The 284,221-nt window shown below is 40.5% G+C and overlaps 26 protein-coding genes, 2 non-coding genes and 2 pseudogenes across 36 annotated transcripts; 7 read left to right on the top strand and 23 right to left on the bottom strand.

Annotated features, from left to right (window-relative positions):
* Positions 1 to 1,732: 1,732 nt before the first annotated feature.
* On the bottom strand, positions 1,733 to 3,538 carry LOC115681368 (polygalacturonase-like). Its single transcript, XM_030605285.2, has 4 exons — positions 3,074 to 3,538; positions 2,495 to 2,784; positions 2,128 to 2,356; positions 1,733 to 2,048 (listed from the first exon to the last, which is right to left on the bottom strand). The coding sequence occupies exons 1-4, from the start codon at positions 3,494 to 3,496 to the stop codon at positions 1,830 to 1,832; spliced, it is 1,161 nt and encodes a 386-aa protein (XP_030461145.1). The 5' UTR covers positions 3,497 to 3,538; the 3' UTR covers positions 1,733 to 1,829.
* Positions 3,539 to 14,380: 10,842 nt separating this feature from the next.
* LOC115666810 (polygalacturonase-like) lies at positions 14,381 to 17,010 on the top strand. Its single transcript, XM_056318027.1, has 4 exons — positions 14,381 to 14,922; positions 15,706 to 15,995; positions 16,119 to 16,344; positions 16,471 to 17,010. The coding sequence occupies exons 1-4, from the start codon at positions 14,455 to 14,457 to the stop codon at positions 16,687 to 16,689; spliced, it is 1,203 nt and encodes a 400-aa protein (XP_056174002.1). The 5' UTR covers positions 14,381 to 14,454; the 3' UTR covers positions 16,690 to 17,010.
* A 1,302-nt stretch (positions 17,011 to 18,312) lies between these two features.
* LOC115667325 (uncharacterized) lies at positions 18,313 to 19,185 on the bottom strand. The gene is made up of 2 exons (XM_030588920.1): positions 18,949 to 19,185; positions 18,313 to 18,867 (listed from the first exon to the last, which is right to left on the bottom strand). Exons 1-2 carry the CDS (start codon positions 19,183 to 19,185, stop codon positions 18,313 to 18,315), a joined length of 792 nt encoding a protein of 263 aa, XP_030444780.1.
* A 12,337-nt stretch (positions 19,186 to 31,522) lies between these two features.
* On the top strand, positions 31,523 to 33,916 carry LOC115672249 (polygalacturonase-like). Its single transcript, XM_056317966.1, has 4 exons — positions 31,523 to 32,121; positions 32,931 to 33,220; positions 33,347 to 33,572; positions 33,698 to 33,916. The coding sequence occupies exons 1-4, from the start codon at positions 31,654 to 31,656 to the stop codon at positions 33,914 to 33,916; spliced, it is 1,203 nt and encodes a 400-aa protein (XP_056173941.1). The 5' UTR covers positions 31,523 to 31,653.
* Positions 33,917 to 44,427: 10,511 nt separating this feature from the next.
* Positions 44,428 to 47,084, top strand: LOC115682844 (polygalacturonase-like). The gene is made up of 4 exons (XM_030607207.2): positions 44,428 to 44,976; positions 45,811 to 46,100; positions 46,222 to 46,450; positions 46,577 to 47,084. Exons 1-4 carry the CDS (start codon positions 44,509 to 44,511, stop codon positions 46,793 to 46,795), a joined length of 1,206 nt encoding a protein of 401 aa, XP_030463067.1. The 5' UTR covers positions 44,428 to 44,508; the 3' UTR covers positions 46,796 to 47,084.
* An 11,013-nt stretch (positions 47,085 to 58,097) lies between these two features.
* On the bottom strand, positions 58,098 to 59,069 carry LOC115666072 (uncharacterized). Its single transcript, XM_030587863.1, has 2 exons — positions 58,680 to 59,069; positions 58,098 to 58,595 (listed from the first exon to the last, which is right to left on the bottom strand). Exons 1-2 carry the CDS (start codon positions 59,067 to 59,069, stop codon positions 58,098 to 58,100), a joined length of 888 nt encoding a protein of 295 aa, XP_030443723.1.
* A 922-nt stretch (positions 59,070 to 59,991) lies between these two features.
* LOC115666071 (uncharacterized) lies at positions 59,992 to 60,366 on the bottom strand. Its single transcript, XM_030587862.1, has one exon. The coding sequence runs from the start codon at positions 60,364 to 60,366 to the stop codon at positions 59,992 to 59,994; it is 375 nt and encodes a 124-aa protein (XP_030443722.1).
* Positions 60,367 to 82,196: 21,830 nt separating this feature from the next.
* On the top strand, positions 82,197 to 86,614 carry LOC115678774 (2-alkenal reductase (NADP(+)-dependent)-like). The gene is made up of 5 exons (XM_030602207.2): positions 82,197 to 82,520; positions 85,135 to 85,312; positions 85,401 to 85,567; positions 85,748 to 85,830; positions 86,053 to 86,614. The coding sequence occupies exons 1-5, from the start codon at positions 82,263 to 82,265 to the stop codon at positions 86,429 to 86,431; spliced, it is 1,065 nt and encodes a 354-aa protein (XP_030458067.1). The 5' UTR covers positions 82,197 to 82,262; the 3' UTR covers positions 86,432 to 86,614.
* Positions 86,615 to 88,060: 1,446 nt separating this feature from the next.
* Positions 88,061 to 91,290, top strand: LOC115679644 (2-alkenal reductase (NADP(+)-dependent)-like). Its single transcript, XM_030603295.2, has 5 exons — positions 88,061 to 88,388; positions 88,556 to 88,733; positions 89,335 to 89,501; positions 90,003 to 90,085; positions 90,696 to 91,290. The coding sequence occupies exons 1-5, from the start codon at positions 88,122 to 88,124 to the stop codon at positions 91,072 to 91,074; spliced, it is 1,074 nt and encodes a 357-aa protein (XP_030459155.1). The 5' UTR covers positions 88,061 to 88,121; the 3' UTR covers positions 91,075 to 91,290.
* Positions 91,291 to 91,337: 47 nt separating this feature from the next.
* On the bottom strand, positions 91,338 to 95,551 carry LOC115679610 (pentatricopeptide repeat-containing protein At4g01400, mitochondrial). Of its 5 annotated transcripts, none has more exons than XM_056313877.1 (4): positions 95,410 to 95,551; positions 93,026 to 94,546; positions 91,821 to 91,925; positions 91,338 to 91,652 (listed from the first exon to the last, which is right to left on the bottom strand). In XM_056313877.1, exon 2 carries the CDS (start codon positions 94,531 to 94,533, stop codon positions 93,094 to 93,096), a length of 1,440 nt encoding a protein of 479 aa, XP_056169852.1. In that variant the 5' UTR covers positions 94,534 to 94,546; positions 95,410 to 95,551; the 3' UTR covers positions 91,338 to 91,652; positions 91,821 to 91,925; positions 93,026 to 93,093. The 5 variants fall into 5 exon arrangements, with proteins under 5 accessions (XP_056169852.1, XP_056169863.1, XP_030459098.2 ...); XM_056313888.1 differs by having other exon boundaries at positions 91,886 to 91,925; XM_030603238.2 differs by lacking the exon at positions 91,821 to 91,925 and having other exon boundaries at positions 91,338 to 91,694.
* An 865-nt stretch (positions 95,552 to 96,416) lies between these two features.
* LOC115679635 (uncharacterized) lies at positions 96,417 to 188,723 on the bottom strand. Its single transcript, XM_056314124.1, has 12 exons — positions 188,716 to 188,723; positions 102,864 to 103,103; positions 102,093 to 102,134; positions 101,873 to 102,017; positions 100,947 to 101,176; positions 100,102 to 100,159; positions 99,338 to 99,415; positions 99,122 to 99,210; positions 98,709 to 98,790; positions 97,686 to 97,871; positions 97,467 to 97,609; positions 96,417 to 96,909 (listed from the first exon to the last, which is right to left on the bottom strand). Exons 2-11 carry the CDS (start codon positions 103,049 to 103,051, stop codon positions 97,469 to 97,471), a joined length of 1,239 nt encoding a protein of 412 aa, XP_056170099.1. The 5' UTR covers positions 103,052 to 103,103; positions 188,716 to 188,723; the 3' UTR covers positions 96,417 to 96,909; positions 97,467 to 97,468.
* Positions 104,349 to 104,439, bottom strand: LOC115683415 (small nucleolar RNA snoR118). The gene has a single exon (XR_004006011.1). It is a non-coding gene; the product is annotated as a small nucleolar RNA snoR118 (small nucleolar RNA).
* On the bottom strand, positions 104,556 to 104,633 carry LOC115683423 (small nucleolar RNA R66). Its single transcript, XR_004006013.1, has one exon. It is a non-coding gene; the product is annotated as a small nucleolar RNA R66 (small nucleolar RNA).
* Positions 113,389 to 116,129, bottom strand: LOC115681769 (UDP-glycosyltransferase 74E2-like). The gene is made up of 2 exons (XM_030605839.2): positions 115,355 to 116,129; positions 113,389 to 114,222 (listed from the first exon to the last, which is right to left on the bottom strand). Exons 1-2 carry the CDS (start codon positions 116,033 to 116,035, stop codon positions 113,482 to 113,484), a joined length of 1,422 nt encoding a protein of 473 aa, XP_030461699.1. The 5' UTR covers positions 116,036 to 116,129; the 3' UTR covers positions 113,389 to 113,481.
* Positions 123,218 to 126,749, bottom strand: LOC115681778 (UDP-glycosyltransferase 74E2-like; annotated as a pseudogene).
* LOC115681785 (UDP-glycosyltransferase 74E2-like) lies at positions 133,510 to 136,248 on the bottom strand. Its single transcript, XM_030605862.2, has 2 exons — positions 135,465 to 136,248; positions 133,510 to 134,317 (listed from the first exon to the last, which is right to left on the bottom strand). The coding sequence occupies exons 1-2, from the start codon at positions 136,149 to 136,151 to the stop codon at positions 133,574 to 133,576; spliced, it is 1,431 nt and encodes a 476-aa protein (XP_030461722.1). The 5' UTR covers positions 136,152 to 136,248; the 3' UTR covers positions 133,510 to 133,573.
* Positions 147,820 to 154,438, bottom strand: LOC115667916 (mogroside IE synthase-like). Its single transcript, XM_056309450.1, has 6 exons — positions 154,434 to 154,438; positions 153,984 to 154,218; positions 153,370 to 153,439; positions 152,889 to 153,006; positions 149,064 to 149,769; positions 147,820 to 148,726 (listed from the first exon to the last, which is right to left on the bottom strand). Exons 1-6 carry the CDS (start codon positions 154,436 to 154,438, stop codon positions 147,998 to 148,000), a joined length of 1,863 nt encoding a protein of 620 aa, XP_056165425.1. The 3' UTR covers positions 147,820 to 147,997.
* LOC115678964 (UDP-glycosyltransferase 74E2-like) lies at positions 158,197 to 160,451 on the bottom strand. Its single transcript, XM_030602478.2, has 2 exons — positions 159,730 to 160,451; positions 158,197 to 159,053 (listed from the first exon to the last, which is right to left on the bottom strand). The coding sequence occupies exons 1-2, from the start codon at positions 160,387 to 160,389 to the stop codon at positions 158,313 to 158,315; spliced, it is 1,401 nt and encodes a 466-aa protein (XP_030458338.1). The 5' UTR covers positions 160,390 to 160,451; the 3' UTR covers positions 158,197 to 158,312.
* On the bottom strand, positions 174,714 to 176,959 carry LOC115665913 (mogroside IE synthase-like). Its single transcript, XM_030587726.2, has 2 exons — positions 176,248 to 176,959; positions 174,714 to 175,507 (listed from the first exon to the last, which is right to left on the bottom strand). Exons 1-2 carry the CDS (start codon positions 176,905 to 176,907, stop codon positions 174,767 to 174,769), a joined length of 1,401 nt encoding a protein of 466 aa, XP_030443586.2. The 5' UTR covers positions 176,908 to 176,959; the 3' UTR covers positions 174,714 to 174,766.
* Positions 186,334 to 188,595, bottom strand: LOC115669257 (mogroside IE synthase-like). Its single transcript, XM_030590513.2, has 2 exons — positions 187,860 to 188,595; positions 186,334 to 187,146 (listed from the first exon to the last, which is right to left on the bottom strand). Exons 1-2 carry the CDS (start codon positions 188,517 to 188,519, stop codon positions 186,406 to 186,408), a joined length of 1,401 nt encoding a protein of 466 aa, XP_030446373.2. The 5' UTR covers positions 188,520 to 188,595; the 3' UTR covers positions 186,334 to 186,405.
* A 23,750-nt stretch (positions 188,724 to 212,473) lies between the features above and the next one.
* Positions 212,474 to 215,148, bottom strand: LOC115682888 (UDP-glycosyltransferase 74F2-like). The gene is made up of 2 exons (XM_030607247.2): positions 214,430 to 215,148; positions 212,474 to 213,543 (listed from the first exon to the last, which is right to left on the bottom strand). Exons 1-2 carry the CDS (start codon positions 215,075 to 215,077, stop codon positions 212,782 to 212,784), a joined length of 1,410 nt encoding a protein of 469 aa, XP_030463107.1. The 5' UTR covers positions 215,078 to 215,148; the 3' UTR covers positions 212,474 to 212,781.
* Positions 215,149 to 220,887: 5,739 nt separating this feature from the next.
* Positions 220,888 to 226,850, bottom strand: LOC115679366 (formin-like protein 2). 2 transcript variants are annotated; one of them, XM_056312239.1, is made up of 5 exons: positions 226,510 to 226,850; positions 224,600 to 226,371; positions 224,235 to 224,434; positions 223,368 to 223,612; positions 220,888 to 222,067 (listed from the first exon to the last, which is right to left on the bottom strand). In XM_056312239.1, the coding sequence occupies exons 2-5, from the start codon at positions 226,237 to 226,239 to the stop codon at positions 221,243 to 221,245; spliced, it is 2,910 nt and encodes a 969-aa protein (XP_056168214.1). In that variant the 5' UTR covers positions 226,240 to 226,371; positions 226,510 to 226,850; the 3' UTR covers positions 220,888 to 221,242. The 2 variants fall into 2 exon arrangements, with proteins under 2 accessions (XP_056168214.1, XP_030458815.1); XM_030602955.2 differs by having other exon boundaries at positions 224,600 to 226,850.
* Positions 226,851 to 232,566: 5,716 nt separating this feature from the next.
* On the bottom strand, positions 232,567 to 233,704 carry LOC115682087 (uncharacterized). Its single transcript, XM_030606228.2, has 2 exons — positions 233,285 to 233,704; positions 232,567 to 232,952 (listed from the first exon to the last, which is right to left on the bottom strand). The coding sequence occupies exons 1-2, from the start codon at positions 233,437 to 233,439 to the stop codon at positions 232,721 to 232,723; spliced, it is 387 nt and encodes a 128-aa protein (XP_030462088.1). The 5' UTR covers positions 233,440 to 233,704; the 3' UTR covers positions 232,567 to 232,720.
* Positions 233,705 to 233,962: 258 nt separating this feature from the next.
* Positions 233,963 to 237,324, bottom strand: LOC115682077 (60S ribosomal protein L5-like). 2 transcript variants are annotated; one of them, XM_030606225.2, is made up of 9 exons: positions 237,236 to 237,324; positions 236,594 to 236,663; positions 236,409 to 236,500; positions 235,829 to 235,955; positions 235,629 to 235,708; positions 235,426 to 235,542; positions 234,766 to 234,900; positions 234,521 to 234,690; positions 233,963 to 234,215 (listed from the first exon to the last, which is right to left on the bottom strand). In XM_030606225.2, the coding sequence occupies exons 1-9, from the start codon at positions 237,236 to 237,238 to the stop codon at positions 234,104 to 234,106; spliced, it is 906 nt and encodes a 301-aa protein (XP_030462085.1). In that variant the 5' UTR covers positions 237,239 to 237,324; the 3' UTR covers positions 233,963 to 234,103. The 2 variants fall into 2 exon arrangements, with proteins under 2 accessions (XP_030462085.1, XP_056176656.1); XM_056320681.1 differs by lacking the exon at positions 237,236 to 237,324 and adding an exon at positions 237,144 to 237,163.
* Positions 237,325 to 238,423: 1,099 nt separating this feature from the next.
* Positions 238,424 to 249,498, bottom strand: LOC115682341 (ion channel CASTOR-like). 3 transcript variants are annotated; one of them, XM_056321227.1, is made up of 14 exons: positions 248,915 to 249,498; positions 248,748 to 248,819; positions 245,609 to 246,217; positions 244,722 to 244,904; positions 243,600 to 243,659; positions 243,307 to 243,510; positions 242,106 to 242,354; positions 241,418 to 241,516; positions 241,232 to 241,309; positions 240,804 to 240,998; positions 240,377 to 240,469; positions 239,613 to 239,870; positions 239,019 to 239,294; positions 238,424 to 238,925 (listed from the first exon to the last, which is right to left on the bottom strand). In XM_056321227.1, the coding sequence occupies exons 1-13, from the start codon at positions 249,416 to 249,418 to the stop codon at positions 239,076 to 239,078; spliced, it is 2,823 nt and encodes a 940-aa protein (XP_056177202.1). In that variant the 5' UTR covers positions 249,419 to 249,498; the 3' UTR covers positions 238,424 to 238,925; positions 239,019 to 239,075. The 3 variants fall into 3 exon arrangements, with proteins under 3 accessions (XP_056177202.1, XP_030462393.1, XP_056177208.1); XM_030606533.2 differs by lacking the exons at positions 241,232 to 241,309; positions 241,418 to 241,516 and adding an exon at positions 241,569 to 241,667; XM_056321233.1 differs by lacking the exon at positions 241,232 to 241,309.
* Positions 249,499 to 258,710: 9,212 nt separating this feature from the next.
* On the top strand, positions 258,711 to 263,192 carry LOC115682360 ((+)-neomenthol dehydrogenase). The gene is made up of 4 exons (XM_030606576.2): positions 258,711 to 258,940; positions 259,383 to 259,644; positions 262,173 to 262,355; positions 262,735 to 263,192. The coding sequence occupies exons 1-4, from the start codon at positions 258,843 to 258,845 to the stop codon at positions 263,125 to 263,127; spliced, it is 936 nt and encodes a 311-aa protein (XP_030462436.2). The 5' UTR covers positions 258,711 to 258,842; the 3' UTR covers positions 263,128 to 263,192.
* A 965-nt stretch (positions 263,193 to 264,157) lies between these two features.
* Positions 264,158 to 266,178, bottom strand: LOC115679044 (uncharacterized). The gene is made up of 3 exons (XM_030602581.2): positions 266,015 to 266,178; positions 265,667 to 265,804; positions 264,158 to 264,520 (listed from the first exon to the last, which is right to left on the bottom strand). The coding sequence occupies exons 1-3, from the start codon at positions 266,141 to 266,143 to the stop codon at positions 264,338 to 264,340; spliced, it is 450 nt and encodes a 149-aa protein (XP_030458441.1). The 5' UTR covers positions 266,144 to 266,178; the 3' UTR covers positions 264,158 to 264,337.
* Positions 266,179 to 269,786: 3,608 nt separating this feature from the next.
* Positions 269,787 to 273,254, bottom strand: LOC115683125 (probable phytol kinase 3, chloroplastic). Its single transcript, XM_030607551.2, has 6 exons — positions 272,879 to 273,254; positions 271,422 to 271,489; positions 271,208 to 271,339; positions 270,818 to 270,933; positions 270,304 to 270,418; positions 269,787 to 270,207 (listed from the first exon to the last, which is right to left on the bottom strand). Exons 1-6 carry the CDS (start codon positions 273,209 to 273,211, stop codon positions 270,030 to 270,032), a joined length of 942 nt encoding a protein of 313 aa, XP_030463411.2. The 5' UTR covers positions 273,212 to 273,254; the 3' UTR covers positions 269,787 to 270,029.
* A 5,377-nt stretch (positions 273,255 to 278,631) lies between these two features.
* On the top strand, positions 278,632 to 280,201 carry LOC115663864 (shewanella-like protein phosphatase 2). Its single transcript, XM_030585842.2, has one exon. It carries the CDS (start codon positions 278,702 to 278,704, stop codon positions 279,890 to 279,892), a length of 1,191 nt encoding a protein of 396 aa, XP_030441702.1. The 5' UTR covers positions 278,632 to 278,701; the 3' UTR covers positions 279,893 to 280,201.
* A 764-nt stretch (positions 280,202 to 280,965) lies between these two features.
* Positions 280,966 to 283,948, bottom strand: LOC115663863 (stearoyl-[acyl-carrier-protein] 9-desaturase, chloroplastic-like; annotated as a pseudogene).
* Positions 283,949 to 284,221: the final 273 nt, after the last annotated feature.

Below are 284,221 nucleotides of genomic sequence, written 5' to 3'. Positions count from 1 at the left end.
TAGAGCGATTGTATCCAGCTTTTGTGCCTGTGGTTTCTAAATTCGTTCAGCACTATAGTCGGGTTCTCTTAATACAAATACACGTTGAACACATCACTAACACTTCATGCCCGCAGTAAACGGTATTGTTTTACTCGAATCATCACGTAGTAAGAATTAGTGGTTAGAGTCCATACCATTTAGGGGAAGATGTGCCATTTTTATTTTGTCTCTCTGAGAGATCGTTAGGCGGTGTGGATTTTAGAGATCCAATATATCCTAACCTTCTTAGATCAACTAACAAAAAAGAAGCAACCACTATGTATAACTTGAATTTTAAATTCAAAATTGTGCTAGGTTTGTAAGTTGGGAAAATTGTCCAGAAAGTATTAAATCTAATGCACTTTTAACCTTTCACTTTTGTCAATTGAATTTTAAATATTTTCACGTTTTGCCAGTCCAATTAAGTCCATCTGGTCAATTTTGACTGTAAATCGCTGACGTAAACGCCGGCCGTCCTACGTAACACGACCGGCTCCGACGTGGATAATTTTTGATAATATTTTAATTTTTAATTATTATTATTATTTTTTGTTCTTTTTTTTTTTCCAAAAACCTAGCCGGCGAGGTCGCCAACTGACCATCGCTGGTCATACCTTGCCGGCCATAAGCGAGGCTGCAAGCCCCTACCCTGTGGCCAATAAGGGCATTGCGGCGCTCGCTTGGATCTTGGCAAGGTCGCGGAGGCCCTCGCACGTGGCTAGCGAGGGCCGTGACGCCTCGCCCACACCAGACTTCGTGATTCATGTCAGTTTAATATCGACGCAAGTCTTGACTAATCAGAATCACGCGTCCTGTTTTTCCCCTTTCCGGACCAAACCGTAGGCATGCCTGACGATCCGATCGGACGGACCCTCTCAGTCTCGCGTGACACGATGAAAATCAAAAAAGGGCGATCATCAAAGCGAGTCAAAACAGCTGACTCCTACTTTGTCCACTCAACCAAGGCCAGCCATTTGTTTTGACCAAGTCAAAGCTACGACTTGGGTCCACAAAAGAGCCCCCAAAGTAAAACTTATCGCTCTCCATATCTTGGGAAGCGACAAAGCAGACTACGACCCCCGCCCCCGATTCAAAAGGGTGGACAAAACCTACCCATGGCCATGAGCGTAAAAAAAGAAAAAAAGACTTCTCACGAAGGCAATAGTAATGGTAATGGCATCATTACATTAGAACGACCAAATCTCTCGCATGATGTGCAGCAGTAGAAGTATGATCAGTGACAGGTGTAGGAATGAATTATGTTAGAACCCGTCAGATTAGATAGGACAAGAACGAAGAATGGATTTTAACTCAGTTCGCCATGATTAAGCCGACATGTTAGGCTTGACATTAAGAGGAACAATTTGTTCTTCATCCGCTGTCCATCGTTTAATCACGAGTAAGAACCAAAACAAAGATCGACGTAATTAAACACGAGCATACATAGGGTATGATACGTATCATCTTCTATTCGAACGACTCAAAATAGAATTAGGGTTTCTTATGTGGGTGGAATCCATTCAGATGCGAATTATCGTACATAGATTTAAAGTAGGTAAGAAGGATAAAGTAGAGTCAGAAGGGGATGAATCGTTTAGAGAATGAGGAAATGAATTTAGAAGGGAAAGCATCCCCCTCCACTTTAATCATGTAACGATAAAGGAGGGGGTGGTGGAATCAAAAAATGGGGTTTACTGCGACACTCAATAAGTGCATCCATGTTGGTGTGCACACCCACCTTTCAAATCTTGATTTAGTGACAACATTAATTAACTCGAAGTCCATAAGCTAGGCATGAAGTCGATCCATCACAGACAACTCTGAGGCACCAGGAGTCCGCTGCTGGTGCCCCCTATGTTCTTGCAAGAAGAAGTGGCCGCCTTGTTCATGGAGGTGAGATTGATGTCTTGTAGTCTGATCCCCCGGCACGGAGCGCTCGTGCTGCAATCGAAAGTCACCGCATTCTGGGTTGCCGACGTCCCCTGTATGTTCCTGTACGTCACCTGACTAATCTTCACCCCGGAACTCTGCGATCGACCTGTGAATTAGTTCACTAAAATTGGTTCGTTGTGGTGGGCTCTGAAGTTAATGAATTGTGGATTATACCTGGCGAGGACAGCCTTGGTTGTTGGGGCAATAGTTCTGGTCGATGATGATTGGGTTCTTCACATTCTGCATGAGTATGTTTTGGAAGACGACGTTCCTGACGAAGGAAGTGCTGGGCCTGGCCCATGACTTTATTCGGACCCCGTTGTCGGATCCAGTGAATACCGCATTCGTCAGCGTCACATTTTGGACTCCATCTTCAGTCGCATCCCTCCCTAGGCTCCCAATGCTGTGCCACAACAATTTCATTTTGAGATTAGATCGAGCCATGCACAAGTAGTGCCACAATTAAGGGCTCGAAATATTGAGGCCTTTCATATATTAAGAGATGAGGTAAATAGATGGCGCACTGATGAAGGGTTAGTACCTAATGCCGTGGCCCGGGCCGCATTTGATGTTGGACATGTATAGATTGGTGGTGCCCGGTCCTATCGATATGCAGTCATCTCCACTTTGGAGGGTGCTCCCAGTGATGGTGACGCCCGTGGACGATTGCACGTGGATGCCATCTGTGTTGGGACTCTGGTCCGGAGCGATCGCCTTCACGTTCTGCACCACCGCGTTGTTGCAACTGTTTATCACGATATGAGTCGCTTGGCTGTTGATTGACGTCAATCCGCTCAGTACGATGTCGTTGGCCCAGTTGAATGTTATTGACTGGATTAGTTTTCACGCAATCACATTAGAAAACATCCCCACAAATAGGTATCCTTCCCTTGTCAAAGATTTTGTGAAGTCCTAAAACTCTAAAACTTTTTTATGGAAGCTAGAATGCAAGTTTCATAAAAACCGCAACATCGTCATCATCATTTTTTGTTAACTAAATCATCAACTTAGCATATGTTATTGCCCAACTTGGATCAAACAATACATAGATATTAGGTGAAATATTGTCAATTAATATGTGAAATCAGTATCTTAATCAGTACAGAATGTACGAACGTACCCTAGCGCCAGGAGGGCAACTCTGGCCAGAATTCTTGCAAGCCCAATAACCAGCACCCTTGGCATCCAGTGTCCCGCCTATCACCGTCAACTTATTCACCTGTATGAACAATATCCAGTACCCTGAATTCCCCAATGCCCTGTAGTCCGATGGTGCCACCAACGTCCCGTCTATCTTCACCGTCACCCGGCTCTTGCACGGACCCCGGAACTCCACCGCCTTTAGCATGTACCGCCCTCTCGGCACGTAAATTGTCGCGGCCTGAGCCGACCCACACGCCGCCTTCCATGCCCTAAGGAAGGCCTGTGTCGCATCCGTGGCGCTGTCGGGCTTCGCCCCATAGCTCACCACATTGTAGTCTGCTTCGGTTGGGCTAATCAAGATCAAGCATGCGAGCATGAGGAAGATGACTTGCTTAGCCATTTTCTTTTAGTTTTTGGAAATACAAGTCGTCTCAAGAGAGAGAGAGAGAGAGAGAGAGAGAGAGAGAGTTGGATGATACAAGATAGGCAGTTGGTGCCGTGATTTATAGTGTGGTTTGGTTCGTCGATCTTCGTTGTTCTTGCAGTTAGTAATATAAAATATGGGGGTTTAAAATAAGAGTTTAATGATAGATCTAAGCTTGCACGTTATCACGTACAAGTGATTATACGGATGATATGTACGGTGAGCATGTGATCCGATAAGTGGTCATCGTCTTAAGACAAAATAAACAAAGCGGAGAGCAATTCGGTTCAAAGAGACACGAATAATTACGAAAGTTGTGAAGGTCAGAAGAGAACCATAATGGATGCAACAATGAGCTGTCACACTATTATTCTCAGACGATTAATTGTTCCTTAATTTAATTCGTCAACTTGAACGAACGCAGCCAAGCAGAGGTCAGCCATGAAGTTGATGCTGTTGCTTTTACTTCTTCTTTTAATATTTAATAATGAAAAACAATTTTGTGCAATCAAACTGCACGCACGTGCACTTGTATATAGTTGATGCCTGGTAATTTTTTGGCATCGATTATATCAATTTCCAATATCAATTGAATTCCATTCAAGGAGTTCCATCTTTCGAAAGTGATTTTATTCAACTCCCAATAGGTCAATTGCAGCGTGTTTTAACAATATGTTTGTTTGGGGGACAAAATCTTTTAAAGCTACGGTGCATTGAAGCTCGATGGAGTTGTTTCATAGAAGTTATCCTTAGGTGGTGTCGTAGTTATGAGATGCTCTAACTGCAAAATGTCTACGAATCATCACTTTACAAAGCCAAAACACATCTTTTCATTGCTATATATGACTAGTGCTAGGATGCTATACATAAGTTCATAATGGATTACGTCTAGGGAACAATTGATGTTATTATTTCCTTAATACAATCCCAGGCAATACAACATTATATTATCAATGTGCTGACGCCTAGAAAGAGACGTGCAAAATGAAAAATGCATGTGGTGGGGGAACTTAGAACAAGGTCTTTAATATATTTTTACTTTGAGGGTGAGCCACGTGCCACGTGGTGACGAGCCGGAGTACAATCAGCCGCTTTCTTAGGCGTCTTTGAACGTGCTTATTTGCTTTCGATCCCATCCAACGCGAAGCCCTAATGAGTAATGACTAAGTAAAAGGCATGGAATCAACAAGCGATCACTCTGTTGTGAAGCAAAAGGAGTTCAAATAGACAATATAAAGTAGAGAAAATAATCCACGGAACAACAAGAATAACATGCAATAAGAAAGATAAGGCACGGCGTCCGGATTTGAACTTGTGATTTGTAATCTGATACTATGGCAGAGTAACCATTTGTTCAAAAGTTTGAACTATCAAGATACAGACGAACAATGTCTATATGGCACATACACTCAATACTATGGATGGATAGAAAGTGACACGCGTGCATGTTTTGCTTTTCAGTCATTCACAAATGCATTCCATTGGTGAAATGGATGTTCTGTCTATAAGATTGCGTGTGTAAAAGGTCTATCGCATTCGAGTGGACAGATTATAATTGCGGTCAAGAAACTAGCTAGGGTTTGCCCCCAAAGAAGGTACCGCTGATTCATACACCGATTCATGTAGGTAGGGGGTTAGAAATTGGAATGCACGTTGAGTGAGAAACAAAGTAAAAAGAGCTGGTGTTGATTTAAGACAACATAAAGCAAACAATGCATGGAACCTGACCGTACTCATGGAGTACATACTTTGATTCGCATCATTCATTGAAAATCATAGGGTTGGGAGGGGTTGACCCTCCCTATTATTCGGCATTCATATTAGCGACGTGATTGCGTCATGCATGTGAGCAATGAGCATTAGCGGGTTGAATTGCATGTTACTAAATGAATGGAGACTCGCAAGTCCGTTAAAGTATGCATCTCATTTTATAGGTCAACCACCAACTATATGGAGTCTCAATTCATTATATATGGCTGCGAATTAGTTTGAATAGTTCTCTTTTGCTATTCATTTCTGTTTTTGGGGGCATTTTCCGTGTAAAGATTAAAGAGGGGAGAGAGTTGGTCAAAGTGAATACCATGAGCTCACATGGACATTAAGGACATTAATGTATGTATCAGCTAGGTGGACAAAATAGTACATGTGGCAAACTACATGGCTCTCACCTTAACAACCTCCGATCGCTTTCTTGATTAGTGACCAAGTTTGGTACCATAAATTTGATCGACAATTTTTGGATTTCCGATACCATGACAAGCCTCGCTTGATCACTTGGAAGGTCGCACTATCCTTCTTAGTGAACAACGAGAATCATGTGACTCATTCGGGCTTACTTGTCCTTCCCTAGGGTCAGGCAATAACTGTGATCAATGCTCTCTCTTGCTCGAGCTTTCTTTTCTTTTCTTTTTGTTTTTTGCGAATAAAGTGACAACATGTCATTTAACAGTTAACCAAAGCCAAGTACAACGTTGAGCCATAGGCGAATGGCACAACAAAAACATCGGTAGAATAGTTGGCAATACGCAAGTTGCTGATAGGATAGAGAGAACTAGCACTACAATAAGATTACATGCATCCCTAATAATTCCTCCTAACAATCTCCTAAAGGTTCCTAATGGATTATAAGTAAACTTGTCAAAATGGGTCACAAACTTATATCTTAACCTATATTTGATGATTTGAGTTATTATATGTGTTAACTATATTTAATAAATGTGTCATAAAAAGGGTTTAGAATGGTAAAACCTAAAATAATATGGGTATTAAATGAGTTCATAAGTTATTTAGACTCAACCTATCTTTATGATTCTCTTTTCACTTTCTCTCACCCTCACTCAATCTCGCGTTAGCTTTATGCTCTTACCTCAGTTTAGGTATGAGTTTTCTTAGATTTGGTTGAATACGAAAGTATTTATTTTTAGCAATATGGGTCGGGTGGGGCTGAGTTACGGGTCACTATATATGTATTATGTGAAAATGGGTCACAATGGGTTAAATGAGACAATTTGGGTTGGATCATTTTCAACTCGATCCAAATCCAACCTGACCCATCTGTTTGACGGGTCTATATTACTTACGAGTCATGGTATTGAGCCTTGCTTCGCCAAAAAGTCTGCACATCCTATGTCCCGAGGTACGGGTTAGCAGATACCTGAATCCGCAAATAATGATGCATCCTACCACGCACGGTGGCATTGTCTGTCTATTGTTGAACGTAGGAACTCCCCGCATGATTGAACCTATTTCAGAATTGGGCTAAAAGACAGAGTACTGGGCCTTCAGGGCAACCCTAGAATGGAACAAAATCAGTGGGCCCACTTTGTCCCTCATGTAAAGGTCTAGAGACTCGCTTTACAAATTCAATTCACGCACTCTCTCTCTCTCTCTCTCTCTCTCTCTCTAGAACATGGAGCTCGAATTTGAGTGCTAGAGATAGGGGGGAAAGAGGACATGTCACGCTACTTAATGAACAGGGGGTTCTTCGTAGCTATACTTTATATCGACTTGGGGTGGACATATTTAGCTAATTGAAGTTTTTATTGATTAGGTAACTTAGCTTTCAGCTTAATTTTCCATTGCATGGTGAGAGCAATAGGACGAGGACCCCATGGTATTTAATAAAGCTTAATATTGCGAATGAAGGAAACGGCCACGGTAGGATTCTTGACTCCTAGTATGTTGCTTGTCTACGTAGAATAAACAATTGATCCCTTGAGATTTTGCTTTTGACCTCCACTTTCTTGAACCCCAAGTTATTTCTTTCGGCTTTGGATATACCCCCTGTGACTAACGAAATTGTTAAGCTTGTTATATAGATAACAATTTTGATATATGGCGCGCATTTGTACGTAATTGATAATGAGTCAGCCCGTGTCACGTGAACCAAGTCCCGAAAATGAGTGCTTTGAGTGACCACACAAAATAATGGCTATGTGGAGATAGATCTTCCTTATGAATAATATTATAAGGCATTGCCCATATGATATGGAATTCAGGATGTGATAAACTCCCCTCACTCAAGGAAATTGGCAAGGGTGTTTTGGAAAAGAAGGTAGTAATTTGATTATTATTGTTTATTGACAGACGTAATATGGTGTCTAACTATATTAGTGAGGATGCAGATGGTGACGAATCTAGAATTAAGTTGGAGAGGACATGTCCAAATATCAGTATTTTATCATCTATAAAGTCAACAAATCATTTGCACTAGAACAAAAACGAACTACAACACGAGTCATTCATAAGAACAATAGTTAGCTATATTCACAAGAACAATAGTTCTTTTGTTTTTCCTTGATGCAAAAGAGAATAAAAATCCAAAAAGTTGCAGCAATCCAAAACATAAAGGGAGAATTTCAAATAAGGGCTTAAAGTTGCCAAATCGTCTCAAATAAGGACTTTTGGCTGGCCGGCCAACATGTGACAATTCTGGTAGTCGGAGAAGGGGCATTTTAGTAAAAAAAATTCTAAGTACATTTCCTTAATTTTTTTTATTTTTTTACTTTCCTTTTTTCTTTTTCCCTCTTCCCTCCCTTGGCCATTGCTGCGCCTCGTCGATGGCTGGCAGAGGTCGTCGAGCCTAGGTGAGGGCGTTTATCAACAGATCCGATGAGGGCAACCCTCGCCCTTACTTGTCCAGCTTTGGGCGACCCTCGCCCGACGTTGGTAAGGGCAAACCTTGCTTGAGTCTAGTGACCTCTGGCGGCCATCGATGAGGCTGACAATGGCTGACGGAGGGAAGAGGGAAAAAGAAAAAAGAAAAAAGAAAAAGAAAAGGAAAAGAAAAAACAGAAAAAAGGAAAAAAGAAAGAAAAAACAGGGAAAAATTTTGAAAAAGTAAAGGATGAAAATGCCTTTTGACCAACGAGGTCAAGTCATTCTTTGAGACTGATATGACCACTTTAGGTTTTTATTTGAAACAAAATCCATTTCAGGCTTTTATTTGAGAAAACAAAGACAATTCATGCTCTTATTTGAAACAATATCCACTTAGGCCATTATTTGAGAAAAATGAGGGCACTTCAAGTTCTCATTTGAAATTTCCCAAAAATAAAAGAGTACCACTGGGCTAACAGTGGTCTAGCCATATATTTCAAGGCAAAAGTATACTATAAGTACCATAACTTGTGTACGGTGATCACTTTGGTGCCATAACTTTTTTTCGAATCATTTTGGTGCCAACTTTTTTGAAAAACGATCATTTTAGTGCCAATGCTGACATGGCTCGCCGGAAATCCGGTGTGGCGCTGACACGGCTCGCCGGAGAGGTCCAGTCAGCATTAAAAACCAAAAACGACGCCGTTTAGCCCGCTGATGTGTACTTTTTTAAAAAAAATTAAATTATATTAAAAAAAAAACAACGGCGGTAGCAGCGGTGAGGGACCCACCACCGCCGGGAAGGGCCGGCCCCGGCGGTGGGCGCAGTGGTCGGCGAGGGCCGGATCCGGCGAGGTAGGCCTCGCCTTCGCTGGGCGAGGCCAGACCTCGCCTTCGTTGGGCGAGGCCAGACCTCGCCGTCGCGACCCAGGCGATGGCGAGGTCTCGCCTCGCCCAGCTAAGGCGAGGCCAGACCTCACCGTTGCCTGGGTCGTGACGGCGAGGTCTCGCCTCGCCGGATCCGGCCCTCGTTAGGTGAGGCGAGGGTCGCCGGGCCCCGGCCAAGGGCCGGCGACCCTCGCCGACCACTGCGCCCACCACCGCCGGCCCTTCCCGTTGGTGGTGGGTTGGCGGCAGCAGCGGCGAGGACCGCTGCAACCTTTTTCTTTCCTTCTTTTTTATTTATTTAAATTATTATTATTTTTCTAAAAGTTAAAAAATTCGAAAAAAAGCCACATAATTTCCACGTGTACAAGTCAGACCATTTTTTTTAATATAAATGCCAGGTCAGCTTTTTGGCTGGAATTTTGGCCGGAGTTACTAAAGTGATCTATTTTCCTCCGACTTGGCACCAAAGTGATCCGAAAAAAAGTTATGGCACCAAAGTGATCGCTGTACACAAGTTATGGCACTTATAGTGTACTTTTGCCTATATTCCAAATTTAGCAGACAGTCCTTGTTGTCTTATTTTGGCCAATATTTTCTGCTTAAAAAATTAGGGTTTAGGTTACATGAAAATAAGTTTACAATACTCACTTTAAACCAAAAAAGAATAGTGATATTGTGCGTGTTTTATGTCAATCAAATAGGAGTGTCACTTGGTGTAACATTTACACAAAAAGACCTACCGATGAGAAGAATCTAACTGGCTAAGGGAGGTCGTAAAATGTAATAATACTTTTGTTAAGCTTGTTACGTTATCCTTATGGTAAAACTTGGGTGATGTGGATAAGGAGAGTCATAGGCTTTTGGGTCAATATGAAAACCGCCCCTACCTAATTAAAGACCTATTGTATGCACAAACTATGTTCATTCATTTTTAGCTACAGACCAAGAAATGTGCTTTACATAATTGAAGATGCATTCCATTCTTTGGCAGAGAATATGCAAATGTAACGGTCACGTGCCTAACCTACATCCTAATTGCCTAGCCGAAATCAAATGGTCAACACTTGCATACATTATATCCCATCACATGCCTCTCTCTCTCTCTCTCTCTCTCTCTCTCTCTCTCTCTCTAACAAAACAATCTGCTTGAAACAAGGAACCCCTGAAACATGGCATCGTGCATTCATGGACTCAAACCTTCATAGAACCCCTAAAACCAGAACTCTCTTCCTCTTCCACCTCTTCTTCTTCAGACTCGGACGACATTGTTAGGTGTTGTCCATAGATGCACATGCTTTTCCGTAAATAAATTGGACTTTGTTGCAACAATATCAAATCGCAAAAGTAAGTAGGTGCTGCGACTGCGGCAACTGTTTAGTATGGACAGTATAATGGTTCCGCATAATTCGTTAGGTGGTGATCGAACGACTTCAACAAACAACTCCCAGAATCATTGTGGAATCTGACTTCCCCAACAGTTTCTGATCATTAGTGGACCGTTGTATTTATCAATTTGTCTAGGATCTCAGCACGTGAGCTCAGCAAAAATGGTGGGGGGAGGATCTAAATTTTTATTGCATTTGCTAAATTGTAGATCTCATCATTCCCTCTGACCTATTCTTTCAATGATTACGAGACGAATCATTGCAATCCTAAACAAGACTTCGAAAAGAGAATGATTTCTTATCCATCGACCGCCCTTGTCCTAGGGTTGTGGTAGCGTACTACGAATACATTAAAGATTAGGATTATATAGAATGAGGAAATATTCAAAGGGTCATCACATTAAAGAGACGGGTTTATCACATGGGGTTGATACCGGTTGCAGCAATAATTCATGGCTCTCATGTGTTTTCTTGCACATGACTCGACCCTAATTTTTTCTGTTTGATTCAAGTGTGTAAAGACCAAGAATCCACCGATGAGGACGCCACGATCTTGCCACCATCTTACATTTTGACCATTCTTAAGTGAAGATTAATGATCACATCTCCCGTATCTCTTTTCAACACCAGCAAGTTAATCAAGTACATGAACTTGTCCATTGATAGGTCCCTGTTGATTGCATTCGAAAGAAAAGTTATTCTTTAGGAAAGATTCATTCCACTGTGGCTATCATACCACCATTTAATTATTATTTCGATAGCAGTGGCTTGACTTGTAAATAGGCTCATCCATGACCGTCGCCAGTAGCTCACATCTTCCATTTTAAGTGTTGAATTTTTACGGGTTGACTTATTGCATATAAGTAGAAATAATCTACGAATTATACTTAAGTAACCAATCACAGTTTTGGCAAGAGCCAAATATTGCTTAGGTACATAGAAATCTCTCTATCTCTCCTAATCAAGTCGATCACTTTCTCGAAAACTAAAAATAAAAATCGTGAATATTCCATGAATTTGGTGGGGTTGGGGGGCCACATAACTGTTACAGTTTAAATGACGCAATTCGTTCAACTAACCAAATCAAATCAAACGAATATATGTATATCTAGATGATGCTGCCTTGATTTATGGCAACATTATTGGCTGAGATGAGATGCCTTGAAGGAGAAGTCGACATTGGTATTCGGCCATGTGGAAGCATGAGAAAGCGAGAAAAGAAAATCACTCTTCGTTCACGACCGAAACAAGAAGAAAAGGTCGTGAAGAACCCATTATAATATTCTTTGGAGTTGACAAATAGTGGTTGCTGCACATGCATCGTGGTCTTGGACGAGAAATAAGCAGCTTATAACATGGCCTCTCAACCATACATGCCTATGATTGGGCTTTCCACTTATTAACTCCTTATCTCGTGGCGATAATGACAATATACAGATTTGAAGTTCACACAATTTGACGGGTATGAAGTGCTCGACATGTCATAATTCAACTTAGAACGAGCCTGAGGTCTATCATGGTTCTGCTTTAATAATAAATACGTCAAGTGTTCACATTCGCCCAGCATCAAATGTTTTTTAGGCATCAATCTTTGTCATTCGACAAAGCTTTTTAGTCAAGAGTTTTACTGCGTTTTCATGATAGCGGTTAGTCTTCGGTGGTTAACTTTTTTTTTGGGGGGGTAATTGACTTCAGTATTAGTTATTGTACAGGCGCTTCAATCACGCTTAATTTCGGCTAAGCATCTCCGGGATACATGTCGTTGTATATACATATAGCGTGAAGCAGGATGCAGCAAACGTCCAAAGGATGAAGCGATATAAATGACAATTTTCGGAGGTAATGAATGCGATCGAAGAATTTGTACTAAACATATGAAATTGAAAACATTGAGGAGAAATTACCAAAGACTTTATTAACATGGAGGTTAGCGGGGGCCACGGCATTTTGGGGGCGGCTAAACCAAGCGGTATTTCCTCCGTTTTATCCTCCACCTGTCACGTCGCTCCCCACGTTCCCCCCAAGCCCTTCTCATTTTGCCGATAACATTATATTAATTTATTGAGCTTCCAGTCTATTATATTAGAATACCAAGAGTCTATTGTATTATTTTTCAGTTTCGTTTCAGTTTATTGTTGTAAGCCGGGAAGTCAGCATCATAACTGTTGCCGTTAATTCTTCCCTCTCAAATCATGGGAGACCAAAGAGCCGGGGCCATATATGAACGAGCAAACAACGTTTTATATATATATATATATATATTCTTTCCCCCGGATATCGAGTTCCCTTGGACATGCAATCCTTAAAGACGTGTAGTTGATTCCAAGCAATTTGTTCTTATTGAGACTCGAATACATGACCACCAAGTCTTTCGATACACGGATCGGTGCTGAGTCTAAACCAACATGACCAACATTTTGTAAACAAATATTTGCTTTAGGGAAAACAAACAGTACCCTAATTACTAGATGTCGATTTATGACGAATCAATCCTAATGTTTTTGCGAATTCTATCTTAAGTAAATTCGCGTTTGAATTCAAAAAGATACGAATTACATACCTTCTCACAAGTCTCACGTTTATGTTTGTGTAACTAGATCTGAAAGCACTTGCAAATCAATGGCCATTGCCATAATTGGTGTGAGAGGGAGATCAAATTGTACATATTCCAACTCAAAGTATGAAATCAAATGCGGTGACAAATGATATTTCAAGAAAAGGATGACCAAGGAAATGAAACGGAGAGCATGGAAAGACGGGCATGGCACCAAGAAAACGACGGGATGTTTTGGTTTGCCGAGACAATAAGTTGACGGTTTTCAATCAATCTCTGCATTTCCCTTCGGCAACATATTCAATTGTTTTGTTTTTGTCTATAACTATATCTACAAAACATTGACGTTCTCTTCCTTCAAAAGCAACCCACCATGGCCATGTGCCCTTTTGCATTCACTTTATTCTACTATAAAGAATGTCATAAGATGAACCGTATAACAACGTTTTCATTCCAAAGGCGTTCAACTTCAGGCATCAAACCCATCCAAAAATTCCAAATTGGGAGCCTTATAATGTGGGATAAGAGTACATTCATTCCGTCACTCCTCAATCAACTCAAAAAATAGCGTCGAATGAGGAGTCTCGTTGCATTTTTTCTTGCTCATTGTCTCCTAATACAGGTCAAAAGTAATCGCGCTCCTTCCGTAATCAAGCCTTAATTTTTGGAATATATTTAAGTAAACGGATTGGCCTTTTAATTAATTCTTGTTTCAACCCTAGAAGTAGTGAATTTTCATTGGATGGAAAAGCAAGGAGCATGACCTTCTTCACGAGAGAGAGAGAGAGAGAGAGAGAGAGAGAGAGAGAGAGAGAGATAAGTACACTCGGAGTCATCCGTCGGGCGAAACTGTCAAATCTGTCATCATCATGGTCTCCTCACCAAAGTGCCATATTCTTCCAAGTGTTTGAATACATTTGAGACATTCATTGCATTTATCCCGCATGTCGATTTACGAAGATGGTCCAATGAGAACGCTTTGTACACAAAGTGTGAAAATTAAGCCTTAGAGACCTTTTGCCAACCATGCGATGTTTAGTTTTGACAAATGCTTCATATAGACATATCAAAAAAAAAATAAAATCAGAAGGCTTGTGTAATTAATCTTTTTCGCAATTTGGGATTCTTCGGCCGTATCGAATTCTCTCCTACGTTATTTGTGCTATTATTATATCAAGTATAAGTATAAAGGCGATCGTAATCCGGTCAACGACCCATTAACATTGCAATCAGAAAGTCCTCTAAGAAAAGGAGCATTTCGGCCAAACTGCTCAATTATCCAATCTCTCCCCAATCACAGGCTAAGCATTTTTTTTTTATTATTTTTGTTTCTGTTTGGCCTTTCTTCCTTTTCAAATTTTAATTTGGAACAAAACTCAATTTCCCCTATAAATACCCCGTATTCCATTGCCGTTTCACCTCACCAACGCCACAACGCACAATACCACCACCAAGAACACTCACCCTTCAACCCGTCTCTCTCTCTCTCTCTCAAAAAGCCCAAGAAGATGGCCGAACTCATCTTCAACACCTGTCTGAATTATCTGGTACTTGCCCTCGGCATCATCATGTTGTTGTCCGAATTGCCATCACCAGCAAACGCAGCTTCAGTTGAGTACAACGTGGTCTCTCTTGGCGCGAAAGCCGATGGCAAGACTGACTCCAGCAAGGCCTTCCTGAGCGCATGGGCGTCGGCTTGCGCGTCAACAAGCGCCGCCACCGTCTACGTGCCACAGGGCCAGTTCTTTGTGCAGTCCGCCTCCTTCAATGGGCCATGCAAGAACTCGGCCATCACGGTGCAAATCGACGGCACTCTCATTGCGCCTTCCGACTACAACGTGAACGGGAATGTGGGGAACTGGATCATAATCAGGGACGTGAAGGGGGTGTCCGTGCTTGGGGGAACCCTCGACGGGCAAGGCACGGGCTTCTGGGCTTGCAAGCTCTCCGACAAGAGCTGCCCTTCCGGTGCTACGGTATGTGTACATAACTACACAACCACGAACATGCGCACAATTCTTCTTCATCCACATTTTCATCGTCATCCTCATAAACTGATTTGAACTTATGGAGTTCATTTCGTCAAACAGCAGTTATCATAATATGGTTTTTGCGTCATTTCGCTCGAAAAGTTGAGTGCTTGTGGGTTTGGTTATCTATTAAGTGCATATTACATTGCATAAATCATGGGAGGCTACACACTAGACAACTCACGGCTTTTCCTCGAACATAATTTCGGAAATGCAATAATGTAAGATTAAATAAAAGCCTATTCCTTATTACCATTTTCAACTTCAATATTTAAATACTATAGCACATGCAGTTTGGTGTTTCTTCTTCTTCTTCTTCGGCCAACTTTTTTAGGTCCGATGCACAGGCGAGCTCAAACCAACTCTCCTCCGTCACCAAAAATAAAGAAAAGAGTGCGTTAAAGAAAAAGAAGTAAGAAAAAAAGAAAATATTTTAAGATCCTGGAAATCATGAGAAGCAATTAAGCCCTTTGGGGGCGTTTCAGTTTCACGTCGCTTGCTTATATTAATGTCAACGATCCGTATTCTTGTTTAAGAAACTCAAATGGGGCCACATGTCACCCTCTGTTCCCAAGCCTGAGCCATGTGATACCCAATGCCCCCAATCACGGATAACCAACATAATAATTAATGATGGGATTTTTGTATTATAATTGAATATTAAGACTGTTAAGTGTTTTGTGTAACACGGTGGTTGATTAGTGTTCATTTTGGTGTTGGTGGGTGCAGAACTTGGAAATCAGCAACTCCCAAAACGTATTGGTGAGCGGACTCAGCTCCCTCAATAGCCAGATGTTCCACATCGTCATCAACGAATGCCAGAACGTTAAGATGCAAGGCGTGAAGGTGTCGGCCTCTGGGACCAGCCCCAACACCGACGGTATCCATGTTGGCGCCTCCACCGGCGTCACCATCCTCAACTCCAAGATCGGGACAGGCGACGACTGTGTCTCCATCGGCCCCGGCAGCAACAATCTCTGGATCGAAAACGTTGCTTGCGGACCCGGACATGGCATCAGGTATTTAATTGGTTGTTTTACCATCATATTACCCTATACGGATATATATACTATCTCCCGCCAAATTTAGTATTGTTCATTAGTTGAATCGGAAAGTTACAGTTCTATGTGGTTGATTTTCAGCATTGGGAGCCTGGGCAAGGATCAACAAGAGGATGGCGTCCAAAACGTGACGGTTAAGACGGTCACGTTCACCGGCACGCAAAATGGAGTTAGGATCAAGTCGTGGGCCAGGCCGAGCAATAGCTACGCCAGGAACATCCTCTTTCAGCACGTCACCATGAACAAAGTCCAAAACCCGATCATTATCGATCAGAATTACTGCCCCGACTCCGGTTGCCCTAATCAGGTAAAAGCTCCCTCCTTACCAAATTCCACGAGTCAAGGGAAATTGATAAGCAGTTCATATTAAAAATGTTAAGGTGGATATCCAGATCTTCTTTTATTGATCAAGTTCTCATTTCTCTGCTAATAGGCTTCGGGCGTAAGAGTGAGCGACGTGACGTACCAAGACGTCCACGGGACATCAGCGACCGAGGTGGCCGTGAACTTTGACTGCAGTTCAGAGTACCCGTGCACCGGAATAACGATGCAAGACGTGAAGCTAACCTACGGGAGCCAAGTGGCCACAGCATCTTGTGCCCATGCTGGGGGCACAGCTTCGGGCGTGGAACAGCCCTCCAGTTGCTTGTAGTTGTCCCCAAATAAAGGGAAAAAAAAGATAGCAACTCTAATCTTAATTAGGGTTGGTGAAGTTAGTCATACTTATTTAGTCATGTGAGTCCTAATATTTGACTTAGGACCAGAAGAAAATAGGTAGTAGGAAACAGATTGTCCAGTGGATAACACAAATTGGGTGCTTGAGCCTGTGGCGTGTCCTAGCTCACATTAGTATGGGCTGGACTAATGGAGCCTGGCCTTGCATCCAAATTCTATTAGTCCAATATTGGAAGTGTTCTCTTTATGTCACAGACGTTGAAATGAATTCGGCTTGCCAGAGTCCGATTCTTAACCATTCAACTGATTTTCATCGTACAAATATTTCCTTTCATTAAGAAATAGCGACGCTTATTAATTACCCATTTCAAATCTAACCACTGTACGTAATAAGGAACCCTCAAAACCTCTGAGGCCGCGTTTGGTCGTTCGGATTTTTAAACAGGATATGACTGGATAGGATAGGATAGAAAATCCCAAGACTTCTTCATATTCTATCAACTGTTTGGTGAACTGCGGATTTAAACTTGGATATTCTCATATCCTATCCTATCTAGTATTTGGTGAACTGCGGATTTAAAGTCGGATATTCTTATGCATAATTATACTTAAAAAAACAAAAACATTAGGCAAGTACAAACCGACATATTAGATTATAGCAAAATCATCCAAAACAATATATCTTTTTTAAATTGATAGATTTTCACAAAATCAATCTATTATTCGCATTGTATGCAATATGCATAAAGAACCAAAGCAAAAGGAAATTTTCGAAGTAATAGCCCAAATATCTACTTTCAGAAATTTGCGCATGCTTGAATTTAAATCAAGATAGCTTCAAAATTTCCCCACAGGGTCTCTATACAAGTGAAACAATCAAATCATGATTGACGTAAGAAATATCTGCAAATGTGATGTTCTATTCATCATCGTAGTAATCAACTCAACTTTGTCGAATTATGTACATCAGTCTCTTTTTCCTTTTAAAAGTGACATCGCGCATGCTAATATGAGACGAGTCAATTAAGACTAACATGAGAGCATTAGAGATATGAAAAATATTTGACATTTAGATTATATATGTCATGTTCACGGTAAGTTGCGCACGGAAAAGTAACCAAAAGATTTGAGTATAGTCATGAGACATGGTCTCAAGATTTTGTGGAAGAAAAGTCTCTTTCGAAAAGCAACAAAAGCATCACCTAAAAAGGCATGAGGACTAAACATCAAGAGAGCACTCCGTCATAAATTCAAGATGAATCACCAGAAAAGTTTGTTTCATTATATTGAATTTTACCACCATATGAGACAAACTTCAGCAGAATAAAAGCAAGACGCTATTAAGTTCAAGATGCATCATGTACCTGAAGGTCCCGAACAAGACTCAATATGACTACAGAGGGACTACATAAGAAATAACACCTTCAAAAAACGTGTGATTCCAATAAATAGCAAAAAGAACATTGCTCAATATTGTTAATTGTCATAAATCAACAAAGGGACTACACAAGAGACTTATTACTTATAAACAAAATTAGGTACAACTTTCCCCTTTCAACTTGCATAAATCCACTGTGACTCATCGCTCCAAGAACATTACTCATTCTCTTCTATCATCTCTTGGAGAAGCAGTTCCATAAATGCCTTCCTGTCGTCTCCTTGAAATCCGAAAAAAAAGATGAATATTCTCAGGATCCTTCACAATTTTTTTGCATAGTTTATTTCTATCCATAGTACCTAGAGACATTTGAAGAAGCTCCTCATTAATTTTTCTCTTGTCATTATCCAAATCTTTAGCATGTCCGATGCGGGTAGCAATCGACTCCATCCTCTCGTTAGCTTTTTCCAAGAAAGAGCCAAAAGTGCCTGCAATCTCAACTAACCCAGTAGCCCATTTATCACTTGCTTTAGCCCTTCTTCTTCTCGAAGGATCAGAAACATTTTGTGTTTGAGAAGATAGTGGTGGTAAGTTTTGACTTACACCATTAGTTGCCACGCCATCATGATTCTCACCTTCTTCATTATCTACAGCCGCATGAGCTTCTGAAGGGTCTTCACTGAGATTTCCCTTGGCACGGTCTTTTCCAAATACGGTTGCTAGTCGATCATATTGGGGGAAGGACTTCCCTCTCAAAGAAGCAACTCCTGGATAGGTCTACAAAGAAAATATAATGTTTTGTTAAAAAAGAAACATGTAGTAAAGAAGAAAAAAAAAATGAGAAGAAGTGACACAAACCTTGCAATATTTTAGCCAACTATCCTCCGGATGAATATCAACATAATGGTTTTCATGATCCCACCCAAAGCCACTTTGATCCTTCAAGTCATATATCTGATTGTACAACTTTTTCAAGTTTTTCATCTTCGACTCTATGTGAGGATTACCTTTGATGGCAGAACCAAGGAACTTTTCTTCAGACCACTTCTCTAACATAGTCATGTAACCACTCTTGAAACCGTTAGCGGCTTTCATTCCTCATGCACTAGTTCTTCAAGACCATCTAGAAGTGAATTTTCTTCATCTATTGTCCAAACACGTCGATCTCTCTTTGTTCCCCTTCCTTGAGTTTGACTGAAATTGCTACCTTCCATTCCTAAACATCTCATTTAATTTTAGAAAATTTAATGATAGAGGATAGTGCAGTAGAGAAAATTTAATGATAGAGACAGTGTAGTACCAAAAATTTAAAATGATAAAGCCATAATTCAAACATTGCATAAGAAATATGTCTAAATAATGACAAACTAGCACCATATTACACGTCTAATAGAAATGGAAAATAAAATAAAATCTTACAACACAAGTCTTGCAACAATGGGAAACAAATGATTTTTTTAAATAGTGTCAAATCATGCATCTCCTCCATGTCCTCGACTTGCATTCCACTCATTAAACATCTGTACTGCCAAATTTTGCCTCCATGTCGTCCAATGATTCGACGGCTGAACAACATCAATTGTTTCCACATCTTCAATGATGTTAGCAACTTCATCTAACTGTGCCTCAATTGGATCAATAGCCATTTCTCTTCTTATCAAGTTATATATAAGGCAACAGGCTATGATTATTCGACCTTGTGTTCTAATTGGATAAAAAGATGGACTCCTAAGAATAGCCCACCGTAACTTAAGTAGACCGAAGCATCTTTCTATGACATTTCTAGCTTGAGAATGCTTCATGTTGAAGTACTCCTCAGGGGAATTTGGTGTACAACCTTCTGTCCACTCAGATAGGTGGTATCGAGTACCTCTATAAGGAGCAAGAAAGTCATCCCCATTTGTGTATCCAGCATCTACAAGATAATAATTACCTAATAACAAATGATAACATTATTAATTGTCTTAGAATCATTAAAACCTACATGACAAAGAATGCAACATATTGATAAAGGCTTTATCTTACCAATGGGAATCTTCAGACCATTGGGTTTAACTAAAGCATCTCGAAGTACTCTAGAATCCGCTGCTGAGCCTTCCCATCCAGGTAAAACATAAACGAATCTCATGTCACGTGAGCAAACTCCTAACACATTGGTCGATACCTCACCCTTTCTATTTCGGTACCTTGGTTTATCAACCTCTGGAACACGTACCCTAATGTATGTGCCATCTAATGCTCCTAAGCAACCCTAGAAACACGAAATTAATGAAATAACCTTATCCTTAAAGTATTAAATTAATTCATGTAATAGCATAGCGAACATACCTTAAACCATTTCCATCTCTTGTTGGTACATTCCTCTGGAACTGGTTCAGGTGAGTGATATAGGACATTCGGTTGTTGGTTTCGTTGATTCTGACTATGCAGGTGATCTCGGCAAAAGAAGATCTTTGACATGTTATGTTTATATGCTTGGTGGTTTCGCGGTTAGTTGGAGAGCAACCTTACAAGACACGATTGCCTTGTTTACCATTGAAGCAGAGTATATGGCAACGATGGAAGCGGCAAAGGTAGCTCTTTGGTTGAAGCCTTTTGTTACAGAACTTGGAGTGAAGCAGGAGGGAGCCTCCGTTATCTTTTGCGATAACTAAAGTGCGATCCAGTTGACCAAGAACGCGATGTATCACGAGAGAACGAAACATGTCGACATCCGGTATCACTTTATGAGTGATGAGGTTGCTAAGGGTACGATTACGATGAAGAAAGTACCCATGGCGGATAACCCGGTAGATATGTTGACCAAACCAGTTCCTTTGACAAAGTTTAAGCATTTCTTGGACTTGATTGGCGTTTTCACTATTTGAGTTGCCTAAGCAGAGTTGGTGGCGTTTCATCCCTTGTTTCCTACACCGAGTATGCTCACGTAGGCTTGGGGGTGTATGTCGTTAATTCCACTATTTTGGGGTGGCCTTGTGTAGTCACTTTTGGTGGTGAGCGAGAGAGGTCTTGTGGCATTTGATATATCGCTCTTCCGGAGATTTGAAGTCAAGGTGGAGATTTGTTGGGTTTTGACTTTCAAATTGATGACAAGGATATTTTGGATCATGCACATTTATTTTAGGGGTTTTTGAAGGGGGACTATAAAAGAGATGTCTTGCGCAACGCATCTCTAACCCTAGCCTCCACATTCTCTCCCTTCTTTGTTCTTTCTATCTTCTTGTTTGATCATTAGATATTGTGGCTCACCACGTGGTTTTTTGAGTTTTTCGATTGTACTCGTTGTTGAAGATAGTGAAACCCCTCTCTCTCCCCGTGGTTTTTCCCGTTTTGGGTTTCCATGTATATCTTTTGTCTTGTGTGGTTCGATTTTGCTTTCATCCTTGCTATTTGAGCTTTTCGATTTGTGCATCTCTTGGTGTTGTTCCGTAACATTTTCCTTTATAGAAAGGACCCTTTATACTTCGTTCTACTTCCATTTTATATGATTTGATGCTGCCAACCTGTTTAACTCCAGAGATGATAAAAATGCTTACATTTCTATTTTCTATTATCAGACACCCCCCATGTTTAGGAAATGTCGCAAATAGTTGTGTAAATTTTCTATCGGGCAAATTACCAAAAAAGTCATAAACTTATTGTACTTGTGCCAATTCAGTCATAAATTTAATTTAGCCAAATGAGTCCTAAACCTTTTAATGATTTGCCAATTTAGTCCTGTTGGTCAATTTTGATCGTAAATTGTTGACGCGACAGTCTTGTTAGCGTCAACCGTCCTATATGACACGACCGGTACTGTTATGGATAAATTATAAAGAATTTTCTAAATTCTTTTCTTTCTTTTCCTAAACCTAGGCCGGCGAGGTCGCCATCTGATCCTCACCAATCATAGGTAGGGGTCAACGACCCTCACCTGGTCTAGGCTGGCCAATGGGTGAGGGTCGCGGTCCTCGCCCAGACCAGGCAAGGGCATTGCAACCCTCATCGGCCAATGGGTGAGGGTGTAGAGGCCCTCGTTGGTCCAGGGTTAGAAAAATAAAGGAAAGAAAAAAAAGCAAAAAATAGAAAAATAATAAAAAAGAGAAAATTTAAAAAATTGTGCACGTTAGTGTCGATCGCACAACATAGGATGACCAGCGTTGACTAGACCGCCACGTCAATGATTTTTGGCCAAAATTGATAGGAATGACTAAATTGGCATAATTGATAGGTTTATGATTAAATTGGCACAAGTGCAATAGGTTTTGGACAAACTTGGCCAAATTGAAAGGTTTATGATTGAATTGGCACAAATGCAATAGGTTTAGGACTATTTGCCTGTTCTCTACCTTTGATCCTTTAGGGTATATACGTTTTGAGTTCTTTGCATACATGGGAAATTTCATTTGTTGAAGAAGCATCTTGAACTTGAATAATTTGAGCCATGAGTTGATTGATAGATAAATCCTCGAAATCTCATACTATTTTATAATTAAAACTTCACGACAATGTAAATTACATGAGTAATAATGCTCTGCCTGATGCTAAAATGAGTGAATTCATAACGAGTAAAGAAAGGAGCATCAAAGACCAGCCCGAGGAGGGAAAAACAGATCAAGAGAGGGTTGGACGCTCATTATTTGGATAGGGCTTTTTGAACAGTGAGCATTAAGCACATTCCTAGGCTTAGAAGCATTCCTTGAATGTGCCTTGATTATTGTTGCGACCCTCTTTGAACGGTGAACCACTTATGGGTTGGCTACATTCTTAAGTTTACACCTCGCTCGGGCTCGTCTAAGCCCATATCAATTCACAACTTAAGGTTCAAGCATTATTTGAATTAGGAATTGCCACTGATATATTTATTCATGGGTTGATTAGGAACTCTATTGGGAGATTTACTTTACTCCTACGAATCTAAAATTATGAATCCGGGGACTTGATCACGCTAAATTATTCTAACGCCCTTTCAGTTGCTTTCCCTTTTTTATAAAAAAATATTTTACAGGCACCTTATATCGATTTTAACCTAGCCATTAACATGTAAGGTAAACATGCGGGTGCACAACCATTAATGTAACACTCAAGAAAAGCAAAGCCATAAATAAATTGCAAGAAGAAATGGAATTAAACACATCAAAACAATAAATTATCTTTGGGCTTTTCTTTCATCATAAAATGAAAACTAACCTATATGACATGCAATTTTAATTGTATGAACTTAACATGCAAACTACGTGACATGCATATGATATTTTTGTTTTTTTTAATAAATGCAATAAATTGCATAAATAAATGCTACTATTTAAATATGCAATCTTATCTTGAAAAGATATACAATCTATTCTAATATGATGTTTTTGGTATTTTTTAATTAAATTCGTAATTAAAAATTACTAAAAATCAATTATCTAAAGCAAGATAATATCTAATTTAAACTAGGAAGTAAACTGAGTCAAACCCTAATTTAAACTAGAAATTTAGATCAATCTTCTAAAATCTATCTAAATATGTATCCTGCCCCGAACTATCCTAACTTATCAAGGAAATCCTAATCTAGAGTCTGTCCTTAACATGCTAGATTATTTGGAAAAATCTATTCTAATCTAATGTGCAATTCTTTGTATTTTTTATTTAAGAAAAAAATCAAATAAAGATAAAATCCACTGCAAACATTGAATCGGAAAGATATGCATCAAATATTCAAATCGACTCAGATTTGATAACAAATAAAACCGACAATTGTATCCTATGGCTTGAGGATTGGATTGGCTGATTTTCCGTGCGGTCGAGAATCATGTCTTTAGCTAGAGATCGGATTGTCGACCCATGCATGTTGTCCAATTAGGAAATAATCCTGACTGGATATGCCTATAATCTTAAGATATTTAATTAGATCGCAATATCACTAAATCAGGAAATAAAATCGGGAATTCAAATTGGATAATATTTTTTACCTAACTTGAAGATTTGATTCCAAAATTGATAACCGGCGGAGGAACGGACTTGCAATGGTGTGACCGGTGGTGGAGGTCTCATGGTGCTCGGTCGGCTAGGGGATCATGACTAGGAACCTCGGCAGTGTTCTCGTTGTGCGGATTGGTGTGGCTGGCTCGGTGGACTCACGGCTAGAGCGGCGTCAGTGGGGGTTCACGTCGGAGGTGCGTCGGTGGAGATTCTTGGACCTTCAAGACAGAAAACTTTTGAGCTGAAGAAGGACCCGTCAGGGGCAAGGCAAAGAACAGCGTCATCGGGAACCGCGGTAAGCTCGCGATGCAGGGAAACTCCTCAATCTGGATAACTCGCAAACGACTGCGACAGCATAGGAGATTCTTGAGGCTGGAGCTCAAGGCTAGCTAGATCATATGGCATGGCAAGTTGGAACAGCATCGCCTCACGTCGGTGCAAGGCAAGGAAGTAGGTCGTCGGAGTAGGAAGCAGCATAGCTGGTGCCACAGTGAGGTGCGGCGGCTTGGCCTAGCGACAGTTGGATTGGCTCGGCTCCCTTGGTGTAGTGAGATTAAGATAGCGGCAACATCTCGGTTGGAATAGAGGAGAAAAAGGGTCGGCTCGGTTCTGGAATTCCCGGCCAAGTCCTTGGCCAGGAGCAGGGACAAGGCCGAGGTGATGGCCAAGAACGCGGCCGAGAAGTGGACTGAGGGGCTAGGGTTGCGGCAGAGGTCATGACCGAGATCACGGCCATGTTCTTTCTCTCTCTCTTTTCTTATTTTCTCTTTATCAATTGACGCCTAGAATATTGAGACCTCAATGTGTTGATTTGGTGTTAACCTAGGTCTAATTTTGATTATACGAGCTTAGTTCCCTATAATCGATATTGGTGTAAGACATGGTAGTTCTCGGAGATGGGATGGAGAGAGAGTGGTGATGGTGATGAGTCTTTGTGAAATGGGTATGACACTGAGAGATGGAGAGGAAGAACGATGAGGTTGAAGGAAGAGAGGAGGGGGGGGGTGTGTGCGTATTCTCCTACTTTTGCTCTCCATTGCAAATTTTAATAACAAGTTCTTGCAAATTTTTCGATTGTGACCTAATTTAGCCCCAAATCCAAGAAGTGGGCCAAGAAAAGGAACCGAACAATATTGTTGCAAAATTTTTTGTCATGACTATCATTTCTCCAACGAGCCAAGTCAAGTGATTTAATATTAAATCAACAACATGCAAGATTTTCAAGTAAGAGAAATTGCCAATGTTTCTAACTTAAGTGATTATTTGAAAAATTTTGACACCGAAAGTGAATATCTTATGAATATTATGACACTATTAGTGTCAACCCTAGCTTAGCTTCCAATGCCACTACTATTGCTATTGCCCTCGTTACGATTGTTACCTACCATGACCTACTAAAGCCCCTCTCTTCTTAGTGTCATCTTCCGTCCCTCCTCAATCTAGGATAGTCGAGAGCCCACAACCTCATATTGAGGTTGGGAAGCCAGGAGGTCATGCATGGCTATTCAAAGCTCACTTCAAGGCGACAGTAATGGTGACCTTGATATTTGGTCATTCGATTTCGAATGCTTGATAAAGTAATTAGTTCATAATTTTTTTGACTCGAGGTTTTGTTCATGTCATATTAATTCATGTTTGCATTCATACATTTAGTGATTTTATTAGCGGTTGATGTTGGTTCGCTTTATGATAATTGTTTACATCTAAATTTTGACTAGTTGCATAGAAAATTAGAAACCGATCTTGGCCTCCAAACAAAAATAATTTTCATTAATTTTCATATAGCCTTTAGGAGCATTCATCATTTAGAATAATTCATTGCATTTTAATCGGATCGGTGGTGGTGAATCGACTTTGTTGAATTTTACGGACTAGGCCCGTGAGGGAAGCAAATTCGGCAGAGACCGGTGCACATCATATGGCCGGAAATTGCGATGCAAGTGAGGGGAGTTGTGAGCTTTAATTGAACCGGGCTAGGCCTATTTAATTAAAACTGGGATTTTCTAAAGGTTTTGAGCCTGATTCAGCTCATAAACATGAGGAATTCGGCCAAGCCTTTGCACGATAGGGCTGTTCGAAATTTGGCAAGGGAGGGGGCCTCGATTGGCCTAAGTTAAGCTTAGTTAAGCTCGTCAAAAGTTCAATAAGGGAAAAGCCTTAGGGAATTAAAGCCTATTACTTTAATAAGGCCTAGGACTTTCACAAAACCACCATAATATCCTTAGTGACCTATGAACGAGTACTAGCTCTAGAATCTCCTCTAAAGGTTTTGATCCTGATTCAGCTCATGAACATGAGGAATTCGGCCAAGCCCTTGCACGATAGGGCTGTTTGAAATTTGGCAAGGGAGGGGACCTTGATTGGCTTAAGTTAAGCTTAGTTCAGCCCATCAAAAGTTCAATCAGGAAAAAGCCTTAGGGAATTAAAGCCTATTACTTTAATAAGGCCTATGACTCTCATAAAACCATTATAATATCCTTAGTGACCTCTCAACAAGTCTGTCTTCTTCAAAACTTATTCTCCATTGTTGTAATCTGAGCAAGAACTAATCATCTATTGGTGTAAAGAAATATTAATTTTATTTGCAAATTATTTATTTTATTTCCCTAGATTATCCTTATGGTCGTGAATATTTTAACTTCGATTTTAGATACAAATTTACGAAAATTTACTCAAAGATTGAATATTGTGGTTGATGTATGCATTATACACAATTTACTTATCTTTTAATGTATTGTTTTTGTAGTGCAATCATTATGGAAGACGATATTGAACAGGACCAGATTGCTTAAATGTATCTATTGATGATACAATTGCGAAGGGAGCACAAAAATCAATTATGTCAACAAGTTCATTTGAAACTTTACAAGGTATTCGACCAAAAAAAAAACCTTAAAAGGTAATTTTCTAATATGTGAAGGCACCTTCTTGCTCAAGGTTATGTTGTCCTATAAAAAGGTCAAAGAAAGACAAATATGTTCTTCTTGGTTGCGATAGGATAGGTAATTATCGTGATCAAAATAATATTTCTATTGCACATCAAAGAAGCTCTGCGTGTGAAAGAGATGTCTAAAGCCGATATATCTCCTCGCTAAATTCCTTCTTCCTTGAGACAAAGTAATCTCAATGTTCAAGCTATTGCTACAATTGTTTAATTCCAACGTAATGACACATATTAAATTTATTATCAAACGAAATGCGTACTAAAACTGGTAGATGGTTCTTTTCGCCGTTACTTGTGCTTAGGCTTTTTGAATAATAGTTTCCTAGTATAAAAGAGAAATGTGCAACTCATTAACACAACAAGTTAGTTATCTACCAAATAAACTATTTTTCGTAAAAGACAAACACCGATTTTGTGCCAAATGGAGAAAGAAAGTCAAAAAACCAAAAAAGAAGTCAAGAGATAATTTTAAATCAAGAGTGTGCCATTTAACATAATAAATGTTGTTTGAGAGGAACATGAGTAGTTTTGTCTCTAGAAAAATTAAAACAAAATTAAAGTAAAAAAATCGTAAGAAATAATCTTAAATCAAAAGTAGGACCCGCAAGGATAATGTAATCAATGTATTGTGATAAGTGGGGTGTCGGGAGCCATTAAGGGGTTGGAAATAGCGTGAGCATTTTTTAGCTAAAAACCTAGAAATGTGCTTTACATAACTAAAGACCCGTTCGATTCTTTGGCCGAAATCAAATGGCAACACTTGCATTTACATTATATCCCATCACATGCCCCTCTCTCTTTCTCTCTCTCTAGCAACACAATCTGCCTGAAACAAGAAACCCCCGAAACATGGCATCGTGCATTCCTGGATCTAAAACTTCATAGAACCAGTAAAACCAGAATTCTCTTCTTCTTCCTCTTCTTCGGACTCGGGTGACTTTGTTAGTTGTTGTCCATAGATGCACATGCTTTTCCGTAAATAAATTGGACTTTGTTTTAAGAATTTCGAATGCAAAAGTAAGCAGGTGCTGCGAATGCGGCAACATTATTTTGGAAGTTTGTTATGTTTGTACAGTATATTGGTTCCACATAATTTGTTAGGTGGTGATCGAACAACTTTAACAAACAACGCCTTCAACAGTTTTTGAGTCGTTAATGGACCATAGTATTTATCAATGTGCGAACCAAATGTCTTTTCCCCAGGATCTCAGCATGTGAGCTCAGCAAAAATGGTGGAAGTGGATCTAATCTTTTATAGCATATGCTAAATTATAGGGCTCATCATTCCCTCTGACCTTTCCGTTCAATGGTTATAGCATCGTACTACGGATAGATTTTCACATGGGATTGATGCCGATTGCAGCAATAATCCATCGCTCTCATGTGTATTCTTGCACATGACTCGATCCTAATTTTTTCTGTTCGATTCAAGTGTGTAAATACCAAGAATCAATCGCTGAAGACGCCACGATCTTGCCACCATCTTACATCTTGACCATTCTTAGATGAAGATTAAAGATCACATCTCCCATATCTCTTTTCAACACCAGCAAGTTAATCAAGTACATGAACTTGTTCATGGGTAGGTCCTTGTTGATTGCATTCACAAGAAGAGTTATTTCTTTTGGAAAAAATAATTCCATTGTGACTATCATACCACCGTTTAATTATTATTTCAAAAGTGGTGAATGGGCGTGGAAGCAGGCTCATCCACGTGCATCGTCAAAAGCTCCCGTTTTACATAACGGATTTTTACGGATTCACTTAATGCATATATAACCTTCAAATTATACGTAAATATCCATTCACAGTTTGGCAAGAGCCAAGTATGAGGTATATGGCATTCTTTCTCTCACAATAAAGTTGATCACTTAATCGAAAATAAAAAATAGTATCAATTAAATAAAATGGGATAATCAATATTCCATGAATTTGGGGGCCACACATAACTGTTGCAGTTAATTGTTTAATTTGTTCAACTAACTAACTAATGAAATCAAATTAAACGAATATATGTACATATAAATTGTGCTAGCTTGCTTTACGGCTACATTGTTGGCTGGGATGAGATGGCTTGAAAGAGAAGTCGACATTGGAATATGGCCATGTGGAAGCATGAGAAAGTGAGAAAAGAAAATCACTCTTCGTTCACGACCAAAACAAGAAGAAAAGGTCATGCAAACCCCACTAAAATATTCTGTGGAGTTGACAAACAGCGGTTGCTGCACATGCATCGTGGTATTGGACGAGAAATAAGCAACTAATAACATGGCCTATCAACCATACACATCTATGATTGGGCAGATCCGTAGCTACCTCTCGAGGGATTACAACTTATTAACTCCTTATCTAATCGTGATAATGACAATATTCAGATTTGAAATTCATGGAATATGCTCGATAGGTAAGTGCTCGACATGTCGTTATCCAACTTAGAATGAGCTTGTGGTCTATCCTGATTGAATTCCAAGAACGTTTAGCGTTCACATTTGCCCAACATCAAGTATTATTGGGCATCAATATATTTGTCATTTGACAAAGCATTAGTCGATAATTTTACTGCTTTTCGATGATAGCCGTTAGTCTTCGGTAGTATTTGACTTCAGTGTTAGTTATTGTTATGGCTATGCATCTAGTTTTGGCATGAGTTTGAGCAAATTGATACATGTTGTTGTATAAGTATAGGGTAAAAGTAGGATGCATCAAACCTTTCAAGAATGAAGTGATATAATTGACAACTTTTAGGGGTTATACGCAGCTAAGTGTTTTTTGCCAACAACAACATGAAATGGAAATTCGATGAGAGGAAAGATCATCTCACTTTGAGTTTAGAAGAGGGTACAATTGAAAAGGTAAAAAGGGAATAGAAACAAGCAAGGTTTAGTGTTTACTCCTGAATAGTGGGGGCCATGCCATTTTGGGAGGCTAAGCCAACCGATATTTCCTCCGTTTTATGCTCCACCGCTCACGTTCATCCAAGACCTCATTTGCCGCCAACAGATCCTTTCTTTGCCTATTTTAATACATTGGATCTTCAAGTCTATTTAATTATTATTAGTGTATTATTTTTTAAATTTCGTTTCGGTTTGTTGTTGTAGGCCGGAAAATAAGAGCCGCCAAGGAAAATGGCGGAATGTTTTCGTTTGCCGGGGCAACAAGTTAGCGGTCTTCAATTTCTTCTTATCCCTTTGGAAACATAGTCAATTATTTTGTTTTTGTCTATCCCTATAACTATACAAAACATTGCCATTCTCTTCCTTCAAAAGCAACCCACCATGGCCATGTTCGACGTCTGTCCAAAATTCCAAATCGGGAGCCTTATAACGTGGGATAAGATGACATGCATTTCGTCACTCCTAAATCAGCTCAATACTAGCGTCGAATAAGGAGTCCATTTGATTTCTTTTTTTTTTTTTTGGGTAGATGGGGGATAGCTCATTGTTTCCTAATGGAGGCCAAAAGTAGCATTGCTCGTTCCGTAATCAAGCCTTAATTTTTGGAACATAGTTCAGTAAAAGGATGGGCCTCTCTTTCCCCCCCTGAAATTAGTGAATCTTATTGGATGGAAAAGCAAGGAGAGAGAGAGAGAGTCATCTCTCGTGAAACTATCAATCTCTCATCATGGTCTTGTCATCAAATTACCATAGTCTAGTTTTTCAAGTGGATGAATACTTCGAGTCATTCATTGCATGTATCCAACATATGGATTATGAACATGGTTTAATGAAAACTTGTAAGGACACTTTGTACACGGCGTGTGTATAAATCAAATTATAATAAAGCTTAGAGATCTTTTGCCAACCTACAACCTTTAGTTTTAATAAATGCTTTATATAGACATGTGTAATGGTTCTTTTTTTTGCAATTTGGGTGTAATATAAAAGGTCATATATTAAACCTTTTGAGTTAGATAATTTTAGCGCAATTAATGTGAAAGTCTTTTCTCTCTCTGTTTTTTTTTTCTCATTTTAGTTGCTTCTAATTTCCCCCCACAAAAGCCTTAGAAGAGAGAAGTGGCCGCCACCACCCAACGATTTAGGTACGTCGGAGGGTCAAGAAACCCTAGATTCCGGAAAAAAAAAATGCAAGCATACAGGACCGACTGAAGATTAATATGTACATAAGCATTGGATGGTTGTTAGACCATCGCTTAGAGAGAGAGAGACCGAAGAGAAAGAAAATAAGGTTTCGGAACAACAAAACAAATTTGGTGGGTCAAGAGAAGGGTGGTGACTTTGAGGGAATAAGAATATACCTCTCTCTCTCTCTCTCTACATTGAGTTTTGCCAGGTGGAATTCTTCAGATGTATCGAATTCTCACCTACGTTATTTGTTTCATTATTATATTTAGTATAAGTATAAAGGCGATCTTAATCCGGTCAACGACCCAATTACATTGCAACCAGAAAGTCCTCTAAGAAAAGGGGCATTTCTGCCAAACTGCTCAATTATCCGATCACTCCCCAATCACAAGTTAGGCTTCCTTTTCAAATTTTAATTTGGAACAAAACTCAATTTCCCCTATAAATACCCCCTACTCCATTGCCGTTTCATCTCACCAACGCCACAACGCACAACAACATCAACAAGAACACTCACCCTTGAACCCCTCTCTCTCTCTCTCTCTCTCTCTCTCTCTCTCTCTCTCTCTCTCTCTCAAAAAGCCCAAGAAGATGGCCGAACTCATCTACAACACTTGTCTGAATTATCTGGTACTTGCCCTCAGCTTCTTCATGTTGTTGTCCGATTCATCATCATCGGCAAATGCAGCATCAGTTCAGTACAACGTGGTCTCTCTCGGCGCAAAAGCCGATGGTAAGACTGACTCCAGCAAGGCCTTCCTGAGTGCATGGGCGTTGGCGTGCGGGTCTACGAGTGCTGCCACCGTATATGTCCCACAGGGCCGGTTCTTAGTGCAGTCTGCCTCCTTCAACGGGCCATGCAAGAACTCGGCCATCACAGTGCGCATCGACGGCACCCTTGTTGCGCCTTCCGACTACAACATGAACGGGAATGTGGGGAACTGGATTGTGTTCCGGCAGGTGACGGGGGTGTCCGTATTTGGGGGAACCCTCGACGGGCAGGGCACGGGCCTCTGGGCTTGCAAGCTCTCCGGCAAGAGCTGCCCTACCGGAGCCACGGTATGTATACATATGCTCATTTATACTAACTATAAACCATGAATACGCGCAATTTTTTTTTTCTTCATCAACATTTTCTTCGTCATCCTCATAAACTGATTTGGACTTTTGGAGTTCATTTCCCCTGTTGACAGCACTTACCATAATAGGGTTTTTTCGTCCTTTCGCTCGAGAAGTTGACTACTTGGTGGGTTTGGTTATATATTAAGTGGATATGACATTGCATAGATCATGGGAGGCTACACACCAGAGAACTCACGGCTTTTCCTCGAACATAATTTCTGAAATGCAAGCCTTTTCCTTATTGTCATTTTCAACTTCATCATTTAATGTAATGCTTGTAATATACTTGTGGGAAAGGGGGGACTAATGGGGATTGGCATGAGTGCGAAGTAGAGTGAATTTGTGGTGATTTCTCTTTATCCTTGTGAAACAACGTGGTTTCTTCTTCTTCTTCTTTCCTTTAAACCAACTTTTTAGCTCCCATGCATAGGCGAGTTCCAACCAACTCTCCTTCGTTACCAAAAATAAAGAAAAGAGAGCATTAAAGAAAAAGAAATTAGAAAAAAGAAAATATTTTAAGAAAAACACATGGAAGTGGGTTTCCATTTCATCACGAGAAGCAATTAAGCCCTTTGGGGCGTTTCAGTTTCACGTCGCTTGCTTATATTAATGTCAACGATCCGTATTCTTGTTTAAAAAACTCAAATGGAGCCACTTGTCAACCCTCTGTTCCCAATTAATGATGGGATTTATGTGTAACCCGGTGGTTGATAAGTGTTCGGTCATTTTGGTGTGCGTGGGTGCAGAACTTGGAAATCAGTAACTCCCAAAACATATTGGTGAGCGGACTGAGCTCCCTCAACAGTCAGATGTTCCACATCGTCATCAACGCCTGCCAGAACGTGAAGATGCAAGGCGTGAAGGTGTCGGCCTCCGGGACCAGCCCCAACACCGACGGCATCCACATCGGTGCCTCCACTGGCGTCACCATCCTTAACTCCAAGATTGGGACAGGCGACGACTGTGTCTCCATCGGCCCCGGCAGCAACAATCTCTGGATTGAAAACGTCGCTTGCGGACCCGGACATGGCATCAGGTATTTAATTGGTTGTTTTACCATCATATTACCCTATTATACGTATATATATACTATCTCCCGCCAAATTTAGTATTGTTCATTAGTTGACTCGGAAAGTTACACTTCTATGTGGTTGATTTTCAGCATTGGGAGCCTGGGCAAGGATCAACAAGAGGATGGCGTCAAAAACGTGACAGTTAAGACTGTCACGTTCACCGGCACGCAAAATGGAGTTAGGATCAAGTCGTGGGCCAGGCCGAGCAATAGCTTCGCCAGGAACATCCTCTTCCAGCACGCCATCATGAACAATGTCCAAAACCCGATCATCATCGATCAAAATTACTGCCCCAACTCCGGTTGCCCTAATCAGGTAAAAGCTCCCTCCTTACCAAATTCCACAAGTCAAGTGAAATTGAATAGCAGTTCATATTAAAAACATTAAGGTGGATATCCAGACCTTCTTTTATTGATCAAGCTCTCATTTCTTATCAATAGGCTTCGGGCGTAAGAGTGAGTGACGTGACGTACCAAGACATCCATGGGACATCGGCGACCGAGGTGGCCGTAAAGTTTGACTGCAGCTCAGAGTACCCGTGCACCGGAATAACGATGCAAGACGTGAAGCTGAGCTACCGGAACCAAGTGGCCACAGCATCCTGTGCCCATGCTGGGGGCACAGCTTCGGGCATGGAACAGCCCTCCAGTTGCTTGTAGTTTTTTTTTGTTTTTGATAACTGAGGATCCGTCACCATTCCCCGGAGACGAGCCTGCACAGGTAATCGGGGCGCTTATACCTCGGGGGAGACTAGCCCAGCAACCCACCGCCAGGGCCCCTCACTTAAATTATGGAACCGAGCGGGGATTCGAACCCAGAACCTCTGAGGATGGAAGGAAAGCGCCCTCCAGTTGCTTGTAGTTCGTCCCCAAATAAAGGGAAAAAAAAGATAGCAACTCTAATCTTAATTAGGGTTGGCGAAGTCAGTCATACTTACTTAATTATGTGAGTCCTAATATTTGACTTAGGACCAGAAGAAAATAGGGAGTAGGGAACAGATTGCCTGTGGCGTGTCCTAGCTCACATTATTATGGGCTGGACTAATGGAGCCTGGCCTTGCATCTTATTTTCAATTAGTCGAATATTGAAAGTTCTCTCTCTATGTCACAGAAGTTGAAATGAATTCGGCTTGCCAGAGTCCGATTCTTAACCATTCAACTGATTTATATCGTAGAAATATTTCCTTTCATTAAGAAATAGCGACGTTTACTTATTACTGTTTTCAAATCTAACGACTGTATGCAATAAGGAACCCTCAAAATCTCTCAGGATATATAAATGGTGACACATAAATTAATATTAAGATTAAATAATATTGCATTTTAATTATGAAATGTTAAAATTTGGCCGGAAAGCTAATTATTTAATAGGTTTCAGAGGACAGTGACTCTTTGCCACTCCTCACATGCAAACATTGCTCGTGCTACAAAATTAGTGCCATGAGGAAATCTTGTATCGTTCATCAGACATTCTAAGACAAGACATAGTTTATAACTTGATAATTAGCTGCTCTTAATGGACATGCTATTAAAGAGTTTATCTAGTAATTAGAAAGAAAAACAATTACTAAATAGTTTATCTTGAACGCTCAAATTCTTTTTTTTGGTGTTGTACATGTTCTCTTTCTATTTGTGTATTGGTATAGGCAAAGTGTCTTTGGTGCAATACTAATATTTAGTATAGTACTTGATTTTCATATTATCCTTTACAGAAAGGACCTTTTATTTTTTGTTCTGCTTCCATTTCATTTGATTTGATGCTGCCAACTAGGGGTGATCGTTTCCGGGTTTCTTACAAGTTCCACATGCAACCTGGAACCTACCCTCGGGTATAGGTTCCCTATTTTTTGGAACCTAGAACCTATCCGTCGGAATCTAGAATATACCCTGGAACAGGTTTCAGGGTCTAATAGGTTCTTTTTTTTATTGCATTTTTAGTTAAACAAAACAAAAATGAACGCAACAATACTGAAGAAACTTGTCATTCATCAAAGAGAATACAAAAAACTAGTTTTCCTGGCATTACGGTTCAAATAAATATAACTAAAATGAGAAGTCATTGCGTGAATCGATACTAAGGGTGAGCAGTTCCGCGTTCCGTATAAGTTCCACCCGTGATAATAGGTTCCTCATTTTTTGGAACTTGAAACCTACCCTATCACATGTTCAAGGATCGGTTCCAAAGTCTGCTTATGTTCCACCTGTATTATTGATTGAACAATTGCAGTGAATAATCATATTTAATAACCATTACTTACTGCTAAGATCCATTAACCACAACTTATATTTAGACACACGAAAAATATGAAACATTAACAAGTCATAACAAGTCATAAAATGAAAGCTCAGACTAGTGGTTCCAAATCATATACTCATCATCTAATGTTATGAAACACCGCAAGATTACGAGAAGACATGTTCAGGTTCTAGGTTCGAGGTTCCACTTACCTAGAACCTGGAACCTACCCGTCGAAACAGGTTCTCCAATTTTTGGAACCTACCTACCTTGCATACCTTGGAACCTGGAACCTACAAGTTCCCATTGATCAGGTTCTCAGGTTCCAGGGTAGAACTTGGAATGATGCCCACCCCTACTGCCAACTTGTTAAACTCCAGAGATGATGAAAGTGTTTAAATTTCTATTTTCTATTATCAGATACCCCGTGTTTAGGAAATGTTGCAAATAATTGTGTAAGTTATCTACCTTTGATCCTTTAGAATAAATGCGTTTTGAGTTCTTTGCATACATGGGGAAATTTCATTTGTAAAAGAAGCATCTTGAATTCGAATAATTCGAGCCATGAGTTGATTGATAGATTAATTCTTGAAATCCCGTACTGTTTTTATATTAAAACTTCACGAGAATGTTTCCTACAAGAGTAATTATGCTCTACCTGAAGCTAAAATGAGTGAATTCATAACGAGTAAATAAAAGGAGCATCAAGGACCGGCCTGCGGAGTAGGGGTGAGCGGTTCCCGGTCCGGTCCGGTCCGGTTCCAAGGTGGAACCGGGAACCGGTTCCCAATTTTGGGAACTGCGGATCAGACCGGTTGGTTCTAGGACTGGGAATCGGACCGGACCGTCGGTCCGGTCCGGTCCAATGGAACCGGTTACTTAGAGTTTAGGATTTTTTTTTGGTCAAACACTTAAGGTTTGGTTCACATTTTACTAATTTTTGTCAATAAATTTATGTCAATGAAGTTCACTTAGGGTTTAATTCACATTTTACTATTTTTTATCAATGAATTTATGATAATGAAGTTCACTTAGAGTTTAGTTCACATTTTATTAATTTTTTTAAAGAAAAAAATAACAAAAAAATATATTAAATAGTTGGTCCGGTCCGGTCCGGTTCCCCCTTGGAACCGGGAACCGGACCGCCCGGAAACCGGTTCCGCTTTTAGGAACCGGGAACCGGACCAATAGTCCCGAGAACCGGACCAAACTCGTCGGTCCGGTCCGGTCCGGTCCGGTCCCGGTTTGGGCGGTCCAAGTTGCTCACCCCTACTGCGGAGGCAAAAACATATCAAGAGACGGCTGGACGCCCATTGTTTGGATCGAAGGCGGTCTGAACAGTGAGTATTTAGCCCACTCCTGGGCCTAGAAGCATTCCCTGAATGTGCCTTGACTACCATTGAGCGAGCCAACATCAACCGCTAAGAATATCACTAAATGTATGAATGCAAACATGAATCAAGATGACATGAACGAATGGATTGAAATACCTCGAGTCAAAAAACTATATGAACTAGTTACTCTATCAAGCATTTGTATCTTATCAAGGTCACCATTGCTGTCACCTTAAAGGGAGCTCAGAATAGCCATGGATGACCTCCTGGCTTCCCGACGTGAATATGAGGTTGTGGGCTCTCAACTGTTCTGGATCAAGGAGGGACGGAGAGATGACACTGAGAAGAGAGGGGCTTTGGTGTGTCATGGTAGGTAGCGATAGCAACGAGGGCAATGGCAATGATAGCGGCAGTGGAGGCTGAGCTAGGGTGGACATTGGGGTTAAGGATTTCTGAGGGGAAAAGGACACTAATTAGTGTCATAATATTCATACAATACTCACTTTGTTGCCATGATTTTTCAAATTATCACTTAAGTTAAAAACATCGGTAATTTCTCTTACTTGAAAATATTGCATGTCATTGCTTTTGTAGAAGTAACTTAAGTGATCGGCTTTTATAAGTTATGACACTTAATCGATCGCTTCAAAAGTTTTGGCAACAAAGGGATCTTCTAACGAAAGAATGAAACTTTTAATGTGATTTTCCCATATTTTTCAAGTTGTTGGGCATAAGAAATTGGCAGGGTTATTTTCAAAAAGAAGGTGGCAATTGATTATTATATATTGACAATTGTAATATGGTGTCTACTTATAATGTTCCGGATGTAGATAGTGATGAATCTAGAATAAAGTTGGAGAGGAGTCATGGTCTAATCATCTGTAATTTTCATCCATAAAGTCAACAAATAATTTGCACTAGATATAAAATCAACTTATGTAGTACAATATATGTACGAGTCATTACATAGTCACAAGAACAACAGGGGAAAATTACCAAAAAAGTCCTAAACCTTTTGCAATTGTGCCAATTCAGTCCTAAACCTTTTTTTTTGGCCATTTCAGTCCTAAACCTTTTACAATTGTGCCAATTCAGTCCATCCGGCCACTTTTGGCCGGCCGGCGCTGACGTGGACGCAGGCCGGCGCTGACGTGGACGCAGGCCGGCTGACGTGGCATTATTTTAATATTTTTTTTTCGGCTAGGGGGAGGCTCGCCGGCCATGGGCGAGGTCGACCTCACCCGGCCATGGCGAGGTCGAGCTCGCCGGCCATGGGTGACAGCGAGGCCTCGCCCAGATTTGGCAAGACCTCGCCGTCGCTGGGCGAGGTCGAGCTCGCCCAGCGACGGGGAGGCCTCGCTAGATCTGGGCGAGGCCTTGCCGTCGCCAGGTGAGCTCGACCTCGCCCATGGCCGGCGAGCTCGACCTCGCCCGGCCATGGCGAGGTCGAGCGCGCCGACCATGGGCGAGGCCTCGCTTGCCCGGTGACGGCGAGGCCTCGCCCAGATCTGGCGAGACCTCGCCGTCGCCCATGGCCGGCGAGCTCGACCTCACCATGGCCGGGCGAGGTCGAGCGCGCCCGGCGACGGCGAGGCCTCGCCAGATCTGGGCGAGCTCGACCTCGCCCAATGACGGCGAGGTCTCGCCAGATCTGGGCAAGCTCGACCTCGCCCAATGACGGTGAGGTCTCGCCAGATCTGGGCGAGGCCTCGCCGTCGCCCATGGCCGGCGAGCTCGACCTCGCCATGGCCGGGCGAGGTCACCTCGCCGTTAAGCCTCCCCCTGGCCGGACCGACCAGGGGGAAGAAGGAAAAAAAAAAGGAAAAAAAAATTAAAATAATGCCACGTCAGCCGGCCGGCCAAAAGTGGCCGGATGGACTGAATTGCCATAATTGTAAAAGGTTTAGGACTGAAATGGCAAAAAAAAAAAAGATTTAGGACTGAATTGACATAATTACAAAAGGTTTAGAACTTTTTTGGTAATTTTCCCGAACAACAGTTATATTCACAAGAACAATAGTTAGTTATATTCCCAAGAACAATAGTTTTCTTTCTTGATGCGAAAGAGATTCAGAATCCAAAGAGTTGCAGCAATCCAAAAAGAAAAACCTCATAATTCTACCGTTAGAATTTGGAAGAGAGAGAGAGAGAGAGAGAGAGAGAGAGAGAGAGAGAGAGAGAGATCAACTATATTTGGGGAGAAAATGTTTCATGGATTGATAAACTATTTCCAATATGAGAGAGAGAGAAAGAGGAATCAATTTAATAAGAAAAAGATAAGGTTTTGTGTTAGGTGTTTTTGATTGGTTGGGTGAGTTTCACTAACATTTACACAAAAAACCTGCTGATGAGATGATGGGAAGAGCAAAGTTTCCTTCAACCTAAGTTGGAGAAAAATACATCCTGTTTTAAAAAATAGAGGATATAAAGTGATAAATATAGAAAGTAATGTGAGGGTGGTTATTGGGATTTGCTTTTGAAAATAAAATATTCTTAGGGTATGACAGTAACTAAACCAGTTAATAGGGAGGAAACTAGTACAACAACATAACTCCACATTTAATCTTAGTTCCTCGAGACAGGAACATAATCTACATTTATCGGTTCTTGAGCAGGAAACATAAGAGTGCCCTCATAATTGGATCAATTCTAAGGTGGGTAAACCACTGGGGATTTGCTCTCATTGCCACCATTCTCACGTGGGAAATGTGCTTTACATGACTGAAGATCCATTCCATTCTTTCTGCATAGAATGTGCAAATGGAAGGGTCAGGTGCCTAACCTACATCCTAATTGCCTAGCCGAAATCAAATGGTCAACTCTTGCCTAACATGCTTTTCGACCAAAAAAAAAAAAAAAACTCTTGCCGAACATTATATCCCATCACATGTATCCCTCTCTCTCTCTCTCCCTCGCAACACAATCTGCCTAAAACAAGGAACCCCTGAAACATGGCATCATGCATTCATGGATTCAAACCTTCATAGAACCCGAAAAACCAGAATTCTCTTCCTCCTCTTCTTCTTCTTTGGACTCGGACGACATTGTTAGTTGTTGTCCATAGATGCACATGCTTTTCGTAAATAAATTGGACTTTGTTGCAACAATTTCAAATCACAAAAGTAGATAGGTGCTGTGAATTCGGCAACTGTTTATTTAGATGTACATTATAATGGTTCCGCATAATTCGTAAGGTGGTGCTCGAACAACTTCAACAAACAACGGCCATAACATCGTTTTGGAATTATCAATGTGCGAACCCAATATTTTTTCCCCAGGGCCTCAGCATGTGAGCTCAGCAAAAATGGTGGAAGGGGATCTAATTTTTTATTGCATATGCTAAATTATAGGGTTCATCATTCCCCGACCTTTCCGTCCAATGGTTGTAGTATCGTACCACGGATAGATTATCACATGGGATTGATGCCGGGTGCAGCAATAATTCTTGGCTCTCGTGTGTTCTTGCGCATGACTCGATCCTAATTTTTTCTGTTTGATTCAAGTGTGTAAATACCAAGAATCAATCGCTGAAGACGCCACGATCTTGCCACTCTCTTACATTTCGACCCTTTTTATATGAAGATTAATGATTACATCTCCCATATCTCTTTGCAACACCAGCAAGTTAATCAAATACATGAACTTGTTCATGGTTAGGTCCCGGTTGCTTGCATTCACAAGAAAATTATTAGCTTGTACCACCGTATAATTAGAATTCATTCTATTGCGGCTATTGTACCACCGTATAATTAGAATTCCAAAAGTAGTGAATGGAGCCGGAAGCAAGCTCATCCATGCCAATCGCCAGCATCTCCTGTTCTACGTGACAAATATTTACGGGTTCACTTATTGCATATATGACCTTGAAACTATACGTAAAATATCCACTCACAGTATGGCAAGGTCCAAGTATTATTGAGGTATATGGCAATCTCTCTTACAATCAAGTTGATCACTTCATTGAAAATCAAAAGAAGTAAAAATTAAATTTAATGGGATAATCAATATTCCATGAATTTGGGGGACCACACATAACCGTCACAGTTAAAATGTCTCAATTTGTTCAACTAACTAAATCAAATCAAACCAATATATGTACATGTAAATTATGCTACCTTCCTTTATGGCTACATTATTGGCTGAGATGAGATGGCTTGAAAGAGAAGTCGACATTGGCATTCGGCCATGTGGAACCATGAGAAAGTGAGAAAGAAAATCACTCTTCTTTCACTACCAAAACGGGAAGAAAAGGTCGTGCAAACCCCCCACCATAATATTCTTTAGAGTTGACAAACAATGGTTGCTGCACATGCATCGGGGTCTTGGACGAGAAATAAGCAGCTTATAACTTATATATTAACTCGTTATGTAATAGTGATAACGACAAATATGCAGATTTGAAATTCATCGAATATGAGATAGGTAAGTGCTCGACATGTCCTTCTTCAAATTAGAATGAGCTTGAGGTCTATCCCGGTTGAATTCCAAGAACATCAAGTGTTCACATTTGCTCAGCATCCAGTATTATTGGGCATCAATCTTTGTCATTTGACAAAGCTTTAGTCAAGAGTTTTACTTCTTTTTCATGATAGCGGTTAGACTTGGGTGGTTAACTTTTTTGGGGTATTTGACTTCAGTATTAGTTATTGTACAGGAGCTTCAATCACGCTTAATTTCGGCTAAGCATCTAGGGTTTTCACGAGTTTGGGCAAACTGATACATGTCATTGTACACGTATAGCATACGGTAGGAAGCGGCAAACGTCCCAAGAATGAAGTGATACAAATAACAATTTTCGACGATAATGAATGCGATTGAAGAGTTTAGCCTAAACATATGAAAGTAAGAAATTTGTTGAGACAGGCTAGGGTCTCATTTGAAGTTTATTTATAGTGAAGGGAAGTTAGCCATAAAAAGAAAATATTGAGGAGAAATTACTATAGACTCGATTAACATTGAGGTTAGTGGGGGCCATGCCATTTTCGGGGCGTCCAAGCCTAGCGGTATTTCCTCCGTTTTATCCTCCACCTGTCACGTCGCTTCCCACGTTCCCCCGAAGCCCTTCTTTCTCATTTGCCAGAGACAGAACCCCTTTTGCCCATACAATAACACACACACACACACACACAGATATATATATATATATATATATATATATATATATATATATTATATACATATTATATATTAATTTATTGAACTTGAAGTCTATTTTATTAGAATACCAAGATCTATTTAACTATTATTATGTGTATTATTTTTCAGTTTCGCTTCAGTTTGCTTTTGTAAGCCGGAAAGTCAGCGTAATAACTGATGCCGGTAATTCTTCCCTTTCAAATCATGGGAGACTTAAGAGCCGGACCAAACAACGTTTCATTTATTTATTTTTTTTCCTTTTTTTCCCCAACGATGTGTATTTGATTCCAAGCAATTTGTCTTTATCGAGACTCGAATCCATGACCAAGTCTTTTGATACACGGATTGGTGCCGAGTTGAAACCAACATGACCAACAATTTGTAAACAAATATTTGCTTTAGGGAAAACAAACACTGGCCTAATTACCAGATGTCGATTTATTATTTATTAGCTTGACTTTGCATCCTGTCATTACCCTAATCAATGACCATTGCCATAATTGGTGTAAGATGGAGATAAAATTGTACATGTTCCAACTCAAAGCATGTAATCAAATGCGGTGACGAATGATATTTCAAGAAAAGAATGACCAAGGAAATGAAACGGAGAGCATGGAAAGATGGGCATGACACCCGAAACTAAGAGCAGCCTGGAAAACGGCGGGATGTTTTGGTTTGCCGTGGCAATAAGTTAAGGGTCTTCAATCTCTTCATTTCCCTTTGGAAACATATTCAATTGTTTTTGTTTTTGTCTATAACTATAGCTATACAAAACATTGACATTCTCTTCCTTCAAAAGCAACCCAACTTGGCCATGTTCCCTTTTGCATTCTCTTTATTTTACTATAAAGAATGTCATAAAATAAACCACATGACAACATTTGCATTCCAAAGTCGTTCGACGTCTGTCCAAAATTCCAAATTGGGAGCCTTATAACGTGGGATAAGATGACATGCATTTCGTCACTCCTCAATCAGCTCAATACTAGCGTCGAATGAGGAGTCCATTTGATTTCTTTTTCTTCTTGGCTAGATGGGGGATAGCTCATTGTTTCCTAATGGAGGCCAAAAGTAACCTTGCTCCTTCCGTAATCAAGCCTTAATTTTTGGAATATAGTTGAGCAAAAGGATGGGCCTCTTTATTCTCTTTCCCCCCTGAAATTAGTGAATCTTATTGGATGGAAAAGCAAGAAACACGCCCTTGATCACATGAGAGAGAGAGAGATATGAGTATACTTGGAGTCATCTCTCGTAAAACTGTCAATCTCTATCATGGTGTTGTCATCAAATTGCCATAGTCTTCCAAGTGAACGAATACTTTGAATCATTCATCGTACACAATGTGTGTATAAATCAAATTATAATAAAGCTTAGAGATCTTTTGCCAACCTACAACCTTTAGTTTTGATAAATACTTTGTATAGCCATGTCAAAAAAATAAATAAATCAGAAGGCTTGTGTAATTGTTCCATTTCGCAATTTGCGTGTAATATGAAAGGTCATATAGTAAACCTTTTGAGTTAGATCATTTTAACGCAATAAATGTCAAAGTCCCCTCTCTCTCTGTTTTTTTTTCCTTCTTATTTTAGTTACTTCTATTTTCCCCCACAAAAGACTTAGAAGAGAGAAGTGGCCCCCGCCTCCGACGATTTAGGTACATCGGAGGGTCAAGAAACCCTAGATTCAGGAAAAAAAATTATGCAAGCATATAGGACAAACTTAAGATTAATATGTACATAAGCATTGGATGTAGGGGTGTCAAAAAAGCCCGGCCTGACCCGACCCCACCTTACCCGAAAATTTCAAGTATTTTGGGGTCTGGACTTAGTACTCTTCGGGTAGGGATTCAGGGTGTATTTGTAGGGTTCAGATTAGAACCCTACCCAGAGCAAAATACCCGATTGTCAGTTTGTCCCTTACACTTTCCAGTTTCCATCGTCTCTACCACAAAGACCACAATCTCCGTCGAAGCACCATTTCCGACCAAGAAGGAAGCCGCTCTCTCCAATTTGGATGAGAGAGAGAGAGAGAGGTGAAAGAAAATAAGGTTTCGGAACAACAGAACAAATTTGGTGGGCCAAGAGACGGAATGACAATATACCTCTCTCTCTCTCTCCATTTATTGAGTTTTGCCTGGTTTGGGGTTCTTCAGAGTGTAGAATTCACCTACCTTAGATTTCTTATTATAATTTTTAGTATTAGTACAAAGGCGATGGTAATCTGGTCAACGACCCATTCACATTGCAAGCACAGAGTCTCCCAACACGGGGGCATTTTTGTCCAAACTGCTCACATTATCCAATAATACTTCTCCAATCACAAGTTGGGCCGGTCTTTTTCTTTTTTCCTTTTTTTTCTCTGTTCGCTTTTGTTTTTTTTCAAATTTTAATTGTGCCAAAAAGACTCAATTTCCCCTATAAATACCATCACTCCATAACCGTTTCAGCCTCACCACCACCACAACGCCACACAACAACAAGAACACCCGACCCTTCATCTTCTCTCTCTCTCTCTCTCTCACACACACACACAAAAAGCCCAAGAAAATGGCAGAACTCATCTTCAACACTTGTCTGAATTATCTGGTACTTGCCCTCAGCATCTTCATGTTGTTGTCCGAATTGCCATCACCGGCAAACGCAGCTTCAGTTCAGTACAACGTGGTCTCTCTCGGCGCGATAGCCGACGGCAAGACTGACTCCAGCAAGGCCTTCCTGAGCGCATGGGCGTCAGCATGCCGGTCGACAAGTGCTGCCACCGTCTACGTGCCACAGGGCCGGTTCTTGGTGCAGTCCGCCTCCTTCGAGGGGCCATGCAAGAACTCAGCCATCACTGTGGGCATCGATGGCACGCTAGTCGCACCTTCTGACTACAATGTGAACGGGAATGCAGGGAACTGGATCGTTCTCAGGCACGTGACAGGGGTGTCCGTGATTGGAGGGACCCTTGACGGACAAGGCACGAGCCTCTGGGCTTGCAAGCACTCCGGCAAGAGCTGCCCTACCGGCGCTACAGTACGTATAAATATGTTCATTTATACTCACTATACAACCACAAACAAACGCACATTTCTTCTTCATCTACATTTGCATATTCATCCTCGTAAATTGATTTGGAATTTTGGAGTTCATTTCGCACTGTTGACAACAGTTACCATAACAAGGTTTTTTCGTCCTTTCGCTCGAGAAGTTGAGTACTTGGGGGGTTTGGTTATTTGTTAAGTGTATATTACATGGCATAAATCATGTGAGGCTACACACCAGAGAAGTCACGGCTTATCCTCGAACATAATTTCTGAAATGCAATAATGTAAGAATAAACAAAAGCCTTTTCCTTATTATCATTTTCAACTTAATCATTTAATGTAACACTTGTTGTATACTTATGGGAAAGGGGGGAACTAATGGGGATTGGCATGAGTGCGAAGTAGAATGAACTTGTTGTGATTAATCTTTTTAAGTAGAGTGACTTGCTACTTATTAAAGATAATAACGCATGGAGTTTGGTTGTTCTCCTACGTTATAAAAAATAGAGCCCTTTGTAAGATACGTGAAAGTGGGTTTAGATTTCATCATGAGAAGTAACTAAGCCCTTTGTCGTTTCAGTTTCGCGTCGCTTTTTTGGGTCTGTTATGCTAATTTTATGCCCAATGGTCAACCGTCCGTATTCTTGTTTAAGAAACTCAAATGGGACCCAAACCTGAGCCACGTGATAACCAGTGCCTCCAATCATGGGAAACTTTCACCCTAATCAATGATGGGATTATGCATTTGTATAACGATTGAATATGCATCTGTGTAACACGGTGGTTGATTAGTGTTTGGTCATTTTGGTGTGTCTGGGTGCAGAACTTATTAATCAGCAACTCCCAAAACATTTTGGTGAGCGGACTGAGCTCCCTCAACAGCCAGATGTTCCACATCGTCATCAACGGTTGCCAGAACGTGAAGATGCAAGGCGTGAAGGTGTCGGCCTCTGGGACCAGCCCCAACACTGACGGCATACATGTCAGCGCCTCCACCGGCGTCACCATCCTCAACTCCAAGATCGGGACAGGCGACGACTGTGTCTCCATCGGCCCTGGCAGCAACAATCTCTGGATTGAAAACGTCGCTTGCGGACCCGGACATGGCATCAGGTATGTAATTGGTTATCTTATCATCATTACCCTATATGGATATATATCATATGTCCCGCCAAATTTGGTATTGTTCATTAGTTGACTTGGAGATTTATCTTTCAACGTGGTTGATTTTCAGCATTGGAAGCCTGGGCAAGGATCAACAAGAGGACGGTGTCCAAAACGTGACGGTTAAGACGGTCACGTTCACCAGCACACAAAATGGAGTGAGGATCAAGTCGTGGGCCAGGTCGAGCAGCAGCTTCGCTAGGAACATCCTCTTCCAGCATGCCATCATGAACAATGTCCAAAACCCGATCATCATCGATCAGAATTACTGCCCGGGAAACTCCGGTTGCCCTAATCAGGTAAAAGCTTCCTCTTTGCCAAATTACGCCAGTCAAGTGAAATTGAACAGCAGTTCATATTAAAAACATTACGGTGAACACTCAGATCTTCTTTTATTGATCAAGTTCTCATTTCTCTTTTAATAGGCTTCGGGTGTTAGAGTGAGCGACGTGACGTACCAAGACATCCACGGGACATCGGCAACCGAGGTGGCTGTGAAGTTTGACTGCAGCTCAAAGTACCCGTGCACCGGAATAAAGATGCAAGACGTGAAGCTGAGCTACCGGAACCAAGTGGCCACAGCATCTTGTGCCCATGCTGGTGGCACAGCTTCTGGCACGGAACAGCCCTCCAGTTGCTTGTAGTTTGTCCCCAAATTACAAAACCCAAAATAATGGGGTAACAAGGATACCATCACTAGTCTTAAATAGGGTTAATGAAGTCAGTGAGTGATACGTAATTAATTATGTGAGTCCTACTATTTGACTTGGGACCAGAAGAAATTATGTAGTAGGAAAGATTGTTCGGTGTATAAGACAAGTTGGGTGCTTGAGCCAGTGGCGTGTCCTAGCTCACATGACTATGGGCTGGACTAATGGAGCCTGGCCTTGCATCTTATTTTCAATTAATCGAATATTGAAAGTTATCTCTTTATGTCACTGGCGCCAAAATGAATTCGGCTTGCCAGAGTCGGGTTCTTAACCATTTTACACCAACCATAACAGCCGGATCAGCCGATTTTCATCGTAAGAATATTTCCTTCAGAAAGAAATAGCGACTTTTACTTTTGACTGTTTTCAAATATAACGACTGTATGTAATAAGAAACACCCAAAACCACTTAGGATATATAAACGGTGACACATAAATTAACATTTAAAATTAGAATAAGTAATACTTGTAGTTTAGTTATGAAATGTTCAAAATTTTGGCCAGAAAGTTAACATATAACTTTTTGCTTTCAAAAGATCAAAACAAACGGGTAGCACCTCAAGCAATTATTTACTTGGTTTCAAAGTTTATCATCAGAGGACAGTGACTCTTTGCCCACCCTTCATATGCAAACATTGCTCGTGCTACAAAATTAGTGCGCCATGAGGAAATCTTGTATCGTTCGTCAGACATTCTAAGACAAGGCATAGTTTATAACTTGATAATTAGCTGCTCTTAATGGACATGCTATTAGAGAGTTTATCTACTAATTAAAATTAATAAATAAATAAATACTAGATAGTTTATCTTGAACGCTCAAACTTTATTTATTTGTTTGGTGTTGTACATGTTCTCTTTCTATTTGTGCATTATTATAGGCAAAGTGTCGTTGGTGCAAGACTGTGATATTTAGTACTATGTTCCATTCATCTTATTCGATTTGATGCTGCCAAACTGTTTTACTCTAGAGATGATGAAAATGCTTACATTTCTATTTTCTGTTAACGGATACCCCATGCAAACCAATTTGAAGGTTTTTAGAAAATGTCACAAATAGTCGTGTAAGTTATCTACCTTTGATTTTTTAGAGTCAATACTTATTGAGTTCTTTGCATACATGGGGAGATTTCATTTTGTTAAAGAAGCATCTTGAACTCGAATAATTCGAGCCATGAGTTGATTGACAGATAAATCGCCGAAATGTCGAGCTATTTTTATATTAAAACTTCGTGAAAATGTATCCTACATGAGTAATTATGCTCTACCCGATGCTAAAATGAGTGAATTCATAACGAGAAAAGAAAGGAGCATCAAGGACCAGCTTGGGGAGGCATAAGTGAACCGACAGAGGCTGGACGCTCACTGTTTGGATTGAGGGCGGTCTGAACAGTGAGTATTTAGCCCAGTCTTGAGCCTAGAAGCATTCACTGAACGTGCCTTGATTACCCTAGAGCGAACTAACATTAACCGCTAACAAGATCACTAAACGTATGGATGCAAACATGTATCAAGATGACATGAACGAATGGATTGAAGCAACTCGAATTAAATAAAATTATGAACTAGTTACTCTATCAAGCATTCGTATAGGATGACCTAAAGTCAAGGTCACCATTTCAGTCACCTTGAAGTGAGCTCAGAATAGCCATGGATGACCTCTTGGCTTCCCAACCTCATTAAGAGGTTGTGGGCTCTCAACTATCCTGGATCGAGGAGGGATGGGAAAGGGACGGGAGATGACACTAAGAAGAGAGTGGCTTCATTGGATCATCGTAGGTAGCGATAGCGACGAGGGTAGTGGTAGTAACAGCGGCAGCCGGAGGCCAAGTTGGGGTGAACATTTGGATTAAGGATTTTAAGGGGAATAGGACATTAATAGTGTCATGACATTCATATGATATTCACTTTAGTGCAATAATTTTTCAAATGATCACTTAAGCAAAATACGTGGGTAATTTCCCTTACTTGAAAATCTTGCATGTTGTTGAGTTAATATTTGATAACCTAACTTGGCTTGCCGGAAAAATGATAATCATTAAAGATATTTTAGAATGATGTCGTTTGGTTCCATTTTGTTGACACCTATTTTTCAATTTTTGCCCAAAATTAATTATGCAAAATTTAGGAGTTAATTTATTAATTAATTCCTAAAACAAAAAATATATTTATCTAATTGCATTGCATATAGACATTAGGCACATTTGCATTAATAGGGCCTATTAAACCATTTTTTCTTAATTAACTTTCAAAAAAATATTAAAAAATTTTAAAAAAATCGGATCGGGCCGGGTCGACCCGGCCCTTTCTTTTTTTCCCCGCGAGGGCCCGGCCCACTTTCTTTTTTCTTCTACTCCCCTCCGCGTGAGCTGGGCCAGGCTCGGCCCAGCTTTTCCTTCTTTTCCTTCTTTTCCTTCTTTTCCTTCTTTCCCCCTCGACGCCAGTTTTCCTCCTTTGTTCGGCTCTGCATCTGGTCGTCGACCGACGGACGGCCGAGCGACCTCGATGTCCCTAACCGAGCAGGTAAGAGTGCAGGAGGGGGAGGGCATTGATGGCCAGTCCCATCCCTCCCCCCTTTTCCGGTCTCTCTCTCTCTCCTCTTCCCTTCTGTGGCCGCGGAAGTCAAGGAGTGCAGAGGCCGGATTTTTTCTTCCCCTGCACCGGCCTAGAACGGCCACCAAAGTCGTGGCGTAGAGCAGGTCGGCGCAGGGCCCATTAAGGCCATAACTTCGGGGCGGAGCAGGTGGCTTCCGTCGCCTATAAAGGCCGCAGAGAGTGGAGAGAGAAGGAGGTCTTTCTCAATCCGAAAATAGAGCATAGTGAGAGAGAGATACTGAGAGCAAAAGAAAGAGATTTGAGTGTTTGTAGGACCCAAAGAAGAAGCCAGACGACCGTCCCCGACGATCAGAATCGCCGGAAACCCCCTAGACGCACCGCCGACCGGTGAGTAGTCCCGGCCCTATTTCTACCCTGTTTTTGTGCACCTATCGGCCGGGATTCGCACCGGCCATTTCACGTGAATCCTGGCCCATACCAATGCTCCTCTCGGTCCATATTCGCAGTCGAGAATGAACCATGACCGCCGGATTTGACCAGAGCCCTGAGAGAGGTCGGAAACCCCCGCTTTTAACTGCGCACGTCGGATGTTCGATAAAATGCCTCAAAGAAGCTGTTTTTGTTTATGGTCGCCGGCCGGTGAACAAGCAATCGGACGGCGGGCCCAGTCGTCGGAGAAGGTAGGTTGAGGTTTATAAGGAGGAGACCCAGGCCACAGGTGGCCTGGGTCGTCCGGCGAGACCGCCGGATCTCGCCGGTCGAGGCTTCTACGTGTCCAGACATGCGGGAGCCGTCCCCGAACCGGTCTGCAAGTCAAATAGGGCCAGTTCGACCAAGTCGAACCGGCCCTATTTCGTCTTTATCATCGGACCGAGCCCCGACCAGGCCCGATCCGATCCATACCCGGGTCAATGATCCGGGTTGACTCCCCAACTCGGGTCGGATCTAAAAATTCAACCCGGGTCAATGCGATGGATCGGGTCCGTTGACCCGGGTCGGTTCTGACCGACCCAGATCCGCGACCCGACCCGATTTTAATATCATATTATTATTTTATTAAAAAAAACTCGAAATTTTTTTCTTTTAAAATTAGGATATAATTTAGATATAAATATTGTCCAATATTTTTCTAAATTATGTGGCATATCTACATGTTTTAAATTTTTGTTGTATTATTATTATACATGTTGTTTTTAATTAAAATATAATTGCATAAATTATTATGTTTTGAATGTTGTCACCTTAGTTAGGGTGTCACGCCCCGTACCCCACGAGGTGCGAGCATCCCACCTCCGGTCGTTTGTCATGCAACGCTCCCACGATGCGTCGCCGACCCAACACCCAATAGAAATAAGGCACATGCGGAAACAACGTATATAAATATATATATACACCCGTACAAAAACAACACACGTGAGACCAAGGTAGAACAGCCATCAAACAAGAATATACACTTGTACTATTATAGTAAAAACCATTTTTACACTATCCTTTTGAACAACTCCAAAAACCTACAGCAGTCAACTGCCACTATATCAAAAAGGGTAAGTGGCACTGGTGGTTAGGCTAACTAGGGTATGAACGCCATTCAAAAGAGACGGTCTTTGCTTCCCAGGGTACCGGCCTGTTCTAGGGCTCCCAGTCAGGGTCTGAGGACTCCGATGAATCGCCCGATGGTTCCTCTGAAGACTCCTCCGAATCCATGGCCTGTGCTCACTCATCCTCGGCTGTGATCCTCTCGTCCTCCGAATCTAGCTCTAACTCTAGGTCCAGATAAAGACCTAACTCGTTATCTTCCTCAGCTCCTATCTCCATATCGGACCCTACCTTGGCGACCTCTCCAATTTCTTCCTCATCATCTATGTCCATGTCTTCGAGTTCCTCTTCCTCGTCATCGAGCTGATCAGGATCTTCGGTGATTACTTAAGGCTCCCCATGCATGGGCTCATCCACGCCGTCTACGTCATACACATCCAGAGGATTGACTATCTCACCATCAACCATTCGTGGAATCATCAATCCATCTTGGTCGACTGGCACATCAAAAGTCCTAAGGGGTTGCCCTAGGTTTTCGTCTGCATCTCGTAAGCACCATGCCACGTACTCCTGGGTCTGATGAAAGTACTCTCTCACATTTATGAACACCACGGACCGGTATCTTACGTATGATTCCCCATTTGCTGCGGGGTAGGTACTAATATACTGGTGTATCTGTACAGGTATTCCAAAAAGCGGCGGGTTCGGCATCTTTACGGCTGGGGGTCTGAAAAGTTTCGGTTTATACAACCGTGAGACGAATCTCAATGAGTTCAACCCCTAAACCTAGGCTAGGCTAGCATGCAATCTCCTGACCGGAAACAAATATTTGAAATCATAATGCAACAACAATCAAATAATTCTGACCCTGCAGGTTAGGCAGTTCAATATATAATAATCACGGCACGTACGTGGCACACATTATCACACGTATGCCAATCACATGCTCATGCACCGAGTCTCACATACTCGCATGCCAGTCCATGCATGTTCATGCATGCAAATGTCGTCGACATGTCACGTGCATTTCCCGGCCCACTGGCCCACACTGGCAATCGCCCAATTTATTATTTATTACGACTCGAGTCAACAACATTCACGGCCCGGTGCGTCTAGCCTGCTTAAAAGTGCATGAGGCGCAGCAACCGATCTGGCCCAGTGTCTCCAGCTTGCTTCAAAGTGCATGAGGCGCAACACTGATCTCCTTACGAACCAGAGCCTGCTTCAAAGTACATGAGGATGGTCGTCTTCCGGACGTACCGGGCATCGTCCTGCTTCAAAGTGCATGAGGACGGTATCGATCCGAAGGTCACGACCCGAAGGTCTTTAGGTGATCACACAACTCATTATTATCCGAACCCAGCGTATGACGCTTCTGGGTATTTTAGGTGATCACACACTCATGGCAGGCACGCATTCTCGCACAATTTCCCCACATGCCTCACACTAGGCATACATAATGCGTGTCTATGTTATGCAATGCAATGCACCATGAGCACCAATGAAATTCAAACACTCAATATCACAACACGTGCTCAATTGGCCCAATTAATACCGTGTGACCCAATGTGCGATTCACAATTCAATAATTAATTGGAAGCCAAACAGTGGTCAGTCGCACTCCACAAAAATCAGCCACCTAACATGCGACATAGCATTACTCAATCAATCACAATTAAGCACGAATTACATACAATCAATCAACCCGGACATACCCGGCAATTCCACCAATGGGCTCCTAAATTGGCCAATCAATCCAATTACTCTCCCCAATAAATTCTCATTGATCCACTACATTTTTCCCGATAATAATTCTTACCAATCGGTACACTAATTCCTCTCAGTATGTACTAGTATTCCTAAACCAATCCAGAAAAATGCACTATCAGTCCTAATCCGGATTTAGGAATTTTACTCACTTAATCCAAGGTCACGACGACGAGGAACGGCGGCCGATCACTGGTGAACAGTGGAACCGGCGGCGGCGTTCCCGGCGACGACGTACTGACGGCGACCGGCGGTATACGAACACGGCATACGGACGGGCGACGATACGGACACCCCCGTACGGACACTGTACGGACGGCGGGGGACAGTGGCCGGCGAGGTGGCGGTGGCCGGCGCGACGGCCGTACGGACGGCGGACCGTACGGATGCTACAATACCGACCATACGGAACACTGTACGGACAGGTACGGTCGGCGTCGTACAGTGTGGCTGGACAGCTGGGTGGCGACGGAACGGCGATTCGTACTCCGGCGCTGCGGCGGCAAGGCTCCGACGCGCGACGGTGATGCTCTGGGAGAGAAAAAGGGAGAGAAAGAGAGAGAGGGAGAGAGAGAAAGGGGTCGAACAGAGGCGAGGCTGAGGCTAGGGAGTGAGGTGGTCGACGGCGGGGCACAGTGGCCGGCGGCTTGCTTCGACAAGGCCTAGCCGAGAGAGAATATGAGAGAAAGAGAGTGATCGGGAAGAGAGAGAGAGGTCTGGCCGAGAGTGAGGGTGAGGAGAGAGAGAAACAGATTTAATTTGGTCAAAAATTTTAGGGTCTAGGGTGCCAAGTGTCACAAATCTAGCCCAAAATGACCATTTTGCCCCTCATCCAATGGCCACCATTAAGTCCTATCCAATAATTCAAGGGCATTTTGGTCCTTTGCTACAATAATTAGGATAAGTCCAATTTTAATTAATTTCCTTAATTATCCCCCAAAATTCGAAACCAAAAATAGCCTAGGGGCAAAACCGTCATTTTTCCGGTCCCGAGGCGAAATTCCATTTTTTGCCCGTACCAACCCTCCATGTGCGTGGCCAACATAATGTGGTGTCGGAATCGCGAAAACAGCCCTTTAAGCCTTCGAAAATCGACTGCAAAGTTTCGGGAATAAAATAATATTATTTTTTCAATTTCTGTCGAAATTTCAATTTTTGGCCATAACAACTCCTGGTATGCATGGCCACCCTAAAATGGCGTCGGCCTTGAAAAATAACCTCATTTGGTCTCTAAAAGCAACGCTGGCGTCCCGAGGGGCAAAATCGTAATTTTTCACCCCCGGACCAATTTTCCAATTTTTACTCGTACTAACTCCAAAAGTGTGTGGCCAGCATAATATGACGTCAGATTCCCAAAAATAGTCTCTTAAGCCTTCAAAAATCGGCATCGAAATCCGGGCCCAATTCCGTGAACAAAACTCGCTAAACTTTCAATTTCAGGGTTTCTCACTAACGGGCTGCTGTTTAGAGGTTATGCGTATCGATCAAGGGTTATTCGAGTCGTGACGGTTCTGATCATTGAGAGAATGAGAAATTATCACTAGTTCCAGAAGTTACGATCGTTCGGTTCACGTTCAGGACTGGTGGGCCATGTGTACTTTCGGTCTTGCAGAATCACCTGCGTCCCTATTGTACATCGTAGTTCTTAGCCAAACCCAATCCATTACCCTTTCCTACGATCGGCCCACGTTGGCTCAAAATATTCCCTCAGCGTCTCTCGTGATCGGTGTCCGTTTCACGATAGGGTCCCCGGTCCACGTACCATTTTCTAGTTAACCATACCCCATTGGTTAGTATCCCGAGAGTGATCAGCTCCGGGTGAGACTTACTAAAATGAAATGCGAATTAATATCAGTTTTATTGATCCCGGAATTACATCGAAATTCGGGCTGTTACAATTCTTCCCCCTTACAAAAATTTTGTCCTCGAAATTTGTAGTCTACACTTACTCCTCAAACAAGTAGGGGTGTTGACGTCGCATGGCCTCTTCGCTCTCCCAAGTGGCGCCTTCCGTCCCATGGTATTCCCAGACAACTTTGACCATTGGGATCGTCTTGTTCCTCAACACACGATCTTTTCGGTCCTCGATCCTAACTGGCCTTTCCACGTACGACACCCTGTCGTCCACATCAATCTGTTCGTACCTTAGGACGTGAGTCGGATCTGGTTCGTACTTTCTTAACATCGACACGTGAAAAACATTATGCACTTGGAATAGGTTAGGCGGTAAGGCAAGTCGGTAAGCCATATCACTAATTTTCTCCAATATCTCGAATGGTCCGACATACCTGGGACTGAGTTTCCCTTTCTTGCCGAATCGGGATAATCCCTTCATTGGCGACACCCTGAGAAACACATGATCTCCCACTTGAAATTCCAAGGGTCGTCATCTTCTGTCGGCATAATTCTTTTGGCGACTCTGCACTGTCTTCAGTATGTCCCGAATGATTTCTACAGCTTCAACTGACTGCTGTACTAACTCGAGGCCTGTGATACTTCGCTCACCTACTTCGTCCCAGCACAGGGGCGTCCTACACGCCCTACCATATAACGCTTCGAACGGTGCCATTTGGATACTCTGCTGATAGTTATTATTATAGGAAAATTCTACCAAATGCAGCTGTTCTTCCCATTTGCCTTGAAAGTCCAACACACAGGCTCTCAGCATGTCCTCTAGGATCTGAATCGTTCTTTCCGACTGGCCATCAGTCTGAGGATGATAGGCCGTACTGAACTGCAACTTGGTGCCTAAGGCCTCTTGCAGACTTTTCCAAAAATTAGCTGTAAGCCTCGGGTCTCGATCACATGTGATCGTCACTGGCACTCCATGCAGACGTACTATTTGCCTCACATACAATTCTGCGTACAGTTCCAGGTCAAAGTCCTTTCGCACCGCCAGAAAGTGCGCTAACTTGGTTAAACGATCCACTATGACCCATATTGAATCATGTCCTCTCTGGCTTCGCGGCAGTCCCGATACGAAATCCATCGTAATGTGCTCCCATTTCCACTCAGAAATTTCTAACGGTCTCAATAAGCCACCTGGCTTGCAGTGCTGTGCCTTCACCTGTTGGCACGTCAAACACTTGGCCACATGCTTGGCCACATCCGTCTTCATTCCATTCCACCAATAATGTTGCCGCAAATTCTAATACATTTTCGTGCTGCCTGGATGGATACTATAATTGCTCCTGTGAGCTTCTGATAAAATTTCTTCCTTGAGCTCTGCGTCATCAAGCACACACATTCTTCCTCGGAACTTTAAAATTCCATTCTCACTTACTTGAAAATCTGGCTTTCTTTTAGTAGCGTCTAATCCAACGATCTTTTGGATTTCCTGGTCGATAGATTGAAGCTCCTTGATTCTAGTTTGAATCTCCGGCTCAATTCGTAATGCGGCTAGCAGACTGGACATTTGGCTTACTTCGAACTTGAACTCTGAATCTCTGAGCCTTTCCAATAATGTCCACTCCTTGACCATTAGGTGTGCCATACTAGACTTGCGACTTAAGGCGTCAGCGACTCGATTCGCCTTACCCGGGTGATACAAAATGTCGCAATCATAGTCCTTTAAAAGCTCCATCCATCGGCGCTGCCTCATATTCAACTCTTTCTGCGAAAATAGGTACTTGACGCTTTGATGGTCGGTATAAATCTGGAATTTCTCCCCGCACAAATAGTGTCTCCAGATTTTGAGGGCGAAAACGATTGCAGCTAATTCCAAATCATGCGTCGGATAATTCATCTCATGGGGCCTCAACTGACACGACGCATACGCTACCACTTTTCCATGCTGCATCAGGACACAGCCAAGTCCTCTTAGTGATGCATCACTATAGACTTCAAATCCTCCTGGTCCAGACGGAATGGTCAACAGGGGAGCTGTTGTTAACCTGTGCTTCAGCTCTTGGAAGCCTCTCTCACATTTATCATCCCATACGAACTTAGATTCCTTTTTCAACAATCGCGTCAATGGCATGGCTATCGACGAGAATCCTTCTATAAAACATCGATAATAGCCAGCCAATCCCAAGAAGCTTCGAATTTCTGTTACTGAGGTCGGCCTAGGCCACTTTATTACTGCTTCAATCTTAGCTGGGTCAACAGATATCCCATCTCCGGAAACTATGTGTCCAAGAAACGCCACTCTGTTTAACCAAAACTCGCATTTACTGAACTTGGCGAACAGCTTGTGTTCTCTTAAGGTCCATAGCACTTCTGCCAAGTGTACTTCATGCTCTTCAAGGCTCTTAGAGTACACTAGAATATCATCAATGAAGACTATCACAAACTGGTCCAGGAATTCTTTGAACACCTGATTCATTAAATCCATGAAAGCAACTGGGGCGTTCGTTAGTCCAAAGGGCATAACTGAAAACTCATATTGCCCGTATCTGGTCCTAAAAGCAGTCTTAGGAATATCCTCGTTCCTGATCCTCAGCTGATGATACCCGGTCCTCAAATCTATCTTGGAAAATACTGAGGCTCCTTGCAGCTGATCGAACAAATCATTAATCCTCGGTAGCGGATACTTGTTCTTCACTGTCACTTGATTCAACTACCGGTAATCTATGCACAACCTCAAAGTTCCATCTTTCTTTCTTACAAATAGGACTGGCACTCCCCATGGAGAAGCACTAGGGCGAATGAAACTCTTGTCCAACAATTCCTGAATTTGCACCTTCAACTCCTTCAATTCCAATAGGGACATCCTATATGGTGCCTTTGAAATCGGTTCTGTCCCAGGGGCCAATTCGATCACGAACTCCACCTCTCACTCAGGTGGCAAACTCGGCAATTCCTGAGGAAACACCTCGGGAAAATTGCATACTACGGGTATCTCCTCCAACTTAGGTTACGCCTTTGTCGGATCCACAACATTTACCAGATATCCTTCACATCCATCATCCAACAACTTGCTCACCTCAAGCGAGGAAATCCAAGGGATCGAGGTTCCTCCTCGATTTCCCTGAAATACAAAACTAGGACATCCATCCGGATTAAATTGGATCGTCCTATCGCTACAATCCAATACAGCTTTCGGTCGGACTAACCAGTCCATTCCAATAATCACATCAAAATCGAACATGGCCAATACTGCCAAGTCGATACTATCTTCTCTATCCCCAATCACAATTTTACAGTTGGGACATCCAAAAGAGACTAGCATTTTATCATTCACAGGCGTCGACACGCAAAGCACATTCTCAAGCAACACTGGTTCTATACCAACCAACTTAACAAACTGCTCGGAAATAAAGGAATGGGTCGCCCCCGGATCAAATAATGCATAAGCGGCATGATCACATAAGGAAATCGTACCTGTGATCACGCCCGGCGCATTCTCAGCTTCCTTACGCGCCATGGCATAGACCCGTCCTTAAGCTGGCGGTCGCCCTTGATTAGCCGGTGAGGGAAGTCTGGCTTGATTTCCAATGCGCGATGGCGGTAATCTGGGTGGTCCTGAGGGCTGCAACTGCGAGCAACTGCGAATCTGATGCTCCATACTCCCGCACTTAAAACATGCCCCATATCTACTCAGTTGGGGGCTCGGTTTCCCAAGATTCCGCCTGGCCGGTGGGACAAACCGCCTATTCCCAGTCATAGGTCTCTTTCCCAAACGGCGATTATCTCTGTTTTGGGCAAACCGCGATCTCGAAGCGGCTGCCCTTTCCTGCTGATCCCGCTCCATAATCTGAGCCCGCCTATGCATTTCCCCATAATCCTTGATATCGTGAGACAAAACCAAGCTCCGAAGATCCGGATTCAGTCCATCCCGGAATCTCCGAGCTCTATCCCGCAGATTTTCTACCATGGTCGGTGCAAACTTTGCCAGTCTTGCAAATTCGGCTTCATATTGATCGACAGTCATCTGGCCCTGACGCAATCGCATAAATTCCATCAATTTCTTTTCCTGGGCATTTTCTGAAAAATACTTCTCATAAAAATTCTCCACAAATACCGCCCAAGTCGGGGCCATTCCTTCAGGAAACACTCTGCCCTCCGTGGCATTCCACCAATCATTTGCACCGTCCTGCAGTTGATAAACCGCCAAGGTTACCTTTTCCTCATCGGTGCACTCCAAAACCTTGAAGGTTTTCTCCAATTCTTCCACCCATCTTGGCGCAGTCTCGGGGTCACCGCGACCATGAAATTTAGGCGGCTTCAGCTTTATAAATTGCTCCACTAAATGAGGCATCTGCCTAATCCCTGTTGGTTGAGCCTGCCCTGGATTGGCCTGATTTCCTCCATCACCAGCATTCGGGGCGGCCTCAACTGCCTGAGCATAAGTTGCGGCCCTTTCCTGAGCCTGCAATCCCATAATATGCCCAATTTCCCACAAAGTGTTCATCACTTCATCAAATCTTGGGTCTCTAGCCTCACGGGCTCCCTCGCTAACCTGGGCTTGGGGCTCCTTTCCCCTTCTCCTGCTTGGAGTTTAAATAATGTCCTCTAGTCGGCGGTCTCGGGTCTCTTGGCCTTCTGAACTAGGCTGGCCCTGGGGTTCCTTACCCTTTCTTCTACTCATCCTCACAACTCAGCTATTCCACTACCTGCTATAATTCCATTAAGGAATTAAAGACTTAAACCAATCTATCACAGTCTAAGCCCTAGGCAGGTATCAAAATGACAATCAGACAATCAGCATGCGGCCTAATAAGAGCCAATCAACACATCACCCAAGGAGTTCGCGTACTCACCTCAGGTCCTGCCGCACTTGCACTTTACGGGTCATACCAGTAAGCACTCAATCAAACACAACTGTCAGGAGATGCATGTAGCACACACGGTCACCCTACTGGCTACCCATGGTCTCATCGTCTCTTATCACTCCAGGCTTCGACCAGATTGGACCGAGCTGACCTTGCTCTGATACTAATTCAAACGGGGTTGTCACGCCTCGTACCCCACGAGGTGCGAGCATCCCACCTCCGGTCGTTTGTCATGCCACGTTCCTAGGATGCGTCGCCGACCCAACACCCAATCAGAAATAAGGCACATGCGGAAACAACGTATATAAATATATATATAAATATACACCCGTACAAAAACAACACACGTGAGACCAAGGTAGAACAGCCATCAAACAAGAATATACACTTGTACTATTATAGTACAAACCCTTTTACACTATCCTTTTGAACAACTCCAAAACCTACAAGAGTAACCGCCACTATATCAAAAAGGGTAAGTGGCACTGGGTGGTTAGGCTAACTAGGGTATGAACGCCATTCAAAAGAGACGGTCTTCGCTTCCCAGGGTACCGGCCTGTTCTAGGGCTCCCAGTCAGGGTCTGAGGACTCCGATGAATCGCCCGATGGTTCCTCTGAAGACTCCTCCGACTCCATGGCCTGTGCTCGCTCATCCTCGGCTGCGATCCTCTCGTCCTCCGAATCTAGCTCTAACTCTGGGCCCAGATAAAGACCTAACTCGTCATCTTCCTCAGCTCCTATCTCCATATCGGACCCTACCTCGGCGACCTCTCCAATTTCTTCCTCATCATCTATGTCCATGTCTTCAAGTTCCTCTTCCTCGTCATCGAGCTGATCAGGATCTTCGACGATTACTTGAGGCTCCCCATGCATGGGCTCATCCACGCCGTCTACGTCATACACATCCAGAGGATTGACTATCTCACCATCAACCATTCGTGGAATCATCAATCCATCTTGGTCGACCGGCACATCAAAAGTCCTAAGGGGTTGCCCTAGGTTTTCGTCTGCATCTCGTAAGCACCATGCCACGTACTCCTGGGTCTGATGAAAGTACTCTCCCACGTTTATGAACACCACGGACCGGTATCTTACGTATGATTCCCCATTTGCTGCGGGGTAGTTACTAGTATACTGGTGTATCTATACAGGTATTCCAAAAAGCGGCGGGTTCGGCATCTTTACGGTTGGGGGTCTGAAAAGTTTCGGTTTACACAACTGTGAGACGAATCTCAATGAGTTCAACCCCTAAACCTAGGCTAGGCTAGCATGCAATCTCCTGACCGGAAACAAATATTTGAAATCATAATGCAACAACAATCAAATAATTCTGACCCTGCAGGTTAGGCAGTTCAATATATAATAATCACGGCACGTACGAGGCACACATTATCACACGTATGCCAATCACATGCTCATGCACCGAGTCTCACATGCTCGCATGCCAGTCCATGCATGTTCATGCATGCAAATATCGTCGACATGTCACGTGCATTTCCCGGCCCACTGGCCCACATTGGCAATCGCCCAATTTATTATTTATTACGACTCGAGTCAACAACATTCACGGCCCGGTGCGTCTAGCCTGCTTCAAAGTGCATGAGACGCAGCAACCGATCTGGCCCAGTGTCTCTAGCCTGCTTCAAAGTGCATGAGGCGCAACACTGATCTCCTTACGAATCAGAGCCTGCTTCAAAGTGCATGAGGCGCAACACTGATCTCCTTACGAATCAGAGCCTGCTTCAAAGTGCATGAGGATGGTCGTCTTCCGGACGTATCGGGCATCGTCCTGCTTCAAAGTGCATGAGGACGGTATCGATCCGAAGATCACGACCCGAAGGTCTTTAGGTGATCACACAACTCATTATTATCCGAACCCAGCGTATGACGCTTCTGGGTATTTTAGGTGATCACACACTCATGGCAGGCACGCATTCTCGCACAATTTCCCCACATGCCTCACACTAGGCATACATAATGCGTGTCCATGTTATGCAATGCAATGCACCATGAGCACCAATGAAATTCAAACACTCAATATCACAACGCGTGCTCAATTGGCCCAATTAATACCGTGTGGCCCAATGTGCGATTCACAATTTAATAATTAATTGCAAGCCAAACAGTGGCCAGTCGCACTCCACAAAAATCAGCCACCTAACATGCGACATAACAGTACTCAATCAATCACAATTAAGCACGAATTACATACAATCAATCAACCCGGACATACCCGGCAATTCCACCAATGGGCTCCTAAATTGGCCAATCAATCCAATTACTCTCCCCAATAAATTCTCATTGATCCACTACATTTTTCCCGATAATAATTCTTACCAATCGGTACACTAATTCCTCTCAGCATGTACTAGTATTCCTAAACCAGTCCAGAAAAATGCACTATCAGTCCTAATCCGGGTTTAGGAATTTTACTCACTTAATCCAAGGTCACGACGACGAGGAACGGCGGCCGATCACTGGTGAACAGTGGAACCGGCGGCGGAGTTCCCGGCGACGGCGTACGGACGGCGGCCGGCGGTGTATGGACACGGCATACGGACGGGCGACGGTACGGACCTGTACGGACACCCCCCGTACGGACACTGTACGGACGGCGGGGGGACAGTGGCCGGCGAGGTGGCGGTGGCCGGCGCGACGGCCGTACGGACGGCGGACCGTACGGATGCTACAGTACCGATCGTACGGACAATGTACGGACGGGTGCGGTCAGCGTCGTACAGCGTGGCTGGACGGCTTGGTGGCGACAGAACGGCGATCCGTGCTCCGGCGCGGCGGCGGTGATGCTCCGGGAGAGAAAAGGGAGAGAAAGAGAGAGAGGGAGAGAGAGAAAGGGGTCGGACAGAGGCGAGGCTGAGGCTAGGGACTGAGGTGGTCGACGGCGGCGGCACTCCGGTGGTCGGTGGCTTGCTCCGGCAAGGCCTAGCCGAGAGAGAAGATGAGAGAAAGAGAGTGATCGGGAAGAGAGAGAGAGAGGTCTGACCGAGAGTAAGGGTGAGGAGAGAGAGAAACAGATTTAATTTGGTCAAATTTTAGGGTCTAGGGTGCCAATTGTCACAAATCTAGCCCAAAATGACCATTTTGCCCCTCATCCAATGGCCACCATTAAATCCTATCCAATAATTCAAGGGCATTTTGATCCTTTGCTGCAATAATTAGGATAAGTCCAATTTTAATTAATTTCCTTAATTATCCCCAAAAATTCGGAGCCAAAAATAGCCCGGGGGCAAAACCGTTATTTTTCCGGTCCCTGGGCGAAGTTCCATTTTTCGCCCGTACCAACCCTCCATGTGCGTGGCCAACATAATGTGTTGTCGGAATCGCGAATACAGCCCTTTAAGCCTTCGAAAATCGACTGCAAAGTTTCAGGTATAAAATAATATTATTTTTTCAATTTCTGTCGAAATTCCAATTTTTGGCCATAACGACTCTTGGTATGCGTGGCCACCCTAAAATGGCGTCGGCCTCGAAAAATAACCTCATTTGGTCTCTAAAAGCAACGCTGGCGTTCCGAGGGGCAAAATCGTAATTTTTCACCCTCGGACCGAATTTTCAATTTTTACTCGTACTAACTCCAAATGTGTGTGGCCAGCATAATATGACGTCAGATTCCCAAAAATAGTCTCTTAAGCCTTCGAAAATCGGCATCGAAATCCGGGCCCAATTCCGTGAACAAAACTCGCTAAACTTTCAATTTCATGGTCTCTCACTAACGGGCGGCTGTTTAGAGGTTATGCGTATCGACCAAGGGTTATCCGAGTCGTGACGGTTCTGATCATTGAGAGAATGAGAAATTGTCACTAATTCCAGAGGTCACGATCGTTCGGTTCACATTCAGGACTGGTGGGCCACGTGTACTTTCGGTCTTGCAGAATCACCTGCGTCCCTATTATACATCGTAGGCCTTAGCCAAACCCAATCCATTACCCTTTCCTACGATCGGCCCACGTTGGCTCAAAATATTCCCTCAGCGTCTCTCGTGATCGGTGTCCATTTCACGATAGGGTCCCCGGTCCACGTACCATTTTCTAGTTAGCCATACCCCATTGGTTAGTATACCGGGAGTCATCAGCTCCGGGCGAGATTTACTAAAATGAAATGCGAATTAATATCAGTTTTATTGATCTCGGAATTACATCGAAATTCGGGCTGTTACATAGGGTTAGAAGCCTAGATTGCATATCTATGTTGACTGCTAATCACTAATGATTGTGCACTCACTTGATCACCTCGCATGTTAGGGGAAAAGTCCTAAAATCAATCCAAATTGCTTGATAAATATTTTCTAAAATGAATAGGATAAAAAAGGTACCGAAAGGGCATTAGTTATTCAACTAGTGTAACCAAGTCTCCGAACTCATTTAATCTCTGATTTGCAGAAGTAAGCAATTCTCCCATTGTCTTGCTTGGGTGTCTAATCGACCCACCATAAACCGATTAGTGGCGACTCCTAAATAAAAATCACTTGCAGGTTAAAAACCTAAACCCTAAGTCGGGATATGGTATGGGCTTGGGAGAGCCCGAGTTAAGTCCCAAACTTAGACTTAGCGCGTACCAAGTGAGACCCTCGTTTTTGAAAATAAACCAGAGGTCAGTCGCGACAGATTGGCGACTCCGCTGGGGACTTGCATTTTTTTTTGAAAAAAAAGTGGACTTAGGCCTGAAATTTTGTCCCGTTCAAAAACATTTTTGTTTGGCAGCGAGGATTCCAGATATGACCCTAACATTAGGGTGTTAAATGTTCTTGTTGGTTTCAAATCATGATTGTTTATAAATTGTTGTGCATACTTTAATGATTTAGCACTACACTGTTGCACACACAACCATACCGCCGAACCTGCGCCGCAATAGGACATTTTAAGATGGTTTTAAGAAAGATACGACCTCAAACATGAGACTGCGATGTAAAAGTTGCCTTTCTTTTTCTCAAAATTTCTTTCTAAAAAATCGTAATGTGTCTATCTTTAGCCGCTATTCGTGTGACTATAAGAAATTCCTTTCGATTTGGCTGAGCTTAAAAGGACTCGACACCAATGCGAGATTGCGACGGTCAAGCACCCTTTTAATTTCACTTTGTTGAACCAGTCTAGATAGAAATCGAACATCACTCCTTATGTGCATGTCTTTGTGATTGTCATGATTCAAGGTAAGGTATATATTCTATCCCTTCTTATTTCATTATACAGCCTACTTATTCATTTGATTCGTGACTGTTAGGTTAACCGTTGATTGCATTCTATATACGATAGGAAGAGCTAATGTCCAATTCGTCCCAACCCCCAAGAGAAAGCTCCTGGCATGGTGGGATCGGCTTGATTAGAATGGCCAACAGTATGTCAAAGCAAGAATTAATCGCCTACTTCTACTACCCAAGATCAATGTCCATTCTGGCATGATGCAGGCACTGGCACATTTCTGGTGCCCTCAGACATCCACCTTCGTGTTTTGTAAGTTTGAAATGACCCCAACTCTGGAAGAATATAGTGTTGCCATTGGAATGCCTTTGGGATCTGAATTCATTAAACCACTTTTGGGCATTTCCCCTATACCCGAATTATCCCAGTTTTTGCGAGTCGAGATCAATGCGGTGAAAAGGGTCGTTAAAGCTTACTGTAATGCATGCCCCCTATTTTTCTTAAATGAATGCTTTGAAAATCAACCCATGAGTCAGAAATCTAAGATCTTTCTCCTTGCTTTCATCGGGTTTGTTATTTTCCGTCACCGTAAAAATTCTATAAACCCCTCAATTGCGTATGTTGCCAAACAAATTTGCACTGGCATGGGTTATGTTAATTCAGTTTTGGCAGAAATATTTTTGTCCCTTAACCGTTTTAAATAAAATGAGGGGAAGATCATGCGGGCCGCCCCATAGATTTTGCAAATTTGGTTTTTGTTCCACTTAAGAGGATTCGGGCACCTCATGTAACTTTTTGAAATTGATGACCTTATGCACCCAATACAAAAATTTGAGGTCTTAAAAAGCAATTCTCCTGATAAGGATTACTCTTGCTGGATAAACTTTTTGAAAAATCCTGATCCTAATGCATTCTTATGGCACGCTAAATGGTTCCACGAAGGCGAGGCTCGTTATGCTCACAAGTTTCACAACCCTATTCCACTGCTCGGCTTATCTGGTGCCACTTCTTACTACCCCTACCGGGTAGCCCGCCAGTACAGGGTCCTTCAGGAGATCCCGCCGCCTCTCAAGACGAACCTATTTCGAGTCCGATTCACTCGCTCAAACTATAACTACATCAGCGAAATTCATGCCATCCAAAATGCATGGATCGAGTGTGAGCCTGAGAATATCATTGTACTCAGGAGACTGAAGGGGCAAGAAAGGGTTCACCATGCCTCTCTGTTCTACATTCTCCATCATCAAATCCCAATAGCTCTACAGCCAAAGGTCCCAGATGTGGCTGATAAGCTCAATCACTAAGCACGGATCGATCATCTTGAAAGGGCTATGGGGACGAGGGATACGCTTAGCACGGAACTTGTCCGTGAAAATAAGCGACTCCGAGAGACTGTGGCTTCCCCATCGTATATAGAATGAGTGTCCGGGAAAGACACCTTTTTTGTTAAAAGCCCCTGTCTTTTATAAATTCCTAGTATTTATATTTAGGAGTTTATGTCTTATAGCTTTAAATGTTTAGGGTTTATATTGATGTAAATATATGTCGGACCACTTTTGATATATAAATAAAAGAAATTGTGCTCTAATGACACCACCATGGCCTTAGCCTAGTGGTATCCGGAGAATGAACGGTCCGAGTCGACCTGGGTTCGAACCCTAGGATCACCATTGTAATGAAAATATAAATAAAAACCTTTTTGCGTCTTTTTTTCTTTTTGCAAATAAAGAAAATACGTGATAAATTCATACAATACTAGACTAAGTCATGAAATGATTCTTTATAAGGTCTTATACTCATTCATTTCAACATCTTCTTCACAGGTAGTTACGAATTAAATGGCCGAAGAAAATATGCCGATTCGTCCCAATAACATGGAAAACGAAATGAAGATGGTTTTCAATGCACTTGAAAATCTCATCAAGTAGGTAGAATCTATCAATGGCAAACTCACCCCCACCCCTGCATCAATTGTTACCGCCACCGTCTACCGGAAAAGAAAAAGCCTCTGCCAGCGACAGCAAGATGCCCTTGCTAGAGGACGATCCACTTCCACTTGCCATCAAGAAGACTGAGCTTGTAAACGCGCCTATGACAGAGCATGACAAGCACCTCGTGAAGGTTGAGGAGATGTTGAAGCAATTGCAGGGCCCACAACATGCTATCCCACTTGACCTGTCCGTGTACAAAAGGGTCAAGGTGCTAGAAAAATTCAAAAATGCCAGAATTCGAAAAATATAATGGCACTTTGTGCCCCAGGCACTACTTGCACTTATATCATGTGCGAATGACCCAGTATGTCGATAATGAGCTTCTCATGATCCAGAGCTTTCAAGCAAGCTTGATAGGGCCAGCTTTGACATGATATATATCGAAAGATGTAGATGCCTTCAAATCCTGGGATGATGTCGCGGACACATTCCTCAAACAGTATCAATTCAATCTCGACGTCACATTTTCTCGTGACGACCTCGAATGCACCGAGAAGAAAAAGAATGAGTCGTTCAAAGAATATGCCACCCGATGGAGGAACTTGGCTGCCCAGGTCACCCCAGAGCTTACTGACCATGAACAAATGAAGCTGTTCATCAAGTCTTTCCTGTATGAATACAGACATTGCCCGGTTGGTGCCACTACTAAGTCCCTTAATCGGCTTGTTCCAGTAGGCGAACGAATTGAGATGGGATTATGTGACAGTTGGTTCACGGACCCTACCTCCACAACTAAGAGACTCAGTACGAGGAAGGAGAAGGAGCCCCTGACAGAGGGGAACATCGCATACACCCAAACTATTTATTTTCTCCCAACAGTTCAAGTAAGCAGTGAGCAACAGCCGACTTCAAGCCGCCAGCCCCTAAGGCGTTATAAGAAAAGATAGTTCACTCCACTACCTGGATCCCTTTCCTAGGTCCTGACCATACTTAGCAAAAAAAAATTGCTTTCTACCGAGCCGAAACGGCCCAACTCAGAAAGCTTCTCGAACTATGATCCATCTAAGAAATGTGACTATCACACGGACGAGGTAGGACATTTGACGAACGATTGCTATACCCTCAAGCACCGAGTACAAAATCTGCTGGACACCAAGGCCTTCTCGTTTCAGATGTCCAAGCCAAATGTGCAGAATAATCCGTTACTAGAGCATGAAAATAAAATTAATGCCATATTCAGTTTCGACGCTGGTCGAATCAAGAACGTAAGGGTATACACCACTGACGTTTATAACGGTCAGGTGAAAGCAGGATACTATCCTGCCAATGAGGTACTGCCCCTGGCCCTGCTGAAGGAAAGAGTTGTCAAGATAGCACAAGCAGGCCTGATTGCGTTTGCCGACCATACCAGCATAGTAGCCACCATCTCTCAGGTTATCATTAACTGGGATGAAGAACTTTCAGTATTGAATGCCGAAACCAATGAATCCATCCCCACACTCGTGAGCAAGCCGTTAGCTGACAATCCAGATGACGAGGAGGAACTGACGATTGAAGTGCCCTAACTGAGGAGCACATAGTGATCGAGATACATTAGCCTTATCAGTACGAGAATGATAAGATAGTCCCATGGTCCTACGAACTGGATATTGACTTTATCACAAGGTCAGGGCGAACATATGCCCAAACTAATGCGCAGCCTTCGAAACCTGTTATCGATGAAGGAGTGAAGGAATTTCTGGCCATCATCAAAGCCAGTGAATACAACGTGGTGGATCAACTGCGCAAGTTACTCGCCCAGATTTCTTTGCTAGAACTACTTCAAACATCCACGAAGCATCAGAAATCTCTTTATGAAAGTGCTCAGCAAAGTAAACGTCCTCGAAACGATTGAGCATGATAAGTTAGAGGAATTCGTAAGGTCCAAAGATCAGATAGCATTCTCGGACGATGAATTCCCTACCGAAGGTAGAGGTCATACCAAGGGTCTCTACATCTCTGTTAAATGTAGAAACTCCGATGTGGCTCAAGTCTTGATCGACAATGGGTCTGCTTTGATATTTGCCCGTTGGCAACCTTACGCCGTCTCAATATAGACCCGTCTAAGCTCCGTGCCTCCAAAACATCCGTCCGAGCATTTGACGAGATGAAGAAAGACACCGTTGGTGAGATCGACCTCGATGTCCAGATTGGCTCAACCGTGTTCAGCATTCTATTTCAGGAAATGCACTTCCCCACCGCATTTAACTTTTTGTTGGGCTGCCTTGAATTCACTCAGTTGGAGCCGTGCCTTCAAGCCTTCACCAAAGTGTGAAGTTCATAACCCAAGGAAAGCTAGTCACAATCCTTGGTGAAGAAGACAACACCGAATTTATCAGGAAACTGCCATCCCGTATGTCGAACCGAATGGCAAGGTGGAATCCAGTTATCAATCTATCGAGCTCGTGTCAATCGTGCACGGATATTAAGGAGCTTCTCCTCCTATCCCCAATATATCAAAAATCGCAATCATGGTAGGAAAGGTTATGGTAGGGAACAGCTTCGCCCTACGTCAATGACTCGGCAGAGGAGGCCGAGGTATTCTAAAACCTATTCAAGCTGCTAGGAACTACCGTATCTCTGGTTTAGGATATTGCAGAGGAAACCCACAGGCCAATAAGGGGCGTGGGAGTGGTCGAGTTGGCTTGCTACTTCCCCATATCTGGGAGACTTTTCCGCCACCTGTTAGATTGTTGCAGGATGAGAAAGATTGTATCAACGTCTTAGGACAATCCGGCGATAAGTTCGGGCATCCTGCTGAATGCTCAAGTCGCCCTAGCTCCTCAACGCTTCCCGAGAATGTTGCTAGCGATCAACATCAGAACCCAGACAAGTTACTGATTGAGAAAGAGGGTGGACAAGAAGAAACGCTAGATAGCGTGGTCACCCTATTTGACGATATCTTCGTAGGTGCCATACACGAAAACTAGACACTAGAAACGAGTGTAAACCCAATTAATTGGTTTGCACGTTTGCAGTATCAGATGGGCGAGCTACGAAATTTACTCACATCCTTAATGGATATCATTGGTCAAATCCCGGATATGTCATTGCTGCCTCCCAATCAAGAAGGGTTGACCCAGGTGAATGTTCCCGAAGAAAACCCACCTTCGGGAGTCCTTTCCGACACAACATGGCAGGATATCCAACTTTTACAGTGGCAGGGCGACGTGCAACAGTATTCACCAGTCCTTAAATCCATGGGCGTGATATTCCATGTCCTTCTGCAGAAGAAGATGATCACAAGGGAGCGAAAACATGCTATTCCCGAGTACTTCGTCAATTATGATCCCACCCTGTCCTATGATTATCACTTAGGAGAAGTTGGTCACTCATTGGGTGATTGCAACACCTTGAAAAACAGAGTACATGACCTATTGGATGCTGGGGCATTTACTTTCCGTGCCCCTTGGTTATGCTATGGCAGGAACGACCTCTTAGTGGTGCCCAGCATTCGTGCTACCACTCCTGAATTTGCTGAGAGGGCACGTAAAGGGAAGGCAGTCATGGATACCCTTGGTGAGCCCAGTGGTGGGTGTGACTTCTACGTCAACTACCAGATACCGTCAAACTTTTTTAATGAGCTGCAAAATAGCATCGTGGATAAATGGGGTGGCATGGACCTATTGACAGAAGTGAAGAGAAGAGGCGATGAACTGGACTCCTAGAACGATACTTTCAAAAATTTCTTTATCAACGTGATAGACGAAGAACCGGTGAAGGGAATGGGTGCAAGCCCGCTTGAGTAGAATTCATCTAACCATTTTGCATGAATCCCTGGAAAATGGGCTATCCTTGTGTTTTATTTTTTGTCGTCATTTCTGCTGGAAGAAATGTCTTTTTGAACCTTCTCTCTCCTGAGGATGTAAATCCATATGTTGTAAATAAATAATATTTTGAGGGCATGAGGTAGTACCCCAAATCGGCCTGTTGATGATATCCAGCCACGCAAAGGAAAGTATTATGAGGCCCGGGCTACCTCATGCTTCCTTGTTTTTAAGCTTTTCGAAAGTCAAAAGCATTTCACTATTTTTTCCAAAAATATTTTAAGAGAAAGAACGATGGAAAAATCTATATGCACATAACCCTATTTGTTTTTCTGATCAACTTACCCTGTATTCCAGGCATAATCTCGCGACTTGCGAAGGAGTTAGTACAATCCAGCCAAATGCCGTAGATGCCAACAGCAGCGATTCTGACGATTCAAGTGATGATCCCACTGAAATCCGAAGAAATTGGGAGCAATATGAACAAATCAAGCCCCTTACAATTGAGAACACTGTTACCATCAATTTGGGTGGTATTGAAGATCTAAAAGAAGTAAAGATCGGGGCCAGCCTTCCCGAAGAAAAGGCCACACGTCTGATCGCTCTCCTCAAAGATTATCAAGACATCTTCGCATGGTCTTATTCTAATATGCCAGGTCTAGACCCTCAGATTGTTGAGCACAGTTTGCCTACCAATTCCGACATGCCTCCTAAGAAGCAAAGGTTACAAAGGACCAAACCCAAGCTGTTGAAAAAAATCGAAGAAGAAGTGATGAAGCTCTTGAAAGTAGGGTGCATCGAGGTTTTGCAATACCCTGATTGGGTAGCAAACATCGTCCCAGTGAAGAAGAATGATGGTCAAATTTGAGTTTGTGTTAATTACCGCGACTTGAACAAGGTCAATTCCAATGACGACTTTTTGATCCCCCACATAGATGTCCTTGTGGATAGTACTGCTGGATTCGAATTATTTTCTTTCATGGATGGATTCTCCGGGTACAACAAGATAAGGATGAACGACGAAGACAAGGAGAAGACGGCGTTCATCACTCCATGGGGGAGCTTTCACTATAGGGTCATGCTTTTTGGTTTGAAGAATGCCGGGGCAACATACCAACGTGCTATGGTCACTCTTTTCCATGACATGATGCACAAAGAAATTGAAGTCTATGTCGGTGACATGATCACCAAGCCTAAATGCGGAGAGGACCATGTTGAAGCCCTGAAAAAGTTATTCAGCCAACTACGCGAGTTCAAATTACGCCTGAACCTGTAAAGTGCATGTTTGGGGTGACCTCTAGTAAGTTACTCGGATTCATTGTGAGTAGCAAAGGAATCGAGGTCAACCCCTCGAAAGTCAAAGCAATATGTGAACTGCAGCCCCCATCCACAATAAGGGAGGTTAGAAGCCTTTTGGGAAGGTTGAACTACATCGCACGATTCATCTCCCAACTCTCAGAGACAGCACGGCCTTTCTTCAAACTTCTCAAGAAAGACGCTCAGATCAGCTAGGATGAGGACTATCGGGAAGCGTTTGAAAAACTGAAACAGTATTTGATGAATTCCCTGGTACTAGTTTCGCCAGTCCCAAGACATCCTCTAACTCTCTATCTAACGATCCATAGTGAATCATTGGGAGCTCTGTTGGCTCAGAGCAACCCTGACGATGGAAAAGAACGGGCCATCTATTATTTGAGTAAGAAATTCACCATTTCGAGCAGAATTATTCCGAATCAGAAAAAATGTGTGTCGCATTAGTGTGGGCGTTGCATAGGCTCAGGCAATATACTTTGCACCACCAGATGTTTCTCGTAACTGAAAACGACCCCATCTGGTATTTGCTTAACTGGCCGGCATTGGTGGGAAAATTGGCCAAATGGTAGATTCTATTTTGGAATTTGACATCCAAACATCATCGCAGAATTCAGTGAAAGGTCGAGTGATCGCTGATATGCTGGCTGAATACCCTGGGGAAACACATGAAGATGATTTCCTAGATGATCGCATTTTATCGGCAGAAGAACATACGTGGACTATGTTCTTCGATGGAGCAGTAAACCTGTCTGGCTCTGGCACCGGGGCAGTCTTGATATCCCCAGATGGGCAGCATTATCCTGTAGCCGCAAAATTAGTGTTTTCTTGCACTAACAATATAGCCGAGTATGAGGCGTGTATTCTTGGTCTACAAGCAATAGTTGACATGAAAATAACCAAACTAAAAGTTTTTTGTGATTCTGCCTTAATCATCCTCTAGACTATGGGTGAATGGAAGACTAGGGATGCTAAGTTAGTACCCTATCATGACTATCTAGAAGAATTGGTGACAAAATTCAACGAAATCTCGTTTGACTACCTATCTAGATCTTATAACCAATTCGCCGATGCGCTAGCCACGCTATCATCTATGTTGCAGGTCACAAATGGGTTGGAAATAGAACCTCTGAAGATTGAATTCCTGACCAGACCAGTCCATTGCATGGCCGTGATAGAGGAACCCGATGGCAAACCATGGTATTACGATATCATGAACTACATCAAGTAGCAGCAGTTCTCTGAAGGTAGTACCACTGCAAACAAAAGGTACATAATGAAGATGGCAATGAAGTTTTTCGTCAGTGGTGAGAATTTGTACAAGAGGTCCTATGATTCTATTTTAAATGTCATGTCAGATTTCTGGCCAAACTAACTAGAGTTGACACTTAAGTGATCGTTTTTCAAAAAGTTTGGCACTTAAGTGATCCGGCGGAAACTTTTGACACTAAAGTGAGCGCCGTACACAAGTTTTGGCACTTTTAGTGTTCTTCCCCCTATTATGTATGAAGTCTCGAATCTTGCCATTAGGAAATCTGAATCTATCATATGATTAATATGATTTTATTGCTCGAAATTGATCATGAACCCAGTTATAAATGACTTGAATTCCTCCACTATCTTATAGTGTCAACTGGTTCCACCATATTAGTAAGAAAAATGGCAACAATTTTGGGTAAGATCTTTTATTGTGATATTTCTATTTATTCTTGCCTTCAGAGTAACTCTTTTTGTACTATGTATAATACATAAAAGAGTTAATATCACGAAAAATCCCAAATTGGTACACCTGTGACAAATTTACCCCAAACTATATTTTTTACTACAAAAAATCTCAAACTGGTACACCTGTAACAATTTTATCCCGAACTAATGTTTTGACCATAAAAAATCTCAAACTAGTACACTTGTGACAAATTTACTCTCTGTTAGTTTCCGTTAAATTTTACTGTCAAATTGCTAAGTTTGATGACACATTGTAGCTATCGGGTGTTTGTCACAAGTTACCAATTTGAAATTTTTCGTGATATTAATCAAATTTAACAGATACTAACAAAAAGTAAATTTATCACAAATATACTAATTTAAAATTTTTAGTAATCAAAAAATTAATTTAAAATAAAATTATCACAAATGTACTTATTACGTTCGATAAGGAATACAATCTTATCTTGACTTCATCTTTCTAGGATCAAGAGAGGCCTCGCCAACCGGTCAAGCTTGGAATCGATTTCTTTGCTGAAATTTGCCAACCATAATTTCTTGAGGGGACAGCAGACAAAACCAATGAGGCTATGATGTTACACGACAAGCAAGTCTTGACATTTTTGCTTGTGGATAAGTAGTGCCATAAGTGAGATTCGATCGGCAATTCGTTCAGATGGAGACGGGCGAGAGCATAATCGTCACGGCTTACGAAAGCAGTAAGTTGCTAGTCATACGGACAAAACAAGGGCTACGACGTAAAACACATTGGCTTTTGGTGGATATTATCAAAGTGCACGTTAAAGTCTATGAACAAAATCATGATTGTGAAAATGACTAGGATTATCCATTGCATGCAGACAACCTTCTTCATGTCTGCATGCTTAAATTTAAATGGAAACGACAGTAAAGGGTTTCTAGAAGATGTGATGGCCATGTGTTAACCATGTTCATCCTTTGTTTAAAATTTTGTACTCGTACTACCTCACCAATTATCTTGTTGGGGGAAATCGATCTATGAGAGTGCCAATATACATGTAGACGAAAATCAGTATGTCTGGAGAGGTTCTGAACTTCAGAAGATGAAAAAAAAAATCGAGATCATTCCACGGTTCGTCACTTGAGCTCAAAGTGTTTGATTGGGGCTTTCAAATCTAAGCGCAAGGAAGAAGAGATTCCATTGTGTCGCGACTGACCTCCGGCTTTTTAACATAATAAAAAAGGGATCTCGTCTGGTACGCGCTAAGTCTAGGTCTGAGACTTAACTCGGGTTCTCCCAAGCTCATATCATATCGTGACTTAGGGTTTAGATTTTTAACCTGCAAGTGGTTTTTATCTATGAGTCGCAACTAATCGGTTTGGGGTGGGTCAATTAGACACCCAAGTAAAGTGATGGGAGAATCACCCTACTCCTACGAACCAAAAATTAAATGAGTTCGGGGACTTGGTTACACTAGTTGGATAACTAATGCCCTTTCGGTACTTTTTTACCCTATTCATTTCTGAAAATATTTATCAGGTAATTTGGATTGATTTTAGGACCTTTCTTCTAATATGTGAGATGATCAAGCGAGTACACAATCATTAATAATTAGCAGTCAAACTAAATATGTAGCCTAAGGATTTAGTCCTAACTAAGGCGACAACATTCAAAACATGAGAATTTATGCAATTATATTATAATTAAAAAAACTACATGCATAATAATATTACAACAGTGGTAATAACATGCAAAATACTACCGTATAGCCCCATAGGATTATCCGATTTAAACATGATCATTAATCAAATAGTTCACATAATTTAGAAAAATATTCAAAAATACTAATTTCTAAACTATTTTCTAAATTTTAAAAGAAATAAAAAACGATTTTTTTATAATTTTTTTAGAAATAATAATAATAATAATAATAATAATAAACACTATTTAAAAAAGTTAATTTTTTTAATTTTTTAATTAAAAATAATATAATATTCAAATTGGGTTGGGTCGTGGATCTGGGTCGGGTCATTAGATTCGGGTCTAGTCAGGACTGACCGGAATTCGTGAAACCGACCCAAATTAACTGATTCGGGTCCGATCATCGGATCCGGATTGGGTCCGACTGACCAGATCCAATGGAACGGGTTTTGACCCAGTTCGGGCCGATTCAGCCGGTCATCGCGCCTCATATGCGGGGGGACCGCTAACCAGGCAAAATTCCAACGATTCGCTGGTCGTTTCGTCTGGCCAGTGGCTCCACTCTCTTCAGCACACCAAGCTGAAGAGAGCCCAACATCCGTTCGCCGGAGAGCCGACCAAGATAGTCGCCGGCCAAGCCTCAATCGGAGCTCGTTAACTCAAACGCCGATCGGAGCTTGGCCGGTGGACGCAAGCCGTGGTTTGGGTTTCCTTTGATCCTTAATGACCTCCACGTCACCAACCCGAGTCAGCTCAGTCACCGCCTGGCCACCTGATCTTCGGCGAAGCTCAAACACAAACCGATCTCATTGAGACATTTTAACAAACAGTTGGCGCGCATGAGGGAATCAGGGGGAATCCGAGCTATTTCGAGCTTAGACCGGCTCCGATGGCCGTGCCTCACCTTCGGCGGTGACGACTGGACCTAGGGAAAGAACGATATGGGCCGGGATTCGCACGAAATGGCCGACACGAATCCCGGCCAACCTGCATACAAAAACAGGGGCAGACAGGGCATGACAGAGGCCGAGAAGGCTCACTGGTCGGCGGCGTGTTTGGGGGATTTTGGTTGATCTTGGGGCGATGGTGGGGCTACTGGCTCCCTTCTCACGACCCATGAGCCCTCGCTATGCTCTCTTTCTTTCTGTTTTCTCTCAAATTCTCTCTCTTCTTCTCTGTATGCTCTGTTCTTGGCCGACCCCCTCTCCTCTCTCTTCTCCGGCTTTTATAGGAGCTTCCGGCCACCTGCCCCACCCCAGAAGTCATGGCCTTAATGGCCCTGCGTCGGTCATAGCCTACACCACGACTTTGATGGCCACGGCTACGCGGTCGAGCGGATAATCCGCATCGTCCCAAGCGACCGGTCGGGCAGGGGAGAACAGAGGAGAGAGGAGGGGGGACAGCCGGGCCGGAAAAGGAGGAAAGGTGAAGCGGGCTGTGCCAGGCCCAGCTTGCACGTGTGGAAAAAAGAAAAGAAAAAGGGAAGCGGGCCGGGCCCGTGCGGGGGGGAAAGGACAAGGCCGGGTTGACCCGGTCCCGACCCGATTTTTTTTTTTAATTTAATTAATTTTTTTAAAAAAAGGAAAAGAAAAATATATTCTAATAATGCAAATGTGTCTAATTTCTATATGTAATGCAATTAGATAAATATATACATTTTTTTGTTTTAGGAATTAATTGAGAAATTAACTCTTAAATTTTGCATAGTTAATTTTTGGGTAAAAATAGAAAATAGGTGTCAACACGTTGGAATTGAAATTACATAGAAAGGAAATACATGGAACTAAATGTATTGAAAGGAAATTACAAAGAATTGAAAGTGCTTGGAACTGAAAACACAATGAAAGGATATAATAGACTCTGGACAGCAGTGTTTGCGCGTGCGTGTGTTTCTCTCATGTCTATTTCTTTATAATCTCCATGGAAGTAACTTCTCCATTTTTCTACCCCATGATCTCACACGCGCGCTCACTACGTACACTTCCTTTACTTCAAATTACTTCTCCTTATTTCTGGCTTAACTTCCACGTTGTCCTCAACTACTAACCTCCCATGCTTGCCACATTCTATATCCGCATGACATGTAAATTGTGTTAAGATGCATGTGTGAGTTGTGTTGCAACAAAATAAAGATTCTAGTTGAGACATATTATGCAAAAAGATACCTGAATTAAGGGGAGCGGACCTAATACTGAGCATACACGTGAGGCAGAAATTGTTAAGATGTGTGTGGGTTTGTTACAAAGTCCCACATCGAAGAATTGGAGCGGTGTAAAGCAGTTAGCGTATCATAGTTGGTCCACAATTCATTGGTTTAAGCTTTTGAACAAATGTGGGTTCAACTAAATATGCCAACGTGCTGAAACTTAGGCTCATTCTTGGCGATCTCACCACCTGAAGGTATCAAACTTTTGTTGTGCGCTCCAAAACCAAGTGATGGAAGGAAAATTACTTAGAGCACCTTTGGACAAGAACATTAGAATCGGACATGCCCCCTCTTACCTTCATCTGCTTTGGTTTTTAAGTATGCCATGCACTCGGGACTTTCTTTGCTTCAAATTGTCTCACTACCCACAAGAATAACTTATCATGCCATAGCGATGTAGAAAATTGCCAAAAAAAATCACAAACCTATTGCACGTATGTCAATTAAGTCCTAAACCATTTAATTGTGCTGATTGAGTCCTAAACATTTACATATTTTGCTAATTAAATCCATTAAGCCAATTTTGGTCGAACATAGCTAATGTGGACGCCGGCTGTTCTACGTGGCATGGCCGAGTAGGATAGCCGACACTGACGTGAAATTTTGTATATAATATTTTAATTATATTGTAATTTTATACCCGGGTGACGACCGGCAACGCCGTCGTGGCCTGGGCGAGGGCTGATCTCGTCAGATCTGGTATGGCAGAGAAGGAAAAAAAGAAAAAAAATCAAAAGAAATATTTTAAAAAATCGAAAAAATATTAAAATATTATTAAATATTGTCCACGTCAGCGCTGACGTGCCACGTGGGACTGAGAAATTAATAAAACATCGCCACGTCAGATTTCCGGCGACCCAAATCAAAATTGACACTTAAGTGATCGTTTTTTTTTTAAGTAGCACTTAAGTGATCCGAAAAAAACTTTTGGCACTAAAGTGAGCACCTTACACAAGTTTTTGTACTTCTAGTATTCTTTCCCCTAGTAACCCATATCTAATGATTGTGGGTTATAAGTTGGTTGGGTTTAGTTTTAAAAATAGAATTAAATGGGTCATTGATGGGTTGCTTATCAACTTAATGGGTCTTAAATGGGCATTAGATGAGTCATAAATGGGTTATCCAATAAGCTTAAGTGAAATTTTCAATGTTTTTAATTTTCTGATTTTTGTAATTTTTATATTCTTTTTAATTTTTTTCTTTTTTTCTTTTCCTTTTTCCTTTTCTTTTTTTATTTTTTCTTCTTCCCCCGTCGGAGGCCGGCGAAGCTCGGGCTCACCGCCCACTAGCAAGCCTCGCTGATCTAGCAAGGCTTGAGCTTGCCGATCGAGGCCTCAGCCTCGCCAGTGGCCGGCCACCGGCCAGGGAAGAAAAAAAAGAAAAGAAAAAAGGAAAAAGAAAAAGAAAAAGAAAAAGAAAAAGAAAAAGAATTAAAATATGATTCTTTAAAATAAATATTAAAATATTAAAATGAATATATAGAGGAAAATATGATTTTTCAAACGGCGGAAAATATTTCTAATTCAGTTCCAGGTTTCAGCCAAATATTGAAAAATATTGTCATTTTCCTAAAATCATTTTCTAGAAATGTTATATTTTCCGCGAAACAAACGGAACCTCAATTTTTTTGAAAAGATTTGTATTGCATGAAGATGTTTTAGCAATACAATTTTTTAAAGTAATTATAAAAAATAAGCTTTCCTAGATTTAGTTAAATAGGTCGGGTCGAATATGGGTCAAGTATGGGTTGGGCCGGGTAGGGGTCAAGATTTTTGCCTTATGATAAATGTGTCATAAACGGGTTAAATTGGTCAAGTTGGGTCGGACCATTTATGACCCGACCCTACTCGCGCATTTAACTAGGGGTGTCAAAAAAGCCCGAGCTGACCCGGCCCGGCCTGATCCGGCCTAACCCGACCCAAAATTTTAGGGTATTTTAGGGTCAGGTCTTATTTTCTCTGGGTATGGATTTTAGATGTGGGTATTTATTAGGATCGGGCCGGGCCCGAGGGTTTTTTGACCTACCACCAAATATAACCCTTCTTCCCTCCCCCTTTGCTCTCGTCTCTCTGGCGGCCATGAATCTCTTCTCTCTCCCCCCCTTCGCTCTCTCTATTACTATATCTCTGTTATTTGTCACGAAGCCGCCGCTCCAAATCCCGTCCTCCTCCGAAGCCGAAGATGGGAGGTCCGTACTCCGGCGGCGATCTTCGATCGCCGGGACCGTTCCCATGGCGAGAACGGCCGCCACACCCCCGAATTAGACCGCTCCGCCGAGCACCGCCGCAGCCCCTCCTACGACACCTACGACCGCCGCGAGCCCGATCGCCGCGGCCGCAGCCCCAGCCCCTCGTACGATCGCTACGACGACAGCCGCGACAGCTCGAGCAAGCGGCCCCGGCGGCGGGTCTCGCCTCGCGACCCGGACTCCAGAGGAGCCCTAGGGCCGACGGCGGATCAGGAGGAGGAGGACCTGAAGATGGCGCTGCGCCTCAGCATGTTGCACTCGCCGCCGGAGCCCAAGCAGAGCAAGCCCAGGGACGCCGCCGCCGCCGCCGCCTCCTCGGCCGCCGCCGCCGGGGGCTTGTCACCAGAGGACGACCGCCGGATGTAGAGGGAGCTCATGGCCGCCGCGGCCGAGAAGAGGATGCTGGCCGCGAGGAGCGCTGGAGCGGCGTCGCCTCCGTCACAGTCCCCGTCGCTGGTGTCGACGACGCTGAATAATGAGAAGTCTAAGCGTCTCCCGAGGAGAGACGGGGGATTCGGTGTGGATGATGAGCGAACTGGGAGGGGACTGTCGAGCGAAGAAGCGCATCAGTTGTGACCCTAAACCCGACCCGGACCAACCCGACCCGACCCTATTCTTGGAGTATATGCTGAACAGGGTCTTGGGTCGGGTCGGATCGAGTCGGGTCGAGCGTGACCCTGTATATTTCGGGTCGGGTCGGGTATCATGAAAGCCTGACCCAACCCGACCCATTGACACCCCTACATTTAACAGGTCTAGTATAAATCAATCCCCAATAAGTGTCTAAACATTTTGACAATTTACAAATGTAGTCCATCCACCCAATTTTAGCTGGAAATCACTGACATGGACATCGATCGTACTACGTGGCATGGCCGGCATTGAATTGATCATTTTTGCAATATTTAAAACTTTTTTTTGAATTTTTATAATTTTTATAATTTTTTATTCTTTTTTTTAAAGTTTATGTATCACATTGAATAAATTAAAAGTTCAGTGATCATATTACACATTGGATCAAAGTTCACGTACCAATTGTATCATTTTCCCTACTATATAAAAGACAGAAATGAGGGCGATTGATACTTGTTATCGTACCAAGAAATTATTATGTATGGAATCCCAAATCTTGCCATTTTGAAATGTGAATCTATCGTTTGTTTAATGTTATCTTATTGCCCAAGAATCATCATGCACCAAGTTATGAATTATAAGAATTTCTCCACTATCTTATAGTGTCAACTGGTTCCACGATATTAGTAGGAAAAATGGGCAACAATTTCGTTGAAGATCTTCAATTGTGATATTTCTATTTATTGTTGCCTTGAGAGCAACTAGTGCCGTACAATCTATAACATAATGTAGGCATCATATTCCATAGTTCACTATAATGTATAGTCCACAACTACTACCGAGGACACCACATTTGGAAGAAAAATTATTACCAAGCGAAATATGTCTACTAATATTTATTCGCTTACTTTCAAGTTTTAGAGTCGCTTGCATTGAGGCTACTGTTCAATTTCATTAGCTTGATACATGAAATTTAATTGCTTTAATTGAGGATCACTTAACCTTTTCTATGGTCTATATACCAATGACAACTAACTTGCCTGGTTATGCATAAAAAAAGGACCACATAAGGGTACGTATGGAGCTAATATGGTGTCCAAGTGATTCAAGGTGCGCACAGAGAAGGAGAGAGAGAGACAATGAATCCAATTAGGTTGTACGACCCTACTTAAGGATCAAACCCTAGTTGGCTTCAGCAAGGATTTAGGCAACATTGAATTGTCACGTAACCTTCACTATATCTAGTTGGTTGTGCAACCACAGCCTCTGCGAAGATTATTGCCCTCGTCGTTGGCCCTAATCTATGGATTAAGAGAGGGTCATGCGACCATGAAGCGAGTAAAATTAGGTTATGTAAGTTACTAATCGTGTGAAGGAGTTAAAAAGTTTTGATAGATTTGAAAGTTGTTAATGTGTCATAATGACAATTTACCAGTAATCTTATCAAAATCTTACTAGCGTATTCTTTAGCTCATTTGCATATGCCAACAAAAATAGCAATTCGACAAAAAAAAAGGGTTAATACCACGAAAACTACAAATCGGTATACCTATAACAATTTTACCCCAAATTGATACACTTGTGACAAATTTACTCTCAGTTTGTTTCCGTCAAATTTTGCTGTCAAATTGCTTTATTAAATGACACGCGACAGTTAACTGATGTACCAATTTTATGTTTTACCCTCCATTTGTTACAGGTGTACCGATTTATATTTTTTTTTGTATTAATTTAATTTAACGGAAATTAACGGATGGTAAATTTGTCATAATTGTTTCAGTTTGAGGTTTTGAGTGATTAAAATATTAGTTTTGGGTAAATTTATCACTGGTGTACCAGTTTAGAATTTTTTGTGATCAAAAAAATAATTTAGAGTAAAATTGCCATATATATATATATATATATATATATATATCAGTTCAGGATTTTTCGCGATATTTAAAAAAAAACAGAAACAGCAATTAAAGAATCCAGGAAAGTTAAACTCGTCAGTTGTCATGTAGATTTTGTCAATGCCGTGAAGTGCAATGTTGTACACGTGGCAAGCATTGTGTGCAGAAGGACATTTCCACCAAAACATTCATACAGTCCACACATTTCTTGGCCTACATGTTTCGCAGCCCAGACGCAGGAACACCATTATCAGAAAGTTCCTCCACAGATTGAGAGAGAGAGAGAGAGAGAGAGAGAGAGAGAGAGAGAGAGAGAGAGCAGAGAGAATGGAGAAGCGTGGCGGTGAAGCAGTGGAGGGGGTGACAGTGAGCAACAAGCAAGTGATACTGAGAGAGTACGTGAGCGGGTTTCCCAGAGAAGATGACATGGAAGTGGTGCTGAGGAAGGAGATAAAGCTGGAAGTTCCCCGAGGATCCAGCGCAGTGTTGGTGAAGAATCTCTACTTGTCCTGCGATCCATACATGCGCCTCCTCATGAGCCCCACCCTTCCCAACAGCATCTTCTCTTCTTACGCTCCTTGCTCCGTAAGCCATCTCTCTATCCCTTTTAGTTTTATCAACAACTACAACTCTACGCTGATTGTCTCCGTCTTGGGAATATATCTTAGCTTATTATCCTTTAATTGAGCTCAACCTCGACTCAATTAATACTCGATAATTAAACTCGAATGCTTAATACTTTTTTTATATCTATTATTCATATGTAAAGTATTCGATTAGGCTCGTCTCTAAGTGAATTATTTTCAAACTCAAGCTCATCTCAATATAGAACTTGATATGCTTTAACTCAACATTATCGAATCTAGCGGAGTTCGAGTATCCTGTGAGTCAAACTTGAATGGCTTATATGTAGCTGGCTAGACTTGCTCACACTCATGATCGGGTGCACACGCACTCGACTAAAACCATGAAGATCACATGTACGTTTAGATTAAAAAAAGAAAAAAGAAAAAGCAATGTCGGGGGAAACTAGGTTGCTCATCACATATTATAATTTAAATATTTTAGAAATAAGGTGGGATCCATGTAGAGGGTGGTTGTTGAGTGAATGGAGAAGAAATTGGATCATGTATCAAGTGCAACCTTAAAGTTTTGGCACTTGAACAAACAACTTTTCGCCAACCTTTTTCGGCACACGTTTTTTGTGCATTTTTCATTATCGTGTCCCTTCATGTTCACTATTTTATGATAGTGAGTGGCCCCAAATTCGGCTATTTCTGATTTTGAATCATGCATGTCCATTATCTATTCGCTCAATTGTGATAAAAGAGTTCATTATAAGCAGATAAAATAGAAATAAACTAAAAGTATCTTTCTATTATTTGCAATATAAGAGAAAGACCAAAAGTCAATAGACAATTTTTTTTTTTGGGTAAGTAAGTTACCTAATTACCGAAAAAAAGTCATAAACATATTGTGCGAATACCAATTCGGTCATAAACCCTTTTAAATTGGCCAATTTAGTCCTAAACCTTTTAACGATTTGTCAATATAGTCCTTCCTGCCAATTTTAACTGGCAATCGGTGACATGAACGATGACATGAGCATTTTTTTGCATTTTTTTTAAAATTTTCTAAATTTTTTAATAATTCTTTTCTTTTTTTTCTTCTTTCTCCACTGGTTGCCATAGTCGGCAACCTGCCACAAGTCAGGGCTGGCAAGGCCCAACCTCACCAAATCCAGGTTAGCGAGGTCGAGCCTTGCCTAAGGTTGGCGAGGCTTGACTTCATTGGGCTCAGGCGAGGGTCGACCTTGCCAGCCTAGAGTGAGGTCGACCTTGCCTGTGGTGGTCACCAGCCATCTCCAAGGCTCTGTGATAGGTGAGGAAGAGGAAAAAAATTTAAAAAAAAAATGGAAAACTCAAAATTTTTAAAAAGAATTGAAAAAATATTTAAAAAAAGCGCAAAAAAGTGTCCACGTTAGTGTTTGCGGTGCCATGTAGAACAACTGACATCACATCACTAATTGCCAATCAAAATTGGCCGGAAAGACTATATTAGCAAATCATCAAAATGTTTAGAATTAAATTGGCCAAATTAAAAGGCTTCGGACTAAATTAGCATCTGTTTGATAAATTTAGGATTTTTTTTGGTAAGTTTCCCTACAAATCCATCATTAGCCAAAATCCCCAATACATATAAACAAAAGTTCCTCAATCCAAAATAGCCCAAAAAAGAGACTAATAGCTCGAGGCAATCAACAACAAAAAAAAAAATCAATAAGAACAGCTAAGCTTTGACATCACTAAGGAAACAATAAGCAACTAATGATCAATCCTTTAAGCCAAACATAGTGTCTAATCAGATATGTCTTGACTAGATATATGACCACCTATGCTCAGTAAAAAATTGTTGAGGAGTGTGAAGATGGGCCATACCAACTGTCAATTAAAGAAATTAAATGAGGTAATCGTCGATCCAAATTGTCCACAAAATTCTAGTCATTACAATGAAAAGTTAGGTTGCGTGGCAGAAACTGTTCCATTTGAATAGCATTGTATGTATAAAACAATGTGGTTTAATCATCTCTGTCCCTCCCACTTTATACATTCTTTATTTTCTTCTCTATTCACTCAAAAACCATCGGTCTCCCTGATGCAGCAGAAACGATTGAAACACGGATAAATCAATCACTAACACGCAAGAAGGTGCAAAATCCCTCAAGGGCAAATTTCTAGAGAAAAGAACAAATAAATACCATACCCTGATTCATCTAGTCAAAAATATCCTAATGAAACTCTAAGTTTAAAATAAAGAATAAATAAATTCATAACTGTCAATTTGGAGTTCCGAAAACCGAAGCTACAGAATAGAGCGGGCAAACACGTGTTTTTTTTTATTATTATTTTACAATTATTGAGAGAAAGAACAGGATCGGGAATACTTAAAAATTCATATTAGATAATAAGGGTGCGTCAAGCTCCTTTCAAAGAACATTGACAGAGAACAGACGTAATTAAAGAGACCCGTACTTCAAAAGAATCATCGATCTTTCTCTGAGCTCCACACATTGGACTAGTCAGTCCACAGGATAATAAAGAACCTTGAGCACTTAAAGAATGGTCTTGCAGCTCATGTAGAAAATAAAGCCAACACTCGAAAGTATTCATAGAGAACTCAGGATGATGTTTAAATGCAGCCTATCACTGGGTATGGAGTGGCCAAAGTCGTGGACTCCGGGAACCCAGAATTCAAGGTGGGCGACTTAGTTTGGGGCACGACAGGATGGGAAGAGTACAGCCTCGTCACCGATCCTCAGGGCCTCTTCAAAATCGAGCACACAGATGTGCCTCTTTCTTACTACACCGGCATTCTTGGTAATGTTCTTTATTTGTTTGTTGGTGAAGAACAATGCAGATCAGTGGTGCCTCGATTAGCTGATTTTGTCGTGTATCTTTTCGTTAGGTACGCCGGGGATGACCGCCTATTTCGGCTTCTACGAGGTGTGTTCCCCTAAGAAAGGAGAGTGCGTCTTTGTATCGGCGGCGTCCGGTGCAGTTGGACAGCTTGTGGGACAATTCGCAAAGTTGGAGGGATGTTATGTTGTCGGCAGCGCTGGAAGCAAAGAGAAGGTTCGCAATTCTGCCATGTTCCAAACTGTGTACGAGACTCGCGAGTTTGGCGGGGCTGAACTCAAGAATTCTTTAGAAGCTGTTTTGTATTCTCTAGTTCCAAGCTATAGAGGTGAGTCTCACTTTAAGCAAATTGTGTACCTCTCACTCGTACTGCTCTCTTTTTGTCTCCACACACAGGTTGATTTGTTGAGGAGCAAGTTCGGTTTTGACGACGCATTCAACTATAAAGAGGAACGCAATCTCGATGCAGCTTTAAAGAGGTTAGTAAGTAGGCACATCCATATCCAAAAAACTCAATGTAGAATCAACGTCTGTTTTTGTTGGTGGCTTGTTATCCAAAATGTCCAAAAGCTTTATGCAGAGACATGTCCTTTAAACTAGGATGTGACTTTAAGGTGGTTGTAAGTAGCTGCAGCACAAAGAGAACATAAAAGAGAATACAAGAGTTTTCATAACAATTTGTATGTTCGCACTATTGACAGATATTTTCCCCAAGGGATTGATATTTATTTTGAGAATGTTGGGGGGAAAATGCTCGACGCGGTGCTCCTCAACATGAGAACTCGGGGCAGGATAGCCGTGTGCGGTATGGTGTCACAGTACAACCTCGACCCACCCGAGGGCGTCACCAACTTGATGAATATTGTGTACGGCAGAGTCCGGATTGAGGGATTTGCGGTCTTCGATTACTTCGACCAGTACTCCAAGTTCCTGGACTTTGTGGTGCCTCACATCAGGGAAGGGAAGATAGTGTACATCGAAGACATAGCTGAGGGGCTTGAGAATGGACCGTCGGCTCTGGTCGGACTCTTCAGCGGCCGCAATGTCGGAAAACAAGTAGTAGTAGTAGCAAGAGAATGAGGACAAAAACTTCGTGTGTGATGTACAAGATTGTAATGAGATTTAAGTCATAGACTGATGCTGCTACACTCCGCTTTTAGTTAATTGGATTGGTGAATAAATAGCAGGGGCAACGACACTACAAAATATATTTAAACTTTGTTCCATTGGGCAATTGAACATTGAAATTTCTTTTTCAATTGAGCATCTCTTTTCCCAAAAACATAAAAGGTCGATCTGTTGAAGAGAAAGTTTGGTTTTGATGATGCTTTTAACTATAAAGTAGAAACCGATCTCGATGCAACTTTGAAGAGGTTAGTCTCCATCGATTTTGTGACCAAGTCTGAGTTCATTGCCTTGTTCACAAATTTCATGCTGTAATCTTGTGAACTATTGCCAAATATTTCCCTGAAGGCATCGATATCTACTTAGCTCGAGAACGTTGGGGGGAAGACGCTCAACGCGGTGCTCCTCAACATGAGATTTCATGGCAGGATAGCAGCGTGTGGCATGATATCGGATTACAATCTCGACTGGGCCGAGAATGCCATCACTAACTTGATGCACATTGTTTACAAGAGAATTCGTATCGAAGGATTTGATCACTACGACAAATACTCCGAGTTCCTAGACTTTTTGATGCCTTACATCGAAGGAGGGAAGATAGTGTACGTCGAAGACGTGGCCGAGGAGCTCGAGCGAGGGCCTCCGGCTCTTGTCGGACTCTTCAGCGGCAACAATGTTGGGAAACAAGTTGTAGTAGTGTAGCTAGAGAACGAGATCTGTGTTTGGTGTTGATCTACTTTGTTCCAGAGTAGAGTCATGGATCAATGTTGCTCTTGTCCAGTCAGTATAACTGGAACAATCTATGTGACAATAAAAGGATCATTTTTTCAGAGTTCTTTTCATTCGCCATGTTAGTATCACAACATTTAAATCGATCTGCCTTGCGTTGTGAAATTCAATCATAGAGAGAAGTTATTAAATGATCTGTAAATCTTGCATGTCAATATGACGTTAACTATTAACCGTGAGAGTCTTACGATAAGGCCCACGTGATAAACGGATAATATAAACTTGATTGATATGAATATTCTTTCCGCAATATTTGTAGCGTGGAATTTGACCTAAATTATGCTGATTTCACCTAAGTTGTTTTGTTAGAACATGGTCACTGTTTTGGCTGTTGAATTAAAGAAGGTATAACGACACAAAGTGCAATATGATCCTTGAATTTTTTATTAGTTCAACGTTGTTTCTGAGCTTTAACTCAATGTGTAATATTGTCTCTGAACTTTTAATTTGTTTAATGTGACACATAAACTTTTGATACATATTCAAATTAGTCCGTGGATCATAAAAAAATGTTTAATGCTATCCTTCCATTAATTCAAGTTCAGGGATAATATTAAATATTTTCACATAATCAGAGATTAAATTGAATACGTATCAAAAAGTTCAAGCATCACATTATAAATTGAATTGAAGTTTAGGGATCATTTGAGTAATTTTTCCATTAAAGAAAGTCACATGAAACGTAATCGATCTTTTGGGAAAAAAAAATCAAGGGCGTGGAACACGTAAATTCTGAAAAATGATGGGTTCATGATCAGGTCCCGGTCAATACTATCTAGTCCTCTGCTCACTTTCCCACTGTCTCAGTCACACAATTCACAGAGGGACAGAGAGAGAGAGAGAGAGAGTCGGGTTGATGATGGAGAGCCTGCGCGGAGGAGAAGAGGGGGTGGTGGTGGTGGTGGTGAGGAACAAGCAGGTGATCCTGAAGGACTACGTCCGTGGCTTCCCAAAAGAAGCAGACTTCGAAATCAAGACCGGCGACGTGAGGTTGAAGGTGGAGGATGGCTCCGGTGGGGTGATAGTGAAGAACATCTACTTGTCCGTCGACCCTTACATGCGTCTGCGCATGCACAGGCCTCAACCCCATCCCTCCTACTTCTCTTCCTTCTCTCCCAGCTCTGTGAGTTCCTCTCTCTCTCTCTCTCTGAATTTGTACTGACAGAGTTATGAGTGTCGGTGCACAGCTTCAGGGTCTGTTGCATTTTTAAAAAATCAAAAGTTTGAAAACAGAGAATTGGGGAAGCCAAATGGGAGTCACATGGTTTGTTTTGGCAAAAACAACTGCAGGTGATGACTGGGAATGGAGTGGCAATAGTCGTGGATTCTGGTCATCCAAATTACAAGAAGGGTGACTTGGTTAGGGGAATTACTGGGTGGGAGGAGTACAGTGTCATCACAACACCTGAAACCCTCTTCAAGATACAGACAACCGATATTCCGCCTTCCTATTACCTTGGAATCTTGGGTATGAATGCGTGCACATCTCTCTGCTTTTGGCTTATCATACCCGTTAAGCAATTTTATGCTATATATACATCAATAGCCTGTTTCCCAACAGCTTTAAGCTTTTGTGATAATATGGTTTGGTTAATACACATCCTGTTTGTTTTCCTGTTGTTTGGTTATTTAGTCGATGTGGTTATGTCTGCTTCCTGTATTTTGAGTGTAAGGCCGGCATATACTCGAGTGGGTTGTGTTAATAAACATGCTATAAATGCATTGTTGAAATCATTTTATAACGGTTCAAGTTCCCGAGGAAAAATGATTGTGAGCATGTTCCTCACTGACATGCGAGGATTGTCTATGGTCAACCTTGATTCTCTAGCATTCTGTTGACTTCACTGAAGTCTGGATCAAATTCATCTGTTTGGTTCTGCTGTTTACAAAAGATGGCTGAAAAGTGCATAAAGAATGCCTGATATTTATTGTCCATTGGTATTGACATGTATATGGTGTAATCCATTGTTTGTCAGGCAATTTTGCAAACAAGACAGCAGCTTAGCAATTTTCTCACTTTCCCCGCAACTTGAGTTTCTGATTCCATGTTGAAATGCCTTGTTTCGTAGGTGCAACTGGCTTGACTGCCTATGTTGGTTTGCATGAGATATGTTCGCCAGAGAAGGGTGAATATGTCTTCATTTCAGCAGCATCTGGTGCAGTAGGACACCTTGTAGGTCAACTTGCAAAACTGAAGGGCTGCTATGTTGTTGGTAGTGCTGGTAGTGATGAAAAGGTATCTCCATTTAGCAAATTATATGTGCCCTTATGTGAACTCTTTTTAGAACATTGATCATACTCGGAGAAAGTCCATTGTCCATATACACAAACTTTTATGCGAAATTAGTAACTGATAAAACGAGAAATTTAACGTTATCCTTGATCATTCTTGAAACAGCTCTTAAGAGATTGACGGGCTACTTGTCTTCAGATATTTGAAGTTGTTGCCAAACTTACATTATACTTCCATCTTGTTCCATTCTCCCCTCATTACAGCACTTTGTATTTAGTTTAACTTTGTAACTTCATATGTGCTTTAGTTTACTCGTGAAAGTCGGGGCATGAGGTTCTCGAAGATCCACTGGGCCCAAGCATCTCACATTGCCTGTAGTGTCATGGAATTTCCTGGCATTCACTTGTATTTGGAGGGTTGAGTGCGTTGATTTTACATGTTAAGAAGACTAAGCAGAAGCAATTTCAGAGATCTCTCCTTACGCTCATGTTTCCTTTTCGATAGGTTGATTTGCTGAAAAGCAAGTGTGGATTTGATGAGGCCTTCAATTACAGTAAGGAGCAGGATCTGGATGCTGCTTTGAAAAGGTTAGAACATTAGTCTGGACACTCATGAAGATTCTGAAATCATAATGGATTATCAGCTGTAATAGCAACTGGAAAGAGATTTTAATAAAATGGTCACTTTTTAGCATATTCAATATGGAATAGTTCAATCTCCAAATACTAATTCCACATAAAAGTCGGTGCAAAATTTTTTTAATCAGTTACTTAAGCAGTGCTCATGGGTGCCCGTTGACATAATCCTTTATAAAAAGTGTAATTATATTAGTGGGTTCTTGCTTAATGAACTAAGTAGTGCCTGCCCATTATCTGGTCCCGTCAAGAAGCAGAACGGTCGTTACTAACGAGCAGATACATCGGAGTTTATTCCACTTGGCTTCACTAGCTTATTGTAGAAAACATCATTGTGTTTTCTATTATTTACAAACACTACTGAATTATTCATTAGTGAAGGATAGATACCTGACTGCGTCTAGATGAATGTGCCATGTCTCACATACAATATAAGCATTCCATTTTCCTGACTATAGATGGCTTCGAAAGTATTTAGTTTTAAACAGCTCGATGTCCTTGTATCCGTCACTGTAGTTCATCGAAATATCTAGGGCGGATACTGAAATAGCGGGCATGGCAGGTACTTTCCTGAAGGCATTGACATATACTTTGAGAATGTCGGGGGCAAAATGCTCGATGCAGTGCTGCTCAACATGAGACTCCACGGCAGGATAGCAGTATGTGGAATGATCTCGCAATATAACATGGATAAGCCTGACGGGGTTAAAAATCTTATGCTTATTGTGTATAAACGGTTGCGGATGGAAGGTTTTATGGTAGCTGATTACTATCACTTGTACCCTAAATTCTTGGATGAGGCGATATCTTACATCAGAGAAGGGAAGATTGTGTACGTGGAAGACATAGTTGAAGGGCTAGAGAGTTGTCCAGGCGCTCTCATGGGATTATTTAAGGGGCGTAATGTCGGTAAACAAGTGGTTCGAGTTGGTCAAGATTAAGTAATTGATAAGTAGGCTCTTGGAATTGTTCACAGATATTCCGTAATCATATGCGGCTACTATAGTATGTAATTGGGCAATGCCTGAAAGATTGATCTTGAAATTGTAACGGCATAGCTCTTACCAATTGAGTCCAAATAATTACCCATTATTTGGTTCTGACAATCATAGGGAATTGATAAATAGGCAAGAGCTTTCTGTTTTTTCATCATCGAACGTCTTTTGTACTCGATCAACTGACTTCTGTTAATTTACAATATTCCTTTTACTAAATATAGTTCTCTGGCATACCAAAAAATTGCCATATTACACCCTGATTTACATGGCTATGGCTTCGCCTCCACCAAAATTGCGTACTTTCCATCCCAGAACTTCTAATAACCATCAAAAAAGACTTTCCAACAAGCCACAGTTCTGCACGAAATATCTCGCCATCTTGAGCATGTTTCAGGCTCAATCTCTCAGCATGGTCCCAATATACAGAAGAGTTGCCGATGATGTCTCTAAATATGGAGCAACTTGTTCGCCACGGAGTAGTGCATCACATGCAAATTGGCCACAGCCTCACCTGCCTGTCTCTGTCCAAATTAATAGCAAGAATGTCCATGATTATTTTCATGCTGACAAAAATAAAATGCCAGAAATAGAATAGGGTTCAACAAGTTTCATTGAAAGGCAAAACATCCCATGTTACAAAACTTAATAGATTGAGCTTAAAATAAGCAGTGTCTCACTCTCCTAATTACCTGAGCCAAACAAGAAGTTTTTTCTTCTTTCTACAGGGAACCATATTGGAAGGGCAAGATTTTACCTACTTCAAACTAAACTAAGATGGTGAAACCAAGACCCACCTGAAAAGCACAAAGTACATAAATTAGGAACACTGTCAAAGATTTTACTAGTTCTCTCTTCTAGTCTTAGCTATGTGGAGACTCAAAAGCATAAACAAAATAGTTAAAGGCAAAGATGCAAAATTAAATTTATGCCACTGTGCTCAAAACTAGGATAGGAGCGAAAAATACTGGAGGGGATCCAGTTGGTGAGTCAACCAGTTCACCTAGTCTGATCATGAGTACATCAATTGGCAACTCGTAAGTCATCTCCTATTTTGACAAAATCTATAAATGTACTCTTCGTAATTGGCAACACAACTTACCGCTCACTCGAGCTATCAGAATGCATTCATACAACGAGGTAAAGATTTTGTTCCGCTGCTCTCAATCTGCCCATCTATTATATAATGAAAAGAGATAGTATCGACACTAGTGTTCCTATCTTTAGCATTATTTATTAACGTACCCACTTAGACAATGAAGTGATTGCTTGGACAGACTCGAAAAAAAGGATGGCATTGTCTGTGAGTAAAAAGAAACACTAATTTATTTATTTTTTTGTAATGTTGAGACAAGGACAAAATAAACTCAAACAAGCAAGGCTGATATATACTTCAACCAGGACATAAATTGGATTGATGAGGCACCTTCAGCAACTTCCTAGAGAGTGTGGGATTTGAGATAACCTTAACATGCATCTTTCACCTTCACACAAGACCCAACTGAATCAGGCTCCGTCTATCATTGTTAGGTTCAATCTGAGTTTTGACAACAGAGGGTTGATGATAAAGACGTCGGTTCACCTGTTTGAACTAGCCATTCCAGTCTAAATCTGAAAACATTGTCTGCCTGTTCAACCAGGTAAAAAATCTTGACAGCAAGCTTGGCTGAATAAAATGGAGAGCATTCTAATCAGCAATGCTAATGTGGCCTTTATCATTTACTTCACTAAAAACCAAATTCTGGAACTGTGAACCTTAATGATCATTAGTAATTTAAAGTGTTTTAATGGAAAAAGAAAGACGACAGGACCGGTTCAGGACAGCAGAAAAACACTGGAATGGTGCACGTAAAACAGCTCAAAAAAATAAATATCGACCATGGGATCGTGTTCATACCTTTGGAAGAATAGGGTTCCACCAGATATCATCTCATATATAAATTGATGGATAGTGTACCAGAACATTCACCGTCTCCTTGATTTAGCTCGTATCTTCCCAATCACATAACCCTCCAAATAGGCAGCAGCATCAACTATTCTTGTGTGGCGTGTTATCTCTATCCTCAAAAGATCTTGTAAAGCATTTTGGGTTCTCACCTTATCATTTTCCTCACATATCATGTCTAAAATTATGAGCCAGGTATCGCTGTGAGGTGCTTCCCCATTCTTTAGCAGCAGCTCAACTACTCCACAAGCTTCTTCAATCTTACCAACATTGCAGAAGCCTTTAATCAAGCCATGGGAAACTGAGACATGCGGAGAAAAACCCTTTGATACCATCTCCACCACATAAGTCTTTGCCTCATCATGCATTCCTTGATCACATAACCCACCAACCAATGTGCGATAAGACACCAAATTCGGCATGCAGCCATTTGATGGCATGTCTTCAAGTATTTTACAAGCATCAGCTGCACGCCCTTCCCTGCAAAACCCTAATATAACTGTATTGTAATGTACAATATCAGGGTTGCAGCCCTTGACTTTCATCCTACAAAGAAGCTTGTAGGCCTCCCTAAGCTTCTTTCTCCTGCATAAAGCATTCAACAAGGTAGTATAACTCAAGGCATCAGGGACAAAGCCCTTATTGAGCATATCCTCCAACAAGTCAACTGCTGTATTAACTTGACTTTTCCTGCACAACCCCTGCATCAAAATTCTATACGACTCCACATCTGGAAAAAGGTCTCTCTTAAACATTTGATTGAACAAAGAGTAGGCAATACTAAGATCACCATTTAAACAAAACGCGCGCATTAATATGTTGTACGACTTAGTATTTGGCAAGACCCCATGTCTGTGAGCAATCTTGAAGAGATCAAAAGCTGGGCGGATATAGTTCCGGTGAGAAACGAGTGCCTCAAGAATGTGGTTTAGGTGTTTGGGAGAAGGCTTACAGTTGAACTCAAGCATAGTGTAGAAGATCTTAAGGGCTTTATCAGGAATATCCGCATCCGCATAGATCTTTATAAGGTTCAAAAAGAGAGAAGGAGTGATAGAGTGACAACTGGATTTAAGGCAAATGATAACATCATCAACGAGGGTGAACTGCTTTGCACGGGCCAGTTTGAGGATTAAAATTTGAAAGGAAGCATAAGAGAGGCAGAAATCCGGTTGACGAGAGGCAAAGTCAAAGATTTCTTTTGCAAGGAGGGGGTCTGATTGAGAGGCTATGAGCTTCTGGACCCGAGCAGGGGACCCAATAAAGTAACCGGAACTAGAACGCTCTTGTTCTCTGTTTCGCATCTGAGATTGCGGGTCGCTGGACTCAGAAGAAGAGAAATGTACTAGAGGGTTTCGCCAAAGGATGAAGGACAGAGGAAGAGTTGAACTTTTGGATAGCCCGTGAAGTGGTCGGCGCATAAATACCTTCTCGATCATAGTGTCTCTCAAGGAAAAGAACATGAATCCGCAGCATCTGTCAAAAGTATGGAAAACTTCAGTTATCTGTGTGTGCCAAACATGCATCATGCCTAAGAACAGAGTTCACACTTGTTCTTATTCAGAAATTGAAAATCATAAAACCAATGACCCACTAATTCAAGCTCAAAAGACTGAAGCCTGTTTTCTTCTAATGTCCTAGGAAGCTCTAAAATCTTAGATTGTTTCATAGGTCAAACCGAAACCATGGGACGACACACTCAAAATCCTCAACAGAAAGGTAAGTTTGAATTTGGTGACCGAGAGAGTTAACAGATGTTGCTTTATATTTAAACCCAACTAAGCCCATGCAAAAGTGTAAGTAAAAACCATATCAGAAACCAGTGCTTGAAGCGATCCATGCTAACAAGACTCTACTATGCAAGAAACGACATATCGTGTTTTTCCAATTGAATTTTTGCGAGAGCCCATTGAGAATACAACAGCCTTCCGGCTTCTTAATCTTTTCATAAAAATTATAACCTTGCGCTGACAATCCACGAAAGTCTTACCTCAATGTCCTTGTTGGGGCAGCTTCTTAAGCGAAGGTAACGTCAGAAATCAAGAAATCAACCACGCAACACAAATAACGAAGGGGAGACGAGAATGACAGCCGGAGAAGCTAGAACCGTACATAATCAACGTCGGGAAAAGCAAGAATACATAATTCATCTTTATTGGGCGTAGTTCATTGCCAGGGGTAATTCAGTCGAACAGGTGATGTGCGAGAGATGAAAAGAGAAGCGAAGGGCATACAGAGGCAGCCGGATCAATCAAGCAGTGAGAGACAACAACAATTGGAACAAGAGGACGAGATGCGAAGCAAGAAGAGAAGGGATGAACAATCATGTATCATCTTACTCGGGACGAGTGCGCGCGCCCGAAGAGAATCAACAGACAGTTGAAACTTGAAAGAGGGAGTGCCCACACCGCAGGTGGTCTGGTGGTGCCGGCTTCGGTTTTTGATTATGAAGTTTTCCCATTCTTGGAACAATAATGATAAGTGTGTCGTATTAAAATGTCTTGTAATAAGGTCTGTGTATATATATATGTATATATGTATTTGATTTGATTTTGTTTTGTTTTGTTTTTCATTCATTTTTTCTGCTTTCCGCTCCTTCTCCCCTGAAGTCCTGGATTTTGGTTAATTACATACCATTCCTCAATGGATTGATGTAATTTTTCTACTGCATGTACATTCCCATAGTGATGGTGTTTTTTCTAAGATCAAACTTTGTTGAACGTCTTGTACTAACCATCCCTTAGAAGGTATTGTTAAAAGATCATTAATCCCTAATGAAATGAACGCAAAAGTGGCTTGCTAGAAATCCAGAGTCTTTATTTGATCCAGAATGTGTGATGTGTATGCCATTTCGAAGTGATCTATTAATCTGCTAACAAGTCTTTTGACGGCAGTTCCATCTATTAGTGACCTAAAGTCCTGGATTTTGGTTTATCACCAGGCTATGTATCAAATGGAACCAAGTTCGGTGCTGGACTTGCTGGTACATTTGTCTTGTTGAGATTGTTGTCGGCTATCAAATAGCGTTGGTAAAAACACATCGACAATCAACTTGCATATCCAGCCACTCGTTAGTAACTTATAAAGAGGATTTGATAAACTCTAACTTTTATTTATTGCAGGCATTGATAAGTTCAAAACATAACTAATTACTGTGGTAATCTACTGACATTTATTTTTCTGGCTTATTAACGCCTTTGGAAATTACCAACTTTTATACGGTATTATCAACCTATTAAGTTACCAATTAATTTTAATCACTTATCGAAGGAACCATATTGAGTGGAGTTTTGAAAGTTCGAGAATTAGATTGAACAAAAATAAAAATCGAGAACCACACTGAATGTTTAAAAAAAATGTTCATGACCATAGACATTTTTAAGAGGGATACAAACGTTACTAGCCAAACTAGAAAGCCTTTCTCGTTTCAGTCTACATCGCACAATTACAAGGTTCTGGCAGGAGATGTCACACAGAAGGAGAAGCGATAAAAAGGGGCTTCCGTGAAAATTTTGTGGCAGCATAGATTTTATGTCCCTTCACAGCAAACCAAAATGTGATGACATCGTTGCAATCGCCAGACTAGACCTGGGGTACAATATGCGTCCTGCAAGGAAAAAGTTTCCGGTGCATACAGCCGGGCTAAATGAAAGCACGAATCAGAGTGCCAGCTTGGTGGTCAGCGACTCTCTCATGGAGCTTCACACCTGACTGATGCTGCTGGTTTTCGTTTTCTCCACTCTACGCGCTATGTGAACATCTATCGTTACCCTCACAAGTCTTGGCCTTCCACCAGCATGCAAGATTCTTCGCGCTGAATGCATTGTGAACAATGAGACCTGACAAGGAAAATTAAAACTGGAATCAGGCATTTCAGAAACCAAAGTTCAGCCATTTCAATGCAGGCAAGAGGCATCCCGGCCAACCAAACCATCTTTGAAGCCAGAAGAAGCAAAACTCAGAAATTGGCAGGGTAGCCTAACTTGGAATAGAGCGGAAAGCACTATAAGTCCCATGATGGAAGTTAGGTCTGTTAATGGGATCAAACAGATTTCATCCTCTGGTAAGCACTACCTATTTGGCATTTACACAGAATGAATATGAGTTGTTTCCATATTACGCCTGGAGTATCTCAACTGGGCCCAGACAACCATTTCCTTTCTAATCACTACTAGACTTCAGCAATACTCATGAAATAAAATATGTATTGAACAGAGGATCCAGATAAAGCAAGTAGAAAAATAAAATCAGAAGATCCACTGGAAAAAAATGGAGAGGAAAAGCATGCAAAGTGATGTTAACGCATCAACAGCCTGTCAAAAAATTGAAATTTCAGATGCAGCAAGTCCCGTCAACAGCAAATACAACTTAGTAGCACATAGAAGGGTTCCTCTACCTTCACAAGGATATCCATGTAGAAACTGCCAAAGATGAAACCAACGCTAGCATGCCATAGTACACTAAGGTATCTCCATCGCCAAAACTTTCCAACTTAATATGGAGATCACTCCAAATATATCCAAGAAGACCCTGTTGAACCTGCAGGCATGTCCACTGCCATTTAAATCACCTATATCAACATAAAATCTATGTTAAATTAATCAATTTCATATACCTTGTCTAGGTCACCACTGTCAACCAGATCCGCTTTACGTGTAATTTGTCCCTTCTCATCCTCAATGGACTGGTCTGGAGACATTTTAGTATCACCTTTATGGGATTCTTTTCTTTGGGGAGTTCGGTAAGGTGAATCAGTGTAGATCGTTTCCATCACTGAACCAAAGAAGTTCGTCACAGGCACCTATAGAGAGAGAAAGAGAGAGAGAGAGAGAGAGAGAGAGCTTAAAACACTCCAATTAAATAAAATAAATTTTAAAAATTTTATATGATTAAAGTCGGAAAAAAGAATGAGAATAAGCCACTCATATAAAAAACTTCTAATGCAACTTTATAGTCTGATGTTTCCAAAGAGTTCCCTGTTCTCTTAACCTTCCAACCCCCAGGACCCAGTGATTCATTTCATTATTTCGTTCATGTTTATGGAACATAAAATCAGCTTAACACCAAAAAAGCATGTCCTTTCAAACTAACTGTAGTATTTTTATTTATTTTTTTGGTCGAAGTAACTGTAGTATTAAGCTGCAATGATTTTGGTTACCACCATTTGCACAAAATTACATTAGATAGATTGTTCCAAAACTGCAAAAAAGCCACAGATGCAATTGCATATTTGCTTCAGACTTTAGGCAATGAAAAGCAATCTTTGAAGGACAGTATGGCAGTAAAGCTGACGAAGAGCAGCTGAACCGATCAAATGTAGTAGGTACTGCTTGTGGAAATAATGAGACATTCTGGGAATATTCCCTCCCTCACTATACAGTCCACCTTGTGGGACTCACAATCAAGTGAGAGAGGGAGTATTACAAAAATTCTTCCCCATGACTTGGCAATTACATGTGCTCTTAACACAACCAAGGGAAAAAAATATTCGAAGTTAAAATTTTAAAATCAGGTAATAGACATCATAGAATCAAATGTCTACATTTTCAAGAAACCTCATGCATTTACTCAGCCAAGAGAGCAAATAGAAGGATCCGAAATGATCTAAGAATATTGAAACAACGAAATAGTTTCATACCTCTTCCAGACGTCGTTGATACAAATCTGTTCTGTAATATGCAGTGGACATCAACAAACTAGGGTTGTACGAACTGAAAAGGCTGGAAAGCAACCAAAGATTATGCTTTAGATCAATTTACCAAATATAAACCAAATCATTCTGCACAAATATGGCCATACGCATAATGAAACATTTTAGGAGGACCTTCAAAGATTAAATGAGAAGTCCAATAAACCTCCACCATACTATCAAATATCATCTGTAAATCATAGTTGATAGAGACACAATACTGTGATGTCTAGAAGTACCATTGGGTCGGAAAAAAAAATCATGGACACCAGGAAGGACAAAAAGGATAGAGCTTGAAGTACAACATAAAGCCACAAAAACAAACTGCCTAATATCTACTTCAGTGGCATTGTCGCAGATACCTGCTTAGTGAAGCATTGTCGTACATATTCAGCCTCTCAAAGAAAGCAAGGGTGTAAAAGGTAAAACGATCCACGACTGAAACACCAACCTATCTCCAGAGACAGTAACAATACCAAGGGCATCAGCAAATCCATCTATTATTAACAGAAAAATGCACGAACTGGATCACACCAGTAATTCACTGACCAAAAAATGAATACGCACAATATACTTACATCAGAGTCCATGTGATGTGAGTAGGAGTTCTCTCCTTTCTTGCTACTTCCAATAGCCAAAGCTCCTGGGGAATGAAGCTGCAACATTCAAAGAACATTTCACTTATAAGTGACAAGAAACTCTCTCTCTCTCTGTCTCTCTCTCTCTCTCTCTCTCTCTCTCTCTCACACACACACACACACACACACAAGCACGCACGCTCAAAACAATTTTAGAATGAAATGCTCTTCAAAATAACATGTTTGATGCCATGGAAGCTAAATAGTATGAGGATGCCATATTCACTCTAGTACGATAATAAGGTGCATGGTTACTAACTTCAATAGGATCCAACATTCCAAATCGTAGTCTACCTGTATATTTCTTTGAACTTTCAAGCTTCATTTTCACTAAAAATGGAAGGTTCACGATCACATTGGTTATTCTTCATCTAACCTAATAAATTCAATTCAAATGGTGCAAAGGTGTAAAATTCATTCTTCAGTTGAATACTGAACAGCGATATTGACATGATAATGCAGTGATCCAGATGTTTGATAAAAAAATCATCAGAAAAAAGCAAATGCTTGCAAGGAATGTAATCAATTAGGGGACTCGGAAGAATCTGATAAGCCCCCCACCCCAAGAATCTGATACCTTATAGCATCAAAGACAACCCCAACCATTCTAACAGGCTGAATGGTAGTGATGCACTAACGTGTCTAACGGTCATAGTGATACCCTAGAAAGGAAAAAATAACCTGCCTTTAGGACAATCACACACCTGGTTGAAGAGAGTGGCAGCTTGGCAAGTATCCACCATTATAAGTAGCTCCTTAAACCTACAATAGAAATGATTAAACACCATAAACATCTCCAGACAAAATAGTGAAATGATCAGTTTTTATAAGACAGATATGACAAAACCCAATGAAGCCCGTTCCAATGGTAGAAAGGAAGGACCAAACTAGCTCTTTGAGAAGGCCCTTATGTCAAACTGGCGATATAAGTTCAAATGACACAAGGAATGAAGATGCTAGGCACAACATATTTTATAACTCTTAACAATGTCAAGTCTGAATATGGAGCTCAGTCGAGTAGAATAGTCTCAAGGGGCGTCAATTAAATGGAAGTGAACCTAAATTTTAAATATTCCAGAACAATCACCTCTTTTGTCCAAATTACCTTGAGAACTCTACAAGAATGAAAGGGCATAAGATTATTTATCTGTTTAAAAGCTATCAAGAATCCATCTTGATAAAAGGACTGCCAAAAAAGTACCTAAAAAAAACATGAGATATCACCACAAGTTGAAGGGTGGTCCTTCCTTTCCGATGTTCAGAACATGTAATAATTGAACAGATGGACGTCTCTCATTAGATTGAGGGTCTTACCTCATTTTAATTGTTTCTCCTTATCCTTCTTAATATACTTATTATCATTGGCTCTTTACATACTTTCATTGTCCTAGCTTTGTTGGATAATTTATATTTTCCTATATACTAGAACCCTTATTTAGAAAAATAAAGAACTATTCAATGGCTAATGGAGTGGTTTATTTACAACAAAAAAATAAATAAATCCATATGCATAGATGATTAGTTAAATGTAATCGATCAATCATCTAACCTGCGCTTCTCTTTCATTTGTTTTACTGCATCAGCTAAATCATGACTCTGTAGCTCTTCAGAATCTTGAAACTTTAAAAATTCATCTCCACCATGCCCTGTCATGTAAAGAAGAATGTGGCTTCCTTCATCACTTAAAAGACGCTTGGATCTTGGAACGGATGTTTCATGACGCCCAGTCAACACCCGGAAAAAGTTCTCAACAGTAACTTCATAACCTCGATAATCGACCTGGAAACTTCTCAGTTAACATTGACTGACATAAACATAGTCCCTTTGTAGAACCAGGACATATATGTTGGCTCCATAAAAGGAAAAAAATTTTCCACTATGTAACAGATGGACCAAAAGGCATGTTAATATGCTTCTTAATAGTCACATAACACATTGCATGTACATAGAGTGGCATCTTGTTCCCACACAAATTGTGCAACTTTAAAATGTCAGTAAAAGAAGCAACAATAAATTAATGCATACGACCACGTAAACAACAAATGATCTAGCACGTGCAACAAACTAGGTAAAGAAATGAAGTTCGCTGGATTAACCGCTTGAGCCATCAAATTACACTGTAGGACACATACTAACTAACTAGACAGAAAACCAAAAAAGTCCAAATTGAATCAGCAACCAAGCCGAGCTTGATCTATAAGTTTAAGCCTGGCTTTTAGATTTGAGGTATGCATGGGCATGCATGACATAACCCGTATAAAGGGAAGCTAACTATTTCACTATATACACGTTTTAGGGAAAGAATGAAAAGGTCCATAATACAAACAAATCTCTAAAGTACCTTCACTGTAATTTTTTTCATTTCATGTGGCTTTCATATCTTCTCCATAACATTTATGGAAAAAAATGGCAGGATTTTAAATTATAAGGCTTAGAAGCCCAAAAGCGCAAATGATAAAGTGGAGACAAATTCACCTCTACATTATCTCCGTACAGATTAAGCCTGTGGTTTTCATTGTTGAAGACTTGTGCAGGATAATTATTGCGGGAATTACAGGCCATATCATCTGCAAGCATCAGTATTATCCTCTCATCGGGTATACCCAGCCGCTTCACTGTCCTGCAAAATCAACGATAAGGATGGAAATCATAAAGAAAGCCACAAGGAGTTTGTTCTGCAAATAAAATAGCTAACCTGTATAAGGATAAAGTATTGGCCATGTGCCGATAATTGAACCTGAACCAAAAAAGTTAACGGGTCAATATAAGTGGCAACCTTGCTCTAGACTGAGGAATGAAGTTGCTGTTCATAGATAAACTGTCCAAGACTACCTCAATCTGCGACATGTTGTGCAATGTAATGAGATTGAGGATTAATAGAGAAGATAAAATGGAAAATGCTACTCTGATAAACTCGAACAACTATGTCAGCACATAAAATCCAAATTATGACCGATCATAAACCCATGGGACGAACATATCTAAAAAGTTATTTGGCTTCACGACCAGTTTTCTGCTAAAGAAACACAGTAAAAATTTAGACATAAAATTTGAGGTGCCATCCTCATTGTTATCGTCTCATCAAGCGCTTACGAACATTACATCAAGTTGTCCAGACCGTCAAAAACGTAAATCAAGAATACACTGCACGTGGATCATCAAAGCAGAGAGAGAGAGAGAGAGAGAGAGAGACAGCCAATTCATGGAAGATCAATTAGCTTAACCCCACACAAAACCCCAGCATTCCCATAATAGAGACACACAATTCACGAGAAAACAAAAAAGCAGATTGACGCAACGATCATCTTCATCATGCTGTCGAGCTAATTCAGGGAGCTCAATTCGCTTAACTCCACGCTCCGTTACCGACCGTTTCGGTAATCGCACGCAGTACATCACCTTTGCCGGATTCAGATAAGAAGTAGTATCGAACATTGCAAATTCAGGAAGATGAAGGGCGCCGTACCAGAAGCGGGATGTGCAGACCAAGACCGCCCAGTTGTTGGTGTGCATGGAGGTCTCGGCGGCGGAGGAGGCGGAGGACGGCGGAGGAGCAGCGCCGGCGAAACCGTTCCGACAACACGCGACCGAGAACAAGATCCACCATGCGGTCGCCATTCGCGAGAGGAAGGAGAAGCGAAATTGAGCGCGCATCTTCGATCGCGGTCGGGGTCTCCCCCCGCTTCTTCTTCTTCTTCTTCTTCTTCTTCCTCCTCTGATGGATTTCCTCTATTGCTCACAATCGCTGCTCAGGCCCGGATGAGCAAAATGGGCCGGACCCGAATCGTTTTATTCGGGTCGGGCATGCCTGAAGTCTGAACCCGAACCGGCTTGACTTGTTTGTCGCTATGTGTTGCGCATAGTCATTCGATGCAATTTGTGGCCACACATAAATTGTCTTGCAAGAACTTAGAGGAGAATTTATGGATTTAGTCATTCTTTGTTTCACGAAAAACTTGCTTGTATCACTTCAAAAAATGAATGAATGAAAATTCATTGCCCAAAAATAGTTAATCTATAAGTTGCAATTGCCCATTTCTAGTTTCTTCGCTCATGTTTTGGTTTTTTTTAATGATATCCAAGAGATCGGCCTCCAAGTCCTTGTACATGATGATCCACACCCTTTCGTTTTCCATTCTTTCAAGATGTCGTGTTCGTTCAGAGAATCTATGCAGCATAGTCTCTATGGTGGGAGAGACTGATCAGGGCAAAAGATAGTATGGGAAGTTTCATTGATCCAATGTGAGTATGCCGTGCAGTGGGGATGGAGTCAGATTGTGGAGTTGGTGCTTCTCTGCTTTAGTATGTATACTATGATCCCGGACCCATCGAACCAGTACAGAAGCATCTCCTTTTCCAATTAGGGTCTGCTCCTGTTCAATTCATCGAGCAAACAAGCCAAACAGATCATGTAATTGGACTGTGAAGCTGAGGAGCCATGGAATTGGTCGCGATCAGGGACATTCTTTTCTGCTGATGCTTGGTCGGGGTCGGGCGGTTCCGATTTCAACTTTTCGGAACTAGTCTTAATAGCAGGGTCAAAATTTATGTTTAGAATTTGCCCCTAACTCGAAATTAAGTGTGAAGTTGAGTTGAAGTATCGAGCTCGAGCAAGACAGTTAATACTGGATCGAGCGCGAACGAGTTTAGATTATGCAAATTGAGTCATATTCGAGGACAAATCCAGTTATTATTCCCAACTGCATTTCTATGATTCTACTAGGATGTTTTAAGCCCATGTAATATCCTTCTCTGCAAACCAACCATATGCTTCATGAGCTGACTCTGCTCACTTGCTCAGTGCTCGCATGGAGTGACATTCCCAAACTACTAGTCGAGACAGACATCCTTGTATAATCGTTGAGAGAGAACATCAACTTCTCTCATCGTCAAGAAACAGCTACAAGCCATTAAAAACTCAGACAAAACAATAGTTCAAGGTAAGGAGGAATCATCAGACAGAGCTTTCTAGGCTGCGATTGTCCATCAATATCGGCAGTTTAAGAACTGCCTCAGAGCCCAGTGCACATTGCATCATCTGAATCCCCCCCCCCCCCCCCAAAAAAAAGACCCAGATATATCACGCAGCAAAATCGTCCAAGAAAACATTTTCCCACCTTCAAAAAGAGATTTTCGAAAAAGTTGGAACAGCAAAGGGATCCTCAGCCAAAAATGCTTGTAGTTGTCATCAAGTCACAAGACAATCAGGTCTCAAAGATTCCATGCCATCATCGGAAACCCCCCCGCCACTGTTCAAGAACAAGATCGACCCCCCCACTCTAAAATAAAGAGAGACCCACAAAGAGACGACGAAGGGGAAACAGAGTTGAGAGATTTTGCAGGGTGTTTATTCACTGCGCCCGGTAGGAGAGAGCTGAGGCGAAGCGACTCAACTTCCCTGCACAACACTCTGCGCCTCCTCTCGACGTCAACGACGGAGGACGGCCCTTCAGATCACTAGCGACGACACGCCCGACCGGAGGGATCCCCGCAAGAGGCATCATGACTCGCACGATAAGTCTGAAACTGAACAAAGAAGAAGAAGAGACAGAGAAATTCAAGAACGTACAAGCGAATGACGGTCATCCTATGCGCAGCGCAGTAGTGCTCACCCATATCTGCGAGATTTATATAGAGAAGCGCAGGCATGGGGAAGAAGTAGGGTTTCCTCCTTTCCGGGTTCAGCTCCGATCTGGCAGACTTGATTCGGTCCATAAACAGAGCCCGGCCCAATCAAAATATCCTTCTCGAGAGCTTCAATCAAATTACAATCTTCAATCGGACTTATGATATAGAACTAGACTTATTGGCCTAGTGCAAGAAATGAAATATTTTTAATTCAAGTCAACAAAAGATAAAATCAAATAATTTAGTTTAATCTAATTGTCAGAGAAAATATGCAGTGGTTACTAGCCACTACGTCATCGACTTATGTGACGTCCATGCTCCATCCAAAAGCCGACTCTGATATGGCTTGGCTGGAAAATAGAAAATTAAAAAAGCTTTCTTTTCTCTCTTTTCGAGAGTAGAAAAGGACTGAGCAATAATAAATGCTAAAAATTAAAATCCCACTTCAAATTCTCTCTCTCTCCTCTTTTTCAAATTTCAATTTTACCTGCTCTCATGTGGAAGAACACTGAAGAGACTCTCTCTTTCTCCTCGTACCTCCGTTTAAAGTACGCCTTATATATAGAATCCCCCATTGCCTCTGCCTCTCCCAAGAGCCTCGCCAGTTGCAGTTGCTATTATTCGAGCCGTCTCCGTCTCCATCTCCGCCTCCGCCTCTGCCTCTGTCTTCGCTTCCGCCTCCGCCATCGCCTCTGGAGCCCTATCGGTGACTACGATTCATCACTTGACTCCTCTCTCTCTCTCTCTCTCTCTCTCTCTCTCTCTCTCTCTCTCTCTCTCTCTCTCTCTCTCTCTCTCTCTCTCTAGCACACACGATCATGCCAATGAATTTCAACAACTCGTCAATCATTAGGTAAGCTTTTTTTATTTTTATTTCGGGTCATTAGGTAAGCTTTTTTTATTTTCATTTCGGGTCAACCATGAGGTAAGCTTCGTCTCTCTCGCTCTCTCTCATCTTTCCTTGGCATTTCCTTCTTTGTATCTCTGTTTAAAGTACGCCTTATATATAGATTCTTCAGCAGTAGTTGATGCCGAAGCGCGAAAGAAATTAGGCTAAACAGAAGAATCGAAACGATAACGAGGAACAAACTGTTTTATCAATCGATTAATAATAAAAATATCCAAAGTCTGCTCAAACGAAACCCTAAAACAAGTTTATATATCCCCAAACCTAACCCTACTAGGATTAATAAACATCAAAACGCAAAATTATGAAACTGCCCTTTACTAAATTAACCCATAAAAAATACTAAAATAATAGAAAAACCCATCTAAACGACTCCGAATCGTGAAAATCCATCGTTATTCACAGTCAACGACTATGTGTATTGATCAGCACACCGTTTCACTTCAGTCGATTAAATTTGAGCTCAATCCGAGATCGTTGACTTTGAGCTCGTCGGTTTGTCTTATCGCGTAACGGGTCCGCTGGTCCCCTAGGTGCATCATCCTCCCCTGCTAGAGAAAGATTCATCCTCGAATCTGCTTCGTCTTCATTATCGTCAATCTCTTCAGGATCTTCTTCCTCTTCAGCGTAGTAAGGTGACAAATCTGCTACATTAAAAGTTCTGGATACATTATACTTACCCAGCAGATCGATCTTGTAAGCATTGTCACTAATTCATTCCAAAACTCTGAAGGGTCCATCAGCTCTAGGTTGAAGCTTGCCAAACCTACCCGCTGGAAATCATTCTTTCCTAAGGTGAATCCAAACTAGATCACCTTCCTTGAAGACGACTCTTTTCCTGCATATATCCACGCGCTGCTTATACTTCATGTTCTGCCTGTTGATATGATTATGGACCTGGGAATGCAGCTCTTTGATATGTTTTGCATGTTCTTCAGCTTCCGAACTAAATTGCTTGAGAACTGGTATCGGTGTGAGATCCAATGGAGTAATTGGATTACGCCTATAAACCACCTCAAAAGGAGTCTTGCCTGTAGTTCGGTTCTCAGATCTGTTATATGCAAATTCTGCCTGAGGCAATGCTAAGTCCCATTGTCGCGGATTATCTCCAATCAAATTCCGCAACAAATTCCCTAAGCTTCGATTGACAACTTCTATCTGACCATCAGTCTGAGGATGATGAGAGGAACTAAACTTCAAACTTGTGCCCATGTACCTCAAAAGAGTGCGCCAGAAGTGACTCACAAACTTCACATCACAATTTGAGGTTATGGACTTAGGAATTCCATGCAACTTAACAATCTCCTGCAGAAACAATCGAGCAACTTGTAAAGCATCATAGGACTTGCTACACGGGACAAAGTGGGCCATCTTCGAGAACCTATCGACAACCACCATTATTGAATCCTTACTTCGCTGCGTTCTTGGCAAACCCAAGACAAAGTCAAGACTGACATCCTCCCACGGTGCAACTGGAATAGGTAGAGGCATATACAATCCAGCATTAGTACTCTTGGTCTTTGCCACATGACATACCCTGCACCTCTCTATAAAACGCGTCACGTCACTCTCCATCCGAGGCCAATAAAAATGTTCACTCAACAAGGCCTTCGTCTTATCCACGCCAAAGTGCCCAGCTAAACCACCTGCATGTCCCTCAATAATAATAGATTCCCTAAAAAAACATTGGGAAACGCACAATCTGTTACCTTTAAATAGGTAACCCTCAACGATCTGAAATTGCTGAAAATGCTCCGTTTTGCTCTTCCTCCAGATATCCCCAAAATGAGGATCATCAACATATAAATCTTAAAAGTATCAAAGCCTAGAACTTTTACCTGCATTGTAGACAGCAAAGAGTGTTTTCTGCTCAATGCATTTGCCACACTATTTAGCACTCCCGCTTTATGCTTGATGGAAAAACTGAAAACTTGAAGGAACTCCACCCACTTCACATGCCTTGCGTTCAATTTGTGCTGCCCATTGATGTATTTCAAGGCTTCATGATCAGAAAATAAGATAAACTCTTTCGAAATAAGATAGTGCCTCCAATGCTTCAAACTCCTTACAATAGCATAAAATTCTTTATCATAAGTTGAATACTTCCTTTTTGCCTCATTCAACTTCTCACTAAAGAATGCTACAGGTTTACATTTTTTACTCAGGACACCCCCAATACCAACATCTGAAGAATCACAATGCACCTCAAAAATCTCATTAAAGTCAGGAAGTACGAGAACAGGTGCTTCAGTCACCTTCTTCTTTAATAATTGAAAGGCAGTTTCTGCTTCCTTAGTCCACACAAATTTACTTCCTCTCAGACAATCCGTCAGAGGTGCAATAATAGTACTGAAATCCCGAACAAATCTCCTATAAAAAGACGAAAGCTCATGAAAGCTACGTACCTCATGAATATTTTTCGGAATCTCCCAATTTGTAATAGCCTCAACCTTAGCTGGGTCCATCTGAATGCCCTCCTTGGTTACTATATATCCCAAAAAGGTCACACGATCAGTCAGGAAGTGACACTTCTTGGTATTAGCATATAATTTATGCTCCCTCAATGTCTCGAACACCCTTCTCAAATGCTTCAAGTGTTGATCAGTCGATGCACTATAAACCAAAATATCATCGAAATATATGACGACAAACTGGCTAATAAAAGGACGAAACACATGATTCATCAGTCTCATAAAGGTACTCGACGCGTTAGATAACCCGAAAGGCATCACCATCCACTCATACAGACCATCTCGAGTTTGAAAAGTGGTCTTCCACTAATCTCCAGGACGCACCCTAATCTGATGATATCCACTCCTCAAGTCTATCTTCGAAAAGATAGTCGCTCCGTATAGCTGATCAATTAAATCATCAAATCTTAGGATAGGAAAGCGATACCTGATCATGATCTTGTTGACAGCTCTGCTATCCACACACATTCTCCACGACCCGTCTTTCTTAGGAACTAACAAAGCTGGCACTGCACAAGGGCTCAAGCTCTCTCGAATTGCACCCTTTTCTAATAGTTCTTGCACTTGCCTCTGCATCTCCTCATGCTCCTTAGGATTCATTCTGTAAGCTGCCTTATTAGGAATAGCAGCTCCTGGAACGAGATCTATACAATGCTGAATGTCCCTCATGGGTGGCAATTCAGGTGGCAATTCTTCTGGTACGACATCAGCAAACTTCTCAAGTATAGGCAGAACTTGAGTTGAAATTTCTGGACTATCAAGATTCTGCTCCATGACTACAACGACAAAAAGCTCTGGGCATTCACCGTCTCCTTCTGGAACTTTGATTTGGAAAGCAAATTACTTTTCCCTTCTTTTCTCAAATATGAAGGACCTAGAGTAATGGTCCAACCATCCTTCTTGAAGGTGTACGTATTTTTGAATCTGTCATGCTGTGTTTTACTATCAAACTGCCAAGGTCTTCCTAACAGAATATGACAAGTATCCATTGGAACTACGTCACCCCACACTTCATTAGTATATTTCTTCCCAATCGAGAAATGCACGAAACACCTCTTGCTCACTTTTACCTCATTCCCTTTCCTAAGCCATGACAGCTTATATGATTGAGGATATTCGACAGTTTTCAAACCCAACTTTTCTACCATAGTGGTGGATATCACATTCTCGCAACTTCCCCCATCAATTATCATACTACACACATTTCCCCCACTAGTACACTTAGTATGAAAGATATTATGCCTGAGCCACGATTCATCATTTACCTTAGCAATATTTAAAACCCGACGCACAACTAAAGATTCACCAGAATCGGCATAGACAATGTCCTTCTGATTTGGATCCGCATCTTCTTGCTCTCCATCAGATTCATCATAAGTTGGGTCTTCATCAAAAGTTGGATTATCTACAAGTGTCACAAACTGTCGGTTCGGACAATCAGCAGCAAAATGCCCGAGTCCTTGACACTTGAAACATCGCTTGCCCGCAGCTCCTCCCCTGCTAGATCCAGCACTACCCTGCTCTCCTTTTATTGCAGATTTTGAACTAGCCCCCTTAATTGCCGCGGGGGCTGAATAACTCCCTGCTTTCCCTCGGGACTCTTTATCTGACCACTTGGAACTGCTGCCTGACCACTTAGAACCGCTGCTAGACCACTTGGACTTACTGCTCTTTCTTTTAAACTGCCCCTCCACCTTTAGGGCTAGTCTGCACACATCCTCATATATCCAATACTGCTGTAATTGGACAACATCAGAGATCTCATATCGCAGCCCTACCAGATATCGAGCAATCGTCTGCTCGTCTTCCTCCGCCACATCACAACTCATCCGCAAGCGATCAAAATCCTCTGTAAATTTCTCAACTATTTTATCACCTTACTTGACGTTATGATACTCGATAAACGCCCCTTGCTTATAATGGGTAGGCAAAAAAAATTTTTGCAATAACTTTTTCATCTTCCCCAGCGATCCACCTTCGGCTTCCCCTCTCTAGCGCGTTGCTTTTTCACGCGTTCCCACCAAATCGAAGCATGTTTTCGCAGCCTAATAGCCACTAACTTCACTTTTTGCCCCCCAGTTAGGTCTTTAAGATAAAAAAAAATCCATTCTACCGTATGTAACCAATCAATAAACTCATCAGGATGAACCTTATCATTAAACTCGGGAATCTCGATCTTCATCCTTAAATTTTGAGAAGAGCGTTGATTTCGAAGTCGTACTCCTCGATTCCGCCCCTGGTTCAGAACCCCGAAAGGGTTTACGTCCTCCTCTTCATCATCGGATGGATCCTCAGATTTTGCTTCTCCTTCGGATTGAGCGTCAAGCCCTGCCTCCGCAAGACGTCGCTCCAAATCCTGGATTCGCCTTCTTTGTTCCTGAATTTCTATATCTCGCAGGTCTCTCAGACGCGGCTATTCATCTGCATCAGGAACGACTCCACGCCCCCAGCCTCCACGAGCATGCTGTCTTCGACCACCTCGATTATGTTCAGCCATTGATTTAGGTAACCTATGCTCTGATACCAATTGATGCCGAAGCGCAAAAGAAATTAGGCTAAACAGAAAAATCGAAATGATAACGAGGAACAAACTGTTCTCTCAATCGATTAACAATCAAAATATCCAAAGTCTGCTCAAACGAAACCCTAAAACAAGCTTATATATCCCCAAACCTAACCCTACTAGGATTAATAAACATCAAAACGCAAAATTACGAAACTGCCCTTTACTAAATTAACCCATAAAAAATACTAAAATAATAGAAAAACCTATCTAAACGACCTCGAATCACGAAAATCAATCATTAATCACAGCCAATGGCTGTGTGTATTGATCAGCATGCCGTTTCGCTTCAGCCGACCAAATTTGAGCTCAATCCGAGATCGTTGACTTCGAGCCCGTCGGTTCGTCTAGTCGCGTAATGGGTCCGCCGGTCCCCTAGGTGCATTAGTAGCTCTAGCTTGAAACGCGTTACGACTCGGCTTCCGGATGCTTCGTGGCCCGTTGCATCAGACTCGAGTCTTAGTTATCAATGCCCCATCTAATATCTCATTTTGCTGGTGGTTCTTCCTTGTTTATGGGTTTCTCAAGGTCTTATAACACCCAATAGCTTAAAATTTTGGATCGGCATAACCTGCTTTATATGGGATTCATGTCATCTTAATTTGTTCTTTTATATTCCTCCACGTCGTGGTTTGTGACTCTTGTTAAGGTTGCTCTCCAATGATGGTTCAAACTTTTATAGCTGTTTTATTTCTGTTACTTTTTCATTCCATCTTCATTCAAGGAGATAGTTTATGAACTCTCAAATTAACTCTTCCGTTGCCTCTACTAATATTTGATAGGAGAGGTGGGAAAAGGAAAGAAAACATTTCATTTTGATGTGTTGCATATGGGAGGAAGTCTATATGGATAATATCGAGAGCTTTCTTCTCGACCATGCAATTCTAGTGTCGTAAATTCACACATGAAGAAAAGGATTAGTGGAGAATTCAGGGTGATTGACCTCTCCATACCAGCAGTTAGATGCAGAAAAGAGGTCATGATGCATGTTATTATGGTCTGTTTTCCTTGTGTTGTCAGGATTAAGGAAGACGACAGATTAATCCAAGCGGAGGGCATAGAGTCTCTTTTGGAAGCTGAACTTCGCAAAGATTGTAGAGAGAGGGGCATGCTTGGACTTCTCTCGGTGGAAGAAATGCGTCAACAGGTTCTCTTCTTAGTGTAATTAGTGGATCGGATGCTTGCAATAAATGGATTCATGTCATTGTGCAATTGAAATGCGTAGTGATCTGGCGGGAAAAGACAAATTTTTATTGTAAAATGTATTGAGTTATCTCTCTTGCTGAATTGAAATAGAAGAAAACTCACTCTGCCTTTTATCCTTGTGTCATCCTCTTGACAAGGACGTCGAGTTTATTAATTATATCAAAGTCAATCCAGAAATCTTAAAGTGTGACGACTGACTTGTTCTGCAGCTTAATGACTGGTTGGATTTGTCTCTCAATCAGTCATTGCCATCTTCTCTTTTGATCTTTTCCAGGTAAGTTATGTCTCATCGGTTTGTGTCTCATTTGATGTCCTTATGGTGGAGTAGCATTTTATTCCAAACCGCCACCCCTTGCCTGTTTGTTTTGTGTCATGCATGGACTCTGAGATTATGGAAACCGCTCTTGTGGGGCTAACGCTATGTATGTTTCATGACTCTCTTGAGATATTGAAATATGAGATGCTCATACTAATGTTCATTACCTCTTGGATGCAGAGCCTTCAGTGTTTCCAGAATGTTAACTCTTGAAGAAGCTGTTAGAGCTAGCGTATCATCACTTCCAGACGAAGTGATCGGAAACATCGGTGCAAAAGCTTTGTCAGCTGAAGATCCGGCTGAAGATGCCATTTCTTGTTTCCACTGAAGTGTTTGCTTTGCCTTTGAATAATGTGACCTCTCTGGTTTATGTCTATTGTGGATGGTCCAAGAGTCACTAAATCCTTGAAAATAAATAAAACTTGTCGGCGCAATTTGGGCAGATGGGAAACTTCTGCTGCAAGACATTGTAAGAAACGGAAGTCGGTCGGAAGATGCAAGACATTGAACTTTTCTGGATAGTCTCATTAGTGATTCTAGTTTCCATGTAAAGTCAAAGCTGGTCTTTCAATACAACGAAGACCTATCTGACTTGGTTTGGATCAATATTTGGTCTTTCAGACCATCAAACTTCATACCTTGTAGTATTTATTTCCACTAGGTCATCAGATTCTGTCTATGAGCAGTTCGTGACGGTTATAAGAACAACTCTTCTTGTTTGCGCACCTGATATCATACGAGCCACCTATCTATCTCAAAGGCTAATCTACCTTCATATTTCATTGGCTTTTTATTTGGCGTTTTCATAGTGCTGCCACACGTTTGTGATTATTACCTTTTCAACAAATTAAGCTAAGCTCATCTTTATGATTGGTGTATATAATTTGCATGATCATATAATTATCATTACTAAAGCAATCATCTTTATTTATATATGAACTGGAGTGAATTCCATTTGCAAATGATACCTAATTAATCATGAATGAAGCACTTCTACTTATACATCTCAATTATGTTTTTCGTGAAATCTCTGATGTTGTTCTCAGAGCTCCCACCTTCTTTCATAGCGATTCTCGCCCTCTCTCTCCACTTCAACGAATTTTCTTTGATCTCTTTCCCTCTCTCTCCACGCATGACCTCGTTTACGCAACTTTCAATTTCTTCGCCGGTCACAATCCCTTTCTCGTTTGCCTTGACCCTAAGACCGACCTTCCACACCTCCGCGATGAACGCCGCATTTGTTGGCTGGTCCGTCCACTGAGGCATCACCACCATCGGGACACCCAAGCTCACCCCTTCCATAGTCGAGTTCCACCCGCAGTGAGTCATGAAGCAACCCACCGACCCGTGGCTCAGCACTTGGAGTTGATTGCACCACTTCACCACCAAACCCTTATCATCTAGTAACTCCATATCTTGCATGAAATTGCAAGGGAGCTTCTTCTCTTCAGACTCTCTCACCACCCACAGGAAGTTGCTCTTCATTCTCTTGAGTCCGATTGCTATTTCCTCCATTTGCTCTTCTCCAAGGGAAGCCAAGCTTCCAAATGATATGTAAACGACTGAGTCGGCGTCCTTCGAGTCGAGCCACTTGATGCATGTCTCGGCATCGTTGGGTTTGAAGAGGCTGAGCCCGTAATCTTTGTCGTCTCCGATTCTCTTGTCCAAGTACATAGATGGGATCGTTGGTCCTACAGTGAGCGCTGGCCATTGACTCCCCATCCACTTTATCACCTACACATTTCAGGAAACATATATGCAATGCAATAAATCAATCGCCTGCACATTCAAGAATCAATTTAATTTCTATCGTTCTATCTACCATTCTTAGAAGAATTTATCACTCCTATCACAATCATAGTTCCAACCCTCTAACAAGTGTCTATTACTCTACTTTGTAAAAGGGAAAATGAGACGAATAATCCTTACAATTTGGCCTTATGTTCAATATTGTCTTTTTGTTTAACCAAACACGGGACTACCAGTCCTTAAATGATTGTCAAATGTGCAATCTATTTCCTAAAAATTCAATGTGTTTAATCTAGCCCCTCAACTTTCCACAACAAATTCAAGTCGGTCCTTCGGTAGTATCCACAAATTTTTATAATTACACTATTATCCATAGTTTAGAATATCTTCTCATTTCCATCAATCTCCTAAATAAAAAAATGCTAACTTTTTATTATCTTTTTTGCCTTTTTGGTCATTATGAATACTAGAATAGTTCAATTTAAGTATATTTTAACTTATGATTTCTATAATAGTAAAAGTATAACCTCAATAGAGTTGTATCATGTCGATAATCCTACTATATTAAGTTTTAAGTGTTTTCATAAAAATATTTAAAAACGATACTAATTTATCAATAGATTTTGTACTTATATAATTTACATGTTATTCCTAATTTTTTATATAGATAAATTATCAAGCTTTTGCATTTCGTGTTTTCTTTTAGTTAAATCTGTATCTTTTCCATTTTCTTGTCCAACCACTTCACCACCTACACATTTATCGAACATGTATATGATGCAATAAATCCATCGCGCAAGTGGAAGAATCAGTTTATTCCATCATTCTATCTACCATTCTTTGAGGAATTCAGCACTCCTGTCTCAATCCTCATTCAACCCTATAACAAGTGTCTATCACCCTACTTTGTAAAATTCCTTTTGTTTCTCTTGGAAAAGTTATTATGTAGGCTTAGTGAAAGTTTAACCATGTATCAAGAAATAATAGGATCCACACCTAGTCGAGCTCTCGTACAGTTTTTGGACTGTAATTGGTTTTATCCATCACATCATTTATAGTATCATCGTCTACCTACTGTTCTTTCATATGAGGGGATTTCAATGGGGGTGGAACTAACCTCGAGCTCGAGCTCAGTGAAGGTATTAAACAAGAGCCACTTTGCTCTCATCACGTTGGAGAACTGGTCCAGCACGAGTTTCACAAGCGCAGGATATGCATCAACATCGGCCACGAATGAAGGAAGATCGTTCAAACTCAGATTTGACATGACTGGAGGAACAGAAACATGCCCTTGTCCTTGTGAATCTTCCAGAGGAAGCTTTACCGTTCCTCGGTGAACCCAGTAAATGGCGCTAACCACGCAAGACTGAGTGAAGAACGAAGCTCCGTGCATGCCGTGTTGTATCGCTAAGTCAAGAGCCCAAGGCATGACCGAGTCATACACAAGAACTTTTGCTGGATTATCTTGAGAAGATTGATGTTGTTCGATGAAATTGGTCAGGCTCTTTATGACCGAAACTTTGAAAAGTTCGAAGTAGACATCCAGGCTCAGCTCGTCGGTGTCCACGCCCTCGAACCCGTCAGATATCTGCTCAATCTTGATCGAACTCGTTGCGTGGTTTATCGAATGGAGGGACTTGGAAGGTTCGGAGATAGGGACTATGAAGGCAACGTTGAGACCCTTAGAGGCTAAGCGTTTCGAGAACTCGACCATCGGGTTTATGTGACCTTGTACTGGGTAAGTGAGAACAAGAACATGGGTTAGTTTGAGGATCCTCTCATTTTTCTGTTCCTCCATTTCTTGTGGAGCTTCAACTCTTTCAGAAGCAGATGGAATGGGAGAGAGAGGTTGATACTCATATCGGGAAGCATTTCACTGAATATATAGAACCAGATATTGCGCACAAACATCAATCAGCTGAATCGTTTGAATGGTAGTTATACGGATTGGATGAGTGTTCATCACTCAAACCCAACTCGTACTTTCATTTAATTTGAATCACTCGTCGTAGTAGTACTGTCTCCGGGTGAGCTCCTAGTGCGTCTAATAGCTAGCAAAAGCCACAAAATTACAAGCAAAAAGTAAAATTGAGAAAGCAAGAAAACTGGCCACTGGCCTACCTACTTTCACGAGCGCGAATGATGAAGCGCAAAAAATTATCTAGACTAATTTGAAAAGCCTCTAGAAAACCCTTAGTGTTGAATACACAATCAAATCTCACTCATTTTGAAATATTGCAAAAGCGAACATATATATTTATGTCAAAACCCTAGAATGGAATTTTATAATAACCCGACTAGTCCTCCTCTTTCGTCACAAATCCTATGAAAATTCGCCAGGCAAAATCGTTATCGGACTCTGTGAAGCTGGTCTCCTTCATGTGTTTTCCTATTACCTGTTATACAGCTTCGAACTTCCACTATCTTATCCATATATAATGCTTATACACATAAGTGAAGTGACTAAGTCTAGTTAATGAACACGAATCAAGTCCTTTTTTACACGCTTAGGAAAACACATGAAGGAGACCAACTGCTCAGAGTCGTTTTAACGTGTACCTATTTAGATTTAATTTCATGCAAAAGCACATGACAATCAAGTATATCATATATTCTAGTCAACCACGTAATTATTCGGATATATGATTCTCAATTCGTTCACGCAACCTCGGGCGCGAGTCTTGCCACATCTGGTCAGGCCATTAGTGGGGACAGAATGCCTCAGACAAGCTAGTGGTGAGCGACTCATTCACATAAAGCAAGTGAGATATACAGCGAAAGGTTAATGTTTCATTTTTCCAATGACGAAGAAACGTAAAACGTAATCATTCTTGCAATTCACTTGTCTTATCGACCATTATATAAGTTAAGCATATAGCTCTTTCATCCATTATCTGGTAGGGTTTCCATAACTTTTGCTGAACAATGTGCGGCTATGAAACATTAGTATATGCCATCTAAAGAGGCGCCATCCGAGCTACTTGCCAATTTCCAAATTGTCTGTTGCTCAATTCTGTAAAAACTACACGCCTTGTATATTTGTAGTTGTCTCCAAATAATTACATTATTAATCACTGTTAAAATATTATCCTACATCGCTTGACTTTAAGTCTTATAAGCTCTTTATATTCACGTGGTATCCCTCCACTTATTAGTTCAAACTTTTAGGTTGCACTTTCTAACATGTATCAGAGCCAGTGCAATCCCTTGGATTGGACTTTCTAGCAATCACTTCAATGAAGATGGGAGGATATAGGTGAACAACAATTAAAATCATATTGAGGGTTTCTCGCTTAGTAATTAAAGGTTACCTATCTAAATTTCGTTAACATTTTTAACAAGTTTATTAAATTTGCAGGATGTTCCTCCAAGTAGGTCCCAACAAAGAGAGACCATAAATTCCAGAAGGAGGCAAGGCAGCACAAAAAACATGAGCTGGCAACGACAGATGCAAAATTGACGTCACTGCTTATCGAAGCAAAAGGGGAAGTTTTCTGCAAATCAAAAAGAGAGCTTCGAATTTTCCACGTGATGCATTGAATAGGATGGTCCAAACGTGTGGTGATTACTTATAACTACGTACCTTGTCCATGTTCTCTTTGTCAATCTTAGAAACACAAGAAAATTAATAAAGAAAAACAAACAAAAAAACAAGTCATTCTCAAAGTCGTCAAGTTGGATTTTGTATGTAGCTTGGTAGTCTAAGGTTAAGCATGGAGACGGCAAGAATAGGGAAATGAATATGATTTTGGTTTTAATGCCGGTGAGAAAAAGAAATAGTCCAATCTGCGATGTAGCTAGATCATCATTTGTGCAATTTAAATACTCAAAAGCATTGGTAAGTTAGTAAAAAGTTGCTAATTTGCAAATTATGTATATAAAAAGAATTGGTAATTTGATAAAAGGGTTAGAATTACCAAATAAGTTTCCAACTATATTGCAAGTTGGGAAAGTTACGACACTTTTTGTAATGGATAACAACTAATCACGTTTTTTTTTTTGGTAAGTTAAAAAAAAAAAAATTTTGGTAAGACTAATCACGTATTTAATCTCTATCCAAAGCCGAAAAGTTTTTTTCTCTCCCTCTTGCTCCTCTCATCGTCTCCTTCAACCTTCAACTGTGAGGAGGGTTTGAGCCTAAACACCCCCCCCCAACCCACCCCCCGTCTTTGATGTTGATTTTATTTGTGTTTTATTGTTCTTTTATTGTTTTTTCCTCTCTCCCGATTTAGATCTTGGAGATTTCCTCTCTCGGTCTTGTTCTAGACCTAAGAGTTTGAACTCTCCCAATCTAGTTCTTTATCTAAGAGCTATCCTCTTCCGATTCAGATCTAGAAGTTTAATGCTTTTGGGGATTCGATACCCCTCTACTCTATCCATGTACAAGTTCTTTACTCCAGCTTCAATGGCGATTGAAGGAGTTTTGACGTCTCGCTGAACCACGAAGATTTATTCTTTCGGTGTGTGCTCATCATTGACCAAGATACAAGGTCCAGAGATCGGTTGTCTATTATTTTGCTTGACAGATCCATTCTTGTGAAATGAATATGCGCTTAACCCTACTGGTGCTCCATTGATCCTCCTTATTTTTTGTATTTGGCTTTGTTTTATAGCTTTCAAGCCAATTATTCATTTAATCAGAGTAATTTTCAAAGTTAGATCGTAAATTCGATGTTATGTCAAATTTGAACTATGAGGTTCGATTGAGGAGTTGTCGAGTTGTGAATATATATGAAAATGAAAGTTTAGGTTGTTATGGAGCCGTAGGATTTGATGAAAATCGATTCTGAAGTATGGTTTGATCAAAATGAATTTTGGAAGTTTTGCATTTGAGTTACGCGTAACTGACAATATGAGTAATGGAGAAAGATGAATGTCCTTTATAAACGAGTTTCTTCGTTAATGAGTAGAAATCGATTCATTGACGATTGAGCGTGATTTAGTCAAATTGTTCATTGGAGTAGTGTTTTACTCGGATTTTGATATTGTTTTTTGGTTAATTGATAGGTTTACGAGTGCGTCGGCTCAAGTAACCTTCGTAAGTGGGTTTTCAGCTTTCCCAGGTGAGTGGTACTATTTTTTCTATGAGTTTGTGAACTCATGTCTTGAAAGTGATAAAAATCTGAACATAGTATGAGTTATGAAAGAGCATATTTGTTGCATAAAAAAATATGAATTGGGCATTTATTACTTTTCGGTTATTTGTGAATGGTTTGAGAAATATTTTATGAAAAACATTTTGAAATATGTTTAATTAAAGACGTTGCAAAAGATTATACATATTTATTTGTTAATCTAGATTATGAAATAAATTCCGAAATGGTTGAGAAATATCTTATGAAATATATTCTATTTGATAAATGGAGTTATGAAAGAATATATGTTTTGGCTTGTAAAATGTATTCTGATTATGAGATGGATTTGGATTGGTCATGTAAATTATTGGGATGATGGATTGATGTTCATGATCTCCGTGAACCCAGTGAAGAGTTGCGAGTATGCATATTGTACAAGAGCTAAGTTCTACACAGGGATGCGAGTCTCGTGGGAGCCACCTCTAGTGCCTTGTAGGCTTGTACTATTCAAGGGCTAAGTGCCACACAATGATGTGAGTCTCGTGGGAGCCACCTCTAGGGCCTTGAGATGTGACGTGATATGAGATTGATTAGTGGAATAGGTTATTGATGCGTCTTTAAGGAAGAAGGACAGTTGTGTCATTCTCCTTTTCTAGTAGAAATCGGGGTGTGACATTATCTTCTTAGTGCAATTAGTGGATTGGATGCTTGCAATAAATGGATTCATGTCATTGTGCAATTGAAATGCGTAGTGATCTGGCGGGAGAAGACGAATTTTTATTGTAAAACATATTTAATTGAATCTCGCTTGCTGTCTTCGAGATTGGCCAAGGATTTTCCCTGAATTGAGATAGAAGAAGACTCACTCTGCATTTTATCCTTGTGTCATCCTCTTGACAAGGATGTCGAGTTTATTAATTATATCAAAGTCAATTCCGGAAATCTTCCTTAAAGTGTGACAACTGCCTTGTTCTGCAAAATAATAATTGGTTGGATTTGTCTCTCAATCAGTCATTGCCATCTTCTCTTTTGATCTTTTCCAGGTAAGTTATGCCTCATCGGTTTGTGTCTCATTTGTTGTCCTTCTGGTGGAGTAGCATTTTATTCCAAACCACCACCCCTTGCCTGTTTGTTTTGAGTCATGGACTCTGAGATTATGGAAACCCCTCTTGTGGGGCTAACGCTATGTATGTTTCATGACTCTCTTGAGCTATTGAAACATGAGATGCTCATATTAAAGTTTATTACCTCTTGGATGCAGAGCCTTCAGTGTTTCCAGAAAGTTAACTCTTGAAGAAGCTGTTAGAGCTACCATATCATCACTTCCAGACGAGGTGATCAGAAACATCGGTGCAAAAGTTTTGTCAGCTGAAGATCCTGCATCGGAAAGAAGAAGGAAATTAGAGTATCTTCAGATGCAGGAAGAGGAAGAAGAACAGGTAACAAAAAACCATTTTGGAGTTCGCCAAGAAAATGTACATTTAAAGCCAATGGTTTCTCCAGAAGCAAGGGTAGGACAGGGAAGAGCGAGAGCAAGCAAGAACACAGGCTAAGCGTAAGCAACTCCATGAGCTAAGCTGTCCATTGGCTGTTCTGGCTTCAGCATCGCTAAAGATTTAAACAACCATCATCCGTTTTGTCATTACTAATTTTTGCTTGATGAAAAGATAGGTTGTGGCTGCTGCCACTCTACTCATAGTTTTATAGTATTAAATGAATACCTAACTCTAATGTCTTTCACAAGGTACAACAATTCATGAAGCGAAGTTTTTACTTGATTATTTCAAGCTTTTGAGCTTCATTTTTATATTTCTAATCCCTGCAGTCAGTGTCAAGAGAGCGTGAAGAGTTTTTGCAGCTTATAGATAAGGAGGTACGATCTCGTCCTGCATCAAAATGACTAGTGGATTGCACTGATTGATTTGGTAGCATTGGAAGTTGGTTATAGCACACGGCATGCTCATATTTTGCATGACATGCATCTCAAATAGCATTTCCACAGAGATTAGCACACTTTCCAGTGCTGGGAAATATCATGTTTTGTGGTAAATGCTTCCGTTCTTACTATGTATTGTTTGGACGTGGATGGTTCGAGATTAGACTTTACAACAGCATGAGAAAGAGGGAGCAGATGGCGAGTAAGAGGCCATGAAAGCAAAGAATGCCGCAAAAGAGGATTGTGATTGCACCAATGATGGAGCCGAAAAAGATGAGGTTTCATCGACACTTATAGACAAGGTCAAAGGGATATTTACTCTACTTCTAATTTACTTCTTTCTGAAGGAACCAGTGGACAATAGTGTGCCCACATCAGGTTGATATATTGCCTCAATAGCTAAAGGAGGAAATTGATGATGTTGATGCCATGATTGGTGATACTTGGCAACTGTTTGACAGGTTTGTGAAATTGGAACAATGGTTGATCTTCTTTGATATATCCCGTCTGTCTTCATTCCAGAGAAGGATCTCTTGATATTTGGCATCTCTATGCACTAGTATTTGATCTCGACTTTGCAAATTGAGGCTGTTGTTTGTCACACAGGCGCTCTTGTATTTGCCAGATACTATTTGGTTTCATGTGACATCCTCTGTAGTGGCTCTGTTTTGAGAAGCTTGATGATTGTCATTGTATTCACTTATATGTCTAACTCTTAATCTCAAAAAAGTTCCTTGCCTTCGACTAGCTTCAACTTGTGGCCACAACAGAAAAAAAATCTAGTGGCAACTCATTTGAAAATTTGGCCGTCTGTTTCTAGCTAGTTTGTCAATTATGAAAGGAAATTCGCGACATGACCGAACCTTGCTAATCTTGGGCAGTCGTGTATTATCATGTTTTTCCTCCTTGAAGTAGTCGGACGAATCGAATAGCAAATCTGCATGAAGTGGCCATCTCAGAGGTTTATCAGTAAGGGCATTTTCTTTTTTTGTTTCTTATGCAATTTGCTTTATAATGATTCGGATGGGAGAGTGAGCGCCAAGGAGGTGGCAGCTGCTGCTGTATACCTGAAAGAAACATTGGGGAAGGAGGGCATACGAGAACTTTGTCAGCAATCTTTCTAAAGACCGAGACCGACTATCGCTGTATGCATGCGATTACAAGAGTTTGTTGCAGCTAGATTAAAGTAATTAGGAGGGTCACATATTGGTAGGAATGATTTTAGTGTGCTAGTGTATTGCCGAAAATGCCCTTTCTTGTTTCCGCTGAAGTGTGCTTTGCCTTTGAATAATGTGATCTCTCTGCTTTGTGTCTATTGTGGATTGTCCAAGAGTCACTAAATCCTTCAAAATAACTAAAATTTGTCGGCGCAATTTGGGCAGATGGGAAGCTTCTACTGCAATACATTGTAAGAAAGGGACATTGAACTTTTCTGGATTGTCTCATTAGCGATTCTAGTTCCCATGTAATGTAAAGTCGAATGTGGTCTTTCAATACAACGAAGACCTATCAATATGCATCTCAACTCTTACATACAATAGGATTTCACATGGAGCCTAATACAGTCAGTCCCAGAAGTGTGTCTTGGATACACATGAGCCGGATGCATTCCCGACGAAGAACAAAAACCAAAGTTCAGCTGGACTTGTCCGACTTGGTTTAGGTCAATATTTGTTCTTTCAGATCATTCAAACTTAGTACTTTGTAGTGTTTATTTCCACAACTTATGTCTAAGAACAACTCTTGTTGTTTGTGCACCTGATATCATATGAGCCACCTATCTATCTCAAAGGCTAATCTATCTTCATATTTCATTGGCATTTCACTTGGCGTTTTCATAGCGCTACCACATTTGTGATTATTACCTTATCAACAAATTGAGCAAAGCACATCTTTATAATTGGTGTATATAATTTGCCCAATCATATAATTATCATTACTAAAGTAATCATCTTTATTTATATATGAACTGGAGTGAAGTTCAATTTGCAAATGACACCTAATTAATCATGAATGAAGCACTATTGCTTGTACATCTCAGCTATTTTCTTTGCGAAATCTCTGATGTTGTTGTCAGAGCTCCCACCTTCTTCCATAGCAATTCTTGCCCTCTCTCTCCACTTCAATGAATTTTCTTTGATCTCTTTTCCTCTCTCTTCTCCCATGACCTCTTTTGCGCAACTTTCGATTTCTTCGCCAGTCACGATCCCTTTCTCGTTCACCCTAACCTTGAGACCGACCTTCCACACATCCGCGATGAATGCCGCATTCGTTGGTTGGTCCGACCACTGAGGCATCACCACCATCGGGACGCCCAAGCTCACCCCTTCCATAGTCGAGTTTCACCCGCCGTGAGTCATGAAGCAACCCACCGACCCGTGACTCAGCACTTGGAGTTGATTGCACCACTTCACCACCAAACCCTTATCATCTAGTAACTCGATATCTTGCATGAAATTGCATGGGAGCTTCTTCTCTTCAGACTCTCTCACTACCCACAGGAAGTTGCTCTTCATTCTCTTGAGTCCGATTGTTATTTCCTCCATTTGATCTTCTCCAAGGGAAGCCAAGCTTCCGAATGATACGTAAACGACTGAGCCGGCATCCTTCGAGTCGAGCCACTTAATGCATGTCTCGGCATCGTCGGGTTTGAAGAGGCTAAGTCCGTAATCTTTGTCGTCTCCGATTCTCTTGTCCAAGTACATTAATGGGATCGTTGGTCCTACAGTGAGCGTTGGGCATTGACTTTCCATCCACTTGACCACCTACACGTTCATTTAACACATGTACCATGCATTAATTTCCATCCTATGCTCATGCAAGAATCAATTTAATTTCTATCATCCTCTGTACCACTCTTAAAAGAATTTATCACTCCTGTCACAATCATAATTCAGTCCTCTAACAATTGTCTATCACACTACTTTGTAAGGAAAAATGACACTAAGGCTGCGCACGGCAACCATTTGTGCCCGGAAATAGATTCTAGTCAGAAATGATTTTTTTTTATTCTGTGCCCGGGAATTGATTTTGAGCATTTGAAGGCGTTTGGTAATGGCCCAAAATTTCTATTCCCGGAATAGTAAAAAAACAGAAATGCGTTTGGTAACGGCATAAAATTTCTTTTTATTAATAATATTTTAATAACATTTTAAATATTTTAATATTTCTTTCTTTTCTTTTTTTCTTCTCCTCCTTGGCTATGGCCGGTAAAATATTTTTTAATTAATAATGCTTTTATTAAAAATAATTTTTTAATTTTTTTTTGCCATGGCTGGTAAAAAATTTTCTTATAAATAATTTTTTTATTAATAATTTTTTTAAAAATATTTTACTAAAAAATATTTTTTTCTTTCTTTTTCGCCATAGCCGGTAAAATATTTTTTTTATAAATATTTTTTTATTAATAATATTTTAATAAAAAATATTTTTATTGAAATTATTATATTTTTTTTGCCATGGCCTGGTCGCTGGCCATGGCCGGTAAAATATTTTTTTATTAATAATATTTTTTATTAAAATATTTTAATAAAAAATATTTTTATTGAAAATATTTTTTTTTATTTTTTTGCCATGGCCTAGTCGCTGGCCATGGCCGGTAAAATTTTTTTTATTAATAATATATATATTTTTTTCACCATGGCCTGGTCGCTGGCCATGGCCGGTAAAATTTTTTTATTAATAATATTTTAATCTCGTCAGATACGGCGAGGGTGGCCCTCCCGCCGGACATTAGAAGCTATATTAAAAATCAAGAAAAAGAAGAAGAAAAAAAAACTGATTCTCATTTTTGTTCCCAGAATCAAGAAGCTACTTTTTTTTTATTCTTAATTCTGCTCCAAAACTGATTCTGGGCACAAAGTTGCAAGAATTTGTGCCCAGAAAAAAAAAAATTAAACAAACGGATTTCTATTCCCAAACTGATTCTGGGAACAAAAGAACAAAATCAAACACTATTTGGCAAGTTGCCATGCGCAGCCTAATTGTTTGTAAACTCTAATCCGATGTGTAATGTCATCCTTGGACTTTTAATCCATTCAATATGGTCCTTGAACTATATATGAATGTTCAATATAGTCTTTTTGTTTGATCAAACAAGGGAGAAAGCCACTACAAGTCCCTACACTATTGCAAAATGTGCAATATATTCCCTAAACATTCAATTTGTTCAATCTAGTCCCTCAACTTTTCATAACAAAGTCAAATCAGTCTTTCAATAGTATAAGTTTCCATAATTACACTATTGCCTAGATTTTAGAATATCTTTTCATTTATTCATTTTCTAAATTAAAGAATATGCTATCTTTTTATTATCTTTTTACCTTTTTGGTCATTATAAATACTACAATAGTTCAATTTAAGTATCCTTTAGCTTGTGGTCTATAATAGTAAAGATAGAACCCCATTAGAGTTGTATCATGCTGATAACTCTGCTACTTTATGTCTTCAGTGCTTTCATAAAAAAATTAGAAATGATATTAATTTGTCTATAAATACTTGTACCTATATTAATTTAAATGTTGTTCCTTATCTTTTCTATAAATAAAATTATCAAGCTTTTGTATTTTGTGTATCTTTTAGTTAAATCTGTGTGTTTTCGATTCTCTTGTCCAACCACTTCACCACCTACACATTCATTGAACATGCATGTACATGATGCAGCAAATCCATTGCGCAAGTGGAAGAATCAATTTAATTTCCAACATCATTTATAGAATGATCGTCAACCTACTGTTCTTTCACATGAGTGGATTTCAATGGGGGTGCAACTAACCTCGAGCTCGAGCTCAGTGAAGGTATTAAACAAAAGCCAGTTAGCTCTCATCACGTTGGAGAGCTGGTCCAGCATGAGTTTCACAAATTCAGGATATGCATCAACATTGACCACGAATGAAGGAAGATCGTTCAACCTCAAATTTGACATGATCGGAGGAACAGAAACATGCCCTCGTCCTTGTGAATCTTCTAGAGGAAGCTGGAGCGTTCCTCTGTGAACATGGTAATAAATGGCGCTAACCACGCAAGACTGAGTGAAGAACGAAGCTCCGTGCATGCCGTGTTGTATCGCCAAGTCAAGAGCCCAAGGCATGACAGAGTCATACACAAGAACTGTTGCTGGATTATCTTGAGAAGATTGATGTTGCTCGATGAAACTGGTCAGGCTCTTTCTGACCGAAACTCTGAAAAGTTCGACGTAGACATCCAGGCTCAGCTTGTCGGTGTCCATGCCCTCAAACCCGTCAGATATGTGCTCAATCTTGATTGAACTCGTTGCATGGTGGTTTGTCGAACGGAGGGACATGGATGGTTCGGAGATGGGGATGATAAGGGCAACGTTGAGACCCTTTGAGGCTAAGCGTTTCGAGAACTCGAGCATCGGGTTTAGGTGACCTTATGCTGGGTAAGTGAGAACAAGAACATGGGTAAGTTTGAGGGTACTCTCATTTTTCTGTTCGTCCATTTCTTTGCGAGCTTCAACTCTTTCAGAAGCCGATGGAATGTGAGTGAGAGGTTGATACTCATATCGTGAAGCATTTCGCTGAATATATAGGACCAGATATTGCGCACAAACATAAACCAGCCGAATCGTTTGAATGGTAGTTGTACGAATTGGATGAGTGTTCAATAGTCCAACCCAACTCGTACTTTTATTTAATTTGACTAGTCATAGTACTGCCTCCGGATGAGCTCCTAGTGTGTCTAATAGTAGCTAATCAAAAGCCACAAAATTACAAGCCAAAAGTGAAATTGAGAAAGCAAGAAAACGGGTGTGGTGATTTACATGGTTTGGCCACTGGCCTACCTACTTTGACGAGCGCGAATGATGAAGAGCAAACATTTTTCTAGACTAAATTTAAAAGCCTCTAGAAAATCCCTAGTGTCGAATATGCAATCAAATCTCACTCTCACTTTGAAATATTGCAAAATCGAATGTATATATTTATTTTCAAACCCTATAATGGAACTTTAAAATAACCTGACTAGTCCTCTTTCGTCACAAATCCTATGAAAATTCAGCACGCGAAATCGTTGCAGAACATTTATGGGAAAATGTCACAAACGACTTGATTCGTGTTCAGTAACTAAACAAGGTCACTTATCTGACTTAAGAATCTCAACGATGAAGATCATTTATTGTGATACATGATTTGTGTGTATAAACATTATATATGGATTCGATAGTGGAAGTTCTACACTTTATAACAAGAAATAGGAAAACACATAAAGGAGACCAACTTCTCAGAGTCCTTTTAACGTGTATCTATTTAGATCTAATTTTAACTATGTAATTATCGGGATATGGAATTCTCAATTTGTTCACGCAACATCGCGTGCGAGTCTTGCCCCAGGCAAGCTAAGTGTTAAACGATTCATTCAAATAAAAGCAAGTATAATATATAGCGGAAGGATAAAGTTTCATTCTTTCCATTGACGAAGAACAGAAAAGGTAAATCATTATTGCGTTTCACATCACTGCTTATCGAAGCAAAAGGGAAAGTTTTCAGCAAATCGAAAGAGAGAGCTTCGAATTTTCCACATGATGCATTGAATGGGATGGTCCAAACGTGTGGTGTTTCCTATAACTGCGTACCTTGTCCGTGTTTTCTTTGTCAATCTTAGAAACACAAGAATAATAATAATAATGAAAACAAACAAACAAACAAGTCATTCTCAAAGTTGTCAAATTTGAATTTGTGTGTAACTCGGAAGTCTAAGGTTAAGCATGGAGACGGCAAGAATGGGAAATAAATATGATTTTGTTCTTAATGCCCGTGAGAAAAAGAAATATTCCAATCTGCGATGTTGCTAGATCTATCATTTGTGCAATTTAAATATCTGACTCAGAAGCATTGGTAAGTTAGTAAAAAAGATGATAATTTGCAAATTATGTGTATAAAAAGAATTGGTAATCTAATAAAAGGGTTAGAACTACCAATAAGTTACCAACTATGTCGCAGGTTGGAAAAGTTACGACACTTGTAGAAACGGTTAACAACTAATTATGTGTTACCAACTAACTTATAATCGTTATGTAAAATTGCCAATCTAAACTAGAGTGATTTACCAACTTTTGTCTGATTTAATTATCAATTAGTTTCAGGTCATCAACTCTCATTTGAGATATTTACAAAAATTAATTTTTTTTATTTGCCAACTGGTATCTTGAATTACCAATTTTTATTGGCCTTGGTTAGCAACCTCTATCAAATATTAACTTTTTATAGAGATTACCATACCTAAATTCGCATGACTCACCGAATTTTCCCTCATTAATTTACCACATAGTATTGTTTGCCAACATTTCAATTCAGTTACGCATACCACTCTTTAATTGGTTTTTTTTGTTTTTCTATTTTTCAACTTTCTTTTACGCAATTTTAATTGCAATTCTTAGCAACGACTTGGATTTACCAGTTTTTTGTTAGACATTAACAACATTAATCAGAGAAGCTTACCAACTTTTCTTTCACTAAATATCCAACTAGTTCGAGTTAATAACTCTCATTGACTTACATAACAAGTTTATTTTCTTTTAATAACTAAATTTTCTTGTCTTTTACCAATTTTTATTTACTAATTGTCGCCACCTCACCTCAAGGTGCACCACCACCTACGGTTTGGCCAATGAATTTATCAAGCTTAAACTTAGCTCGGGCTCTCCCAAACCCATACCAATTTGCAACTTAGGTTCAAAGTCTTTAACATGCAAATGATTTTCAATTAGGAGTTGCCACTAATCCATTTTTTGGTGGGTCAATTAGAAACCTTAGTAAAGTATCGAGAGAATTACTTTACTCCTACTAACTAGAGATTATGAATTCGAGAATTTTATTAAGCTAGATTACTCTTTGGAGGCAGCTTGAATCAATTTTAATCTATTCATTAACATGTAAGAGGATCATGTTGGTGTGCAACCATTAATTTAACACTCAATAATCAAAGCGATAAATAAAATTGTGAGGAAAATGAGAAATTACTTACCTCAAAGCAACGTAAGCATCTGCAATGTTAATTATAAAAACACATATTCAATCTAAATATGATTTCTAATTAGCGTGCAATTCCCCCAAATCTTTTTAGGGTTTTCTCTTATTTAATGGAAACTAAGCCATATGCAATGTACGCTACTAATCTAACATGACATGCAACTTATAATTTACTTAAATGTCTTATTTCTAATGATGATTAAATGAACTATTCTAATATGACGGGCACATATTTAATTACACGACCTAATTCTAATGACAGGCTAAATTAATATGGTACTATTCTATCAGGACATGCAATTATCTGACCCTAACATACAGTCACTAAATGACATGCAAGCAATGATGTGGCAAGCATAATGACATGAATGATGCAATCTAAACTATATGACATGCGCATGATAATTTCTTTGTATTTTTCATGAAATTCGAAATCAATAAATGCCCTAATATAAACATGTGATCTAAGAATCTAACCTATTCTAAGATAATGCTTTTTTGGTATTTCTTATTGAATTCGTAATTAAAAGTTACCCTAAGTGAACTATCAATATTAAGATAATATCTAACCTAAACAATAAAGTAATCTTATATTAAATCCTAACTTAAATCGGAATATAATTCTAATCTTCTAGAATCCACCTAAATATGCAATCTATCCAAAATATCCTAACTTAACAGAGAAATTCTATCTAGCATGATTCTAACCTAAGATTATCTCTAAATAATTCTAGATGAACATGCAAGATTATCATGAGATTCTAACCTAATCTATCACGATATTTTTCTATTTTATTTTGTAGAACAATCGGGAAAATTACTAAAAAAGTCATAAACCTATTGCAATTGTGCCAATTTAATCTTAAACCTTTTTTTTTGCCAATTCAGTCATAAATCTTTTACAATTGTTTCAATTCAGTCCATCTAGCTACTTTTGGCCGGCCGGCACTGACATGAATGTCGAGTGGCTGACGTGGTAATATTTTAATATTTTTTTTTATTTTTTTCGATTTTTTTTCCTTTCTCTTTTTTTTTCTTTCCTTCTTCCCCCTAGCTGGACCGGCCAGGGGGAGACTTGCCGGCGAGGTGCCCTCACTGGCCACTAGGAGGCTCGCCCTCATCGGCACTAGCGAGGGCGAGCCTCGCTCAGCTCCGGCGAGGGCGGAGCTCGCCCAGCCATGGCGAGCCGCCCTCGCCGCCGCTGGGAAAGCTTGACCTCGCCTAGATCTGGCAAGGTTGAGCCTCGCCATGGCTATGCGATGGCGAGGGCCGGCGAGGGCGGAGCTCGCCATGGCTAGGCGAGCTCGACCTCGCCCAAATCTGGTGAGGTCGAGCCTCGCCATTGCAATGCGACATCGAGGCTCGCCCTCGCCGACACTGGCGAGGTTTGCCCTCGCCTGCACTGGCGAGGGTGGAGCTTGAAATTTTTTTTTTATTTTTGTCCTTTCTCTGTGTTTATTTTTGGCCTTTCCTTCTTCCCCCGGTTCGGTGGTCGGACCGACCAAGGGCTAGGGGAGGCTCACCCTCACCGGCCATTGGGGAGGGTGAGGTCGACCTTGCCCAGCGACGGCGAGGGCAGAGATCGCCCAACCATGGTGAGCTCCGCCTGGCCGGCCCTCGCTGGAGCTGGGCGAGCCTCGCCCAACAACGGCGAGTCCGAGCCTCCCTAGTGGCTAGTGAGGTCACCTCACCGGCGAGCCTCCCCCTGGTCGATTCGGCCAGGGGAAGAAGAAAAGGAAAAAAATAAAAGAGAAAGGAAAAAAATAAAAAAAATTCGAAAAATATAAAAATTAAAATATTGCCACGTCAGCCGACAAGCGCTGGCCGGCGTCCACGTCAGCGTCAGCCGGCCAACAGTGGCCAGATCGACTGAATTAGCATAATTGCAAAAGGTTTAGGACTGAATTGGCCAAAAATAGGTTTCGGACTGAATTGGTACAATTGCAATAGGTTTAGGACTTTTTTGGTAATTTTCCTAAAACAATCAAACGAAAGACAAGCATTCATCACAGAATAACATGCAGTCCACAAAAGATAATCAGAGAATATTCCACTCATTTGAATTTGGATATAAACAAAATTGACGATTGTATCTAAGAGTTATGGATAGGATGACTGGTTTTCCACGTAGACGGTAATCATATCTCCGGTTGAGATCGGATTGCCGTCCATGTGCACGTTATGGATTAGGAATAAAAATTTCCTAATTTGAGGATACTCGAATATTTTATGGATAAGCATAATCACTCAAACATTCAATTAGATAATGATATAAATCTAATCGGATAACGGAATATTCGAAAAATCAAATAAGATAATCTTCTTACCTAATTCGAATATTATGCTGATAACATTTCCAAATCGAACGACGAATGACGAACAACGCATGGGACCAGCGGTGGCTCGCCGTGGTCGGCACTCGACGGTGGAGGGCCATGACAAGGAGGATGGGCAGCACGCTGATGATTACGATGGTGCACCTCGCGGGCGTGGTTGGCAGTGAGATTCACGAATTAACCAACAAAACAAGAGCATTTATGGCGGCGGCAATGAGATGCGACAACTACGGAGGCAGCGAGGGGCTTCGAGTAAGGCCAAGGCCAACAAGCCGTGGTTTCTTAGCGATGCAGGCACAGCAACAATGGAGTCGACCGGCGGGCCTTTGCCTTGACGTCGGGGTGTGGCTCGAGAAAGCAGCAACACTAGCCGGTGGAGCCTGCGGGGGCAGCAGTTCGAGCTACTTGAAGTAGTGGGCGCGCTGCGGCAAGGGATCTTGCTGGGATCATCGCTAGCCAGGGTAGGTCTCGGCGGATAAGTGCAAAGCAAGGCTGGAGCAGCGGGTCACGGCTCGGTGGTACAACAATGAGCAGCGAAGGGGCTCGCGGATCAAGTCAGCAGTAGCTACGGGATCGTCTCGGCGTTGCTGGGTGGATCGGCGTGGCAGGAGCACGGTTGCAGCTCAGAGGGGTAGGAGCCGGAAGCAGCCCAATCGCCTAATTGCTGGCGTAGGGGCATGCCACGGTGGCTTGCGGGCAGTAGGCCCGAGTTGTCGGCGTGGCACGGGGCAACAACCTGGCTGGAGAAGCTACAGCAGTAGCTCGTTCGTCAATCCAAGGGGCGGCAACGGGTCGGAGGGCAGCACTGGTAAGGTCTTGGCCCTGAAGGATGCCTCGGCCGAAACTTCCACTCTCGTTTTTCCTTGCATGTTTCTCTCTCTACGTTCTAAATTCTAATCTGCTGACCTCCATGTTTCGAGGCATATGTGCGATTATATAGTGCATAACTTAAGTTCTAACGGGTTTAGATTAGTCCTTAATCAAGATGATAAGCTATAATTACTAAAGCCTAAGTCTAACGAGCTGAAATTAGATTAAATCTAGCTCAATTTGGCTCGTCATTCCTCTAATTTTCGGTCGAGGCTTGGTGTGCATCATGGGTTGGCCGAATTGCTCTTTGTGGGTTCACTATTGACTGGCCTTGACTCATTTAGAGCTTATTCTAATCAAGCTCAAAGCCTTTAAACATTATGGGCTAAACTCATCTCGATTAATGCTCAATTTCTCTAGTTCTGGGCTTGAGAATTTTGGCTCCTTCCCCCATTTGCCTGGCCAAATTTGCTTGATGTGCAGGCCCAGTCCGCGTGAATGATTCAGGTCCGTTTACTACCCCTGGTCCAATTAAAATGCACTGAATGAATTAAACCATATCTATAGAATTACATTTTAATATTTGTTTAGGGGCTAAAGTTTAGTCCCTAATTTTCATGCAATTCAATTCTAAATGGTTAGGCAAAAATTTAGATGTCTACAAAGACCTATCAATATGCAATCTCAACTCTTAGATACTATAGGATTTCACATGGAGCCTCATACTGTCCGTCCAAGAAGTTGTGTCTTGGATACACTTGAGCCGGATGCAGTCAAGATGAAGAACAAAAACCAAAGTTCAGCTGGACTTGTCCGACTTAGCTTGGGTCGATATTTGATCTTTCAGATCATCAAACTTCGTACTTCGTAGTATTTATTTCCACTAGGTCATTAGCTTCTGTCTATGAGCAATTCGTGACGGTTATAAGAACAACTCTTACTTGTTTGCACACTTGATATCATATGAACCACTTAGCTATCTCAAAGGCTAATCTATATTTATATTTCGTTGGCATTTTAATTGGCGTTTTCATAGTGCTAACACATCTTTGTGATTATTACCTTATCAACAAATTGGGCAAAGCACATCTTTATGATTGGTGCATATAATTTGCCTGATTATCTCATTATCACTACTAAAGCAATCATCTTTATTTATAAAATGACACCTCGTTAATCATGGATAAATCACTACTGCCTGTACATCTCAATTATGTTCTTCGCGAAATCTCTGATATTGTCATCAGAGCTCCCGCCTTCTTCCATAGCGATTCTTGCCCTCTCTCTCCACTTCAACGAATTTTCTTTGATCTCTTTCCCTCTCTCTCCTCCCATGACCTCGTTTACGCAACTTTCGATTTCTTCGCCAGTCACAATCCCTTTCTCGTTTGCCATAATGCTAAGACCGACCTTCCACACCTCCGCGATGAATGCCGCATTTGTTGGCTGGTCCGTCCATTGAGGCATCACCACCATCGGGACACCCAAGCTCACCCCTTCCATAGTCGAGTTCCACCCGCAGTGAGTCATGAAGCAACCCACCGACCCATGGCTCAGCACTTGGAGTTGATTGCACCACTTCACCACCAAACCCTTATCATCTAGTAACTCCATATCTTGCATGAAATTGCATGGGAGCTTCTTCTCTTCAGACTCTCTCACCACCCACAGGAAGTTGCTCTTCATTCTCTTGAGTCCGATTGTTATTTCCTCCATTTGCTCTTCTCCAAGGGAAGCCAAGCTTCCAAATGATACGTAAACGACTGAGCCGGCATCCTTCGAGTCGAGCCACTTAATGCATGTCTCGGCATCGTCGGGTTTAAAGAGGCTGAGTCCGTAATCTTTGTCCTCTGCGATTCTCTTGTCCAAGTACATTGATGGGATCGTTGGTCCTACAGTGAGCGTTGGGCATTGACTTTCCATCCACTTGATCACCTACACGTTCATTTAACACATGTACCATGCATTAATTTCCATCCGATGCTCATGCAAGAATCAATTTAATTTCTATCCTCTGTACCACTCTTAAAAGAATTTATCACTCCTGTCACAATCATAATTCAGCCCTCTAACAATTGTCTTTCACACTACTTTATAAGGAAAAATAACATTAATAATCTCTAAACTCTAACCCGATGTGGTCTTTAAACTATTCGTGAATGTTCAATATAGTCTTTTTGTTTGATCAAACAAGGGAGAAAGTTACCACAAGTCCCTAAACTAATGCTAAATGTGTAATCTTTTCCCTGAACATTCAATTTGTTCAATCTAGTCCCTCAACTTTCCACAACAAAGACAAATCAATTCTATTGTAGTATTCACAAGTTTTTATAACTACACCTGTTGTCCAAATTTTAGAATATTTTTTCATTTCCGTCAATCTCCTAAATAAAAAAATGCTAACTTTTTATTATCTTGTTTACCTTTTTGGTCATTATGAATACTAAAATAGTTCAATTTAAGTATATTTTAACTTATGATTTCTAAAACAGTAAAAGTATAACCTTAATAGAGTTGTATCAGGTTGATAATCCTACTATTTAAAGTGTTTTCATAAGAATATTTAAAAACGTTAGTAATTTATCTATAGATATTTGTACCAATATTAATTTAAATGTTGTTCCTAATATTTTATATAGATAAAATTATCAAGCTTTTGCTTTTCGTGTTTTCTTTTAGTTAAATCTGCGTGTTTTCCATTTTCTTGTCCGACCACTTCACCACCTACACATTTATCGAACATGTATATGATGCAATATATCTATCGCGCAATTGGGAGAATCAGTTTATTCCATTATTCTATCTACCATTCTTAGAGGAATTCATCACTCCTGTCTCAATCCTTATTCAACCCTATAACAAGTGTCTATCGCACTACTTTGTAAAATGCCTTTTGTTTCTCTTGGAGAAGTTATTATGTATGCTTATTCAGAGTTTAACCAAGTATCAAGAAATAATAGGATCCACACCTAGTCCAGCTCTCATACAGTTTTTGGACTGTAACTGGTTTAATCCATCGCATCATTTACAGTATCATCGTCTACCTACTGTTCTTTCTATGAGAGAAGGGGGTGCAACTAACCTCGAGCTCAAGCTCAGCGAAGGTATTAAACAAGAGCCAGTTGGCTCTCATCATGTTGGAGAACTGGTCCAGCACGAGTTTCACAAGCGCCGGATATACATCAACATTGGCCACGAACGAAGGAAGATCGTTCACCCTCAAAGTTGACATGACCGGAGGAACAGAAACATGCCCTTGTCCTTGTGAATCTTCTAGAGGAAGCTTTAGCATTCCTCGGTGAACTTGGTAATAAATGGCACTAACTGCGCAAGACTGAGTGAAGAATGAAGCTCCGTGCATACCGTGTTGTATCGCTAAGTCAAGAGCCCAGGGCATGACCGAGTCACACACGATAACTTTTGCTGGATTATCTTGAGAAGATTGATGTTGCTCGATGAAATTAGTCAGGCTCTTTATGACCGAAACTCTGAAAAGTTCGAAGTAGACATCCAGGCTCAGCTCGTTAGTGTCCACTCCCTCGAACCCGTCAGATATGTGCTCGATCTTGATTGAACTCGTTGCGTGGTGGTTTGTTGAATAGAGGGACTTGGAAGGTTCGGAGATGGGGATTACGAGGGCAACGTTGAGACCCTTTGAGGCTAAGCGTTTCGAGAACTCGAGCATCGGGTTTAGGTGACCTTGTGCAGGGAAAGTGAGAACAAGAACATGGGTTAGTTTGAGGATTCTCTCATTTTTCTTTTCGTCCATTTCTTGTCGACCTTCAACTCTTACGGAAGCTGATGGAATGGGAGTGAAAGGTTGATACTCATATCGTGAAGCATTTCATTGAATATATAGAACCAGATATTGAGCACAAACATTAGCCAGCTGAATCGTTTGAATGGTAGTTATACGGATTGGATGAGTATTCATCAATCAAACCCAGCTGTACTTTCATTTAATTTGAAGGGAAAATGACACAAACAGTCCCTGAACTTTTATTTAATATGGAATTTGATCCATGAACTTTTAATTTATTTAATATAGTCCCTAAACTTTAACCCAATGTTCAATGTGGTCCCTGAACTTTCAATTTGTTCAATGTGGTCCCTGAACTTTTTGTATATATTCAATTTAGTCCCTGAACTTTATAAAAATGTTCAATGTAGTTCTTCTATTAATTTAAGTTTAGGGACTATATTATGCATCTTCATAGAGTTCAGGGACTAAATTGAACATGTACCAAAAGTTCATGGACCACATTGAACAAATTAAAAGTTCAGGGACTATATTGAACATTAGATTAAAGTTCAGGGACTACATTGAACAAATTAAAAGTTCATGGATCAAATTGCACATTAAGTCAAAGTTCGGGGACTATTTGTGTCATTATCCCTAATTTGAATCATTTGTCACAGTACTACTGCCTCCGGATGAGTCTTCTAGTGTGTCTAATAGCTAAGCAAAAGCCACAAAATTACAAGCAAAAAGTAAAATTGAGAAAGCAAGAAAACGGGCCACTGGCCTACCTACTTTCACGAGCTCGAATGATGAAAAGCAAGCATTTTTCTAGACTAAAATTTAAAAGTCTTTCGAAACCTCCTAGTGTCGAAAACGCAATCAAATCTCACTCTCACTTTGAAATATTGCAAAAGCGAACATTTATATTTATTTCAAAACCCTAAAATGGAATTTTTTAATAACCCGACCAGTCCTCCTCTTTCATCACATGTCCTATGAAAATTCGCCAGGCGAAATCGTCATAGGTCTCGGAGCAGTTGGTCTCCTTCATGTGTTTTCCTGTTTCCTGGTATAAAGCTATGAACTTCCACTACCATATCCATATATAATGCTTATACACACAAGCGACTCAGTCTAGTTAATGAAGACGAGTCTAAGTCCTTTGTGACAAGCTGGAGACCAACTGCTCAGAGTCCTATTAACGTGTACCTATTTAGATCTAATTTCATGCAAAAGCACAGGACAATTAAGTACATCTAATATTCTAGTTAACCACGTAATTATCCAGATATATGATTCTTAATTCGTTCACGCAACCTCGCGCGTGAGTCTTGCCACGTCTAGTCAGGCCATCAGTGGGGACAGAATGCCCCAGACAAGCTAGTGTTGAACGACTCATTCACATAAAGTAAGTGAGATATACAACGAAAGGATAATGTTTCATTTTTTTTCGATGACTAAGCAACGTAAAACGTAATCATTCTTGCAATTCACTTGTCTTATCGACCATCATATAAGTTAAAGCAAATAGCTCTTTCATCCACTATCAGGTAGGGTTTCCGTAACTTTTGCCGAACAATGCGCGGCTAAGAAACATTAGTATGTGCCATCTAAAGTGGCGCCATCCAAGGTACTTGCCAATTTCCCCATTATCTGTTGCTTAATTCTGTAAACTACATTCCTTGTAACTTAGGGAAAAAAAAAGAAAAAAACTACATGCCTTGTACACCAAAGAATTACATTATTAATTACTGTTGAAGTATTATCCTGTATCGCTTGACTTTGGGTCCTATAAGCTCTTTATATTCATGTGGTTACCCTCCACATATTGATTTAACATTTTGGGTTGCACTTTCTAATATGTATCAGAGCTAGTTCAATCTCTTGGGAAGATATATGTGAGACAACCATTAAAATCATATTGAGGGTTTCTCACTTAGTTTTCGTAAACTGCATACAAAATATTTTGGGTTAATCATCTGGACAAAGCAAAAAATTTAGATTTAACAAGTTTATTAAACTTGCAGGATGTTCCTCCAAGTAGTAGACAGGGCACAACAAAAAAACATGAGCTGGCAACGACGGTTGCAAAATTGACATCACTGCTTACCGAAGCAAAAGGAAGTTTTCCGCAAATCAAACGAGAGAGCTTCAGACATTCCACATGATGCATTGACTAGGATGGTCCAAACGTGTCGTGATTACTGATAACTACATACATTGTCCAGGTTCTCTTTGTCAAAACACGAGAAAAATAATAAAGAAAAACGGACAAACAAACAAACAAGTCATTCTCAAAGTTGTCAAGTTGGATTTTGTTTGTAACTCGGTAGTCTAAGGTTAAGCATGGAGACGGCAAGGATAGGGAAATAAATATGATTTTGTTCTTAATGTCAGTGAGAAAAAGAAATATTCCAATTTGCGATGTTGCTAGAACTATCATTTGTGCAATTCAAATATCTGACTCAGAAGCATTGGTAAGTTAGTAAGAAGTTACCAATTTGCAAATTATATATATAAAAAGAATTAGTAATTTGATAAAAGGGTTAGAATTACCAATAAGTTACCAAATATATTGCAAGTTGGGAAAGTTACGACACTTTAGAAATGTTAACAACCAATTATGCGTTACCAACTAAATTACCAATATTTTAAATTTGGTAATTTTTTTGTAAAATTTCTAATCTAAATTACAGTGACCGACTAACTTTTGTCAGATTAAATTATCAATTAGAGGAAGGCACAGGGGTCCCACTCCCCGATGAGCGGGTGAGGGTCCGAGGGCTGCCTTGGCGGGAATCGTAGGGGACAGCGCCCCCGCAATGCCAGATGGCTTTTATAGATTTAGGCTTGTATTTTATCGGTAGTCTGAGCTTTTAAGCCCATGAATAGCTATTGAGTTTATATAATCTCTTTATCTTATATTTGATAAATGTAATAAAGAGATGTGAGGTGCTAATTATAATGAAATCATCTGCTTGACGTAGCTTTAGTTTAAGGATAAACCAGAATAAAAACCATGTGTCCCGGTTTTTTTTTTCTCTCTTTTACTCCCTATTTCCTTATGATTGTGTGCCAAATCCTAATAATTTTCGAGTCACCAACTCTAGTATGAGTTATTCGCAAAAAAATTAATTTTTTAATTTACCAACTTTTCTCTTAATTAAATTACCAATTTTTATGTGCCTTGGTTAGCAACTTCTAACAAATATTAACTTTTTATGGAGATTACCAAACCTAAATTTGCATGATTTACTGACTTTTCTCTCATTAAATCACCACATAGTATTGAGTTACCAACATTTTAGTTGATCTACACATACCACTCTTTAATTGGTTGTTCTTTTTTCTTTTCCCACAATTTTCTAATCTTTTACACACTTTTATTTGCATTTCTTAGCAACACCTTGGATTTACAAATTTTTTTTTGTTAGAAATTAACAACATTAACTAGAGAGGCTTACCAACTTTTCTTTCACTAATTTGCCAACTAGGTTGGGTTAGCAACTCTCATTGACTTATATGACAAGTTTATTTTCTTTTAATAACTAATATTTATTATATTTTACCAACTTTTATTTACTTGTGGGACACTTCACAATTTGATTTTAAGTTTTTACTTGATAGATTTAGGATTTTATTATTTGATTTTTTCTTTCTTTCTTTAACTTGCGTTTAGTATTTTTTGGAATTTTAGATAATGTGCCCATATCTTAGGTGATTTGATTTTCACTTTTAGTAAGATAAAATTATAAGCAGACATCTTAGATTAATTTGGAATTTAGCAAGACAGAATTTCTTGTGAGTTTATCTATTTCCTATTTTTAAAGTAGAAATTCATTTGATTCGCAAAACGAGTAATTACTCGCAAAACAGTGAAAACACACAACAGTGCAAACGCACGAAGCACAACTAGAAAAAATCTCAGTTTTTCATTTACTCGTTAAATGATAAGCTACATTACGAAACATAATGCACATTCGTATAAAAAAAATAACGACATTCTAACTTTAAAATAGGAAATTGATAAACTAATAAGAAATTCTATCCTACTAAGTCTAAAATGCAAATCTAAAACCTAATCGCATGATTATCAAATATGAAAATTTAATCACCTAACATATACGAATATTACATAAAATTCTAAAAACCCTCAAAGTAAGTTAAATAAAGAAAGCAACATCAAATAATACAATCCTAAATTTATCATGTAATAAATCAAAGCTCAAAGTGCACCGCATCATTGCTTCAAATTAAGAGAAAGCTCTTTCATAGTTCTTTTATTAATTCAACGAAAATAAGCTCCATTACAAGACAACATAGTGCATATCCATATCTAAAATCACTAATGAAGCTCTAATTTCAAAAAAGGAAATAGATAAACTGATAAGAATCTATCCTACCAATCTTAAGCATAAATCCCAAACCGTATATGATAATTATTAAGAGTGAAAATCAAATCGCCTAAGATATCATAATTTTATGTAAAATAGTAAAAATCCGAAGAATAAATTAAAGAAAGAAAGAAAATATCGAATAATAAAATCTAAGTCTATCAAATCAAAAATCAAAAATCAAATCTCGAAGTACCCCGCATCATTTCACGATCTTTTCAGATTAAGTTACCAATTAATACTGATTTAACAACTCTCTTTTGACTTAGTTACCAACATTTTTGGTAACATTTAAACTCTTATGTAAGATTTAAACTCGGGCTTTGTTTGAAAAAAAAGAAGAAGAGAAAATGGAGGTAAAAATCAAACTTTGGGTGTTTTCCTTCCTAATTTACTTCATCCCTCGCTCCAAACATAGCACGAATGTTTTCATAAGCGTTTAAAGGTAAAATGGAGGAGAAATTCGAAAGGAAATTTATCTAATATTCGAGTTAAAGCCCAACAAAACCCACACGTACGTCTACTGAACTGTGTTCCCCTTGTATTTGACAAGGCAATTAATGAAAGTAAAGCACAAATTCATCAATGCATTGGGGAACAGAGGAAAGATAAGCTTTGAAGATTTAACATTCAAATAATCATACAGTCCTCATGGCCATGTATAGAAAATCCTTCTGTTTCTACTCCAACAGCTTATAGACATATATTGCTGACTTTAACGCTCCAAAAGCCCCAAAATGGGAGTTGGTACTTAATGACCGATTCCTACACATGTGCGTGCACATACAAAGGTAGCAGGTAAGTCTAAAACTCAAGTTGCTTTCATTTCATGTGTATTACCAAACTCCCTCCGGCTCAGCTATTGGCCATTCTTCTTAAGCTAGCATTGGAGTTTGACTCACGCTTCCTCAGACTATATATACATATATATCTTCTATAAAATTTTGTGGGATCATTACTGAATTATTTCAAATTTATAGAATTTTAAGTTAAGAAACGTTGGTAACCAAATTTAATTAAATTAAAAAAATAAAAAAGAAATCGTTAAGAAACTCAAATGGACTTGGTGAGCCAAATTAAATGAAAATAATCTAAGGGGAGAAAGACTAGTAAATCGCATAAATTAAAGTGGTAAATTGATATAAGGGTTGATAAAATTTAAGGTTTTTGTGAGAGACATATGAAAGTTGATAAACGATGGAAAAAATTAATAATTGAAAACCAAATAAATGTCGATAGTACCTCAAATGAGAATCAGCAATCCAAAATTAGTTGGTAATTAAACATAGGGATAAGTGCATTGGAAGTCCTAAAACTTGTCGTGGAAGTGCAATTGAATCCTAAAACTTTCAAAAAATGCATTAAGTCATAAAACCTATCGTGAAAGTGCAATTGAGTCTTTAAATTTTTCAAAAAGTGCAATCAAGTCCTAAAACTGATCGAAAAAGTGCTATCGAATCCTAAAACTTTCAAAAAATACAATCAAGTCCTATTTTTTATTCCACTCTTTGAAGGTTTTAATACTCAATTGCAATTTTATGACAAGTTTAAGGACTTAATTGAACTTTTTGAAAGTTTTAGGACTCGATTACACATTCATGACAAGTTTTGAGACTTGATTGCACTTTTTGAAAGTCTTAAAACTTAATTGTACTTTCATGATAAGTTTTAGGACTTCTAGTGCACTTATCCCTTTAATATAATAGAAGTTGGTATGTCATTCAAATGGGAAAATTGTCCAAAAAGTCTTAAACCTATCGTACGGCTACTGATTTAGTTCTTAAGTTTTTGAGTTGGCCAATGCATTCTAAACCTTTTGACAATTTTTTAATGTAGTAATTCTGGCCAATTTTGGACGGAAATTACTAATGTGATAATTCAGTTAGCATCTGTCGTCTTACGTGGCATGACTAGCGATTTGACATGTCCAACAAGGCTCAATATAACAGCATTTTTAGGAAGTTTTTAATTGTTTTTAATCTTCTTTTTCTTTTAATTCTTCATCTTCTTGGATTTCTGGTTGTTGGGGTCACCAAGGCCACAGCAATGTCAGCGACCACAAGCATGGGTCTCCAATATAGTCTATCTGGCTAATTTAGGCCAAAAATTGCTAAAGTAGACCTTAGCCAACCCACTTGGCGCAATCAGCGATCTAATGTGTCTGACTCCACTCAAAATGACGTCATTTTGAGAAATTTTTAATTTTTTAATTTTTTGATTTTCGTTTTTTCTCTTCTATTTTTTTTTTTTCCCTTTTGTCCTTCATATTCCCCGATTCTCGGCCAGCAGGGCTGTTGGCGTTTCGGCCATGGGTCACTGACCACACAGGAGGGCCTTCACACCCTTGCTAGCCTTCACCCAGATCCAGGCAAGGGCATCGCCTAGATCAAGTGTTGCGGCCCTTGCTTAGATTAGACCCCCTCACTTGGATCTGGGTGAGAGCCGCAAGCCTTTGCCTTGGCCAAATTAAAAAGTTTAGTACAAAATTAGCAACTATAGAACATGTTTATGACTTTTTGATCAATTTTTCCTCACCCAAATAAAAACCTATTGGTTCATAATAAATTTAAGGCAATGGTAAGAATGTGACAATACCGACTCGAGCCGTGACATCCCAGGCCGTCATAAAAACTATGAGGCTTAATTATCTGATTTGATTAAAAATGCAAGCGGAAGACGAAAATGTAAATCAGACATAACAGAAAAAACATAACAAACAGCTCTTATTTATCTTTTTCTTTAGGCGATTAGTATATTTACATCACAAAGGAAATGACAAATGGGAAAGTAAGGATCTAGTCTACTCCTTCTACCAGCTACAAAACGTCACATCCACGCATGTCTTAAAGCTGCCATACAAAAGCTCTAGGAGACTACCCGCCAGCGGCCATGATGCAGCTCAAACAAAAAGGGACTGCTGCATCAACACCTGGCCTGATCAACCACCGGCAGCAAACCTCCTCACACTCTCGCAAGGGAAGGGAACGGTTCCAAATAGGCGACCATCTATGCGGAAGTAGTCCAATACGAAACAAAATGGCATCCGTCCTAAGGGGATAAAGCAGTCAACCCAGACAATGGTCGAGTGGCGTTCCCACACCACTCCAGGTATGACAGGATCGAGACGCTCACTGAGCAATCCCTCGATATCTAGTACCGAACCATATGTGGACATAGGTCTAGTGGGTGAATGGAACGCCATGCTAATGGTCTGAAAAACATGAAAAGTAACAAGAGTGAGATAAACTCAGCAAGTAAATCAAGTCATGACTATTCTATTCAAACAGTTATATCACAATTAAAGAGTCTACCACAATATCATCAATTTCCGTCATGATATGAATAATGTTAATATGTATATGAGAATGCATATGATATGTCCATGAATTCCCCGCGAATGCCACTCTCATTCGTAACCATCGATTTTAAGAACCGATCTTCTGCAGACCACATAGCAGCAGGTGTCTTGCTCTTACTCCGAGATTATGCGACTTACTTACGCATCTACCACCGAGACCACACAGCACGGCCTCAAGGTATAACGGCCTTGAGCTTCCCGAATTCCCTCGCTGGCTCCCACAGGGCATCACTGGTACTCCAATTGATGGTCCTCACAGTAATCCTCATAGTGTAATGTATATGGATGAAATGATGGAAATGCAAAATGTCAACTTCAATACTCGACAATTATTATATCAATATCGTAAATAAGATACGATCGACAATAGTCGAAATAATCATTATTCAAAGCGTCCATGGCTGCACCACCAGCTGCACCGTTTCAATCTCGTCACCATCGAAATTTTTTGGTGTTCTCCACATCATTAAGTTCAGCATAACTAACTCACGAGAGATATTAAAAGTTGTAAAAGGCATGTAAGCAATAAAAGCTAGCCATGTAAAGCAAATCACGTTCATCATTCTTGTACAGAACCACTACACGACCTCATCGTGCCGATTTAACTACGAAACAGTATTTTCACTTCCTCCAAATTAGCACCAGCCGAATCATCAACATGAATGGCTACCGTCAGAATTTCCGTACCAACGAAAAATCACATTTTTCCATCGTCTTTATAGCAAACCACCTCGTTGTCACAAAACCACTTCATTTCGAAACTTCCACCAACGTTCACGAGTTTCGCACGATTACCAGTCGGCTTTATGTACAATATACAATCCAAGCTCCACCTCTAATCATAACATAAAGGGTTGACATGAAGAGAAATGGTGAGAATACTCGCCTTAGATACGATCGTAAAGCTTTGTCGTTCGTCTTTCTTGAGGTATGCCGGAACTCAAGCTTCAACGGAGAGGAAACAAGCGAGATCTCAAGAAGACAAACGATGAGGAAACGAGAGTAAAGAGAGAGCACGGTGGAGAGAGGTAGTTCGGTCGGTGGAGGAGAATAAATGAAGAAGAAAGAGAAAAAGAAGAAAGCCATAAAGTCAATACTCATTATCATTCTCAATCAATGCAACTCCAAATATTATCTAATACAACATATGGACTTCAAAGATTATCAATTGAGATAAGACAAAACACTACAAAAAAACTGGATTTTTGCCACGAAAATTTGCGACGAAAAAATTTTCGTCGCAAATTTGCGACAAATTTTCCAACGAAAAGTAAATTCGTTGGAAATTTCCAACGAAAAATTTTTCGTGGGAAAATTCGTTGGAAATTTCCAAAGAATTTTCCCACGAATTTAAATTTTCTGGGCAATTATTTGAGTGTGTACAATTTTCGTTGGAAAATTCGTTGGAAATTTCCAACGAATTTTCCAACGAATTCAAAAAAACCCGGTATTGTTTGGCATTTTTTTATATTCGTTGGAAAATTCGTTGGAAATTTCCAACGAATTTTCCAACGAAATTCAATTTTCCGAGCAATTATGTACAATTTTCGTTGGAAATTTCCAACGAATTTTCCAACGAATTCAAAAAAACCCGGTATTGTTCGGCATTTTTCATATTCGTTGGAAATTTCCAACGAATTTTCCAACGAATTTCAATTTTCCGAGCAATTATTTCAGTGTGTACAATTTTCGTTGGAAAATTCGTTGGAAATTTCCAACGAATTTCAATTTTCCGGGCAATTATTTCAGTGTGTACAATTTTCGTTGCAAAATTCGTGGGAAATTTCCCACGAATTTTGCAACGAAAACCCTACTCCTTCCTTATTCAATATTTTCGCGCTCATTATTCCCGCAACTCTCAATTTCCACATTCTCTCTCTCTCTCTCTCTCTCTCTCTCTCTCTCTCTCTCTCTCTCTCCCTCGCTTTACCTTCTCCCTGCGCGTCCCCCTCCGCCTCCTCCCCCGCCGCCTCCCCTTCTCCTCCGGCTCCGGGTCCGGCTTCGGCGCCATGGACACCAAGATTGGGGCCCTCAACTCCTGCAAGCCCCCCTCGGCCGACGTCGGCTCCCTCCCCAAAGGCGTTGCCGCGGCCATCCAGGGCCAGGCCCCCGCGGCGGTCGGCGCCCCCGACGCCACCATGGGCCGCCACCTCGCCCACCGCCTCGTCCAGATTGGCATCACCGACGTCACTCCATCCCCGGCGACTTCAACCTCACGCTCCTCGACCACCTCATTGCCGCCGCCGGTGAGCTCGAGGTCGCCCAGATCTGGGTGAGCTCGAGCTCGTCGGCCATGGCAAGCGTTCTGGGCGAGCTCGAGCTCGCCCAGATCTGGCCGAGTTTTGGGCGAGCTCGAGCTCGCCGGTCATGGCGAGCTCGGCCCTCGCCATGGCCGGCGAGGCCCAGCCTCGTCGCCGGCGAGGGCTGAGCTCGCCATGGCCGGTGAGCTCGAGCTCGCCGCCGGCAAGGGCGATTTTTCGACTAAAAAAAAAAATTGGAAAAAAAAAATTTGAAATTCGTCGGACGAATTATTATTGAAATTTTTTCGTTGGAAAAAAATTTCCACGATTTTTCGATCAAAAAAAAATTTTGTAGTTTTTCCAACGAATTTAGCCACGAGTTTTCCAACGATTTTTCCAACGAAAAAAAATTCGTCGCAAATTTCCAACGAAAATTGAAATTTTTCGTTGGAAAAATTTGCGACGACGAATTACCAACGAATTTTTTTTCGTTGGAAAATTCGTTGGAAATTCGTTTTCCAATGAATTTTTCCAAATTTTTCGTTGGAAATTTCGTCGGAAAAAACATGTTTTTTTGTAGTGAAAGAAATGAAGGGGAAGAGGGAGAGAGGTCGGCGTGAGAGAGAGAGAGAAAGAGAGAAGAAAAGAGAAGAAAGACCTTAGCCCAAAAGTTATCATTGCTCACACATAATTGGACTCAAAACTTCTTCAATAAAGTAAGATAAGAATCGAAGGAAGAGAAGAGAGATGGGTCCTGCCGTGTGAAGGGGAGAGGAGAGAGAGAAACTTTCTTGACTAAGTAATCATCACAACTCAAATAATTAGACTTCAAATTATATCAAATGAAGATTATAAAGTGATGAGGAGAGAGAGAGAGACAAAAAGAATTATGGTTTTGTCTCCTTGAATTGGACTTGTGGAGAAGATGTCAACTAAGAAACAACAATCAAAGACAAAGAAGAAGGTTGGCAGCAGCAAGGACAAAGAGAGGAAGGGGGTCAGTGGATTCCAAAGAAAAATAAAGTTTTACTTATAAATGGCCTTTTTTCCTAAAAATACTCTTGAAATTTCCAAAATTTACGATATTTCCTCCAAGCCATTTTTACTCGCTAACAAACACCATGATCCAAAAACGCAAGGTGCCACCATCACTAGGCCCTTTAGATTCCACGCCACATCAACAGAAATTAAATAAAGCTCGTGCACCTTAAAATCACAATCATCACAAAACCGATAATTCACAAAAGAAAGGTAAATAAAACATGAATCAATCACCCAAAGACTATTTCTCAATAGCCATTGCAAAATAATATTTCCAAATGTTATTCTCTGCGCATTAAAATAGGTGAACCAGAATCCAGATGTCACAAAGAAAGACAAATAAAATTTACTAAAGGATAAGTACAATTGATAATTTGTAAACAATACAAAATAGTTAGTATGTTCATAAAAGTGTTGATAAGTTACCAACAAGTTATTAAGTTATCATGTAACTGATAATTCTTTTTATCAACATCTTTTTGACACTTCTCAATTTTATCAAAAATCATCCAGGTCGGAGAAAAATCATTTTTGGGAATGAAACTGTTGAATCGTCCCTCAAAGAGTTTTTGCTAAGTAAGCTTGGGTTTTTGCTTTTCCAAACTATGCATTATGGTACGGACAATAACAAATGGAGGGATATGAGAAGCTCTTGAATTGATATACCCTAATAAATCATGTAAATCACAAGTCAAGAGAATTCCGGCTGATCTTATAATTTGTCCAAGGGACATGATCATGTACATTGATTAAGGAATTTGTTATTCACTAGTACCATGTCTCCACAATTGATGCATACATTATTGCATATGCACATAATTAAGTGTATCTGCATCATGTCTACAAATTAACCATGTTTGTCACAAATTCTTGGATGTACTTATCGGAAGTACCTCCTTCATCTACTGCTTCTCTAGCCATCTCTTTCCACCTCAATGAGTTTTTCCTGATCTCTTCCCCCTTCTCTCCTTCCATGATATCGTTCACGCAACCTTGGATTTCTTCTCCAGCCACAACCCTGTGCTCGTTAGCCCTAACTCTAAGGCCGACCTTCCACACCTCAACGATGAACGTGGCGTTCGTCGGCTGGTCTGTCCACTGAGGCATCACCAGCATGGGCACACCCAAGCTCAGCGCTTCAAGCGTCGAGTTCCAACCGCAGTGTGTCATGAAGCAACCAACTGAGCCATGACTCAGCACTTGGAGTTGATTGCACCACTTCACCACTAAACCCTTATCATCGATTCCCACATCTTGAAGGAAATTGCAAGGGAGCTTCTTCTCTTCCGATTCTCTCACCACCCATAAAAAGTTGCTCTTCATTCTCTTGAGCCCGTTCGCTAATTCTTCCATTTGATCTTCTCCGAGGGAGGCCAAGCTTCCGAATGATACGTAAAGAACAGATTTGGGTGGCTTCGAGTCCAACCATTTGAGGCAAGCTTCTGCTTCGGGCTTGAAGAGGCTGAGTCCGTAATCTTTGTCATCTTCGAGTCTCTTGTCCAAGTAAATAGACGGGATCGTCGGTCCTATGGTCATAATCGACCATTGATTCTCCATCCATTTCACGATCTGCTTTCAATAAATAAAGGCATATGCAATTTATCACTCTAGATATTGCTCTTATGTAAATTGTTTCATTTTCATTCAACTAGCATCTCATGTATGCTAGATTTCTCTTTTCCCCCTCTTTTAAAAGTAATTCTTGAAAAACTAAAATCCTCTTACAAAGTGATACTACGATACTTGTCGCATGTGTTGATATGATTCACTTATTTATATAATCACTCAAAATCGAACATACAACTTAGTGAACCCACTTTCTGAATCAGACTAGATATCCCTAGCACTACTCTGTTCTTTAAAGGAGTTCGGGCCATGTATGATTTGTCAATTATGTAATACTTACCTCCTCCTCGAGCTCAGCAAAAGAATTGAACAAGAGCCACTTGGCTCTCCGAAAATTGGAGAATTGGCCGAGAACGACCGAGAGCGCGGCGGGATATGAATTGACGTCAACAACAAACGAAGGGAAATCATCTGGCCCTAAAACTGACATCACCGGAGGATCAGAGACAACATGCCCTTGTCCGTGTGCAGCTTCCAATGGGAGCTTGACCGTTCCTTGGTGAATCATGTAATAAATACAACTAACGACGCATGACTGCGTGAAGAACGGAGCTCCATGCATGCCGTGTTGTATTGCTATGTCCAAAGCCCAAAACATGAAGGAATCGTAGACAAGTACTTTGGCGGGCTTCTCTTCGCGAGATTGATGTTTCTGGATGAAATCATTCAAGCTGTGCACAACCGAGACTCGATAGTGTTCAAGAGAGTCGTCGAAGCTTAGTTTCTCCCTTTCGACGTCGTCAAATCCGTCGGCAATGTACACGACATTGATGGAGCTTGAATTCACCAAATTGAGGGAATTCTTGGTGGAGATGGGGATTATGAATGTGATTTTGAGACCCTTTGAAGCTAAGCGTCTGGAAAATTGGAGCATCGGGTTAATGTGGCCTTGTATTGCATATGTTAAGACTAACACATGAATGTCATGTGGCCTGCACATTTTTTTTTTCTTTGTGTATGTCTCCCACCCTTTCTCTCTTTTGAATCTATGCACTTAGGCAATTATGATCACTCTACAAAGCTCATATTTATACACATTAATAAGCAAAATGAAAAAGATAAAGAGACCTATAGATGCCCATAATCCATGGAATGGTAGTTGCTCGTACTCGCTCGCATTGGTGATGGGTATACATCGACACGTGATGTTTCAACTGTTTGTTGGATTTTGTCCTGTACACTAGCGTATTCCAATTTTCCTAAGGTACTGGATTTTAAATGCCATATACTTCACTGATCACGTTGAAGATCAACCCCAAATTTGAATCATATCGCAAAAAATCTCCACCTTGATGAGCTTTCCCATCTAAAAGAAGTCGGGAAAAGTGCCAAAAAAGTCCTAAACCTTTTGCATTAGTGCCAATTTAGTCCTAAACCTTTTTTTGATGCCAATTCAGTCCTAAACCTTTTGCATTGGTGCCAATTTAGTCCTAAACCTTTTTTTGGTGCCAATTAAGTCCTAAATCTTTTAAATTGGTGCCAATTCAGTCCTAAACCTTTTGTTTTGGTGCCAATTTAATCCTTCCGGTCAATTTTGACCAGAATTTGCCGACGTGGACGTCGGCCAGTCACCGGCGCCGATGTGGACAACTTTAATAATATTTTAATATTTTTTTGAATTTTTATTTTTTTTCCTTTTTTTCTTTTTTTTTTCACTATTTTTTTTCACCGGCGCCGACGTCGCCCGGGACCGGCGACAAGCGACCGGCCAGAGGCCAGAGGCCGGCGAGCTCGACCTCGCCGACCACTGTCGAGGGCGGCCTCACCCGGCGAGGGCGAGCCTCGCCATGGTCGGTCGAGGCCCGACCTCACCGAATCTGGCGAGGTCGACCCTCGACCGACCATGGCGAGGCTCGCCCTCGCCGCGGCCTCCAGCGAGGGCTCGAACCTCGCCTTGGTAGGGCGAGGCTCGACCTCGTCAGATCCGGCAAGGTCGGGCCTCGACCGACCATGGCGAGGCTCGCCTTCGCCGTGGCCTTCGGCGAGGGCTCGAGCCTCGCCATGGTCGGGCGAGGCCCGACCTCACCGGATCTGGCGAGGTCGAGCCTCGCCCAGTGACCTCGCCAGATCTGGCGAGGTCGGGCCTCGACCGACCATGGCGAGGCTCGCCCTCACCGGGCGAGGCCGCCCTCGCCAGTGGCCGGACCGGCGACCGGCCAGAGGAAGGAGGGAAAGACCAAAAAAAAATGAAAAAAAAATAAAAATTCATAAAAATATTAAAATATTATTAAAGTTATCCACGTCGGCGCCGGTGACCGACCGCCGGCCGGCCGGCGTCCACGTCGGCAAATTCCGGTCAACATTGGCCGGAGGGACCAAATTGGCACAAAAACAAAAGGTTTAGGACTGAATTGGCATCAATTTAAAAAGTTTAGGACTTAATTGACACCAAAAAAAGGTTTAGGACTAAATTGGCACAAATGCAAAAGGTTTAGGACTGAATTGGCACAAAAAAAAGCTTTAGGACTAAATTGGCACTAATGCAAAAGGTTCAGGACTTTTTTGGCATTTTTCCCAAAAGAAGTCCTATCCTAACATGTAGAGTATTTTGATCGCCTTTTTGCGCATAGAAATAATATCTTTACATTTTTCATCCAAATTTTCCAATACAAGTCATTTATGTCAACATGCTTCCGACGTCTTTGATAACAGTTTCATACGCTATGAAAATGAAACTGCTACAAGCTATTATTGCAGCTAAGCAGAGAGGCGTGTTACCTACAGGTCAAGCTCCAGATCAATTGCTTTGCTTAAAGTCGTAAAACGTGATTTCTTGTTGGCAAGACTAAGAATAGCATAAGTTTCTTGCCGTATGTTAAAGATCAATTTCGGGGAGAGAGACAAATGAAGAGGACACTTTGCCTGTGCCATAGAGTGATATTCGATTGGCAATAAATATTTGGAGACTGGCAAAAACATAAAGTATATGACATCATGGCTTTCGGAAGCAGGAGAATTGCTCACTATATATACGATAGGAGGTAAAAGACATCGAATCAGTCCATCTTATTTTTATACATTCCCCTATGGAACAAGAGCTAAACACAAATACCGTCTAGGATAGTATAATCCACGCAAGCAACTTTCTACAGGTGTCATCGTTGATTTGAGTCGTAAAAGTGGATGGATGACCGGCAAAAAATTCCTAAATTATTGCGCTAATTCAATTCTAAACTTTTTAATTGTGCCAATTTAGTCCTAAACAATTTTATATTTTACCAATTGCTAACGAAGACGCCGATCGTCCTACGTGGCACAGCCGGTATTGAAGTGGACATTATTTAATAATATTTTAATAATTTTTTTGGTTTTCTTTTCTTTTTTCTTTTCTTCTTTTTACCCTATTTTTTAAGCTAAAGGCCAGCAAGGGTTGCCGGCCGACCCTCACTAGCACTGGGCCAGGGGAGGCACCGCAACCCTCACTAGCCCGCAGCAAAAAAAAAAGTCAGGAGAAGAAAAGAAAAGAAAAATAACCAAAAATATTATTAATTAATGTCCACATCAGTACCATGTACGTCGGCCGGTGTCAACGTCAGCAATTTCCACCAAAATTGGTCGGATTGATTCAATTGGCAAAACTTGAAAAGGTTTAGAACTAAATTGACACGATTAGAAGGTTTACTAAATTGGCACTAGTGCAATAAACTTAGAACTTTTTTTGTAATTTTGCTTTGAAGATGACTATGGTTACTCTTACTCATGATTAGGGTCAAAGAAAAGACGTCACAGTCTGTTTGCTACTTACTTTGTTTCCAGTGGTAAGTTTGGTAAATGTGGGTTTGAAGTTATGTTGATTTCACTAGTTGCTCATGATTTGTTATATATTAGAATATTGTGAAAACAAACATCGCACACAATATAAAGAGAACAAGTAAATAAATTTTTGGATACCGAATTTATATGATTCGGTCGCTGTGATCTATTTTGCGAGGATAGAAACACAAAATTCCAGTATTAATCAAAAAAGATAATGGAGATTATAACCAAACTTGAGCCACTCAAATAGTCTCAATACTTTGCAGCTTCAAATTATACGTAATACTATCGCATAGTATTTAGCTTTCACAATTTATCATGAAACGATCTATCTTACAAAGAAATAGACCTCTTATCAGAAATATTTTTCCTACTTCTGTTACAGAAAGACTCGCGGATCTTCACCAGGATGTCATTTACGCGAACAGGGCTGCACGAACTTGGACTCTTTTGTTCGCTGCCACACGCTGCACGCACCAAGGCACTCACATCAAACCCAAGGAAGAAACGTATATGGCCATAGAATAAGGAAATTCGTGTTTTACTTGTAAAAGTTCGTACTCCCGCCAAGCTAACTTCGGACACTGGGCTTGCTTTTGAACATCGCATGTTCACAACGTCCATTTCGATTCAGGTCGTGCTTCATTTGTGAATTCGAATCCGAGACATATCTTGAAGAACTTCCACTCTAACTCGATGTTAGAGTCATGTTATAATTGTTTTGTCAAAACCTGAACTTTCCTATTACTCTCACACGACCCTTCGTAGCTCAATCGTCATAGATATCTTTTGAGTTCAAGCTATACTTAAATTTCGCCACAACCATAGACCTTGATTGAACGCAAACTCCACATGTACTTTAGCAATTCCACAAGACTTCTCAGCGGCAACCTTCTCTATCTAAAAGAAAGCAAAACCTCCATTGCAACCATATTTGTCAGGGATCGAATTCGCACCTTATTAAACTAAACAGCTACAACAAACTTTTGCTCTACATTGTCTACCTCGAGCAGACATCGTCTGTGTCAATTACCGAGTTAGAACCAGCTCCCTTAGAAAGTACTTGTTCCAAGTCCACCTTAAGTTGAACACCATCCAGCAAACCCGTATAAACACTACGACAATACTCTTCTCCAAAAGTATTGGAGACACTTCAAATGCAACTCCTCTGCTAATAACTGGTGAATTTAATCCCGAGCACCACAATCAATACCTTCACTCATCTTGTGTATAGCCAAGAAATATGCACTTTCTTACATTCCCATCAAACTTACCGTCACTCACTCGAGCATTATACAAACAACCAAGTATTCAAAGAGCAGATTAATCAGCAAAGCATTACTCACACACTTGTCCGAGTAGCTTGTCATACTAAGCACTATACCAATTCTAGTGAGCATTTTGTAGGCCGTCTCTAGTAGTGTCAACTTATCAACTCTACAACCTGTGGTAGTTCAATGGCACTAGTGTGATGTCTCATTATAACCTCCTCCAAGCGATGTTCGTTCAATAGCTCCAAGCCAAACTCCATGCTACTATTGGTTTGCACATGTTCAATTGTCTTACCAGTCACCATTTTGATCATCATTTGCATGATTCTAACAATAGCATCAAACTTGTCCCTCAACGGAAACACCTGGATCCTCCTCAAATAGTAATAGATAGTTGTTAGCATAAATCTGGAACATTTCCAAAAATGAAATCGCAACAATCTACAACCTCTAGGTGAATCAATTTTGCAATCTCCATGGTTTCTTTATAGTCATAATAAAAGAATTTTTTACTATTTGTTCAAGTTAAAACACCTACATGCATTTAGTTCCTCAACCACATGGCAAATTCTTTTCACTGAAAACTTTTAGGCTTCTCTTGCTAATGTGCACCAAATACATACGCCATAGTTCAAACTTTTGATGCATCCAATGCCTCCACAATGAAATCTAGCACTATCTTTCTTAATGCTCATAAGGCATGGTGTTTGATTCCTCTCATTATCACCATAACACTACAAATCACCTTTGAAACTAAACCTTCTTAATTATATGGACAAAACCCTGGGGCACTCAAGGAAATTAGGTTCTTTTTCAATTCTGGAATGTGCCTCACAGCGGTCATTGTTCTCATGATACCATTTTGTATTCTCATCCTAAAATCTCCAGAACTCTCAACATCGCACTTAGTAATGTTCTATAGTTGCATTTTACTATAATTTATGCATTGATAAGTAGTAAACCAATTCCTGTTTGATGTAACGTGAAATGAACAACCATAACCCATAACCTATCCATAAAACTACAAATCCTCAATGACAAACAAGACATAATCTTCGACCAAAAAAAAAAAAACAAGACATAATCAACATTATTCAAGTTACCATCAAGTGTTACAACAATATGATTAGTAAACCCAACTCTAATTCCCTTACCATTCCTATTCTTCAGCTTAACCAATCCCTTTTGAGATGCCCTCTATTGCCACAATTCCAACAAACAACATCATTGATCTTCGACTGAGTACGTCTGTTTGGGTTTACATTAATACTACTAACATGCGTATAGTTTTTCCTCGACTTTCATCTACTAAACCAACCGGCATAGGTTCATTAGACTTTCTTCTACAAATGTCCATACTCGGATTCAAAATCGCAAACCTCATTATACGTCAAATTTCTTGATCTAGAGGAATTATTAATAGCAGTAATAGTCGTATTCGAATGAATTCTTCAGACTATTTTTAAAATCCGATAAACAAAATCAAAATACATACATCATCGTCAAAGTCAATCTCAACCAAACTCAATTAATTAGGGCGTGTATAATAACCATTTTCTTTCTCTATTTTTCTTATTTTTTGTTCTTGGGAATAGGTTTGGAACAGAAATCCGTTTGGTAATGCAATTTCATTTTTTTATTTCTGGAACAAATTTTTAGTCCAGAAATAGATTTGAAACATAAATGAGAAGTAAAATTTTATACTTTTCTATTTCTAAAACAAAAAAAATAAAAATAAAAACTATTTTCATTGCTCACCCTTGCTTCTCGCCATCAGCCGACTGGTGCTGCCCCTACCGGCCTCCCTTCAACCACCACTACCGCCCGTCCAACGACCATCGCCACCCCTCGCCACCGGTCGCCTCTCGCTGCCGCCAGTCAATGAATGGGAAAAAGCATAAGAGGGAGAAATTTTGTGTCGTTATCAAATGAATTTCTATTTTAGGAAGAGAAATTTTGTATTGTTATCAAACATGTATCTCTATTTAGAACCTCGTCCAGGGATTGGAAATAGAAAAATCTATTTCTGGCTAGAAATCTACTTTTAAAATAGAATGATTATCATTCACACCCTTAATGACCACGTTAAATTCATTGATATGCTCAACAATCACACCTTCGTTCATCTTTAAGTGAAAGAGACGTCGCATCAAGAAGACCTTAATTGTTGATAGCGGAGTTCTTCTGATACATGTTCAACTAAGCATTCATCAATCCCGCAATAGTTTTCTCATTCCCCATATTAAATGCGACATTACGAGACAAAGTTCTGCTGAATAATACTTAAGTGTATCTAACAAATCCTAATCAGCTTGTATCATAAACTTTGGCTTCTCCTAAGACAAAGGTAAATGTTATTTCTTTGGTACAAATAATACTAAATTTACATCTTCCAAACACCAAAATCATTCCCATCAAATCTATCATGCCATCATTTGCTTCAAGTTAACCGAGCCTAGTTTTAATATCAATTGTTGTGAAAACGAGCAATCAAACACAATAAGTAAGACAAGGAAATAAATCGAACAGCTTTTGGTTACCGTACTCTACGGTGAAAGCTATCGCAACCTTCCCAAAGTGAATAACTAAAGGAAAGCTAATGGATTACTAAGCAAACACTTAGCATGAACTCTCCTAGGCTCATATCAATCTCAACTTTAGGATTTTAATTAAATCATCTAAACATACAAACCAATTCAATTTGGAGTCGCCACTAATCTATTACGGATCTCTTAAAAACCCAAGTAAAATTTGGGAGAACATTTTACTTCTGCGAATCAAAGATTTCATGAATATGGGAGTTTGGTTATCTAGAGAAATCTAATGCCCTTTTGGTACATTTCCTTTTTATTGTAAAAATAGTTTGCAAGCAGTCTTGGTCAATTTTAATCTTAAACCACCAACATATAATAGGTGATAATCTTGGCGTGCAATCAATAAAGTAGCAATTAATAATCAAAACAATAAATAAATTGTAGAAAAGAACCTTGATGCGTTACGCAAAGCACAAGTGAAGCTTTAATGTCATCTGATGCACCAAGTGTTTTGCAAAATGCTAACTAAAGAACAAACAATGGTGCGATGTATGCATGACCTAGGCTAATGCTATTTATTTTTTTGGGGTTTTTCTTTTAATGGATGCAATCTTAGTCTAAGTTATATCTACATGAATTCTAAAATAAACTAATGACATGTGACATGAACTTAAATACAATCTATATGGACCTAAATCTAATGACAAGCAAAAGAATAGTGAACTAATTTAACATGGCATGCAACTTGACTTACATGAGCTTAAGTATGTAATCACTAAATGGATATATGACATGGATATTGTGATGTGGATATTACGATGTGGCTATAATGATGTGAATATGATAACATAGATATAATGACATGGATATGATGATATGTGATAAATGACATGAAATTCATGAAATTAGTTCTCTATACGAGATATGCACGTTATATATTTGTGATTTTCTTTTAAAGCTTACTTAGGAAACTACTAAAAGTATAAGCACCACCACCGAGGTCCCGGGCCCAACCTTGATGGACCTGAGCACGAAAGGGATCCGATCCTAGACATGGGGACCTAGCCACAGGCATTGGGGTAGCTAGCCCAGGTGTCGGTGACCCAAGAATGAGCTTTAGGGTTCCCATGCCCAAGCACAGAGTTTTTAGTCCAAATGCCGATATCTAGTCATATTTTGCAAAATGATTTCCAATTTTTTGAAGAGGAAATCGCTTTCCTGAATTTAAGCATAGGTTTTTTGCTAATTGAAAAAATATTTTCCGTTGACTCATTTTCCTAAGTAATCCAAACTCCGAAAAATGAGTAAAATGTTTTCCCGATAAAAATTTCCGCGAAACAAATGAAGCCTTAGTTAAAGACTCGTACCACATACAAACTTTAGGTCTTTTGCTTTAAAATTACTAGTAAATGTAATCACTCTGGTTAATACCTAAATTAGTTCTTCTATTTGAATAATGTCAAAGCTATTTTTAACAGGTGACACTGCGCATATCTTGAGGTTGTCATTGTATGTGCACTTAAAATTCTCAATCTTTACAACTCCACGATATGATAGAGTTTTTGATAATTTTAGTTTTGTGAGATGAGAATGAGGAGGCCTCGTAACTTGCAAGTAGATACGTCCTGACTCGCTGAAAGTCATGCAACAGCCTCTGATTCTTGGTCGTGGAAAAACAAAGCTGTTTACTCTTAGACCCCAAGAATTGGCGTGGTGATTAAATCATGCACTCTATCTGAATGAGACAGATTCAATATTTAAAATCACAGCTTAAAGAAGTTTTAAAAGGTATGTCAGCCGCTTTATTGGTGGTGCCACACTAGATAAGTTGAGTCGAATCTTCAGAGACTAATTATGTTGTAAATTTAAAATATTATTCTGAAAATAATATTATAATTCGATGGAGACACAACCATGTACATCAACTCAGAGAGCTTATTTTTCACAATCATTCCACGTGCACATGCATCATTTGCACAAATCAACAACGTTCAAGACGAATTCTTGAATTTTCTTATCCGAACTACCTCCTTCATCTACGGCCAATTTGGCCATTTCTTTCCACCTCAGGGAGTTTTCTCTGATCTCTTTCCCTCTCCCTCCCTCCATGATCTCGTTCACGCAACTCTGGATCTCTTCCCCAGTGACGACCCCTTTGTTGTCGGCCCTTACCCTGAGGCCGACCTTCCACACCTCCACAATGAAGGTGGCATTGGTTGGCTGGTCCGTCCACTGGGGCATCGCCACCATCGGGACCCCCAAGCTGAGCCCCTCAAGGGTAGAGTTCCACCCGCAGTGGGTCATGAAGCAACCGATCGAGCCGTGGCTCAGCACTTGGAGCTGATTGCACCACCTCACCACCAAACCTTTGTTGTCATCATCTAACCTTACCTCTTGCATGAAGTTGGGTGGGAGCTTCTTCTCTTCAGACTCTCTCACCACCCACAAGAAGTGGCTCTTTATCGACCTGAGCCCACTCGCGAGCTCTTCCATCTGGTCCTCTCCCAGAGATGCCAAGCTTCCGAACGATACGTAGACGGCGGACCTGGGTGGCTTCGAGTCCAGCCACCGGAGGCAAGCTTCTGCTTCGGGCTTGAAGAGGCTAAGTCCGTAGTCTGTGTCGTCCTCGAGTCTCTTGTCCATGTATACTGAAGGTATCGTGGGTCCGACGGTCATCATTGACCATAGGCTCCCCAGCCGATTCACCAGCTGGGATTCAGTGAACAAATCAATTAAGTTAAGCGCACGGTATTAACTCTCTAGTACTTGCATCCTTCGTACCCAAAAAATAACTTTCATCCTCGCAATAAAATACATTTTGTTTTTGTCGACGTTTATTTTCATGTATGCATGATATATTATTTACACGTCTACTTGAAAGTAACAAAAGAAGCTAACACTATCATGTATATAGGTACGCGCCAATCTCATGTCATGAATTTAAAAACAAAGGTATATCTTTATTCTAGAAATTAGCTTTATTTCAAGCGCGCAGTATCTCTTTTTTTCCAGTAACAGTTAACAATCAAATTCGAATTAATAAAGTTTCTTAATGTAATGTAGTACCACAAGTTTATAAGGTCGTAGATAATATGTGCCGAACTTGGTCATTGCTTTTTTTGAAGTTCAACTATTTTTCCCAAACCATGGATACTATAATTTTTTAAATGATTGTGACAATTAATGAGTAATTTCAGGATACTTATTGAGCGTGCTTAAAAGGGTTATTCAATCTTTAATATATTAATCACACATAATACGAGAAAAAAATATATTAAACATTACAAATTCGTTTATTTAGTTACTTAATAAGTTTGTGGGACAAAAGTCTTCTCAAAAGTCAATTTAGCCATACATTATTCCCGGGCGATTGGAATCTACTTACCTCCTCCTCAAGCTCAGTGAAAGTATTGAACAAGAGCCACTTAGCTTTCCGGAAATTGGAGAACAGCTCTAGAACGATCTTGAGTAAGCCGGGATATTTATCAACTTCAACAACAAATGAAGGAAAATCCTTCAGTTCTAAAACCGACATCACCGGAGGATCAGATAGAACACAACCTTGTCCATGTGCTACTTCTAATGGGAACTTCAGTGTTCCTTGGTGAGCCAAGTAATAGATCCAAGTCACGACGCAGGACTGGGTGAAGAACGCAGCTCCATGCAGGCCGTGTTCTATCGCCACATCAAGAGCCCAACGGTCAAAGGCATCGTAAATAAGAACTTTCGCCGGATTCTCCTGACAAGATTGGTGTTTCTGAATGAAATATCTCAGGCTTTGAGAAACTGAAACTCGAAAGTGTTCGAGAGACTCGGCAATGCTCAGCTTGTCTGCATCGACATGGTTGTACCCGTCGGAAATGTACTCAACCTGGATGGAGCTCGCGTGTACCAGATTGAGGGACTTCCTGGAGGAGATGGGGATTAGGAAGGTGACTTTGAGACCCTTTGAGGCCAAGCGTTTGGAGAATTGGAGCACTGGGTTTACGTGGCCTTGTACTGGGTGTGCCAAGACTAGAACTTGAATGTCGTTTGCCGGATACATATTTTAAGCTGTTTAATCCTCAGACGGCCTCTCTCTCCACTCGATGATACTGAATGATGAGGCGATCCTTGTTATATACGAACGACCAAATGCAGAAATAATCCTTGGAATGGTAGCTGCTTGCAGTGGCATTATTGATGATGGGTGGTCATTCACACGTGATATTTGAACTGTTTGTTGAAGTTAGGCTACATATATTCTTCATCTAGATAGAGTGACGTGCCTCCTGTAATTCGAGTGAACCCACCAACGTCCCCCATCAACGAATTGAATTTTTCTTCCATTTCTAGTCAGGGAATCCTTCCCCCAGACATTTAATTGGTCATTTATCGTTCTAACTAGCGTCACTCACATGTAAATCTATCTTTTTCCAAAACAAGCTATTATTTCAGTTAAGCAGAGAGTCACAATACCTACTGGTCAAGCTTCAAATTGAATGCGTTGCTTGAAGTTGTTAAAAATGATTTCTTGTGGGCATTACTAAGAATATTGGTTATGTTCTTGCCGTCCGATAAAGGTAGATTTCGGCGAGAAAAGACAAAACCTAATATGTAATACGGCAAGCAAAGTGGACACATTGCCAGTGCCCATGAAGTGATATATTTGATCGGCAATAAAGAGCTGGAGACTGGCAATAACATAATATAAATGACATCATGGCGTTCGGAAGCAAGTAAATTGCTTATTATATTCAAAGAGGAAGTAAAAGACAAGGTTGTCAGTCCATCTTTATCCTTTGTGCATTTCAGTATGGAACGGAAGCAAAACACCAATACTGACTAGGATAGTTTAATGCACGCAAGCAACTTTCTGCATGTCTCATCGTTGATTGAATTTGTAAAAGACAATGAAGGGCTTCTAAAGGATGACTATGGTTACTCTTGCTCATGATTAGGGTAAAAGAGGAGACGTCTTAGTCTGCATGCTACTTACTTATTTTCAAAGGTAAGTTCGATAGATATGGGGTTGAAGTAATGTTGATTTCACTAGTTGCTCTTGATTTGTGATATACGTAGCATGTTGCTCAATATGGGTTTGAAGTTAGGTTGATTTTACTAATTGCTCATGATTGGTTATATAGGGAGCATCAACCACAATAATAAACAAAAACGGAAAATAGATCAAACACCGAATTTAGACGGTTTAGTTGGTATAACCTATTTTACGGGAAGAGTAAAACATGATTTCACTATAAATCAAGCAATACAACGAAAATTACAACCATACTCAACCCTCTCCAGCACTCTCAACATTTTTTGGCCCAAATTACACTCAATCTCACACTGTATTTAACCCTCACAATTTACTATAAAGTAATTTGTCAATCTCATAAAAAAATACAAACTTTATCACAAGATTTTTACTTTTTCTTCTGCTACAAAACATTCACAAACATTCGCCAGGACGTAATTTACGCAAAGACGTGTGCCATCGGCGATTTGCCTCGCCGGAAATCCGATGTGGACAATATTTGGAAATTTATTTAATCTAATGTTTCTTTTTTATGATTTTTTATCCTTTTTTTTATTTTTATTTGGCCAATCTAATTTGCAGGTGGGCATGATAAAGAACTTCATCATCCCCATGGTTGGGGTAGTGTAGCATCTAGGGATTTTGGCTAGCCGAGCCCAAATCCGGCGAGGACTCCGCCACATGCCTCGCTGTTCGAGAGTCCCAGTGATTCCTCCTCGCTCCCCTGTCATCATCGCCAGTCCCTTTTGGCAGTCAATTGTCGTTCGCCTCGGTCCATCACCCGCCTCGACCTTAGATCTGAATTCTCCTTGCTACGGTGACCATCCCCTTCGGCGCCAGCCTTCGCCATTCGGAGGCATGTCAGAGACTCCGAGAAGAAACCTTGCCTTCCCGACCACATCTCTTCCATTGCTGGTCGCTGGCCTGGGTTTTGGGGCTTCTGGCTTGCCGGTGGTTGGTCGATGAGTTGTTGGTCTTGACGCTGGTCGTTGGTCGCTGGACATCAGTCGAGGTTACTGGTCGGGGCCACGGGTGAGGCCACAAATCTCACCTAGATATGGCGAGATTGTTGGTCGCCGGCTACGAAGGCCCTAGGCAGAGAGTTTCTTCTCATGCCACGCATAAATAAATATGCATTCGATTGTTCTTGATGCTCGAAGCAGTCAAGTGTGTCTTCGCTGAGAGTCCACAAAATAAAAGCACCCCAGAAACTGAATAGAGATTTACGAATATGAAACAGTGATTCTTGCCACTCCTCTCCCCTAAACCCAAGCAGCCACGACCAGATCCAAAAGAAAACAAACATAAATAAATTTGTATTTTATTTTGTGTCGGCGAGGGTCATCGGACCCTCACCGGTTGCAGAGGCCTCGTCCAGATTGGGGGAGGGCCGCCTCACTCGCGGCCAGTGATAGCCTTGCCGAGGTTAAGGCAGCCCTTCCTCATTTTGGGCGAGGTCTTTGTGGCTAGGGAGCGTCACTAGGGACCATCGCCGGCACAAAAAAAAAGCAAGAAAATAAAGAAAAATTAAAAAAATTCACGTCGGAATAGAAAATTAAGTAAAAAATCCACGTAGGACGATTTGCAAGAAATGGCACTCAAATGATCGATTTTACTCCGATGTGGCACTTAAGTGAGAGAAAAAAAAAGTTATAGCATTCAAGTGAGCGCCATAGAAGTTATGACACTCCTGCTGTTTTTATCTCAAGATTTGTACGATGTACAAACATTAGCTTTCTTGCTTTAAGAGCACTAACATACGTAACATACTTTTTTGAATACCCATGTTGGCTTGGAGGCTAAAGCAGGCTCCTTATTTAAATGCGACAATTATATTTAAAATCACAGCACTTAAGACTCAAAGAAGCTTTGAAAGCAACGTCCCCCGTTTAATTGGTGGAGCCTTACTTGATGAACCTGAAGAAGGAAGGTTATACATCCTCACGAGATGTTGAGTTGTATGTTCATTAATTAATAGTGTTGTAAGGTTCCGTTTGTTCCGCAGAATTTAACATTTCTGAAAAATATTTCCCTAGAAATAACTTTACATGAAAAATAATAACATTTTCTAGTGCTTGGCAATAGGAGTGAGCATGGTTCGAGTGAGGCGGTTTCCATCTTGGAATCGACAACTGCCCATTAATGACGGTTTCTGAAAAATTGAAATCGGAAGCCACTCGTTAATTCCGTAGATCCACTCGGGAACCGAACTGTCATTCCAGTCCGATTCCCGGGTGGGTCCATGGAACTCGTCCCAATCCCTAAAAAACTGCATTCATCAATCAATACCATGGTGAACCTAGTTTCTATGTTAGTACTTCTTCGGTTTCATCACACAATTTATTAAAAAAAGTACGGATTCTATGTGAACACAATGAGACAAAATTATTCTCAAGGGAAGCAAGCCAAAAGCCATAATCCAAAGAAACATTTCATGACTTCATCTAATAAGAGTTTTCCTCGTAAGCTAGAATCATCGGACTCTATGCAAGCATGTTACTTCGATCCAATCCGGATGGGGGGTTCTAAGCCTGAAATCGGAAATCGGACCGGTACTCACCGATTCTAGTGAATTGGAATTGGGAACCGAGAACTAGACCGGTTCCCATGGAAACCGCCAATTATGGACCGGTCCGGTCAGGTTCCGAGTAGACTTGAAAACAAAATATTAGGCTTGGGAGTAGACTTAGAAAAGTTGAAATACGCTAAAACTGATTTCCTCAGTTTGGAGTAGAAAATTAGAAACCATTTTCTACGTGATCTTTCTCAATAGTGGGCCTCGCTAACACTTATCATGAGCTTTTAACCTGGTTTGAGCCCAACTATTACTCGTTTTTTCGGTTCCAGCTCGCTCACTCCTTGTTCTTTATTTTTTCATCTACTCTTCCCCCTTCTTCGTTATTCACAGTGGGAATCATACCTTAAATCCAAGCAACAACTCAACCATGGCAAGCCACACAAACTCAATCGACGCTGGAAATCATAGAAAGCCCCACTTCCCTACAATTCTAGATGACCGACCAACCTTGATTGGTGAAACTTCTCGCCTCCTTTCTCCGTTTTGTCATTGTTGATAGGTATGGTCTGGATTGCGAGCCTGGTTGTTTCAGGTGGTATCTGTGGAGGTAAATGGTTGGTTGTCAAGTGGTGGTAGAGGTTCATGACCTTTAATGTCTTGGTTGGTGGTGGCTATGGGTTGTGATCAGTGGTCAGTGGTGGCTGTTTTGCAGGTGGTGGACTGTAGTAAAGAAAATGGCGGTGGTAAACGGTGGTGATGGCTGTGAAATGGAGAATCCGGCGTTGGCGTCAAGTTGGATCTAGTTTGCTAGTCGACAATGGTGGTGAGATACAAAGAAGGTTGTAGTGACGTTGTGGTTTGGCGATGTGTGAAGTGTTGAGGAAAACTCCTATTAATTTTGAAGTTGACAAAACCTTCTATGTTATTGTAAATCTGATACTTATTCTGAACTATTCCAGGTCTGTATATTCTGGAAGCTCAGAAGAAAGTTATTCAGACTTTACAATCTGTCAAGTATATTTTTGAAGACCCACATAATCGAAGTTCTGAGATTCAGAAGCAGAAGTTATTCAGATGCAGATGCAGAAGTTATTCAGATGCAGATGCAGACGAAGAAATTATTCAGACGAAGAAATTCGTCGGACGCGAAGAAATTATTCGACGCAGAAATTCTTCGGAGACGCGAGACGGGAGTTCTTCGATGCGGGCGCTTGAGAATATCTTGAGCCTTGAGAATTCGAACGTAACACAACAGCTAGTGATCTGGCATGGATTTCACAGAAGGAATGTTCTGATTGTCTCAATCTGAATCAAATTGATTGACAATCAAACATCATGACAAGAATGCATTACAACGGACAAAGTTCTACTTATGGAAACCAAGATTCTGATTGTATGGGCAACCAGAATCAGCGGGATTCAGAATCTGTCAACCAACGGCTACTCAATCCTTACTATACAAATCTGTCCAAGGTAAAGATTGGAAGATGATCCTCTGAAAGCTGTCCAACGGCTAGTTTGGAAGCAGAGGAGTATTTAAGGAGATCAACGAGCAGCAGAAGGAAGTACAGAATCAAGAATCAACAAGTCCAAAGTCTGAGCTTAATCCAATCATTTTTCTCTTGTCATTCTGAGCCAAATATTAAGATCTTGAGGAACACTTTGTAAGAGTGATTGTGTGAGATAGAGAGTCCTATCATACACAAGAGTGTTAACACTCAAGAGTTGTAATTCCTCTTGATTACATAGTGAAATCCAGCCCGGTAGGGTGTAAGCGTGGGAGAGTGGACGTAGGCTTGCTATAAGCCGAACCACTATAAACTTGTGTGCGAGATTCTCTATCCCTTATCTCTTACTTTACATTCTGCACATCAAGAGCACGATCTATATAATCTGTCTTGAATCTGAATTTTATTCAGACTCTTCTGTGATTTATTTTGTTTCCGCATAAATTACTAAAAATTGTTTTAGATCACCTATTCACCCCCCTCTAGGTGATCCTTGCTAGCTACATCAATTGGTATCAGAGCAGGTTGCTCGGTTATTGAAGTGTTTTACTTCTGAGCTAACGATCTATATGGCTAGCTATGGTGCTCCAGGGCTCATTGAAGGACAGAGCAACAACAGACCACCATATTTCGATGGCAAGGAATATAGTGTCTGGAAGAATAAGATGAAGGCATTCATAAAGTCAATTGACCACATGCAATGGGATGTCATCATCAGAGGTGTCAATCCAAAGTCTTCTGATTCAAAAGAGAAGGCAGATGCAAGCAAAGCAGCAGATCCTCCATTATCTCAAACTGAGATATCCAAAAGAGAAACCTTAGATTCCAAAGCAATTTATTCTCTTTATTGTGCCTTATCACCTATTGAATATAAAAAAATTGCTGCTTGTGAATCAGCTAAGGAAATCTGGGATACTCTTCTTATTACTTATGAAGGAACAGATCGAGCCAAGGAAACTCAAATTAATCTTCTGCTTGGTCAATATGAATCTTTCAAAATGAAGCCTGGAGAATCAATTGCTGATTTATATGACAGGTTTACTGATATAGTAAACGGTCTTGCTTATCAAGGACAACCAGTTCCAGATGCAATGAAAGTCAACAAACTTCTGAGAGGACTGACAAATCAGTGGGACAACATCAAAACATCTCTTCGAGAGACACAAAGGATCAAGCCTCTATCAGTGAATGAGTTAATTGGAACTCTTCAATCATATGAGACTGAGAAACGAAATGAGGAGATTGAATCCAAAGGTAATAAATCAATTGCTTTGAAGACTAACATTGATTCGATGCGGTTCCGAAGATGAAGACGTTGATGATGAAGAACTAGCTCTGTTTATAAAGAAGTATAAGAAAATGAAGATCAAAGGAAGAAACCTCAGGGGAAAGAAGCCTTTTGAAAAGAAGAAATCTTTCGATGAGACAGAAAGATCGAAGGATGTTATATGCTTTCACTGTAAGAAACGTGGACATATCAAGCCAAATTGTCCACTTCTGAAAAAGAAGACCAAGTTTGAGAATGCAAAGAAGGCCTTAAAAGCAGAAACCTAGAGTGACACAGAATGTGAAGACAGTGATGAAGATTTCTGTCTAATGGCTAAGTCAGACTCAGACTCAGATTCAGATTCTGATCCCAAAGTGGAAATTGAGGTAAAACATTCTGACATGCCTATTGAGGTATCAAATTACATTGATGAATTATGCTTTGAATTCAAGACTGCTCTTAAATGCATCTCTTCTTTGAAAAAGGAAAATTCATCACTGAGGCAACAGGATGTTTCACAAAAAGAAAAAATCGATTTCCTTCAAAAAGAATTTCATCAAGTCAAGGAAAGTCGAGATTTTCTTTCCAAAGAAAATGCAGTTTTGAAAAAGCAAGTTTCAGAAATTACTTCCAAATTTTCAAAGGGATCAGAAACCTTGAAGCATATCCTTTCTATCCAAATTCCTTACTACAACAAATCTGGTCTCGGATTTGTGAAGGAAAGTGATAGCTTGATTGATTTTCCAAAGGTCAAGGAGAGATTAAAACAAAGACCTCCTCGACAAGCTTATAAAAATCATTTCAAAAGGAATTTTGTAAAACCTGTTGGTCGAAGTGCACTCAAGTGCTCAAAATGTGGAGATCCACAACATTTTGAGAATGAATGTCCTAAGGTCTGGAGACCTGTTAGAAGAGATTTTGTTAAGACAGCCTATACTAATGCTCAAGGACCCAAACAAATTTGGGTACCAAAGAAAACTTGAGATGCTGTGTTTTTTGCAGGTTACCACAAAAAGAAAAAGGAAGTGGTACCTAGACAGTGGATGCTCTAGACATATGACAGGAGATCCAAGTATATTCGTTGATCTACACAATCTGAATGGTGGAAAAGTATCCTTTGGAGGAAATACCAAAGGAAAAATCGTTGGCAAAGGAACAGTTGAAATTGGAGGACTTACAATCAATGATGTCTCATTGGTAAAAGGACTCAACTACAACTTGATAAGCATAAGCCAACTATGTGATACAGGTTTCAGAATCAACTTTCAAGAAGATACATGCTCAGGGACAAGCAAAGATTCTTCTCAAACATTTACAGGGAGAAGACATGGCAATATCTATCTTCTAGATGTCAATCCAAACTCCATTCATTGCTTGATCTCAATCAAAGAGGATGAAGATCTATGGCATAGAAGACTGGGGCATATCAGTATGAAACAAATCTCAAAGATCTCAAACAAGAAACTGGTTCGAGGTCTACCAGATTTGAAATACAAGAAAACAGAGTTATGCAATGCCTGCACTCTAGGAAAACAAGTAAGAAGTTCTTTCAAGTCTATACATCATGTTTCCACTGATCGTGCTTTGCAGCTTCTTCATATGGACCTATTTGGACCAACCAGAACACAAAGTATTGGTGGTAAGAAATATTGTTTAGTCATTGTTGATGACTTCACAAGATTTACTTGGGTGTTCTTTCTTGCTCATAAAAATGAAGCATTTTCATATTTTTCAAAATTTGCAAAAAGAGTTCAGAATGAAATGGGCTATTCCATTTCCTGCATTAAAACTGATCATGGGGGAGAATTTGAAAATCAAAGTTTTTCAGATTTTTGTGAGGAAAATGGCTTTCAACACAATTTTTCTACTCCTTACACACCAGAACAAAATGGTGTTGTGGAAAGGAAAAATCGTTCTTTGCAAGAAATGGCAAGAACTTTGCTGATTGAAAGCAAAATTCCTTTTTATTTCTGGGCAGATGCAGTTTTTACAGCATGCTATATCATTAACAGAGCTTTTCTCAGACCCATTCTTGAGAAAACCCCCTATGAGCTTTACAAAGGTAGAAAGCCCAACATTTCATATTTTAGAGTGTTTGGTTGTAAATGCTATATCCTGAAAAATCCAAATGACCGCACTGGAAAGTTTGATGAGAAAGCAGATGAAGGATTTTTCCTTGGATACTCAACTTCAAGTAAAGAATACAGAATCTACAACAAGAACTCTCAGACTGTTGAAGAATCAATGAATGTGAGGTTTGAAGAAAACATTCAGACTCACAGAGATGAATCTGAACCATCTCCCAACATTCAAGAATCATCAGAAGCATCAGAAGGCAAAGAAGATATAATACGGACTCAACCGAAAGTTCGAGTCCGGAATTTGAAGGAAAAATATGACAAAAGCTGGAAACATAAATCCGAGTCATCCGAAGAACCTCGTTATTGGAGAAATAGAAGATGGTATCAAGACAAGATCCAAACACAAAGAGAACATCAGCAACTTGGCTTTGATATCGAAATAGAGCCAAAAGAAGTTGGTGAAGCTTTATCGGATGAAAGGCTGGATCGATGCTATGCGGGAGGAACTTCAGATTCGGAATCAATAAAGTATGGGAGCTTGTGCCAAGACCCAAAAATCATCCGATAATTGGAACAAAATGGGTATTCGAAACAAACTGGATGACAAAGGGAAAGTTACAAGAAACAAAGCAAGGCTGGTTGCAAAAGGCTATTCTCAAGAAGAAGGCATAGACTATGATGAAACATATGCACCAGTTGCAAGGTTAGAAGCCATTCGGCTACTACTAGCTTATGCTTGTTCCCATAACTTCAAATTATTTCGGATGGACGTGAAAAGTGCCTTTACGAATGGATATATCAAAGAAGAAGTATATGTGGAACAACCACCTGGTTTCGAAGAACCAAGAAAGAGTGATCATGTCTGACGACTCAAGAAGGCTCTTTACGATGCGAAACAAGCACCAAGAGCTTGGTATGAAAGGTTAAGTAACTTCCTTCTGCAAAATGGTTTTACCAAAGGTAAAGTTGATACAACTTTATTTGTTAAGAAAAAGGGTAAGGATTTCTTAATTGTTCAAATTTATGTTGATGATATAATCTTTGGATCTTCTAACGAATTGCTATGCAAGGAATTCTCAAAGAATATGCAGAATGAATTCGAGATGAGTATGATGGGAGAATTATCATTCTTTCTTGGCCTTCAAGTGAAACAAACCAAAGATGGTACATTCATTTGCCAAGAGAAGTATGCAAAGGAGATTATCAAGAAATTTGGATTACAGAATTGCAAGAAGACAGACATTCCCATGTCTCATTCATCCAAACTGGACAAAGATGAAAATGGTAAAAAGGTTGATCAGAAGGTATATAGAAGCATGATAGGCTCTTTATTATATCTAACTGCATCTAGACCTGACATTCTTTTTAGTGTCTGTATGTGTGCAAGATTTCAATCAGACCCAAGGGAATCTCATTTCTCTGCAATAAAAAGAATAATCAAATACATTGGAACATATCCAATGTTAGGTCTTTGGTATTCCAAAGATTCAGATTTTACTCTTACTGGATATTCTGATGCTGATTTAGCTGGATGTAAAGTGGACAGGAAAAGTACTTCCGGTACATGTCAACTGTTTGGGAATATGTTGGTATCTTGGTACTCAAAGAAGCAGAGTACAGTTGCACTTTCTACAGCAGAAGCAGAATATGTAGCATTGGGAAGTTGCTGTGCACAGATTCTGTGGATGAAGCAGCAATTACAAGACTTTGATATTGAAGAATCAAGTGTTGCAATCAAATGTGACAACACAAGTGCAATCAATTTGACAAAGAACCCAATTCTTCATTCTCGTGCTAAGCATATTGAAATCAAGCATCACTTTATTCGAGATCATGTTCAAAATGGTGATGTAAATATTCAATTTATTGATTCTAAGAATCAATTAGCTGATATATTTACAAAACCTCTTGATAAATCTTCATTTGAATTCATCAGAGAAAAACTGTGCATTACTTATCCATTTTCTTGAAGTGTTTGATAGACAGGAAATTGTTCAGACTCAAGTATTCTCAGTCTGAACATTTTTCAGACTCACAAAGACAGGTACGTTCCTTATTCAAATTTTGGCGGGTATAAAATTGACATTTTTGGCAGGATACTTGTATAATTCGTTATACTTGGAAGCAAATCAGGTATGCATTCTATTTTATCTGCTAAAATCTGCCTAATATATTGATATGTTTGGTTAAGTTTTAGAGAGAATATTTTCTTCCTACTTGTTTGGGATATCTCTTAATTTCTAAAAGTACTTTTTTCCTTCCAAAAAGTTATCAACCTCCTTTTTAAACCCGTCCTTCTCTGTTTTCAAACCCTATCAGTACGATCTTTTTCTCTCAAAAACCTTCCGATATACAGAGACTCTCCTCTTCTTCTTCCAAAAGATCGAAACTTTCGTCTTCAAAGGTGATCATAATGCCGGTCAAGATGGTGGCCCACGAGAAGATCTTCTCGTATTCTTAATCAAGACTCAAAATCTACCGCGGCGGCGGAATTTTAGAAGTTTCGGACTCGAGAATCCGATCATCATGCCAACCCTTCTGAAGCGTCAACCCCTCAGCGTTCGTCTCCACCGAAATCGTCTGGTAAAACTGATTTTCGGTTCATAAACATTAAACGTGTGTGGGAGAATTATCAAAGGCTGAAAAGGAATAATGCCTCTGAGTCAGCTCTTCGTGCTTGTCTGAAAGACAACAATCTTCGCTCTGAAACTCACCTTGCGAAAATCTATTCTGAATACTGCACTAAATCAGGGCAAGTTCCAACCAGCACTACTCCACAAGAAACTTCTTCCAGAAAGGGCAAAGAAAAAGCTGGAGAAGCTTCAACTCCATCTGAAAAGAAATCGGTTCATGTAAGCCCTAAGACATCTAGTGCGTCAAAATTTGTTGTTCCGGATGATGATGCACGATTTTTTGAGAATTTTGAGATGAAAGTTGGAATAGCATCTGGCTTGCCTGGAACAGGAGGCTTATTCAGAAGCACTGCGCATCAGATGTATTACAGGCTGTTACTTGATAGAGGAGTCATGAACAATAGAACTGTGGATTTCGAGTATTTGGAGAAGGCTGGAATTTCTGTACAGAACCTGTTTGAAAAACTAGGGGTTTATGAATTTTGCCTTCAATCTGCCAACACTTATGCTGAATTAACTGCCTACTTTTATTCAAATCTTTCAATTCTGTCACCAAACTGGTTACAGTTTACTATTGGTGACAAGAAAGTTGATTTAAAGGCACATGAGTTGGCAAGGATAATTGGAGCCACACACTCCACTTTTACTCCATTGGCAGTAAGTCTTGCAGAGGCTTCTCAGCTAGCTTCTGAAAATCCGAACTTTGCTCAAGGATCAAAAAGACATCTTTCCTATTCTGACTTATCAAGACGATCGGTGATCTTGCATAAGATCATCATCAACTGTTTAAAGCCAAAGGATGCCTCAAAAACTGACCTTTCGAAATCAGAGATCAAGCTCATTTGGGCTATCTTGACAGGTCAATCCTTCTCTCTTCCTCACCTCATAATATTCCATATGTACAGAGCATTGCAGAAAGATAAGGGTCATCTGCCATATGGAGCTTTGATCACTCGTATCTTCATGTATCTCAATTTATCTATTCCTGGTGAGTTGCGAGAAACTATGCTTCCCCTTATGTTTGTTGGAGAAAAAATGCTCTCCAAAATGAAGAAATTTGAAGATATCAGGGACATAGTAAAAAGGAAAGAGGCTCAACAGTCAGAGGCCAAATCTGTTGGCAAGAAATTTCAGAAAGAAAAGGAGCAAAGGAAAAGAACTAGTTCAGCAATCAAGCAAACTGATTCTCCAACCCCAATCAAAGTGTACAGAAAGAAAAGAAAAACTCTTCTGCATGATGAAAATGATGAAGCAGAAGCAGCACACTTTGAATCAGGTCACACTGCAGAACCAGAACATGTTCCTGAACCAGTTCCAAATGTTTCAGAACCAATTCATGAAGAGCATGTTTCTGAAGAACAATCACCTGTTCGGGGAGATTCCACCAGAATCGGCCCGAGGTACAATCGATCGAAGAAGCTAATGACCAAGGTCGGCCATCCGAAAATCGAACATCCTTTCGATTCCCTCGAGATAAAGGACAAGCGGTGCTCTAGAACAAAATTTGCGGAACCTACGAGAAAATTGTTGAGGAAAACACCAAGGCTCAACAACTTCAAGCAGCAGCAGATAAAGCGGAATTAGAGGGAGCCATTGCTATGTGCTCATCCAGCATGGATAAAGCCATAGGTCAATGCAGTTCGAAGATTGAGGAGGCTGTCTCAATATTGGAAAATTTTCAACTGATTCGTACTCCTAAAAAATAGCCTGTTTTTCAACATTTCTCTCTATTTTTTTCAATTGGTCTGTAATATTTCTCATACTTATTGTTAGACTGATTGATTACTTAATATCAATGCATTATTCTATCTATTACTATTCTTTTTGTTGATGACAAAAAGGGGGAGAAATCATATTGCAGATTTACAGGTTATTCTCAAAGGAAGAAAGACACAGATATCAACAGAGTTTGCTATTTCAATCTGTGTTTATTGAGCTTAATATGTTTAAAATAATTCAATCTGCAAAGAAAGTTTTGTCACCATCAAAAAGGGGGAGATTGTTGAGGAAAACTCCTATTAATTTTGAAGTTGACAAAACCTTCTATGTTATTGTAAATCTGATACTTATTCTGAACTATTCCAGGTCTGTATATTCTGGAAGCTCAGAAGAAAGTTATTCAGACTTTACAATCTGTCAAGTATATTTTTGAAGACCCACATAATCGAAGTTCTGAGATTCAGAAGCAGAAGTTATTCAGATGCAGATGCAGACGAAGAAATTATTCGACGAAGAAATTCGTCGAGACGAAAGAAATTATTCGGACGCAGAAATTCTTGAGCCGAGACGGGGAGTTCTTCGATGCGGACGCAGAATATCTTCGAGCCTTGAGAATTCGAACGTAACACAACGGCTAGTGATCTAGCATGGATTTCACGAAGGAATGTTCTGATTGTCTCAATCTGAATCAAATTGATTGACAATCAAACATCATGACAAGAATGCATTACAACGGACAAAGTTCTACTTATGGAAACCAAGATTCTGATTGTATGGGCAACCAGAATCAGCGGGATTCAGAATCTGTCAACCAACGGCTACTCAATCCTTACTATACAAATCTGTCCAAGGTAAAGATTGGAAGATGATCCTCTGAAAGCTGTCCAACGGCTAGTTTGGAAGCAGAGGAGTATTTAAGGAGATCAACGAGCAGCGGAAGGAAGTACGAAATCAAGAATCAACAAGTCCAAAGTCTGAGCTTAATCCAATCATTTTTCTCTTGTCATTCTGAGCCAAATATTAAGATCTTGAGGAACACTTTGTAAGAGTGATTGTGTGAGATAGAGAGTCCTATCATACACAAGAGTGTTAACACTCAGAAGTTGTAATTCCTCTTGATTACATAGTGAAATCCAGCCAGTAGGCTGTAAGCGTGGGAGAGTGGACGTAGGCTTGCTATAAGCCGAACCACTATAAACTTGTGTGCAGATTCTCTATCCCTTATCTCTTACTTTACATTCTGCACATCAAGAGCACAGTCTATATAATCTGTCTTGAATCTGAATTTTATTCAGACTCTTCTGTGATTTATTTTGTTTCCGCATAAATTACTAAAAATTGTTTTAGATCACCTATTCACCCCCCTCTAGGTGATCCTTGCTAGCTACATCATGAAGGATGGTGGTCCTTGTTCTCATAGCTGAGAAGATGTGTGGATGACCAATTAAGATTGAGTGTGAATTTTCTTCAAGATGAAAAAAATTTTCCTTCACCGAATTGTTTTACTACAGTAAACACTGGAATTTATGAAAAAAAAATTTTGGAAACCAATTTTTCACAAACGAACAGAACCCAAAATTCATAATGTATTCTGAAAATAATTATACAATTCAGTTAAGACAATCATTTAGATCAAATCGGCGAGCTTGTTTTTCACCATTATTACACGTGCATGAGCATTACGTGCACAAATCAACAACGTTCGAGACAAATTCCTGGATGTTCTTATCCGAACTACCTCCTTCATCTACGGCCCGTTTGGCAGTTTCTTTCCACCTCAAGGAGTTTTCTCTGATCTTCTTCCCTCTCTCTCCATCCATGATCTCATCTATGCAGCTCTCGATCTCTTCCCCGGTCACAACCCCTTTCTCATTAGCCCTAACCCTGAGGCCGACCTTCCACACCTCCACGACGAATGTGGCGTTGGTCGGCTGATCCGTCCACTGGGGCATCACCACCATGGGGACCCCCAAGCTCAGCGCCTCGAGGGTAGAGTTCCATCCGCAGTGGGACATGAAGCAACCGACCGAACCGTGGCTCAGCACTTGGAGCTGATTGCACCACCTCACCACCAAACCTTTGTTGTCATTACCTAACTCTAGCTCTTGCATGAAGTTGGGTGGGAGCTTCTTCTCTTCAGACTCTCTCACCACCCACAAGAAGTGGCTCTTCATCGACCTGAGCCCACTCGCGAGCTCTTCCATCTGGTCCTCTCCCAGAGATGCCAAGCTTCCGAACGATACGTAGACGGCGGACCTGGGTGGCTTCGAGTCCAGCCACCGGAGGCAAGCTTCTGCTTCGGGCTTGAAGAGGCTAAGTCCGTAGTCTGTGTCGTCCTCGAGTCTCTTGTCCATGTATACTGAAGGTATCGTTGGTCCGACTGTCATCATTGACCATTGGTTCCCCATCCAATTCACCAGCTGGGATTCAATAAACAAATTAATTTACAGTTTCGTACACGGTATTAATTCACTAGTGGCACGTGTAAAATGTTCCATTCAACTTATACTAACATGCCTTTTACCAAAAAGAGAAGTAACATTCCTCGCAATGAAAGATGCACGTCTTCTTGGAAGTAACAAAAAAGGATACACGTTATCACGTATATAGATACGCCCAATTTCATGAAGAGATTGTCTCTCATGTCATCAATTTTGTGGTCAATCTCGTGTGATGAATATAAAGGCAAATATCAATTTTTATTCTAGAAATTAGCTTGATTTCAAGCGTGTTGTATATGCACATGAGCTGAAAAAAATCTCTTTTCTTTTTCCAGTAACAGTTCTTAATAAAATTCGGATTCATAAAGCTATATCTTCTAATGTAATGTAGTACCAAAAGTTTATAAGGACGTAGATAAAATGTGCCGAATTTAGCCTTTCGTTATGAAATTTTGTGCAATTCAACTTTTTTTTTCCCAGATCACGGATACTATAATATTTTAAATGGTTGTGACAATTAGTGAATTACTTCATAACACCTATTGAGCGTACTTCAAAAAATTTTGATTTTCAAAGTATTAATTATACATAATTCCAGAGAAATGTTATTAAATATAATATATTCTTTTCATTTAGTTAGTTAACAAGTGCCACCGAAAAAAGCCTTCTCAAAAATACTCTAGCCATATAGTTTGCCCTGGTGATTTGAAGCTTCTTACCTCTTCCTCGATCTCAGTGAAAGTATTGAACAAAAGCCACTTAGCTTTCTGGAAATTGGAGAACTGTCCGAGAACGATCTTGAGCACGGCGGGATATTTATCGACATCAGCAACAAATGAAGGAAAATCGTTCAACCCTAAAACCGACATCACCGGAGGATTAGATACAACACGCCCTTGTCCATCTGCAGCTTCTAACGGGAGCTTCACTGTTCCCTGGTGAACCAAGTAATAGATCCAAGCAACGACGCAGGACTGAGTGAAGAACGAAGCTCCATGCATGCCATGTTCTATTGCCACGTCCAGAGCCCAGCGGTCAAAGGAATCGTAAATAAGGACTTTAGCCGGATTCTCCTGACAAGATGGGTGTTTCTGAATGAAATCGCTCAGGCTCTGAGAAACAGAAAGTCGGAAGTGGTCTATATACTCGTCAATGCTCAGCTTGTCTGCTTCAACGTTGTCAAACCCGTCGGAGATGTACTCGACCTGGATGGAGCTGGCGTTTTCCAGATTGAGGGACTTCTTGGTGGAAATGGGGATTAGGAATGTGACCTTGAGACCCTTTGAGGCCAAGCGTTTGGAGAATTGGAGCATTGGGTTTATGTGGCCTTGCACGGGGTGTGCTAGGACCAGAACGTGAATGTCCTTGGCCGGATGCATGTTGAGCTGTTTGCCGCTCGGACAGATTCACTTTCGACTCGACAAAAACGAGTGTGTTATGAGTCACGTATGGTCTGAGGCGATCCTTTGTTATATAGAAAGATCTTTTACCGAGAATCCTGGCAATGAATGGTAGTTGCTTGCGGTGGCATTATTGATGATGGGGGCTCATTCGCACGTGACATTTGAACCGTTTGTTGAACTTTAGCTACGTATAGTCTTTATCTCGAAAGTGGGATAGGGTCTCTAGTAACACGGGATAATTACCAAAATAAAAATCATAAATCTATTGCAATTGTGCCAATTCAGTCCTAAACCTTTTGCGTTTACGCCAATTCAATCCATCTGACCAATTTTGATCAGCCAATGCCGACTATCCAGCCGACATGGACGTGGCAATTTTAAATTTTTTTTATTTATATATTTGTTCTTTTCTTTTTCTTTTTCTTTTCCCCTTAGTGGCCGGCAAGGCTCCCCGGCCACCGGCGAGGGCCATGGCCCTCTCTCGGCCTCGCCCGAGGCTAGCGATGCCATGGCGAGGCTTCCCTTGCCTAGATTTGGGCAGCCTCGCCCGCAACCGTGCCTCGAGATGGAAGGTGGAGCCACGTTCAAACCCGTCCTCCCCTTGTTACTTCCAATTGCTCGACGAAATTCCTGATCCATCCAACTCACTTTAGGTAGTAGTGCCACCAGAAGACAATGGAGTCTTTCCAACGCACCAATGGAGCTTATACTCAATCACTTCAACCAAAAAGATCAGGCCTTTTGCGATTCTCTGCACACAGAGAGAGAGGGGAGCCTTGGACGGGAGATTTGCAAGCCACATAGGTTCACAGTTAGTTGCCGCCTCGCCCAGATCTAGGCGAGGGCAGCCTCACCGACCGCGAGCGAAGGTGGCCATGACCTCGCCAGCCGCGGGCAAGGCCAACTTCCCCTGCAGCCCCTTGCGCCGGCCACTGTAGGAAAAAACATAAAAGAAAAAATAAAATTTTTGAAATAAATAAAAGAATACTAAAAACTTGCCACATTAGCGTTAGCCAGACGGCCGGCATCCACGTCAGCAACGGCCGGTCAAAATTAGTTGGATAGACTAAATTGGCACAAATGCAAAGGGATTATAACTAAATTGGCACAAAAAAAAAGTTTCGGACTAAATTGACACAATTATAGTAGGTTTATAAATTTTTTGATAATTTTCCCATGTAATTCGAGTGAATCCACCAACGTCCCCGTTCATCTCCTCGCCCCTTTGTTGGATCCCTCCATATATATGTCCTTTTTTTTACGTATTAATTATAAAACGAATTGAATTTTTCTTCCATTTCTAATCTGGGAATCCTTCCCCCAGACATTTAATCGGTCATTCAACGTTCTAACTAGCGTCACTCACGTTTAAATCTATCTTTTTTCGAAACAACCTATTATTGCAGTTAAGCAGAGAGAGTTGCATTACCTACTGGTCAAGCTTCATGTCGTTTGCATTGCTTAAAGTAGTAAATCATGATTTCTCGTGGGCATTAGAGTAGTGTTTATGTTCTTGCCGTACGATAAACATGGATTTCGGGGAGAAAAGACAAAACCTAACATGTAATACGACAAATAAAGTGGACACTTTGCCGGTTCCATGAAGTGATATATTCGATCGGCAGCAAAGATTTGGAGACTGGCAACAGCTTAATATAAATGACATCATGGCTTTTGGAAGCAAGTAAATGGATTACGACACACTGTAGGAAGTAAACGACAATTGTTTCGGGCCATCTTGTCTTCTACATTTCAATAAAGAACAGAAGCAAAACACCACTATTGACTAGGATAGTCTAACGCACGCAAGCATCGTTCTGCATGTCTCATCATTGATTTGATTTTTAAAAGACCATGAAGAATTGCTAGAAGATGTCTATAGTTGTCTCTAACCTACCTAAACGTCGGGGTTTGGGGGTGATTGGATTTAGAGATAATGTCGAGCAAGAAAGAACAGTCCTCATACTCAAGGTGCTCGCCCTCGTTCGGCGTGGGTTCTTCCAAATCATCACCTCGCATAACATTGGGAAATTCAATCTTGATCTAAGCTATGAGATTCTATCCTATTCGGGGGTCGTCGGCTAAGAGCCAAGTGGGACACAAGAAGACATCCCACTTCTTACGAACCAGAAATTCTATTGGAGACTTGGTTATGCCAAGCCCTTTCGCTACCAAAACTCGTTTTGTTTGCCTACTAAGTGATTCATTCAGTATTATTAAGTTATGAATCCTAAGGTTCTACTAAGTGTTCATGCATGCTTATTTATGAAAACATTCCGCGATCGATTATACTAGACAATGACTCATATCAATTCAAGATAATGAAGGTGACACATCAAATGATATAGGACACAAAATAAAGACGACGAAAGTAAGCTACGAGGAAATAGACTTGACACGAGTCTGAAAAAGATATACATGGCTTCGTTATTAAGCCTCGGAATATGAACCTCGTGAGCTGAAATTAAAACCTCACATCACTCAAACGTGATAAAAGAACGACAAAATATAAAATGTAGTAAATTAAGCTGATACGAGTCGGGCAAAAAATATACACAGCCTCGTTATTAAACCCTAGGACATGAGCCTCATGAGCTAGGTCTAAAATCGAGCTTACGTCTAATTCTAAACCAGAGAGACATGCTTGACTGAAAAAGTAATCACTAAATGTAATCCTAATATAAACGCAAATGAGGTTTTTCATGGTTTGCTTTTTATTATTATTTTTATCTTTTTATCCATTTCTAAAGGAAACACATCCTAAAAATTCAATTTATTTCAATTTGAAGAAAAATCACTTCCAAAGTTTATTGGATCCAAATCAAATGAAATCCGATTAAAACTATTTCTAAAATGCAATTACCTAACTAAGACTTGCACTCTCCTATCATTTTTATTTTTTCATCTCTTTTTTATTTTCGTAATATTTTTCTATTAGTCATTATTTCTTTTTCTTTCTCCTCTTTCGGTCATTCACCAAAGACGCACAAAGTCTCATCTCCAAATTTCTATTCTCTCCTTCGTTCGTTCCTTCTGCCCTTTTATTCTTTCTCAATATCATTTTTCACCTTCACTCATGAACATGTATACAAGTGTCACGGCCCAGAGGTTTTCTGTACGAAGGACCATGGATGATCCATGAAGCACGGGTGAATCTCGAAGCTTCTAAGTCCCAAGTTTTCTTGTGTATTCTAAACCACTCCTATGGGCGGGTAATATTGTAAATGTACACTCCTGTAATAAATACAGGAAGTTGATTAATGGGAAGATGTAATCTCCACCGTTAAATTGAGAAAAGATCTACAGTTATGATTAAGCTAGTACTTGTATCTATATATAGGGGTCTGATTTCCCTCATTTGTATTATCTTACAAGTAATAAAATTTTCAAAGCTTCTCCCTAGAGTTTCTCTCTCTACGATCCTTGTGAGTGTGAAAAAATTCCTAAGGCCGCACGGGTAAAAAAGGCTAGATCAGCATTAGTTTTTTCAGACTGCTGCCCGTGACACAAGCATGACTTGTTCGCTGAATGATCCTATTCTCTGCTCATGACCATTAGTTGCAGCCATTAGCAAGACTTCATTTGAACAAGAAGCATTCCAACGTGAGCAGATAAATTCACGCGGGGGATTCACTGACTTCTAAAATCCACAATCAGATCAGAGCAAAGCAATATAGTATCAAACAAAGCATGAACGGCTGAGTAAGAAAACAAACATGACCAGCGAGTAGGAGACTCAGTCCAGGTGGACCTATTTTTATAACATACTTGGTCACACAACACAATCTATAGCAGAGGCTCATGTGCTTTTAATCATCCAGATTATCACAAATTCACATATAACAGAGAGTAACTTGAATGAACTTAACATGTGCAATAAGCAAGAATCAAGTAGGTTACATGTAAATAACTGTCTCGGCTATGAGTCAAATGAGCATGATTCGGTGATACGGTAATAGAACCGAGCCTGTGCATCCTCAGTCTAGACATGCAGTAGTCAAACAATCATTAAGATGCAAGAGCATTTCTCAAACTCGAGCACCGATTCGCTCAGGCATTTTTTCAAACAAATTGTGATCAATTCAACCGAGAGGTATAAATGCAACAATGATGCATTGGTTTAGATCCAAGCTCTCACGGCAAAACCAGACCATAAAAAAAGGTATAATCAGAGACAAATTTCACATGAGCCTCAACAACATTTCTCGGACTCAAACTCACCAAAACAAAGCAAAGAGGTGATTACCTTGGAGATGCAGTCATTGGCCTAGAATTGATGTTTAAACCAAAGATCAAGGATCCTGGAACTAAGTCTGAGCTCTTCGAGCTTTCCTGACTGGAAAACAGAGCTCGATTGTTCGGCGGGGCAAATAATGAAGTGGCGATGGCGCTAGAATAGACCGGAGACGTCCAAAATCAAATCTAGCGAAAAGGAATCGCTTCCGGAGAGAGGATTCTGTTAGGAGTGAAACAAGAAGAAGACATACAAATTTTAACAGGGACAACCTTTAAAAATCAAAAAGGGAAAAATCACGATGCCACACTAGGCAATCTCTTTACTATAGTATCATTTTTCATAATTAGAAGTTACAACTACAAAAGAAATTGTCTCAATATATAGTAGGAGTTAATGGCATGCAGAGTTATGATGGAAATTACATGTATGACATTAGTAAGAGTCTATGGCATATAGAATTGGAACACACCATCCTACATATCCGTACAAATACTACCATAATCACTCCTACTCAGAAATATTGAAGATTCATCAATTGTAATTTCTCTATTGGTAATAGATAAATTTAATTTTAGGTACCATAACCAATAACCCCACTCACCTTATGCACAACATAGAAACATGCAATTTCTTGCCTTCCCAGCGAAATTCATCATTCCCTCCAACATAACACGAACAACAAAATATTCTAAGGACATAATAATCAACATTACTTAACAACACATCTTCAAGAGACTGACATCTTATTACAATTGATAAGGATCTATATACCAAGTAGCTTGCTATAATAAGCATATCCACCGGCAACTTCTCAGAACTAGCACTAAAGAGCATTTTATGGGCAGTCTTTAACTACATCCACTCATCAGCGCTACAACCTATTGTAGTTTACTAGAACAAGTTTGGTCTCTGACTATACTCTCCTCCAGGTAGAGTTTGCATAACAGCTTCAAGCAACTACACATGTTGTGAAGCTACTACACATGTTCAATCCTCTTACTGATCTATGTTTCGATCAAAGCTCTAAATTGTCTAATCCTAAAAACAACATTGAACTTGTACCTCAATACAAACACTCAAATCCTCCTCAAGAAGTCATCCACAACTCTAAGCATAAATCTAACACTCTTCCTTGATGGAAATTGCAAGAGCCTACAAACATCCTAATGAATTAATTATACAATCTACATGGTTTCTTTAACAATCCTATTGAACTACACTTTTCGTTCTTTTCTTAGGTTACAACACTTGCATACATTGAATTTCTAAACCCTTAACCACACATTAAATTCCTTTTATTCAGAACCTTCAAGCTTCTTGCCAATGTGCTCCAAACACACATGATGTGGCCGATGACGTGGCCAATGATGTGGCAAGTACATTGTTAACTCTAATGTGGTTGTTGACGTGGCAGCTAATGTGTGTAACGACTTGACTGCTCATGTCAATGTTTATGTGTTGATGACGTAAGCGATACATGTGCAAAAACTTCTGGCCCGTGAGAAGTGCATGAACGCTCGTGGATTGTTAAGGTGACAGTGCGTAGTGGCGCGTAAAGGGCGCATTCAGCGGCCTATCGCAACAGAATTTCATGATTCAACTCATTTGAGGGCGGCAAGTCTAATGGCGATACTTGTTTTTCGAAACAAGCAATGAAAAGTGTCAGAATAGTACTCAAGAGTGGCAGACTAGGTGGAAAACGAATATCGGCGCAATTGACGTTGCTACGACCATCATGTTAAAAGACTAGAGAGGGCTTCCTCTAACAACAAGAACTATAATACCAAGATAAGAATATGGAGAAGAGAGCGTTTAAGTAATTTCTGTTTATCCCATAAGGAATAGTCCATAAGGAAGAGACCTCGCCGGCCTCAGCCGGTCGCCGGACCGGCGACCAGGGAAGAAGATAGGCGAAAAAAAAAAAAGAATGAGAAAAAAAAAATTCGAAAAATAACAAAAAATTTATTAAAAATTGCCACGTGGACGCCGGCCGGCTCCACGTCAGCCGGCCGGCGGCCACGTCAGCGCCAGCCGGCCAAAAGTGGCCGGATGGACTGAATTGGCACAATTGCAAAAGGTTTAGGACTGAATTGACCAAAAAAAAAGTTTATGACTGAATTGGCACAATTGCAAAAGGTTTATGACTTTTTTGGTAATTTTCCCGGTAACAAGCTATTAAGATATCAATTTTAATCAATTAGGGATATGCAAAATTCACTACAAAAAAACATGAATTTTGCGACGGAAATTTACGACGGAAATTTTTCGTCGCTAATTTGCGACAAACTTTGCGACAGATTTCTAATTCCGTCGCAAATTAGCGACGAAAATTTTCCGTCGCAAATTTGCGACGAATTTTGCGACGGATTTATTTTCCGTCGCAAAATTCGTCATAAATTTGCGACGGAAAATTTTCGTCGCTAATTCCGTCGCAAATTCGGGACGACTAATTTTTCGTCGTAAATTTGCGACGAATTTTGCGACGGATTTATTTTCTGTCGCTAATTTGTGCAATGAAATTTACCATTTTGCGACGAAAGTAGAAACGAATTGGATGATTGTCACAAGTTCAAATTCAAAAGAGATTGGACGATTTGCTACACGTCCAATTCTAAGAGAGATTAGATTTACAAATTCAAATTAGATAAGAAGATCTATTATAAACTCAAGATATTAGATAATCTCTTAAAATGTTCTCATCCCAAATAAGCTTTTTTAGATTAGATAGGGGCAAATCTTTTCTTTTCTTTTTTCAAGACTTAGATATAGATAACGCAGATATCTATTTAGTTGAATATGGCGGTTTCCTCCGCACGTAGCTCTTATGTATGAGTAAATATATGGGTAAATAAATTATAGCAATTTTCAAATAGATCGAAATCGGGTGGATGTATGAAATGTAAAGTCAATGTATCTATATAGGGATATCTATAGGAGATCTTATAAAAGAGATATTCTTATTTAGACCTAACCAATTTGATCTAACCAATTAGATGAATTACTCCTAAAGGGTTACATCCGAATGATAAGTGAATAGAGGGCATGCATTCTATTAGAGAAATATTTAGAAGATTCCCTATATTTCCTTTAATTGATTGTAATTGATATTTTCCCTTTTAGATAGTCACTCTATAAAACCGATTAATAGGTTTCCGTCGCAAACTTTTCCCTTTGCAAAAGGTTACATCCGTCGCTGCGTGCTCTCCTTCGACAACCTCGACGTCCGCACCGACGAGGAGGAGGAGGACTTCGACGAGGTGGAGCCGGATCTCGACGAGCGGGATCGGGATTTCGTGGACGGGGATGCGGACGCCGGCGGGTTGCCCGCCAGGTGCTTGTGGGAGGTCCTGAGGAGGTTGCCGCCGGCGGAGCTGCTCGCGGTGGTGCGGGTGTACAAGGGGTGGCGGGAGATCTCGAGGAGGGTGTGGTGGGCCGCCGAGGATATGAAGCTCAGGGTTCCCTCGAGAGCTCAGCTCTGTACTGAGAATTTATATTAAAGCATGTACTATTGTTGCCAATATTCATGTACTTGATATCAGAGGTTAGAAGGAACTCTGCAAGGCTGAGTTTGTGGTAGATATACCAGGTTTCAGCCGTAGATTAGATACAATTTGCATTGTGCCAGTTGTGAGGAGGCCAACCGGTAATAAATTTTTGCTACACATTCGTAACTATTTTTATAATTCGTTGCTAATTTGCGACGAATTAATAAAAATTCGTCGCTAAATTCGTTCCCGAACAATGTTCTTGGCAAAATAGCGACAAATTTTGCCACGAATCAGTTTGTCGCAAATTATTAACAAAAAAAAAAAGAATTTCGTGGCAAATTAGCAACAAATTTTGTGACGAAAAATTAGCGACGAATTTTGCGACGAAAAATTAGCGATGAATTTTACGATGAAAATTTGTGAGGAAAAATTAGTGACAAATTTTGCTATGACTTTTGCGACGAAATATTTGCGACAAACTTTGTGACGGATTTTTTTTCCGTAGTAAATTTGCGACGGATTTTTATTTTCCGTCGCAAATTTGCGACGGATTTTTTTTCCGTCGCAAATTTGCGACGGATTTTTATTTTCCGTCGCAAATTTGCGACGGATTTTATTTTCCGTCGCAAATTTGCGACGGATTTTTTTTTTCCGTCGCAAATTTGCGACGGCTTTTTATTTTCCGTCGCAAATTTGCGACGGATTTCTTTTCCGTCGCAAATTTGCGTCGGATTTTATTTTTGGGGCAAATTTGCGACGGATTTTATTTCCGTCGCAAATTTGCGACGGATTTTTTTTCCGTCGCAAATTTGCGTCGGATTTTATTTTTGGGGCAAATTTGCGACGGATTTTATTTTCGTCGCAAATTTGCGACGGATTTTTATTTTCCGTCGCAAATTTTGCGACGAATTTTGCGACGAAATATTTGCTACGAACTTTGCGACGGATAGTGTTCGTGGCTAATTTGCGACGATTTTTGCGACGAATTTTGCGACGAAATATTTGCGACGAACTTTGCGACGGATAGTGTTCGTGGCTAATTTCCGACGATTTTTGCGACGAATTTTTTTTTCGTCGCAAAAATTTGCGACGACCTAGTAGCAACGGAATTTTTTCCGTCGCTAAATTCGTCGCAAAAATGATTTGCGACGGATTTTTGCGATTTTTTCGTCGCAAAATCCGTCGCAAAAAACATGTTTTTTTGTAGTGATTAAGGAAGTTGTATGCACAATCTATGTGGAGAATCAAAGACATATAAAAGATATTTTAATTGTATTACGAGCATATCTAACAATTGGAATTGAACATTCAGAGAATAATGGCATCCTAAATTCGTAATGTTATTCTGAAAATAATCTTACAATTGGATTGTAACACAACAATCTATATCAAATCAGAGAGATTAGTTTTTACCATTATTACACGGGCATATGCATCATGTGTGTAAATCAAGAACGTTCGAGACAAATTCTTGGATATTCTTATCTGAACTACCTCCTTCATCAACGGCCCGTTTGGCCGTTTCTTTCCACCTCAAGGAGTTTTGTCTGATTTCCTTCCCCGAATTGTTTTACTACAGTAAACACTGGAATTTATGAAAAAAAAAATTTGGAAACCAATTTTTCACAAACGAACAGAACCCAAAATTCATAATGTATTCTGAAAATAATTATACAATTCAGTTAAGACACAATCATTTAGATCAAATCGGCGAGCTTGTTTTTCACCATTATTACACGTGCATGAGCATTACGTGCACAAATCAACAACGTTCGAGACAAATTCCTGGATGTTCTTATCCGAACTACCTCCTTCATCTACGGCCCGTTTGGCAGTTTCTTTCCACCTCAAGGAGTTTTCTCTGATCTTCTTCCCTCTCTCTCCATCCATGATCTCATCTATGCAGCTCTCGATCTCTTCCCCGGTCACAACCCCTTTCTCATTAGCCCTAACCCTGAGGCCGACCTTCCACACCTCCACGACGAATGTGGCGTTGGTCGGCTGATCCGTCCACTGGGGCATCACCACCATGGGGACCCCCAAGCTCAGCGCCTCGAGGGTAGAGTTCCATCCGCAGTGGGACATGAAGCAACCGACCGAGCCGTGGCTCAGCACTTGGAGCTGATTGCACCACCTCACCACCAAACCTTTGTTGTCATTACCTAACTCTAGCTCTTGCATGAAGTTGGGTGGGAGCTTCTTCTCTTCAGACTCTCTCACCACCCACAAGAAGTGGCTCTTCATCGACCTGAGCCCACTCGCGAGCTCTTCCATCTGGTCCTCTCCCAGAGATGCCAAGCTTCCGAACGATACGTAGACGGCGGACCTGGGTGGCTTCGAGTCCAGCCACCGGAGGCAAGCTTCTGCTTCGGGCTTGAAGAGGCTAAGTCCGTAGTCTGTGTCGTCCTCGAGTCTCTTGTCCATGTATACTGAAGGTATCGTTGGTCCGACGGGCATCATTGACCAGTGGTTCCCCATCCAATTCACCAGCTGGGATGCAATGAACATATTAATTTACAGTCACGTACACCCTTTTAATTCTCTAGTACTTGCATCCTCTGAAAAGAACTTTCAACCACGCAAAAAATTAGGTTTTGTTTTTAATGTTAACTTTCTTGGGTGCATAATATATACACGTTATTTGAAAGTAACAAAGCTACACGTTATCATGGATATGGGTACGTGCCAACATTCATGAAGAGATTGCCTCTCATGTCATCAATTTTTGTGGCTAATGTCGTGTCGTAAATTTAAAAGCAAATTTATATTTTATTCTAGAAATTAGCTTGATTTCAAGGGTGTAGTAATTGCACGTGAGCCAAAAAAAATTCATATTTTCCAGTAACAGTTCACGATGAAATTCGGATTAACAAAGCTACATCTTTTAATGTAATGTAGTACCGAAAGTTCATAAGGACGCAGATAACATGCGCCTTTGCAGTTCAATTATTTTTCCCAAATTTTGGATACTACATCCTTTTAAAATAGTCGTGACAATTAATGAGTAACTTTAGGATACTAATTGAGCGTATTTAAAAAGGTTGTGCATTCCAAAATATAAATTATATATAATACGAGCAAAATAATACATTAAAAACCAAGTGTTCGAGTTTATCTAGTTAATTAATAAGTGCAATCCAGAAAAGCGTCCTCAAAAGTCATTCCACCCAAATAATTTGCCCAGGTGATTTGAAGTTACTTACCTCCTCCTCGAGCTCAGACAACGTATTGAACAAAAGCCACTTAGCTTTCCGGAAATTGGAGAACTGTCCGAGAACGATCTTGAGTATGGCGGGGTATTTATCGACATCTATGACAAATGAAGGAAAATCGTTCAGCCCTAAAACCGACATCGCCGGAGGATCAGATACAACACGCCCTTGTCCATCTACAGCTTCTAATGGGAGCTTCACTGTTCCTTGGTGAACCAAGTAATAGATCCAAGAAACGACGCAGGACTGAGTGAAGAACGCAGCTCCATGCATGCCATGTTGTATTGCCACGTTTAGAGCCCAATAGTCAAAGGAATCGTAAATAAGGACTTTAGCCGGATTCTCCAGACAAGATTGGTGTTTCTGAATGAAATCTCTCAGGCTCTGAGAAGCTGAAAGTCGGAAGTGGTCGAGATACTCGTCAATGCTGAGCTTGTCTGCTTCGACGTTGTCAAACCCGTCGGAGATGTACTCGACCTGGATGGAGCTCGCGTTAACCAGATTGAGGGACTTCTTGGTGGAGATGGGGATTAGGAAGGTGACCTTGAGACCCTTTGAGGCCAAGCGTTTGGAGAATTGAAGCATCGGGTTTATGTGGCCTTGCACGGGGTGTGCTAGGACCAGAACGTGAATGTCCTTGGCCGGATGCATGTCGAGCTGTTTGCTGCTCGGACAGATTCTTCTCTCGACTCAACAAAAACGAATGTGTTTATAAGTCCCGTATGGTCTGAGGCGATCCTTTGTTATATAGAAAGATCTTTTGCCGAGATAATCCTGGGAACGAATGGTAGTTGCTTGCGGTGGCATTGTTGATGATGGGGGCTCATTTGACACGTGATATTTGAACCGTTTGATGGATTTGGGCATACAAAATATTCTTTATCAAGAAAGATGCACAGGGGATCTTCAAATTCAAGCGAACTCAACCCATGTGCCCTGCTCTGCCCCCCCCCCCCCATCATATCCTTGCCCATTGGTTGACGTATTAATTATCAAAGGAGTTGAATTTTTCTTCCATTTCTAATCAGAAAATCCTCTCCGCCAAGACATTTGATTGGTCATTCGACATTCTAACTAGCGTCGCTCACATTTAAATTCATAAAAGGGTCGTATTTTCCTCCTGTTTTGCTCGAAAGTCATTCCCTGGCGAATCTATCGGCTCAATTAAAAGAATTATTATGCTTTGACTAATCAACGTCCTGGTCAAACATCACAATCCTTGTACTTATTCGGTGCGAAAGAAGCAAGAACTTGATGATGATTTTTTGTAAAACCAAAGAAATGAATATTAATGACAATATAAATCTTTCCAAAAGAACAAGAGCAATGTTCGATTGATAATAGTAAAATAAACAACTTCAATAACTGGAAATGGACTGTTGAGAAATGATTGAAAATATACTGCATGGAAGTAAAGTGCATTGATAGAAATAAATTTTGTTCTTCAAATGTTTATGTGCGCCTTTCCCTCTACGTATGCGCTCCTTTTATAGTCCATGAGTGGCTAATCTATCCCAATAATTTTTCCCGCTCATTGAAATCAAATTGCATCTCCATATTTGATGGTGATAACTGTCCTGACTAGGGAGCTCGACTGCAGTATTTGCTTGACTATAATTGTCAGATAACACCTTAGTCATTGTTACCGCCTCAGATTTGACTGTAATTATTGCTCCTGCTATTTTTATCCATATATTCGTTTTGATGTAAGCCAAACCCTGATAAGTCAATGTTAATGCTTCTCGACTCAACTGACATTTTAAAAACTAACATTGACTCCGCAATAAGTTGATATATAAAAACTGTTCTCGCTTGTCAACTTAACTCGGTTGGCTTCTCACAATCAATGCCGGTGTTTGATTGTATTCACAATCGATATCAAATCACATGTGCTAGTAGACATACCTTTTACCCCATTCTTGTTGAAGCCCAACATATTATATTAATCAGTCAATATTCACGAAAGACCTTGATTTTGTCAAGTCAATAGCTCTACTTTATTGTTACAGCCCGACTTAAGAGATTCCTCTTTGTCTCAATGGTTTGAGCACATTCTCATTAACATTGACCGGAGTTTATATCATTTTAAACTCATAGTCGATGTACGGTCAATGACATCAATTTTGATTAATTGTAACTCTTTCACGTGAAAGTTGACTTGTTTATAGTGTCGACATCTCCATATCTCTATTTGCAGGTAATCTCGTCCTACAACCTTACCTTTGATTAGTGATTTTTAATTGTAACTCTTTCACGTGAAAGTTGGCTTGTTTAGGGTGTCGACACCTCCATATCTCTGTTTGGAGGTAATCTCGTCCTACAACCAATATCTCTGTTTGGAGGTAATCTTGTCCTACAACCATGCCTTTGATTAGTGATTTCAAATTTGGACATCACACATTTTTAATTTTAATTGCCTTTGATTAGTGATTTCAAATTTATATCTTTGTTTGGAGGTAATCTCGTCCTACGTCCTACAATCATGCCTTTGATTAGTGATTTCAAATTTGGACATCACACATTTTTAATTTTAATTAAATTATGTTGTGAATGATGTTCATAACTTATAACTCACTAAGAAAAAGTGTGGTTTCCTCCCCTTCGACCAAGATGGAGGGAAAAATAAAAGCCCTTCTTTTTCTTTTATTTTTTTGCTTCAGCCAAGGTCTGATCCCTCGACTTCAACGTTCTCACCCCAACCTCCCAGCCACTAGGCCAGATGTCACATTAGGTTTAATGAACTACTCGTTTTTAATTTTCTAAGCTCACGAATCTCTATATAGAAGATCATGAATCCAAACGCTGCCACTTAAAAGATGAAACTATTGAAATTTACATCGCAATTATAACTATAGGAATATTGAGACAGAATTCCGTTTCTTTTCAAAGTAGTAATAATCAAGATCTTCATTCCAATCTTTAGAACGATCTCCTCCACGCCAATCATCACATTCATGAATCTAGGATGACCATCGTGTTAGCTTTTGCTGGACTTCGTTGTCGGGCAATGACCAGCTCATTCGTTCATACCCTCAGTATATTAGAGTGATAGACTTGACACCAGTTCATTGTGATTGACGTACGGTAGTATTAGGGATGTGCAATCGGATCGGGTTTACCTATAAATCAGACTGGACCACCCGAAATACCGGTCCAAGAACCAGTTCATGTTTGAACCGGTCTGGGTACCGGTTCCATTTTTTGGGAACTGGTTCCGGTTCCCGGTTCCCAGTTCCTGGGTCCAAGTGAAGACCCACCCGGGAAGCGGACCGGATTTGGAACCGGTTTTTAGCTAGTGTTGAAAATATATTATTACAATATTTTGGATTGTTGTTTTTAGTGGATAGTAATTTCAATTGTTCATCACAGGGATTGTTGCCTTTGGCGGATGGTTATTATTATTATTCATCTTTTACTTTGAATCATTTCATTGGTATTCATATTATTTTGCTGGAAAAAATGAAATCAAAAAAAGGAACAAAAGAAAAATAGGTTCTCGGGTAGACCCTAAAACCGAACCGGAAGAATATAGTAGGTTCCAAGTTCCAAATATTAAAAACCAGTTATAACAGGATAGGTTCCAGATCCACCTGGAACCGATCACTCCTAATTACTATGTAAGCTCCTAAAATTAAAGTACTAAAGTAAAAGCGTTATGTCCACGATTATCTGATCCCCCGACAACGTCAAGTACACGATCAATACTTATTGCGTTCAATGAGGAATACAATCTTGTCTTGACTTCATCCGGTCCACATCTTTCTAGGATCAAGAGAGGCCTCACCAACCAGTCAAGCTTGGAATCGATTTCTTTGCTGAAATTTGCCAACCATAATTTCTTGAGGGGACAGCAGACAAAACGTTTGAGGCTATGATGTTACACGACAAGCAAGTTCTTGACATTTTTGCTTTTGGAATAAGTAGTGCCATAAGTGAGATTCGATCGGCAATTCGTTCAGATGGAGACGGGCAAGAACATAATAATGTTCTCGTCACGGCTTACGAAAGCGAGTAAGTTAAGCCTCTAGTCTTACGGACAAAACAAGGGCTGCGACGTAAAAGACATTGGCTTTTGGTGGATATTATCAAAGTGCACGTTAAAGTCTATGAACAAAAGCATGATTGCGAAAATGACTAGGATTATCCATTGCATCCAGACAACCATCTTCATGTCTGCATGCTTGATTTTAAATGGAAACGACAGTGAAGGGTTTCTAGAAGATGTGATAGCCATGTGTTAACCATGTTCATCCTTTGTTTAAAACTTTTGTACTCGTACTACCTCACCAATCATCTTGTCGGGGGACATCGATCTATGAGAGTGCCAATATATATGTAGACGAAAATCAGAATGTCCAGAGAGGTTCTGAACTTCAGAAGATGAAAAAAAAAAAATAGAGATCATTCCGTGGTTCCTCACTTGAGCTCAAAGTGTTTGATTGGGGCTTTCAAATCTAAGTGCATGGAAGAAAAAATTGCATTGGAATTGAAATTACATAGAAAGGAAATACATGGAACTAAATGTATTGAAAGGAAATTACAAAGAATTGAAAGTGCTTGGAACTGAAAACACAATGAAAGGATATAATAGACTCTGGAGAGCAGTGTTTGCGCATGCGTGTGTTTCTCTCATGGCTATTTCTTTATAATCTCCATGGAAGTAACTTCTCCATTTTTCTACCCCATGATCTCACACACACACGCTCACTACGTACACTTTCTTTACTTCAAATTACTTCTCCTTATTTCTGGCTTAACTTCCACGTTGTCCTCAACTACTAACCTCCCATCTCTCCATGCTTGCCACATTTTATATCCGCGTGACATGTAAATTGTGTTGAGATGCATGTGTGAGTTGTGTTGTAACAAAGTAAAGATTCTAGTTGAAACATATTATGCAAAAAGATACCTGAATTAAGGGGAGCAGACCTAACACTGAGCATACACGTGAGGGAGAAATTATTAAGATGTGTGTGGGTTTGTTACAAAGTCCCACATCGAAGAATTGGAGCGGTGTAAAGCAGTTAGCGTATCATAATTGACCCATAACTCATTAGCTTAAGCTTTTGAATGAATATGGGTACAATTAAATATGCCAACGTGCTGAAACTTAGGCTCATTCTTAGCGATATCACCACTTGAAGGTATTAGACTTAAGTTGTGCGCTCCAAAACCAAGTGATGGAAGGAAAATTACTTAGAGCACCTTTGGACAATAACATTACAATCGTGCAAGCCCCCACTTACCTTCATATGCTTTGGTGCTTAAGTATGCCATGCACTCGGGACTTTCTTTGCTTCAGATTGTCTCACTACCCACAAGAATAACGTCGCATGCCATAGCGATGGGGAAAATTGCCAAAAAAAATCATAAATCTATTGCACGTGTGCCAAGTCGGTCCTAAACCATTCAATTGTGCTGATTGAATCCTAAACATTTCCATATTTTGCTAATTAAGTCCATTCAGCCAATTTTGATCGAACATCACTAACGTGAACGCCGGCTATCCTACGTGGCACGACCGGGTAGGACAGCCAACACTAACGTAGACATTTTTATATAATATTTTAATTATATTGTGTTTTTTATAAATTTTCTTTTCTTTTCTTTTCTTTTCTTTTCTTTCCCTTTTCTTTTTGCTGGTGGCCACCAACCACAAGCAATGTATGGGAGGGTTGGCCTCACCAAGGTGAGGACGAGGATGAGTGCCCTCTCGTCAGATCTGACGAGGCCACCTTGGCTTGGGTTGAGCCCGACTGTCGTCGGGCCTCGCCTAGGCGAGGGCTAGTGCTGGTGAGGGCCCCCCTCTCCTATGACCTGATGAACAGTCCAGACCATTTTCCTGACAGGACTATAATTGTAGTGATGGAGCTAGTGAAGAACTCTCTCCACATACAAGCCTCAATCCATCACATGGCCAGATGAATAGTCCAGACTTCAAACCCAAAAGACTTTGTGCAAAAATGTCGCATCTCTTCCTAGTTGAACAGCCATTTTCCTTTTGTCTCTCTGCCCAGAATCGATTGGAGTAAGTCAAGCTAGAAAGTCTCAATTTTTATATTTTTCTTCTTCATCCCCATTCAATATTTATCAGAACCATTGCTGGTTCACAGTGGTGGTGAGTATTCTCTCTGTGAGATCGTGCTCTAGCCAGTTCAAGCTTGAGAACGAACGAATCGGATTTTGAGGTCTTGAGTGATGACTCTCGGGTTAAACTTGTTAGGGTTCACCGCACAATCACAAAAAAAATAGAAAGTGAAAGCGAGAAAGAGAATTTGAGACACAAGGTTTTATTTTAGTTCACCCTTAAACTAGGGTTATATCCAGCTGAGGATTCCACTATAATTAACACCTCTCACCTTTTTGTTACATCTCGCAATTACAAGCAAAAGAGAATATATATATATATATAGGTAATAATTTGATTCAAAATAGAAACCTCTTTCTAGGAAACCAACTTCAATTAGGAAACTTTCCTTTTTCGGGCTCAAACTACAAAAGCCCTCTAGCGTTTCGGGGGCGCTGCCCCCACAATCCCCACCGGAGCGGCCCCCTCGAACCCCCGCCCGCTCAGTGGAGAGCAGGACCCCATGTTGTCCTGTCATTGGGGAGTATAAACCAACACTACAAAAAAACAAGAGTTTTCCAACGAAATTTCCAACGAAAAATTCGTCAAAATTCGTTGGAAAACGAATTTCCAACGAATTTTCCGACGAAAAAAAATTCGTTGGTAATTAGTCGTCGCAAAATTTTCCGACAAAAAATTTAAATTTTCGTTGGTAATTTCCAACGAAATTCTTTCGTTGGAAAAAATTCGTTGGAAACATTCGTTGGAAATATTCGTGGGAAAAATTCGTTGGAAAATTCGTTGGTAATTTCCAACGAAAATAGTGACGAAAAAAAATTTCAATTTTCGTTGGTAATTTCCGACGAAAATTAATTCGTGGCAAATTTCGTCGCTAAATATCGTTGGAAAAATTCGTTGCAAAATATTCGTTGCAAAAATCGTCGGAAATCCGCTAAATTTTCCGACAAAAAAATACAATTCTCGTTGGTAATTTCCGACGAAAAACAACTTCGTTGGAAATCCCGAATTTTTCGAAAAACAATTTTTTTTTTTACTTTCCAACGAAAAAAAGATTCGTTGGAAATCGCGAATTTTTGCGAAAAATAATTTTCGGTGATAATTTCCAACGAAAAAAAAAATTCGTTGGAAATCCGCATTTTTCCGACAAAAAAATTTCGTTGGTAATTTCCGACGAAAAAAAATTCGTTGGAAATCCCTCATATTTCGGCCAAGAAATTACAATTTTCGTTTTTAATTTCCAACGAAAAAAAAACTTCGTTGGAAAACCCGAATTTTTCCGACAAAAAAAATTTTCGTTGGTAATTTCCGACGAAAAAAAAAATCGTTGGAAATCTCGAATTTTTCCGACAAATGAATTTTCGTTGGTAATTTCCGACAAAAATAAAATTCGTTGGAAATCTCGAATATTTCCCACAATAAATTACAATTTTCGTTGTTAATTTCCGACGAAAAAAAAATTCGTTGGAAATGTGGGATTTTTCCGACAAAAATTTTTCGTTGTTAATTTCCAACGAAAAAAAAATTCGTTGGAAATTTCGAATATTTCCCACACAAAATTACAATTTTCGTTTTGAATTTCCAACGAAAAACAAATTCGTTGGAAATTGCGAACTTTTCCGACAAACAATTTTCGTTGGTAATTTCCGACGAAAAAAAAAATTCGTTGGAAATTGGGAATTTTTCTCAAAAACAATTTTCGTGTTAATTTCCAACGAAAAAAAAATTCGTTGGAAATCTCGAATTTTTCCGACAAACGAATTTTCGTTGGTAATTTCCGACAAAAATAAAATTCGTTGGAAATCGCTAATATTTCCCACACGAAATTACAATTTTCGTTTTGAATTTCCAACGAAAAAAAAATTCGTTGGAAATTGCGAACTTTTCCGACAAACAATTTTCGTTGGTAATTTCCGACGAAAAAAAAATTCGTTGGAAATCGGGAATTTTTCTCACAAACAATTTTCGTGTTAATTTCCAACGAAAAAAAATTAGGTTGGAAATCTCGAATTTTTCCGACAAACGAATTTTCGTTGGTAATTTCCGACAAAAATAAAATTCGTTGGAAATCCCGAATATTTCCCACAATAAATTACAATTTTCGTTGTTAATTTCCGACGAAAAAAAAATTCGTTGGAAATGTGAGATTTTTCCGACAAAAATTTTTCGTTGTTAATTTCCAACGAAAAAAAAATAAGTTGGAAATTTCGAATATTTCCCACACGAAATTACAATTTTCGTTTTTAATTTCCAACGAAAAAAAAAATTCGTTGGAAATTGCGAACTTTTCCGACAAATAATTTTCGTTGGTAATTTCCGACGAAAAAAAAATTCGTTGGAAATCGGGAATTTTTCTCACAAACAATTTTCGTGTTAATTTCCAACGAAAAAAAAATTCGTTGGAAATCTCGAATTTTTCCGACAAACGAATTTTCGTTGGTAATTTCCGACAAAAATAAAATTCGTTGGAAATCCCGAATATTTCCCACAATAAATTACAATTTTCGTTGTTAATTTCCGACGAAAAAAAAATTCGTTGGAAATGTGAGATTTTTCCGACAAAAATTTTTCGTTGTTAATTTCCAACGAAAAAAAAATTCGTTGGAAATTTCGAATATTTCCCACACGAAATTACAATTTTCGTTTTTAATTTCCAACGAAAAAAAAATTCGTTGGAAATTGCGAACTTTTCCGACAAATAATTTTCGTTGGTAATTTCCGACGAAAAAAAAAATTCGTTGGAAATCGGGAATTTTTCTCACAAACAATTTTCGTGTTAATTTCCAACGAAAAAAAAATTCGTTGGAAATCTCGAATTTTTCCGACAAACGAATTTTCGTTGGTAATTTCCGACAAAAATAAAATTCGTTGGAAATCCCGAATATTTCCCACAATAAATTACAATTTTCGTTGTCAATTTCCGACGAAAAAAAATATTCGTTGGAAATGTGGGATTTTTCCGACAAAAATTTTTCCTTGTTAATTTCCAACGAAAAAAAAATTCGTTGGAAATCGCAATTTTTTCCGACAAAAAATTGCAAGTTTCGTTGGTAATTTCCGACGAAAATTTAATTCGTTGGAAAAATAATATATAAATTGTTTTTTTTTTCCAACGAAAAATAATATATAAATTCATCCTTATTCGTTGCAAAAAAATCGTGGAAAATCCGCGAAATTTTCATCCAAAAAGTTAAAATTTTCGTTGGTAATTTCCAACGAAAACAACATTTGTGGGAAAATACGTTGCAAAATTTGACGCTAATTATTCGATGCAAAAATCGTTGGAAATTCGATTTTTTTCCATCAAAAAAATTCAATTTTCGTTGGTAATTTGCAACGAAAGCTATTCGTGACAAAATTCGTCGCTAAGTTTGCGACGAATTTTATTTAGCGATAATTTCGATTTTAAATCTAATTATTATCAATATTAATTTTTTTTTTGGTAAGAAAGCAATAGTAATTTCTACAATGCATAAGTTGCAAAGTCTCATATGATGATATTCGATTTTCAATCTCATAATACGAAGAGGCAGCTAAGCACTAATGAACATAAGGTAATACATTCAAAACATTGAAAGAACGCGGGACAACCATAAAAACGTTGGCAGTTTCGGTACTCGAGAATGAACTAGGAAGGACTGATAATAAAATCATCGGCATCATCATCATCACCATCACCATTTGCCGCATCATTTTGTGGCTCAGCATTATGCCCATCATCAATTGGATTAATATGAGGTAGAGGAGGAACCTCATTGCGATCGATGTCGAGATGTCGCATGACAATTTGCGAGTTGTTGTTGCATCACCCTTATTTGTTCGTCCTTCGTCCAAGTAAATACTTCGTTTCTTCGTCCTTCTACAAGCAAGCTATTGGTTGGCTCAATTCTTGGGTTATCTCGCTCCTCACGTTGTGTCCTCCTTGAAACAATGCATTGGAGGACGAAGTTGCACCAACCTTCGATTTGTACATCCTTGACAAGGATCCCATCCCAAATATTTTTCCTCCTTTCATCCCACCCGCTGCCTCCACCCATAATGCCATACTGTCAACCGATGGCTCAGACACAGCACGACCATCACCACCATCACCACCACCATCACCACCACCACCACCACCACCACCATCACCACCAGCAATGCTCATTAAAAGTTCATCATATTTTTCCTATATTAACATTATAGATGGAAATAAAATAAATTCATATATATTACCATAAATATTAAAACATTCATGATTTTCATTCTAGTTTCCTATAAGTCCGAACTATAACCTTACATACCTTAGTAGCTTTTGCTCGAGCGCCAGTCCATGTCTTATCTTTTTTTTGGAATGTGCGTTCAAATGTAGCTGTAAAAGTGGGTTCCGTCCCCAATTCATCTGCCTACAAAATATAAACATAAATGACTAATCATTACATTAAATGCACTGACATGTATAAACAGACTTACCATTCTTCTTTTATGCTCCCCGATGCTGATAGAGCCCCCAGCATATGTGGCAGACGCAGACCCGTCACTAGAACTAGAAGCTCGATTCTTCTTGTTCTGTTCACACCTTAGCTTATACTTCTCAGTTTCCCAAGTTCTTGTAATTTCCGTCCAATTGTCAGTTGTAAAAAAGGTCGGCTTTTCATTTTTTCTCTTTGCTCTATTTATCACATATCGCATGTGATCACCGATTTTCTTCTTGAAAATTCTTTTAACCTCATCCTCTTCCATTTCATCCCACGTGAACTTACGCTACAATTAATAGAAAAACAACTGAAAATTATCCACTAGGGTCACATGTCACATATCCATTACAATGTACCAGACAATTCGTGACAAAATTCATTATTGACCATCAATATGCTACACCGAACTTAGTTTGTGAAGGAAGGCAACACTAACCTTAAACTCATTCCACCACAAAGTCTTTAGTTCTGCGGGAGCGCTGCTAAAAGTAATAAACTGGCCCATCCAACAGTTATTGACTATTTTATTCAGTTCCCTCACAACATGCGTAGAATCCGTGAATCTGAAAACATGTTATAACAATACGGACAATGAGACCATGAAGCATATGGATAATTCGCAACACGAACAATTTTATTTACATCGATAATTTATATATACGTAAAAAAATGAAGTACTTACGAATCTCCACATGGGCATATAATGAATCGGGTATCTTCTTCATCATTCGAGTGTTGCGCTGAAGAAGAAAGTGGAACCGAAGGAGATCGAATCGGAGACGGAACTGAAGTAAATTCAGTTCGCATGTCCCGAGGTTCTACCCTAATATGTTGTTGAGGGTCGAAGGATGGGCCAATGTGTTCGTGTTGTCCATGAACATGTTGTTGTTGAGGGTTACATAAATGGGCAGGGGAAGAGGACAGGGTCGGGGACGAGGACGAGCCAGCGGAAGGGGCTAATCTTCTTTGCGAACCCGAACCACGCAGGAGACCTCCACGTTTAAACTGACAAGTAGGAAGGTTAGACAAATATATTTAAAAATATGAACATATATTAGGGACTGAAAATGACATTAGCCATTTTGCTTACCATTTTGTTTAATAGAGCAATAAATAAACTCGACAAAATGAAACAAACCGACTATCGCCTCTGATAAATAGCAATCTTTGGTCCACGTTGAAACAACCTATTAAAATTTGGACCACATCAGATTCCACGAAAAATAAAATGAAGCATATTAAATGTGCAGAACGAATTACAACAAGTATCAACTCTGATGCCACATTTATGCAAATTTATGCCCCAAATATGTTATTTCGCACAATTCTAGTACAGACCTAAAAAAAAAAAGATCACAAATTACGTTCAATAAGTAAATTTGCCACAAATGCAACACATTAATTTGTTCCCTCTATAAGCATCGTTTTACCAAATTTTATATGTTAACACAAAAATCATTAAAAAAAACGACAACCGTGTCGAAATCATAGCCGCGAGTCCCCCCCTCCGGCGAGGTCGCCCGACACCACCCTCCGGCGACCCCCCCCTCCGGCGAGCTGGCCGGCGACCCCCCCCTCCGGCGAGCTCACCGGCGACCGGCCCCCGCACGGCCAGGCGACCCCCCCTCCGGCGAGCGGTCGGCGACCCCCACGGCCACGGTGGCGGCGACCCACCCCACGGCCCGGGTGGCCGGCGAGCCCCCTCACGGTCGGCTCGCGGCTACCCCCCCACGGCCACCGGGCGGCGAACCCCCCTCACGGTCGGCTCGCCGGCGACCCCCCACCCACGGCCGGTCGCCCGCGACCCCCCCCACGGCCAGCTCGCCCGCGACCCCCCCCACCCACGGCCACTCGCCCGCATGACCCCCCCACACGGCCGGCTCGCCGGCGACAACCCCTCCGGCCCCCTCGGCTCGACCCACGGCCTCCGGCCATCTAGGCGGCCACCCCCCACCAGCCAACTCCGCCGCGAGCCCCTCCCCCGGCCAAGTCCGCCGCGACACCCGCCACCCCCTCACGGCCGCGTCACCATTTTATTCACACAATATATAGTTTAGAGTTACCTACCGGGCTGGGCGAAGTCGACGGCGACGTGGACGACGAAGGCGGCGACGGCGACGAGGACGGCTCTTAGGAGATTCGTGGCGATATTGTTCTTGCAACAAAATGGGGTGTCGGCGAAAATAGACTAAGTGCAAAATTTCCAACGAATGTCAAATTCGTGGGAAATTTCCAACGAATGTGAAATTCGTGGGAAATTTCCAACGAATTTGAAATTCGTGGGAAATTTCCCACGAATTTTTTCAATTCGTTGGAAATTTTCACGAATTTTAGGAAATTTCCCACTAATTTGAATTTCGTGGGAAATTTTGGTGGGAAATTTCCAACGAATTTGAATTTCGTTGGAAATTTCCCACCAAAATTTCCCACGAAATTCAAATTAGTGGGAAATTTCCTAAAATTGGTGGAAAATTTCCAACGAATTTGTAATTCGTTGGAAATTCGTACGATTTAAAATATTTCGATGTAATTCAAGGCAAATTTCCAACGATTTTTAATTCGTTGGAAATGTCCCACGAAATTTCCAACGAAATTGAAGTTAGTGGGAAATTTCCGAAAATTTGAAATTCGTGAGAAAATTGCTGGAAAATTTCCCACGAATTTCAATTTTGTGGGAAATTTCCAACGACTTTGGACGTCGTTGGAAATTTCCTACGGTTTCTCCCACAAATTTCATATTCGTGGCAAAATATTTGCTTATATATTTTTTTGCGGGAAAATTATTTTGAGATTTCCAACGAATTGATAGTTCGTTGGAAATTTTTCCAACAAAATGGAAATTGGTTGGAAATCTTTCCAACAAAATGCAAATTCGTTGGAAATGTTTCCAACGAATTGGGATGTCGTTGGAAACTTTTCCAACGAAAATATAATTCGTTGGAAATTATTCCAACCAATTTCGATTTCGTTGGAAACGGTTCCGACAAATGAAAATTCGTTGGAAATTTTTCCAATGAAATACAAAGTCGTTGGCAATTTTTCCAACGAAATACTATGTCGTTGGAAAAAATTTCCAACGAAATCCAAATTCGTTGGAAATGTTTCCAACGAATTTGGATTTCGTTGGAAATGGTTTCCAACGAATGCAAATTCGTTGGAAAAATTTCCAACGACATTGCATTTCGTTGGAAAAATTTCCAACGAATTTGGATTTCGTTGGAAATTTTTTCCAACGAATGAAAATTCGTTGGAAATGTTTCCAACGAATTGGGATGTCGTTGGAAACTTTTCCAACGAAAATATAATTCGTTGGAAATTATTCCAACCAATTTCGATTTCGTTGGAAACGGTTCCAACGAATGAAAATTCGTTGGAAATTTTTCCAATGAAATACAAAGTCGTTGGCAATTTTTCCAACGAAATACTATGTCGTTGGAAAAATTTCCAACGAAATCCAAATTCGTTGGAAATGTTTCCAACGAATTTGGATTTCGTTGGAAATTTTTCCAACGAAATGCAATGTCGTTGGAAATGTTTCCAACGAATTTGGATTTCGTTGGAAATGGTTTCCAACGAATGCAAATTCATTGGAAAAATTTCCAACGACATTGCATTTCGTTGGAAAAATTTCCAACGAATTTGGATTTCGTTGGAAATTTTTTCCAACGAATGAAAATTCGTTGGAAATGTTTCCAACGAAATGTAAATTCGTTGGAAATTTTTCCAACGAAATGCTAATTCGTTGCAAAATTCTAATATTTTTCCCTACTATTTTAATTCTGTGGCGAATTAGTCATGATTCTAATTATAACAACAACGACGACAACAACAATAACAAAAATTTATGAGAAAAAAAAAAACATGTCGCAATAATAATAATAATTGCACATAAATAGTGAAAAGTATCAAAAATCATATTCTTCATCTTCATCTTCATCTTCATCTTCATCTTCATCTTCATCTGCAGCTTCGTCTTCATCTACTTCATGCGCATCATCTTCATCATCTGTCTCATAATCAAGTTCTATACCAACTTCAAAATTTGATTCGCGAATTTCAGTTGGATCCACATCGATCATCGCTCCACATGGATCTCGTAAAGTTGGAATGGTATATTCATCAGTTTCAATCGTGTGACAAACTTTCTCTTGTTGATATGCTGTGTCCTTCCAGTGTTCCTCGATTTTTTTCCGTGCTTTGGTTTTACATACAGCCCACCAATCGGCTTTGTCACGTTTCAAACTAGGATATGATGCATAATATACTTGAATTGCTTGTTGTGCTAAGACAAATGGTTCATATTTCATATATCTTTTCTTGTGATTTACTTCAACCAAATTAAACTTCGTATGCACATTCATTCCTTTGACGGGGTCGAACCATATGCACTTAAATAACACAACCCGCAAAATTAATGGTCCATGGTACTCTATCTCTACGATTTCATCCAACAACCCATAAAAATCATCTTTCGAACTGCCACCATTGGATGACTGAACACACACACCACTATTCATTGTGGCTTTTCCCATTCCATATGTTCGAGTGTGAAAATTGTACCCGTTTATGAAATATGCTGGCCAAGTTCGTACTGGACTTTGGACCCCACGCCGATGATATAGCAATCCTTGCTCCGTCGCATGATCATGATTACTGTGAATCTAAGGTCACATACGTAATGTCAATAATATATATTTTAATATATGATGTATAAAAAATTCGAATAACTTGCATTTCTTCCACATACAACTTACATATGTTGTGAACCATGTTGCAAATTGTTCCTGGCACAAACGGTCGAACTCATTCGGTGGTAGTCCAAACATTGAATTTTGGAAAATCCTATTAACAAATACCATTTATATATTAGCAAATCTTTGACACACAATACATATACTTACAAATGTACACTTACTTGAAGTATGGCTCAACTTCTGGACAGTTCAGTAAAATATATGTATGGGCTGCCTGCTTTTCTTCACCTGTTAAGTGCCGAAACTTACTTGCGCCGCTTGGTCGACCCAAATAATTGAAAATAGAGAATGATTTGCAATTGGGATCAATGTGGCCCTCATCATTTCTTCCTGCTCTCCGCCTCTTGCACTGCACGTGCGGCTCAAAATAGTATGATGCAAATGTTGTCACTTCTTCCACAATATATGCATTACAAATTGAAGCTTCGACACATGCCTTATTCTTCACTTTTTTCTTCAAATGATATAAGAACCTAGTTGCAATACAAAAAAATTTATCGGAACATAATATATAATGAAGTACTTTAAAATTTATTTAACAAAAAACTTACCTCTCAAATGGATACATCCATCGAAATTGGACGGGACCTGCAACTTTGGCCTCATAAGGCAAGTGAACTAAGAGATGCTCCATTGAATCAAAGAACGATGGAGGAAATATCCTTTCTAAGTTGCAAAGAATAATTGGAATATCTCTCTCTAGTTTCTCCATATGTGATGCTTTCAACGCTGTTGAGCAAATATCGTGCAAGAAATTACTTAACTCTGTAATGGCGCCCCAAACAAAGTTTGGTAAAAGTTCCTTGAAGGCTATTGGAATTAGTCTTTCCATAAATACGTGACAATCATGACTCTTCAGACCTATCAACTTGCATTCATTCAAATCAACGCATCTCCCTAGATTCGAAGCATATCCATCAGGAAATCGCACCGATTTCAACCATTGACAAACGACCCGTCTCTGCTCCTTGTCCAATGTATAAACTGCTTTTGGTTTTGGTCCCCTGCTGCTTGCATCCACATCTAGTGTTGGCCGATCGCAAATATCCCTCATATCTTTTCTTGCGTTCAAGTTGTCTTTTGTTTTTCCAGTGACATCCATCACAGTATTTATGACATTATCGAAAACGTTCTTCTCTATGTGCATGACGTCAAGATTATGATGAATAAGATGGGCCTTCCAATATGGTAGATCCCAAAATATACTGCTCTTAGTCCATTTATGTGTACTTCCGTACCCAATAGTTGTGCCGTGAGGGTTTTCAACAACCGTTGGAAACTCCTGCACTCGCTCCCAAATTTGATCACCGGTCAACCTCAATGGTGGATGTGTTCTTTCGATCCTATTCTTGATAAACTCTTTTTTATTCCTTCTGAATGTATGCTTTAGCGGCAAAAATTGCCTATGACAGTCAAAATAGCTGGCCTTCTTACCGTGCTTTAATCTGAATGACTTCGATATCTCCATACATATCGGACATCCTAAGATCCCAGCTGTACTCCATCCAGATAACATTCCATAAGTTGGAAAGTCATTTATCGTCCAAAGAAGAGCAGCCTTCATTACAAATGTTTGATCGGTAGAAACGTCATACGTAGGGACACCTTCATCCCATAGCCGTTGTAACTCTTCAATCAATGGTTGCATATAAACATCTATCAACTTTTTCGGATTTTGCGGGCCAGTCACGATCAATGTCAAAAACATATAAGGTGTCTTCATGCACATACCGGGTGGAAGATTGTACGGAGTTAAGATAACTGGCCAACATGAATAACTTTTTCCTGATTTCCCAAATGGGGCAAAACCATCAGCACACAGACCTAACCTGATGTTTCGAGGCTCTATCGCAAACTCGGGATATGTTCTATCAAATTGTTTCCATGCCTCTGCATCTGAAGGATGACACATTAGATCCTCTTCTGTTTCATGATTTGCATGCCAAGTCATGTGTTCAACAGTAACTTGAGACGCATAAAGCCTTTGCAACCTAGGGATTAAGGGCAAGTAGAACATTTGTTTACATGGTCTACGCTTCTGATTACGACCTTGCCGCCTGTTAATCTTGTACCTAGGTTGGCTGCAGAATTTGCAAGATTCTGCATTTTCATCATCTCTCCAATATAACATACAACCCATACTACATACATCAATCCTTACAACTGGAAGACCTAAATTTTCCACTAGCTTTTTCATATCGTAAAAGTCACTTGGCATGATGTTATCACGAGGCATTGTTTCCCGCATTACTTCAACAAAAGAGTTGAAGCAATCCACAGACACATTATGCTCTGCCTTGATATTTAACGATCTTGCTTTCATCATCGATACTTTCGTGTGGTTGTCACAACCTGCCCATAAAGGTTCATCTCTTGTTTTCAACTCTTCCCATAACCGATTAGATTGAAAAGTTCCATCACACACATTCTCATCAAAACCTGTAACTCCTGCCTCTTCCACTTGTGATGCATGACTAGTTCCCACTTGTTCAAGTGGAGGAGTTAAACTAGTACTTGCATGATTCGATTCTGGAAAAAAATTATGGCCTGCTTCATCAAACACCATCCCCTGATATGGATTCAATTGGTCATAATAGCTACATTCTTCCCTAACAAACATTTGGTCGCTTCTTCGATATCCGCCATCAGATATAAATGGTTCACCGTGGTAAGTCCAATTATAATAGTTCGGAGTAAACCCAAATCTACAAAGATGTTCTCTAACTATGTCAATGTCTTGAAATTTTCCATTACTGCACTTTCTACATGGACACCTTAACTTATTTCCATCCATGAACTCATATTTATTACTAGCAAAGTCCAAAAATAGTTCCATCCCGATTCGAAACTCATCGGTCAATCCTTGACGTCCAGGTAGGTTCTTATTATACATCCAACCCCTGTCTCTTTGCATTGTGTCTGTATAAAAATAAAAAAATTCCCGTACAATATTAAAAATATCATATCTATTGTTTAATATTGTTAATTAAAACCATAAAATTCTAACAATTACAATTTTCTTTTTTACGAAATAATTACTTTCAACTTGAAAAAAATGAAAAAATTACCATGTCAAGAAAACTTACCAAGTATTTGACTGAAACTTTTGTAGTAGAAAGTGGTCTATTTGATGAGAATTGCAACGTTCACTTGGATTGCGAGACCTTCAAATAGACACGTACCTGAAATAAAAACAAATGACTTAAAATTAATTTTTTAATTATCTTTTATATTTTCTCTTTTTTTTTTCTTTTTCTTTTTTTTTTGTCCTTTCTTCTTGGCCGGTCGCCGGTCCGGCGACCGGCGAGCTTCACTGGGCAAGTTCCGGGCGACATCGAGCTCGCCGGCGGCGAGGCCGCCCTGGCCGGAACCTGCGAGGCCGAGCTCGCCATGGCCGGCGAGCTCGCCCGGAACTCGCCCGGATCTGGGCGAGCTCGAGCTCGCCGGCCATGGCGAGCTCGGCCCTCGCCGTCTTGCGGCGGGCCCGGTAAGCGCGGGCGAGCATTAGCTCGCCCGGATCTGGGCGAGCTCGAGCTCGCCGGCCATGGCGAGCTCGGCCCTCGCCGGTCTGCCGCGAGGGCCGGCCAAGCCGCCGGCGAGCTCGAGGTCGCCCGGATCTCGCCGAGTGCAGGCGAGCCGGAGCTCGCCGGCCATGGCGAGCTCGGCCCTCGCCGGTCTGCCGGCGATGGCCGGCCAAGCCGCCGCGAGCTCGAGCTCGCCCGGATCTCGCCGAGTGCAGGCGGCGGGCTCGCCGGCCATGGCGACTCCGCCCTCGCCGCCGGCGAGCTCGCCCGAGATCCGGGCGACCTCGAGCTCGCCGGCCATGGCGAGCTCGGCCCTCGCCGATCTTGCGGCGAGGCCGGCCAAGCCGCCCGCTAGCTCGGCCCTCGCCGGTCTAGGCGAGGCCGCCAAGCCGCCGCGAGCTCGAGCTCGCCATGGCCGGCGAGGCCCGATCTCGCCCACATGCAGGCGAGCTCGAGCTCGCCGGTGCCGGCGAGGGCCGGCCTCGCCGGGCGGGGGCCGAGCTCGCCATGGCCGGCGAGCTTGGCCGGCGAGGCTAGCCCGCCTGTGCGTCGGCGAGGTTGACCGACGGCCATGGCCAGGCCACCGGACCTCGCCCCATGGCCGGCGATCGGCCAAACCAGTGAGGAAAGGAAAAAAAAATTTTTAATAACCCCAACAAATACAAATCCAGCGAAGAATAATTTTTCGACGAACCGTTTTCGTCGCCAATTATTCATGAAATTAGCCACGACACTTACCGGCGAAAAAGCTTTACCGAGATTGATTTGCGCGTGCACCGATAAGTAATTCGAGAGAAATTAAAGAGAGAGACGGAGAGAGAACAGCGAGAGGATAAGAGGAATCAGTCGACAGAGAGAAATTAGGGGTCGGGACAGATATCAAATACATCATATTTCGTATTGCAAATTTGCTACGAATAAAATTCGTCGGAAATTTCCGACGAAAATTTTTTCGTCGTAAAAATTCGTTGGAAATTTGCGACGAAAAAAATTTCGTTGGAAATTTGCAACGAAAAGTTCCACGAAAAATAAAATCGTCGGAAATTTCTGACGAAAATTTTTTCGTCGGAAAATTTCGTCGGAGATTTCCGACGAAAAATGCTCCGTCGGAAAATTTCGTCGGAAATTTCCGACGAAAAGTGCTCCGTCGGAAATTTCGTCGGAAAATTTCGTCGGAAATTTCCGACGAAGCAATTTTCGTCGGAAATTTCCGACGAATTTATTTTTCGTTGGAATTTTCGTTGCAAATTTCCAACGAAAATTTTTTCGTCGGAAATTTTCGTCGGAAAAACCCGATTTTTTTGTAGTGCAATCCCCAACAAAACCTGGGTTTAGAACATTGCAAAGATATGGGTTGTCGTTGTGTTCGTCGTTGGTGCTTGACAAGCAAGGGTTGGCCTCATTATATCTAGCAAGGGGAGCCCTTGCCGGTACTCACCCTTGCCCAAGCGAGGTCAGCTCTCCTGGCCATCGCCTATGGCCAGCCACCAGCAAAAAGAAAAGGGAAAGAAAAAAAAAATCTAAAAAATCAATAAAAAAATTTGAAAAAAAATATTAAAATATAATTTGCAAATTTCTACATCAGCACTGGCCCTGCCGCATAGGACAGCTAGCATCCATATTAGTGATGTCTGACTAAAATTGAATAAATGGACTCAACTGGCAAAACGCAAAAAAGTTGAAGATTCAATTAACATAACTAAAAGGTTTAGGATTAAATTGACAAAAGAGATTTAGGATTTTTTTTTTATATAATTTTTGCCGTAGCGATGCCACTTACCCAAATGACACACACATAAACACACAAAAGCAAGAGAGTCCACATAATCCTTTGTCTATGGCTCTTCCATTTGGTCGTCAGTTGGTGATGAGAGGGGACTTGTTCAAAGGCGAGGAGATTGACCCCATACAATCCTTTGTCACATTCTAGTTTCTAATCTTTTGTTTCTGTAGATCGAAGGTATTGTTGGCCCAATTGTCAGCATTGTCTTGACATCGCATACCACCTGCCCAAAAGAAATTAATTTGTAGTTAAAACTTTATCTTAAAATCTTACAAGTGTGCAACAAACAGCCTTAGTACAGACGGTCTTAAAAATTTGCTCACCGTGACCATATGGGGTCGCAGGTAGATCATTGTTACTTGTTAGCACCCTTAAAAAGTCAACTTTAATGTCAGAGTTAAAGTTAACAAGAATTAATGCCATTGACCGTACATCAACCATGGCTTTGAATATGATCAATGTAAATGAGAAAGGGCTAAAACCATTGATACAAAGAGGAATCTCCTAAGTCAAGCTGTGGTGATAAAGACCAATTATGTTTATTCATCGACTAATGGCGGTTCAGTCATCCCGGTTATCCTACGTGATATGCCGTCACGTCAGCAATTTCCGACGAAAAATAGTCAAAAGAACTATGTTAAAATTCCTTTAAAGATTTAGAACTAAATTGGCAAAACTAAGAGGTTTAAGACTAAATTGATATCCTTACAATAGGTTTAGGATTGATTGACAATTTCCCCAGGGTGGAATAGTTATACCGACAGATATGAAGCTGAAAACAAATCTCAATAAGCGGGAAAGATTATTTGGAGAGGCTAGCCACCCATGGAATATGAAAAAGAGCACATCTGAAGAGGAAAAGACACCCACAAACATCCGGAGAACAAGATTGACTTCTGTCAAGGCACTTTACTTCCTTGCAATTTATTTTCACTCGTCTCCCAACAATTTATTTCCAGTCATTTCAGTTGTTTATTTTCTTATATCACTCAACCACTTGCTTTTGTTCTTTCGAAAAGATTTATTGTCATTGGTGGATTCATTTTATCAATTTTAAAACCCAATCATCTAGTTCTTTTTCCTTTCTTGTTGCACAAATGTCATTCAATTCGAAGTATATGAACTGCGATGTTTAACTAGGATCGTTGATCAATCGAAGCATGATAATTCTTTTTGTCGAGTCAATGATTCGAAGGGAGCCATTTTCGAGCAAAACATCCATGTTCAATACTCGCAATTGATCGGCGGGAAAATTACAAAAAGTTTTAAACCTATTGCAAGTCCTAAAAAAATTTTAATTGTACTAATTGAATCCTAAAATTTTTTACTGAAAATTACTGATATCGATGCCGGCCGTCCTACTTGACATGACACGGCCAACAATGATGTGGACATTTTTTTAATAATATTTTAATAATTATTTGAATTTTTATGGTTTCTTTTCATTTTCTTTACTTTTTTTGTTTTTTGGAGTGAGGGTCGGAGACCCTCGCTAAGGGTGAGGACGTCGCGGCCCTCGCATAGGACCTCAACGGCTACAGCAAGGGTGTCGTGGCCCTCGTCAGATCTAGGCAAGGGCCGCAATTCCCTCATTGTGGCCAAAAAGGACATCGGGCAAGGGCCACCAAGCCTTCATCAGCCTCGTGACCCTTGCCCAAAGCTAGCAAGGGCCATGACGCCCTCGCCCAGAGCCGGTGAGGATCGTCGGCCCTCACTCCAAAAACAATAAAAAGTAAAAAAACCAAAAAAATTACAAAAAATTCAAAAAATTATTAAAAAATTATTAAAAATGTTCACCTTAGCGTCGGTCGTGCCACGTAGGATATCTAGTGCCCACATCGGCAATGTCCAATCAAAATTGACCAGATTGACTTAATTGACAAAATATGAAAAAACTCAAGATTCAATTGGCATAATTAAAAGGTTTATGATTAGAATGGCTAAAGTGCAATTGGTTTATGACTTCTTTGGTAATTTTCCAATTGATATGCTACATAACTTAGTTTACGATTTTGTGAACAAATCTCATCATGTCCAACATTCTTGTTATTTAACAACTCAAATTTTTTAAAACTATTGATAATAGTTCTACAAAAATTCTATTGATACTAAAACAAAAGAGGGGGAAAATGTTCATAAAGTCATAAATCTATTATACAGCCGCCAATTCAATCATAAACTTTTCAAATTAATCAATGCAATGCTAAACCTTTTAATGTGTGACACGGCCGACGGCTAATATAGACAATCTTAAATGAAACGACAACATTTGCAATTCTTTTTAAATTTTCTTTTTTTTTATTTTATTCCCTTTTATTTTCTTTCCTTTTGTCTTTCTTGTCCTATTCTACTAATTCATCTTCTTACTCTGCCGGTCGTCGGGGCCTCAATGATGGCAACGAGGGCGTCGCGACCCTCTCCTATGGCAGGCAACCTTGGCCGACTATTGTCGAGGCCCTGTCACCTAGCGGAGAAAGAACATGAACGGTAAAATATTAAAAAAAGGAAAGAAGAAAAGAAAGCAAAGAAAGTAAAGAAAAGGAAAAAAATAGATTTTTTTTTTAAATTGCTAAACGATGTAAAGATCGTCCACGTCAACCACTGGTTGTGCCACGTAAGATGACTTACACTAATTGCACCGATATATCAGCGGTTTTCAGTTTAAATTAGTCGAATTGATTATATTGAAAAATCATTAAAAAGTTGATGATTACATTGATCAAATTGGAATATTTATGACTGGAATGCCAGTCATACGATAAGCTTACGATTTTTTTTGGAAAAATTCTCCCAAACAAAAGGTCATGAACTAAAGTCTCCACATATCTCATATCTGGCTCCTCAGTTATATAATGTTCACATTCCAATTTAGGCAAATCTCAATTTATGGTGAGGGAGAGTGTTAAAAACACTTAAGGTCATTATCTCATAGTTTAGACCTTTAAAAGTAGTCCGGTGAAATTCTGTCCTCTCTAAATCTTGCCACGACCCTCCGTATCGGCGACAATCTCTCTCATTCTCTCTCTCGCGCGCCCACTACAAACAGAATGAAAGGAGAGAAGGCAATGGGCTCTCATTCGGATCAAACTTTTATTAGGCCATAAAATGACGTGAAATGCTGCAGCTCTTACAATCAAAGTTCCGTACGTTTGACCGGACATAGATGTGTCAAAATGCGTTCAAAACCCATTTAATAACTCAAAATTATTTGAATGAGTCGTCAATTGGTCAAATCAAATTTGGTGTGCCGGCCATAATGGTTTAACAAAATGAAAAGGCTAAAACAATTGGATTGTAAATGGGTTCATTAGAAACATATTAACAACCTACTTAACCCATTTATAATAAAAACAGCACACAATCTGAGGCTTCAAAGCTTCGATTCCTCGGAAACCAAACCCTAAGCTAACGAATTCACGACGAACAACAGACATGTGAAATCTAGCGAGGATGCACATGACGCGTGGGGACATCTCGGGGGGAGAGAGGGAAGTGTCGACGGCGAGAGGCGAGGACGGAATGGCGGGGCTGCAGTTGTCTCTGGCTTCCTCGACGACCTCCATCGCATTCCAGATGTTCGCAGCTCCCATTGGCGATCGCTCGTGCTGGTGCTTTGATGATTCTTCGAGCTTATGCCTTCATTTTTCTGGGAACAGGCGGTGATTTTGGATTCGAGATTAGAAGGTAACAAGGGTTTGTACGTTGTTGTGAATGCTTAAGGATCCTCCTAATATTCCAAGAAAGGTTTGGTTTGTGTGATCAATTTGAATCGGACTACTTTTTATCCGATCCACACATTTGACCATCCTATCGACAGATCACAATAGGCTTATCCTCAACACTGATGTACAAGTACTACCCGTGGAGGCAGTGTGAGAGAGGCTGTTTGTTTAGCGAGGAAGTGACAAAATAGACTGAAATAGACAAGACAGAGGATGCTGCAATTTGATGGGAGGGTCTGGTATAACCTTAGAAAATGTCAAAACTGAGGAGAGGGAGACCAAGGAAGAAACTTTCTAACAATTTATTCATATTATCATCCAGATCGTGCACATATGTAGAGAAATTTGCCATCGCATTTTTATTAGGAAAAGATTGCAAAATAAAAAAATATTACATGATTTTATAAACCATGTGGACCGAGCCTATCTAAATCATTGATTATATGAATCTAACGGAGAAATCAATGTGATTAATGGCTCCGGTGGACTCGATCTATACGATTTAAAATTCATGCATTATTTTCCCAGAAAACCACTCCTAATATCTTAGGAGGGCCAAAACCTGAAAGAGAAAATAGCCCACTTGCCCTAGGCTATACGATTTTCGATGTGGGAAACAAACGCATCAATGTTCTTGTCTGAAGACCCACCATCGCTCATGGCCTCCATGCCTAGACCTTTCCACTTCCTTGCATTCCTCCTCATCTCTTTCCCTCTCTCACTATCCATCACTTCCCTTATGCAACCCTCAATCTCTCCCCTCCTCACCACCCCATCTTCATCGACCCGAACCCGTACTCCGACCTCCCAAACGTCCTGAATCAGCTTGGCATTCATTGTCTGGTCAGTCCACTGAGGCATTCCCACCATCGGAACCCCCAAGCTCAGCGCCTCGACTGTCGAGTTCCAACCGCAGTGTGTGAAGAAGCAACCGATGGCCTCGTTAGATAGCACTTCGAGCTGCGGACACCAATTCACGATCAAGCCCTTCTTCCTCTCCTCGTCATCATCAGCTTCATCGTCAGCTTCTAGTTTCAAGATGTGCTTCGGGACTTTGTCCTCTTCAGATGCCCTCACGACCCACATAAAGTGAGATCCGCTTTGCTTCAAGCCCCATGCGAGCTCCTCCATTTGGTGGCGGCTGAGAGACGACATGCTGCCGAAGGACATGTAGACAACCGAGCTCGGTGGCTTCGATCGGAGCCAGTTGGTGATGAGGGCAGACTTGTCCAGTGTGAAGAGGTTGAGGCCGTATTCTATGTCGTTCTCCGCTCGCTTGTCCAAGTACATTGACGGGATTGTAGGCCCGATAGTCGACACCGGGCAAAGTTTTGACATCGTATGCACCACCTGCGAGAATATATTGGATAGACATATGAAGTCAAGTCGTATTTGAACTTCCACATAAGTTTTCTTTTCCCTATTTTTTCCCCAAAATAACGCCGGTTACGTCCTTTTCCACACATGGTATTGACTATATACGACATTTACTGGTTCTTTTGACTTCTTGTGGTGCGCTGAGTACGGTTCGGAGTCAGAACACCTTGAGAAAAGGACATGAATTCAATGCTGGAATTGTAGTTATTTATCGAGATGAGCAATGCTAGGAAAAGTTGTTGGATGCATTTAATTAGGTCGATGTAAATGAAGCACGTGTTAACTTCAGGCCCATGTAAGTCCTAAGAAAACATTCAGTCCTAGAAACTTGACCAAAAAAAAAAAACATAGAATCCTAGAATAGAGAGTCTCGCATGGAGTCAACAATATTTAATGATTTGCAATTATTGAGCTCGTACAGTTCGCCAGTTGGGTCGACCCAACTTAGAAGACCTCTCTCTTTTTGTTTACCTTGTAAGCACTAGTATAGAAGAATTAGGAAGAAGTATAGGTAGCACACAACCATAAACTTATATACCTCTGTAACAGCTACAAGTCTTACAGTATTCAAGAAGCATTTTGTCATGCACTTCTTTTGTATGGATTTGCTCTACCAGAGATCACATGATCATTGTTATATGATGCTAGACCCAAAATATTAACGGTTGAGATTCACTTTTTTTTTTTTTTTTTTTTATGATGAATCAAAAAACATCTTTCTAGGTAAGCTAGATTTAACCCAACATTTCAGCAGGCTAAAAAAGTACAAAATACGTCCACAAAGTCCACAAAAAAGGACAAAGGATTATAGGTGTTATCATACACAACTAGTCACTGGTAACCAGCAAAAACCTCTCACCTCGGCCTCAAGCTCGTAGAAGGTGTTGACAAGAACCCAATCAGCCTTGTCCGTGTTGAGGAACTGGTGCAACACCATCTCAAAGTAAGCCGGGTACGAGCCCGCCACATAAACGAACGAAGGCATGTCGCGAAGCTCGAGCGGCGGCAATCCCGGCACACAAACGGGCAGAGACTCCACGGGCACCTTCAAATGCCCATGGTGGACCAAATAGTAGATGTAGTTCACCGCACAAGCCTGAGTGAAGAAGGGGGCTCCGACGAGCCCGAACTCCTTGGCCACGTCGAGAGCCCAAGGGAGGAACGAATCGTAGACGATGCAATCGACGGGATGGTCGGTGCTTCGGTACTTGACGATGAGATTGGACAGAGTCTTGGACCCGGCGGCCTCTAGCCGGGCGAGGTAGGTGTGGATGCTCTCGGCCTCCGCGAAGCCGCCGCTGTCGTGGCCATCCGAGATGGTGTCAAGGCCAACCAAGGGGGACGTGTCGGGCTTCATGGAGTTGAAGATGAAGACGGTGGTGGCGAGGGTGGCCTTGAGGCCTTTGGAGGCCAGGCGCTTTGAGAATTGGAGCATTGGGTTGATGTGGCCTTGGCTTGGGTATGGCACCAGCACTACGTGCCCTCTATATCCCTTATCATCTTCCATCTCTCTCTCTCTCGCTCGCAGGGGTAGAATCGAGAATTGATGGCCTCAAGATGCTGCTCTTATCTTGATCGGCTTGGTCCGGGGTTTAAGTAGGCAACGAAAAAGCATGACACGGACGTTCGGCATGAGCGTGATTACTGTATATATTTACGTATACGTGCCGAGAAAGAATACAGAGTTGCTTTTTCTTTTAATCTTTTCTAATTTTTGCCGCTCGAGTTTTGACATATGAATAGAAATAAAAACGACCAGGTAAGGTTTTCTGCTCGCACATGTAAACTTATACATGTTGACGTGACTGTTTGGTTGCGATATTCCACGTGAGTCCCGAGAGTTTCCGAAAATTTCGGGGTACGGAGCGCTGTAACCTTTCCCCATTCGTCAATTCCTGTTAGTAAAAAGTGAGTTTTCGACTTTCTTCAAAATCATTTAATTGGATGGAATATGATACGCATAATTGAACTTTCATCCACTTTAATGTATTTATTAACAAGTATGTTGTGAGACGTAAATTTTTAAATGGTTGGACCCTATAATAATTTTTAATTATTAATTATTTATTTTTTTATTCAAAACAAGATGTTATTCTCACATAAGCATTTCTCCTTATTTATGTTGTCTTTTTTTTACTAGGTGTGACCGTCGCAGAAAAAATTGTGCAAGATAGATTTATTACCTTTGTCCTCAAACTTGGTAGTGCCAAAATTTATGCCCCATAAACAAATGCCCGGTTTCCAAAGATACAATCAATCACACCATGTTCAAATATCGAAATTATTTGGTGGAATAGTAAATGATAAAGACGGATTTAATAAAATTTATGCCTCAGAAATAAATGCCCCGTTTCCAAATATACAATCAATCACACCATGTTTGAATATCAAAATTATTTGGTGGGATAGTATATGATAAAAAAGGATTAGATGAAAATTACTTAGAAGTTTTTTTATCCGTTTAACGGACCATTATATTGTTCGATATCTGGTGACCCTCGTGGGACACAAGCGAGGGAGTCGGCCCTCACCCAAATCTAGACAAAATCCAAGCGAGGGCGTCAGCCTGCGAGAATATGAAGGAAAAAAATTCTAAATTTTCTCAAAAAGATGTCGTTTTGAGCCTCGTCGAACACGTCAGATTGCCGACAATGCCACTTAAGACGACGGCATTGATTAGACCACCACATCAGCGATTTCCGATCTAAATTGGCCGGATGGACTACATTGAAAAATCATCGAAAGGTTTAGGATTACATTGGCCAGATTTGAAAATTCAGAATCAAATTGGCGGCCAACAATAGGTTTAAGACTTTTTGGACAGCTTTTCCCTTTGCTTGGTTTATCTTTTTTATTTCTCTTGGTGATAAAAAGTATTCTTTCGGTGCTCGATTACAATGATGATTGATGAAATGAAAAAAAATAAAAAAAATTATTAATAATAACAACAAGAAGCTCTCAAACTTGTGAGAATAGTTTTAGCAAGTGTTTCTGGGGATCAAATACTGAGGCAAACATTGCTACGTTTCTCGCTACATGCCAAAAGATACACCTAAGAAAGATGTAGCAAAATTTAGTTGTCGCATGAATATTTGTTTGATCCTTCAACGTGCACCCATGCAATTGGAAGGAATCGTTTGACTAGAGAGTATCTTCTTTACTTACTCTAACCAGCAGCAAAATTGGAGTGCAAGAAAGGGACTCCGCAGAGATAGAAACAATTAACTATCTTCGAACATCTGAATTTTGTATATACTGGAAATTAATCATTTAATCAAGGGTTTTGACAAATCCTAGTTTGTTTTTGAATCATGGTCTAGTCTTCCTTGTCAAAATTGACCTCCCGTCTTCTATTTTAAATTGGAGATTGTGTCTTTACTATATTCTACTTATTCATTTCTCATTAGTCTAAAGCCAAAAAACTGCCTCGCGTGATTTTTTTCAATAAAAAGAAAGGGATAATGACACAAGTAGTCCCTGAACTTTGGCTCAATAAGCAATATGGTCTTTGAACTTTTAATTTGTTCAATGTAATCCCTAAACTTTAACCCAATTGTCAATGGGATCCTTGAATATGGTCCCTAGACTTTGGGCATATGTTCACTGTATTCCTTGAACTTGAATAAATGGAAGGACTACATTAAACATTTTCATATAGTCCAGGGATTAAATTGAACAAGTACCAAAAGTTCAAGGACGACATTGAAAAAATAAAAAATTCAGGGATCACATTACACATCAAATTAAAGTTTAGGGATACCATTGAACAAATTAAAAGTTTTGGGATCACATTACGTATTGTGCTAAAATTTAGAAATTATTTATGTCATTTTTCCTAAAAACGAAGCGAAACAAAACCCATTACTTGGATACACTGTAGCAAAGTCCCATCAGTTATTGTTCAACATAAAAAAACTCCAATAATTTCCATGCGATATACAATATATTGAGATTTTATTAAATGAAAACATCAACTTTTCTTGTTGATGTTTGACTGTCTTTTAAAGTTCCGGTTCCGCGGCATTGAATACGAGCGCTAAGGAAGGTGCTTTGAGTTATTGAAAGAAGATGCTCCGCAATCCGCATTCCCATTGAAAGGTAGACCGACAATGCTCATGGTGTGAGCGTTTCCTGGTCTGGCGTCTGTCTTCCTAAATGTCAAAAGCAAAATCTGCAGACAAAACTAGGATGATTCAAGGAGAGAGATAAATATAAAAAGGTAAACCTCACACGACAGGTTTACGTTCTTCAAGATACGCCTATTCCGTGAGAAGAGATTGACGAGATGGTTCATTATAATCAACGAAAATGATACTATAATGGTTTAATCATACTCATTCGCAAGTGTTTCTCGACCCTTATTACACCCAAAAAAGCTCACAACAATTAATCAAGAAAGTCTCTCAAAATAGGTTTCTTTTGACGGCTCTCTAAAAGCTTTTTCTAGGCAAACAGGCATGTAGCCCTTCTGGTAAAGGGATTTAGAGAGGAGGGCCGAAAAGTACATAGCTCATGTTCGATCCTTGTAACCACCGCACGTGCACACACATGTATATAGTCGAGAGGAGTGAGACACAAAAAAAAAAAGTATTCTTTCTGTGCTCGATTACAATGATGATTGATGAAATGAAAAAAATAAAAACATTAATAATAACAACAAGAAGCTCTCAAACTTGTGAGAATAGTTTTAGCAAGTGTTTCTGGGGATCAAATACTGAGGCAAACATTGCTACGTCTCTCGCTACATGCCAAAAGATAGACATAAGAAAGGTGTAGCAAAATTTAGTCGTCGCATCAATATTTGTTTGATCCTTCAACGTGCACTCATGCAATTAGGAAGGAATCGTTTGACTAGAGAGTAGCTTCTTTACTTACTCTAACTAGCAGCAAAATTGGAGTGCAAGAAAGGGACTCCGTAGAGTCAGCAATAATTAACTATTAGTAAACTGGAAATTAATCATTTAATCACGGCTTTTGACAATTCCTAGTTTGTTTTTGAATCATGGTCTGATCTTCCTTGTCAAAATTGACCTCCATTCTTCTATTTTAAATTGGAGATTGTGTCTTTACTATATTCTACTTATTCCTTTCTCATTAGTCTAAAGCCAAAAAACTGCCTCGCGTGATTTTTTTCAGTAAAAAGAAAGGGATAATGACACAATCAGTCCCGAACTTTGGCTCAATATGCAATATGGTTCTTGAACTTTTAATTTATTCAATGTAATCCCTAAACTTTTTACCCAATGTTCAATGGGATTCTTAAATTTTTAATTTGTTCAATGTGGTCTTTAGACTTTTGGTACATATTCAATGTAGTCCTTGAACTTGAATAAATGGGAGGACTATATTAAACATTTTCATATAGTTTAGGGACTACATTGAACATGTACCAAAAGTTCAAAGATGACATTGAAAAAATAAAAAGTTTAGGAATCACATTGCGCATTGGACTAAAGTTTAGAAACCGCATTAAACAAATTAAAAGTTTTGGGACTATAATATATATTGGACTAAAGTTCAGAGATTATTTGTGTCATTTCTTCTAAAAACGAAACTAAACAAAACCCATTACTTGGATACACTGTAGCAAAGTCCCATTAGTTATTGTTCAACATAGAAAAACCTACAATATTGAGATTTTATTAAATGAAAACATCGACCTTTCTTGCTGATGTTTGACTGTCTTTTTAAGTTCCGGTTCCTCGGCATTGAATACGAACGCTGAGGAAGGTGCTTTGAGTTATTGAAAGAAGATGATCCGCAATCCGCATTCCCACTGAAAGGTAGACTGACAATGCTCGTGGTGTGAGCGTTGCCTGGTCTGGTGTCTGTCTTCGTAATTGTTAAAAGCAAAATCTGTAGACAAAACTAAGATGATTGGAGGCGAGAGATAAATATAAAAAGGTAAACTCGACACGACAGGTTTATGTTTATCAAGGTACGCCTATTCCGTGAGAAGAGATTGGTGAGATGGTTCATTATAATCAACGAAAATGATATTATAATCGTTTAATCATACTCATTCACAAGTGTTTCTCGACCCTTATTACACCCAAATAAGCTCACGAGAATTAATCAGGAAAGTCTCTCAAAATAGGTTTCTTCTGACGACTCTCTAAAAGCTCTTTCTAGGTAAACAGGCATGTGATCTTGTTGATAAAGGAATTTAGAGAGGAGGGCTGAAGAGTACTTAGCCCAGGGTTCGATCCCCATAACCACCACGCGCGCGCGCACATGTACATAGTTGAGAGAAGTGAGACACAAAAAAAAAAAAAAGCTCTTTTCTAGAAGTTAGGCTTCCTGTAATAAGGGAAATAGGTCAAATCCTATGCTTTATTTTCTGTCCCGTACGCATTCGGACGTTTGCCCGAAGTCGTAAAATGTCCGAAATCTTCTCGGCCGAATACTGCTCAAGTCGGACGTCCAGTCCAAAGTCCGAAATCTTCTCAGCCAAAAAACTGCTCGAGTCCGAAAATAAAACCCCTGCTTTTTTTTTAATCAGATGTCCGAAATGCTGGATTTCAAGCTTTTACACTTGATTGGATGTTCTACCAGCCTTGGCCGGACATCCGATCTTGCTTCCAGACGTCCGTTCTGGACTCGTGGTAGCCCCAACTTTGATGCTTCGTGCCGAACGCCCGTCACTTGATTTAGAACGTTAAAAAATGCCTCCTTGTGCACTCCAAAATATTTCCATCACTCCATTTGTCCTCGAATTATATCAAGGTGGTTTTAAACCCTTGTGTCTAATTTCAAGCCATATTCAACCCTAAGTGTGAAGGAGGCCTTGGACTCAGAAGTCTCATTTTCTGGAACAATACTCGTATAGTGTACTTAAAAGGATTTGGCATCTACTTTTACGGTCAAAGGTCTTTATGGATCGCTGAAGCCTCACATAAAAGCATATGGTTGGTAGTGGTGAAACTATTTCACTATGATATGATGATTGGTGGGATATTGCTAGATAAAGTATCCGCCAAAGGTTCATCCTATGACCCTGGCTTAACAGGTTGCCTAGTTTTGACAGAGTGAAGGCCTGGTGCGACACTGATGGATCTTGTATTCCATCCAGGTTGATTCTATCCTTCAATGAAGCTAGCTTGGAAATGGCAGATAAATGTAGACTAAGAAGCCTTTTGGATTTGATGTGCAATGGTCATAATGTGATGGACTTATCTTAGAAGAAAAATATCCCCGTCATAGCTTGCTGTCCAGTGCATAGAGTACGTAATCTGGAGATTATATTGCATTTCGCGCGAGCATGCCCTTGAATTTAAGGCAAATTATTGCATTCATCATGAGCAGAAAAATACGATATAACCCATAAACGCACCGAGGAGCTTCATTGTTCGATAATATATGCAGCGAGATCCATCATATGCACATACGATACATCTCTTATAAACCATACATTTACAAGACATATCTCACTAATTACAGTCGCCATTACGATATTCCTAAATGAATTCTTCATGGTCACTAACGTAAGATATTTGACCTCAAAGCATTAACAGAACACATAAGAACCAAAAAGATATATGGTGAAGCTCAGCGCAATTCCACAAGCAATTCCCCAGAAGCCTATCAAGCAGGTCATGACCAAGTTCGGGATTCATTGCCCGGCAAAATTGATCTCGAGAACATCTATGCGGGATGAGAAGAGTTAGTATGCTCATGATGAAGACGGTCCTTCATCATCTGAGTTACCGCATTGCTTCCTCTCCACGAACATGGGAAACGGTGGCGGAATGGCAGGATTCACCGGTAGAGAAAATGGACGAGCAGAACCGTATATCGTTCTCTCGTTGATCTTTCCCACTTCCTTGCACACCTGATCGAGAATAGACAAGAAGTCCCTCACCACCATGAAGATCCGAAACGGATGTGCCTCTTCTTTAGCCGAATCGCCGTGGAAATATTCTGTTATTTCCCTCACCAGCAAGAGGGAGTCACTTTCTTGGGCCTGGATCCGCATGATGTCTTCCTCTGCTTTTGAGAGGAACCCCTTCATGAATTCTGCGAATTTCGACCCTCTCTCCCTGGCTGCAACATCGCTACTTAGCTGTACGACATCCTTTACTTTCACGACCCCCTGAGCCAGTTTCGCAACTTCATTACTAAGAACACATGAATCCATGGAAGCTGCTTTCTTTACACTGGTAAGCTCTCCGCTAAGACTGGACACGACTTGCAGCCCGAGCTTCCTAAATTCAAGATCATCGCGAAGAGAGGACTGCTGATTTATGTCAGGCATGGCATTCTGATCGCTCCCTGATAAGCGGGAACCTTCAGCTCTGACTATTTCTTGCACGACGAAATGCAAGAGAGTAGTTTTCCCATCTGTGCCCTTCACATCTACAAGTTTGAGAAGTGTGTCCAGCTTGAATGCGTGCGCATCACCTCGGTTGGTACCTACATTCATGCGGTTTCCAGTTTTAAGCACAGCGTCCAATAGCTTCAAGAACATCTTGCTGTTCCTGAGTTCTTGACAGGCTACCTGTGAACATTCAAAACATGTGAGCAGCTCCTAGAGGACGACAAAACCATTCTTTTGGATTAGTAGTGATCAACCAACACCTCACCATAATGATGCAATATTTGAACACGAAATAGAACAACTCCTCAAGAATTTAGAACAAAAGAGAAACGCCGCTCAGCTGTAGGACTCGAGGCTAAGCACTCATCATACTCAATGGCACCAGGATCGTGAAAGAAAACATAAATCATGGTTCGGACATTTGTAAGAAACATCAAAGAATGGAACTGCAAGACTAAGGACAAGCTGATTTGTTTGAGGGTGAAGAAAGGCGGGATTCAGATCTTGTGCCATTGACAAAGCCGCCATCTTCTGTTGATTTCTCTCTTAAGTCGTCATTTTTTTCACATAGGAGAAGAAGACAGCAATAGCTCAGTAAAAAGCTGTTCATGATGGTTTAGCCGTGTGCGAGGAGTTAGGAAGTGCCAATGGAACTTTCTGCAACTTACTGGATCATTAGGCCAAGTGGCAGAATATCAGGTACTGCCAACTGATTTTGCAAGGAAAAGAGAGTTGAACCTTAATCAATTAAATGTACCTTACCAAAAAAAAAAACCTTAATCAATTAAATATAACCACAATGGTTCACCTTCCTTCACACAGTCAAGAGGAAGCTCAACTGTTAGTTTTCCAGCATATTAGATGTACAGTCTAAATTGAACAATCAACTAAAGCATTTCCAGAGCTTGTGTCTAGATGACCTAACATTGCTCCAATAGCAAATTCTAGCCTTTCTAATAGTAGTCATGCATATGTTATACATACACCACGCAGGACATTATCCATAAGTAAGCATAGTCATGTACCCAGAGAGAATAGTCCTACCATTGGGCATTCTACACCGTTCTCAATAACTTTTTTCTTGAAAGGTCAAAATGAAGTACAAGAGAATCAAGTAACGTATAATACTTCAATTCGAAAGTCTGTGAAAGTAAATATCTTGTGATAGTGCGCTTGCTGGCAAAAGCAGAATAATTGAAACAGAAGACATTGGTCATGGTTTGAGGACACAAGGAGTGGATCAAAACTGTCCAATAGATGATAAAACCTTAAAAAAGATGGTCAAGGCTTTAGACATCATATAAGACCAGTGAATCCTAATTATTTAACTAAGAACCGTCTTTAGAACACGTTCATGCCACTTTGATCACAATTGTAGGAAGCAGTTGCTATCTACATGAGCAGGCTGCGAGGAGCGACATATATTGACATAGTAGTAATAGCTACACATGCATTTTGCCACGATATAACGAGAAAATACCTTTAAAGTTTCGAAAGACCGTTTCAGATACTCGATTTCTGCGTCAAAATTGGCTATGTAAAGCATTGCATTGATCCTTTTAAATGCAAAAGGTATGTCAAGCAAAGCCTTGAGAAACTTTTCAGCTGGACCTAGTTTAAATGGTGATTCATCTTTGAACTCTTTCAATTTATGCTCTTCTTCCTTGGTCGGGGCCATTTTCAGCAAACTTTCAAGTAATTCACTCCCCAGAGAATCGGCATTACCTGTTTAAAAGAAGCGAAATGCTTCAAACTGAGAGTGAAAGATGGCACTTTAATAAAAGGCAGTTGCTGCACAATTATATAGAACACTGGTTTCTTCTTTCCCTCCTCACAGTATTTCTTTCAGCCGGAGTAAAGAGAAGTCGCCTTTGCTGCAATGCTCACTTCCCTTGTTTTCAAAAAGAAAATAGAAACACTAATAAAAAAAATATAAAACTTATTTAGCAACCTTTAGTTTGACATACTTTAAGCCATACAGAAAATGCTAGAAATATGTGATTGAACTACATAGACAAATATCGGTCAAAAAAATAGACTACGCAGATAAACATGGTAGAAAAAATTCATTATTTAAGAAAGTTTCCTACCAAAGAAAACCATCCGACCTTGAAACAGTCATTCAACTTGTGAACCGTGATCAAAGTTTGATGGCTGAAAAAGATTGTGGGACTATTAGAAATAAATCCAAACCCAAATTAAATAGATTTTGGGATATCACCAGCTTGAGATCTTACCAGTTATATGATTTAAAGAAGCATTCTTTAGTTGAGCAGAATCAACATAAGTATTTACCCAAAAAAGACACAGGCAGGAAGATACAGTCCCAGTGAAGATGAGCACTTACCCTCTAAGAGAGCTTCACATACTTCCTCAATGGTCACATTAAGTGCTCTCAACAAAATCGCAATGTTCTGTGACTTTTTAGGATCAAGAACTCGGTTCTCCGGGTTCAATGAAGTCAGAACGGAACGGGGAATGCTGTCTTTCGCACCTAATTTGGAGCTATTTACCATAAATAGGGTCTCAATCATCTCCTCATTGAGTCTGCAAACCAAACCCAGATTCAACAAACTTATAAACCTCTGCAGAGACTGAATCCACACGTTTGTTCCAAAACAAGACACGTTAGAGCAACTTTCTACTTTTAATATGAAAAGGATCGATCAAGGAGTAGCTTCTATCTATTCACCCAAGAAAAGAAATACTTACTGAAAAGAGCTAGATCTGAGCTGATCCCACACCATAGCCCGATCCGAGGTGGCTCGAACTTTATCCCAATGCAACGGCTTCAATTTTGGCTTGGGGGCCTCATCATTCGGCCTAGTAGCCTCAACATTGCCATTACCACTCTGCATTTCGTCATTCGCCAAGTTTTGGAACACAGCAGGTCTTAAAGGTGCGATAAGAACCGGAGGTCGTCCCGTGATCGGATCACGAATCGCGGCCGGCCTCTCCCAAAATCTTGGTGGCGGCACAGGAGGAGGCGGCGGAGGAAGCTTCGGGACACTCTGAATTCCCACCACAGGCTCTCTATTCACACCTGAAACATCTGAAGCTACTGCATTCTTGACATCGTATGAACCTCTCTCTGCTTCTGATGTTTGCGAAGAGGACGAAGACCACGACTTCAAAGATGGGGTTTTTGGCGGCAGAATCATCGGCTGTGCTCGGGACGGAGCCGGAATTTTGAGAAAGGCTTCTGGCGAGCTCGACTTCAAGCTCCTGGGGCTGGCATTCAAAGGTGGAGAAGGACTGCGAGACAGAGAAGGCCTCGAAGACCCTGAATTCGAGTACGGGTACGATGCAGTTCTTGAATTGAAGCTCCTACTCCCATAGCGGTCCACTAACGCGATGCCGGAAAACTCTCGCCTTGAGCTTGACAGGACAGGCTCGTCGACAATGGTGCTCTCTCTCCGGCCCGAAGACCCTCTTGGCGAAAAGAACTCCTCTTCTTCTTCTTCTTCTTCATTTCCATTTTTGTCACGGTCGTCTTCCACCACAGAATTCTTACTCCTTTGCCTGAAATTGTGCCGAGGAAGTGGCGGCAGCGGCTTCAGCTCCGGCGAGCCCAGCTTCTGGTACGCAGAAGCTGAAGACAAGCCCGGGATGATGCTGATCTTTGCACTTGCATTGCTGGATTTGGGAGTGGCAATTTCGCCGCTCTGTCCTTGTGGATTTGGCAGAGTACCCAGATAGAGAAACTCCCTGCTGGTATTGTTGGAAGAAGATTTGGGGGTTTTCCGGGCCGGAGCGGCGACGCCAGGGGAGGAGGACGAGGTTGAGGAGGCGTTGGGCGGGAAAAGGCGGAGGCTGTCGATTCTTGATTCCTTCTCGTCGGCGGCAGCAGCTGCGGCGGCAGAGGAGGAGGGAGGGAAGTGATGGCGGTGCTTGCGATAGAAGTAGAGGAAGGCGGCGAGGGTAAGGATGAGGGCGGCGGAGAGGAGAGAGACGGAGATGGCGACGGCAATGAGGTGGTTGGAGGAAGAGGAAGGGGAGGAAGGGGAGTGAGGGAAGAGGAGGGAGGAGATGTTGGCGGGGAATGTGGCGAGGTAGGTGGAGGGAGGCGGCGGCGGCGACGGGATGGTGGGAAAGAACGGTTTTTGTGGGGTTGAGGAAGCGGAAGACGATGAGGAGGGCGTTGTTGGTGTTGATGAAAAGGGAAGCTTTGGCTGTTGTTGAGGGGAGGATGATGGAGGCTGAGTTGGAGGGAAGGAGTCAAGTGGGAAAAAGGGCTGGTGGAGGATCCGCCGGTGGTGGCGGTGGCTGTCGGTGGTTCTGTCGGTGGTTCTGGCGGTGGCTGTGGAAATGGCGAGCAACAGAGTGAGGAAGAAAATGGAGGGACTGGGCATCGTTTATGGGTTAAAAAATGCTCTGCTTTTAGACGGTGTATCAAGAACTCAGCTAGTTTGGGAGTTCATGACTGCTGTTGAAGGTGAAGATAAGGAAGAGAATGTGCATTTGCAAAGATCAATAAGGAATATCTGCAAGAGAGAGAGAGAGAGCATGTTAGGTGGGTGAGAGGAGAATGTTTAGGAGGACGGGAAGAGAATGGTAGTTCAGTTTCAGAACCAAACCCCATCATCCCAGAGCCAAGGAAACGAAAAAAGAGCAGAACCCACCATTAAACTCTGATTCAGTAAGTAGAAAGAAGTGACCTTTTTTCAGTGTTCACAAAAGAGGAAAAGGGTGTGAGGGAGTGCAGGAGGACGAGGTGATATTGATAGCGATGGTGATGGTCACAGCCAGCAGATCATTACTGTTGGGAAGGTGAAGAAGAGGCGCAAACATTGAACAAAGAAAGCAGAGGGAGAGAGAGACGGGGAGGGGGGGCATACAAGAGGTCAAAAACCTGAGACTGACAGAGAAAGACAAAGCTCATTATGGGGGATTTGCAATTTTCTTTACTCCTTTTTCAAACCAAAAGATTCTTACAGGGATCGTACACTGAGACAGCGCGAGAGAGAGACACTGTCCTGTTTTTGAGAAGACGATGAGCTGTTCTACTTCTGTTTGACACCACGGGAGTGAAAGTGAAAGCCACTTTGAGAAAGCGCTCCTTTTCTTTCTCTCTTCTCTCTCTCTCCCCTCACCTCCTTCATTCACCAAAAGAGAAAATAAAAAGCACAAGAAATCAAGAAAAGAGAGGGAAGCTTTCTTGAATCTTTTGCCAATGCACACATGAAGTTGAAGTTTGAAGCTGAAGATGACATAAAAAAAAGGAGGTGAAAGAAGAAAATCTTTAGGGATTGTCCTCATTCTTTGGGGGGTTAATGATAGAGTGGGAATATATTTGTGTGCAGGAAATGCGAATCCAACCAACTTTTTCTGGGTTTTTTGTTTGGTTTTGGGGTCCAAAAAGGCGGTGAGTAATTTCCTCCATCTGCTCACACACCCACACCCACACCCACACACTGTTTCCTCTTTTCACTGCCTTCCTCTTTCATGACCCTCCCCTTATATAGAATTGGTCACCCAAGTTTGACACACAATATGTTTGACTCTCTTTAATTTTATTTAGATTTTGTTAATGAATACTTTGAGATACTTCTTAAGCAACCGATTTCAAAAAATTTACGGATTTAATTGTATGATTGCCCCCATGTTATGCACAAGCAATGCCTGGAATTCCTTCACTCTAAAATTCAGCAAACCGTATTCAAAGTGCACTTCTCTAATCAATCCTCGTTACAGTTTATTACATGATGACATAGGAGCTGTTACCGACTTGACCCAAGTTGTAGATGGTAAACTTAGGCCCTTGGACCCGGTTCAAAGAAGATATCCCCTAACTTGACCAAAAGGGGTGTAGTGAGATGCAACAAATCTTATTTAGAGCTCACATCGTTTCATGTGGCATTAGGTTACTTTAAAAAGTTCCATATATTTGGCGAAACGAATCAAATGCAATTGATAAATTTGAGGCTCGAATATGCAAGGCTCTATAGAAGAAAAAAGGCCTATCTAGATCACAGTTCATGAACCAAATGCAATCATAGTCTTTATCAGACCCACATGATCAACTATTATAATCGGCCCCGGGCCATATGACCCGAGGTTCCGATTAATCATTTGCCCCATCAAGTCAAGTTGTAATTAGCAAAGTCGAGCTCACGGAATCTCGAAAGCAAAATGAAATTGAAGATGCTATCCATTTGTTTATCCCTATCTATTCATCTGCAAAAATCAATTAAAATATACGAGAAGATGCCTGCTAGATTCGGCACGTGAATTATTCGAGTCAAACTCATTTCAAGCTTGAGCTGTACTCGAACTCAAGGACGACCTGTCCTTACACCAACCTAAACCCCCTAAAAAATTTCTAAGTTGCATGTTTGCTTCTGCCTATAATTAATGTCTTGCATGCAGTGAACACTTAACTCCATCCCTTTGCTGACTTTAACCTTACTGAATAATACGAACTCGACCTCTTCAGAATCTGTAAATCCCAAAATGCAACAAACAAAGCTAAAATATTTTGAGTTCCGATTTACTGATTACACATAATACGAGAAAGATGGTAAATTAAGAATAGCAAACTTTCTTTAACTTAGTAATTAGGACATTTGTTCTTCGACAAATAAAAAAGACATTTGTTGATAAAATTTGATAAGAATTAAGTGACCGTCCTTAATTCACTGTGAGATTAAAAACTTGTCTTGGATCATAAAAAAATATATAATAAATTATTATAAATTATTATAGGGTTCATTCCTTTAAGAATTTGTGGCTCACAACATGCTGTAAAGATAGTAAAATCCATAAAAACTTGAGTTAATATCACGAAAAACAACAAATCGGTACACCTGTGATAAATTTACACCAAACTAAAACCTCAAACTGATATATTTGTGACAAATTTACCTTCCTTTAAATTGTATTAATATCACGAAAAATCACAAACCGGTACACCTATGACAAACGGAGTATAAAACCTCAAATCGGTATACCTGTCAACTGTCACGTGTCATCCAACTCAAAACATATGGTAAAATTATTACATGTGTATCATTTTAAGATTTTTTATGATAAAAAAATAAATTTAAAATAAACTTATCATAAATATATCAATTTAGAATTTTTCGTGATATTATCCTGAAAAACTTTTACTATCGTCTCCTCTCGCATAGCATAATTTACGAGGGATTGCTCTCGAGGATTGGTAAGAGTGGAGACGGCGTCGCATGCAGTCGGTGGGACAAAAATAAGAAGAGAGAAAGAGAGAGAGCGACCCCACGTCACATCACGAGGCCCGAGGCCGTACAAAGGTCGTGAGAAAGATGGCTGAACCCGTGAATCAATGGGGAGGTAACATTGGCTTGTATTGTATTGTATTGGCGTTACAAAAGCATGTGAGTGAGAATAGGGGAAGGGCGGCTCCTTCTGTCCTCCTCCCCGCGGAAAGTATAATCCTCGAAACAGTCAATATCAATAATTTAACAAGCGCTTCCCCAGTATCAAAATTCGCTCCTTCCTCGTGTAAAATGCTGACCGTATCAAATAAATGCATTTCCATTTCAGACCACTAAGCCCGCCGGTGTCTCAAACTTCTAGTCATTTTTTATGATTCGGCATCCTTAGCAAGTATCCCGAAGACACCTTTCGTATAAATTTTTCTTATGTAATCCGTTCGCTAAGCGATAACCGTTGACCATGAATCACCGGCCTCCATCAACTTCTTCGTATCGTCTCTTGTCGACGTGGGTTTCTTGGGGAGCGCACCATGTTCTCTTCCCTCGTCATCCTTTCATCGTAATTTCTCTCCTACTAGTTCCTTTTTCCAACTGATCCGGCTCTTCCCACCGGATATGCTTCGTCTAAGAATCCGATTACCTCGCATGTTGATCCTCTTGTATGTCGCTTCGATAGGGTAAAACAAACTCTAGCTCATCTTCGTGATCGTCATTTTTGCAATTGTTAATGTCAATCTTATCGAGAGGCTCGCTCGGACGCTCATTAGCAGAAAGATGTGTCCGAGGGATTGGAGGCCGGCTTTAGAAAACACTTGCACATGGGACTTCGTTGATCTTTCTTATCCGAAAAAGTTACCATAGGTTGCAATTAGGTCTATAGAATTACATCTCGCTCTGATGGTTCTATTGAGATAAATAAGGCTCGCTTAGTAACAAAATGGTTTACTTAGAGTAGGGCATTGACTTTGAGGAAACCTTTGTTGCAGTTGCTCGACTTACATCTCATCGCACACCATTGGTTGTTGTTAAGGCTCCTGGTTGGAACTTATCACATAAGGATGTCAAAACTGCCTTCTTAAATGGCAATCTTCCGGAAGAAGTTTATGTGCAGCCCTCTTGTGGATATGATTGTCCTCCGGTCAAGGCTTGTCATTTCACAGAGCCTTTACTCGGCTTGAAACAGGCACCACATGCTTGGTTCACAAAAATCCATCATTGTTGCCGAATGATCTGATTTTCTTTCCAGTCCTCAGAATCCGGATTTATTTACAAGAAAGTCTGATCGAGGCATTGTTGCCCTACGTGCATCATTGAGTTTTTCTCTGCCTTTTTTTTTTTTTCTCTCAATTCGATTTTCTCTATTTCCTATCTTGATTTCATGCACATACTTCTGAATTTGTATCCTTTATTTCATAAAAATTGCCGAAATTGTTCCTAAACAAGGGCACTTTCTTGCCTAACCTCGGGCACGGCCTGCATGGGAGCAAATGTTTTAGGTGCACCTAGATTAATTATGACCATTATCTCAATCTTTGTATAGGTCTAGGATCCACTTGTTGCACAATTAATGATGACCGAGATTTATTAATTCAGGAGTACCCGACATAGATTTATTTTTAGACGATCCAATGCTTGCCATGGCCTACAAACGAGGCAACCCTTAAGTGCGCGGAAGCCAACTTTTCCTAGAATAAACTCCTGAACGGCGTTAAGCGCAAATTTGAAGTGTTGGGCAGGGGAAAATGTGGGAGAGAAAGTGGGTATTCCTATTAGGATATAAAAAGAAAAAGGTTTTACCCTAATGTTCAATTATTAGGCAATAATTTAGTTGGATACAAGCCATGGGTCTCCATCCAGAAAGAAAAAGAAGAGATCAAATAGCATCACTATCAGAAGATGCTGCGTATGATTGAATGCTAACGCTTGCATCTTGCATCTTGTCTATCCTTTTCTATGTGATTTTCCTCTTTCTTGCAATTCACAACTTACCTAATGCCTGATTTAGCAACAAAAAAAAAACTTACCTAGTGCCTGCCTCTCTCTCTCTAGTTTTGATGGAAATCCTAACACCACAAACCAACCACGGTCGTAGACATGACTACATGATACGATGGATTATCGATCATAAGACGACTATTTGCACATGCTTTGTTGTGGAGGACACGACGGGCCAATGAGTGTTGCAACGTGTTAGGAGGGCACAGGCTAACGATGGATTGTCGCGTGTCTAGAGGATACAGGTTGATACCAAGTCTGCTAGAAAAGGTTAGGGAGCAAGACGGGTCATTCCTAACGAGCGATACTCCGAGCCTATCAAGCCAAAACTCTCTAAGATATCTTAGTCGGATGGGGATAGCTTAGGATCTCGCCACTCATTCTAAGCTATTCCAGCATAGAGCTTTGCTTTGTGAAGCAAGCCTAGAACAAATTCCCAAGCAAGGTCATCTGTTAGTAAATCTAAGAAATTTTAACAAGCATCTATTTTTCAGAAATACAAAAATATGACCAAATTACGCATCTAAGTACACATATCATCTTACTCTTTTTACTTTCTTATATGATTTGTCGGATAAAAATCATCCAACCCCTCAGGTGGGATAAAATTATCCAGGTTACAACTGAGCAATATCTTATTCGGGCCAACAAATGCTGCTTAGGACTCAACAGAGAGAAAAAAACGAGGGAATTTGATATGAATCTACTTCTTTTGAGCAAGTGACGATGTTGGACCATCATGCATCGGTTCATGTGTATTTGAAATTTTCATCAAAAGGGGGTAAAGTAAAGGAGAAGGAAAGAGATGGAGACGTAAGAAATGCGTTTGATGCGACGTCAAAGCGTATGACGTTTTGAAATAATTGAGTATGTGCATAATGTCACTTCTTAAAAGATATTTTAAACATGTCTGTTTTATTTTACGCTATGCTCGCGATCCATATATAAAATACATTTCCTGTCACGATAGTCCATGAGATGGCGCGGCTGTCCCACTCCACCGGTCTCTTTAGCTCTTTTTCATTGCGCTCTCAATCGCTTTTTTTCTTCAATTATTGTAATTTGTTGGGCCAATTCAATCATTGTGATCGACTTGTGCAATTGAATAGAGTTCTTTTTGGGGGTGGAAAAGTTCTTTATGGGCTCATCCGACTTAGAGGTTGGATACTAGAGTCCGGTTCATATATGGGCTTATGCGCTTTTATTCGGGGATATACCGAATGAATGCCATCGAAAACAATTTATATCGTGTGTTATCCCGTCATAATCTTATATTCGACCAACAAACAAGAGTCTCAAATTGTTTTCCTTTTCCTAGCAATCCCTGCTCGTGCTCGGCCCTCAAAGTGGGAATGATGCTTCAAGTGCTACCCATTATCATGGCTAAACGTCTGCAAGTACTAGTAAGTTGTAAATTACTACCTCAGCTCAAGCACTAGAAAGGTCGCGGTATCGATCGAGAATTTGAATGCACGAGGCCACGGCATATGAAAAACCTCACCTTGGATAAAGTAAACTCCACTTGAGTTCCAAGTATAGCCAGTACAAGTTATAAGCCATTGTTATGGAAGAGATTGCAAGGAGATGTGTGCTCGACAATTACACATTCTCCGCAAGAATTGGCACTGAAAATTTTGTAGGATGACTATTCACTTGACTTATTTACTGGCTTCCCTTTCTCCCTTAGCTTGGCAATGGATTCTTTCATGGCCTCTTTCCTCTTTTTGCTGGCCAGTATTTTTGCCTGAACACCACTCACATTCGGGTCCTTTTTCTCCTCCGGCGGAGGTGGCGGTGGCCTTCTCGCCGCCGCATTCGTGCTCTGCTCGCCGAAGCCCAAGCTCAACGAACCAACCGCTAATCCAAGCGCAACGCTCCTGTGCTTAAAATATTTTTTGTTGAATACGAAGCAAGAATGAAATGAAAATGTGCATTGGGATGATTTCAAGGCGGCGTTCCTAATTCTGACAATATAATGACATTATCAAGTCCTAACTACAGGATAGCAAACTCTCAGTGTAAGAAAATGAAATTTGAACGACTCTTTTGCCAAGTCCCAAACTCTCTAAAATACATTGAAGTGGCGTCCGTAGTCGATATACTATCACATCGAATGTTCTAAAATGCAGCATTAGGTATATGCAGATATCTTATAAAGGTATCTCTTATGATTTAACTCGACCGTGTAGAAGTGAACATGGAAACAAACCTGCGGTGGACTTGTACCGGTTTGTCATCGGGGACTTGTTGGCGCGCTCCAAGGAATCCTACAATTGATGGCGACAATTTCTTCTGATTCGATTTGCTCGAGATGGCAGTGGCCGCAGCCAGAGGCGGAGATGCTGGGTTTAACGAATGACTCATGGTTCGGAGGCCACGCGATGTTCTTTTTGTCCAGAAGAGGGCGACCAAATTTTTTTCGGAGCTAAAAAGGGTAACGTGGAGAGGAACTGATAAGCGTTCGAAGTGGATAGTGTTTTGAGCTTGGACATCAATGAAAGCAAGAAACTCATTGGTTGAAACTAGATAGCTTTCCCACTTGTGGGTCCTGATGAGCGGCTGTGTTCGTTCGGTCTCACGGGGCTTATACTTGGAATATGTTCTTTTGATTCTCTCGCATCGATGTAAACCACCAATTTCTTGACCCCATTACTCTTACTAAAGACAGGACACGATCACGTTTCACCTTTCTAGTGCTTTCAACTCATGCTATACTTGAGCTTCTTTGTGCATTCTCGCGTAGATACACTAGTTTTCAACACTAGCATAAGTATGGACTACCACAAACATCACTTTTATGCCATCTGAGCCTCTGAATTCAGAACCCATGAGTAAGTGTAAGCAAAACAAGGATGGCAGCAGTATGATCTGCAATTATTGGAACACCTGAAGCCAAAATCTAAACTTCCACTCATTCTAAAATTCAAATATGAGATCGTTGACATCAAACGAAAAAATGGAGAACCAAAAAGCTTACAAAGTGCTAAAAGTATGTAGTTCTGAAATCAAAGCTGCAAATACATTAATTTCACTCATCATCATCCTCCTCATCGTCGTCTCCAACAGCTGAGTTGAGGGCATTCAGGCGCTCTATCAACTTCTGTTTCCTTTCCTCATAGGTTAGCTTCTTCAAGTTAAACCTATTCAAAGATGAAAGGAAGGCATCATACGGCCACTCAGAATACAAACAAAAGATCCACCGAGATATCCAATTCCAGTGGACGTGCAAATAAGGCGAGGGAAACTAGTGATAGAAGGAATTTCTAGGACATAGCACACAAAAGGTCAAAAACATCCAGGTCATTTCATTTATAAAATGGCGTTTCTACTTTCAGGAAAGATGACTATAATAAATGACAACATATAATATCCAATACCAGACAAGTAAATAATATAGAATGACAAAAAAATATGGCAGTCATAAGACATTTATGCAGTGTCTAACCTCTTGTGTTCCTTGGGTGCCGGCTTGTCAGACTTCTTCAGTGTGGGATCAGCCCGAATGGCAGCGTGGACTTTCTTGTACAAAGCTTCAAAATCATCTGCCTCTATTCCTTTCTTAATATATGCACCGAAGTGAGACTGATACTTTTCTGGCTCATCTTCCATCAGAGACTGAAAAAAGGAAGAGGTAAACTACTAAATCTGGTGAGAACAGGAAAAGTAGACAAATGGTAAACAAAGCCTTACCAACATATATGCGGAAACATGGCCACCATAGATATATTTGCGATGGACTTCAGGATCAAGCTGCTTGCTGTCCTTTGAGAAACCAGCGAATCGCTTTTCGCTGTGAGGAATATCGAGACCTCCGTCTAATGCTCCCTGCCAAATAATTTAACACAAACTATATGTAACCTTATTTCATGTAAACACTTTATCAAGCATGTTATATCCGCAATTTCCAATAAGACAGATTTTGTTTCGGGAAAAATGGACAGAAAAAATCCCACTATAGAAGTCAACAAGAAATCAAATCATGTAGCTTGTGTCAAATTTAATAACTCACAACTCAAATCAGCAAAACCGATGATAATCGCGGAAAACATTTAATGAATTGCCACGGAGTATTGTCTAAGGATATACAGCATGCACAAGTTGGCAAAAAATATTTCCATAACATTGGCTAAAAAACCCTGCATCGCATTTTTCTGTCAACTTATGAGGAACCTCATCAAGACTTACTCGATCAATCAACTCAAGTTACTGGCAACTTTAATTGATTACAGAATTTGGGATAAAGGAGTTTCGTGCAAATATTTATCTTAACTCTATGTTTATCTCAAAGGCCAATCCAGTGTTAATAACTGAAAACCAATGACAAAAGGTAACAAACTGCACAGAAAATACCTTCAAAGCACCGAACACACGGTTTCCGGTTGTTGTTTTCAAAAGGCCAACATCGAGGAGAGCACGGAAGGGCCTCCTGGTCTCAGCAGGTTCAACTGTGAAATCCTCCCCAGTAGCCTAGCACAAAAGAAATTTGTATCTTATTTACAAGTGTAGACGTAGAAGAGGGTTCCATAAGATGATTGGGCATCAGGAAAGTATACCTCCACATTTCCCTCATATTCACTATCCATTTCAAGCTTTTTCAAAACTCTGCGGGCCAACAGCAGGCCAGTGCAATATGCTGAGTACAAACACCAAGTAAAAAGCATTATCAGGAGTGCAAACTAGATACCTTTTGACCATATGCCCATGCATGTTCAACCAAAAGTTCCAGAAGGGAGGAAAAGAATAAGAGACAAACCAGCTGCGTAATTAGTCAGACCAGCTTCCAGCCCATAGTGAGGCAGCTCGTGAGAATATGCTGAAGCAAGCACCATATCACCAGCAATGCTAGCTGATATTATTTGGGCAGTGATATCTTTATTGGTCTGATTACAAGGGTCAAGGTACAAACACCGACTAATTTAAGATGAATAAAACTTAATGTCTAATCAATTCACAGCCCAAACCAAAGCCCCAATAGCCCTCTTTTGTCGTCTCCAATAGGTCCTTAAGCTATTTCAGTAATCCTTCTTTCAGTGATCCTTCAACAAAATGCAACGTACCATATAAAACTATCATGAAAGCACCAAGAGTTCACCCCTTGCTGCTCCACAATGAATTTTTCTTATATGTAGAAGAAAATTTAAACCTGATGGGAAACCCCCTATTCTCTTTTTATCTCTCTTTCACCTCTCTAGTAACCTAACAACTAGAATAGAAGCATGAATAATTTCTTCTTCTGGTCAAAATATATAGTAATAGAAATACGGAAGAAAAAGATGACAAAACAGCAAATGTCATATGCAATCACCATTTGCGGTAGATGCTATTAAGGATACAAATCGGACCACGAACCGATATTTTGGAGTGTTGTACTTGTTCTTATCCTGATTAATCAGGCGAATCCTGGCTCGGTAGTCGGTCTTCCCCTCTGTTAACGAATTTCAGAGAACAGCGCGATGAGTAATTAAATCTCAAATTCAACATCTGCATATTTCGTAACAGTGCGAAGTATCATATATACCTCTCCTTCTCTTATACTTGACCTGGAACCGCTTAAAATAGGCCTTCGACTTTTGAGACTTGACGAACACCTGTTTCGAAACCGGACACGAGAAAACATCTCAAACGAACAGATTAATACACCAATCCGGCATGAAAACACAAGAACAGCAGGAAACGGGAACACGGGAATGCATGACCAGGGGAGCTCCAAAGTCCGATATCAGCAGGGCCCGGAAAACCCCGAAACCCATACTCCAACTAATGGAACTAAAAACCCACAAAGGAACCGACACACAAGAAACCTGAAGTTGCAGGGCAGAGCTGAAAAGTACATATAATGGAATCTTCGGCTCCATCTTACATCGTTATGCATAATACATGAAAAAGCACTAGACCAATATAGATCAACAACCAAACAGGCGAAGGCCCATTTCCCAGACAATGCGGCGCGAAACAAGGGTAATCTAACACGGGCACAGGAACCGACAGCAAAAATCTCATAAAGCAAATACAGAGCCAAGCTCATGAACAGTCGACATCAAGAACTGCAGAGACGATGAGACACAAACCATGTTCCGAACGAATTACGCTAAAGGGTCACAGAAGCTAAGCGCGGAGAGATCACGCGAAAGGAAGCGGAAGCAGCGGAGAGGGTTCTCACCATGTCTGCGACTGTGGAGGTGGAGACGGCTGAGAGAGAGAGAGAGAATGCAGAGCAGCGCTAAAAACCCTAGTCGTCGCGCGCTTCCAAGCTGAAGCTGACGCCAGTTAAAATGCAGATGGGGGCGTATCTGTAATTTCGACCGGCTGGGATGGGCCTGTTCCACGTATGATGGGCCCCCAAAACATAAGTGACCGAAGTCGAGCCCATTTAGAAGCCCATCATGCAATGTCGCGAACGTTTCGTGGTTGTTATCTAGAGATCCGCTTTCAATTTGTGAAGACATATCGTTCAAGCCATGATGTTGGTGTGGTGTTCTTTTGAGCTTTATGGAAAATCCACCCAAAATATACTTTGGTACACATCGAAAGCATCTCCGGTACGATATGATGCGATGGTTGTTTGGACACCACGTGTCCTAGATCATCCGTGTTCGAAAATTGGACAGGCCAATCGAGTCAACCGGCAATTGAATTTGAGCTCAATTCGACTCAATCATGCAAGGCTCTTGATACTTGGCCTGGCCTTTGATTTTTCTTGCTCAAAATCGAAACTGACAAAAATTTTATTTTAGTTGGAGCTGGAGTCGAGCAACTCAAGTATCAAAACGTTAATCTTTCCTCCAAACTCTCAACTTGGAGTTTTCAGTGGAAAATAACTTGGTGAAAAATTAATGGTGCGCTTCTAATGTGTATGTGTAGGTATGAGCCACTCGAGCAAGTATTCACAAATTCGAGCTCAACTCAATTCAATGATCAAACCAAACTGACAGATCTAACAAAGAAAATGGACCCAAGCTCAAATAATCTTCTAGTGAAGATTTACTTAAGAGTAGCATCTCATTTGCAGTCCTAAAACACAGATATCAGTCAAGCCAAGTATTGCCATTCTGAAATGGACTGGATTTCTCATGTTCCTAAACACAAGTAGGTGATGGCAATCAAAGACTCTTTTAGTTTAAGGCGACCACCAATCAGACGGATGATGTGCGGGGAAGGCAAGCTATCCCTTCCGCTCGAAGCAGTGTCGGGACATGAGGGATCATCATACAGTAAATGAAGTTCATTTTTGCCCCGGTTATTGACTACCTCAAAAGGCTATGAGAGCCTTCCATCAAATCCGACCATATTTAGAGGGCAAGATCAATGTGTTAGCCCTTCTGAAGACAAATTATTTACAAAACACAGGTGAGGAAATTATTCTCGCATTTGCTCAAGTATTTGAATATCCCGTCAACGAATAAGTCACTCCAAAGAAGGCTAAAACTTCTAATTACAACTCATCCAGCAAGTTCACCAGTTCCTGGAACCTCTATAACAGCACAATCTATCACAGAATCCTACCTCGTGTACCATCCATGTTCTGATTCTATCCACCATTATTCAATCACAACAATCGGACACCCATCAGTTATTCTGGACATCTACACAATCTCTCTCATACCAACCAACTGCTCAACAGAACAGTAAACATTCATTTCCTGTCGTCCATCTCTGAGGCCGTATTCATCAGCTATGCAATGATAGCTATCAACCGACTATAACATAACTCATAACATTCTTTTTACCAAGCGTCTCTCTGCCATTAGTGATCATTCTGTGGGTGCTGACATGCTGTTTTGGGAGATTCAGGCGGAGTCATTCAAGACAACACAGTATAGACTCTACCTTCGAGTATCCCATGCTGACACCTGTTATCACACATCAATAAGAGGGACATGATCAGTTTTAATGGCACAAGAATTGCTATCACAAAGTATATAGAGAATAATAAAAGTACTTGCCTAGTTGAGAGTTTCACTTCTGATGAATATATCTCCTGGCCTTGCAACATGAACCTATCATTCTTTTTCAGCAATAACAACAAAAACATCTTTCACCGACCACGTTTGGCGCTCATCTTTTGCAGGGGGATTTATGACAGCTTTCTCTGCGTTGGCTAAACGATAGCCTATTATGATTTCCCTCCTCAGTCGGGCGCGTAAGAGTAGTTCATAGAAACTCAACTCTTCACCTTCACGAAGGTAGAGATCTGCCGGTCTAATGTGCATCTCATTTCCCTGGTAGCGGCCATAAAACCCACCATTTAGCTAATGAGAATCTCCAAAACTATATACACGCAGAACTATGACAAATTAGAAAATATATGCACTAAAAGAACACTAAGTTTCTCAGCTGAAGATTAGGAAAGTCATGAAACATGAGAAACAAACAAGAACGAAACCATATGACTTGACACAGTGCAGACTTCCAAGGGAGTAATGACAATAGTAAATGAGTTCGAGTGAAATTTGTCTATAAATAATATATACTTTGTACAACCTTTCCAAAGTGCAAACTACCTATAAAAATTCATTTTTGTTAGATTCAAATTGTACCTCCTCCGCGAAGAGCTCTTCCAAAACATCATTTATCTGGCGATCCTCAGCAACCATTGCCAAAGCCATGCTGACAAGCTCGTTTGACAAAACATAATCACTGATTTTGGACATAGATAATAGATTTTTAGTCCTTGGATCCAGTATTTCAGATATGATTACTGATTTATCAGAAGCCTGCTGCATTTCCCCCATCCAAGAGCCTTGTGAGAAATTTCCTCTGCGAGATGGGGCCACACTGTAAGGGAGGCGCTTTGCCTGAGAAACAAAAGAGAGGAAAATGGATGTCGACAAGTATAGGAAATAGTTTTGACCAAGACAAACATCAAGAACGGTACCGAGACTTTCCCACTCCGCAAGACTGCTAGGTAGAACCAACTATGCCCTTGGGTCTTTCTACTACAACATCCTCGACAAAATCCTTATAAACGACGACAATGTGAGAGCTTCCCACACCAAGCCCCCCTCTGTAATATGGTCAAGCTGAGTTAACACTATCGAAAGTTGAAAATCCTCAATCAAGCCAGGCTATTGGCAACCTTTCCCCATGGATCCAACAAACACCCCCATAAGAACCTCACAAGCATGACCATTGCAGTGAATATTACACAAAATTACCCCTCAAAGAAAAAAGTAGGATATATTCCAATTAAGTGATGGTCAAATGCTCATGTTGAGTAGGGTGTTAAAAAATTCAACTTATAAAGAGTAAAGTAAACAAGACATCCCCCAACGAATTAAATGAAGCTCGGACTTTGGAGTACCTGTATATCACGAATTAACAACAACGTGGCAAGAGATCTTGAATCAGCTTGAATGGCTGAATCTTCCACTGATTCATCAGCAAGAATTAGAATCTGTAGAATCAGCATCCAATGAGAGCATTTCACAAAATGATTCATCAGCAAGAATTAGAATCTGTAGAATCAGCATCCAACGAGAGCATTTCACAAAGGGATAGTATTAACCTAAGAAACTGACAGGTCAAAGTTGTAACTGTCTTCTCTATTATCAAAATGAAGTCAGAAATTATCAGATCTTCTGGGCATTAGACAGATTAAAGAAGAGTTCTGTAAAATGTGCATTCATTTTTCAAAAAGTGAACTTCTTGACTAGTTGTTGTAGCAAAATAACCAGTGCTAGTGCCTGACCAAAGCAAAAGATTTAAGAGAGAGAGTTTCATTCACTTACTGAATCGAAAGTTTCCAGAGGGAGACTCTCCAGGTGACGCCGTATAACTGCGTTTCCTTCCCGATTTTCTAGTTTTATGTTTGCAAGCCTGTTAATGTCAAGACCACCATCAATAAGCTTCTTTTCCCTCTCCTTTTCTGGAACCTCATTGAACATCCAGAGCTCTGATTCAGGTGCTAGAGACGCATCCAATACCTAAAGGACAGACGGCCAAACCATAATCAACAGATATGAATTGAGTCCTTTTTCATGGCACTACAACCAATAAAGAGGTAGTCCTGGCTTGTGAGATCATATTTGTAAGCCCTTATTAAATTATGGCCAAATGAGCCGAGTAAACCACGGTCCTTCTGCAGAATTCCAGAGAGAACCCATCTGTTTAATGAACCTAGACACTTGACCCTACACCCTCTAATAATTTTCCTTACAAGGTTGGGCACTCGAGATGCAAAGATGACGAAGTGGCAGAGCCAACTCTCTGGCAGGGGGATGATGTGGATTTTCTCCTGTAATTTAACCAAACTAAAGGAGTTTCACCATTACCTTCTCTGTATGAAAACATGCAGAAAAATTCCGACATATCACCTGCTAATTCTAGGTTTGCTTATAATTACCATAATCATATCTTCCATATCTCGCCGCCAACCACAAAAAAGTATCTTTTCTGAAGACTGGTCAATACCAAAATCTTTGGGTACATGTCCCCTCCATACCTGCAGCATTAGGTGAAAAGAAACAATTAGGGGCTTCATAGAAAGAGCTTACCACAATCATATCATCAATGTCTCTCCTCCATCCACATAGTAGAATCTTCTGTGGCTTTCTCGCTGGAAGGGGAATGTGAGTGAATGATGCTTCTTTGACCTGAATGATTAAATTAATTACATTTTTATTAAAGTTTTATCTCTGGTATGCCACTCAGTTACCAGATTAAGCATCATTCTGAATGAATAAGAAACCAGCTAAGTTTCATGGCAAGGAGCAATACAGTCTTATCTTCTCAGTTATTACACCAGTCATACTGTCATACTTGTGCAACCTTTCCAAAATAAACAACCACATTAACCAGGTGCTATTGTGACATCGTGGTCTTTCCAACTGCAAGGGTATTGAGCACAAACAATGACAGTTGCTCCTGCTGGTGATTGCCTACCATAACACCCTTTCTTTTCCTCTCAATAAGTGTGCTTGATATAGGTATACGTAATTTTTTCTAATCCTATGCTGACATTTCTTAAGTCATTATGCTGAAAATAACAAACAAAAGTTCGTCAAGACCATTTCTAGAAGAGAAAAAAGCACCATGGGTAATGCTGCTGGAGCATATGTATCATCATCTTCTGCTATGACAAGAACTTCATCGCCCTCTTGTAGAACATAGGAGTCGTCAGGATTCAGGATAATCTTACCACCACAAGATGCAACCTTGATTCCACAAGGTATTGCATCAGGAAAACTTATAAGCACATCCTCGAATTGAACGCCATCCAACTGGGGCCATCTTTTGATGTAAAACTCACAGTTTTCAAACCCAAGGATATCTTCCCAAATCTGCCATGAAATCACAAAGCCATCAGATGATTAGAAGAGGGTGATGAGAAGTAGAGAGAGAGAGAGAGAGAGAGGGAAAAGCTTGTTGTGTATTAACCAGTAGTGTCTAATACATATACCAAAAATAAGACCTAAAGGTCCTAAGGACCACTTTACCCTTTTACTACTTCTAACACTCTCCCTCAAGCTGGAGCATAGATATTAATCATGCCCAGCTTGTTACAAATATATTCTATCCTCCCATTACCCAAAGGTTTAGTAAAAATATCTGCAAGTTGTTCACCGGTTCGAATATGATTGGGAATGATCATTCCACTCTGCAACTTTTCCCGAATAAAGTGATAATCAACCTCAATGTGTTTTGTTCTCTCATGAAACACAGGGTTGGAAGCTATATGCACTGCAGCTTTATTGTCACACCATAGAGTCATGGGTACTGAAGCTTTGAAGCCTATCTCAGTCAATAATTGTTGAATCCACACTAATTCACATGTCACTTGTGCCATGGCTCTATATTCTGACTCGGCACTCGAGCGTGCAACAACATTTTGTTTCTTACTCTTCCATGATACTAGATTTCCTCCAACCAAGGTACAATAGCCAGTAGTTGATCTTCTATCATCTGGAGACCCTGCCCAATCAGCATCAGAGAATCCTTCGACTTTGCTATGACCATGATTTTGGTAAATAATTCCTTTTCTTGGAGTCTTTTTCAAGTACCTCAATATCCGAATAACTGCATTCCAATGAGATGTACGAGGAGAAGATAGAAACTGGCTTACCACACTAAAGGTGAAAAATCAACTATAGGAACTATTTGCTTGCTATTATGTTTGACAACTAGAATCTGTGAGCCAGGGGAAGAATAATTAGCAGAATACTGGAAAATAATCATCTTGAAGATTAATTGCCAGTTTAGTTACAAAAATTCAACACATTGCATGAAACTGACCTGTGCCAATCCAGGCTGCCGGGCACATTGAATCATCAAGCGACCAATCACATCATGTGCCACAACAGTTTCAACAAGGTCTCCGCCAACAAGTTTAACGAGAATTTCATTGTCAAGATCGCTTAATTCAACCACAATGTGCCCTCTTAACCCTTCTTTAACTCCAGTTAAACTTAGGACCGTCCTTAATGCACGAGCGTCACTCTACATCCAATTGGCAGAGTAATACAATTGAATCAGCTCCTAGCAACTACCAAAAAGGCATAGAACTTATTTGTGTTGATTAATCAAACCTGGTCAGCATTACCATCTACAGCAAGGACAACTATTGCTCTGGCTTTGGAGACAGAGACCTGCATAAGAAAAATAAAAAGGTTAATGTATCCTGCATATGCAATTTGGAAAGCAAAAGGTAATGAACTTTTTGCTAAAGATCAAGTACTCAGTAGAGGTTCTTAAGTAAGAAAGTTGCAAGAAACAAGACAAGATGACAAAAGTATATGAGAGAAATAATAAGACGGAAAAGTTACGCATAAAGAGGGGTATTGGGCTCATGGTGGAGTTTATGGGAGTTTAGAGAATTCTAAAAGATTGAACCACCACAAGTAGGAGGGGGATTTTAAAAGGCAAGCATGTGCTGATATATGTGCATCAGATGAAGATCTACAGCATGGACCTCACTTACGAAAGAAGTGTCATCAGGATTAGGTCTGTTAACACACAAGGGAGAGAGAGAGAATGAAAAACATATATATAGAAAGGGAAGGGAACTGGGTGACGCATGAACTAGCATTGTCTATGTTTAGCATGTTTTTATCACCTGGTTCACCAAAAAGAAAAAAAAGCATATACATATGTGTGTGTGTGTGTGTGTGTGTGTGTGTGAGAGAGAGAGAGAGAGAGAGAGAGAGAGAGAGAGAGAGAGAGAGAGAGAGAGAATGTCTAACGTCTTATTGAAGAAGATCAGAATTTGAAGAAAACGAGTTGTTCTCAGCGATATATGCGGTTGTGCATATCTAATGGTGTATCAATTTGCATCAAGTGAGGTAACAACAAACGACAAACCGATCACTGAAAACAAACAACCAAGTGAACATCACCATATAAGTGGATTAAGAAGAGATATTTTAATTAAGGATTTCACCGCAGAACTTTCAAATGGCTTCATTCTCAACACTGAATAAAAAAACCTTACAGAATATATCATGTTATCTTTCCCTAACCCCTTCACACATTTCCTAATCACTAGTACAGTTGAGATCCGCAATGTACATCAAAACAACAAACAGAGAATAAAGTTGGCTAAATAATTAACTCCTTTCAGACATATTTGTATCAAATCTGGACACCCACTTCTGGTTAGTTCAATCATTAATATTTCAAAATCATTACTTTCACTATTGACCAATAATGACCTTTTTCAAGTCAGCCAAAATTAGAGGGCTGCCACTTCTGCATATAACAGATGTTCCTTTGAAATCAAACTCCATCTTAGCAATGTCAAGTTCCATCTCCTCTTTATCTCTTTCAGCCATCACCACAATGGTGCCTCCACCCAAACTCTCATTTGCTAGCGCCAGCTGATTCAACAACGATCCCTGCGTTTTCCATGAATTCTGTGTTAGCACTAGGACAGATATAGCAAATAACAAGCACATATTTTTTATGAAACTTTTAACATAGAAGTATGTCAGCGAACATAACCCAGTGCTCAAGGCCAGAAAAAAGAAAAATTCAGTGCAACTGATATTAAATAGACTAGACATTCCCTTGATAGGGTAAGTTGGATGGTACCAGCTTAGGAACCAACAACCAGCAACTTTGCTTAGTCTCTAGGGGGAACTAAACTATTGCAGTTTCAATAACTGATTTCAGTATGGTCGTCTTATTCACATTAGGACAAGCATGTCATGCACTAACTAATGTCTGACTGTATAAGCGCAAGAATCACAAAGACGTAAAGTAAAGAGGAGAAACTGAATAACCAGAAGTTTCTGATGTAAATTCTGAGTCTCTGTTGTTAAAGTGAAAGACATTGAGTCATTTTCAAATTTCTTAGATTTTTTCTATCTTCTAGAATGTGAATGGGGGCACCCCCTTGGTGCTCTGTAGTACACTTCCTTATTACAAAAAAGAAGGTAAATTGTCAAAATCAGAAGTTTATGAAGTAAATTTTTGCAAACCATAACATGATTATCTCGCAATTAACACTTTTCCCTTTTCTTCTTCTTTCTTTTTTTGTTGGGGGGGTGGGGGCGTCCACAATATTTAGATTTAAGAATCAGGAGAATCAGGATATTACCAATTTATCACTCCACCCAAGAACTAAGGTGTGATTCTGCTCAACTACTTCACTTCTGCCTTTCCTCAAGGAGTCAAACTTCTCGGAGATTGCATCAGAAACAAGTCCAAGCATCATCGCGAATATAAGCATTCCTCCAAAACTAATGGAAACTGATACGAACCTTGGACCAATACCTTCTGAATCAGCATGATTGCCTGCACTAGCGACATATGTCCATGATAACCAAAGACAATCTGCTATGCCATCATCTGTGACACCAAAAAGTGCAAGTCCTCCCAGACAGATGAGAAGTAATGTTGCAACCAACAATGCCAATGGCTTAGCATATGGATGAACCGAGAAAGATACATCCAGTCGATATGCTAGCTGCTTGCTCAAAGATACTTCTTCCAAAATACCATCTGATGATCTTGACCTTGGGACTTTGTCAATGCACTTGAGCAACAGAATAGGAAGACATAATACGGAGAGCGAGCTTATCAGAGCAATGTTTTTTAATCGTTTATTAGGTCCATCTTGATTCTGATCATCTATAGAACCTTCAACATCTGCTAAATCCAATAAACTGCAGGCTTGCAGTGTAATCCTAAGTTGAGAAATTTGCCCCTGAAATTTAAATCAAACTCCATTAAAGAGGCAATTCGAGGATAATTACTACAGATATTAATTAAAACTAGTACTTATAGTATCATTATCCTTGATAAAGATTAAAAAAAAAATTGGATGAGAAGTTAGCTAAAATTACCTTGCTTACATAAGATACCAAGCTGAGGATGTTCATACACAAGTAGCCATCTTATGCTTTAGCCTCAGGCAACAAAGAACTGCATGTTCGGTTTGCATTTTACTAACTATTTCATTCCCAATCTAATCGTCATTAAAACAATTATTTCCTTTGTTTGGTTCGAAAAATAAATTGATAATAGCTATTCATTACCTCAAAATCAGGATTAGTTACTCGACAGAGAGAGAGGGGCGTGGGGGGAAGGAATGCCTTTCATGCAGACAAAAATAGCTCAATTTTTTATATTTCTAACACGACCTTGCAATTTTCAATATATAATAATAAGAATTTGTATTAATCATATTTAAATTATGGATATGATATAGTATTTAATCTATATGAATTGGTAAATTGAAGAGAATATGAATGCAGTCAATAATACAAAAACTAATTTATCATCTATTTCATTTACAGCTTAGCTTACTCATAATTAAAGCTTAATTCATAGTCATTAGTCTAATTTACATATCATCCAAGTAAATGTACTTGATACCAATTTATAATTGAATTAGAGCGATGGTTCGTGTTTATTATTTATTGAGAAGAAGATAATAAGTTATCTTCTATTACCAATTACATATTTGACTAAAAACAACATTTCATTGCAATAATTATATATTGGGAAAAAGCCACCAAAAACCCCAAACTTTCCCACTTGTGACACATTTACCCCGAACTTTTTTTGTGACACAAAAAACCCCAAACTTTGCTATTTGTGACACATTTACCCCAATGTATTTAGTCCATGGGCATTTTCGTCTTTTTCTTCTTTTTTTTCCTTTCCGGCGATCCGGCGAGGGCGGCCCTCGCCGGCGTTGGGCGAGGGTCGCCCTCGCCCGACTCATGTGAGGTCGACCCTCGCCGGCGTCGGGCGAGGGTCGACCTCGCTCGAGCCGGGCGAGGGCCGCCCTCGCTCGCGGGGATCCGGCGAGGGGGCCCTCGCCGCGTCGAGCGAGGGCGGCCCTCGCCCGGGCAGCGAGGAGACCCTCGCCGGCGTCGGCGAGGGTCGCCCGCGCACAGGCGAGCGAGGGCGGCCCTCGCCGACGCCGAGCGAGGGCGGCCTGGCCGGATCCCGGCGAGGGCAACCCTCGCTCGACGCCGGCGAGGGTAGCCCTCGCCCGATCGAGCGAGGGCCGCCCTCACTCAACGCCGGCGGGGCGGCCCTCGCCAGCGTCGGGCGAGGGTTGCCCTCGCACAGGCGAGCGAGGGCTGCCCTCGCCCGACTCAGGCGAGGTCGACCCTCGCCCGACGCCGGCGAGGGCCGCCCTCGCCGGAAAGGAAAAAAAAAAAAAAATGCAAAAAAGACGAAAATACCCATGGACTAAATGCATTGGGGTAAATGTGTCACAAATAGCAAAGTTTGAGGTTTTTGGTGTCGCAAAAAAAAGTTCGGGGTAAATGTGTCACAGATGGGAAAGTTTGGAGTTTTTGGTGGCTTTTTCCCTTATATATTCCAACTTATGGTTATAAGTTATTGTCTATGGCCAATTATTTATTTGAGATAATCATATATTCTAAATACAGTTAGAATTATAATTGAGAACCAATGTAATTTAAAAAATATAATGATCATTTAGTTTACAGAGTACGTACATAATTTATGTAAAATATCTCTCTCACTAATATTCATATTTCACCAAAGGGTATTAAGGGTAAGTTTTCATTCTTAACTTGTACCCCATACGAAAATAGTCTACAGAATAAGGACTTGGAATAACTATTCAATCTTGCAAGCAAACTAGAAAATAGCTATTGCATTCCTATTCCTGCTCTATCCCCCAACATGGGATTAGTTATCCAATTCTGCAAACCAAAACTCGCGTCGCTATGAAGATTAGTTCTTCACCAGTTTCAGTTGAACCAGCTCGAGTCCTAGAGCTAAAAAAGTTCATTTACCCAAGAGAGTAAGCCTACTGTGCATGAATTTTGTTTTTCTGAAACTGCAAGAGTGCGGTAACTAGACCACAGATTGCTAGTTTGACCGATAGAGTTCTCAAATTCGTTGAGCAGAAGATTTTTTCAACTCCATTAATTTAACCAGAATTACTCAACCATCCCATTCCAGGAATTACTGCAGATTATATGGAGTTGCAGATTCTTTGAACAGTAACCATCACTCAAACCTGAATACCTTCCTAATCAATTGTTTAGTCCGAAGAGAAGCCGGCAGGCCAAAAAAAAAATGAATTCTTTCACATCATCGTCGAGCCGAACTAGCCGGCAAAAACAGGGACTGCAATTCGACTAGTCCTCTAGGATTAAGAACCGTGAGCAGATCCATCTTCCGAGTTCAGTAGTAACCATGAACTATACAAGGAAATACGGAATTCGGTTGTTTGAGAGCTTCTTTACCTGCAAATCCTCGACCTGGCTACGTAGACTGAAATTCTTGTGCACCACCGAACTGAAAGCCGTCAACGCAATCTGCAACACCACACGGTCCTTCGATTAGAAACAGAGAACAAGAAAAAAAAAAAGCTAACTACTTCAGCGCCAGCGCGCGCGCAAAGGAGACGCACCGCCACTAGAAAAGCCATCCGCCACCGAAGCCTGAGCCTGAGCCTCCCCCGCAAGTCCCCGATCCCTTTGCCACGCGACGGAACTCTCTCCGCGGGGGCCTCCGGCTTCCGATCAGAACCGGCGCCCCAACCGGCGCCGCCGTCCCTGCTTGAGGCCGCCTTCCTCTCGCCGCCCGCCGGCGACGTCTCCGGTCGGAGAGCGGGGCCGCCGAGCCTCCGGCGGGCTCCGGCATACCTGGCCTCGCGGTACGGAGCGGAGCTGACCGGAGGAGCGGAGCGGAAGGAGTGCGGCGGCGGTTTGGGAGGAGGCTTCGAGTCGAGGGAAAAGGAGGAGGAGTAGGACCGTGGGTTGGTGGAGAACCGGCGGGGGTATTTCGGGGTTTTCGCCGCGGAGGCGGCGGAGGAGGAGGGGTGGACGCAGTACGGGGAAGGGGAAGGGAAGAACCAGTCCCGGCCGAAGGAAGCGGACGACGACGACGACGCGTCGGGGTCGGCGTGGGACATTTTGGGGATTTCGGGGGATTGCGGAGGGCAATTTCGGGAGCAAACGGAAACCGAATCGAGAGCAACGAGGGAGAGCGTTTGTTTACATAGTTCACTTCTTAAGCGGCAAAGGCAAGGTTTAATTAAAGGGAGCAGGAGAGACATATGATTAGTTACATTGATTAGCATAAGCACATTAAATTAATCGGGTTTTGATGTAGACATTGTTTTTTCCTTCCGTTGACCTTGGCCTTCCATAGAGGATTGATAAACAATACATATACATCACCGCCTGCCGAGATTAACGAATAGATTGAATGCCCGTGTTATGAACCTATCTCGCAAAATGAATTTGATAATTCGACCAGGAAACGAACTGGTCGCACTAACCTTTGAAAAGGGTTTGAGGTTATTAACGTGAAATTGCGAATGCATCCGATCTGCCCGATAATGCGTTACCGAGAAATGAATATCGCATCAAAAAGGAGATTTTTTTCATTTCTTTATAAGTAAGTGTTGAAACTGATAAGCACGTGCAGAAGTCGACTCCCTTCTTAAATTTTTTTCAAGTAGTTATAGCAAAATTCATGATGTGGATGAGTTAATGATTGTGCCAGAAAGAAGCTGATCACCCACCTAGTCTATAAGACAGTTAAATGCATAAATTTAGAAAGATTTTCATTCAAAAAGCAGCAACACCAACTTCATGAATAAAAACAAAGTGACATTGAGGAGCACACAAGAACTTTAGATAAGCAAGGCTTTTGAAGTCATGGGACTGCAATCCAAGAGATAACAAAGAAAAGGACACCAGAAGCCCGATAAGGCCCAACTACAACCCAAGTAAGCCCATCAATTCACTCCCATAGTAAGCCCATGACCCATGTTTTAGCCCTTCAATGGCAAAGGCCCACAACAACCCAAAACACTTGAATTTCATTCACGATATATATGTATTTTAGACGAAGCTGATCATCTTTGACTCATTTAAATCCAAATTTTGGATTTTGGAACTTGGGGTTCACATCTAAGGGTTCTCTCATGCATCCTTGATCTCTGTCGTGGTGTTTCGTCGTGGCATTGAGCATATCGAGACTAACTTTCCTATTTATGAGAGAAAGAAAAGTTTTGTATATTCAGATTATCTCGTCGAAAGAGCAACTTTGTTAATGTTTCCAGAGCGGGCTTTTCTTTTTTGAGCTTTCAATCCAAGCTCTTGATTACATTCACCTCGGTTAGCAAGGCAGTGTCAATCATATCTTCATCCCAGGAAATACTATTGGTACTCATATTTGGTACTTGTAATCCAAAGAGAACCATATTTAGGATTAAGTTGGTTTAACATCCGTTTGTAATTTTTTTTATCTTTTTTTTCAGAATTAGTAATCGACTACTGTTATAGCTTTTACCCTTATTTATTGTCATGAACAACAAGTGAAGATCTTCAAACATTAGAGTTCAAGCATAATTCTATTGTTCCATGTCAAAAAAATAAGCGTTTCTTTTACCATGCCAGTTAATTTTAATAATAGTTGGTATGTGTCAATCGATGACTAATTTTTTTTCGTTTCAAAATTTGTTAGTAACTTACCAACATTGTTATAAAATTATTAAATATCGGTATAGTTTGCAAATTACAAATTCTTATACTAGCTGACTAATTTTTATTTGTGTAACTTATTAACTTTTCGAATTTACTATCTCTTTTATGAAATCATCAATCTAAATTAGAGTGACTTGTCAATTTTTGTCCGATTAAATTACCAACAAATTTTGAGTTACTTACCAGCTCTCATTTAAGTTGCTTATAAACGTTTATAATATATTTTTTATTTTACAAACTTTTCTTAAAGTTGCCACTTTCATTTGCCTTAGCTAGCAACCCTTTACATTTATCAACTTTTTTTAGAGATTACCAACCTAAATTATCGAGACTCGCCAACTTTTCTCCCATTAAACTACCACCTAATATGAGGTTACCAACTCTTATTTAAGTTACTTATTAACATTTTATTGATTTTTTTAATGGGCTTTTGTACGGTACACGAAATGTGTCTTTACACAAGCGAGCTTGAGTAACACCTACGTTTACTAACTTGCCGACATCTCTTACTGTTAACAGACTTTTTATTTGTCTATCTTAGCAACATCTATGTTTAGGACCTAAGTATATCCTTAAACTTCTTCATCTCGGCCCTCTTCTAGAACTCGGGATCCCTAGGATGTAAACCAAGGAGAGTATATTCCCCCTCTCTAGGGAAGACAAAGCTACATGAGGAATTGGGGGTGCGAGGCATGCGGGCACTAGCACGTTAAAATAAAAAACGCATTTGTAGAGCCCACCCACAAGATGGAGATAGGCCGCGGAGGCCCTTGTAGAAGCGAAAGCTCCCCTCATTTGATGAGGTTGCCTCTTAACCAAACACCAAGGATCTAAGAAAAATCCCTGATTAAGAATTAACAATCTTAATTAGAGTGGCTTAGCAGCACCTATGTTGACCAACTCTTTTCGGAGTCACCTGCTTATTTTGGTTATCAACGCTTATTTGAGGTATTTACCAAGTTTAATAATAATAATCAATTTTCTAATATTTTATGAATTTTTATTTTACCTTTCTTAACTACGCCTTAAATTTAATAATTTTTATATGAAATTACTAACTTTAGTTTAAGTGAATCATCAACTTTTTCTTATTAAGTTATTAATTAGTTACATGCTACCAACTGTCATTTGAGTTAGTTAGTGATGTTTATTTCTTTTGTTTTAGTTTGCCAACTTTTATAATCAGGTTACTTAACCAGGAAAAGAGTTGGTAGGCCACTTAAATAAACTTTGGTAATTTCATATCAATAGTCGGTAAATGTAAGATGTTTGTCACAGAATAACTAAAAGTTGGTAAAAGATAAGAGATGTTGGTAATCTAGTGCACTAGATAAACTTAGGCACCTAACTCAAATAAGAACTGATATAGCAAAACTAGTTTAGAAAGGGCTCAATAAGCAAAGTATGTAAAAGTGGCAACTCCAAACTAAAGTTGGTAAATTAAATAAAAAACCAAATAAACATTATTAAGTATTTCAAATGAGAGTTGGTAATCCAAAACTAATAGATAACTCAATGGAAGAAAAATTGGTAAGTCAGCTAAAAAAGGATAATAATGCCATATAATAGTTGGTGAATTTAAGGCATTGGTAAGAAAGGTAGTTCAATAAGGTAAAAGATGAAGTTGTTTTGTGTAAGAGATGAAGAGAAGTTGTAAATGTGGGTAATTAATAAAATAACGTCAGTTACTCAAATAAAAGTAGGTAATGCTGAATTAAATGATAATTTCATCGAAAAAAAGTTGATAAATCACTTCATTAAGGGTTGTAAATTTTAAAAAAATGGAAAATTAAAAACGTTGGTATGTAAGGCAAATAAAAGTCGGTAAACCATAAGAAAAATTGGTATATTAAAATAACCAGAAAACGTTGGTAAATTATTCTAATGTGAATAGGTAACCAAAACTAGCTAGTTGGTAACTTGCCCTAAATATTTGGTAAATTTAAGGCATTAGTATGAATGGTAAATAAAAGTTGGTAAGAGGTAAAATTAGTATTTCTTTACTAAGTAATAAGAAAAGTTGGTTATTCGATACAAATTATGAACATTAGTATTTTACTCAAATAAGAATTGGTAACGCAACAATAATTGGTATTTTATTTAGATAAAAGTTAATTTTCACTCTAATTGAGGTTAGTAAAATTCTAAAAGAGTTGGTAAATTTGTAAAGTTGGTAAGTAAGGAAAATAAGAATTGTAAACGAGAAGAAAAATTGGTAAATGAGAAAAAAAAACCCCACATAAACGTTAGGAAGTAACTGAAGCAGGTGACGAAGCAAATTGGTAATTTAATCAGAGAAAAGTTAGTGACTCGGTCAAAACAAATTTGTAAGCTCATATGATATTTGGTAAATTTAAGAAGTCGGTAATAAATGTACATAAAAGATAGTAAAAGATAAAAAGAGTTTCTTTTTTGTTAGAGATAAGAGAATATTATTTGTCAAAGATAATAAAAATTGGTAACTAACTCAACTAGGAGCTGGAAAAGTAAAACTAGTTGGGTAACTTAACTGGTGAATAGTTGGTAATTACTATAAATAACATTGGTAATGTCTAAAAATAGTTAGTAAATGTGACGATTGGCAAGCAAGGCAAATAAAAATCAGTTTATGAAAGTTGATAGATTTACAAGAAACATGGTAAGCAACTCAAAGAAGAGTCCAAACCAAAACTAGAGGGTAACCTAATGGGAGAAAAGTCAATATGTCACACGAATAAAGTTGGTAAGTTCATATAAGATTATTAAATTTAAGTGGCTTGTAAATTTGATAGAAAAGTTTGTAAATAATAACAAAATTTAATAAATTAAAAACAATGAACATAAATAAGTCACAAGAGAATTGGTAAGTCAAAAGTAGTTGATTATTTAATGAGACAAAGTTGCTAAGTTGCTCAAATAACAAATTGGCAAGTTCATATAAAAGTTGGTAAATGTAAGACGTTAGTAAAAAAAGGCAAATAAGTTGGTAAAAGATATAAAAAAAACGAAGTTAATAATGTACAAAATGTCAACAAGAGTCGATCATTGCTTATAAAAATAAATAAATGAAAAATATTTTCATCATCCACGAAATATTTAGGTATAAATTGTCATCGATAATGAAAACATCTTCTGTTAACTAATTTTTCTAAGCTATATAACCAATTATTTTTTGAAAAATATTTTTCAAGTTTTGAATTTTTTGTGATACAGACGCACCCTATAATTAAATTCATCCCAATCCTATCATTTCGTGGTAACTTCCACCTAGCCACTACAGAAAAAATATGCATACCAGCCTGAAGCAACATTGTCTTAATGCAAACTACTCTATGTGCGGTTGAAAGGGACGGAGCTAGGGGTGAGCAATGGTCCAGGGTTGACCCTGGACCAACCATGGACCGGCCCAACCCGGCCGGTCCTGGTCCGGTTCCCAAGGGGATTGGGTCGGTCCTTGGTTTTGAGACATTTGGACCCTGCACTGTGCGGGTTAGTCCTCGATCCTGGGAATTTAGGGTTGGTCCAATCCGGACCAACCCTGTATATATATAAATAAAAATATATTTATTTGTTTTCCAAAGAACCTAAGGCCTCTCCCTCCTCTTCTTCCGGCATTGAAAATAGAAACCCTATTGACTATTGAGTGTCGCCTCTCTTCTTCCCTCGCTTCTCTATGGCTGTTCGCTAGATCTACCTCTCCTCGCTCACCTCATGAACCAGCTTGCCTCTCTTGGCCCGCCTCGGCCCCTCACAAACGGTAAACGCAGGTCGCTTCACTTGGCTCTCCTCGAAGTCTCATGAACAAGATATGAAGTTGTTTGTTTTGTTTTCAAGTGTTCAGAAATTGAAGCAATCTTTTGAGAATGAACAAGATATGAAATTGTATAATTCACGGTTTATGTTATGTATTTTGACCATTTTATTTTTTAATTTTATTTCACGTGTTCGTATATTACTAAGTGGAGATTTTTTTTTTTTTGGTAATCGAGGTGTCCGGGCCAGTTTGCGCGCACCTCGACTATTCCTCAGGGGAGACTAGCACAACAACTCTAAGTGGAGATTTTTGTTGTTGCGTTATCTTAGATTTTTATTTGATTTGTACCGGGGTCCATAGTTTGGTTATTCAATATTGCATCGTCGATGGATAAGTATTTTCAAAGTGTATCATTTGTCCTTTGAACAAACAAAAAAAAATGAAACATAAAAAAAAATCGATTGGTCCCGGATTGACCCTGGAACCAAACCGGACCCATAGGGTCGTTTCAGTCCTCGATCCCAAAAATTGGGGATAAACACTGTGCAGGTTGGTCCCAGGATTAGGTGTTGGACCAGCTCAATTCGGACCATGCTCACTCCTAGACGGAGCATAACGAAGACGTCTTGGAAAAAGAGGTGAAAATAATTATTTATTGTGGTGGAGTTAGTTAGCTCTTGTCAGCTTGTTTCTGCTTGTGTGCAAAGAAGATGATGCAAGCAATTCCATCATTCACTGTGTGGACTCCAACCATGCAAAGCATAATCCCTGTTTAGCCTTCATAAAGTTCATTTTTTTTTTCTTTTTCTAGCGAAAAAGAAAAGTTCATTTTTCTTAATAAGAAAAGTTCATTTTTCTTAATATGAAAAGGCAATATCGAAAGCGTTACTTTCAGTTTCAGCCTTTGACTGACCACATCTGCCTTCAAATTTCCACCAAGGAAATGTTAGTCTAAGGAAAAGAAGGAGAGGAAGATATTGTTAATTAGATAAGCCGGTGAAAGGAATATCTGCTTGTGGGTATTCATTAGGTATGGTTTGGGGTTGAATAAAGAATTTCCACATGCATTATCAAGACTTGACAATGTGTAACTTTTCATTGTTGGCTGCATATGCATATGCATCTGTATCCTGATATGCGATGAACTTGAGAATTTTATGAGCTCCACAAGCCTACCATTGTAAATCGGTTCGACTATGTTGGTGGATATTCTACAAAGTTTGAACTATGTCATATACGAGTAAAATCTGTCTAGCTACATAGAACTTTTGAAAAATTTGTGAAGGTCTAATCCAATACTTGTGTATCAAACTCATTTCCCCCGGAAAAATGATCACGGCACGATCAAATTTTACATACCCTGATGGGGGTTTCGTAACACTTCAAGTGATGAATTAGGGTTTCCGGATTGCTTATCAGGCATTAAAATTGCGTAGGGCCTCTTGATTCGATCATTAATTTATTAGATCTTATAAGCAAGAGATTTTTGAAACCTGGGTCTAAGCAAAACGTACGTTCGACCCTAATATATGTGTGTGTATGTGTCTGTATTGATGGTGGAATTATTATGCGTGTAATGGGAAACAAAAAAGAATTCAGTGGGAGTCTTTGAAGTATTGCATCGATCCCTGCTTTTGGTCAAGGTGCGCCTACCTTTTGCTTTATGAATTTTAATAAACAACATGAAATTGTTTTGAGAGATCTAAGGTCTATATGCCTAGAGCTAGTGAGTATAAATTAAGAATAGAGGCTAGCTTTGTTCACACTGTTTTACTGTATCTAATGGAACAGTAAACGACAGATTCAAAGAAAACCGACCAGTGTAAAAGATCACTCATTTGCTCCACAAACAATCCAACCTATTGACAATTTGGCCTAACCAAATGAAAAAGGAACTCTTTAAGCACATGTGGAGCAGTTTCTATATCAACCTAAACCTGCGTTCAAGATTCTGTCATGAAATGACCGGTTTACCATCTCACAGAATTACAATAATGTAGAGGAGCCATGATGAAGATATAGAAGGCAAAAGGTTGGATAGACCCACGGACCTTTCATTGAAAAGCCAACACGTGGTAGTTGTGTCTGTATGCATAGTAGACGTGTCCAGTGGGTTGGTCAGGTCGGGTTTGGGTCGGGTTATAAATAGTTCAACCCAAATTCACTCATTAACCCGTTTATGATCCATTTATTGGTCGTAGAGGTGAGCAGTTCCAAGTTCTGTATATGTTTCACAGGAAACCTATAACTTACCCATTGGAACAGATTGCTCATTTTTTGAAACTTGAAACCTACTCTACATACCATGGAATCTGGAACCTATAGATTTCAGAGTTTATATAGTTTTCACATGTATTATTAATTGAACAATTACAGTGAATCATTACCTTTAATGACTATTACTTGCTATTACAATCCACTGACTACAACTTATATTTAGACACACGAAGAATATGAAACATTAACGAAGTAAAAGTCTCAGTCATGAAATAGAAGCTCAGATTAATGGTTTCGATTATATACTCATTAGCGGATGCCATGGAATATCACAGGATCACGCGAAGACATAGACCAAGAAAAATATAAAAACTTATTTCAAGTTCCAAATTCTACCTACCTAGAATCTGGAACCTACCCATTGAAATAGGTTTTCCTTTTTTTGGAACCTGAAACCTACCATATACACCCTAAAACCTGGAACCGAATAGGTCCCACCGGTTTGGTTCTCCGGTTCGAGGTTCTATCCTAGAGTCATGCTCACCCCTAGTGCGTAGCACCACCACCACTGGCGACAACTCACCACCACCATCTCACCATTTAGCCACTAAACCCACCGCCTCTCTTTGTTTATGACATCATCTCAAATATATTTGAGGCATTGAAAACTATCTAGCAGTTGTGGACCTTGGTTATTAGGTCGTCAGCCTCAAATATGAGGTAAGCGACTTCGATTTGGAATCAAGAGTTGAGAGAGAGAGAGAGAGAGAGAGAGAGAGAGAGAGAGAGAGAGAGAGAGAGAGAGAGAGAGAGAGAGAGAGAGAGCTTGGTGAGCGAAGGAGTGCCGGTGGTGGTGGCAACTAGAGTGGTAGCTGCAATCGGCGCCGGGGGGGCTTTTGTTGACACATATGGTGAATTTTTAACTTACTACTAGAGCTACAGCCTACCAAACTTTTTGCCAAAGACATGGTCCTCTGCATTTTAGGGGTACCTTAGTGCACCTGGTGCAGTTATGCCAAATTGACTGAGACATCCTCTAACCTCAACCATCTCTCCGCTCTTTCTCTCTCTCTCTGCCAGAGACAGGACTGTCCTTGCCCGTTTCCATGGACCCTCGCTCATCATGCCTTGCCCTATTCAACCACGTTTCCCGTGGACAACATCCATGTGAAAGGGTTTGCCATGCATTGTCAGCCATCGATTCTAATGAGCACTTAATTTCTGATTATATTCTTCTTATTCTGGTCGTCTGATATACGCAAATCCTATTATGAATCGGTGTAGATCGGTTCCTGGTAACAATACTTCAGTTGATCCTTCACTAAATATAAATAGAAGTAGCATCATGAAACAAATCGAACATCGTCGATGTGCCTTTACAGTCAGCCTCTTTAATTAAGTTATCATGTTAGGCACCTTCTTCCTTTTCTTTTGTTTTTTTAAGGGTTCGAATTAGTTGATTAAGGTAAGGCCATTCTTGTAAATCTAGCGAGATTCTTCCGCTAATGCACCCAAAGTCCAACCGGTTACCCATGTTCCTTCACTGAAATTCTGGGGCCAGGAACGAGGGGACCCGTCATGCCAGCAACAGTTCAAATTAGTAATTGGAAGAAATGGATTAATTAGTCGAGGTATGCTTGGGATGCGGGGTTCAGGCGTGTCCTAATTAAATACTTAAATGGACCGGCTCCTTCGCACCGTCTACTAGAAGGGGGGGCAAAGTCCTCTCAAAAGTCCTAAAGGCACGTTCCATTGGGTCATTTATTTACTTCAAAAGCAAGGCCAACTCATGGCAACTTGCCAATTGTTTTTCCTGAGGGCTTAATGACTTTGCTCACATCTTCCCTCTCTCTCTCTCTCTATATATCGATGGTGGGCGACGAGCGACCGCAATGTGGCCGTGCATGGACATGTTCACTGCTTCTCATACCCAGATGGAACCGAGGGAACAAGAGCCCTCTCTCTCTCCTGCTCTCTCCATTGGCATTAGGTACCTACCACCTCTTCTAAACCATCCCTCTTTCTCTAACTTGATTCATCTTGCCCGAGCTTCCCACGAAATACCATTTTGATCATCTAGAAAGAGCTGAACCCTAGCTAGCTTAGCACATCCAGTCCAATCAAGACCCTTTGCATCATAACGACGTTTTGCTTTTTCTTTTTCGTTCATCTTTTTCCTTCCATGTACTTTGCACACGCGCATGCGATATATATCACAGAGATGTATATGTCATGTGAAAAGAAACGACTTGACTCTCCCTCTCTCATGTCATGTGAAAAGAAACGACTTGACTTGACTCTCTCTCTCTCTCTCTCTCTCTCTCTCTCTCTCTCTCTCTCTCTCTCTCTCTCTCTCTCTCTCTTTAGTCTCTATATATCTCGCCTTTTTGTGTGGGGTCGATAGCTCAGGAAAGGATGGTGCAATTGAGCAGGTGGTGGTCCAAAGAGACAGTGGCGGTGGTGACCGGAGCGAACAAAGGGATCGGGTTCGCGGTGGTCAAGAAGCTGGCTCAACTGGGTCTCACCGTCATCCTCACGGCCAGAGATGCCGAGAGAGGACGCCAAGCGGCCGAGTCCCTCCGAGCTCAGGGCCTAATCGACGTCCACTTCTCTGTCCTCGATGTCTCCGACCCTCTCTCCATCGACGCCTTCGTCTCTTGGTTCAGGCACCAGTTCGCGGCCCTAGACATTCTCGTGAGTCTGCTCGTCTTTTTCTTCTCTGTTTTCAATTATGTGCAGTGCATCTGTGGTCATTTATAACAACTTATATTATATATAACATGCATGTACATGCGATATAAATAATCCCGCATGAGTCAGATAATGTGTCCAACACTGCATTCGCTGGACAGAGGCTGGACCGGCCTCCCCATCTCTCTCTCTCTCTCTGATCAATTATGATAAACTATAAGTCCTTTTTTCGCTTTGGACATTGGTTAATCCAAAGAAAGAAGGTGAATAAAACAGTGACATGCACTGTATTATTGTGCTTAAAGTAGAATCATATGCATGCATTGCACATATTTGTTCAATTCAAAGAAGGTTTCATTAAGAAAGATAGCACGTGCTGCTGGTGCTTCTCTTGTTTTTTTTCAAATAGAATCATAGAGATCTTCTGCATATCACAGTTGACCAGGAAGAGCTCCATTTTCCAGATCATTTGCACTGACCAAAGTTTATCTTTATTGGAGAAACAAAACTTCCTTGAAACGTGGGCTACTTTATCACTGTTGGAGACAATTAGGGATTTCTTAGGATAATTTCCTACATTATAGATATTTCCTAAAGATATTTAAGATATTTTTTCTGATTTTTCATATCTCGTTTAATTATGCATATCTAATTTAATTTTTTTTGGATAGTCATCTAACAAGAGATTTCTGAATTAGGGATTTCTCTAACAATGATGATGTTGAATGCTTAGAGTGAAATTTGCATAAGGTTATTTTGTATTTTGGTGAAGCAAAACCTTGTTGGCTTTTTTCAATCAGACCAACCACTAGAAAGTACCTATATTTTTATATAGTAGTTACGCGACTAATTTAGAGTCTGTATAGTTCAACTTTTTCATGATAATTTCAAACGTAAAAAAGGGTGCTGGAGCTTTTAAAAGTGTTTTGCAGACAACTCAACAAATACAACACCTCCAAAGTTACAATAGCTTCTTAGAAACTGCTTTATTAAATTTTGAAGTACTGCAACCCCAAAACATGTACTACCAAACATGTAACTTATGGCGCTTATTACAACATATCACAAATATGACTCAATTATAATCACACCAAAGAGCTCTTAATGACTTTTTAAACATGACAATCAGCTGATAAAATTTTTATGTACCAATAGCTCTTCACCTTTTAAGAAACTGCAATAGACTTCTTTCCTTGAGAATTTCCACGGATAAGTCAATAGTGGGTAAACTTTTGATTGATATTTAGTGTTACCAATAGTAGGTGTAAGAAAGCTTAGTCTTCCCGTATATACCAAAGTAAATTATTTCTCAACTTGGAATTATGCAGTCACCATGCCCCCTTTTTCACAATTGGGAGCACCATCATTACAAGATGTAGCTTGCATACTGGAATTGAAGTTAAAAAATACTTCTTTATACTTTGGAGTTGCCAAAAAATTTGAAAATTTTGGTAGGGCAAAAGTTGAGGGATACATATACTAGTAACTTTTCTCTCCAAAATTAGGGCATAAGAGTAATTATGTATTGAATGTAATCCATAAACAAACATGAGATATTTTTAAAGGATTTTTTTAACAGGATGCATAACACATGCACTCTTGAATGGAAAACAAAAGGTTATCTATAATTCCAAAACGCTCTTGAAGAGGAGAAGTATCATAAATTCATAATTTGATGTTTACTATGGTTTAATAAGAATGTTCTTTATTATTATCAATTCGTGGTACTTCGGTCTTTCTCCCTGAAGGTTCCTCTAGTAGGCTTAGAAGTTTGCCTCGGGACATACTGGCCACATTCCCAAGGCTAGTCGTTCGCCTCCCACCTTCAGTAAGGCCACCCTCCTGAGGGCTAGAGTCTTGTTCTATCTAATAAGGCCACCATCCCGAGGGCTAGAATCTCGGCCACCGCCGCCGCCACCGATGGAATTGGCCTCTTTTTTCTCCTTGGTAGGGCTAGAGTCTCGGTCACCGCTACCGTTCAACCATCTAGCCGTCCACATTCCCGCCCCTCGGTTGGAGGGCCTTCTTCCTTTTATCTCGGTCGGTATCCTCTTCTCTGAGTTATCTCCCCCGCTGCTGCCACCGCTCGTCCCACCTCACCGGAGAAAATAAGTGAAGATAGAACGAAACGCTGGCCGATTCCCGCTGCCGACCGGTTTGGCCTTGTCTTTCTCCTTGGTGGCTAACCTTCTGGCCACATTCCCTTGTTGCAGAGGTTTCTTCATTTCTCATTCTATCTTCGTCTGCGGCTGACGAGGGATTTCTGAGTCTTTTCCGCCAGCGCGGCCGCGTTTTTGATCTATAATTATATATTCGTCAGTGTAACATGGACGTCATCAAATATAAAACTTTGCATGACTTATATAAGTCTTCGAAATAGTGTTATCCAACCAAACTGTAATAGATCTACTTTCAAACCCGCGCAGCGCACGAGATTTCAACTTGTAAAGATACGTTGTTGATACCATTCATCTAAGTTCCTCATATTTATGTCCTAACATTTGATTTCTTGACTAATCTCCTTCATTCAGGTTAATAATGCTGCTGTCTCCTTCAACGACATACATGAAAATTCAGTGGATAATGCCGAAATTGTGGTCAAGACCAATTTTTACGGCTCAAAGTTGCTAACCGAAGCTCTCTTGCCCATGTTTCGCCGTTCGCCATCTATCGGTCGGATACTAAATGTTAGCTCTCGACTCGGTGCAGTCAATGTAAGTGACCCGATGAAGCATGAATTACTTAACATCAACTTAATTTATATTGGCAATTGTTTAAATTAGTTAGACAAGATCTTGATTAACTCAATGGTTATTAGCGCAGGCGCAGAAATAAGTGGTCGAATATCTTCCTTAATGAACTCTTTTGTGCTATGAGCTTGGAATAGCATTGAAACTGAATCGCATATGCAATCTATTTACAGTTAATGAAGAAGAGATAGCTCAATCATGCTTTCATACGCTAGCTCGAACAATATAAATAGTCTGCCACAAAGACTCAGCTCAAAATGGAGCTACTCTTATTTTCTCATGCTATCTACATATGGAGAAAGACTAGCAGTTCGTAATACAGTCAATGTTTCCATGCATGCAGAAAGTGAGAAACCCTAACATCAGAAGGATGTTACAAGGAGAGAACCTAACGGAGAAGCAAATAATGGCCATGGCTTGGTCCTTCCTAGAAGATGTGAGGAGAGGGACATGGAAGAGCCAAGGCTGGCCCGAAGTGTGGCCGGATTACGCAGTGTCAAAGCTTGCACTGAATGCGTACACAAAGGTCTTGGCGACCCGCTATGACGGATGTGGTTTGAGCGTGAACTGCTTTTGTCCTGGCTTCACGCAGACATCGATGACCGGTGGTAAGGGAACTCGAACCGCCGATGAGGCTGCGGAGGTTGGTGCCATGATAGTGTTGCTACCGGCCGAGAACCTGCAAACTGGGAAGTTTTTTATGGGATGCAACCCCGTCATAAATTCGAAGTTATAGAATGAACGAGCTCTCATGTTGATTCAAGATTAGATCGTCAGTTTTAATCAACTAAAAGTTATCGATATAGAGCGAAGCTCAACCTTGTCTTTAAAAGAACCAAAACTAGCTCCACGCTAGACAAAGCAACGAGAGACAATGGCAAGCATCGAGGCAAAGAAAGAGTGGAGAGAGATGCCGTTAGGGATCGGGTTGACTGAATGTACTTTTTCCAAGTGAAATTTATGTATGAACGAGCCAACATTAATAGACAATGGGCCGTTTGGTTCAACTTTGAAAAGGGACTTTTGGAGAATGTAAATACCTTTTAAGTTAAAACCTATTGAGAAAATATAAATGGCGTTTGGTAAAACAAAATTTGTAAAGCTACTTTGGCCCAACTAGTGTTTGGCTAATTTATTTTTGCAAAGGGCTTTGAGATCCTTTTTTATTAAAAAAAAAAGTTACCCTTCGCCGGCGCCGGCAAAGGGCTACGGCCGCCGGCGAGCCAGATCTGGCGCCGGCGGCCTTCGCCCTCGCGACCCAGGCAGCCGTTGCTAGGGGTCGCCCGACCTTAGGCGACAAGGCCTAAGGTCATGTGACCCAGGTGCCATCGCCTGGACTCGCGCGACCCCAGGCGACGGCCGCTTGAGGTCCCGCAACCTCAGGCGGCCATCGCCTGAGTCAAGCGACCTCGTCGGCCCCTCGCCGGCCCTTCACCGTCCAAATCTGGTGTCGTTGGACGCTCTTGCCGGCCACACTTTCGTGAAGAAAATGAACAGTAACAAGAGGGCAAAATCGAAATATTAAAATTTGAGTGAAGGTAGTTTGGGAAGGGAAATTTTTTTTTCAACATTTGTGGAATGCCGAAAGCCCAAAGCTGATCCAAATTCTAGCATTTGGCCAATGCTAAGCCCAAAGCTGAACCAAACGGGCCAACAACACAACCCTACTCAAAAGATATCGACATGCAACAAAATGGCCATGCGCAGGGAAAACTATTGCCTCCACCATGCTACTTGCTTCACAATAACCGCAGCTCTTGGACATGTTTCCTCCTCTTTTAAACAACGAAAAGTCAAAACATCTCAAGTTTACAGAAAATGGGGGGAAAAATTGCAGGTCTGATTCTTTAATCTCTTCAGACCTTAAAGAACATCATGTGGTCAACTCATCAAACAGCGGTATCGAAGGAAGAAAAACGTCCACCGTTTTATAAGATTACTTCAATTCAGTCAGTTATGGCAAGCGAAGACTTCAGTCTCGTCACTAAATGTGGCAGTGTGTTGATGCTGTCATCAATCGATCGCTCGACACAAGCCTCCAAATCTTTCATGGCGTCAGTCCTAATCTGTTGGAGCTTGGCTGCCTCAAACTTATCTTGGCACACCATTAAGGACCTATTCAGCCTTTCCTGCATCACACATAAAGACGCAATACTTTCAAATACGAAAAGGAAAACACTAATTCAAATGCACGTAGAAGAGACCTCACCATATGTGAGATACCCTTCTCATTTCCCAGGACATGCAAGGTACAAATTACGATGCAATCTCTTTGGAAAAGGTAAACTAGCGCAATTACAATGCAAGCTCTATGGAATTAAGCAGATTGTTTGATGATAATTCTTTTTTCTAACAGCAAGGTCCAATGCTTCCGTGAAGTCGAGGATACCAAATTCTTGGGACAAGGAGCAAAGTAGCACTAGATATTTGGTGATTTAAGTTATCCACAAGATGAGGATTCATATTGATAGGGCGAAAACCGATATTTAGCAAACTCAGCCTCTAGATCTGAGTCAAGCCCCATAACTTCCTTGCTCCCACCTGATCGGAGAGCATACAAGTCCAGTCCATTCCCTCTCAAACTTTAGCAATTGAGATTAAATCTTTAGCATATTGTTGATGATTCTCGACCTTAAATGTTCTATTGCTCCTCTCTAATTAGAGATCCCGCTATATGCCAGATCGAAACAACAAAAACCACAACACGCAGCATGCAGGTCAGTTTTTATCAGTGTAAAACAGCTCTCTCTGTTATTTCATCATGTAAATCTGTCTCATTTGGATATGTGAAAATGTAATAAGAAGCAACATGCCATGAGTTCATAAACTTTGATGAATGCAGAAAGCGATTCATGGTGCTTATGTTATCACTTGATCTGGACATCATGCAAAACTGATGATCAGAAACCGCCGAGACAAAAAAAAAATTTATATTTTTCAAGTCGCCTTGCCCGACAATCCAAAGACATGAAGCTTTTATGCAATTAACCCGAAAATTAATATTTCTTCAATCGCACAGAAAATCATAAAGATCCTTTTTTTTTTCCTTTTGCACTCATATTAGAGACACGCGAAAAGTTAATTCCAGTTGCACTAAAATGACCTCTTTCAGAAGATAGCAATTGCAACGCTTCAGTTATAATACCTCGAGCTATAAAATAAATCATCTCAGCCAAAACATTAAGCTACTCTCAAGTCATATAACGAAAAACACCCAAATCAAATAACATCATAAGAGCGAAAAATTAAAGGGAAAAAGGGAAAAAGCAACTGACTTGAAACTTGCCCATCTCGTTCTCGACTCGTTGCTGAGCACCGACAACCGGAACGCTGCAATTTTCCACACAGCTGCTAATCTCTTCCTGTCTCCTCCTTCTGTCGAAGCACTCGTACGCACATTTGAAGTACGCTTGCTGCACGCAATCGCGACCCAAATTCATCAAACGACAACAAGAATCACAGCCCAGATACACGAGATTCCTCCTGTCATACGAAATGGGCGAGCAAAACACCCTGAAAACCCATCTGACTACTGACCCACCACTCAAGAAAACCGATACCCAGAAAATAAAGTCCCAAGAAACACGGAAACAGAGGACGTAACGTGACGTAACGTAACGTACCTGAAGGGTGAAATTGACATGATCCTGGATACCGGAGAGATGGGCTTGGGCGGCGGCGTTGACTTCGCCGAGCTTGCGCCTGAGTCGGTCGGAAACCACCTGCTCCTCCGCCGCTGCAATATGGTCCATGTTTTTCAGGTGGGGGGTTTTTGAGGGGTTTTTGGGGGTGTTTGGCGTGCTTTGCTTCGGCTTCGGCTTCAGCAAACATTCGAGTCGAGACGTGATGTAGGACTGTATATATAATATAAGCCCTAGAGTCCATATGGGCTCGCTCGAGCCCATCTCTAGCCATACCCACGAAATACATTTCCGGGAAAATTGTTTAGAAAGACCTAAACCTACTGCAATTTTGTCAATTCAATTATAAACTTTTCAATTTTGCAAATTCAATCCTAAACCTTTCACTTTTTATCAATTGAGTCCTCACTTTTACGCTTCTTGCCAATTGAGTTCATCAGGCCAATTTTGGCTCGAAATCACTGATGTGGACTCCGGCTTACGTGGCTCTGACGTGGACAAATTTGATTAAATGTTAATATTTTCCATATTTATTTTTTTTTCTTTTCTCTTCTTTTTTCATTTTTTCTTTTTCATTTTTTTATCTTTTTATCCCTACCCATATTCCTCCTCCAGCCAGTCACTAAGCGTGAACAATTAACCATTGGCAAGGCTGACCTCGCCCAGCCATGGCCTCACCTTGCTAGGGGCTGGCGAGGTCGACCTCGCCAGCCCTCTCCTCTGGCAGATTGCCAATGCCCGACGATCAGCTGGAGGAGGAAGAAGAAGGGGAAGAGAAAAAAAAATGGAAAAATAATAGAAAAGAAAAAGAAAAAAATTCAAAAAATATTAAAATATTATTAAAAATTATCAATGTTAGCACCACGTAAGCCGGTTGACATCCATGTCAGCACTTTCTAGTCAAAATTAGCCGGATGGACTCAATTGGTAAGAAGTAAAAATGTTTAGAACTCAATTGGCAAATTGAAAGGTTTAAGACTGAATTGGCAAATATGCAATAAATTTATGACTTTTTGGACAATTTTCACCGCCTAAAATCAGCTGCCAAACCAAACTCTCTCCTGAAATGCAGCTATGATCTCGTTCCAGTGGAAGCCGTTCATCAATCGATGTCATCAACATCCTAGTCACATATTCAGCACCAGCTGTGCCAGAGCGCTCCCTAATCAACCTCTACTCTTCCTCTGGCAAAGTCTTCAGCTTCTTTCGTCATTCCACACCACAACACCCCCTTCTAGACATGGCCATGGTTCGGAACCGGCTGGTTCCGATTCGTGGCCATGTGTGAACCGGAACCGGTCAGTTCCAGTTCGTAATTTAAAAATTAAAAAAATAAATTATGCAATAAAAAAATTATGAATTATAAAATTATGAAATAATGAATTATTTAATATAAATTGTAATCAAAATGTAAATTATAGGGGTGATCGGTTCCCGATTCGATCCGGTTCCGATCGAAACCGGGAACCGAACCGGTAAGACCGGTCTCTTAATTTTAGAACTAAGAACCGGACCGGCAAATCATAGAACAGGGAACCGGACCAATGGTCCGGTTCAAGTCTAGGCGATCCAATGGAACCTTTTGCTCTTAATTAGCAAAGGATCGCAGTCACAAAAGGCATACAACTTCACATGCTTATGGCTTGGCTTGGGTTTTATACACAATCCCTTTGATGGTCTCTTCATTCCCACTCGATGTGGGACTCTTGGCATTTGCATGAAGACAAGCCAAGAGTCTCACATTGAAGGTGTTCAAGGCAAGCCGAGAGTCCCACATCGAATGGGAACGAAGAGGCATTAGAATCATTGTGTATAAAACCCAAGCTAAGTCTTGTAATTAGAGTTTAATACACCCAAGTCAAGCATTGTAATTAGAGATCAATGCACTTACAATGCATGGCAATTAGAGTTCAAATTGTTTTATAAAAAAAAATTAAATAATGAATTTTTTTTTAAAAAAATTTCATTATTATTTTTTTTAAAAAAAAAAATTGGAACCGGGTCCGTAGGCCACGGGCCGGTTCTGGCTCCGAACCGCAGGCCCGGGTTTGACCGGGCCGGTTCCGGCCCGGAACCGGCCCGTGGCCATGTCTAGCCCCTTCTGATCTTTAATACGACTCAAAACAGTTTCGGTGACTTCCGAATAAAATCCACTATATTGCGTGGCTTGGGTAAATCATTTTGTTTCCGTTATTGATCCAACGACCTTACGGGGATTATCATCTCGGGTTCTTTCTTCAACACTTCGATCAGAACCAACACCTTAGACACCGCTTTATGCTTCTCGGTAGCGATTTCAAGATCATGCACCCTCTTGTTCTTGCTCCTATCTCGCACACTCTTGCTGGTGGTCATGAATCTGAGCTGCAACCAGTTACGTAAAACCTCGGCCAAAACTCGAGTTTCTTCTCAGGGTAGGCGAACGCACTAGGGAGGTGACGATGCATCCAAACTCTCTCACCGAACTCCATTCGTTCGGGTAAGCTACGGTTTCAACAATGAATTGAAGACGGGTCATCTCAAGGTGCTAATGCCTTGCTACAAATTCAAGAAACAAGCCCAAGAAAAGCAAATGGCTCTCCCTCTGGACAGACTTCAAACAGCTTACGTGCAACAGAACGAGGAACAGCAAGACCCCAAAATGAAAATATACGACAAGATCGCCGTAAATGCATGATTGCCAGCATCAGTTTTGACTTCAATAGAAGCCAGTTGGATTTTAGGTGTGGCTTGTGGGAAGAATGAATGAAAAGAACAAGCAAGGCGCGTGCGAAGACGAGCGAACGGGCGATATAGACAATTAAAAACATCTTCTCACTATATATAAATCCAAAAAGTTACGTGAAAAGAACAAATTGTTTTAGGAAAATATATGCAAGAGATAATTAATTGTTTTAACTTTTAAGACTGATTTGCTTCTTTTGGCAAAATCTAGCCGGAATAATTAATTGAACTGGAGCAATATCAAAACTTCTTTGGTATGAGGGAGAAGGAAGCACTGCTGGAAGAGTTTAAAGATTTAAGAAGCCAGCTTCTGTTTTTCTATGGATTGTAGTATAAAAATTATCTGATGTCGAATTTTAACATGCGGCAGAAATGAGCTGTAGGGGCTGAGCAAGAAGCTCAAAACGCTTTCCAAGAGATGAATAAGTTGAAAAAAGAGCACCAAACTGAGATACAGACTGTAAAACCGCCTTCTAGCAGAATCTAGATTGCCTAACGAGGCATGCGGAGCTGCTGCTGCTGATTTCACCATGGCCAAATACAACGCGGTGAGCCCCAAAATGCAAATAACCGGCAGTGGAAGGAAGAGTTCAAAGAGTTCTACGACAGTGAAGGCGGTGAGTTGTCTTCACTTGTGGAGACTAAAAATCATGGTTGATGGTATACGATGGTTGCAATATATAGGGGAAAAAACCACAGTTGTCCTCCATCTCCTTTATCTACTGACCACTTCCCCTACCTTCCCCCCAAGCACCTTGGAAGGAAAAAAAAAAACATCAAATAGAAACCACTTAGCTTATATCTTAATTTATCAGGTCAGCGGTTTCCACGAGCAAAGTGAGGAAATAAGGTTCCTCCAAAACAGAAGCCTTATATCCAGCAGATTCCCATCTCTTGGAATGGAAGGATGTGATGTGAAACCTTTGTCTACAAGGACATAAACTTCCCACAACACAATGCTTCACCCATATGTTTCACCAATATGTTCGAGGGCATAATAAGAGAATAAATTGCTTTGAATACACAAAAGTAGAGAAAAACTATGACACGGTGCGAGATGAAATTTTCTGGGTGAATAGAACTAGAATGCTGCAAAATTTACAGCACTTTCTGTACTATAGTCGATTACTGATACATCTGTCAAGCTATTAGTTGGAAGTATAATACATAGAATACAACATGAGCGTCTAGACCAGTCAAACGGGAATGGATACAATGAATGTTACCTACTACAATGAATGTCACATTTGCCAAGATGCTCCCAATCCCCAACCTAAAAGACAAGGCTCCCCACCAATATAGAAGTTAAGGGAACAGTGAGATTGTCATCGAGCTCAGAGCTCAGAGGATGCGATTCCACCAGTGCACAAGCAAGAGAGACCATCAAGAAACCAGAAACCATCTCCCAACTTCCTTGGATATAACCAAATGAAGAAAAATAGGACAAAAACCTGAAAACAAAGTAAATTGTACCAGTCAGGCCACCACTAAAGCAGTTTTTAGTTTGCGGTCGATACAGAATCATGCTATATTCAACTGAAGATTACCCAAGAGATGCTACAAACCCAGCAGTGAACATTGCAATGCTACCAGCGAACGATTTATCACTGTTGTAAGGAATTTTATGACGGCCAAACCGCCTTCCAATAATGTCTGCAAAACCTGAAAACAAGCAAAACAGGCGTCTGAGCTTAAGCCTACCCTTTTTAATTATAGACGTTGGGGCGAATTATGTAAATCTTCAAAATAATTATTACATCTCCTGTCCAGGAAATGCAGTGAGGAAGAAGGAGGCCAACCAATACCGTGCCGCACACTTGATACCTCTGTATTACTTTAAGCCTTGACCAAGGATGATATCATCTATTGGATGATGGAGATATCTTCACACAGCTATCATTTTTTACATTACACACTAAAGTATTTCTCAAGTTTTAGGCAGGGCTGCAGGGGGCACATCCCATGACATTGAAGAAGTCCTCAGTATGTCCTCCCTTGAAGTTACTTTATCCAATATGCTGATATAACAAGCAAGAAAATATGGAATTTAGATTACTATACCATCTCCTGCGCAGAGGTTGCATATTGCAGCAATCGCAATTGGAGAAGTTCTCCAGTAATATGCACAAGCAAATGTAATAGTGGAAGCATAGAATAGTGGCCCTTTAAGAAGTTCCCTGAAAGAGATCAAGATGATTTCAGTTTCAGAAGTTGAACAAGGTTTCTTGGAGACAAAATAGAAGAGGAGAGCAACACAGCAGCAAGAATGAAAATCTGAAAAATCTGATGCCACGCTAGATTGAATCGCTTGACAGAGAAAATCACTTATCAAAATAACTAATTTCAGAATCACTGTTGTGATTATGATAATATAGGCAATGTAATCATATCATACAAAGTTCACTTCTCTTGTCAATGCAAGGCAGATAATAAATAACTCGAGTTACGAACCTGTGGTCCCCAAATCTGCTCATGGACTTCACCGTTGCCTCATCTTTCCAAATGCCAGATCCCACAAGAAGCATGCGTACGATGTTAAGCCCTGGAATTGTAGCAGCTAACAGTGCACCTTGATGCCCAGAACTGTAATGAAATAGCAATAGCCATTTCACCAAACAAATAAGCCAGTACAATTCTAAAATAGGTAATTTAGTCTAGAGATTACCTGAATAATGGCCAGCAAAGCATGAAAACTAATCCAATGCTTACATGCACAAGCTTCCTATTAAGTTTCTAAATGAGGGAAAAAAGCAAAGACATTTAGATGTAATGAACAGCATGAAAACAGCAATCACTCTACAACTTGCTATATCTACAGGGACTGCTTTCAGATATGAATAAAATTGGTCCCATTAGTGAAACGAAACATCCAAGCATCCTGACACAGCATCATCAGGACGAAAATCACTGAACACTCTTCCTTTTGTTTAAAAGGCAAGAAATTCCCATAGGAGGCGATACCCAAATCAATTACCTTCCTCAAAAAGTACATACATATATGCATACACATACACTCTTATGATTAATCAGGTCATCAAATTTTCTTAAAATCTTAAGATGTGAAAAGTTTATTATAAAAGTTTATGAGGACATACCGAAGTTTCATTGATCGTGTCATGAATGAAGGGGTTAATCTGTTTCTTTCTTACTAGTTCAAGTAATCTTTTCTGCAGGAATGGAATACTTAACGAAAGTCCCGACTTTTTTTCTCCCTCGAAAAGTGGAACTTACCTTTAACTTCATGAGATGTTCATTGGAATGTAACAATCCACATCAGTAATATTCCTTATAGTCATTTGCAACTACAATGGATAATAAGATAAAAATAGTATCTTTCACAAGTCCAATCCAAATTTTTGTTGGGCAATACATAGATTGATTCTTGAACAAGAACCACACGGCAAAATGAAGTTCTAAATGGGGCAAGAAGAATTGAGACTTGGCTTTAATACTGCGTGGTAACATCGAATCCAAAACATAAGCTACGGGGTGGTGGAAAGATGCTACATGCATGTAAGGCCCGAACACAACCGGCAGATAAGAGATGCGGTGTACACTACTGCAGACTTCATTCACAACAATTCAATGGAAGTCAGCGACAACAGACAAGGCAAACTATCGAAGTCGGAATCGCTTATAGCTATATATAAAAAGGAAAAGCTGCCAAACTCGATCTGAACATTCTCACAGGAGACTGACTGCTCTGTAGCTCTTACAATGGCTATAATCTCCTCTAATTTTCCTCTTTTTTTTTTAGCGCTAAACAGTTCTCTCTAATCGCACATCAGATTTGATTCCGCGGACCAGATGTGTAATTCGTCATCCCGACGAAGCCTGAAAGAATTACTAGTGTCAAACGCTGGCCCGTTGACTTCTCTGGAAACGAACCTCAGTTGCGAAACGCACACTCTGTTAAACCCACATTTGCACCCATTTTCCAAAGATTAAGAGCTCAAACCGCCTCCTTTATCGGGGGAAGCTAGGCGAGGCGACGATTGAGGAACACGCGAAGTGCGCACGCGCACGCAAGAGAAGCGAACGAACAACCAATACAGAGAGAGAGAGAGAGAGAGAGAGAGAGAGAGAGAGAGAGAGAGAGAGAGAGAGAGATCCCGTCCCAACCTGGTCAAAGAGGCCGCGCTTCGCCGTCTCTTCGAACAGCCGGAGGCTCGAGAGGGCGATGCCGCCGGACAGGGCGGCGGCGAGAGCATCGGAGACGAGCGGGTTCCCGTGGAGCATGGCGGCGGCGGGGGGCGCGGCCGGATTCCGGCGGGGCGGGGGCGGCGGCGGTGCCCCGGGGGCGGGGGCGGCCGGGGAGGATCGGAGGGCGCGGTGGCGGGGAGCGGGGAAGCCGAGGGTAGGGATCGGGGCGAGGATGGGGAGGAGATGCGAGCGGTGAGATCGGAGGGGTGGGTGGGCGATGGCGGTAAATTCGACGGATGCAGCAGCCGTCATTCCCCCTTCCCTTTTCTTTGCCAAATTCGGGGATGGATGAAGCGGAGGTCGTTGCCTTTGGGCATGGTGGACTTTTGACTTGGGCCTATTACTGCGCTTCTTTGTCGCTTCTCGACAGCTTTTTGCCGTCCGATGAACTTGGAGAATCAAACGTGTCTTAATTGCTCCATCACAAGTTCTAACACTTATCAAAAAAAAAAAAAATACAATTGAAATCTAAAATTTTTTAAAGATGTGATCAAATTTTAAAATTTGTCAAATTGATCAAATCAAGTTCTTGACAAGTTTCAAGACTTGACTATAGATTTTGAAAGTTTTAGGACTCGACTGCACTTTCGTGAGAAATTTTAAAACTTGATTGCATCTTTTCGAAAGTTTTTAGGATTCAGTTGCACTTTTATGACAAGTTTTAGGACTTGCAGTGCACGTATCCCTAATTACTATTACCATATCAAAACTTTAGCTGTGAATCGAGGCTCGCGCTATTTCCGCTCTTTATTGGCTCCTGATACTTCCTATCACGTTAGATTGCCTATATTAATCCTTGCGGGTCCCACTATTGATTTGAAATTATTTCCTACCTTTCTTTCTCCCTTTTCTTTATTATAGGCTCGCGCTATTTCCACTCTTGATTTAAGATTATTCTTATCTTCTTTTTGGTTTTTGTTCCTTTTCTTTCCCCATTTAGAACAAAATTGGTGTTCGTCTTTTTATAAAAAATAGTTCAGTTAGCATACAGCTAAGTAATTATCATGTTAACGAGTTGTATATTTCTCTCTTTTTTTTACTAGGAAAATATTATTCAAAAATAACATAAGCATAAGTAAGAGCGAAAAGGACAATATATCAATTTTGGTACGCATTTCGTTTAATTATAAGTTTAATATGTGTCATTATGTTGTAATCTATGTATTTTAACTGCTTAGCTTACATTTTATTCGGTGAATCTAATCGTTCGATTTTAATTTATTTTTCATGCTATTATTGCATGATGTTTTAAAAGATACTTTCAAAAAATTAAAAATATGACACAGTTAAGTACATGAAAAATTCTAAATATCCATTATTATCATGAAATGCAAAAAAAAATGCTTCCTAAAACATTATTACATAGAAATGGTATAATTAGTTGTTGACAAGAAATTATGGCAATTGTAATTGCATTATAAGACAACCCATTCAAGCCGTTTGCAAACACATATTTTTGTCGATTGTAAATGCATAGGAATTTTCATAGAACCAATAGTGAAAAGAAAATTATCCTCAAAGTGAATGTACTGCAATAATAACAAGTTGCCACTTAACAAAAATTATAATCCGTTCAATTGCTTGGCTCTACTCTTTAGAAAAAAAAAATAGTTTACCTGAATTAGACAATAAGGGATTTGACATCAATAAGAAAGTCATTATTTACTAAAACTAAATATATATCTAGGTGTAATTTTCAATGTCATAGTCCAAGAAGTTCCATCCTTAGAATAAATCTTTCAGGATGAATTGTTGCATGCTTAAATCCTCTGTGCCTATTATATTTCACAGCCATAAATTCCATCTGACATCTTTGCCTTTTGATTTACATGTTCGACTATTATGGCCATAAACCATACAAGTATCACATCTCTTCCCCTTTCAACAATCTCAAATGCAAAAGGATCATTAGTGTAATAATTGCTTCTGCTTTAGTTTTTGAATTGGAAGGACAATCTTTATGAGATGTAGCTCGAGGCTCATATAAGAAAAGATCACTTACTCGTACAAATTGCTCAATTTACTTTCGGATAACTTCCTTTTTTGAAAGTGGCCATTCTTGACACCTCTTTCCAACTCCTACAGTAGTTGCCGGAATAGATCTTCATTATTTTGGGTAATATCACAATCTAGAAAGCACCTTATATCAAGCCTCCATTGTTAATAAATTATATCTATAAGAAAACCTAAATCTTATTTCATGAGCGCATAAGGCCCATGGATTGCATAAAATGCCTGGTACAAATAGGTTGCCCAACTATACTTTTAGCAATCAGATATTGCTTGTAGAGCTTGTCTAAAGCAAATACTAACACCTGAATAATCAAGTTCCTGAAGAAAGAAATAGATAATGAAGAACTCTTACCTTTTCACTTGACAATTTGGTTTGGATTTCTTGAAACTGATTCTCAACTGCAAGGCATCTTTTCTTTTTCTCCTCGACTAAATTCCTCGTTGACACTTATAGATATGCTTTTAAAGTCGAATGTGCCATCCCTTAAAGTAATATGGTTCCTAATATGCATGTGCAAATCTATTCAAGCAGGCACAAAAAACTCTTTAAAAGGAACTCATGTATTTTTAAAGTTATTAAGAACTAATGGTTTTTCCTTCCAACAATCTTCAAATTGTCGAATATTTTGATCATATTCCACTTCACTCTTGGAGTTCAAAACCTTGGACCAAATAGGCATAAAAGAGTCCCAACCCGTTCCTTCTTCTATTGAAATTTACATTTTACCACATTATTCTTCTCAATCTGCCAAACACACAAGAAGTTCACGCTTCAAGGAAAAAATGAATCGAATTGCATTATCAATACCGACTCTCTATCAATGATGATGGCTGCAGGTTGACATTCAACACCCAATATGTTGCTAAACATGGTCAAAGCCCAAACATAAGCTTCCTTTTCTTCCTTTCTCAAAAATGCAAAACATGAGTAAAAAGGAATATTAAGGCTAGGAACTCAATAATATCCGACAAAGGCATTTTGTATCTATTAGTCTTGTAAGTACAATCCACTACAAAGACACTTGAGAAGTGTTTTGTTAGTGCCATGGGAATAGAATGAGAGAAAAATAAATGCATCAGGTAACCCTTGGCATCATGTTTAAAATTGTAGATGAATACACCAGAACTAAGCCCATCCAATAAAGCTTGGACCATAGTGCGACCATTTAGATATTCATGACAAATTTATCTTTCATGTTGTAAACAATTTTAGTAATAACTTGAACGTTGAAATTACATTGTCTCAAGGAAGAAAGAATTTGGCAAGGAGGTATATCGACTTTAGATATCTCTTTCACATGTGAAGCTTCCACTTTAGAAAAGCGATGACAAGTAGGATGTCCGAACATATCACGTGAAGGATCATGATTGTGTGATGCATTCGATATTTTGAGTGACCATGATTCGTTCTTCTCTTTTATAGGAGCGAACTTCAGAAGGACAATCAATCAAGCGAGATCTAGTCTTTCTTCTCTAATGTTTAATGTAAATATTATGTCCATCACGACAATTATCTCCCTTGTTACAACAAAGGAGAAAATATTTGTCCCTCTTGGATCTTTTTTCTAGAGAAAACATAACCTTGAGCAAAAAGACGCGTCTGCACACCGCACAAAAGATTCTCATGCGTTAGAAAATAACCTAATAAAGTTTCAAATATACCTATTGACATGATTGATTGATGTTCTTCATTTGCAGTTTGAGTATTTTTCAATAGGGTTATTATTACGAATAACTTCAAACTGATACACCTGTGACAAATTTACTAAAAATTAATTTTTTGACCATAAAAAACCCTAAAATATACCACTGGATTAATATCACGAAAAATCACAAATTGAAAAATCTGTGACAAATAGATGGGTAAAATTCTAAACTGGCACACTCGTCAACTGCCACGTGTCATCCAATTTAGCAATTTGACGGTAAAATTTAATGGAAACTAACGAAGGGTAAATTTGTTACAAGTGTACCAGTTTAGTGTTTTTTGTGATAAAAAAATTAGTTTGGGATAAATTTATCATTGGTGTACCTATTTTGGGTTTTTTTATGGTATTAACCCTTTTTACTATTGTCTTCCATAGTGACTCCACTACAAAAAACAAAACAGTGAAAGATGGGTAAATTATGTATAATGCATACATCAACCATAATATTCAATTTTTTAGGAAATTCTAGTAAATTTATATTGAAAGTCAAAGTTGAAATTTTTTTGATTATGAGGATAATCTAGGGAAATAAAGCAAATAATTTAAAACTAACATTTCTTTAACTTGATATATGATTAGTGCTTGCTAAGATTACAAGTCACAACAATGGAGAATAAGTACAGAAGAAGACTAACGTGAAGGAAACATTAAAATGTATTGGGGGTGAAAAAAAGCTATTTGAAATAGATGGTCGTTTTGTCTTTTAGTAAAATTGAAACAAAAGAAAAAGAAGAAAAAAAGTAAGAAACAATCTTAAATAAAGAGTGGGACCCACAAAGAATAATGTTGTATATTTAATACGACATGTAGGGTGCATTTGTTTCACAAAAAACTCAATAATAACGAAAAATGATTTCTCGGAAAGCATTTTTCATGAATATGGTTAGTTTTCCTTTGTTTGGTGATATATGATTGAAATTATTTTATGATGTTTGGATTTAATTGAAAAATGATTTCAATCTCTGAGACTGGCGACTAGTGGAGGGAAGAAAAAAGAAAAAGAAAAAGAAAGAAAAAAAAGCAAAAGAACGAAGAAAAGAAAAGAATAAAATATTAAAAAAGGTTAAGATGAACAATTCCGCAAAATGTTTTCACCTCCTCAGATTAAAGAATTTACTTCGATAATATTATACATGATGTTTTCCTTGATCGGAAAATGTTTTCCGTTGCCTTATCATTTTTTACGAAACAAACGGGTGAAAGTCCGGAAAACAAATTTTCGAAAAATACTTTTCCTCAAACAAACGCACCTGTAGTGTTAGGAGCCAATTAAGGGTGGAAATAGTGCGTGCTTTTTTTAAAATTTAAAATAACTTAAATAGTTTATATGGAAAAGTTAAAGGATAACTCTTTAACGAGGAAAAATGGGCATATCATATAGCTCTCATTCCCTGTTATTTCACTAGTATAGTCGCCTATATTACGATTGACATAATGATAAAAGAGTCGTCTATTATTATTAACAAGATCATGAATCCGATTCACGCTGTGAGCCAAGATTTCTCGATGTGTATTATCACTACCATTAACGAGATCACGATGCAATCTATTATTGCGAATTAGACAGGAGGGTCATCTATTATTAACGAGATCGCGAGTTGAATTCACGTTCCAGGTAAAGATTTATTCACTGATAAGTCTTTAGTGGGGCTGCGATTACGGATTTGCCTATATAAGATCTTTATGATAGATCTTGATAGGCTGCCGTGAACTGGTAAGCCTAGACGAGACCTTTCTGATAAGTCCTAACGCGGGTCGCCCTTGTCACACTTTCACTAAAAAAGAAAAAGAAACAGAATTCACTCTCTCAATCAAGAGACATGTTAATCATTTTTTATAAAAGAAAAAACGAGAGAAGACTCGCCTACCTAAGTACCTATCTGCGAAGACTTTGGAATGCAGAAGTTGTGGAGGTAGGAAATTAGAACAGCGCCACCAACCAGTGGCGGCTTGCCACCTTCTTCTCCTTCTCCTTCAAAGGTGCGAACTTTACCACAAAGTCGAAGACGAAAGGGAGACGATGACGAAGGAATCACGCTCGCATTCGCAATCCCCGCACATTTGCGATCAGATCCCACATCTCCTCTCTTCCTTCGTCGACACCTTCGTCGACTTCTCCGTCAGCGGCGGCCTCTTCCTGCTACCCTCCCCGCCGGCGCCGCCGCCGCTGCAGACCCTCCACCCCGCTCCCGACCGCCTCGTCGCCGTCGGCGACCTCCACGGCGATCTCCCCAAGTCCAAGCAGGCCCTTGCCCTCGCCGGCCTTATCGACGGCGAGGGCAGATGGGCCGGCGGCTCCTCCACCCTTGTCCAGGTCGGCGACGTCCTCGATCGCGGCGGCGACGAGCTCAAGATCCTCTACTTCCTCGAGAAGTTGAAGCGGGAAGCCGCCAGGTCTGGAGGTAAGGTTATTACTATGCATGGGAATCATGAGATTATGAATGTGGAAGGTGACTTTAGGTACGTGACCCAGCATGGATTAGAGGAATTTAGGGTTTGGGCTGATTGGTTTAGGACTGGGATTGCTATGAAGGGGCTGTGTAAGGGGTTGGAGAAGGAGAAGGACCCTTTTGATGGGATCCCAGTAGCTTTTCCTGGCGTCAAGGAGGACCTTTTTGATGGTTTTAGGGCTAGAATTGCTGCACTGCGGCCCAGCGGGCCGATTTCAAGTCGTTTCTTGTCGCAAAATTTGACGGTGGTGGTTGTTGGCGAATCTGTTTTTGTTCATGGAGGGATCTTGGCGGAGTACGCGAGTTACGGATTGGAGAGGATCAACGACGAGGTGAGGGATTGGATTAATGGCCTAAAGGGGAGATTCTCGCCACGTTACATGAGAGGGAGGAATTCTTTAGTTTGGTTGAGGAAATTCTCGGATGAGGTTGCAAAGAACTGTGATTGTTCTGCCCTTGAGCATGCTTTAGCCACGATCCCCGGTGCGAAGAGGATGATCATGGGGCATACCATCCAGGAGTCTGGGATCAATGGGGCTTGTAACAATAGGGCGATTAGGATTGATGTTGGTATGTCAAATGGATGTGGTAATGGTTTGCCTGAAGTTTTGGAGATAAACGGGAATTCGGAGTTGAGGATCTTGACATCCAACCCTCTTTACCAGAGTAAGCACAAGTCCCACTTAGGTGATGATAGAAAGAGTGGGCTCGGATTGTTGCTCCAAGAAGGGGGACCAAGGCAAGTGGATGTGAAGGCTTGACTGTCCCAAAGGCCAGTCTCCCTGAATTGACTAGTTTTATTGGATTTGTTACAGAGGTAATTGCTGGACGATGTTGGGTCTTATAGTACAGTATTCAAATTTAGACAGTCATTCACCTTGTATACCATTGAGAATAAATGGACTTATTTATGAGAGCTTTCCACGTGATGTTCACATTGTAGCTGGAAAGAGTAGACTAATTATTTTCTGATGAAGGCTTTGAAATCTGTAAGCCATTGATTATGAATAGGGTATAATCATGTATAAATGCATTCTCGGAACGTCAAAAATTTTACTTTGTACTGTGAAGTTGATTTTTACCTTTCCCTCCTCTTCTCTTTATTTCATGTCAAATGTTGCTGCAAAACTGCAGAAAGTTGCAGCCCAGATTAAAACATGCGTGCTTGGATTTCATGGAAGTTCATCAGCATATGTCAGTTGTCTTGAGTTGATCGGTATTTGACTCTTTTGTTGTTGCGAAGATTTAGAGTCTAAGAGAGCATCTGTCTTAGTTCCATTAGGAGAGTACATATACCCTCTCTGCTATATGTGTTAGGGAGCATAAAATGTTTTCATAAGATATTAGAAATCTGACTTTGTCAAATGTTTTCATGTGAATGAAATGGGTTGTTAGTTGGGTTGGATTGTGGTAGTAGATTTAATTAGCTGGATCTGGATTCTAACCGAGGACCGGAGATTGTCCAACAGGCTGTAGAGTTGCCGTATAACATACTTCATCAAACCGAACGATGCCAACATTTGTAGGGAAGCCTATTTGCAAGATATATAGCTATTAAAACTGTTTTTTCCAAGTTTATTATGGCCTCTATACCAGATACGACACCACAACAAGAGCAACAGCTAAATGACGAATTGTCCTTTTCTTAGTAGTGATCTTGGTACATATGTCTCGGTACATATGTCTCTTTTCAAAGATCAAGTATCCATAAACCTCATTAGTTCATTTAAGTACACATTTCTCAGGCATTTCTCCCAGTACAATTCACAGAAAATGTTTGGGCTTATTGTGTGGGAAATCTTTAACATGAGCAACTGCAATGATACACACACCATTTTAACTAATACAAATGAGTCCAGTAGTAATATTTGTTTAACACGCGGAGATACAGAGTCTATAGGTTGAATAGATCATGTCACTGCAGTATTCCTACACGACTTGAGATTTTCTTATTGTCATCTAAATATCTTGTGACTACAAGCTTGTAAGAGACTGATTCCAACCGATATATGGGAAATTTCTTCCCTAAAGCTTCACTTGTCTATCAGAAATCCAGCTGAAGGGAATAGTGAGTGCTTCCTCGGCCCTTTCCCAAGCTCTCGCCTCCAGCCTTCTAATTTTTGGTATTAAACGGCAGACGTAATCTTGGGCTCTTCTTCCCTCTGCTGAAAGTCCAGTCAGATTCTCCACCTTCCATGTCCCCACCAGAACTCCAGAACATCTGAATAGTCCTTTGCCGTGTAAATGCCGAGCCTCTGCACAATGGCCGAGTAATGGGAGAAAATGTTGTCATCACAACCATCATACGTCAGATGTGCTGGCATAGTGATTCTCTTTCTCATCATGTCGGCAAGTGCCAAGACAGTGCCATCTGGATCGATCTCAAAGAGCTTCTTCGTGATTTTTGTATAGGCTGCTTCGTGGTGCTTCTCATCTGATGCAATTGTACCACAAATTTGAGCCAATTTCATATCCCCGAGTGCCTTGGCAAGCCTGCTGGTATTTCCGTGAGAAATAGATGTCGCTCTTTCTTGAAATGAAGTGTATATGAACAACAGGTAAGGTAGGGACTGTTTTCTGTTCGAGGATCCTAGGAAAAAAAATATAGAAAGGTAATCAGCTCCAAGGAGTACAGAGTTGCCTCAAACTTTTGTGGCATCTTTCTCAACTGATTCTTGTGGGATGACTCTTGAAGATAAAAGTCATATGCATGAATCACTGTTCAATTGCAGAGGCATAACATAAATTTGAAGATGACAATCAACAATTACGAGATGCGATGGACATGTATGTCAACCAAAATGATTCCAGTGCATTCAGTATCTCTTTCAGCTGCTAAGGATTTGCATGCATATGATTATGACTTCGTGCCGATGGACTTGCATATTAGTTGGTCATAGTAGAGATAGGATCTCACCATCCCTGCCCCGATCAGATATTGAATCGTTTTCTCAATTCGCTTCATGTTCACTCGTCCAGACAGGTACAGATACTTGTTCAGGAGGTCACCATGTCTGTTCTCCTCTGCAGTCCATGCCCTTGTTCAAACGGCCCAAGGTGTTAGGCTCGAAGCTGTCTCTTCTCTAACTCCGTCCAAAGTATTAAGCATTGTCTGATAAGTAGGAAGGGCTTCTTCTGTTATCATGCTTCCAACCAAAGCAACAAAGTAGTCATCAGGGATTTCCCTAGACCTCTCCCTAAGTTCCCTAACTTGTTCTTCAAATCCGTCTGATGCTGCATCCGGCAGAAAGTCTTGTGGTTGCCAACAATTCTCGACGGGTTTCAAGTGAACCAATACATTCTTCTCGACCCAATCCTCCATGGACTTGAATATTTCGATCTTTTCAGGTCGCATAGAGTGGGTTACCTGAACATGCACCTCCCTGCGAAGAATAGAAGGCTTCTCGACGTACTCAACCTCCCTGCATTGAACATATGATTTCTCAAGGTTCGTTACAAGCCGGAAACAAATTGGATGTTGGATCTAGTTAAATGTCAAATCGTGAAATGGTGTTCCTCTGCGCTCAAATAATAGGAATAGTAGACGTGCAGATTCACATGGATTGCAAGGACTTTGGCTGGTTGGGGAGGAATTTGAACTTAAACATAAGGATTGACCCGACCACTCCACACTCTACCGAAAATAATTACGTCTGTCCATGCTAATTCAGTTTTCCAGCTTGTGTTTTGATTTTTTTTCTTTCATTTTGGAAGTGAGAAATCTACTCGATTCCACTTGATATTTTTCTTTGAATTGTATTCAATTCAATAGGCAGAAAAGCAAGGCGTATGAAGAGATACTCTGTTCAAACAGAAGTTCCTTGATCATTCATAAGAACCAAATGATACTGAATCGGTATTGATAGCCTTAACTCGCGCCTTAGCTTGTCTCTTGCCTGGAGCTTCTTTCATTGCTAGACCAACCAAGGAACCGGCAAATACTTCTGCTACCAAAAAAGGTTGTGATAAGAAATTCTCCATTTTCTCGTGCTCCTGTTACGGTGGGGTGGTTGAAGGGTGCAGGATAGAGACAGATCGAGATCTTTGGGGTTACCAATTTGATATCTCAAGGTTTGTGTTTTCGGTAACTTGGAGGCTCGGGATTTATTCTGATAGTCAGGTTCATTTGTTACGAAAAAAACTTTATGATAAAGAAAAGTGCTTTACAGGAAATCATTTTTCATGAAAATACTTTTCCCTTTTCAGGTTAAAGAATTCATTTTTCTAACTTTAAGCATACATATTTTCTTTGATCATAAATGATTTTCCATTGACCAGTCATTTTCATAAAACCAAATGCGTAAAAGTCCGGCAAACTAATTTGCGGAGAATTTTTTCGCTCAAACAAACACACCCAAAGATGAGATCGAATCATCATATCTCCACTTCAAGGTGGTAAATTGAAGATGTCGATTCAACCTCTTAAAAGGAACTACCACAAATCATAGTTTCGCTCAACCATAACGTAACTTTCGCATGATCTTACAAAAGATTTATATACTTTCTGCACCTCAACATGGAAACTGAAATCAAGCACTTTCATTAGCTCCAAAAGAACGAGTGAACGGAAGAAGGGGAATGTTGAAAAATCACTTGGTGGCGCTAGAGCGAAGATTGGAGGACATGGACTTGGGAGATCCGAGGCTGCCATCGGCGATTGGAGGCAACTTAAAAGAAAGTGACTTCAGGGGTTTAGAAGTGAGAAATGGATTGAGTTGGAGGGCCATTTTTGTTTATTGATGATATGTGTTGCTTTTTGCTTGGCTTGGTTTTCTCTTTGCGGACGAGACTGCACAATCTGATTTTGAGCAAACTTTGGGGGGTCTTATATGAGGGCATGTAATGGACGTTGTTAATATCATGTTTCAAGTTTGAGCCCCTATACAGAATCCGACCTGATTTGTGGATGTGCATTAGTTTATTAATGAAATTTGTAAGGAAAGAAATCCAAAGAAACTCTATATACGTTGAGATTCGTTTTTCTTTGGTTGGATAAATATCAAGGTTTGATTGGATAAAGATAATCCCAGTGGAGCTTGACTTTCTAGGGCTGTCTTGGATCCTTGGTAGTAGTTACCGTGGGTAGCTCA

This window comes from Syzygium oleosum, unplaced genomic scaffold, assembly GCF_021117445.2.
Source record: "Syzygium oleosum isolate NSW1041296 unplaced genomic scaffold, Sole_v2.1 Sole_v2.01, whole genome shotgun sequence".
In the NCBI taxonomy this organism is placed as follows: domain Eukaryota; kingdom Viridiplantae; phylum Streptophyta; class Magnoliopsida; order Myrtales; family Myrtaceae; genus Syzygium; species Syzygium oleosum.
Note: the sequence above shows the minus strand (reverse complement) of the source record. Positions and strands in the feature narration are given on the sequence as shown.

Excerpts from the sequence above, each read along its gene's own strand:
- LOC115663864 (XM_030585842.2), top strand. The coding sequence starts at position 278,702 with ATGACGAAGGAATCACGCTCGCATTCGCAATCCCCGCACATTTGCGAT.
- LOC115679044 (XM_030602581.2), bottom strand. The coding sequence starts at position 266,143 with ATGGACCATATTGCAGCGGCGGAGGAGCAGGTGGTTTCCGACCGACTC. Across the intron at positions 265,805-266,014 it reads ATGTCAATTTCACCCTTCAG|CAAGCGTACTTCAAATGTGC; the intron begins GTACGTTACGTT and ends GATTGCGTGCAG. Across the intron at positions 264,521-265,666 it reads ACGAGATGGGCAAGTTTCAA|GAAAGGCTGAATAGGTCCTT; the intron begins GTCAGTTGCTTT and ends TGTGTGATGCAG.
- LOC115669257 (XM_030590513.2), bottom strand. The coding sequence starts at position 188,519 with ATGCATCCGGCCAAGGACATTCACGTTCTGGTCCTAGCACACCCCGTG. Across the intron at positions 187,147-187,859 it reads TGTCTGAGCTCGAGGAGGAG|CTGGTGAATTGGATGGGGAA; the intron begins GTAAGTAACTTC and ends ATTGCATCCCAG.
- LOC115666810 (XM_056318027.1), top strand. The coding sequence starts at position 14,455 with ATGGCCGAACTCATCTTCAACACCTGTCTGAATTATCTGGTACTTGCC. Across the intron at positions 14,923-15,705 it reads GCTGCCCTTCCGGTGCTACG|AACTTGGAAATCAGCAACTC; the intron begins GTATGTGTACAT and ends TGGTGGGTGCAG. Across the intron at positions 15,996-16,118 it reads GGACCCGGACATGGCATCAG|CATTGGGAGCCTGGGCAAGG; the intron begins GTATTTAATTGG and ends GTTGATTTTCAG.
- LOC115666071 (XM_030587862.1), bottom strand. The coding sequence starts at position 60,366 with ATGGTTGATGGTGAGATAGTCAATCCTCTGGATGTGTATGACGTAGAC.
- LOC115683125 (XM_030607551.2), bottom strand. The coding sequence starts at position 273,211 with ATGACGGCTGCTGCATCCGTCGAATTTACCGCCATCGCCCACCCACCC. Across the intron at positions 271,340-271,421 it reads CTTTGCTGGCCATTATTCAG|TTCTGGGCATCAAGGTGCAC; the intron begins GTAATCTCTAGA and ends ATTTCATTACAG. Across the intron at positions 270,419-270,817 it reads CAACCTCTGCGCAGGAGATG|GTTTTGCAGACATTATTGGA; the intron begins GTATAGTAATCT and ends GCTTGTTTTCAG.
- LOC115678964 (XM_030602478.2), bottom strand. The coding sequence starts at position 160,389 with ATGTATCCGGCAAACGACATTCAAGTTCTAGTCTTGGCACACCCAGTA. Across the intron at positions 159,054-159,729 it reads TCACTGAGCTTGAGGAGGAG|CTGGTGAATCGGCTGGGGAG; the intron begins GTAAGTAGATTC and ends ACTGAATCCCAG.
- LOC115682341 (XM_056321227.1), bottom strand. The coding sequence starts at position 249,418 with ATGTCCCACGCCGACCCCGACGCGTCGTCGTCGTCGTCCGCTTCCTTC. Across the intron at positions 243,511-243,599 it reads TAGATGGTAATGCTGACCAG|AGTGACGCTCGTGCATTAAG; the intron begins GTTTGATTAATC and ends AATTGGATGTAG. Across the intron at positions 241,310-241,417 it reads ATATGGAAGATATGATTATG|GAGAAAATCCACATCATCCC; the intron begins GTAATTATAAGC and ends GTTAAATTACAG.
- LOC115665913 (XM_030587726.2), bottom strand. The coding sequence starts at position 176,907 with ATGCATCCGGCCAAGGACATTCACGTTCTGGTCCTAGCACACCCCGTG. Across the intron at positions 175,508-176,247 it reads TCACTGAGATCGAGGAAGAG|CTGGTGAATTGGATGGGGAA; the intron begins GTAAGAAGCTTC and ends ATTGAATCCCAG.
- LOC115682888 (XM_030607247.2), bottom strand. The coding sequence starts at position 215,077 with ATGGAAGATGATAAGGGATATAGAGGGCACGTAGTGCTGGTGCCATAC. Across the intron at positions 213,544-214,429 it reads TCTACGAGCTTGAGGCCGAG|GTGGTGCATACGATGTCAAA; the intron begins GTGAGAGGTTTT and ends ATATTCTCGCAG.
- LOC115681769 (XM_030605839.2), bottom strand. The coding sequence starts at position 116,035 with ATGGAGGAACAGAAAAATGAGAGGATCCTCAAACTAACCCATGTTCTT. Across the intron at positions 114,223-115,354 it reads TCACTGAGCTCGAGCTCGAG|GTGATAAAGTGGATGGGGAG; the intron begins GTTAGTTCCACC and ends TGAAATGTGTAG.
- LOC115679366 (XM_030602955.2), bottom strand. The coding sequence starts at position 226,239 with ATGCCCAGTCCCTCCATTTTCTTCCTCACTCTGTTGCTCGCCATTTCC. Across the intron at positions 224,435-224,599 it reads CTCAGATCTAGCTCTTTTCA|ACTCAATGAGGAGATGATTG; the intron begins GTAAGTATTTCT and ends TTTGGTTTGCAG. Across the intron at positions 223,613-224,234 it reads ATGTGAAGCTCTCTTAGAGG|GTAATGCCGATTCTCTGGGG; the intron begins GTAAGTGCTCAT and ends TCTTTTAAACAG.
- LOC115679610 (XM_056313877.1), bottom strand. The coding sequence starts at position 94,533 with ATGTTCTTTTCCTTGAGAGACACTATGATCGAGAAGGTATTTATGCGC.
- LOC115666072 (XM_030587863.1), bottom strand. The coding sequence starts at position 59,069 with ATGAACACTTTGTGGGAAATTGGGCATATTATGGGATTGCAGGCTCAG. Across the intron at positions 58,596-58,679 it reads GAATGGCCCCGACTTGGGCG|GGCCAGATGACTGTCGATCA; the intron begins GTATTTGTGGAG and ends CGATTGCGTCAG.
- LOC115682360 (XM_030606576.2), top strand. The coding sequence starts at position 258,843 with ATGTGGCCGTGCATGGACATGTTCACTGCTTCTCATACCCAGATGGAA. Across the intron at positions 258,941-259,382 it reads GCTCTCTCCATTGGCATTAG|GTGGTGGTCCAAAGAGACAG; the intron begins GTACCTACCACC and ends GCAATTGAGCAG. Across the intron at positions 262,356-262,734 it reads CTCGACTCGGTGCAGTCAAT|AAAGTGAGAAACCCTAACAT; the intron begins GTAAGTGACCCG and ends CCATGCATGCAG.
- LOC115682077 (XM_030606225.2), bottom strand. Across the intron at positions 235,709-235,828 it reads TCTGACTAATTACGCAGCTG|CATATTGCACTGGCCTGCTG; the intron begins GTTTGTCTCTTA and ends GTTTGTACTCAG. Across the intron at positions 235,543-235,628 it reads AATATGAGGGAAATGTGGAG|GCTACTGGGGAGGATTTCAC; the intron begins GTATACTTTCCT and ends CTTTTGTGCTAG.
- LOC115682087 (XM_030606228.2), bottom strand. The coding sequence starts at position 233,439 with ATGAGTCATTCGTTAAACCCAGCATCTCCGCCTCTGGCTGCGGCCACT. Across the intron at positions 232,953-233,284 it reads CCGGTACAAGTCCACCGCAG|GAGCGTTGCGCTTGGATTAG; the intron begins GTTTGTTTCCAT and ends TTTTAAGCACAG.
- LOC115681785 (XM_030605862.2), bottom strand. The coding sequence starts at position 136,151 with ATGGACGAAAAGAAAAATGAGAGAATCCTCAAACTAACCCATGTTCTT. Across the intron at positions 134,318-135,464 it reads TCGCTGAGCTTGAGCTCGAG|GTGATCAAGTGGATGGAAAG; the intron begins GTTAGTTGCACC and ends ATGAACGTGTAG.
- LOC115681368 (XM_030605285.2), bottom strand. The coding sequence starts at position 3,496 with ATGGCTAAGCAAGTCATCTTCCTCATGCTCGCATGCTTGATCTTGATT. Across the intron at positions 2,785-3,073 it reads GTTGCCCTCCTGGCGCTAGG|TCAATAACATTCAACTGGGC; the intron begins GTACGTTCGTAC and ends AAACTAATCCAG. Across the intron at positions 2,357-2,494 it reads GGCCCGGGCCACGGCATTAG|CATTGGGAGCCTAGGGAGGG; the intron begins GTACTAACCCTT and ends GTTGTGGCACAG.
- LOC115667325 (XM_030588920.1), bottom strand. The coding sequence starts at position 19,185 with ATGAAAGCCGCTAACGGTTTCAAGAGTGGTTACATGACTATGTTAGAG. Across the intron at positions 18,868-18,948 it reads GTTGGCTAAAATATTGCAAG|ACCTATCCAGGAGTTGCTTC; the intron begins GTTTGTGTCACT and ends TTTTCTTTGTAG.
- LOC115672249 (XM_056317966.1), top strand. The coding sequence starts at position 31,654 with ATGGCCGAACTCATCTACAACACTTGTCTGAATTATCTGGTACTTGCC. Across the intron at positions 32,122-32,930 it reads GCTGCCCTACCGGAGCCACG|AACTTGGAAATCAGTAACTC; the intron begins GTATGTATACAT and ends GCGTGGGTGCAG. Across the intron at positions 33,573-33,697 it reads ACTCCGGTTGCCCTAATCAG|GCTTCGGGCGTAAGAGTGAG; the intron begins GTAAAAGCTCCC and ends TCTTATCAATAG.
- LOC115682844 (XM_030607207.2), top strand. The coding sequence starts at position 44,509 with ATGGCAGAACTCATCTTCAACACTTGTCTGAATTATCTGGTACTTGCC. Across the intron at positions 44,977-45,810 it reads GCTGCCCTACCGGCGCTACA|AACTTATTAATCAGCAACTC; the intron begins GTACGTATAAAT and ends GTCTGGGTGCAG. Across the intron at positions 46,451-46,576 it reads ACTCCGGTTGCCCTAATCAG|GCTTCGGGTGTTAGAGTGAG; the intron begins GTAAAAGCTTCC and ends CTCTTTTAATAG.
- LOC115679635 (XM_056314124.1), bottom strand. The coding sequence starts at position 103,051 with ATGCGCGCTCAATTTCGCTTCTCCTTCCTCTCGCGAATGGCGACCGCA. Across the intron at positions 101,177-101,872 it reads TGTACGGAGATAATGTAGAG|GTCGATTATCGAGGTTATGA; the intron begins GTGAATTTGTCT and ends AGAAGTTTCCAG. Across the intron at positions 97,872-98,708 it reads ATCAACGACGTCTGGAAGAG|GTGCCTGTGACGAACTTCTT; the intron begins GTATGAAACTAT and ends CTCTCTCTATAG.
- LOC115667916 (XM_056309450.1), bottom strand. Across the intron at positions 149,770-152,888 it reads AAAAATATTTCTGATAAGAG|ATTCAAAAGAGAGAAAGGGT; the intron begins GTCTATTTCTTT and ends CTAAGTGCATAG. Across the intron at positions 148,727-149,063 it reads TTGCTGAGCTCGAGGAGGAG|ATCGTGAAATGGATGGAGAA; the intron begins GTAAGTATTACA and ends TATTGAAAGCAG.
- LOC115678774 (XM_030602207.2), top strand. The coding sequence starts at position 82,263 with ATGGAGAAGCGTGGCGGTGAAGCAGTGGAGGGGGTGACAGTGAGCAAC. Across the intron at positions 85,313-85,400 it reads TTACTACACCGGCATTCTTG|GTACGCCGGGGATGACCGCC; the intron begins GTAATGTTCTTT and ends TCTTTTCGTTAG. Across the intron at positions 85,831-86,052 it reads CTCGATGCAGCTTTAAAGAG|ATATTTTCCCCAAGGGATTG; the intron begins GTTAGTAAGTAG and ends CACTATTGACAG.
- LOC115679644 (XM_030603295.2), top strand. The coding sequence starts at position 88,122 with ATGATGGAGAGCCTGCGCGGAGGAGAAGAGGGGGTGGTGGTGGTGGTG. Across the intron at positions 88,389-88,555 it reads CTTCCTTCTCTCCCAGCTCT|GTGATGACTGGGAATGGAGT; the intron begins GTGAGTTCCTCT and ends AAACAACTGCAG. Across the intron at positions 90,086-90,695 it reads CTGGATGCTGCTTTGAAAAG|GTACTTTCCTGAAGGCATTG; the intron begins GTTAGAACATTA and ends CGGGCATGGCAG.